The sequence below is a fragment of the Pristis pectinata genome, chromosome 4 (assembly GCF_009764475.1).
Source record: "Pristis pectinata isolate sPriPec2 chromosome 4, sPriPec2.1.pri, whole genome shotgun sequence".
Taxonomy (NCBI): domain Eukaryota; kingdom Metazoa; phylum Chordata; class Chondrichthyes; order Rhinopristiformes; family Pristidae; genus Pristis; species Pristis pectinata.
Window position 1 is genome coordinate 91,099,591 of NC_067408.1, and position 276,925 is coordinate 91,376,515.

At 40.6% G+C, this 276,925-nt stretch overlaps 5 protein-coding genes across 7 annotated transcripts; 4 read left to right on the top strand and 1 right to left on the bottom strand.

Moving 5' to 3' along the window:
- Nucleotides 1-6,717: 6,717 nt before the first annotated feature.
- ttf2 (transcription termination factor, RNA polymerase II) lies at nucleotides 6,718-55,825 on the top strand. Its single transcript, XM_052014462.1, is given in 25 exon segments — nucleotides 6,718-6,827; nucleotides 10,393-10,504; nucleotides 12,497-12,583; nucleotides 15,585-15,651; nucleotides 15,992-17,023; nucleotides 18,273-18,399; nucleotides 19,371-19,532; nucleotides 24,192-24,283; nucleotides 24,285-24,347; nucleotides 27,945-28,026; nucleotides 29,591-29,665; nucleotides 29,668-29,703; nucleotides 31,851-32,001; nucleotides 32,650-32,755; nucleotides 33,120-33,319; nucleotides 33,966-34,119; nucleotides 37,050-37,141; nucleotides 38,268-38,356; nucleotides 42,651-42,793; nucleotides 43,332-43,502; nucleotides 44,368-44,426; nucleotides 45,055-45,208; nucleotides 49,142-49,224; nucleotides 50,779-50,853; nucleotides 54,543-55,825. Coding segments are annotated over 25 exon segments (3,585 nt in total). The 5' UTR covers nucleotides 6,718-6,799; the 3' UTR covers nucleotides 54,688-55,825.
- Nucleotides 55,826-56,100: 275 nt separating this feature from the next.
- Nucleotides 56,101-71,793, bottom strand: LOC127569317 (tyrosine-protein phosphatase non-receptor type substrate 1-like). Its single transcript, XM_052013834.1, has 4 exons — nucleotides 71,715-71,793; nucleotides 62,997-63,323; nucleotides 61,774-62,073; nucleotides 56,101-56,442 (listed from the first exon to the last, which is right to left on the bottom strand). Exons 1-4 carry the CDS (start codon nucleotides 71,770-71,772, stop codon nucleotides 56,345-56,347), a joined length of 783 nt encoding a protein of 260 aa, XP_051869794.1. The 5' UTR covers nucleotides 71,773-71,793; the 3' UTR covers nucleotides 56,101-56,344.
- Nucleotides 71,794-76,450: 4,657 nt separating this feature from the next.
- trim45 (tripartite motif containing 45) lies at nucleotides 76,451-96,650 on the top strand. The gene is made up of 6 exons (XM_052013833.1): nucleotides 76,451-77,576; nucleotides 77,870-78,606; nucleotides 87,712-87,841; nucleotides 89,537-89,648; nucleotides 92,455-92,581; nucleotides 94,489-96,650. The coding sequence occupies exons 1-6, from the start codon at nucleotides 77,110-77,112 to the stop codon at nucleotides 94,635-94,637; spliced, it is 1,722 nt and encodes a 573-aa protein (XP_051869793.1). The 5' UTR covers nucleotides 76,451-77,109; the 3' UTR covers nucleotides 94,638-96,650.
- A 26,471-nt stretch (nucleotides 96,651-123,121) lies between these two features.
- vtcn1 (V-set domain containing T cell activation inhibitor 1) lies at nucleotides 123,122-151,328 on the top strand. 2 transcript variants are annotated; one of them, XM_052013772.1, is made up of 6 exons: nucleotides 123,122-123,218; nucleotides 131,914-131,983; nucleotides 136,409-136,458; nucleotides 139,204-139,545; nucleotides 144,551-144,823; nucleotides 148,333-151,328. In XM_052013772.1, exons 3-6 carry the CDS (start codon nucleotides 136,410-136,412, stop codon nucleotides 148,383-148,385), a joined length of 717 nt encoding a protein of 238 aa, XP_051869732.1. In that variant the 5' UTR covers nucleotides 123,122-123,218; nucleotides 131,914-131,983; nucleotide 136,409; the 3' UTR covers nucleotides 148,386-151,328. The 2 variants fall into 2 exon arrangements, with proteins under 2 accessions (XP_051869732.1, XP_051869733.1); XM_052013773.1 differs by lacking the exon at nucleotides 131,914-131,983 and having other exon boundaries at nucleotides 123,138-123,218.
- Nucleotides 151,329-158,854: 7,526 nt separating this feature from the next.
- LOC127569611 (signal-regulatory protein beta-1-like) lies at nucleotides 158,855-177,354 on the top strand. Of its 2 annotated transcripts, none has more exons than XM_052014396.1 (7): nucleotides 158,855-158,979; nucleotides 159,523-159,621; nucleotides 159,707-160,033; nucleotides 160,957-161,256; nucleotides 170,323-170,424; nucleotides 170,859-170,929; nucleotides 175,405-177,354. In XM_052014396.1, the coding sequence occupies exons 2-7, from the start codon at nucleotides 159,573-159,575 to the stop codon at nucleotides 175,606-175,608; spliced, it is 1,053 nt and encodes a 350-aa protein (XP_051870356.1). In that variant the 5' UTR covers nucleotides 158,855-158,979; nucleotides 159,523-159,572; the 3' UTR covers nucleotides 175,609-177,354. The 2 variants fall into 2 exon arrangements, with proteins under 2 accessions (XP_051870356.1, XP_051870357.1); XM_052014397.1 differs by lacking the exon at nucleotides 175,405-177,354 and adding an exon at nucleotides 175,013-175,138.
- Nucleotides 177,355-276,925: the final 99,571 nt, after the last annotated feature.

A 276,925-nucleotide genomic window follows, 5' to 3' on the forward strand; every position in this document is an offset into this window, starting at 1 on the left:
CAGCATCTATGCTGTCAGTCCCTCTCAGAATCTTGTACGTCTCATTGAGATCATCTCTTGTTCTAAATTCCATTGAGTCGGGCCAACATTACTCAATATCTCCTTTATGACAACCTCCCCAATCCAAAATTCAATCAAGTGAATCTACTTAGATTTTAAGATTGAATAGTCTAGAGACAAGTAGGATGAGTACTGAAGGGACAGCAGCTTCCTACAGAGCTAAACCAGTTTCAAAAGAAATTTAGTAACTTCTCAAAGAGTAGTACTGGCAGTTAGTTGCTGAAAATTAAAGGATTCAAAGCAATAGTTGTGCTCTTTCAGCCAGTCAGAGCATTAAATCAAGATGCAGCACTTCTGCAAATAGACTGTTGCAGACTTCTGGAGATCAGGGAGCACAACCTTGCCTTTCAAGTGTAATGTTAAAATGCTGTTAGCCAAAAACAGAAGCTAGTTCCTGGCTAGTGAATGCAAGACAAAATAGTTGTGGATAAATCACGAGAAGTTTGTAAGCAGAAGCATTGCGGGAATTGGGCTTTCAATGGTCAGAAAGGACCTTTTAGATCCTCTACCTGACCGTTGACCACCGACCCCACAATAGTAGCTACGCACAGTAATGTCAGGCTTTAGTCCTCCAATACTCCAAACTACCCTTTCATGTTGCTTCATTTTTAGAACTACTTTCTCCAGATTCATATTCCTCTAATCTCCAGCATTAATAAACAAGACCTTTATGTTTCCAGATCCCTGAACTAACTCCGTGCTCCCAGCAGCTATGATCTCAATGAATCTAAATCCCAGGATCATTCTTCCAGTGTTTCTAAACCCTTCCACCCCAGTATTCTGGAACTCTTTCACAATAAGCTGGATTGCAAGACCTGCTGCAGAGCTTACAGCTGTTAGCCCAGGCCCCTCTCAAACCAATCCTTTTCAAGTTCATTCTGATGATGATGATTGACAGATGACAATAACGTAATCATTCCTAATAATACCAACAGGAACAACATCCTTGTTTTCATTATTCCTCTGATTTACTGCAAGCACAAACTGGCATTGCTGTTTTAACTAGTTTTTCAGATCAGGTGCATGGCTTTAAAATTTGGGAAAGGCTGCCATCTAATGGAAAAGATCTGCACTCCCGAGTTTGGAGCCATGCAGCCTTGTTTTCAATTTGGAGAAATTCTTCTTTCAGAATAAATAAACAAGTTCACCAATTTGTAATTCCTTTCTCCTAATATTAATAATAGTAAATTTTGCTCATGCTCAATATAAGCAAAGTTGTTAATCTGTGAAGCTGTCACAGTGCTGCAGTCTGATATATATGCTACCTGAAAGGTAAATTTAGTTTCTCTTTGGATTAACAAGCACATTTGGACTGAAATGTATAAAGTAACTAAATCTAGCCTGGCTGTTATATTTTGAATGGAGATTGCTGTCATTTGTGTGTGCCTAACACTTATGAGATATGGGCCAGTTATTTTTGTGGACATTTGTGCCCATTCTCAAGGATTTAGTTAGAAGACAGGGGGCCATCATTGAAAACATTGATACATAGGGATTTCTTCTTGCAGAGGATGGTGAATCTCTGGAATTCTCTGCTCCAGAGGGTTGTGGAAGCCAGATCATTAGAGGTATTTAAAGAGGAGGTAGATAAATCTTATAAAGATTGTGGAATTGAGGCCTGAGCCAGATCAACCGTGATCATATTGATTGGTTGATTAGGCGTGAGGGGTCAGATGGCCTACTCTTACTCCTATTTTCTCGTGTATCTATTGCCAACACTAACAATTGGATGTTTAACCCTTTGGTATTGTTTTGGCAATTCTGATGTAAGCTTATTGAATGGTATGCATTTCTAGTAGTTTGATTTTTTAAAATATATATCAGGGTTTACTAATTTAGAACATAGAACAGTACAGCACAGTATGATGTTGTACCAAACTAAATGAACACCTACTCCATGATCAATTTAACCCTTCCCTCCTGTACAGCCCATAACCCTCCATTTTTCTTTCTTCCATGTGCCTACCTAAGAGCCTTTTAAATGTCCATAATGTATCAGCCTCTACAACCAGCCCCGGTAGTGCATTCCAGGCACCCACCACACTCTGTGTAAAGAACCTACCTCTGACATTTCCCCTGAACATTCCTCCTCCGACTTTAAAGGGATCTGCTCTGGTATTGTCTATTGCCGCCCTGGGTAAAAGCTGCTGGATGTCCACTCCATCTATGCCCCTTGTAATCTTATACACTGCTATCAAGTCATCTCTCATCCTGCATCAATCCAAAGAGAAAAGCCCTAGCTCGCTCGACCTTTCTTCATAAGACATGTTCTCTTATCTAGGCAGCATCCTGGTAAATCTCCTCTGCACCCTCTCTAAAGCTTCCACATCCTTCCTATAATGAGGCGACCAGAACTGAACACAATACTCCAAGAGTTGTCTAACCAGAGTTCTATAGAGCTGCAACATTACCTTGTGGCTCTTGAACTCAGTTCCCCAACTAATGAAGGCCAGCACACCATACAACTTCTTAACCACCCTATCAACTTGTGCAGCAACTTTGAAGGATCTATGGACTTGGACCCCAAGATCTCTCTGTCCCTCCACACTGCTAAGAATCCTGCCATTAACCATGAATTCTACCTCCAAGTTCGATCTTCCAAAATGTATCACTTCACACTTTTCCAGATTGAACTCCATCTGCCACTTCTCCACCCAAATCTGCATCCTGTTTATATCCTGCTGTAACCTACGACAACGTTCTACACTATCCATAGCACCTCCAACCTTCGTGTCATCCGCAAACTTGCTAACCCATCCCCCCACTTCCTCATCCAAGTCATTTATAAAAATCACAAAGAGCAGGGGTTCCAGAATAGATCCCTGCGGAACACCACTAGTCACCGACCTCCAGGCGGAATATTCTCCGTCTACTACCACCCTCTGCCTTCTGTGGGCAAGCCAATTCTGAATCCACCCAGGTCTCCATGGATCCCATGCCTGATGAACTTCTGAATGAGCCTACCATGGGGAACCTTGTCAAACGCCTCACTGAAATCCATATACACCACCTCCACCGCTCTACCTTCATCTATTTGTCACCTCCTCGAAAAACTCAATTAGGCTCATGAGGCATGATCTGCCCCTCACAAAGCTATGTTGACTATTCCCAATAAGACTATGCTTCCCCAAATGCTCGTAAATCCTGTCCCTAAGAATCCTCTCCAATAGCTTGCCCACCACTGATGTAAGACTCACTGGTCTATAATGCCCCCGATTATCCCTATTACCTTTCTTGAACAAGGGATCCACATTTGACATCCTCCAATCCTCTGGTACCACTCCTATGGCCAGGGAGGATGCAAATATCATCATCAACACTCCAGCAGTCTCTTCCTTCGCCTCCCGTGGTAACCTGTTTTAAATTTGTTTTTCACTTTGCAATAACTGATTTTACTTAAATATTTCACACTTTGGGAGTAGCTTGCATTGAACTTGCATTACAGAAGTAAGCCATTTGAGCTATCTGACATAGGTCGATGTTTATGCCCAATATGAACCTACTCCCATCAACCCTCCCCCCCTCTGGCATACTTCATCTAACTATTTTAGCATAACCTTTATTCCTTTTCGCATTACACACTTATCCATGTTCTCCTGAGATACACTTACTTCAACTAATTACTGAGGCAGCAAGCTCTGCGTTTTGTCTCTTACAGTGGATAAGGATTTTCCCCAAATTCCTTAATGGACATATAAGCAACTAATACATTTATGAAATCTAATTCTTCATACCACAAAAATGTTAACACTGCCTTTATCTGGATTATCAGACTTCCTCTGAGTTATAAACACCTCCTATTAGGTGTCTTTCTTTTTTACTTGTAACAACCGAGCTCCCAGTCTTTCCTGATGATTAATGTGAGGTGATTGATATGTTTCTGCACTACTTTTAATACCAATGAATAAAGCTATAAACTAGACAATTGGTATAAGTCAAATTCTCAAAAGATTATTCTCCCCTCAATGATGCTAATAATATTACAAAAGGATTAGTGTCAGGACTAATTGTGTTTTGCTCTAAAAGGGGGGGGGGGCACATTCTAAATAATTAAGCAATTTGCTGAAATAGCTTAAATTTTAAAATTCAATTGTATATCTCAGCCTTTTCATGATGTCAGAGTGGGAGTGTCAAAGGTGGTTTACAGCAAAACTAAGGCTTAGGGAAAAAGAAGTAATAGAAGGTAATGATCTCTTTAGGCAAACAAATGAAACAAATAGGTGATCCTAAAACATCAGATGGCGTTGCATCCAATAAAATGAGAATATGAAAGAACGTGGTTTGAGAAATAGTTACTTAGAAAGAAACAATTACTGAATGCAAGTCCACTTCACAGGTCTTTGCTCGATCCATGCAGAATAAATCTTAGACATGGGCTGTGCTTGGTGGGCTTGAGGATACAGAAGAGGATGTAAAGAGGCTTCAAAGGGATATGGACAAACTGAGTGAGTGAACAGTACCGTGCCAGATGGAATAATCAAAACCACAAATGTACCCAATTGAGACCAACCCTTTTCCTCTCCATCCTCAATTCAGCTTTGACAGATCAAAAGCATTGGCCTTCAATGCCTTGCCTCCCTTGGCAAGCGCAGACTAACTGACCTCATTTAGCTTCACATGACTTACCTTTTAATTATTGCTGCTTTTCTGCTGACTTCTTGAGTACTCATTCCCTTTTTGTGTAATCTGTTCCTAAACCACAAGACGCATCAGCAACAAACATGACGACAACTTTGACATGCGGATTCTATCAATCCGCCTTACGAAACCTTGTCATTGGTCTTTGTACTGATTTATTGAATTCCTACTGATTATTGAAAAATGTTGTGGAAAATCCACTAAATCGCCAAACCAGGCTATAAAAACAGAAAATACAGGAAATATTCAACAGAAATGGCCACATCTATGGAATCAGAATTCCAAGTTATCATTTCATGTTGATGAACATTCATCAGATAGTGTTTCAATTTTAAGAAAATAACTGATGTGCCAAGTTATAATATATATTTATTTACTAGTCACATGTACATCAAAACACACAGTAAAATGTGTCTTTTTGCGATACTGAGAATGTGCTGGGGGCAGCCCGCAAGTGTCGCCACGCTTCCAGCGCCACCATAGCATGCCTACAGCTCCTAACCCATACATCTTTGGAATGTGGAAGGAAACCCACGCAGACACTGGGAGAACGTACAAACTCTTTACAGACAGCGGCGGAATTGAACCCAGGTCAATAGCGCTGCAATAGTGTTACAGAGTTTAAACCTGGTTTTAAAATTATCTTCACCAGCAGGTAAATAAGTGGTTAAGAAGACATACTTGATATATACAGGGACCTCATTAGTTGGGGAGTTAAATATAAAGAGCAAGGAGGTTATGTTACAGCTACATAAAACATCAGTTTGGCCACAGCTGGGGTACTGGTTCTGGTTATGTGTTCTGGGTTCTGGTTGCCGCACAATAGAAAGGCCGTGATTGCTCAGGAAAGTTTTGTAAATGAGTTTCTCCAGCATGTTGCCTAGGATGAACTGTTTCAGCTATGAGGAGAGACTAGGTTTATTTTCCTCAGAGTGGAGAAGGCTGTGGGGGTGGTAGTGAAATTGATGTGTACAAAACAATGATGCACACAAATAGGATAGATAGTCGGAAAGTTTTCCCATATTCAAAGTATCAATAATCAGAGGTCCTAGGGTTAAGGTAAGGGTTAGGAGATTCAGAGGTGATGATGTCAGGAAGCATTCTTTCACGCAGAGGGTAGTTGAAATCTGGAAATGCACTGCCTGAAGTGGCAGTGGAAGCTGGTACTCTCACAACATTTGAGAACTATTTAGATGAAACCTTAAAATGCCATGGCATAGAAGGTTGCAGTTCTGTAACATAGGATTAGCATAGATGGCCATTTACAGAAGGATGTAATATGACACGTGTCCAAAGACTTGGACGATGCTAATTTTAAACATTATTTTAATGGGAAGAAATTCCAAAGCTTTGGGCCTTAGGAATTGAAGAAGGCAAAGCTGTTAATGATGATGAAGCTAGAATTGGAGGAGCATGTACATCTCCAAGAGTTGGAGATTCTAGAGAGCTGTCCATGGAAAGATGTGAAAGCGGGGGAGCCAATGTACATTAACAAGCATGGTAAAGGGTGATAAGAAATTAGTGGCCACAGCAGAGTTTTGAGATGATCATATGTTCAAGCTAAACAGGATCAAGGAAGGCCAGCCAGGAGTTTGTCAGAGTAATCAGCTGGAGGTACAAAGTTTTGAATGAGATTTAGGTGGCAAATGTGCTAAAGTAGGGCAGTCTTAGTGATGGTGCAGACATGTCAAAATATACGTCCAGGTCAAATATGAAAGGCTGCACGTAGGGCAGTTTGGTTTCAGGCAGGTGGCAGGAAAAGGGATACAGTTGAGGATGATGGAACAGAGTCTGTGGCATGGGACCCAATACAATTACTTGAGCTTTCTCAAAAACTGGAGGAGGAAGGAGATTGGACACAAAACACAGTCTCCTCTCGCCCCGCCCCGGCTGCTGGCCTGTCAATCTGATTGGTGTTTGCCGCTGTCTATTACGCGGAGTGACAATAAAGGTGTTAGTTCCCGCCCCATCTGGATGCTGGTCACTGATTGGATGGCAGAGCGACGTCCCTGATGAACGGCGTGTGGCGGTGACCGTTGTGTTCCTTGGGTGGTCGTTCGGACCTGCTGCTCGTCTGAAGTCGGAGGAGGTGGAGAGTAAGATGGAGAAGGTGGTCTGCAAGGAACACGGTAGGTTGAAGTACTGAGACACGAAATATTCTGCAGTAATTACTGTTGGAAGTGTGAGGGTGTGGGCTACAGGGATTGGAGTCCCGAGTTTTAAAACCGGCTTCAGGAGGTGACGTACTTTAACTGGCAGTTGTTGTGGCCAATGAAAAGCTGCCGTGAGTTTGGCACCAATCAACGCCTCGGACCATGTGCATCTGGGGCGGCTTCCCATTGTGGGCTGCACTGCAACCGGTGGCGATGTGATGCATGCACTTTCGGTTCTGCTTTCCCATTTCACCAGTGCTAGTTGCTGACACCCAAAACCTTGGCATTTCCAGCATTGCATGGGCAGTTTTAGACTTGTGGGGTGGGTGGGTGTTAGTGTAAAGTAGTTGCAGGAGAGACAATTGGCTTCTGGTCAGCCGTTTAGCAAGATCGTAGCCGATCCTCTACCTTAACAGCCCTTCCCCAAATCGCTTGAATTCTCCACTTTCTAAAAATGCATCAAACTCAGTTTTAAATGAAATCAATGACTCAGCCTCTACTGCGTTCTGGAGAAGAGAATTCCCAGGATTTCTCGCCCTTTGAGTTAAGAAATAACTCTTCAATGCTAAACGGCCTGCCACCTTTTAGAGGCTGACCCATGGTTTGTGACTCCTCAGTCGGAGAAACTGCTCAAGGAGCCCTCTAAAAGTTTTCTCCATTTGAAATAAAGTCACTTCTTCTGATCTCTAAATAATAGAAGCTTAACTTAATCTCACATTGCATAGTAAACCTACTATCTGCTGTACTCCCTCTATAAACACTTTTTCAGGAATGAGACCACAAATATGTGCAATGCACCAGATCTGGTTTCACGAAGGTTGTGTATAATTGCAGTAGGACATCTTTACTTTTATAATGCTGCATTTATCCAGCAATTACTTCAAATCTGCACAAAGTGCTGCTGTGCGTCATTTCTGCTGTGGTCAAACGGATGAAAGCTGAAGTTTCTTATCTCCACTGTCCTCCATCATGGTCAAGTTTTAGGGGAAAAAAGACCAACAGATTTATTTCACTTCAGATGTTGTGATCGAGCTGAATTAATCTTAGAATGGCTAAAGCACAGAATGGAGCCATAAGGCCCATTATGTTTACACCAGCTCCTTACAGAAATGCTCTCTATTTCTATTCTGTGGCTATTTCTCTTGCTTTGCAGTGTGGTTCAATATATGATGAAGAAGAGAAAAATGCATTTTAAGAAAAGTAAATTCTTCATGTCACACTTAATTCTTTTCCCTTTACCTTTTGAGCTCTAGTCCTCAACTCCTTCACCATAGGGAACAAATCTCTGCTATCCACTCTGTCCACACCACTAATCATTTTATATGCTATTAAATCTCCCTTCAGCCTTGTCTTCAACGAAAACAGTCCTAGCCTCTTTAATCTGTCCTTGTAACTGTGGTGGTTCTTTCCAGGATTCATAGTTGTAAATCATTTTTGGACCCTCTCTGATGCCCTTGTATCCTTCCTATAATATTGTGACCAGAACTCCACTTAAGGCCAATCCAGTGTTCTATAAAGGTTTAGCTTGACTAAACTACAGAAAACGGACTTTGTAGTTGGAGAATTCAGTGAAGGGATAGGTAAAGGTCTAGTGAAGTCTCCATGAATAACTCCTCTTTACTTAATGGCTTGTTAGGCTTAAAGGTGGATCGGATGGAATTTATCCCAGGCTGCTGCAGGAAGGCAAGGGAAGAGATTGCTAGGGCTCTGGCTGAGATTTTTAAACCACCCTGAAATCATGGCTGTAACCACAGAAGTGCCAGTCTGTTCGCCTAACTATTGATTCCGTCATCCTTTGACACCCTCTTGCAGATACCTATGGTGGTCTGAATTTAGCTCTGGGTAACCCTCTCCATCATAAGTATTCAGAACCAAATACTGGTTAGAAAGTAGGACTCACTCGCAGCTCTCCTGAGCTACCTGTGTGCACTTTTTCTTCCCTCTCTGATTGCAATCTTGTGACACATGGGGTGATCATCCCCTGAAACGTCTTCTCCACTGAACACTGGATAGACTGCAGTGATGTTGGCTGTTGGAGTTGAAGCTCAAGCTCTGTCAGCTGGTAATGCTTTCTGTAGAAGACATCCTAGAGTTCCTATGTGGTGGACAATATCCTTTCACGGGTGTGTGGTGGCTTGCCATGCCTTCATTTATGTAATTATCTCACTCTGTAGTAACAGAAAAGCACCTCACTGAGTCCTGAGCATTATGGTGTAGAGCTTGATTCCGTGCATCACATGGTGTGAATTACAAATCGCTCCAGTATTTTAACTAGCTAAAATTCCAGACCTGAGTTGGCCCTGGTTTTTCAAGGGACGAGCTGTTTTAGTCTTGTTTTCAGGTAAAGGGAAGTCCATTTTCTGGGGTATGGTAGAGTTTGAGAAGAGATTTGATTTACAATCTCTTGTTCTGGGATCTGGATTTAAGAAAATCATCCATGCATTTTTTAAAAATAGTGACAAATTAGCAGCTGTCCAGAAAATTGGGATGCCCTTGTACACAGATTGCTATAATGTCATGGTCCAGAATAAAAAAAACAGAAGTTGAAAATAATGGAACAATTGCCTTTATAATTAAAAGGATTAGAGTATAAACAGGAAACAACTTTGTTACAGATACAAAAGTTCTAGTTGACTTTCACCTGTATATAGTTCTTGAATCATGTTAGAAAGGATGTACTGGCTGTGCAATAAGGATAATGTGGATTCACCTGAAGGTTACCAGCATTCCAAGGTTTAAAGTTTTACTGAATCCAGGCTTGCATTCATTGGAATATATGGTAAGAAGTGATTTTAATTAAGTTTTTTTGCACAGAATAACAGGATGGTAAAATGTTTCCTCCTAGACAATGAGTCATATCAAGTTCAGAGCCAGGCCATTCAAAAGCTGAGTTTGAACACTTTTGAGCACAAAGGATGACAGAATTGCAGGACTCTGTCCTTAAATTCAGTAGAAGCCAGCTGAATTACTGTGACATAGATTTTTGTTAACAGAGTTTGAGGAGTGTGGAGTGAAAGCAGGTAAATCAAGTTGGGATACAGCAATAATCTCATTGTATGATTGGAAAAGGTTTATGGGACTGACTGAACCTGTTGCTGTCTTCCAGATAAAGGATGGTATTTAATAACGATAGATAATTATGTCTGATATACACCGAGTGCAAGGACTCCTGTGTACAGGTTGGAATAAGAAATTACATGTCATGATTCAAAGTGCAGCACATTTTTTAAATTGCAGAATACTTTGTTGTGTAATTCAGCATGGGGGGAAATTGTTTTTGTTTGTAGTTGTATAATTTTAAAATGATCAAAATTTAACAATTTGATTTTTAAAATTGTCTAAATGTAATTTGCAGAATCAATTAAAACAAATGAACACTAATTTAAATTTCTTTAAGTACAGGTGACCCCTGCATTATGGTGAGGGCTGGGCAGTAAAGTGCTTAGCATGTGCTGAGCTTACCAAGAGGTTTGTGAGAGCCTTCCTTTGATTTCTTCACCTTTACTCCTTTCTTCATTATACTCTCTTGTGTTTCTTGCAGGAACCCTATGTTTGCTGAAGACTGGAGTGAGAGATGGAGCTACCAAGGGAAAGAGTTTCTATCTTTGTGCAAGTCAACAGAATTCACCTTGTTCATTTGTACAGCCTGCTGAGTATGTATTGTTTGTTCGAGGTTGTAATGTAGAAGAGCAAATAGGAGCAGAATTTGGTTGAGAAATTTTGGCTTTGATGATGCACTTTACTAAGAAGTAAGCCTTGTAATCTTTTTAGAAAATTTTGAAGCTTGTGTGGTTTTGCATTAGCTGGAGGTTCATGAGCTGGTATTGTCAGTGCTCTAGCTTGAAGCTGAGTGAATTTAAACATCATGTGAACTTTGACATTTGAAGCAAAACGTTTGTCTCAGTGAACTGAAACTGGTAGCTATTTCCTGGGCCTGATGGATTTGGGAATAGTCTCCCCAATATCCTGACCAGTATATCCTTTACCTAATTTATTGAAAATGATAAACTAATCAGTAATCTCACTGATATTTGTGACACCTTGCTGCATGCACACTTCTAACAGTACATTGCTGACTGTAAACATTGTGGAATGTCTCAGTTATTTGAAATTTCCATGGTCCAACTTTCAGGTTGTCTTGGGTTCAGCATCGGTGGTTATTTCTGAAAGCATTTCCTGCACCTTGTGTTAAGGAACATGTCTACATGGCACAATATGAATAGCTGAATGCAGGAATACAACAACAGGACTTTGTGCTCTGATGCAGACAGAACTTTTGTCGTCATCTTCATCCAGTCTTTTAGTTAGAAGTCTGAGAAGGGCATGAAGGACATGTCAAATGTGAATAACAGCTTAGTTTAAAGAAAGCCAGTGAATATGCAGAGTGACATTTGTGGCAACCACCGTCTGTTAGAGCTAGCCTATTACCTTCAGAAATAACTTGCAAAACAGAGTGCAAAACAACTTGAAATTTGCACTATGCATCTTTCATATAAACGAAATATTCCACAAACAGTCAATAATGGCTAGTGAGTGATAGGTAGCGACAGATAAGCAAAGGGAAAAAGTGGGCCAGATGGAGCCACGTGGGGAGGTGGAGGTAGAGACACAGGCTGGAAGGTGATAAGTGGAGACAACAAAAGGTTGCAGATGCTGGACTCTGATAAGTAAGAAAGGCGCTAAGTGGAACCAGATAAGGGAGAGATGATGGAACAATAGGAGACCCAGTGCTTAAGTGTGTGGGTGATGGGCAGATGGAACTAGGTGGGGAAGGGGAACAAAATGGGTGACTGGGGTTGAGGGAGGGTGAATCTGGGTGAATCAAAAGAAGAGAAAGGAACATTGGTGGGGGAGATGGGAGTGCGGGTTATCTGAAATTGGAAAATTCTACGTTTGTACCATTAGATTGTGGACTATCCAGATGGAATACGAGATGGTGTTCTTGTTTGTGTTTGGCCGCAGCCTGCCAGTGGAGAAGGCTGAGGACTGATAGGTTGGTGTGGGAATGGGAAAGTGAGTGAAATGGCCTGCAACCAGGAGGTCGGGATGACCATTGCAGAAGGAGCAAAGGTGTTCTGCAAAACGGTCACCTAGTCTATGGTTGGTCTCACTGATGTAGAGGAGGCCACATGGAGGGCACTGAATGCAGTAGGTGAGGTTGGAGGAGACGCATATGAATCTTTGCCTGACTTGGAAGAGTGGTTTAGGTCCCTGGATGGTGGTGAGCGTGGAGGTGTGAGGACAAGTGTTGCGCCTCCTATGTTTACAGGGGAAGGAGTAGGTGGGTAGGGATGACCGAACCAGGGAGTCGCAGAGAGAGTGATCCCTGCAGAAAGGGGAGAGGAAGATGTGACTGGTGGTGGGATCCCATTGCAGGTGGTGGAAATGATAAAGGTTGATGCACTGCATGCAGAGGCTGGTAGGGTGAAAAGTGAGGACCAAGGGTTTTGTTTGTAAATGTTTAATTTGCTTGTATAGCTTTGTATGATCTGCATGCTCATCTGCCCATTCATCCATCTGCCTGCAAGCCTGCTTATCCTTGGCTAAATTAACGTAACACTTTTAACGTAAACCACCCAGTGGGGAGCGAGGTGTTGCAATAATTCAGATATCCCAGATGTTGTATGTGATATTCTCGTTCCCAGTGTTCCTGTATCTCACTGTCTGGTGCATGAAGACTCGGTTGTGGAACTGCAAGCTATTCACAAGAAATCGGACACTCAGTCGTATCGGTAAGATTTATTATCTCTGCTGTGTAAACAGCATTAATTTATGCTTCATTAAATGAGTAATGAAATTAACATAATATAGAATTCATTGATGCATCCTATTCATAGATGCAGAATCCTGCTTTGTCTATTTTTCTTATAGTTTTATGTTTGGTGCAGAAATTCAGTTCATTTAACCAGATAGTAGGGCTTCTGCATTTTTCTTTTGCTTATACCAGAGCTTGGATCATTTTAGGGGTTTTTGGATCATTTCATCAAAAAGTGAAAAAATCTGAAATAAAAACAGAATGTGCAAAAGATCAGGCTACTGGAGCTTGAAAAATATTTTGGATTGATGACCTTTCATTAAAATTGGAAAAAGTTAGAAATGTCAAGTGGTTTAAATAGTTCAGAAGGAGAAAGGGTGCAGCGAACAAAAGAAATGCCTGTGACAGGGTGGAACCAAGGGAGACATGAATGACCCAAGTGTTGGTTTTGTCAGCTGAGAGAGGATGAAGGTTTGTTAATCTCAGCCAATCTGCCTCCAGGAGATATAACTAATGAAATGAATGAAAACACAGGAGCGTGAAAGAAATGCTGGAACAATGAGGTTAAAGAACCGTAGATGCTAGAAATCTGAAATAAAAACAATGTTGGAAATGCTTAGCATTTCAGGTAGCATCCGTGGGGAGACATAAACAGCTAACGTAATAGGTGTGTATTGCTTCAGCATGATTGGTCAGCTCTGATGCAGAATGGAAAGGCTGGTTATCTGATATTGTTGAGTTCATTGTTAAGCCTTGAGGGGTGTAATGTGCAAGTTTGAGATGTTCTTCCTTGTGCTTGCATTGGGCTTGTAACAATGGGGCTAAAAGTGGGGAGATCATCTGGGACTAGGATGGAGAATCAAAGTGCTAAGTTCTAGTTGCCTGTCATTTCAGTTCTCCATCCCATTTGCAGCCATTATTGGATTCTTACTGTTTCACTGAAGCCCAATACAAGCTCAGAAAACAGAATCTTATCTTCTAACTTGGCACATTACAGCCCGCAGGACTTGATACTGATTTCTACAATTTCAGATAATTAGCCTTTGCGGTTTGTACCAAAACCGGCCAGATCTGAGGAAGCATCTAGTCTTTAACATTAACTGACTGTTTTTCTTTCTCTATCTTTGTGAGTATTTCTGGCATTCTGTTTTTATCCAGTATCTCAGTTACAGCATTCCTTCTTCCTGCATTCTCTTCAAGGTATATCAGACTTGATTAACAAATCTTCATCACCCTCTCTATCTCAACCAACAGCACTACCTGTTGGTCATTCAGTCTCTTGATCTCTGCTCTGCCACAGACATTCCCTTTGTTCTTCCTGCCCCTCCCCCTTCTCTGCAACTTAAAAAGTGTTTGATTTCTAATTTTTCTCAGTTTTCAAAGGCCGTCAGTCTGAAGCATTAACTGTTTCTCTTTCCACATATGCTGCTTGATCCAATAATCTGTTTTTATTCTGGCCTTCGTATGCTTTTTTGATGTGATCTCTCCTCAGTGGAATGAGCTGGAATTAATGCTTTTTCTCATTAATTAGTTGGCCATTTGATTTAAAGAAATGCTCTCAATGTGTTCTTCTCAATGAGTCATTTCCACAACATACCATTCCGTTGCTTTCTACGTAGCTATGTGATGGGACTCGCATGTTTCACACAGCAGGTGGTGCCTTCACTAGAACATAGAACAGTACAGCACAGGAACAGGCCCTTTGGCCCATGATGTTGTGTTGAACTAATTAAACTAACCATTAAATGCCTAACTAAACTAATTCCTTCTGCCTACACAACGTCCATATCCCTCCATTCTCTGCACATTCACTTGCCTATCTAAGAGCCTCTTAAACACCTCTATCATATATGCCTCCACTACCCCGGCAGTGCCTTCCGGGCACCTACCACTCTTTGCCTTTTTGGAAAAAAAATACTTGTCCGGCACATCTCCTTTGAACTTTCCCCCTCTCAACTTAAATGCATTCCCTCTAGTATTAGACATTTCAACCCTAGGGAAAAGATACCGGCTGTCTATCTATGCCTTTCATAATCTTATAAACTTCTATTGGGTCTCCCCTTAGCCTCCGCCACTCAAGAGAAAACAACCCAAGTTTGTCCAACCTCTCCTTATTACCACATGCCCTCTAATCCAGGCAACATCCTGGTAAACCTCTTCTACATCCTCTCCAAAGCTTCCACATCCTTCCCATAATGGGGTGGCCAGTATTGCATGTAATATTCCAGTTGCGGCCTAACTAGAGTTTTATAAGCCGCAACGTAAATTCCTGACTCTTGAACTCGGTGCCTCGACTGATAAAGGCAAGCATGCCATATGCCTTCTTTTACCACCCTATCAATCTGTGCAACCGCTTCCAGGGAGCTCTGGACTTGGATCCCAAGATTCGTCTGTATATCAACACTGTTAAGGTTCTTGCTGTTAACAGTGTACTGTCCCTTAAATCTCCCAAAGTACAACACATTTCATTTGGTTGGATTAAACTCCATCTGCTATTTCTCCACCCCTATCTGCAACTGCTCTATATCCCATTGTATCCTTTGGCAATCTTCTACACTATCCACAACACCACCAATCTTTGTACCGTCTGTGAACTTACTAACCCACCCATTCACATTTTCGTCCAGGTCATATGAGGTCCCAGTACGAATCCCTGCGGAACACCACTAGTCATGGACCTCCAGCCAGAATAAATCCCATTGACTACTACCCAAGCCAATTCTGAATCCAAACAGCCAAGTCACCATGGATCCCATGTATCTTAATCTTCTGGATGAGCCTACCATGAGGGACCATAATATGTTTTGTCTTCCACCATGTAGTCCCCATGACATGAAAAGATTTTGTTTTAATACTTTTGTTAATAGGAATCACTTTGAATAATTTTCCTTCAAGAACAGGAAATAATAAAAGTTTGAGCTATGAAGTTTGGTATTATTTCTGATGTTTTCATTAATTGTCTTGTGCTATTCCTGTAGGTTGTACTATCGCTGTAGTAAAGGAAAGGCAGATAATCTGAAATGGTGTGGAAATGTGCCTTGGCAGGTATGGATGTTCAGCATTTGCATGCTTATGCTATGGTTCTTAATTTAAGTGTCTTCGAGTGTCTTTTTAAAAAAAAATCATCAGCCTTTCAATTCTGCTTCTCTGCCCTGAGAGATTATATATAGGGGTGGAGAAATGACAGATGGAGATTGATGCTTGTATAAGATGGGAAAATACCTTCCATTCCCCCAGCACTGAGGCACTGACAGTCCTCACTTTAATCAAGAAAGAATGCAAAAATTGTATTCTGTAGTTGGTTTTCGATTAACATGCCATTTTTCATCTCAAAAATGTGCATGTTTATGCACGATAAATTTAAATGTTAACATTTGTTTTTCAGGAACCAAATCCAAATATTTCATCAACTGACAGAGATGGGCATCTTGATGCACAACAGCATTTCCTTTCTGTGAGTAAAGAGCGAAATCCTTTTAGAGTTCCTACCAAGAATCAGAGACCACCTTCTTTGTTTGCTCCTACTGATAGTCGTAGTAACCAGGATGCTGAGCCTGAATCAGACAGGAAGCACAATGGAGATGTGAGCGAATCGTTCCATTTGGGTGGTTCACCACTAATGTGCAATGAGAAAGCAACAAAGAAGCCTCATGATGGGCTCAACAACAGTGATGAGTTATCTAATAAGTCTGAAAAGCTTCATGTTAAGGATTTTGAGGAGACTCGGAAAGAAACAAGTCGTCACCTTAAGTGTGATGCCAGAACAAGTGGCATTGACTCTAGCAGAAATCACTATTTACCATGTGAGCCCTTGCCAGCTGACAAAGGAAAGTTTTCAAAGTCGTCACGGATAGCGGAAAAGGATAAGATACGACTAGAATCTGTAAACTATGTCCATAAAGAATTATCTAATCACTTGTCTCATCATGGAAACACTGCACATTTGAAGAGGGAACAAGTGTCAAGCAGTAAAAGTGAAAATGAAAAGTCGCTTAGCACTCAAAAATGCAATGTCAAGAGAATATCCCAAAAGACCGAGCCAACAGATTTTCAGGAAAACCATTTGCAGCGGAAGCAAACAACCAAAGTTGAGCATGATGCCAATTCAGTTCTTGCTACACATAACTCTGATTCAAATAAGCCAGCAAATGAGGAAAGTGACTCTTGTGGACAAATTGATGCTGAGGTTCCTGCGAGCATTGGAGCAGGAAAAATCCATACAACATTAGAGCAAAGTACACCTGGCAGTCACTCAGTGGATACCAAACAAAGCATAACCACAAAGAATCCAAATACAAGTAATAAACAAAGAACACTCACAGCCTTTCCTGGATTTGAATATGTATCGGCAAACACAGAAACTAAGAATACGATGGCACTGCACAACCAGCTGACTATTCAACTTAAGCAGAAAAAGGTAATAGTCTTGAGCAAAGGTTACATAAAAAGACTGATAATTTTGGTAAGGGTTGCATTTGTTACCATCACTAGTTGCTTTGGGGTGGTCTTTTTGTACTGCTGCTGCCCATGTGGTAAATGTACACAACCACATTGCTGTTTAGTCAATGACAGTAGTGTATTTCCCAGTTTCAACAGACTGTGACTTAACAAGGATGTTACTGTTTTCATACACCTGCTGCACTTGTGTTAGAGAGCAAAGGTGGCAGGTTTGAGAAGTGTTGCTGAAGTTGTGGTGACTTCCTGCAGAACATTCTGTAAATGGTAATAAATGATCTAAGAATAAATTAACTGTTTTAACATAAAATGCATAATTCTCTGAAAATGGTATTCTTGCAAATAAAGGAAGGTTGCACACAAGTGCAGAGGAAACACAAAACAAGTTAATGTAAAGATTATAAAATTGTACAATATTTAAACTCTGCTTTTCTGAATTGTTTCCCATACACACACCTTTGCAAAATAATTCAAGATATTACAAACATTTGAATGTAAATTCATAAATTACATGAAAATTTTGCTATCAAGCAGTGATGGTATTTGGAGGTGGTTAGGTGGTGAGTGGGGTGTATTTCAGTTCTGTATTAACCATGTTCAGTATTTATAGATGGGTGTATTATTAGTAATACTTGCTGAATTCTCAATTTGATACAAAAATGTGGAAAACTATCTTTTCCACACCCCAGTATTTCATTTTCATAGTTTATCATAGTTGATAATCTATGCTTTAACACATGCTTTAAGTTCAATCGGTGATAAGGTTACTTGGGTGTAGTCATTTGTCTAATTGATTTTTTTTCCATTGCCCCTTCATTGGCTGTTATGCAAATGTTGTGGGCATGAAACAGCCATAGTTGCAGTTAATCTGCATTGTTTCTAACTATGAATGCACTGGTTAAATGCCTGAGAAGTTAATTGAAATCTGTGTTGTGGTTAAAATCTGAAAAGCAGACATCCTGCATTCTGTCTTGCGAGATGGGAATGCTATTAATTCCAATCTGAATTTTCAAAAAAGGCACATTTTTTATCGGTGCTTTATTCCCTGAAATTTTTTATGTCTGTTTTGTTAATTAATAAATATTATTTGCTTCATTGATGATTGACTAACAAGAAAAAAAACTGCTTGTTTAAATTTGGGAAGAAAGATTGTCAGAACAATAATATTTGGCAATATTGCTACTTTTCATGTCTAAATTTCTCATTTTCAGAATATGCTGAGAACAGTGAATATTACTGCCCTCCCTGATAAAGGTCAAAGGTTAATAAATCAGGTCAAAGACTTGGAGGATGCTCTAAGTGCACTGTGTCTGTCTGCTACAGATGAACAAGAGAAAGGTACTCTATTTAGTTCATTAGAATTAATGACTAGATGTTCTTGGACATCTTTGAACAATACTAATGACTTCCAGTTACATTCTAAGTGGTTATGCAGGATTTAAAATCAAAAATGATGCCAAACCATGTTAGGAGACATGAAAAGATCTGACCTTGTCCCTAATGATAGGAAAGATGAGCGACAAGCTTAGGGACCGAACTTGGGAGCTTAAGAGCTCGTTAGCTGAAAGCATGGTCACTGATGGTGGAGTTGTAGGAACATTTACTACTGTACTTTATGAATCCTTGCTGAGTTTTCTGGTTAATTTTTGAATTAATTACAGCAGAAAAATATATTTCCAGCTACTTTTGATTTAAACATTCTGGATTTGCAAATCCACACAAATGAACCGCTTTTTTGTTAAGCAAAGATATGAAGACTTAGGGGGAAAAAGCTATCTGCTTCACTTGAAATTTTAGCTGATTCAGCTTTCACATTCAGCTTCTTGGGAGTGAAGTTTCAGAGTTCCAGCAGCCTTTCTGCAGCACAAGTTAGAAATTTGGATGCATCCCACTGACAATTTTCCAACCAGCCTGGATTTGCATTGGTCATGTGAATTTGGAAATTTGCCCCGAGAAAGTACCAGTAAGTACATTCTGTGGTTGATACACTCAGCAGTGAAATTGTACAGCATGAATTCCTAAACCATCTCAACAAAGCAATTGCAGGCCATGATGATTTGTCAATGCAAATGAACATAAGAAATAACAGCAGGTATAGATCATTTGACCCTTGAGCCTGTTCTGCTGTTCAGCAAGGATCCAGGCTGATCTCTTACCTCAGCAACACTTTCTTACCCTATTTTCATATCTCTTGAATCCGCAATTATCCAGAAATTGTTAAAAATGTGCTTACCTGTAAACTGAAATGTATTAACAGTGGAGTTGTAATCACAACTATAACAGCATCTCAACAATGTCTTCTTCTGCAGGAGAAGAGATGAAGAACGGACAGAGCAATCCTTCCGACAAAACTGTCACCACCTTACGTAAACCATTGCTCCAAGAGGATCCAAAATCTGCTGCAGTAGTACCACATTTCAATGAAGCTTCCTCCCTGGGCTCAAGTCAATTTTCTAACCAGGTGTATGGAGGTAAAATGTCACAATGCACCTTGCTCTAAGAAAAATAATGAGTTGCTCTTTGCTGTAGGCTGCTCAGTCCATCAAGTTAATCTGTTAGCACTGTGGTTGCTTCCAATTCCCTTTAATAGCTTTTTTTTTTCATGCAATCATCTAATTCTTTTAAGACCATTTAAAAAAAAACACTTTGGCATCAATTTGAACATAAATTCTATTTCATAATTCCTTCCATAATCCTCAACTTACCCTGTACAGGATATTCTTTTTGTTCTTCAGCAGCTGGTTATTTATCTCTTCAGTTTCTGGTAATCATGTCTTTTGGATATATCACAGACAACTCTCTTCATACTCCTTTATCTCTGGCTATAAGAGGACCAAACCCCTTAGCTGGATTTTAATCATGCAAGGCACTCCAAATTTAACTGCAAGTGAACTCTAATTGTCGAGTGAATTATAACAATGCTTCTCCTTGTTCATAGTATTAAAAGAAACATAGTTTTACTTTAAAACAAAATTAAATCACTGTCTGTCCTTGTAGTGTTTCTCTGGGTATTACATGGATCTTATCAACTGCTGTCTTAAAAAAAATTGCAATTTTGAAACTTGGGTATCTTTCGCCTGTGCCATATGATTCTTTCAGTGCTTTACTGCAAGCCTGTTCAACTCCTGGTCCTAAATTATAATTCCTGACATGTGGTTAATACTGTTAAATGATTAAGATGAATTCTGCTGGGGCACTGTTAATGGAGATGCATTTGACAAGTCCACACAACCGTTACCAGAAAAGCAATTTTGCTGTTGAGCAATATTACATTTAATCTTCATCCTTTTTGCATCTTTATTCTTTAGTTAGAACGGTGTTGTCCAATAAAAAATCACTGTCTGTTCTAAGGATACATCTATGCTGTTATCCTTGTGAACTAATTTTACTAGAATGTGTGTGCACACAATGCTGATGTATTACAAAATGCTTTGCAGAAGATATGAGCATATTTATTTAATAACTACTCCCATTCAGGGACAAATTTTGCAGTTCTTATTCACCAGAGGTTGGAATTGTGGTATGAAATTTTGAGAAGAAACGTTTCTTTGTGTAACTTCTTCCAAATTTCTGACCAGTGATTTCAAACTTTGCAGTTTTTTTCTTTTGAAAGTCAGATGCTAGTAGTCTGAAATAAAGGAAAGAATGTTGGAAATATTTGGCAGGTTAGGTAGCATCTGTGGAAAGAGAAACAGAGTCGACATTTAAGGTTGATGTCCATATCTGATACTTTAACTTTTTCTGCCTCCAAAACTGAGGCACTGAGTATTTCAAGCATTCTGTTTTTATTACTTTATAGTACAATTGCTTTGACTGTTGAATTATACAACCGGATACCAATGACCCATGATGCCCATTCTTAATTTAGTTGATCTTCCTTTGCCATGTGTCCTGTTGGAGCTGCTCATTGTTTGGAATTGATTTTTATTGCTGAGCTGGAGACTTCAATTTTTTAAGCTGCTCACCATAACAGTGATGCAGAAATCCAGGGCTTTCAGCCATTTTGCATGGCAGTTTAACATATAGTCATTAAGTAGCAAACAGGAAATAAAACATGCACAATCAAAAATGCAAGTAATTGCATATGACCAGTGGCGAACCTACAGTACCTGAATTAAAATGGCAGCGTCTGCAGTTGTCTTGAATGCTGTTAATGTTATTTTGTATCTTGCACACAATGAAATTGAATCAAAATCTTATTGGTGATAACAGATAAAAATTAAACATTGCTGGTGAGTGCTTGAAATTCTTAAACAATTCCATTTGTAATGTAATAATATAGTAACAGTGATTAGCTACCTGTTCAAATGCATAATTGCCATTTAATGTATTTACTGAAATAGGCTTTATACATCTGATTATACAGGGTGGTGAGCCTCAAAATTAAGTCTGCATGCACTCTATTTAGCTGTACTGTTTGATAACACAATCCATCAATTGAGACTTCCTAGGTATTCACGCTGCCCTTTCCACACGCAATAGAAACTCTATTATCCAGATTGCAGTTATCTGCTTTTCTAATTACTTGCAAGAATTTTTGCAAATCTCTATCTAATGAGAGACATCAATTTACTACACAGCTGCTTTTTACATCATCATCTTGTCTCAGGTGAACAAAGCAATTTTGTTTTAAATTGTAGTGCACCATTCTTATCATCTAATAGTTTTTGTAGCTTCAACATGCTGGATAATAGTTCTACTGTAATAAAAACAGAATACTGGAAATACTCTGGGTAGGCAGTGTCTGTGGAAAGAGAATCAGAGTTAACATTTTGGCTTCTACTTTAGGTGCCTATGAGGCTGACAAGGAAATAAGTTTCCACAAACAACTAGTTATGAGCAGTATAAGTGTCAGAATGTGCTCCCGACTTTTGGACTTGTTTATGCTAATGTTATGCTATTTTTACAAGGCTTCTCTGCAACCCAAGTGCACCTTCTGTGCTGCTTACATCAAAATATCCTTTTCACCCACTATCCCAGGAGAAAATACTTTGAAACCTGTTCCTTCAGCCTTATCAACTATTACCTTGATTGTAAAAGATTTTTTTTTTAAAAAAACATCTTAACTAATTTCTTTCTGATTATTATTCTGTGAATCTTTTTACTGCCAAGTTCTTCCCCACCCCCAACACGTCACAAACATGCATTAATTGCCTACTCAGATTTTTACTTTTTTGACCTCTAACTTAAAGTTAATTCAAATATTGACTTCTTTGAAATGGCAGGTGTCATGATAAAACATTCACCTTGTCTGATGGCTCTTTGGTTATCATTAGTAAAATCTGAAGATAAAATAGAGCTTATTCCAAACACATACTATGTTTGACCATTCCCTCCCCATTTTTATTTTGATAATCTGATTCCAGTGTATATAATAATTGGGCATAATATAAAGATGCTATGAATTAGGTATTCAGTGCAATTTTATATTGCTGTATTCCACAATTCCTTTCCCAACCCAACATGCTATATTGCCTAAACATGAAAGTTTACTATCAATTGGTCTTTCCCATAACTAAAGATGTAAAAGTATTTGAATTTTCTTTTAAGAAGATTATTTTGGTTCAATCACAAGGAAGTTGCAGCAGTATCAGTTTTTAATCTTGTGCTGCAAGCACAAACTTTTGTTTGTTGGAATTGGAGAATTAGGATAGGTTTGATTGCATGGATTTCATTTTACTCCCTGCAAGTGTCTTTGAGTGGAAAGCTGATTGCAATTGGGTCCCTCAATTTCCTGACGCAGCGGCAGCAGATAGTTAGAGTTGGCAGTCAAATATCAGGAACCATCTCAGTGAGCACAGGCTCACCTCAAGGCTGCCTCCTGAGCCCTGTATTGTTTAGCCTGCTCACACACGACTGCATTGCTAGATTCAGCACCAACTACATCATTAAGTTCACCGGTGGGTCTCGTCAGTGACAATGATGAGTCTGCATATAGGATGGAGGTGGAGCAGCTAACAGTGTGGTGTAGATTCCACAATCCCGCCCTCAACGTGGACAAAACAAAGGAGATGGTGATTGATTTTAGGAGGGCTGGCAAGCATGATCATACACCGCTGATTATTGATGGTGCTGCTGTGGAGAGGGTCAGCAACATTAAGTTCCTGGGGGTTCACTTAGCGGATGATCTGACTGCCACTATGAGGCCCAGCAGCGGCTTTACCCCCTCCGGAGACTCAGAAAGGCAGGCCTCCCTATTCCATATCTCATCACTTTTTACAGGGGCACCATTGAAAGCATCCTGACCTACTGCCTCACCTCCTGGTTTGGTAGCTGCAAGGCTTATGAACAATAGCATCTCAATAGGATGGTGAAGACAGCAGGATCATTGGTGCTCCTCTACCCTTTTTGATGGAGATCTATCAGCAACACTGCGCTCGCAGAGCTACGGCCATCATTAAGGACTTTCATCACCCTTCTCACGACCTGTTTTCCCTCCTGCTGTTGGGGAAGAGATATAGGAGCATCTGCTCTAGATCTATTAAGACGCTGAGCAGCTTTTTCCACAAACAGTCAGGATCATAAACGGACTGTGTCCCCTCCCACTTCCACCGACAAGCTCTCCCTCCACACACATGTACATACTCACATCAATACAGAAACAGTTTGATAGTTAGTTACCTGATACGTTGAACTTCATCTTGAGCTGAATAAGCACTTATTAATACATAAACACACTTTAACAGATACGAATATGTGGTGTTGATATGTTTTTAGTTTTGTTTTGGAGATGTTTTTATAGACTATTTTAGATATTTATCACTGTCCTTTTTGTTGCACTGATATGAGCTGGTGAGAAATAGTATTTCTTTTTTTTTGTGTATGTAAATACTCAGAAATGACAATAAAGCAAATCTTGAATCTTGATGACACTCCATTTTGCTACCATAACTCAAAGGAAAGGTTAGATGACATTGAGATGATAAATGCCTCATTTTATCAGGAATATGAAAGGAGCAAGTGTGTTCAGAGAAAACTAAATGTCTTTTATACAACCCATGTGGTTTCAAGTTCAAATTTTGTTTCCAAGTATGGAATCTATGTTTTGAAGTTGTCCATTCCTGATTCCTCTAATCCCACAAGGAAAGGGAACGCTTTTTACACATTGTGAAATCCCTCCATTTCAGCAGATTTGCAGCAGCACAGCACACACAGTGGACAGAAAACTCAGGATCAACTATTCACCATCAGAAAAGTAACCAGTGAGGCCATTGAACAACTCCCACAAATCACTGGAGACTTGCCCAGGCACATCTGATGAGGCTGAAGATCCACAATATCTCAAGGTAAATTACTTGATTTTTTTTATTTTAAATAAATATATAGCTTGGTGGACCTTTTCATTTGGAGTTGACAAAGCAATACACTGATACCATCAACCAGTATTATTTAATGTTTACGTTGCTTTAAGGCTACTTCTCAGAGTTAGGATGTTGGGCTTGCTTTTGGGAAGGAATTCAAATGCTTTGGCTATGTCTTGTGCATGATCTACATGGGCTTTTTTTGTAACAGTTGTAGAACAGGCTAGATAGACCCACTTCACAACTAAAGGGGATTATGTGGAAATGAAAGAAAATATTTATTGGTTCACGTACCTAGAAACTTGCATTACACGGCCTTGTTTCTGTACTGTTTATTTATGTGCATTATAGGTAAAAATGGTGGATTCTTTGCATTCTGACAATGTAGGATAACTTTTGTAATATCTACATTCTTTCATAGGGTCAAATGTTAAATATTGTAGATTAGAGCTCAAACATTTCCACAAATTTTGAGAAGGCTTGTTGTACAAAAGTCTTCAAAAGATGGAAAGTGAAAATTTCAGTTATCTCCTATCAACTTTGGCAAAAGTTCCATTGCATTTTACTTAAATTACTTCATGTCACCCCAAGGTATTATAAACCATTACTTGTTTTGCATACAGGGAGAATTAATTTTTGTATGTAATATGGAGAAATTTTTAAATAAATTATATTTATCCATATTTGGAATTGAGTACAAGCTGAAAATTTTGGATAACACTAAAATGTTTTAATAAAGTTTTCTAGTCCTCAATACTAACTTAGCATTGCTGGGGAATTGCACTGCCAACTTTGTTGTGACTTCCATTTTAATGAAAGTCTTTCCCTTCTCATCCTTTCTTTCCCCACCCCCACCCCCTGACCCCACTCCAGTAAGAACTCTCTTGATTCAAAACTTTCAATAATCATCAGTTAAGGCATTGAATATAGAATTTGGGAGGTCATGGCGCGGTTGTACAGAACGCTGGTGAGGCCACACTTAGAGTATTATGTTCAGTTTTGGTCATTCTGCTATAGGAAAGGTGTTCTTAAAATGGAAAGAGTGCAGAAAAGATTTACAAGAATGTTGCCAGAACTTGAGGAACTCGGTTATAGTGGGAGGTTGGACAGGCTAGGACATTTTTCCTTGGAGCGTAGGAGACTGAGAGGTGTATAAATTTATGAAGGGCATAGATAGGGTGCATGCACTCATTTTTTTTTCCCCCAGTGTTGGGGGAATCAAGAACAAGAGGGCATAGGTTTAAGGTGAGGGGAGAAAGACTCAATAGGAGCTTGAGGGGAAACTTTTTTTTTCCCCCCAGAGAGTGGTATATACAGTATGTGGAATGAACTGCCAGAGGAAGTAGTTGAGGCAGGTACAATAACTTTTAAAAGACAGTTGTATGGGTACATAGATAGCAAAGGTTTAGGTTATGGGCCAAATGCTGGTAAATAGGACCATCTTGGATGGGCATCTTGGTTGGCATGGGCCAGCTGGGCCAAAGGGCCTGTTTCTGTACTCTGGGACTCTATGAACTAGTACATATTTGTCAGGATAACAATACAATAGCTGTAACGAACCTTCTAAGTTTTAAATCGAGTAATGACACTGCACTGCTAATTCAAACTTGACACTGATAATAGGACGTAGTGCGGGATTTGCTCAGACTATATGCATTCAGTCCTCCACATTGCCAGATGACAATTGCATATTCATTTTTGAAATAATGTTTCATAATACCTTGGCATGAAAAGAAGAAAACTGAAGACTCTTCTATAAAACCTTTCTCTATTTATGGTTTTGGTTCAAACTCTAAATGCATTAATAAACTATTTTGAAGTACTAGATATAGGGTGGTCTCAGTGTTTCAAATTCAAACAGATTGATGCAGATTATATGCAGTAGATTTTCTTTGGTCTTTACTAGTTACAACCATAAGCAGACTTTGAGTGTTTTTGCTACAAATCTGGTTCATTAGTACACTTAGTAAAAAAAAATCAAAATGCTGGAAATATTCACTTGGGCATGTAACATCCATGGAGAAAGAATGTTTTAAGTTGAAGACCTCTTCATCAGAACATGGAGAAGCTAGAGCAAAAACAGCTTTTAAGATACAGAAAACTGGGAGGGGAGGAGTAAACAGAAGTCTGTGATAGGATCAAAGATAGGGGAGATTAAATGACAAAAGAGTAAGATGACACAATTTAAGAGCGTAATAGGACAATTTAAGAAACAAGAGGTCATTGTGGATGGGGTGTATATCAAAGAAGCAGAATCATTATCTGAAATTACCAGAGGACCATACTATGAATGCTGGGAATACAGAATATCTAAAAAAAAAACCTTGAACTTGGCGTTGAACTCTGAAGAGTGTAATATGCCAAGTCAGTTGATGAGGTGCTGGTCCTTGACCTTGCATTTGAGTGCAAGAGGTTGAGTATAGACGTCAGAATGAGCTTGGTCCAGAGAAGTAAAGCAACAAGTGTCCGGAAGCTGGGGGGTCAACCAGTAACCAATCTGCATTTAATCTCACAATCGCGGGTAGTAGTGGGGATAGATTCAATTGTGGCATTCAAAGGAAAGCTGGATAGGAATATAAAAGGAAAGAATTTGCAAGGCTACATGGAGAGAGTGGGTTAGTGTCTTTGCTGGATTGCTCTTATATAAACTAGTGAGGATTCAACAAATGAAATGGCCTCTGTCTGTGCTGAAGCCATTCTGTAATTGTTCAATGTCAGCACAGTGGTACTTGAGGCTCCTTCAAGTGCCAAGTTACCTGCTGCTGCTCTTCATTGAATTGACTGTCAATTCTTTATTTACTCTAGTGACTTGTTACTCTGGTTTAACAAGTAAGCTTGCTTATTATTTGAATTGAATCTTTGTGTCCTAAGTATAAGCTTCTTTCAATATCTCTGAAGACAAACTGAGTTAAAAGTAGGTGAGACATCATTTGTTTTGATACATTGGCTGCTGTGTTCTGCTATGCCACATGAGCTTCATCACATTTTATCGGTTCAACTTGTGTCATATTCCTATACTCAATTAAGGAACAGGTGTACAGAAAGCCACTTTTACAAAGGTCTTAGTACATATTCATCCACATGAAACATTCTTGATGCCTTCCGTGTCCCTGGGAGTTGGTGCTTTTGTAAATTGAACTTGATCTCCTGTCTAGAGGGTATTAATTTGAACTAAAATCCCATCTCTGACAGATGGGTAAGACTTCCAAACCTGCTATATTAATCTGCTGTCTATCAGGTACAGCTAGAAAACAATATTAAGATAGTGTTTCAGCAAGATGCTAATGACAGACTGCCTACAAAGTTCCTTCAAACTATGTGCGATTTCTTAATTATAATTAACATGAAAATGGTAGAGAATATTTAAATGTTTCGTCAGTCATTTCCATCAACAGTTGTTAATTGGCATTATATTAGTGATATGTTATTTTGTATGTATTTGAAAGAGGTTCAGTATAAGTTCCTCTCATTATTGTGGTTAAATCTGCTTAGAATGGAGTGAGATTATTCTGTTTCTTTCTATAAAATGTAAAATAAGTTGAAAAATGTATTTGAAAGGTAAAGGCCTGTATATCTTCATAGGTCCCACTGCTAGTTCATCAGAAACAAGCATTGGCTTGGTTACTCTGGCGGGAGAAGCAAAAACCATCTGGAGGCATACTGGGTAAGAATACCTTCTAGTAAGGTTACAAAAGATGACCCACTCATAGGAGGGTGTAATTTGTATCAAGGGCAAAACATAAAACTCTTAATAGAAAATGTGCGCTTGTGGCCTTGCTTATCTCTACTTAAATGATATGCTGTTTTGTAATAACGTGCATTAGGTCGAATAACCCTCTGTCATTTTACTGCCAAGATGAATTTAAATTAATGTGCATCCTTTTGAGGTCATAGACATCTCCAACTGGAGTTATTTCTGACACTTAGATTCAATTTAATGGTCTGCTTAAGAACATTTACAATGTGTGCTTATCAACATCATTACAACTGCGAAGGATCCAACATTTAAAGTTGTTTGGCTTTTGAGAGGAAGTGAGATATAGCAACAAATGTACTATTTTTAAAATTTATAAAACAAAAATAAAGGTGTATGTAAAGAATTTATCTTGTTCAAACATTTGTTAACCCAAGTTTTGACTTCTGTCAATCAAGTGGTGCTCTTAAGGAACAAGGTTACCCCCATTTCTGCTCAGAAACAATTAAGATTTAAGCTCAACAAATGCTTTTGGAGTTGGGGGTATTTGTAAATGAATTCTTGACACTTTTTTGTAGAAGTATTAAATCTTTTTAGGCTAACTGGTTAATGGGTAAGCGGGGCAGCACGGTAGCATAGCGGTTAGCATGACGCTATTACAGCGCCAGTGATCGGGGTTCAATTCCCGTTGCTGTCTGTAAGGAGTTTGTATGTTCTCCCTGTGTCTGCATGGGTTTCCTCTTGGTGCTTTGGTTTCCTCCCACGTTCCAAAAGACATACGGGTAGGGTAACATGGGTTTAAATGGGTGGCGCGGACTTGTTGGGCCGGAAGGACTTGTTACTGTGCTGTATAAATTTTTTTTAAAGTTTAATGATGTCATGTAATAGGTGGACAAATGAATGTTTGTTTTTCTTAACAATAATATTACAAATTCCATTTCTTCATTGGCAAAATTATAAACAATTTGTATTGTTTGTCCAAATCGTGCAGTCACTTGCTATTTTATTTGCCTTTTATAAGGGAAATATATTATTTCTCTATTAGCTAATATACAATTCTAAAAACAAGAACACAACAGGAGCAGGAGTGAGCTCTCAGGCCCCTCAGACCTGTCCTATTCTGGCTGATAATATCCTGGCAGATCTACGCTAGCCTCAACTCCTTTCCTGTGCCAGTTACCCATACCTCAACTCCTCGATCTTTCAAATATTTATCTATCTCTGCCTTAAATGTATCTAATGATCTGGCTTCCACCACGCAAGGGGACAGAGAATTCCAGAGATTCGCCATCCTCTGAAAGAAAAAAATTCTACATACCTCAGTTTTAAATGATAAGCCTTTAATTTTGTTGGCTGTGTCCCCTTTTGTTAGTGGCTCTCCCAGTAGTGAAAACAAACTATATTTCATGTATGCCACTGGAGAAAGAATGATACTCAGAATGGTTTGCTTGTACCAAATATTCCCTCTGCACTGGAATAGGATGTTTGTCTGGTTTTAGTAAAAATTTATATTTGCACTGTTTTGCTCTTTCAGCGGATGACATGGGTTTGGGGAAAACTCTAACAATGATTGCACTCATCTTGGCACAACGTTATAAGGGGAAAAAGGAGAAGAGAAACTTCCAGAGGGGTGGATCTCTAAAACTGGTAAGTTGCAGATAAAAATTAATGATTTTAAAAACAAGGAAAAGAAGAACATGTACTCTGGATTACCATAAGCATGTTAACTGTAAAAGAAAAAGCCGCCACTGTTTTTCTTCCTTACTCAAGTGCCATCGTGGGGCTCCTTACTGAAGAAGGCGATATTTGGTTTTGTGATTACATCATTGCATTTGATTCAGAGGCTTGTGGATTCAAGTCTTCCATCAGAATTTGATCAACATAGGCTGATACTTCAGTGCCTTAAATGGTGTTGGAAGTCCTGTCTTCCCAGTGAAATGTTAAACTGACAATTTGTGCATGAGTATAAATGAAAGAAAAGAATCCTCTGGCGGTATTAAAATATAAGCAAGGAAATTCTTTAGGTGTCCTGTCCAAATTGTTGTCTCGATATTAAGTTCTCACTTCTGTCCGCTGTAAAGTAACACAGTGCCACGAGGTCGCTTCGATAAAATGCGTTTATTAGCAGTGCACTGCTAAGGAGCGGTCTCTTCAGTACTCGTTAAGAGTCGCTTCCCAAGTTCTCCCCGTACAAAGGAACAGACAGAAATTTATACAGATATTGTCATGCACACTTAATGCATGTGGCGCCCGAGTTTCGGTCAAGCCACAGAGATCCCAAGACAGACATCGCACCTATTGTCCAGCATATTTGAGTTATAATCAAGAAATTCAAAGACAGGTATCACCCTCATTGTTTAGGATAAGCTTCCACCTCATTGTTTATTGCACCCAATACTCCTATTGTCTGGGACTGACCAAGGTCCCAGACAAAGTAATTAAAACCTTATCCATTGAGTCAGCAGCTTGTGTGCTGTTGCTTGAGGTATTTTTTCTATCAGCTGTAGGTATGGTTACAGTTTTTAACCCTTTACTTCCTCACGACATGCTGCACTATTATCCGTCTACATGCAAATATGCTGCTATATTTGCCTGCATAGTGAGAGACTACATCAGAAATAATTTATTTATCATGACGTGCTTTAGGACACACTGATCTCTTGAATCGAGCTATTTGAATACAAGTACCCTTGTGCACATGTAGTTTGGTTGCTTCAATAGTTGTCTTGCCTTTCTCAGTAAGAACTCCTCATAAATAAGCATTAAGTAAGAACTCCTGATGGTGAACACAATAGCATCCTATGAATCCAAGTTAACATTTTAATTGGGGGGGGGGGGAGGAGGAAGGGGGGGTTAAAAAGCAGTTTAAATTTAACAAAATAATCAACATGATAAATGAGTGTCTGTTTATAGAGAGGAGAGATCTGGGCATAATTTCAGAAACCTGAATCAGCATTACTGGCCATCTTCAACCAGTGGTTGAAGTGCTTTTTAAAAAGGTTGAATAATTTTTTTCTCTTACATTCTGTGTGCATTAATGACTAAAGAAGCTAAATATGAATGGATGATTCATAATTCAGTTTGAGCTACAGCTTAAATGAGTTTTATTTAGGAAGTTATGTAAAGCAGTTTTCTGATTTGATTGTTAGATCCTGGGGCTGTTTTTAGTTAATAATTCTGAGTTAAATTTAGTCTAATTAAACATTTCCATTACCTTGGCTGTACCATAAAAGGTTGCATTTACAACCACATTTCTTTCAGTATTTGCTGTTGCACTTGAATAGCAAAACCTTAGTGTTGAAATCACTGTAAACTACTGAACAAAGCATGTTTTTATTATGGAAAATTTAGTGATTATTTTTTGTCTTTGTTAGTGTCTTACAAAGCTGGTGATATTGGGTACCAATGTAATTTCAGAGATAATTTACTTTGCCGACATTATAGTTTAGAAATATTCTGCCTTAGTTTTTTTTACAACTTGTCTCCATTTTACTTTACAACCTGTTTTGAAAAATTCTATGAACTTTTAGAATAGGTACTGCTTATAGGTTGTATTTTACCAAAACTACAATAATTAAACAACTTTATATTCACCATTTCTAAAAATGCTGCATTACCTTGTTTGTGTACTATTTACCCAGAAAGATTTCCATGATTAATTGTAGAGTGAATTTTTTTCCCATTGCAACATGGCATTTATGTAATTTCTTTCAAATCCAAGAATTTTCCTATTTCTTTTGTACAGTCATGTTTTAATATTACATTTTAATATCGTAATATCGTATTTCCAACAGAGAGCACTCTTGCCGTTTCTAATGGAACACTCGTTATTTGTCCAGCATCTCTAATCCACCACTGGAAAATGGAAATTGAGCGGCATGTCTGTACTAGAAAACTAAGTATATACATGTACCATGGCTCAAACAGAGAGAAATCAGCAAAGGTGTGAGTACCTGAGCACTCTTCTTTCCTATTCTGAAATGCATTTGCAGTTCTGTTGTAAAAATATTTTATTCAACATTATACATTCAACTCAGTTTTGAGTGCAACTTTTGGTGGACATTTCTGTAACATAGTCATTTATGATCTTAATTATGATTAAATACAATTACAGATCAATCTTTCTGTGTTAGTATGGTAAACCACCCAAAGAATCAATAAACTGATTTTGAATGATTTTATTAACATTAGTGTAAAATTAGATTTGTAAAATTGAAGTTGCACAGACATACTGAGCTGTGCATATAGATCAGGCCATATATTCCATCTTGAAGTAGTGTAATGTAGGTTATATCTCGTAACTCCCACAGATGCTATTTGAGAAAGGCATTGGGCAAAGCCACTTGCCTCTTTCTCATTCCCAACTTCTGGGAATGAATGATAAAGTAAATCTGTAGCTTCATTAATTGAGGACAAACACGAAGGCATTTATTTGATCCATCAATTGAACAATAAAGCCAGCAGGAAGAACTAGCAAACAAGTAGGAATATCCCTTCAAGTTGGCATTAATGAGCATATGGAAAGTGGGAATGAAACAAATGTTGCAATATTTTTATTAATCATAATCTAAGCTATTGAAACTTTTTTTATAGGCTTTCAGAATTTGATGTTGTTATAACGACATATGGTCTTGTTGCAAAGGAGATCCCAGTGAAGAATGAAAAAGGAAAATGCACAGCCAAAGATGAGGAGGCATCTGTAAGTTAAGGGTTGTCATAGTTAGCTTTGTGTAATGTCTTAACCATCTTCTAGGTACATAACTAATTTCATGCACACTCTGTTATTGCTGCTTGTTGGGAAGGTCACCAAACTAACAAAGATCAGAATTTCAAAACTTTTCAGCATCTGCAGAATTTTTACAGTGAGATAACAGATCTTAATTATCTTTAAGAATGGGTCGGTTGAATATATTATCAGTATGTTAGTAAAGGAGACAAATAATGTTTGCTTCCATATCCTAAAATCCTTTGGGACAATTAAGATGAAGGTAAGATGCGTGTTTATCCTTTCTATGTAATTGTGTTCCACTGAAGAATACTTTCTGTTCATGTGCTATTTTCAGTCTTTGGTTGAACCAAAATCCTCACATTCACCTCTGCTGAAGTTAGCTTGGGCTCGAATCATCCTGGATGAAGCTCACAACATTAAAAACCCCCAAGTTCAAACATCAATGGCAGTGTGCAAGCTCAAAGCTGGAGCTCGCTGGGCAATCACAGGAACACCCATTCAAAACAACCTCCTGGATATGTACTCCTTGCTCAAGTAAGATGACAAGTCAGAGCAACTTTTAAGCTTTGTTTTTTAATTGTTTTGCACTATTTTACTTGTGTTATCTCCATTAGTGATTAAAGTGTTTCAAACTTGCCCTCACAAATTCTTTTTTAAATATGTTCTCTTCCGTTAAGGATTTTTAAAATATCACTCCCAAATTATATATTGGTTTATTATTGTCACTTGTACCGAGGTACAGTGATAGACTTGTCTTGCATACCGATCGTACAGGTCAATTCATTACGCAGTTACATTGAGTTAGTACAGATGCATTGATGTAGTACAGGTAAAGACAATAACAGTACAGAGTAAAGTGTCCCAGCTACAAAGAAAGTGCAGTGCAATAAGGTGCAAGGACACAACAAGGTAGATCGTGAGGTCATAGTCCATCTCATCGTATAAGGGAACCGTTCAATAGTCTTATCACAGTGGGATAGAAGCTGTCCTTAAGTCTGGTGGTACTTGCCCTCAGGCTCTTGTATCTTCTACCTGATGGAAGAGGAGAGAAGAGAGAATGACCCAGGTGGGTGGGGTCTTTGATTTATGCTGGCTAGTTTTTGCCTAGTTAATTGAAGCTAACTGTGGAGTTATGTTGATTATAATAGTTCTTCCTTCTAACCTTTCCCTCTTTCTTCAGATTCCTTCACTGCTCCCCATTTGATGACTTTAAGCTTTGGAAGAATCAAGTGGACAATGGGACTAGGAAGGGTGGTGAACGCCTCAACATCATCACAAAAAGCCTGCTATTGCGAAGAAAGAAGGACCAACTTAACTCTAATGGCAAGCCTCTGGTACATTGGCTTTTTAAACCTTTGCAGTTTTGACAAAGCCATTTGAGGATAAATATTGTAGTAATCATAATCCCTAAAAAATATTTGATTATCTTTGCTTAGAAGCAAGGATAACTTTTTCATTTGACTAGGTGCAAAGAGCAAATAGGAACTCTAGTAATAATTTGTTGCAAAATGGTTTTGTCTGAAGGTAAAAATCTTAGAACTGGGTGAAGCTAGATTTTGCTATTCATTCTTGTAGTAAAATGCTACCTTTTGCAGACTTAGAGCCATAACTCTATGTACGGCAGAGGAGTGACACGAGAGTGGGTTTTATATTATTGGACAGTCTAATGAACTGATGGACAACCGCCCAACTTGGTGTCAAGTTCCTATTTATGTGACGGGTAGAAAGAGTAGTTCCTGTCTTTTTAATCAGCTCCCTTCGCTCTTCAATTGTTCAGTTTTAGATCCCAATCATTTAAGAGACCAGAGAGAAGAAACTTGTCATTAAAATCAGATTGCTGGAAATACTCAGCATCTAAGGAGAGAAGCAGCTCATGTTTCAAGTCTGAATGCCTTAACATTATGACCAAAAGCCTTTTTTTCCTGTATCCATAATATTTTGGTTTTGTAAAAGAATATTGTTGACTGGAAGCCTTCATGTGATTTTTTTTCTAATGCCAGAATAAAGATGAGCGTAGCTGAAAGCCTGGGGCTGATATGTAACTGTGTTCTCAGTCACAGGAAATGGGCAAGTTTGGGAGGTCTTTAATTTGAAAATTTAGGTTGAGTTTCTGAATAATGACACATTTTTTGTTACTTAGCAATACAGCTTTTTCAGTTGGGATAAAATAAAAATATTTTCATGTTACTTCAAGTTTTACAATTTGAAAAGCACTGCTGTCTCATCTTTTGGTTCTTGTCAAACATCAGGTCAGTAACATAGCAGCAGCTGTAACATCTTGGGTTATTTCCTTTTAGGAGTTTCCAGTCTAATTCCAATGTAATATCCTGATGTTACTATGGAAAAAAGCAGTAGGGTCTCCAGCATTTGACATTTATCCAAATTTAGGCTGAATATTCCATGTGCAATTAAACACAAATTCTGTCCAATTTACAGATTCCTCTGAGCTGTACAGAAGTTGTAACTCCCTGTTGCAGTGTATTGAGGTTCCCATACTAGCATTGGTAAATAGGAACTTGTCACAAAGTTGGGGGATTGTCCATTTCTGACAAGTACATTAAGTTTGGGTCTGAAGTACTGTGAAACTCCAATGATCCATTTTTCCTGCCATTCAGAAATCCTAATGATTTCCTAAATTAACCCTAAAGACTTGGCAGACTAGGTATTGTTTCCCATACTCCCCTAAGACTTGCCAAGTTCAATGGAGAACTTCTATCATGCCGTGTGACATCATAAACTGGAAAGTCTGGCACCAGTAAAGTTCTGAGCATGCAGGATTACCGGAGTTTCACAACACTGCCAAAAGGATTCTCTGGCATTGGAAAATTAACATTTCATTTACAAATATGGTGTCTTGTGCCTGCTGTCTGTGGAGGTGTAAGGGTGCTGCATTGTTTTGTGTGCCCAACCAACAATGACTTGCTGTTTCAAACATCAGTCACTGCACAGCTGACAACAATATCTGTATTGATGTATTTAATCTGTGGATTTGGCTAAAGGCCAACACTTGTTTTTATGCTGCAGGTTAGATGTAACAATTAGCAACATTTTTTATTTATTTGGCAAGTTTTTACTAGATAACTAGGAACAATCTGTTTTGGCTTTGTGCTTAAAATTTAATGAAAATTTAAATTTAATGAAAAGCTTCATCTTTTGAGAGTACATAAGGAGCAGGAGTAAGATTGTGGCTGATCCAGTCTTGGCCTCAGTGCTGCTTTCCTGTGCTCTCCCTGTGAGCCTTGACACTCTTGTAATTCCAAATGTCTGTCAAAGTCTGCCTTGAATAATTTTGCCACCACAGTTCTCTGAGGTAGAGAATGCCGGTGAGTTGTGACCCCCTAGGGGAGGAAATTGTTCCTCGTGTCTGTCTTGAACAGCTTCTTCCCCTCCATCAGATTTCTGATCAGTATATGAACACTACCTCGTTATTCCTTTTATTTTGCACTATTTATTTATTTTTGTAATTTTTATGTCTTTGCACTGTACTGTTGCTGCAAAATGACAAGTTTCACGTCATATACATCAGTGATAATAAATCTGATTTCAACCCCTCATTCTGAAATTATCCCCTGGTTTTACATACCCCACTAGGGAGAACCATCCACCCCTGTCAATCCATCTCAAAATCTTGTACTTCAATAAAATCATCTTGCATTTTTCAGAACTCCATTAAATACAGGCCCAGTCTGTTCAATCAACCTCTCTTCATACATCAGTCCCTTTTATCTCAGGAATTGACTTTGGTGAACCTCTGCACTGACTGCAAGCATATCTTTCCTTAAATGTAGTGACTAAAACTATACTTGGTACACCAGGTGGGTTTTTTGCATGCCCCATAAAGATGTACCAAAACTTCACTTTAATACTCCATTCCCTTTGTGATAAAGGCCTGCATTCAATTAACCTTCCAAATTACTTGGTCTATCAGCATGCCAATCCTACAGTGCGCTGGGTTCCCTCACCCAAGTCATTAAAATAGATTGTATGGAAAGCTTCAACTTTTGAGGTTTGTCATGCAGAAAATAATACAAGACTCTCAAGCTTTGGTGCAACAGTCTGGCGATGCCTCTGTATTGATATAGTAAACATGTTATTGTAAGTGCAAGGTTTAATTTTCACTACGAAGCACAGCCACTAATAAGATTAATTTTGAAACCAAATAGGATTGATAATGGAGAATTAAAATTAATTAAATTGAAAGTTGTAAACCTCATGGCCTTTTGGGGTAAACCAGTTTGTTGATGCATGAATTATTTATTTGCAGGTTGTCTTACCTCAAAGATTTAATCGAAGTCATCGACTAAAATTGTCAGAGGATGAGGAGGCAGTTTATTCTGTCTTGTATGCTCGTTCCAGGTATGTTTGAGGAGTTGTGTGCTCAAACAGAATACACTGCTGCTACTTCCATTTACTGAATGTTTCTTGGATAATGCTGTCCATTATCAGTACAAATTTGGTGGAACTTGCTATTTAAGTTTTCTTCTTTTGAGTTAGAATATGATTGCCAGAAAGATAAATCATCCTGTCAGGGTAAAATTGAAAACATAGCACAATTGTGTTGCACAATTTTTAGTTCAAAAAGCAAGATAAAAAGATTTATTAAACTTTTGTTCCCAATATCGTGATCCCTTAAATAACGGTTGGGTAACAATTGATTTGAAACTATTTATGGTTAGGGATTAGTTTTCAGACTGTAAGTTGCAAATCCATTATCAGTGAAGGAAGACATTAGTGAAAGACTGCCCAAGTTGCTGAGTGTTTTTAGCATTTTCTGCCTCGGGTGGAAATGTTTCAATATGTGGTGAGTAAGAAAGAGGGCTGTAGCTTGCCCAAGTGCAAATCATCCCTGTACTTTTGTCAATGCATCATTGATGTGACAGCAGATGCTTGGCACTGAAGTGATCAATGGCCTTCCCTCTAACGATCCCCCAGAGGAATCAGGATGTGAATTATCAACAAATGAAAGGGATTGATGATTGCTCCCCTTTTAGCTATTGCAGTACCTTCAAACACAACCAATGTAATGCAAGACAATGCTTGGCATCCTCTTGGCTATATCTGTGGTGCCCCATCTGCTGCTAGATTTTCCAGGCATATTTATCTGGAAGCTTTTTTCTAATTAGACAAAAATCAATGTACATGAATATGCAAAATTGTTAATTATTTACAACTTTTAAATTATTTTGTACAAAAATGATTCTTTGCATTTTTAAATTGTGGTATGAGTTGCAATTCATTTTGAACTGTTGTATTTTATTTATTCCTGTGCTGTAAATTTCACTGTAGTGTGGTTAAAGATTTTCCCTGTAGTCTCACTTAATCTCACTACTCCACTCTGCAAGAACCAAATGATGAAATAATAGTTAACAGCATTCCCCATTTCGAGTCTTTTGATGAGATATGCAGCCTGGGGATTCCATCCCAGCCTACCCCAGATACAGGTTGTTTGTGGAATTGTGTTATTACTTTACCTTTTATATAGGTCAACTTTGCAGTCATATCTGAAGAGACATGAGGGCAAAGAGCATAAAGCTAATTCATCCCCTGGTGCAGATAATCCTTTCAACAGAGGTAAGTAAGCAAATTTTTTAAAAAGTGACAATTGTGAATAACTTCTAGCAAAGGTAGAAATGCTAAACACTGAGTCCAGTATCTAGAGGTTGGATCCATTTGTGTCTGTTTAGAAGTGGAGCATAAAAGGAAAATTCTCCTGTTTTCAGAAAATGCTGGAAACACTCTTCAGGTCAGACAGCATCTGTGGAGAAAGAATTTTTGGACCCAATGTTTTGAGTGCAGTCTGGCTAACACATTCATGAGTACAGTTGGGAAAAGAGGTTTTCCTCTCTCCATAGACACTGCCTGATCCACTGTGCTTTTCCAACATTCTCCTTTTAGTTTGGGTTCAGCAACAAATCTGACCCTTATTTCACACCTTTGGCTAGTTTCTTTTATTTGTTTTTCTCTCTTTCTGACTGCCCCTAATCTGATAATTAGAGGATCTGTAAGCACCTCAGCAACCCTGGCTCCAACCTGTCAGAGAGATTCTCTTTGACCTATCCGTCCATCCCCACCCTCTCTGCAACTGAAAACGAACATGTTTTCTTATGTTCCTAGTTCTGATGAGGGGTCTTTGACTGAATTGTTAACTTTCTCTTTCCACAATGCTGTCTGACCTGCTGAATATTTCTAGCATTTTCTGTTCTTTATTGCAGATATTGAGCATCTGCAGTTTATTTTTTTTTTCTGCCTGTTTTCAAGTGATTGCACCCATTTCTGGTGGAAATTGAACAGCTACTTCTGGGTGTCATTCATCCTAATGCAAGTTTGATTTGCCCGTGGTATTTCCTACATGTGGTGATGTAAGCGTAGGAAAAATTATATCAAGATTCATGAATCTTGACCTTAAATTAATTTGCAATTAAATGAGGCACACATCATGCTGCAATTAATAAACTATGTGTGATTCTTAAAGTGCATTCCACCTCCAGAGTATCATTTTTATATTTAAAAATAAAATCCAGATGAAAAAAGATTCATGAGAAAAGAAACAGTGCTGGCCTTTATGGCAAAGTAAGAGAACCTTGGATGATGAGAGAGATCTTGAATTTAGTCAAGAAAAAGGAAGCATATGTAAGTTTTAGGAAGCTAAAATCAAACAGACCCGTGAGGGTTATAAAGAAGCCAGAAAAGAACTCTAAGGGAATTAGGAGAGCCAGGAGAGGCCATGAAAAGTCCTTGGCAAGTAGGATTGAAGAGAATCCCAAAGCATTCTATACATGCATCAGGAGCAAGGGGATAACCAGGGAGTGGGTAGGGCCACTTCAGGATAAAGGAGGGAACATGTGCTTGCAGTCAGAAGATGTGGGAGAGGTCCTAAATGAGTACTTTGCATCAGAATTTACTAAGGAGAAGGACATGGAGGATAAGGAGATCAGTGTGGAGCATGTTAATGTGCTAGGGCATTTTGAGGTAACGAAGGAGGTAGTGTTGGGTCTCTTAAAGAAGATTTAAGGTGGATAAGTCCCTAGGGCCTGATGGGATATACCCCAGGTTATTGAGAGAGGCAAGAGATGAGATTGCTGGGGCCTTGACCAACATGCACTCTGTACTAACTCAATGTAACTGTACTGTGTAATGAATTGACCTGTATGATTGGTATTCAAGGCAAGTTTTTCACTGTACCTCTGTGCAAGTGACAATAATAAACCAATACCAAATATCTTCGTGTCCTCTCTAGCCACAGACGAGGAAGCAGAGGACTGGCGAGTAGCTAATGTTCTTCCATTAGTCAAGAAGGAAAATAGGGATAATCCTGGAAACTATAGACTGGTAGTTGATGCAAACAATATCTGTGGATTGAAGGGGAAGCTGAGGCTGAAGGGAAAAGAGCATTGTGCTCAAATTTATGAAGGGACTGTATATTTGGATGGAGCATAGACACTAGCATCGACTAGTAGGATCAAATGAATGTGATTGTGGGGGGGTATTCAATAGAGGCATTACCTTCATCTATTAAATTTAAGGTATGACAGGAGCATTCCACCTCCTGTGCGCTCTGTACATGAGAGCCCTCATCCCTAATGATTCAAATGAATATTTTCTGAACCCTCTCAAAAGCCTTGGCAATCTACCCAAAGTGTGATGCCTAGAATTGGTCAGGTTTTGGTTAATTTAATTGTCATAGAGATGTACAGCATAGCTACAGGCCCTTAAGCTCACCGCGTCTATGCTGATTGTCAAGCCTATCTGTACCAATCCCATTCACCTGCATTAATTCCACTTTCCTCTATGCTTATTCAAGTACCTGTTTAGATGCCTCTTAAGTGTTGTTACTGTACCTGCCTCCATCTCTCCTGGCAGCTCATTCCAGATACCAACTTTGTGTGAAGTATTTACCCCTCAGATTTCCTTTAAACTTCCTCCCTCTCACCTTAAACCTATGGCCTTTAGTTTTAGACATTCCAATTGTGGGAAACAGGCGCTGGCCATGTACCCTATCTATGCCTCTCATTATTTTGTCTACCTCTATCACATCACCTCTCAACCTCCTTTGCTCCAGGAAAATGGACCCAGCCTATCCAATCTCTCTTTGCATCTCAAGCCTTCCAATCCAGGCAACAGCCTTCTTAATCTTTCCTGCACCCTCTTTGGCTTAATTGCTTCTTTTGTGCGCAGTTTTGGTTGCTACACTATGCTTCAAGAGTGATCTAATCAACATTTTATACAACTGTAACATGACGTCCCAAGTCTTGTACTCAGTGGCTCAAATGATAAAGGCAAGCATGCCATATGTCGCTGCCTTCATCCTGTCTTTCAGGGAACTATGTACTTGTACCCAGAGGTCTCCCTGTTCCACGACACTCCCCAGTGTCCTGTCATTTATTGTGCATGTCTTGCTCTGGTTTAACTTCCCAAAATGCACCACTTCACACCTATCTGCATTAAATTACATCTGCCATTCCCTTGACCAGTTGATCTAGATCCTGTTGTAACCTCAGACAAGCTTCTTCATTATCCACCACACCACCAATTTCAGTGTCATCTACAAACTAATCAGTCATACCACCTACATTCTCAAATCAAAAATGTACATGAGAAACAACAGGGGACCTAACACCGATCCCTGTGGCTCACCACAGTTCACACGCCTCCGATCTCTTTTATTTTTAAAAAAAAAACCCTCTTGCCTTGTACCAGTGGCTAGCTCACCCTGGTCCATGTGTTCTAACTTTCTGGACCACCCTACCGTGCGGGACCTTCAATAATTATTTGCATACTCTCTACCTCTGTTTATAAACAAAGGATAGCAAAACGTGTTTAGTTGCTAAATGAGTGCTGGCGTATTGGCAGCGCATTATACTTTTCTCCTGGCATTTGCTCCATTGTAAGGAGCAACACTCAACAACTTGAGATCCTGGTCTTTGGTCGAACTGAATTCTTGGCAGTTCAGTCATTTTCAAAAGCTTATGTAAATGCAACCTTGATTTCAGTTCCTGCACACCCTTTAAAACTGTATCTTTTTTTTAATATTGTCTCTTTTCACTCTTCTCACCAAAATCCATCATACTACACTTCTCTGCATTAACTTCGGATCTGCTACGTCTGCTCATTTTCCTATCTCCTCCTGAAAGTCACATTTACTATATTTTGGATTTCTTCCCCTTTGCAAACTTTAAGAATGTATGCAAGGCATAATTACATTAGATTTAGATGCTGAAAAGGCCTTTGTTATGCCGGTAATATTATGTTTCTAGGAAACTGTATCTAATTTTGGGAGGTACACTTTGGATGGGATAGAAATTAGAGAATTCTATTTGGTAATGTAGTTTGTTTGGTTCCTGAATATTCATTTGTGAGGTGTGGTAGTAATAGTCATGAGCCTAATCTACCACTTTGAAAGACTTAGTTTTATTTAAATATTTGAATTTTTCTCACAGTCATTACTGGATAATGAAATGTTTACTACTTGGACACAAGTGTTCATTACTGCTAGTACAAGCATTAGATTACTATACTTAAAATTGCTAATTTCAACCCATTTTAAGAGATAGTCTTTATTTATGTCTGGGTTTCCCTGTTATCACTGCTAGCCATATTTTGGTATAGATGTGAGACTGTTGATCTATTGCATACAGTCTTGTATGGTTAGACACATTACAGCTAGTTGTTGGATTTGTCATATTAATTTAAAGAGAGGATGTTCATGGTCTAATCTACATAACTGACGTGGTCTTCAAATCCCAAATTTATGGTACAGTTTAAAGATTTATGTATATGCCTCTGTAGAAACTGACTATAAATAATATGCAAGCATTTTTATAAAAATTGTAAACTACATTACATTTTGTGTTCTGTTTTTATTTAGTAGGTCGAGAGTTTGGTATTGAGTCTGTCAATGGTGGACCTTCCTCGTCTCTCAAAGCCACACCCTCTTCAAGCACTGTCCACATCTTATCTTCACTGCTGAGGCTTCGGCAGTGTTGCTGTCACCTGTCTCTGTTAAAGACGGTAAGAAATTATTGTCCCCAGGTGCACTTGCCATCACATAGAATGCAAATGATTAAAGAAATTCCTCCTCTAAATTACAAATATTTGTAGTGCAAATATTTGAGGTTAACTTGCAAATGAATTTTATTTGCAACTTTGAAAAGAACGTAAGTGCAGGAAGCTACTTAAAGTTTAGACCATGGGAGACATCAGCGTTGAAGAGTTCTGATGGAAGATATGAAAGGATATTATCCCATTTGGTAATGTATCTTCCTTTTTTTTTTGCAAAACTGCTAAACCAAGACAGCAATGATCCCATAAACGTGCTACTTAGGATGACAACAGGATAAAACTTTTCCCATTTGTAGTTCTACAGAATAAAGAATTAAACTGGCCTTTCTTAAGCAAATACTCGGGTTCATAGAGCAAGACGGAGAAGATCACAAAAACAAAGAGGCCTATTGATGCATTTGGCTTGTCTGTTGCACAGCAAATCTGCAGCTGCAATAAACAGTTCCTGAATATCCAATTATGTTTTTAAATAATTCTTCCACTGTAGACTCTCAATCAAACTGAGATGGAATCTGAAGGTATCACCCTCTCGCTGGAGGAGCAGATGAATGCGTTATCATTGTCGGAGGTCACAGCCTCTGACACCAAGTTGACCGTTACCCTAAATGGAACCAGCTTCAAAGCAAACCTGTTTGAGAGCACCAGACAAAGCACCAAGGTATGTTCAGATGTTTTGTATTTAAAATCACTTCCCAGGTGGATGGTGTCACTGGCAATGCCAGCATTTATTGCCCATCTGTGTCCTTGAGAAGGTGCTGATGTGCCACAACCTTGACCTGCTTCAGTCCTTCTAATGAAGATATTGTTAATTAGGGAGTTTTGCAATTCAGACCCAACAGTTATGAAAGAACGGTCATGTTTCTAAATCATGACAGTGTGTGACTTGGTGGGGAAATTACAGGTTCTAGCGTGTTAAGTTGCTGTGTTTGTGAACTAAAAGGCTAGATTGTGCTTCTGTGAAATACTTTGGGATGTCTTTCACATTAATTTCACTGAATTACTGGTTGTCATGTTATTGTCTATTCAGTATCTCAAAGTGCTTTTGAGAATTTATGTATGATAAACTGAGAATTAAATGGATGGGAAAATATATTTGAAGGATGAAGTATTTTGCAGAAGATGGAGAGAAAAATTACAAAATAATTTGGGTTTATTTACTGCCTTAACATAGCAGAACATTCCAAACTGCAGAGAAAACTGGACTTTCAGCTAAAGGAATTCCAGGGGGAAAATGAACAAAGAATTGGTTAAAAATATAGGCTTTAAGGGGTAATTCTAGAGCATGTTACTCTGTCAGCGAGGATAAAGATTATACTGACAGGTGAGACACAAGGATGAGGTGTTTAAATAAGGAACCATTCACTGTTGTAATCGCAAACATAATCTTGTATGATGCATGGTTTAGAATTTAATTCTTTGTTGCATTAATATATCACTTGGTCACAAGTTATCTGATGTGATTTACAACCATAGAACTGATGCAAAGCAAACTTCACTTCTTAATCTGTTTCTTTTATTGCCAGATCTCTGCACTACTAGAGGAATTAAAACTAATAAGAAGTAGCCCAGAACCCCAGAAAAGGTACATTTCCAAGGAGGCTTCAGTTTTTGGGAAATTATTTAGCTGAAGGGAAGATGTTTTCTATAGGTACAATGAAAGCCAACTTTCTTACTAAAGTACGGGAGGAGATCCTTGACCAGCTCTCAGCAGGGCAATCCTATCAATCCCATTTCCCCTCTTGTTTCCTTGTACATCTGCAATTTATTCCCTCTCGCATACCAATCAACTCCCCTTTGACTCTTGTCATTTACATACCCTCGGGGTTAATTTACAGTGACTACTTCAGCATGTCTTTGGGAAGTAAAATGAAACCAGAGCACCTGCCATTCATGAGGAGAACATGCAAACTTCACGCCGACAGCAGCCGAGCTCGGGATTGAACCCTGGTTGCTGGAGTTGAGGCAGTGGTGCTAACCGCTGCACCACAATGCATCTCTTCTTCTAATAAAGCACCACGGCTGTGCAAACATCTCTCTCTCATATTCAGTCAAAGTTTCCATCTGATTATGGTGGAACTGGTGAAAGAGTTGTGCTTCTATGCACCTTTTTACGTTCCCAATTTCATCATCTTCTAAATGGACAAATAAATTGACAAGCTATAGTTAGTATTTTTGATGCATTTAACTATTGTTGGTCACTCCTCCCCCAGTGTAATCATTTCGCAGTGGACCAGTATGCTGCATGTGGTGGCAGGTCACTTGGATCAAATCAACTTGACCCATGTTACCCTGGATGGTACAGTGACTCCTAAACGCCGTATGGACCTGGTGGAAGAATTCAACACCAACCCTAAAGGACCTCAGGTACCAGCTGACTGCTACTTTGAGATTTCTGGAGGGTAAAAAGATGTAGTACTTAAGGAGGTATTGTTTATTTTCCAGTTTTCTTCCCTGAAGGTGCTGATGTGTGGTTGGGTAGCATTAATGGTATCAACTTCCATGGAGGTTGTGCTGGGCTTTGCTTCCATACATACATCTTTCCCTTGTCCCTGGGCAAATAGTCTTCAAACACTTGCAAATAATTGATGGTTAGATGAAGAGAACATATAATGGGGAAGAGGGAAATGACAGAGCAATTAAACAAATCCTTAGGTTGTGTCTTCACTGAAGACAGTGATGCTAGGGAGCCAAGATTTGAATGAAAATAAGAAAGTAAAAGAAACTAGTATTAACAATAACATAGTACTGGAGAGATTAATGGCACTAAAATCTCATTCAACCCATGGAACCCGCATCCCATGGAAATATTCATTGTCCTCTTCCAAATTTCTATAGATTATGGAACGGTTTCTTTAGACTGGAGTGGCAAGTGTAACCAGAGAGAGAAAACAGATAACAGACCAACCAGTTAAACTAGCATCAGTAGTAGGAAATACTAGAGTATTAAGCAAGATGTGATAACAATAAAAAAAAATATATTAATGGGATTACACAAAGTCAGCATAGGTTTATGAAAAGGTATTCCGTTCGACAAACTCAGAAGTTTTTTTTTTGAAAAAGTAACTGGTAGAAAAGATAATGGAGAACCAATGGACAGATTTGGATTTTCTGAAGGCTTTTGATAAAGTCTTGCATAAGCAGTGCAAAATTAAAGCTTGGGCCATTGAGAGTAGTATACAGTTATAGAGCAATACAGCATGGATACAGGCCCTTTGGCCCAAGCAATCCATGCCGACCAGGGTGCCCACCCAGCTAGTCCCAATTTCCTGCATTTGGCCCATTATCCCTCCAGGCACCTCCCCTCCTTGTGCCTATCCAAGTGTTTTTTAAATGATGCTGTTGTATCTGCCTCAACCACTTCCTCTAGCAGCTCGTTCCATATACTCACCATCCTCTGCGTGCAAAAATTGCCCCTCTGGACCCTTTTAAATCGCACCCCCCCCCCCCCCCCTTACCCTAAACATGCCCCCTGGATTTGGACTCCCCAGCCCAGGGGAAAAGACTGTTACCATCCACCTTATCTATGCCTCTCATAATTTCAAACACTTCTAAGGTCACCCCTCATTCCCTTATGTTCCAAGAAATAAAGACCTAGCCTGGCCAACCTCTCCCTACAACTGAGGCCCTCTAGTCCTGACAACATCCTCAAATCTTTTCTGCACTCTTTCCAGTTTAATCATGTCTTTCCTATAACAGGGTGACCAAAACTGTACAGGGTACTCCAAGTGCAGCCTCACCAACAACTTATACAACTGCAACATAATGTCCCAACTCCTATACTCAATGCCCTGACTGGTGAAGGCCAGCGTGCTAAATGGCCTTTTCACTACCCTATCTACCTGTGACGTGGCTTTCAACAAACTATGCTCTTGTACTCCTCTGTCCCTCTGTTCCATTACACTTCCTAGTGCCCTACCATTCATAGTACTACTCTGGTTTGACTTTCCAAAATGTATCACCTCACACTTATCGGTATTGAAATTCATTTGCTACTCCTCGGCCCACTTCCCTAACTGATCCTTGTAATCTTCAATAACCTTCTTCACTCTCAACAACACCTCAATTTTGTGTCATCCACAAATTTACCGATCAAGCCTCATGTTTCACATCCAAATCATTTATGTAAATAATGAATGAGAAGGGTCCCAACACTGACCCCCACAGCACATCACTAGTCACCAGTCTCCATTCCAAGAAACAACCTTCAACCACCACTCTCTGCTTCCTACCTCTGGGCCAATTTTGAACCCACCCAACTAGCTCTCCCTGGATCCTATGGAAACTAACCTTCCAGACCAGCCTACCATGTGGGACCTTGTCGAAGGCCTTGCTAAAGTCCAAGTAGACAACATCCGCTACCCTACCCTCATCTACCCTTTTGGTACCTCTTCAAAGATTTGTCAAACGCTACTTTCCACACACAAAGCCGTGCTGATTGCACCTAATAAGACTTTGTCTATCCAAATGGTGGTAGATCCTGTCCCTCAATTCCCTCCACTAACTTCCCTACCACTGATGTCAGGCTGTCAGGCTGACCGGCCTGTTCTTCCCAGGCTTGGCCTTGCTACCCTTCTCAAACAACAGAACGGCATTAGCCACCTTCCAGTCTTTTGGAACTTCACCAGTGGCTAACAATGAGGCAAATATCTCTGCAAGGGCCTCCACAATTTCTTCTCTAGCATCCCACAAAATCCAGGGATGCACTTGGTCAGGCCTTAGGGATTTATCCACCTTAATGCACGATAAGGCTGCAAATAACTCCTCCCTGGTAATATGAATATTCTCCAAAACATCTCCACTTGTTTCCCTTATCTCTTGAGCAACTTTGATTTTCTCCTCAGTAAACTTGGAGGAAAAATGTTAGTTTAAAAATCCCACCCATCTCCTGTGGCTCAAGACATAGGCAGCCCTGCTGATCTCTAAGGGGACCTACTTTTTCCCTAACCATCATTTTTACTCCTCCTATAACTATAGAACAATAGCTTCTTATAGCTATAGCATACAATATATGCTACCATTGGATTGGGAAAAAATCTTTACATATTTATAACAGAATAAATGCAACTTTCTCCAGGAGGCAGGAGGTGACCAGTGGGGTACCAGAGCGATCAGTATTTGATTCTCAGCTTTACACAGTATATATCAATGATTTTGAGGGGACCAAATGTAATATTTTTAAGTTTGGTAATGGCACAAAACTGAGTGGAGTTGAGGAGAATGCAAAAGAGATGAGTTGAGTGAATGGGCAAAAATCAGAAGCAGAAAATCACAGGCTAAGTGTGCCTTCCTGTTTATCCTACTGAGGGTGGATAACTTCAGAGTACAATTGGAATGGTGATAAGATTGGGAAATGTTGGCATCCATAGGGGGTGTCCCTGTACACCAGCTGCACAAAGCAAACATTTCAGGATGGCAGATGATATGCTGGCCTTCATTGCAAGAGGTCTTGAATACAGGAGAGATGATATCTTAATATTAAAAAGGGCCTCTGTGTGATACCACTTCTGGAATGTTTGACTCCTAACCTAACTATACAGCTTTGGCGGCCTTACCTAAGAGAATACACAGTACTTCCCAGAGGGATTGTGGCATAGGTTCACTCGACTGGTTCCTGGAATGGTGCGACTGTTGTATGAGGAGTGATTTGGTCGACTGGGCCTATCTCCACTACATTTAAGAATGAGACAAGGTCTCATTGACATGTACAGAGTTCAAACAGAGCCTGAATGTGAGGATATTTACCCTGGTCTGGGAGTCCAGGAGGAGAGGGTTACAGTCTCAGGGTACAGGATAAAACATATTTACAACTAAGATGAGAAAACTCTTCACTGACAAGTGAACCTGTGGAATCCTCTATCGCAGGAGGCGATGGAAACCAAGTCGCTGAATATATTTATGGAGGAGGTTATGGGGAGAGCAGGAATATAATACTGAGATGGAGGATCAGCCATGATCACATTGTATAGTAGAGCAGGCTTGAAGGGCCAAATGACCTACTGCTGCTGCTGTTTTATTTAATGCTTGAATTTTGCCAGCGCCCATTGCATGAATTGTCACTTTGAGATGTGAAAGTAAATTGGACAAAGTAGTATCCTACAGTGGATTCTATTATGGTTTGTGTCAGGAAATTCAGCTATTATGATTGTCCTTAATATTTTCAGTGTGTAAATTCACTCCTCCTTGGAATGCTATTGACATTGGGTAATGCCACTTGTATATGCACTGTTTGTTTAAATAACCCCCATATTTAATCTGAAACCTGAGCACACTTCCTTTCTTTTTTCTGTCTTATCACAGGTCATGTTGGTCTCCCTCTGTGCTGGTGGTGTGGGTTTGAATCTCATTGGAGGCAATAATCTTTTCCTGTTAGATATGCACTGGTAAGATTAACAGTGATGCAGTTATTTCTTTCACTATGGTTTTTAAAAATGGGACATTGAATATAGAAACCACTGAATTATTGAGAACATTGTACCACCTTGATTTTTGTACAATTAATTTTCCACACTAAATACTATTATTTTCACACTCTCCTTTCTTTGGTAATGATGGAGACAAGTCACTATCAATATAGCATAAGACAGGACCTAGCAAAAGTACACTGGGTGCAGCTGTTTGCCAGTAAGTCTACATCTGACAGGATGATGATGATGAAATCATTCAAAAATGAAATAGTGAGTTCAAAGCCAATGTGTTCCCACAAGGACAACAAATCCAAGCAACTCTGGATGTCAAGGGATATTCAGGGATGGAATAAAGAGAAAAAGTATATGGTAGGTATTGAGAACTGAAAACGGGGGAAGCCCAACAGGAAAATGGAAATTGTAGAGAAGTTACTTTAATAAAAATTTGCAGGGGAAAGAGGGGGCTCAAAATATAATTGGGAATTTCCTTAATCTTGAAACACTTTGGACAAGTATGTTACAGGCAAGGTGGTAACCAAGGAAAGAGTAGGGCCCATTAGGAAGTTAAAGAGCAGTCTGTGCATGGAGTCAGAGCTTCTGAGTGAGGTTTTAATAATCTATATCCACTGAGGAAAAGGACACTGCATTTGGAGAATTCAGGGAGGGGAACTTTGAAATAGGAGGAGGAATTCAATGTCTTAACAGGCTTAAAAGTGGATAACTCCCTATGGCCTAATGACTGCTCTGGGAAATAAGGATTTCCAGGAATCTGGCAGATTTTTAAACCTTCACTGGCCACAGATGTACCCAATATCTGGAGGATAGCAAATGTGTTACCTTTGTTTAAAAAGGGCAGTGAGGATAAGCTAGGTAATTACAGGCCAGTGAGTCTAACATTGGTGTTAGGGAAGTTATTGGAATAAATTCTGAAGGGCAGGAATTGATTGAAAATAGTCAACATGACTTTGTGCAGGGGTGATCCTGTCTGACCAATTTGATAGTGTATTGATAACTGCACCTGATGTGATCTACATGGACTTGAGTGAGGCCTTTGACGAGTTCTCACATGAGAGACTGTTCCAAAAAGTTGGATCTAAAATTGGCTTGGTAATAAGAGAAGAGGATAATGGAGCATAGCAGGGATATCTAGAACTAGAGGGCATAGGTTTAGGGCAAGGGGTAGAAGGCTTAGAGGTTTGAGGAAGAAATTATTAACCCAGAGTATGGTTAGAATCTGGAATGTGCTACCAGAGAAGGTGGCAGAGACAGAGGCACTCCCAATATTTTAATATCCAGTGAGCACTTGATGAAACCAACGGTTTGTTCTTCGCAACTTTCATCCAAATTCTTATTGGTTAATTTGTCTTTGTGTTAAGTATCATACATGATGGTCACAGGAAGTGTTCATGAATGTGTCAGGAAAATTGGATCCCAATTAAAACATTTAAATGTTAACAAAATGTTGAACCATTAAATTTCTTTTTATATTTTAAGTAGTTGAGTGCATTCATGAACTTGACCTATTTTCAGGAACCCTGCGCTGGAGGAGCAGGCATCAGATCGAATTTACCGTGTAGGGCAACGCAAGACTGTCACCGTGCACAGGTAATTGATATCCTTTGTTTCCTTTCTAAAGGACTAGATGGGAGAATGGTGAAAAAGACAATTTGGTATAACCTAGATGCATTTGAGAACATGTTTCTTTACTATTTGAAAGGACCACCTCCTGGTTCATGAATCTTGTCCTGTATGTTACAAATTACTTCTCAGAATGACGTGGTAACAACTACTGACAATCCTGCCACATTTATTTTCTTGTTTGCCCTGTTTACCTGGCTTGCAGCTATTTCTACTTTTACTCTTAAATGTTAAACTTGGATGAAATTAAAACCTGCATTATTCTTAGAACTTGAGTTTCAAATTTAGAATAGTTGAAGGATGAATAATGGCCAGATTTCTTTTCAATTTATGGCAAGGGCAGCATTTGCTGCCCATCCCTAAATGCGCTTGAAGGGAGTGGTGAGCCAACTTCTTGAACTGCTGAATTTTTTTTTTGAAAAGGCACTCTTATTTTGGGTAGGCAGTTCAGGGTTTGGACCAAATGACAATGTAGAAATGGTGATTTCCAGGTTGGGAAATAGTGAGAGATTGGGGACAAACTTAGTGCTTACCCTACCTTTCCTGATGATAGATGTCAAGGGTTTGGGAGGTGCTGTTGAAGCCTTGAGTTCTAGAGGTACATTTTGTAGATTAATACTACAGATGTGTTGTCCCAGTGTGGACAAAATGGTCATTTTGGCTGACATTCAGATGAGCTACGTTATCGTGGATGTCACTGGGCATCTTGAGTCTTAATGGATAAATGAGGAGCAACTGGGGAGGCAGGAGTAGGAGCAGCAGAAAGCTTTAAATCAAGTTTCTACTTTAGTCCTGATGAAAGTAGAGTTGTTTTAATATGTAGACCAGAAACAGAGTAGCTAGAGTCAGAAAAATAATTGAACTTATTCCAGTCAAATTTTTAGGCCTGGACAAAATACCAACTCAGCTGAAGTGATCTTCCCTTAGGGAGTTTGCAGAATGAAAATGAAGATGATAGGTAGATTAGGATAATAGTAAGGATGTGCATGCTGAGGGTCCCAAGGACAAACCAATTAAGTCATCAAAAGCTAACTGTTACATTTCTTTCTCTTTTTTTTTGTGGGTACAAAGGTTAAAGCATGCTACCAGGCTAGCCAGAACTATCAAAAACTAAATGTCTATGAAACATATAGAAACAATTTAGAGCCTTAAAATTTAAAATGCAACACATTTTGAAAATCCTAAAATACAATGCTTTTGGACCCTTTAAAAACATTTAAAATAGAAACTAAGTGAACATACATCGGTGGTCCTTGCAGATGTTCAGATCAAAGGAAAAGCACTTTCTGTATCACTTCCAGATGCAGGATGTTTGGGGTCAATTTTATACCAGAACTTGTGGACAAGTAGTACAACTTTTCACTTCCTTGCTCTACTCCAGCACTGGAACACAGTTTGCAGCCAGAATAGAATAGTTACCAGCAATTTCTGCATTCACAAGCAAGGAATGCTTGTGGTTGCTGTCAGTTCTATCCAATAATACAATGTTAATGGTGTTGAAATTATTATCCTGCAACACCTGGACAATGATGTTCTAGAATTGATAAGGTGGTGGACCATACTAGATGTAGTAATGAGGAATTAGCTAAATTTTGTTAATGTTAATAATCTTAACAGTGAAGGGAGTGTTTATTCAAATGTTGTTTTAAAAAAAGTCATTTAAGGTTCTGATTTGTAAGGCTAACTTCTAAAGGAATGAGAAAAGCAATATGGTCAAAACTTAAGACTACAGATGAACTGCAAGACAAACTTAATCCTTTTTGTGAACACAAATAGTAAATGCACCTTAAGGGAACAGCCATGGTTGACAAAAGTTGAAAGGCAACCCGAGACACAGAAAAGGCTTGCAAATATTCAACAAGATGTATTTCTAGGGGACTGAGCATAGCTCAAGGAAAAAAAAATTGATGTAATTGCAAAAAGGAATATGAAAAGAAGCTTGAGGGATAAGAAAATTTACACCCATGGAAGTTAGTTAAGAGCAGTGTCCTTTTAATACCAATTTGGTTAAATTGCATATGAAAATAAAGGACAGACTTGAATTATTACTCACTCACCATCTGTCCATGCAGCAGAAGAGCTCCAGGGAATCAAGGATTGGGATTCAGTAAAAATAGAAACTAATGTCACAAAACTAAAATTCCCAGAACCTGATTCTACTTTGCGGTTTTAAGTAAAGATGTTTTAGCCATAACCTTCCAAAGGTGTCTCAGTTACAGAATTGATAATTTACCAAACCACAATGAGCAATGCAATTATTTACTTTTAAAAAGTGAGAGAAATCCGGAAATTATACAAGCAGTCTATCAACTGATTTGGGGACAGCACAAAGTGACTGTGTCAGGAGATGCTCGAAGTGATTAGAGACAGCCAGTGTATACTTTAAAGGATAGATCATGTCTTATGAACCCAAGATTCTTTACAAAGTAACTATAGTAGACTGGAATGTCAATGGTGTATTTTGTATGGACTTCCAGAAGATGTGCAGTGACGTTCAACATAAGGGATTTGTATTTCTAACTAAAACTTATGGAAGTGAGAGGAAATTATTAACCAGGTTAGGAGATTAATTAGGCAGTAAACAGTAGGGATATTAAGTGTATATTTGAATTGGAAGGAAGTAACCATCACTGCGTCACAAGGATTTGTTCATTTATATTAGTAATTTAGTAAAACACTATGCAGATGGTAAGAATACAAACAATGGAAGTGAGCAGACAAAATCTAGATGAATTTCAATGCAGTCAAGTATGAGAATATTTTAGGTAAAAAAATTAATAACTTGGACAGTGAAGAAGCAAATAGGTACATATCACTAAACCATAATCAGGTACAAAATTAATCAAGTATTAATAGGATATTAGCCTGTACGTCCAGAAGACTAAAAAAGGTTCTAATTATATCATTGTAGCCGCTCTTCCTCCTGGAAGAATCTTGGTAGGGGTGCAGTGTAGATTCACTAGAAGAATGATAGCAGGGCTCCAAGGGTGGTTCAGTAAGAAGTGATTGCATAAACTAGGCTTGTACTCCCTAGATACAGCAATCTAAGGAGTGATTTGATTTTGGGTGGGGTGTTGTTAAAATGTTGAAAAATTAATAAGCTCAAACTTCCAACTGGTGCAGATGATTCGGATGGGGGGTGGTAAAGAAAAACCTTATTTACAGCCAGGGTTTTCAAGAAGCAAAATTAAAACTGCAGATCCTGGAAACAATTCTGGAAACACTCAGCAGGTCTGGCAGCATCTGTGGAAAGAGAAACAGTTAACATTTCAGGTCACAGTCTCTGCAGTAAAACTTCAGGAGATACTAGTTTGTACAAACAGTGGTTGGAACTTGCTCCCATAAATGCAGTCATTGTTAGATTTAATCTTAAAACTGTAAATGTTAAATTTTTTTGCTAGCAGAGGATATTGGTTGTGAAAGATAAATGAATACAGATTACAAACAATTTCATTTACAGAACAGGAACAAGGAACTAAATCAGAAATTTGCAATGTGAAGAAATGGTTCAGTCTCTGCATTCAGTTTCTTATTGAAAATGAGTTCATGTACAGAATGCTTCCTATGTTGTATCATCTATTAGAAGAAAACAAGTGTTTCATGTCAAACTCAGCAATATTATTACAAAGAAAACAATTACTGCTTTTCTCCTCTAGGTTTGTATGTGAAGGAACTATTGAGGACAAAATCTTTGAACTTCAGGAGAAGAAGAAGGAGCTGGCAAAGAAAGTGCTGTCAGGGACTGGAGAAACATTTACCAAGCTTACTCTAGCTGACCTTCGAATCCTATTTGGTGTCTGAGTCAGCGTTTAAGAGGAAAATAGGCCTGCGGGCTAATTTTTGAACAATCTAACATCACAGTCAAAGCTCAACATGCAGGTTTTCAGAAAATGCTACAAGATTTCTAAAGCATGTCAAACATCTGAATGCTGGCGTATAATTATGATAGCGTACAAAAGCTTCATATATTAAAGACTTTTATATTTGGCATATACATTTGCTTCAAAAGTGGGAAGTTCTCCCCACACACAATTTGGTTAGATCAACAAACTAAAGATAAGGCAACAAATTCATCACTAAAGTTAGTTATTTTGGTTATTATCTGCATAATACTAGGATTTCACAAATTGATTTTGTTTTTAGCATCATTTAAGGTTGAAGCAGTTAAACCATTCATAATATTTATATTCAAATAGAATTGGTGAATCATGCATTGTTAATGTACTGATGAGAGACTAAATACAGCTCAAATTGCAATGTTAATCAATTTGGTTAGTGATTAGACCTGCACTGTCAAATTTAGGACAGAAGTGACAGTTCAGGCTTGTTGGACAACAGATCAAACTTGGCTCAATGCATGTTTGGGGGTGGGGGAGATTTATTCTGCCTTTGCAATGAGAGAACATTCCCACCTTCCATTTATTCTCCAATTGCTGTTCCATGTGAGAAATGTGATCTTAATTTCTCCTATATAAACAAACAAATGTGCCATTGCACTTCCTTTGCTTTGGCTACCTAGACGAAAGTGGGCTGGTTTACATTTTTTTTAAGTCCCCAGTTTATAACCATGATAAACTGCAGAATTCATCATTCAAGTATAATGCACTGTTAGATCTTTAGTTTAAATTAATTCTTCCACAAGTTCTATCTGAAGATCTTACAGATCTTGCCAGCACTCCCACATAATCATTAGTACTGAAATGTGGGGGAAAAATATTGACTACCCATGCAGTCAGATTTGGCTAGCTATACTGTTATAGCAGAAAACTTTGTATGCACCTAAATAAGCATTACAATTTAAAAATATTGTCCATCTAATTTATTACCATGTAATTTGTTGAAGGAGTTAATATTTTTTTATTTTGCCTAAAAGCTTTGCATTAGTGGTCAGTAATGTGTATTATTGATTCCTGCAGGTTGACATTTACCTGTACTTACACTGTAGATAAACTTGCTGTAATCTACATTTATTCTAAATAAATCTTTTGGGATAACTTTTGTGGATTGCAAAATGGAGCTCAACGTTTAATTGTTATGAAGGAAATGATTATGAACAATTATCAAAATAGACTGGTATCTAAAAGTAACTAGTGTCATCATTAATTCAAATCTCTCCAATCCCTGCTTGCCATAGTGCACCTTAAGAAATGGAACACCTTAAATCAAGATATTACACAAAAAATAAAGGATATACTAGCCATAGAGGGAGTGCAGTGCAGATTCACACAAATTTGATTCCCAAGTTAGCGGATTTGTCATACAAGGGAGAGATTAACCAGAGTGGGTTTACTGAGAAAGGGTCTCATTGACCCTGTGAGCCTTGAAAGATTTTTCAATGTGTTTCCCGTGGCTGGGATGTCTAGAACCAGGAGTCACACTCTCAAAATAAGGGCTCAACCATTTGAGATGGAGATGAGTAGAAATTTATGTACTTCTGAAAGATTTCATTTCTTGCTACTTACCGAGAAGTGTGAATGCAGATCACTGCCAGCAATAATAAACTAATTCCCACAACGATGATGAAGTGACGTACAATTACTGGGATAAGATAATTATCTGCAAACAGAGGAGACAGTCCTCATTCTTCTCAGATAATTTGGCAACCTGAAACTCTTGCTGCTTCAACTTTTCTTTTTAAAATCTGGCCATTTAACTTTCAAATCAAATAGCTGAGAGACAAAAGGCCTGGCATAGATAGCTGCTTGGGTTTCTGCTGTTTTGTCTTCAAGTGATCTGAGGATCTTCTAATAGATTTGATTCTTATTGCCCTATTTTTTTGCATGTGTACAACAATCACGCAATGGTGACCCATACCTACATTTCTTCTAGGGCCATCTCTTTCTTTAATCTTAAGAAGCACAAATATGAACTGTGAAGTTTTTGTCATAAAGGAAAGATAGCAAACAAGGTGTTGAAATTAATCAGCTCGATTTGCCTGGTACAAGTTATACTTTGGTTAATGTGAAATTTGTTAAATGTGGTTCAGCATAATGCATGCAGTACGGTACAAAACCAGCAATGGAAATTTTATAATGTCTTAGAGTTTAACAGTGTCGGTCAACATTAATTGAATAGTAAAACATTCCAGACTTTGAACATGTTAAATACGGAAAATAATCACCATATGGGGAAGGAACATTTCAGCTGAAACATTAACTATATGAAATAGTATTTGAATTTTTTGATGTGCATATTAATTCTAGGTAAATCTGATGGAATAATTTATGGATTGAAAAGTCCAAACTACATTCAATTTTTAAAGTAAGGAAATGATCATTCTAAACTATTAACAGCAAGTCATCCACATTATCAATTCCCTCCACTGTGAGAACAGCTGGCAATGGCCAGAGATAATGTGAAATGAAATGTCTTAAAAATTCTAGCAATTATCTGATGTCCTTCCATGTCCAAATTTCTGCACATTTTCCCCATAGTGCATGCCTAGTTACTTGGAGTAGAGTGAAGTAAAGTGCACCCATATTTACACCTTAATTTTGCATTTTAGATATTGCAGTGTGCAAATTTAATAAATATTTCACCTCAAACCTATGCAATTACTTGGCCACAAGTTCTGTACACTGCATGTTAATTTACACATCTAAAAGTCTGATTCTGGTTTTAATAGTTTTAACTAAATATGGTGTTTCATTGTATTCTAAATATAACATACAAGACTTTAAGAGCACTGAAGGTGACAAAGTACGATCTGCATTGACATTTATCATAAATCATAGTTAGCCAATAATTTGAGTACCCGAAGACTATTCTTGCTGGAAAGACTTAATTTTCCTTTCTCTACAGAATGTAAAAGGACAGTAGTATTATTTTATGAATGTAGTGAAGAGCAAATTAATCTAGAGCATATTGTTGCAGACAGTTCAGAGACCATTTACAATGAGAAAATAATAATTTAACCAAAGCATACATTTTCCAATCAGAAATTCTCTCAATGATTAAAACAGTAGTATAAAATAGCTATTGATTGTTTAAATGCCTGTCACCCATACAGTATTGTGCTGTACTTAATATTTTGCACTATAATTGATATTCCAACATTACATTGGAGGTATATCAAAATAGCAACAGCCCTACGCTTGAAATTCAGAATATGAAAATTATAGATCGCTGAATATCTTCTGATTTTTTTAATTCCCCATCTTCCTGTAAGCCATTGGAGACATGGAAGGGTCGGGCACAGTAGGAGGCCAGCTGACCCTTGCAGTGCACGGGAATTTTCAAAGGGTAATTTGGCAATAAACGGGAGAGCAGCAGTAGTCCCCTTTATCTCTGCATTCACGCCCCCCCCCCCCCCCCCCCAAGAGCATTTATCCAATCCTCATCAGAATCTGTACACACTACCTAGCCAGACAGTTCACTCCAAATCCCAACCAGTTAATGCAATTTTTAAAAAATGTCTCTGGTAGCTTGCCAGTCAACTTGTATCAGGGTCCTTTTGTTGCTTTAGCCGTGGACAGTTCTCCATATTTACTTTTGAACATTTTTGCACATCTTTTGGCCTAGCATTTTCTAATAATGGTGAATTGGTCTCCTTCAGACAATCTACACGACTAGAATCCTGTGCTCCTGTAAATATTCTATTTAACCAGTTCTGTATCCACTCCAAGCCCCTGAGATTTTTTTCTTAAAAAGATGGTGTTGAGAATTGGTGCCAATACCCGCAAGTGGAGCCACACTAATACTTTACATGGGTTCAACACAACATCCTGCCTCTACAATCAGTCTCTATTTACAAATCCTCAAACCCATTCACTAAGCTTTGTAAATTTCTATTGTCGCCATTAACAGTTTCTACAAAAACACCCGTTTACCATATGGTTTATCGTCCACCTCATTTTGACTACATGTTTTTGAACTTCATTTATCCTGTGTAACCAATCGACGTGTTCGCTACTTTTTATATTCTCAGGTTTGGTTTCATTTGGACATTGAGATTGTTCCCTCAAAAGGTCTACTGAAAGTTGCTGCGTTCAAACGAAAGTAAGAAAGGGCGAAGCAACTATTTCTTTAATTCTTAAAAAGGATAAAGATCCCACTGATTGTGCATCTTATAGACCTATTTGTTTATTAAATGTAGATTCAAGAATATTTTCCAAATTATTGGCCATTAAACTAGAAAAGGTTCTCCCACAAATTATCTCTGAAGACCAGACAGGATTTATTCAGAATAGTTATTTACATTTTAATATTAGGAGATCAATGAATATTATATATACCCCTTCATCCCAAATTCCAGAATGTGTTGTTTCACTAGATGCTGAAAAGGCATTTGACAGAGTCAAATGGGAATATCTATTCACTCCACTTAAAAATTTAATTTTAGCCCTAAATTTATATCTGCGATTAAAATGATTTATTATACACCTATGGCTTCAATACTTATTAATAATCAAAGATCTCCTTTGTTTAGGCTTTAAGGTACTAGACAAGGTTGCCCATTAAGCCCTTTTATTTGATATTGCTTTAGAACCCTTGGCTATTGCACTCCGGGACTCTTCAAATGTATGTGGCGTTACTCACAGACAGAAGATTCATAAGATATCTCTCTACGCAGATGACCCGTTACTTTATATTTCTAATCCGGACGAATCTATCCCCGCAGTACTATCACTACTAGGTCAGTTTAGTGTTTTTCTGGCTATAGATTAAATCTTAAAGCGAACTTTTTCCATTGAATTTGCAAACCCCAATTTATAGGCAATTACCTTTTAGATTGGTAACTGACTATTTTATGTATTTAGGTGTTAAAATTACCAAGAAACATAAGGACTTATTTAAAGCTAATCTATTACCTTTAATTGACTATGTTAACCAATTATTTACTAAGTGGTCTCCACTGTCTTTATCATTGGTAGGCCGAATTAACGTGGTTAAGATGAATATTTTACCAAAATTTTTATATTTATTTCAAGCGATTCCAACTTTTGTCCCGAAATATTTTTTTTGACACTATTGCTTCTAAAATTCTTTCATATATTTGGCAGAATAAAAACCCAAGGTTAAGTAAGAAATATTTACAAAAAACTAAAAAAGGATGGTGGTATGGCCCTGCCTAACTTTAGATTATATTATTGGGCAATTAATATCAGATATTTAATTTTTTGGATACAAGATTCAGATGTAATTCAATGCCCCAAATGGGTACACCTTGAGCACCAATCAGTACTTGAATTTTCATTAGTTTCTATTTTAGGAGCTTCACTCCCTTTTGCACTTACCAAGTAAACATATGATTAACCCAATTGTTAAACATACAATACGAATATGGTTTCAATTTTGTAAATTTTTTGGATTGAATAAATTTAACTTGTCAAGTCCCATTCAATCTAATTTTTTCTTTCATCCATCCAGAGTTGACTCAGCTTTTTCCACATGAAAAAGGAAGGGAATAGTATGTTTTCGTGGTTTATTCATTGATAACTGTTTTTCATCTTTTGAACAATTGTCTACAAATACAATTTGCCTAGATCACACTTTTTTCAATATTTGCAGATTAGAAATTTTTTAAAAGCTACTATACCCTCTTTTCCGACACCTTACAAAACTGAAACTACAGAAAAAATTTTAGGTCTTAATCCTTATCAGAAGGGTTTGATAGCACTAATCTATGATCTAATTATGAAAATACATCCAGAATCACTGGACAAAGTTAAGAATGAATGGGAAAGTGAACTCCAAACATCTTTACCTACAGAGACTTGGAAGAAAATTCTTCATTTAGTCAATACATCTTCAATGTGTGCCAGACACTCGTTGATACAGTTTAAGGTAGTTCACAGGACCCACATGTCCAAATATAAGCTAGCTCATTTTTAAAACCAAAATCCTATATGTGATAGATTAAATCAAATGTGGCTTCTTTGACACATGCTTTGGTCCTGTCCTCTTTTGGAAAAATATTGGAAAGACATTTTTAACATTATTTCAAATGTATTGAAGATTGATTTACAACCTCACCCTATCACTACAATTTTTGGATTACCAAGGATAGAGTCTGGCCATTTATCTGCTTCCACTAACCGTATGAATGCTTTTGTTACATTAATGGCCAAATGATCCATTTTGCTTAAATGGAAGGATCAAACACCCCCTACTACTTTGCAATGGTTCTCTCAAACTATATCATGTTTAAACTTGGCAAAAATTAGGAGTGGTACTGTTGATCCGTCGCTTAAATTTGAAGATATTTGGAGTCCATTTATTCAATATTTTCACGTGATGTAGATCCCCTTTCAATAACTTTCCAACTTAGAGGAACGGAGTTGACATAATATTGTTCTGTTTCTACTGAGAAATTTTAGACCAATTTTTTTGGGGTTTTTTGAAATTTTTCTGTTTAGTTTAGTTTATATTGTTTATAATTTTTCTTACTGATTTGGTTTTTTTTCTCTTTTTTAAATTTATATAATAAATATTTTTCCTTTCTTTCTTTTATATTATATTCATTTACTAAGAGATCATTGGATCTACAGATTTTTTTATATCTTATTGTTCTTTATGATTATCTACGCCATGATTGTTATCCAGATCTCTTTGTATTACATGTACAAACATTGATGTTATATATTAATCTGTATTAATTTGAAAACTAATAAAAAGATTGAAAAAGAAAGTTAGGAAGGGCGTGAAATAATTCAGCGGACAGACGGTATTTGGATAAAGAAATCAGGTTATTTTTACGGATTAGTGGGCATTTTAATTAGAATTCTAAAAGTTGCATCAAAATAGCTCATTAAGTTGAAACGTTAACTCTCTCGCCCGAAACCCTCCTGAATGGGATACTCAACGTGTTTGATCCGACTGCCGACCATTGTGTTGGTTCCATTTGTGCTCGCTGGCTGTGGGATTTATTCCGTGTCAACCACCTACCTCGGCTGAAGCTGAAACTTCTCCTCACCGACTCGCTCCCTGTAACATGTCGAACCAGGCAGGTGGCGACGGCTCCTGCCTCCCGCCGAGTGTCGGTAACCCGCAGCCGGGAGCTCAGGTTGTAGGTTCGGTCCCCGTTTACCGACAGCGGGCCCGCCTCTACTTCATACGAGACGTCTCCCGTTACAGCCCAAGAAATGTTCAGATCTCGAGGGAGAAATCCCGCAGCCGCACAGGTCAGAGTGTGAATCCCAGCAGCTTCCACCTCGGGGTCCAGAGTGAGGGAGACGTCAGGCTTCGCTGCACAAAACGGGAAATTCACACATTATGGATGTTGCTGTAACTCAGAAGGATACAGAGAGCATCTGTGGATACAACTGAAGGCGGTGCACGATACAACGGGAACGCCGAGGAATCGAATTGATTAGTTTGTAGCTCAAAATGCACACCGGCAGAAACAGAAATAACACACGGCCCGAGGAACGGAATGAATTCGAAGTTTTACACTGAAAATGAAAAGGCAGATGCTGGGAATCTAAAATAAAAAAAACAGAAACCGCTGGAAACATTCAGCTGGTCAGGTCGCATCTGTGGGAAGAGAAACAGAGGTAACGTTTCAGGTCGAAGAGTTCTGACGAAGGGTCTGCAATCCCAAATGTTTCTCTCCCCCACAGATGCGACCCGACAGCTGAGTGTTTCCAGCGTGTGTTTGTCAGCTCGTTTGGTCCGGGCACAAATTGGTCAGGAGTTACAACTACACCGACAGTGTGTTCCAACAAGGACGTTTCACGGTTCCGTTCCCCATCACCAATCCCTTTGGTATTGAACCCATTGCGCCGTCGGTGCCGGAGGAGCGGTCGGAGGTTTGCCTTCTAACCGCCTCTCTTCAAATGAACTTTTTGGAACCTGCACGAACGTCCCTGCTGCCCACCGACGTTGTGGAGCTGATGTATTCAGTGACAAGTTCCCTCTTCCCCGTGCGGGGAATTGTTTCAGTCTTGGTTCATCCTGTTACCTCGGGTCAGAAGCAAAACCCAAACTTGAACGTGGCGAAGACAGAAATCCTTCAGCAGCTCAGGCCATGTGTGGAGAGAGGGAGCTCCGAATAAACTCTTCTTCCAGCTCGGTCATTGGTCTGAGACGTTGGCTCCAGTTCCCTCACCCCACATGCTGCCCGGCCTGCTGAGTGTTTCCAGTGTTTACTGGTTTCATTTCATAATTACCTTGGATGTTTAATTCTGTTCCGTTTCCAGTAAATGCTTTCCATTGATCCTGTCTCAGCACGGAGCAATGGTAAGTGTCAGAATCGTCCACCGTCACCTCTCGAATGACCAGCGAGTCAGACACGGACAGCCGAGCGCCTGGTTTCAGGAACTTCCTGGACTCGTTTCTACTGATCCCAGGATTGTCCCGTGTCCGAAACCAATAATATCTCACCGAATCCACCCGCTCCTCTCCGGATAACAGGGAGCAGTTGATCCGAGCTGTCTGCCCTCGGAGAAGGGTCAGGGCTGAAGGAGACTGGACCACTCTCTGACCAACAGCGGGCCCTGGGACAGAAAATGACCACAATTAGCAACAAGACTCCACATTATGGAAGGACAACAGGAATAAAAATCAACAGGGGTGAATTACCCAGGAGAAGGAGCCAGAGTTTGTAAATTAAGCTTCTAGGTGGCGGCATGTTGGTGAAGGCAGCGCCGGGACACGGATCACACAAGAGAAACGGATACTGATAAGAAACCAGCCATGAAGTTGCCTGCCTTCAGTTTGAAAATGACCCCGTCTCCTTCGGCTCCGTTCCTTTTCGACGCACTCCCTCCCAACGCCACCCTAGAGTCAGAGCTATACAGCACGAAAACAGGCCCTTCGGCCCAACTCGTCCATGCCGACCAGGTTGCCCATCTAAGCTAGTCCCATTTGCCCGTTTGTCCCTGGGAAAAAGATAGTCATCCTTCACCTTATCTCTACCCCTCATACTCGGAGGAGGTCATCCCACAGCCCACTACGCTCCAGGGGAAAAATGCCACCGTCTATCCAGCCTTATCACTCAAACCCACCGACATCCTTTTGAACCTTTCCTGCACCCTTTCCAGCTGAATGACATCCTACCTACAGCCAGGCTACAGCACAAAGACTGCAGCAACGCAAAAATCAGTCAGAGTCCCAGCATCTTGTTCCTTGGGATCCTTAGACAGACTTCAAATTAGAAGTGACCTGATTAAAACAGGTTACTGCAAAATAATGGAGATTTATGTGGATAAAATACTTAGACTTGGAACTGTAGGATTGGATACATTAGGTATCGATAACCATCAGATGCACTAAACAAAATGGAACAAGTGGTTGAATGAAATAGGGACAGAATAAACATAAATTTACAGTAAATGTGTTACTGGGGACAGGTCCGCTTGATACCTCTTTACTTATCGCCAAGAACAAAAGGACAACACTTCACAAACCATTGACTTTATTCTCAATGCGTTTGGTATAAATGCTTCTCCAGTGTTGCTCACGAATCTACAAAACAGACACTGGCCATTCAGTCAACGACGCCAATGCAGGAGGTACCAACTGGTTAATTAATTAACCCCACATTTATCCAGTATTGATAGCATCATCCTGTGGATTTTGTTTTGGACCTATTCTACAAAATAATTTTTTGTTGAATGCAGTTTTCTCATTTAATAGAATTAAATCTAATCACTGCAGGCAATGCAGCCAGAGCCTGGCACTCCCAAAGTTAAGTTTTTGCATGTGGATATTTCATTGAACTAGTTCATATTTGGTTGTCTAACTACCTTAGTTCTTTTGTCCCTTCTCTAGTAATTTTTTCCAAGGAAGAATTCCCCATTTAAGTACCAGGTAATGATGGGGCATCACAATTACCAGTCACCTCCCAAATGACCAGCAACACCTCAGACAGCCGAGCACCTGTTTTCAGGAAATTCCAGCACCCATCACCACCAATCCCTGGATTGCCTTGTGTCCAAGACCAATAACATCTCACTGAATTTGCCCTCTCCTCCCTGAGTAACAAGAAGCAGTTGATCGGTGCAGTCTGCCTTTGGAGAAGGGTCAGAGTGAAGGAGACTGGATCACTTGCAGACTGACAGCGGGACAGAAAATGACCACAATTCACAACAAGACTCCAAATTATGGAAGGACAGGGAATAGAAGTCAACAGGCGTGAACACGTGAATTATCCACAAGGAGCCAGGATTTGTAATTTAATTTTAACCCCCCCCCTATAGGTTTATTCCATTGACAATAAAGCACACTTTGCTTAATATTGTATTTCAAAATATATAAAATCACTGTCAGCAAAATTAACATAAATATTGAACACATGTAGTTGCCGTGACTCACTAATGAGACCCACATTGCGAGTTCCCTTTGTTTTAGACACTAGTTTCAGAATGATATTGGCTACATCACATCTAGCTCAAAGTACTTTTTCTCCAATTCTGGGGCCAAGTGGACAATGAAACAACAGGAGAAATGCACCTAATTGCATAATATCTTGGGCACTTATTAGGCTGCAAGCGTAATGCTGCCAGCTATTGTACCGAAATACATTGAAAAGCTTTTGTTTGCGTGCCATCTAGACAGATCATTCTGTACGTAATTACATTGAGATAGTAAAAAGGAAAACAGAATGCCGAATAAAGTGTTATAGTTACAGAGAAAGTGCAGTGTGGGGAAATAAAGTGCAAGGACCACAACGAGGTAGATTAGGAGATCAAGTGTTCATCTTTTAGCATACCAGAGGTCCATTCAAGAGTCTGATAATAGCAGGATAGAAGTTGTCCTTGAGCCTGGTGGTATGTGCTCTCAAGTGTTCTGTATATAACAAAGATTGTAATAGCCCTGCAGCTAAATAAGGACCTTATGAAAAAGTGATGTCTCACCCCCACCCAAAAAAAGATTAACATATGTATTTACATCATTTATAAAATTTACATCAAATTAAAACATTGCCATCTTTGCTCAGAATGCACTTCAGCCCCTGCGGCGTCCAGTCCTGGAAGACTTCCAGAGAGCCAGTGGACAAGGAGTGCTCTTTCTCTAGGGACACCCAGGCATGGATGCATCCTCAGAAGAGGGGAGGTAGTCGGTTCAGGTGGAACCCTGTACCAGTAAATGGCCACCTTGGCCGGGCAAACTAAGCTTCTAACTTGTGGCACATCGGTGAAGAAAGCACTGAGGCACGGATTACACACTGCTGCTGGTTGTATTGCAGTTCGACTTCTGGAGGATTATTTCAGCAGTAGGGCCCCAGGTGACTTATCAGATTGGTTGCTGATTGCAGATTTAATTAAACATAGATGCCCGTCTCTCCAATCCCTCACAATTGCCAGCGGCAACTGAAAGCTCACCCCTCCCCTACCAACTGTTGGAATTCCAGTAGTGCTGAAACCGCAATGCACAGCTGGGTTTGGGGTGAACCAGGAGGCAATGTGCAATGGCTGCCTGTGAGGGCTGGTGTTGAGTGGGCTGGGTGGGTGACAGGGCCCCTCAGGCCCGAGATATGGTTCTCGGGGCAACACCCCGACTGGACCATTGTTGAAGAGCATTTTAAAAAAAAAATTCCCAGTCTGTCATTACTCTATTTTCCAAAGGTCTCCTTGTACACAGGACACTGAAAGCTAATGTGCAATTGCAGCAGACAATTAGGAAGGCAAATGGTACATTAACCAATATTAGATGAGGATTTGAGTACAGGAGTAAAAGGAGTCTGTCTGCAATTATATAGGCCTAGGAGCAACTTCACCTAGAGTTTTTATACAGTTTTGGTCTCTTAAGAACATACTTGCCATAGAAGGAGTGCACTAAGATTTGCCAGAGTGGTTCCTGGGATGGTGTACATGCTGTGTGAAGAGAAGTTGAGTAGACCAGGCCTGTACTCTCTAGAATTTAAACTAATGGGAGCCATTGTCATTGAGACCTACAAAATTCTGACAGAGTTCAACAAGGTAAATGCTGGGAGGGCATTTCCCCTGACTGAGGAGTTGAGAACCTGAGTAAGAGATAGGCCATTTAGGACTAAGAACAGAAGAAAATTCTTCAGAAGGGATGGTGAATCCTTGGAATTCCCTACAGCATCAAACCTCCTCTCTCCATACAGAGTTCAATACATTTCTATATATCAAGGGATATAAGGAAATGGAGCCAAGATAAGACACAATCTTGATGAATGGCAAATCAGTCTTGAAGAACGAGATGGTCTACACCTGCTCCTGTTTCTTAGTTCATGCTGACTGAAGGAAAGTATTCTACAAAGTGGTCTGTATTCAATGCTCTCAGCCATTTCTTAATATCATCTGCTTGGCACTTTTGGCTGTACATAGTTGCAAGTGCTTCAGCCTTGTTACTGGAGCTCACATGTTGGGTCTTGCCATCAGCAAGGATAAGCATGGATCTGATAGCTTTTTATCCCATTAGTAGTTTAATTATCCACCAACATTATCAGCCAAGTGGTGGAAGGACTGCAGATCTTTGAACTGGTCCATTGGTTGTGGGTCTGTTTAGCTTGCCTATTGCATACAGTTTTGCTGTTTAGCATGCATGGGACAACATTCATTTCAGCTACTGCTGACAGTTCACACTGCCTCAGAGATGTCCAGTTTTGAGCTATCATATCTGTTCCAAGTCTAATCTATTTAGCAGGGCCTCTTTGATTTAAAGTCAGGATTTTGACTCCACAAGGACTGTGCAGTAGTCACTCCTGCTAACACTGTCATGAACAGGTCTCTCCAAAGAAAGCAGGACAATGAAGACATTAAATATCTGGGTTATCAAGTAGACTTGACCACCCAGTTGCTCAGAAGTGGGCAACTCAAGATAGTTTCCTGATCCGATTAGTCTCTTGCCTCTAATCTATTTCTACAGTCAGTACATACAGTTCAGTTCAATTTTAAGTTCAATGCAGTAACTAATACATTTATATGGGTGGGGCTTGACCTTTAATTTACTATGAACTTCTGCATAAAATCAAAAGAGATTTTTAAAAACATTTAAATATTGCCTTTAAATTTTCAGATTGAAAAATCTGAATTTTGGGACTCCATGTGTAAAAGTTAATTTTCAGTTTCCAAGACAATGTTTGCCAATAAATGAAACAAAAAATTACTATGCCATTAAAAAGATAACAGGCTGGAGCAGACAAGCCCCAACACTCCAAAATCATAACTGCACAAGGAATGGAAACAGGAGGCGGCCAGTCAGCTCTCCAGCCCATTCTGTCACTGATCCTGGACTTCATGTTCACTTCACCACCTGTTCCCTATATCCCCCCAATTCCTTTCACAGCAAATTAGTCCATATCCGTCATGTATAGGAACTTAATACATTTGAATGAGAAGCCAGGTGGTGAGATATATTTACAATGTATAGTTGCAGTTATTATGTTTTTTAAGCTTTACTTTCTCCCAAATGAATGCACTCTTTCTACTTTCTTATTGTGTAAAGCCGTCCATACCCTTTCGCTGCATGTTTGTTGAGCAATTATGCCTTCTGATTGGAGATGTATCTACACTGCCACGGTGAAAAGCCCAAAATGCCTATAAAAGCAGCAGGAATGGAAAGAGGAACGCTGATGGCTTTGTATACTGCACCTGCTTTTCACCTTTCTTATTCTGCACTTAAGAACTCAGTGGTCTGCTGTGGTTAACAGGTTAACTTAACCACTTCGAATATGTAGGTCTGATGCAGTTAAAATAGCTGTGTTGCTATTTTGGAACAAGCATTAGTAGCAAACAGAAACTTGTAAAATTTCAGTATAGGTCGGCGATAGGAGCATGCAATCAAACTGACAGCATACAGCTTTTATCATTGTACACACTGAATTATACCTTATGGCCAATATCCTAGGCTTCTCCCTCACAACCCCTGGGTACATCTTGTCTCATCAAAAGTGAAAGAGAGTAGCCTCAAGTCCTCAACATTGACTGCAAACCTGAAGGCAGCATATGCAAGCAAATCCCCAGTAGGTTATCACTTAACATACTCCATCAGCCAATGAATCAGTGGTCCTCCATGTTGACCAACACTTGGAAGAAGCACAGAAAGTACCAAGGGCACCACACTTAAACATCGATTACTCAGAGTGACTTGGTAGCATGACCACAACCACATCCAATAGAAAATAAAAATTGCTGGAAATCTGAAATAAAAACTTCACTTCACAAAGAATATAGCTGCCAGATTGATTTGTAGCAGGTTGTGTGCAAATCAACTCCCAAAGACAAACCTTGTTGACTTAGTCCTTGATAAGCCACACAATTCATTTATCTACAACAGCATCAGTAGGAGGGGTGAACACACAGCCCTGATGGAAAAGTACTGCCTTCAAAACAAGGACAACTTCTGTTATGCAATGTGCCTTGTAATCATGCTGCACAGGACGTGGTAGCTATCATCTAGGCGCCCATGAGGCACCGTGGACCTTCCTCAAAAGCAGAAATGTACATCACCACAACACATAATATAACCTGGTGTGTCTACTGTTACAATGAAGCCGTGCGATCAAACCAATTTCAGAGTGTAGAAGAGCACGCTGGGAGCAGCACCAAACATACTTTTTAAAAAATTTGAAATGACAGCCTAATGAAAATACACAGGAATATATTCATGCTAACCCAGCACAAACAGAAGACGATAGACTGAGATACGCGATTATGCAAATCTAATCAAAGCTCTGGTCAGATCAAAGCCCTGCTATCCTACCACACTTGGTCATGGATGGTGGTGAACAAACCAACTGAGGATTCAAGAACATCCCCATCCTCAATGGTGATGGGGCACAGCAAAGAGAAGAATGAAGTATTCATAACCATGTTCAGCCCAGTAGATGGTCTGTCTTAGTGCTCACCTAAGATCTCAGTCTTCAGACAATTCAATTCACTTCTTTTGGCATCAAGAAACAACTGATCACAGCAAGTACTACAAGACCAGATAACACCCAGACTGCAGTACTGAAGACTTGTGCTCCAGAACCAGCCACACCTCTAGCCAGGATGTTCTTGGCATCTATCTGACAATGTGAAAAAACATCCAGATGATATGTTCTGTGCACTAAAAAACAGGGCAAATCCAAAAATCAATCTACTGTCTCTCATCAGTGAAGTGATGATAGCTGTTGCCAACAGTACTATCAAGCAGCAATTACTTGTCAATAATCTAGTCGTTGGTTTGGTTTGAGTATTGAGATCAGCTTCAGATCTCATCTCAGCCTTGGTCCAAACGTGAACTAAAGAGTGGAATTCCAGAGGTGAAGCAAGAATGACTGCTTTGATATCAAGACAACATTTGAACAGGTATGACATCAAAATAAACTAAAGTCATTGAGGGAGAAACATTCCAAGGGTTGGAGTAATAATAAGGACAATGGTTGTGGGAGGTCAATAAGTTCAGTCTCAGGACATCACTGCAAGAGTTCCTCAGAGCAGTACCCCAGGCCCAAACATCTTCAGCTGCATTGTCAATAACTTTCTTTCTATCACAAAAAAGGTCAGAAGTGGGGACGAAAGCACAGTGGTTAATCAATTCAGAGCCCCTCAGGAATGCAAGTAGCCCATGCCTCCATCAGCAAAACCTTGACAACATTCAAGCTTGGGATGATAAGTGGCTAGCAACATTCAATTCAACAGAAGTCAAGCAATGACCATCTCTACAAGAGTCAAACCAATTATCCTTCACATTCAAAGGCATTATCACCATGTCCACACCATCAACATCCTGGGGAGGGGCACCATTAATCAGAAACTCAATTGGACTAGCCACATAGGATCCCTGAAGGAAGTTGGTCTGGTAGGCAAAGTGGTTAAGATACTTGCTTTTATTAGCCAGGGCATAGAATACAAGAGCAGGGAAGTTACAGTACAATTATTTAAAACATTGGTCAGGTCTCAGCTGGAATACTATGTGCATTTCTGGTCACCACACTATCGGAAGGATGTGCACTGGAGAGAGTGCAAAGATGATGTTTTGTAGGAGCATTCAAACTATGGATGAGAGAGTGAATAGGCTGGGTTTATTTTCCATGGACTGGAGAAGACATAAGTTAGGGGAGGAGGGGTTATGAGAGGTACAGAGAGGATGGATGGCAATAAACCTTTCTGCTTAATATAGATGGCTACAACCAAAGGGCATAGACTTAAGACAAGGGTTAGAACAGTTAGAGGGGATTTGAGGAAGAATTGTTTCAACCATTTGATTGTTGAAATCTGAATGCAGTGCTGGGGTGGGGTGGTGGTGGTGGAGGTAGGTACTCTCACAACATTTATGTTTTTAGAATGAGCACTTGAATTGCCATGGCATAGAAGGCTACGGGCTGAGTGTTTGAAAATGGGATTAGTGAAGATAGGTATCCAATTGCTGGCACAGGCACGGTGGGCCGAAGAGCCTCTGCCGAATGACTATGACATATACACTGTGGCTACAAGAGCAGGTCAGATGCTGCATATAACTGCAGCATGTGACCCGCCTTCTGGCGTCCCAAACTTTTTCCACAATCCGCAAGACGTGGAATATTCTCCACTTACTTTGAGTGCAGATCCCTCAAGAAGCTGAACACCATCAAGACAAAGCTTTCGACTTGACTTATCCCACACAGAACACATTAATTCCCTCCACTACTGGTACACATTCCCATCTACAAAATGCACTGTGGTTTATCGCCTTGGCTCCTCTGACAGCGCTTCCTTTAAACTGGGATGAAGACAACTGACTGAATGGCCTTCTGTGTCGTACATTTTTTATGATTCAGCCTCAGTATTATTGCAAATTAATCCACGTATGTACTTAGCATACGCGCATAGGTAATGGTTATGCACATTCTAGTCAAACAGAGACAGACTCTTAACTCCTTCCTTCTCCATTTCATTTCCCTTCCAGAAAAAGCAACAAGAATAACCAAAGGAAGTAGAGATGACTCTTACCAGAGTTCAGAAGCTGAGTGACACCAAGATTAGAACTGACACTCCATACAAGCATCATGTATAGGCCAAGTAATCTCTCCACTGGATCCTGCCACATCCAGTGATGAATTCAGTATTCCACACCTTGAAGGCATCAATGCAGACTCTGGACCCTACATTGAATTGCTGTTCCACACGCCAGAATATGCAACATTACTCGCTGTTGTACTCTGGAGAGTCTGGCCGTACTGAGAGTCACGACTGGAGTGTTGCAGTTCTAAAATTTATTGCACCTGAAGCTCATTCCTTAGAAAGAACCTCTAATGGTGAAAGGCAGGTGGATTGCCGCTTTCTTCATCAGCTGGATTAAAATATAAGGATCATCTTTTATACCCTGAATGCAATTGTTTGGCAATTAACATAGGAATAACTGAGTTGCAGAAACCATTAGACGACTGCAACCAATAATTATAATATTTACTTCATTGGATGCAAGTGAAATTAGAACATAGAACACTACAGCACAGTTCAGGCCCCTCAGCCCACGATGTTCTGTCGACCTTTTAAGCTACTCTAAGATCTATCTCACCATTCCCTCCCACGTACCCTTCCATTTTTCTATCATCCATGTGCCTATCTAAGAGTCTCTTAAATGTCCCTAATATATCTGCCTCTACTAGCACCCCCGGCAGCACGTTCCGCGCACCCACCACTCACTGTGTAAAACACTTACCTCTGATATTCCCCCCAGTACTTTCCTCCAATCACGTTAAAATTATGCCCCCCTCGTGTTAGCCATTTCCACCCTGGGAAAAGGTCTCTGACTATCCACTCAATCTATGCCTCTTATCATCTTGTGCATCTCTATCAGGTCACCTATCATCCTCCTTTGCTCCAAAGAGAAAAGCCCTAGCTCGCTCAACCTATCGTCAAAAAACATGCTGTCCAATCAAGGCAGCATCCTGGTAAATCTCCTCTGCACCGTTTCTAAAACTTCCACATCCTTCCTACAATGAGGCGACCAGAACTGAACACAATATTCTAAGTGTGGTCTAACCAGAGTTTTACAGAGCTGCAACATTACCTTGCAGCTCTTGAACTCAATCCCCCGACTAATGAAGGCCAACACACTGTACACCTTCTTAACAACCCTATCAACTTGTGCGGCAATTTTGAGGGATATATGGACTTGGACCCCAAGATCCCCCTGTTCCTCCACACTGCTATAAAGCCTGCCATTAACCCTGTATTCTGCCTTCAAATTAGATCTCCCGAAGTGTATCACTTCACACTTTTCCGGGTTGAACTCCACCTGCCACATCTCAGCCCAGCTTTGCATCCTATCAATGTCCTGTAGTAACCCTCGACAACCTTCTACACTATCCACAACACCACCAACCTTCCTGTCATCTACAAACTTACTAACCCACTTCCTCATCCAAGTCATTTATAAAAAATCACAAAGAGCAGGGGTGCCAGAAGAGATCCCTGCGGAACACCACTGGTCACCGACCTCCAGGCAGAATAAGCTCCATCTACAACCACCTTTTGCATTCTATGGGCAAGCCAATTCCGAATCCACACAGCCAAGTTTCCCTGGATCCCATGCCTCCCGACCTTCTGAATGAGTCTATCATGGGGAACCTTATCAAATGCCTTACTGAAGCCCACATACACCACATCCACAGCTCTACCCTCATCAATGTGCTTTGTCACATCATCAAAGAATTCAATCAGGCTCGTGGTGCATGACCTACCCCTCACAAAGCCATGCTGACTATCCCTAATCAGACTATGCTTCTCCAAATGCTGATAAATCCTGTCCCTAAGAATCTTTTCCAATAATTTGCCCACCACTATAATTCCCAGGGTTATCCCTACTCCCTTTCTTGAATAAAGGAATAACATTTGCCACTCTCCAATCATCTGGTACTACTCCTGTGGCCAGTGAGGATGCACAGATCACCACCATGGGCTCAGAAATCTCTTCTCTCGCTTCCTGTAGTATCCTGGGATATATTGCATCCAGCCCCGGGGACTTATCTATCCTAATGTTTTTCAAAAGTTCCAGCACATTCTCCTTAACATTAACATGTTCTAGCTTATCAGCCTGTTTTACCCTGTCCTCACAAACGTCAAGGTCTCTCTCACAGATGAATTCTGAAGCACAGTATTCACTAAGGACCTCCCCTACCTCTTCCGACTCCAGGCACACGTTTCCTCCTCTATCCCTAACCGGCCCTACCTTCATTATAGTCATCCTCCTGTTCTTCATTGTGACCTTGCACCTTATTGCACTGCACTCTCTCTGTAGCTGTGACACTTTACCCTGTACCGTTATTGTTTTTACCTGTACTACATCAATGCACTCTGTACTAACCCAATGTAACTGCACTGTGTAATGAATTTAACTGTACGATCGGTATACAAGACAAGTTTTTCACTGTACCTCGGTAGAAATGACAATAATAAGCCAATACCATATAAGTAGAACACCTTGGGGTTTTCCTTAATCCTACTCACTAAGGCCTTCTCTTGCCCCCTTCCAGCTCTCCTAAATCCATTCCTAAGCTCCTTTCTGCCTACCTTGTAACTCTCTAGAGCCCTGTCTGATCCTTGCTTCCTAAACCTTAAGTAAGCTTATTTCTTCCTCTTCACTAGATATTCCACATCTCTTGTCAACCATGGTTCCTTCACCCTACCATCCTTTTCCTGCCTCAACTGGACAAACCTATCCAGAACCCCAACTAAATGATCTCTAAACAACATCCACATTTCCATTGTGCATTTCCCTGAGTACATCTGCTCCCAATTTACACTCCCAAGTTCCTGCCTAATAACAGTATAATTCCCCCTTCTCCAATTAAATATTTTCCCATACCATCTGCTCCTATCCCTCTCCAAAGGCAAGGGTAAAGGTCAGGGAGTTGTGGTCATTGTCTCCGAAATGCTCACCCACTGAGAGATCTGACACCTGACCAGGTTCATTGCCGAGTACCAGATCCAGAATGGCTTCCCCTCTAGTCAGCCTGTCGACATATTGTGTCAGGAATCCTTCCTGGACACACCAAACAAGTTCTGCCCTATCCAAACCTTTTGCACTATGGGGGTGCCAATCAATATTAGGGAAGTTGACATCACCCATGACAAAAATTAGAAAATATTTAAAATGCTCAGAAACATTTGAGTCTATTATGGGTTAAAGTCCTTCGGTATTCCACTTAATATGACAAATGCCCAATGCTTACAGCTTTTGGAGGATTACGGCTTGGTATGGCAACTGCTCTGCCCAGGACCGCTAGAAACTGCAGAGAGTTGTGGACACAGCCCAGCACGTCACAGAAACCAGCCTCCACTCCATGGACTCTGTCTTTACCTCTCGCTGTCTTGGTGAAACAGCCAGCATAATCAAAGACCCCACCCACCCAGGTCATTCTCTCTTCTCCCCTCTCCCATCAGGCAGAAGACACAGGAGCCTGAGGGCACATACCACCAGGCTCAAGGGCAGCTTTTATACCACTGTGATAAGACCATTGAACGGTTCCTTTATACGATGAGATGGACTTTTGATCTCACAATCTACCTTGTTGTGACCTTGCACCTTATTGTCTACCTGCAATGCACTTCCCTGTAGCTGTGACACTTTACTCTGTATTCTGTTATGTTCTTACCTGTACTTACAATGCACTCTGTACTAACTCAGTGTATCTTCACTGTGTAATGAATTGGTCTATACGAACGGTATGCAAGACAAGTTTTTCACTGTACCTCGGTACAAGTGATAATAATAAACCAATACCAATAAAGTTATGAGCAATCTCTTCCCAACCAAGACCAGTCTCTCTAGCTGTCTTTTATTTTGATAGAAGGTTAACCACCTAATCCCAATTCATTGCCTTTGGAGCATTTCTTTGAGCTTGCTCTCATTTCTCTCTACTCCGACTTGCTGCTTCCCCACTAGTGCAAACCAGTGCCCATTTAGATCTGTCATACCCTCGAAAGAGAATTGAATAGTTTCTAGTTGTGGGGTGAGGTTAGATCACACCAAGTACCAAGTGACAGTAATCACAGACAAAATGGTTTCCTGATCTACTCTACAACATTTACAGAGGAAGCGACCAGATCTCTACCACCTAAAAATTCTGTTGCCACCAAAATGACCAACAGTCTGGTCCTTAAAATGCATTGAGGGACCAAGGCAGAATGGAGCAGCCGACCTTTACTCTCTGACATTTAGACGCGTTATCTTATTATTTACAGGATTATAAACAAGCAATTTACAAAGGAGCCCGAATTATCATCTTACCTGAAAGTCAGGTACCTCGGACAGCACAGAATTCCGTCCGTGGTAACCGAAGTAGCAGCCGGACAAGGTGCGTCTGAGTTTGCAGGTAAGCCTCACTGTTCCACTGAGTTGGGGTGGGGTAAGCTCCCAACTGAGACAGGGTCCAATTACTGGTCCATCGTTGCCCTGCCACTTCCTGTTTTTGTTTTTCCATTGTTGATATTTTCGGTGTTTTGAGTTTCTGCTAATAATGATTATTTTGTGAGCACACGTGATCGAGGACGGCGCTCCCGCTCAGTGGTCCTCCAAGCCAACGAAGGCAGCACTGACATACGCCATCGTTGGGGAGGAACCTCTCGTCTCAGAGAAAAAAAACACCGGCGGTAAGGGGGGGGGGTAATCCCGCCCCCTAGTCCTGATTGGCACCCTGAACCACATGCACGCTGCTGGTTGGCCTGTTGGACCGTCAATCACGCTTGAAGGCGACGAGTTTGGAATAGTTTGCGGTTTTTTGTTAGAAACCTCTCAGATTCGGCAAGTTCAGTGCAGGCGGGCGGTGTTCGGTGTTAATTCTGGCATCTGACCGCATCCCAAGTAGCTAAACAACACACAGCGGGGGAAGTCCAGTCGGGAAAGTCACGGGAAGTTGCTGGGGCGTAAGGGTGTGGTGGAGTGAATGTTGGGAATGGGTTGGGACTACAGACAAGGGAATGTGATTCACATTTAGTGTCGGGGAAAACCGCGAGTACATTTTGATGCTATGTGGCGAAATATACCTCAGCAGACCTCTGCCTATTAACGTTTAACAACAGTGATTTATAGATGTAGCACTCTTTTGACCTTTTTATAATTACCTGCAGCAGAATCCAGAGTAAAAGCGAATTAGCTTTTTCTGGACGGAGTAAATTCTAGAACTCTAATAATCTTCATTGGATATTGTGGTGGAAAATAGATCGTGTTAAAGCAGAAATATATTAGTGCCTCTGGAGCAATAAATAACGCTGAAATAGGCCAAGTGAAGACATATTACCTAAATGAATAATTGGGATGGTTATGGTATGTTTTTGAAGTACTGAGATTTTAGGAAATTGAATTTAGATTTTTGTAGATATTTGAGGGAATTTCCTAAAAATGTCAGTGAGCCAGGAAGGATTGGAGAGCAAGGCTTCTGCACTGTCCTTGAGTTCAGAATCTCCAAGGAGTTGTAGGACAAAGTGTTTGGTTTGTAGAAACTTTTACACCAATCCCAAACTCTTGCCTTGCCTGCACACCTTCTGCCTGGAGTGCTTAAGTGGGCTGGAACAATTCTCGGTTCCGCAGACTGGGAGAGAAGTCAGGTCAGGATGTGAGGGCTCATTGGTCTGCTCTGACTCTAGAGTCTGTATCCTGTGCCCAGCCTGTGATTGTGAGGTGTACGTACCCACAGCAGGAGTGCAAGGGCTGACCACTAACTACCTGATTCAGAACGAGGTTTTACTAGAGAGCTTGAAGAGACTCGACCACAAGTTAGTCTGTGATCTTTGTAACGATGGAGATGCTGAAAGAAGATGTCACGTTTGCTCAGCAAATCTCTGTGATTTTTGCTCTAAAGCTCACAGGTAAGTTCGTTTGAGTTGGTGATTGGTATTTTTTTTGGCTCACCTAGCATTCATCTTCAAAGTGTTGTTTGTGTGAACAGAACAATGATTCCAGTGGTCTATAACCTTGTAGGATAGGTACTGCAGTGGATGTCTCTTCGTTATAAAATTCCATGTTCTGGTACCATTCAGTTAAATGATAGGAAGCTATTTCAATCTGATGAAGCATGGTAATTTTATGATGAGATCAGTCTTATTAAAACTGTAATTAATTAGTTGCTCATAAAGTGTTTTGAAACTAATCCTTCCTTCAGGAGGCAGAGAGCGACTGCTAGTCACAACACAGTGGCCCTGAAGGATCTACAAAGTGGAACTGGGAGAATTGTTCAACCCATCATGTGCTGTGCTCATCCTTCAGAGGAACTGAGGCTGTTTTGTGAGACATGTGATTGTCTGGTCTGCAGAGATTGTTGTCTGGTGGGTCATCATGACCATAACTGTGACTTTATTGCCAATGTCATTAACAAACATGGAAATTCCATCAAGCAGCTTCTGAAGCAAACACAGCCACGTATTGGTGCTCTACAGGAGATAATGCAAAAGATTCACAGCTCTAGACAGATCCTAAAAGAGCAACTGGGCAAGATAACAGAAGAAATTAATAGTTTTACAGAGGACTACATCAGGGCACTAGAGAAACATCGGAACAGACTTTTGAAAGAGCTGGAAGAACTGAGAGTCCAGAAGGAGAACTCGCTCAATCTGCAGCAGATCCAGTTGGAACAGATCCTGGCAGATGTCAAGACGGGAGTAGATTTTACAGATAGCTTGTTGACCAATGGCTCTCATGGGGAAATCTTATTAACTAAGTGTGTGGTAGTCAACAGGTTGAAGCAACTGAATAAGATCAGTTACAGCACTCCCCCTGGAGAGGATGATTGGTTTTGGTTCCAGTCGCAGGAGAGAGCTGGCCAGTGTGATGGGTTTGAGGTGTTCGGAATCATTGCCATAAAAACTGTTGATCCCACCAAGTGCATCCTTCAGGGTGAAGGTAAGAGCAAAAGACAAACAGCTTTATAGGACTTGAATCACTCTAAAGTCTATCAGCTGGTTTTTCAACCTTGATGATTGGATGATGATGGATTTATCATTTGAGGAGAGTTTAATGAGAGGTGATCACACAAAATTCTTAAGGGGATTTTGGCAGTGGAGATGCACAGTTGATGTTCCCTGTTTGGGATCTCTAGAACTAAGGGGTCAGTCTCAAAATAAGTGGTTGGACATTCAAGATAGAGATGAAAAGAAATTTCTTCACCCAAAAGATGGTGAATTTTTATGGTTGTGGACGTTCAGTCATCGAGTATATTCAAGATAAAGATCCACCGACTTTTGGATATTAAGGGAATCAAGGGATATGGGGTTAGTGCAGGTTAGCAACACTAAGATAAAAGATCAACTATGATCTTATTGAATGGCAAAACAAGCACAAAGTGCCAAATGGCTTACTGTTTCCACATCTTGTGTTCTTATCATACCTATTGTGCTGTGAGTGATGTAGACATTCTTGCAGTCTCATTCAGACATTGACATGATCCAACAGGTTCCATTGGCTGCAGTTGGAGTGTTTCTTACTCTCTCACAAAACAGTATTGGTTATGACAAGGTCATGTTCAGATCCTCAATATTTGCTTGAAAATGTTGCCTCCTTTATTGGCTGATTCTTTCCACAGCTATAACCAGGCCTGAATATTTGCAGCATTCTGTTCTTATCATTCCTTAGTTCTTCCTCTTTATAGTTGTGCTGCTATTACAAACAAAAAGTTTCCACATTTATTCCATAATGCCAGACTGGACTTCTTAAACACTTCTGCTCACTGACTGCCTCTATATTGTCATACTGACAGCTTGTTTGAAGACCAATCTTGGATGTCAAAAACATTTTAATATCAGAAAGACCATTTTGACTACCCTGACTAAAAAGAGCTAATTTGGCATTAAATTCACATCTCTTCCTGGGCAGTATCTCAGATTAATGTAAACCGTTTATAACTTTGGCATCCTTCCACCTCTTGTGACAATGCTGGTCTTAGTCACTTCAAACAAAAATAAATGCACTGCTTCCAAACTCAAGCATACGTATATTCCTCTTGATGGGCTCATTTCCTCCACGTTCCATAATTACTAGTCTTCCTGCATTCTGCAGCATGTTTTCTGTCCACTCTAGGCCCTGCTAGCCCAACACCCTTCTTTGTCTTTATATCCCCCTTACTATTTATGTGCATCATTCTGTAATGTTGGAAAGTTATTTTCCATGGAAGTTTATTGGTAGTGTTCCAATGAATGTACTTATTATTTACACAGAATTAATGGTGGCCTTATCCTGAATTAATTTGTGCAGTTATTAAGTTATTGATTTTGATATTACTGATACTGTTTCTCGTTTGATATCAGCACATACTGATATTGTTTCTCATTTGATATCAAAATCAACAAGTTTCTTGCAAAAATCTGTTTAAAGGTACAACTTTTTTATGCCACTGCTCAAGATAAATAGCACTCCAGTTTTTTTTTAGCTGTAAACTTCCTTGCCTTATTTCATCCAAAGTATCAAATTAGGTGGGAATCCAGAAATTTGTATGCTCTGGTTAGAGATAATAATGTAAGTCAATGAGATGAGATATCTGGTCATTGATGCTAACACTGTGCACATTCCATCCTATGTGTTGATTGCTTTGTGAGTGTTGAATATGAGTGTTATGGACTCAGTGAAAGTCCCTTTAAGATAGAGAGTGTGTGTGTATGTGTGTGTGGGGCGTGCTTACGTCAATAGAAGATAAAGGACGTAATGACGTTGTTGAAGAAGTTAGAAGAAGAAAGAGAGAGAGAGAGAGAAGGGAGAGAGACACCAGCCTGCTTGTTTTCTCTATCGATGGATGAGAAACAATAACTGTGTTTGCCACTGAAATCCATGTATGGAAGTTGGAAGTAATCCGGTGGAGTTCACTTTGTTGCTGACCTGTAGAAGGAAACAGGTATTTGTGTGTGGACGACCACGGTTCGGATGCTTTTCGGGGTGAGGAAGTCACTACCGAGTAAACACTGAAGTGTCGTTTGGGTTCCATCGTGGAACATTTGGATTTCGTATGTACTCTCTCTATGTTTTTTCTACATCTACATCTTATCTTCAGACAACGGTGGTTGTTGAAGAAGCCCTTGCTCATGTTTCACCTTATGGCTTGCGGAACTGAACTTTAAGAACCATTCAGGAACTGGGAGTTTTGGACTTTGTCACACACACACACGAAGAGTTTAGTTTTGGGGTTAACGTTCGAGGTTTAACATTTTTGAATTCTAACATACTAACATTTTTACTTTTATTTTATGTATTATCATAAGTAGTGATTAATAAAATAGTTTTTAACACTGAATCATGCTCAGTGTGTTTCTTTTGTTGCTGGTTTGTGACAAAATTGGGGGCTCGTCCGGGATAGTTCCCAAGGTTAACGAGTGTCGTCTGGGATTGTTCCCCAGATTGACGAGATTTGTTCGGGATTCAATCCAAAGATTTTTGAGGAAGGTCTGATAAATTCTTTTTAATTGGCTTGTGTGTGTGGAAACCAGCAGCAATGGATATTAAGGCATTTTTGGAGTCACCAACCCAAAAGGGATTGGAGGTGGCGAAAAAGGATGATTTGATAAAGATTGCTACAAGGTTAAACCTTACAGAAGTAAAGCAGTCTATGAGAAAGGCAGATATTCAGAGATTGATAGCTGGCCATTATGTGGAAAAGAAGGTGTTTGAGAAGGAAGTGTTAAAACAGTTTCCTGGCAGTGAAATAGCAATTTCTGAGGCACAGATGCAGCTGGCAAAGATAGAGGCTGAATGAGAGCAAAAGAGATTAGAGGCCGAACGAGAACAAAATAAATTAGAAGCTGAACGAGAACAAAAGAGATTAGAGGCCGAACGAGAGCAAACCCAGTTAAAGATAGAGGCCGAGCGAGAGAAATTAGAGGCCGAACAAAAGATAACTCAGATGAAGATAGAGGCTGATCTAGCAATGAAGCAGATGGAGCTGGATAACGAGGAGAAAAAGAGGCAGCATGAGTTACAAATGAAGCGTAGGAGTTTGGAATCTGATTCTGAAGATGGTTTTTCAGCCAGCAGGGAGGTTCGATTAGTCCCTCCTTTTGAAGAAGATCAGGTTGATCAGTATTTCCAACATTTTGAAAAGGTTGCTGTGAGTTCAAACTGGCCAAGGAAAGGATGGGCTCTTATGGTACAGAGTGTGATTAAAGGTAAAGCTCAAAAAGCTTATTCTGCTTTGTCTGTTGAGGATGCAGCTGATTATACCAAGGTAAAACAAGCTATTTTGAAGGCCTATGAATTGGTCCCTGAGGCTTATAGACAAAAATTCAGAGACTTGAGGAAATCTGCAGATCAGACTTATATGGAATTTGCCAATGGAAAGAGAATATGTTTTGAACGATGGTGCCTGGCTAAAAATGTAGATGGGGATTATGATAAATTGACAGAATTGATACTAGTGGAAGACTTTAAAAGATGTGTTCCAGCTGAATTAACAACATATTTAAATGAAAAGGCAGTGGAAACTTTACAAGAAACTGCTAGGTTGGCAGATGATTATGCTTTAACCCATAAATCCAAATGGGGACAACCTAAAACCTTTCAAAAGAGTTACAAGGACAATCCAGGTAAACCAGAGATTAAATTGGGAGGTAATCAAAAAGGAAAAGATGAAAAGAAGCCAGGGCTGGAGAAACCTGTTGAGCGTACTTGTTATTACTGTAGGAAACCTGGCCACGTGATATCTAATTGTGCCCTTTTGAAGAAAAAGAAGGAAGCTGGGCCCAATGCTTGTTTTCAGGCAATTAAAAATCAAAAAGGTTTAGGAGATGCTGTTAAAGACCAGTCCTTGCAAGAGGGAAAAGCGGAAAAGTTGGAGGAGGTGAGAAAAGAATTCCGTTCGTATGTATCAGAGGGTTTTGTTTCACTGAATGATGAGTCACCCCAGGTGCCAGTGAAAATTCTTAGAGATACTGGGGCTAGTCAATCTCTCTTGCTGGACAGTGTTTTAAATTTTGGTGAAGAAAGTGACACTGGTGAAGTAAATCTAGTACGAGGCGTTACAGGTGAGACCATGTCTGTCCCTTTTCACAAGGTGATTTTAAAGTCAAAGTTCGTAGAAGGACCAGTCGAGATAGGGATAAGACCTAGTTTGCCAGTGGAAGGAGTTTCTTTGTTATTGGGAAATGACCTTGCAAATGGAGAAAGTGATCCTGTGGTACGGTTAACAACCAAACCAAGGATTGATGAGTCTGAGGATGATCCAGATGTTTACCCATCATGTGCGGTGACTCGAGCTAGAGCTAGAGAATCAGCCAAGACAGACAGTCCGGTGCAGTCTGATGTAGTTCCTTGTGACAGTCCTAAACAGGAAGAAAATTATGATGCCTTATCTGAGACTTTTCTGTCTTCACTGGAGGATCAACATCCTTATAGTGAGCCTGAATTTAAAGATTTGTCTTTGTCAAGGAAGGATTTTATGGTGGAACAGACAAAGGACCCTGAGTTGACAGAATTGAAAGAAAAAGCACTCTCATGTGAGGAGATTGAAAAGGTGCCAACTGGATACTATGTCAAAAATGGAGTGTTAATGAGGAAATGGAGACCTCCTCATGTTCCTGTTAATGAGGAATGGGAAGTTATTCATCAGGTTGTTGTTCCAAAAGTTTATAGGGATGAGATTTTAAACCTGGCCCATAGTATGCCTTTGGGTGGTCATTTTGGTGTGAATAAAACTGTAGGGAAGATCTTGAAACAATTCTATTGGCCTGGTTTGAGAAAAGATGTGGTGATGTTTTGTCGAACCTGCCACACATGTCAGATGGTAGGTAAACCAAATCAAAAACCCCCTGTGGCTCCTTTGAAACCAATTCCTGCTTTTGGTGAACCCTTTTCGAAGGTGATTGTGGACTGTGTTGGCCCATTACCAAAGTCTAAGACTGGAAATCAGTATTTGTTAACCATCATGTGTGCCACTTCTAGATTTCCAGAGGCAATACCCCTTAGAAATATTAAGGCCAAGACGGTGTCAAAGGCTCTTGTAAAATTTTTTACCTTGTTTGGTTTGCCAAAAGAAATCCAATCTGATCAAGGTAGTAATTTTATGTCAAAAATTTTTCAACAAATAGTCTATGAGCTGGGAGCAAAGCAGATTGTATCATCTGCATATCACCCAGAATCTCAAGGAGCTCTGGAGAGATTTCATTCTACTCTCAAAAATATGCTGAAGACTTATTGCTTTGAAAACACCAAGGATTGGGACGAAGGTATCCATTTACTTTTGTTTGCCGTTAGAGAATCGATCCAGGAGTCAATAGGATTTAGTCCGTTTGAGCTTGTGTTTGGACATAGGGTGAGAGGACCTTTGGAGTTGTTAAGAGAGCAATGGGTTAATGAGGAAGTTCACTTGAGTCTGTTGGACTATGTCCAAAAATTTAAAACTCGGTTGGAGAGAGTCTGCCAGCTAGCGAGAGAGAATCTGAAAACAAGCCAGATAAGAATGAAGACATATTTTGATAGACGTGCTCGGCCTAGGACATTCGCAGTGGGGCAAAAGGTGTTGGTATTTTTCCCTAGCCAAAATAATCCCTTGCAATCTCGTTTTTCTGGACCCTATGTTATTGAATCTCGAGTGACTGATCTAACATATATAATCAAAACACCAGATAGACGCAAGAAAACACAACTCTGTCATGTAAACATGCTAAAACCTTATTATGAGAGGGATTCAGTTGTGGCCTTGCTGGATGGTGTAAAGGTTGTTTCTAGAATGCCTGATGTTGATGTTGAGGAAGGCCAATTTAGACCAAATATTGTTCCATCGAAACTAAAAAACCAAGATATCCTGGAGAACCTTGAAACGAAGTTGGATCATTTACAAGTTTCACAAAAACAACAGATGAGAGAATTAATTTTAAAATTTAAAAATTTGTTCCCAGATGTTCCAAACAGAACATCGATAATTACCCATGATGTTGATGTTGGGGATGCAAAACCAATCAAACAACACCCATATCGAATGAATGTGGAAAAAAGTAAACTTGTTGATCAGGAAATAAAATACATGTTGGAAAATGATATTATTAGACATTCTACTTCAAATTGGAGTTCGCCCTGTGTTATTGTACCTAAAACTGATGGAACTGTTAGATTTTGCACAGATTACAGGAAAGTGAATGCTGTAACAAAGTCAGATGCCTACCCTATTCCTAGGGTGGATGATTGCATAGACAGAGTGGGAAAGGCAAAATTTCTTACAAAGATTGACCTATTAAAAGGGTACTGGTGTGTTCCATTAACAGATAGAGGAAGGGAAATTTCAGCCTTTGTAACCCCTTCTGGATTGTATGAATACAATGTTTTGCCATTTGGAATGAAAAATGCTCCGGCAACATTTCAAAGAATGATTAATTCAGTGATTCATGGGTTAAAACATACAGATGCCTACATTGACGACTTAGTGACTGGGAATGATACATGGGAGGATCACATCTCTGCGTTAGAAAGGTTGTTTGAAAGACTTTCCAAGGCTAACCTTACAGTTAACTTGGCTAAAAGTGAATTTGGCCATGCCACTGTGACGTATCTTGGTTATGTTGTAGGTCAAGGCAAGCAAGCTCCTGTTCAGGCAAAAGTTCAAGCAATATCTGAGTTCCCTATTCCCACAGGTACGAGGACTGTTAGAAGATTTTTGGGAATGGTTGGATATTATCGAAAATTTTGTAAAAATTTTGCTGATATTGCTCTTCCCCTAACTAATCTTCTGAAGAAGGGAGTAAAGTTTGTTTGGACAGATTCTTGTCAAGAAGCATTTAAGAAGCTGAAAGCCATTTTATGCTACCATCCTGTGCTCAGAACACCTGACTTTGAAAAGCCATTTTCATTAGCAGTAAATGCCAGTGATGAAGCTGCAGGAGCTGTGTTGTTGCAGAAGGGTGACCTTGATGATATTGACCATCCTGTAGCTTACTTTTCAAAGAAATTTAATGAGCATCAAAAGAATTATTCCACCATAGAGAAAGAATTACTGTCGCTTGTTTTAGCCTTGCAACATTTCAGTGTATATGTTTGCACCGCTCAGAAACCATTGACTGTGTATACAGATCATAACCCATTGGTGTTTCTGAGCCGAGTCAAAAACAAGAACAGAAGGCTGTTAAACTGGAGTTTAATTTTGCAAGAGTTTGATCTCATAACTCACATTAAAGGCAAAGATAATGTGATTGCTGATTGTCTTTCCCGATGTTAAATGGGAAACATGTATCTATACTAATCTGATAGTCTGTAGTTGTGTAGCGTGATAATTATTAACATTACTAACTCTATGCGCGGTTAAAATTTTCTTGGGAAAATTTTTTTTTTAGGTGGGAGGTGTTGTGGACTCAGTGAAAGTCCCTTTAAGATAGAGAGTGTGTGTGTATGTGTGTGTGGGGCGTGCTTACGTCAATAGAAGATAAAGGACGTAATGACGTTGTTGAAGAAGTTAGAAGAAGAAAGAGAGAGAGAGAGAGAAGGGAGAGAGACACCAGCCTGCTTGTTTTCTCTATCGATGGATGAGAAACAATAACTGTGTTTGCCACTGAAATCCATGTATGGAAGTTGGAAGTAATCCGGTGGAGTTCACTTTGTTGCTGACCTGTAGAAGGAAACAGGTATTTGTGTGTGGACGACCACGGTTCGGATGCTTTTCGGGGTGAGGAAGTCACTACCGAGTAAACACTGAAGTGTCGTTTGGGTTCCATCGTGGAACATTTGGATTTCGTATGTACTCTCTCTATGTTTTTCTACATCTACATCTTATCTTCAGACAACGGTGGTTGTTGAAGAAGCCCTTGCTCATGTTTCACCTTATGGCTTGCGGAACTGAACTTTAAGAACCATTCAGGAACTGGGAGTTTTGGACTTTGTCACACACACACACGAAGAGTTTAGTTTTGGGGTTAACGTTCGAGGTTTAACATTTTTGAATTCTAACATACTAACATTTTTACTTTTATTTTACGTATTATCATAAGTAGTGATTAATAAAATAGTTTTTAACACTGAATCATGCTCAGTGTGTTTCTTTTGTTGCTGGTTTGTGACAATGAGGGCTTGGGAAAACATTTTAAAAGGTGAATTGAACTCTTGCATGTTGCTTCCCATAATTTTATTTTGCTATTTATTGTGGTGGAGCAGAAGTTGGGTACTTCCCTGCTAGACAAATGAGAGACTATTTGTCTCTTGCGGTCTCTGTTCATCTCAGTGGCACAGTGTATTGGGGAATGGAATAAATGGTTCTGCTTGGGAAATTGAGCTGCCTGTGGGAGGGCAGAAACAGAGTTGCATTATTTTTGGTTCAAATAACTGCCTTTTTAAGCAAAGTCACCAAATGCTTTTTAAGTTCCTTTTAATGCCTGTTGCCTTGCAAGATGAATCTCCTGGTTTTTGCTGGCCAATGTACTGACACCACTGTTCGCAACACCTCCCAGAGAGAGTGTGGGCTGTTTAGTGGCTGGAATCAAACTTGCTTCACACTGTGCATGAAGTTACACTAATGCAATTATGATATCTCATTGTATATCTTAAGTAGTGAGAACAAGTGGTTTAGAGTTGGGCATTCCTGTAAAGTCACATGATTAATTGTATCAACACACGCAAAATGCTGGAGGAACTCAGCAGGTCAAGCAGCGTCTTTGGAGGGAAATGGACAATTGACATTTCGGGTCGAGACCCTTCATCAGAACTGGAAAGGAAGAGGGTGGAAGCCAGAATGTCGGGGGAGGGGGAGAAGCACAGGCTGGCAGGTGAGTCCAGGTGAGACGGGGATGGTAGGTGGGGATGAAGGGGAGTGATACAAGAAGCTGAGAGGTGATAGGGTAGAAGAGGCAAAGGGCTGAAGAAGGACTCTGTTCGGAGAGGACAGTAGACCATGGAATGAAGGGAAGGAGGTGGGGAACAGATGGGCAGGTCATGAGGTGGGGGGGGGGATGGGAAAGAGAAGTGGTGAGGGGGCCACAGGAATGAGGGAACATAAGGGGGACAGGATTAATTGTATTTTGTGTAACTTATTTCCAATTTGCTCTCATTCAGGGCTCCAAGTAGCTCAACAAGACCAACCAAGTGCCTTCATACTGGTCTGTAATGACCAATCAGGGAAGCAGATGGGAAGGGGAAGTGAATCTGTTCGGGTCAGCATCTTCAACAAGAATAAAAAAGAATGGTGGGTAACTTGCAAGAAAGTGAACAGGAAGGTAAACTAACCTCTAACATAGTGTAGGTGTCTTGCTATGTAAAGCAGTTTAAGAGTGGGGGAGTAATTAATTAGTGCAACTTCCATTCCTGCATGTGAGTTGTTAATTTGACTCTGTAGTTTGATTTTGTATTTGGAATGGTTAAGTTGCTAGACCTATACCACTATGGTAACTGTTGAATTTAAATTCAGTTAATAATTTGGAATTTGAAAAAAAAAGTTAGGCACTAATAATGATGGTTACAGAAGTACTGGATTATCGCAAAGCCCATCAGGTTCACTAATGTCCTTCAGGAGAGGAAATCTGTCATAGAGTTGTATGGCATGGAAACGCCCTTCGGCTCAACTCATCCATGCCGACCAAGATGCCTATCTACGCTAATCCCATTTGCCTGCATTTGGCCCATATCCCTCTAATCCTTCCCTATCCATGTATCTGTGTCCAAATGTCTTTTAAACACTGTAATTGTCCCTGCCTCTACCACCTTGTTCCCACCTCCTCTGGCCAATGAATGACTCCAAAGCCACCATCGTAGCTTACTCTGAAACACCTAGTGTAATGGCATAGAGACGCTCAGTCCCAGTCAGGACTCTAAGGAAAAATGAACAAGTCCCTCTTATACTTTAAGACTGTTATTTTGTTAACTGTCCAGAAGGAAAAAAAAATCATTTCCAAATCTTTTGAAATGTATCTTACAGATGCTTTATAGAGTCAAACATCTAATTATTAAATTTTTTATGGAAAATCTGAATTCTGTTTGTATCTATGTGTATTCTTTCTGATTTTCTAATAGAATTGAGGACACTTCAGAATAAGAGTCTGAGATTGCCCCATCATTATATCAGCAAGATATTGTGAATTTTTGTGCACATATTGTTCTTTATTGGTGGACTGTGTTGGGATCAGCTGCCGATCAACCTCCTTCAGTGGTTTACAGTGGCACCATTTGCTTGGCTGAATTTGGAACAGACTTTATGTTGATTATTTGTGTTGTACATTATAATTAAATGTATCCAAGTTTCAAGCCCTCCAACTAACTCTTTGAAAATTGTTATCTTTTTTACCTAGATTTACCTATCCCAACGTCAGAGAGAAACTCTTATGATATTTCTGAATCTTTTGAAAACAGTCAATTTACATGTAGTTGAAATACTTCTGTCAAACAAAAAATTCTGACTTCATTGTTGTCTGTTTTGTAGTAGCATGATACTGCTTATCTTCTTAAATGTTTTCCTTGTGCTATAATTAACAGACTATTTCCCTTCATTTACTGTACTAATCACTAAAGTTGTACTTTCCTTACTTGGGTTCAGTTTTATCCATGCCACTTTTCTCCTTGATAAAATAATTCTTGTAGCTAGCACTTGATACTCAGTGCAGGAAATAATATTAAAGTCAATTCCAATACTCGCATTTCACGGTGGGGTCAGTGGACTTGAATTACATTATAGTATTTAAGATGGAAGATTTCTATGTTTTGTAGTGGTTGTCTTCATCAACATCTGACTGAAAATGTAACAGTATTCATGCTCATTCTTATATCTGCTTACATCAGAGGGTGTATTTTTATTTTTTTTTAACGAGATACACCTCAACAGGAATTCATTGCTTCACTGAAAATATTTACTCTGAATGTGCTGGTCTTCTGTTATTTCAATCAACAGTATCAAGACAACACTGCAAGATAATCATGATGGAACTTACCGAATTACGTATACACCCCGGACATCAGGCTCATATGTGGCATGGGTCTGTGTGAATGGACAGCATGTGCAGGTGAGTGAAGATTAGTATAAATGATGGATACAAAGGTTGTGAATTCTCTTGATGTTGCATCAAACCACTTGCATTCTGCTTTGGGAGACTGGATTTGGATACAAGCTAATTATAAATGATTCCTCTTGTCCTAAAATGAGATGCCTCTTGCTCCCGACCATCACATTACGTACACGTCCAAAGTGCATGCACTAATTACAGAATAATGTACACCAGACATTGGAATTTACAGGAGTGTTATTTTGAACTTGATCCTATCAAAACAACCACATCATTGCACAATTTCACAGCAGTGAGGGGGAGAAAAGGAAGTTAGACTGCTCCTTCAAGAAAAAAGGCAGCTAGTGTTACTGCTTCTCTCGTTCTGAAAAAATGTATTAATTTTTATACTTCTGCATAACTCAATAACTTGAAATGTCTTGGAACCTCCCTCTAAGAATATCCTGCTTTTTATCCTTCCAAGCATCAATTTTCTGAGCTGTTGCGGATTGACTCAAAAATTGTTCTTGTGTGAATCTGCTTAGGGCAGAAAATATACACTTTGTTAATTTGTAGAAAAAGTCGATGAGTGAATAAGTGCTGTTGCTATACTATTCACTTAGTATTATTATGCCATTATGGTTGATGAAGCCCTCTCTCATACTTGCTTCATTTCTCAGACTTTGCTGTCACCCCATCTCCTTCCAAACTGAACAGAAATGGAGTTCCCCTGGTTCCCACCTTTCACCCTACCAGCCTCTGCATCCAGCACATCATCCTTCATCAATTCCACCAGCTGCAGCGAGATCCTACCACTAGCCAAATCTTTTCTACTTCACGCCTTTCCGCCTTCCGCAGGGATCATTCCCTCCGTGACTCCTTGGTCTGCTCACTCGTCCTCGCCTACCCCTCTCTGACCCCTGGCACTTTCCTCTGCAACCATAAGAGGTACCACAGAAGTTCTTGCACTTCCTCCCTCCCCACCATCCAGGGACCTAAATAGCCCTTCCAGCTGAGGCAAAGATTCACGTGCACCTCCTCCAACCTTGTCTGCTGCATTTGGTGCTCCCGATGTGTCCTCCCCTACGTCAGCGAGTCCAAGCGCGGACTAGGCAATCAATTTGCAGAGCACCTGCACTCCTGTCTGTAATGGCCATCTCAAGCTCCCAGTTGCATGCTAATTCAACTCCCCTTCCCATTTCCACACCGAGCTATCCGTCCTTGGCCGCCTTTACTGCGAGGGTGAGGCCCAATGCAAACTAGAGCAATGCCTCGTATTCCGCTTGGGTAGTCTACAACGCAATGGAATGAACGTTGAATTTTACAATTTCAGGTAACCTGTTTCTCACCCCCCCCCCCCCCCCGCCCCAGCTGTTGATCCATCTCCAATCCTCCCATTTTTGTCTCGTTCCCCTTTCTTATTCCAATCACCTACTACCCACTCATTTTACCCATCAGATCGCCCTCCTCCCCCCATTTGGTTCCATTACATACTTGCCACCTAATGATTCCCATTATCGCCTTTCTTACTTATCAGATAGCTGTCTCCACCCTCACCCTCACCCTCCCCTCCCCCCACTTGGCTCCATCTCCATTTCTAATGCACGGAATAAACATGATCCATCCACTTACTATCCCACCAGCCTTGCAATCAATCAGTCAGTCAATCAACAAACCAATGGAAGGCATCAGCCACAGTGCTTTGAAGTATCCCTCATTCAGTAATAACCCTCAGCACTAATGTTCAATTGGGCTCTGCCAGGACCTCTTGACTCCAAAGCTCAGAATAAACAAACTCAGAAGAAGAAAAAAAACAGTGGTGGTGGGGGAGGAATTCCAAGATAGAGGTGTGCTTGACATAATGACAGAATCAGACTGAGTTTTACTAGGACTAAGGAGAGGAACAAAGGAGGTGATTGTTCTGTCGTTGGTAAGTCATCTCAACCCAAGGACATTGCTGCAAGACATTCCATAATTATATGGTGTTCATTTCCATTCAAGATATGTCAGATTATGAAGCAGCTCAAACCCAGATGCAGTAAGATCTAGGTTTGGATTCAGCATCAGACTTCGAATGATAGGTATCAAGTATTAGGCGATGATTAGCTCCAAAAAATGATTGTAGTCACTTCACCTTGACATTCATTGCAATTATAGTTATTTAATTTTTGGATAATTTGGATATATCACCGTTTATCAATAACAACTAGAGCAGCCACACAAATATATCTTCCTAAGGAGAAGATTCTGCACCAAGTGATATATCACGTGACTTCCCAAACCCTTTCCATCATGTACAAGGCATGCCGGGAATATTCTGTATGTACCAGGATGAATGCAGCTCCAACAACACTTGAAGCTTGACATCATCCACAACAAAGCTGACACCTTCCATTCTTCAACATGATCACATCTAGAAGACTTGCTACAAAAGCTTGCAAAACTTTGGCAGCTCCTTGAAAGGACAGAAGCAGCAGGTACACGGAACACGACCACTACCTACTGCAAGTTCACCTCGAAGTTCCTTTGCACTATCCTGTCCTGGAAATATTTTACCATTTGTTCATTGTTGCTGGAGAAAAAAAATTCCAGTAACTCTATGTAATGACACTGTAGATACCTTCAGCACAGACTACAGTAATTCAAGAACATGGCATATCTCCATCTTAAGTCAATGAATTACACCTTTTCCATCATTGCCTATTTCCTATGAATTAATCAAAAATGCCTCCATTTCATGTTTTGCTACTATATATTTGCAGCGTAAAAATATTTTTTTTTAGTGGGACATATAATGTAACTTTAATAGAGTGTTTTTGTCTTCTAGGGTTCTCCATTCACCATAACAGTAGAAAGCAGATTTCGTGAGCATGTTGGTATATTCCACTGCTGCACATTCTGTTCCAGTGGTGGACAAAAAGATGTCCGTTGTGGCTGCAAAGGGACAATGCCAGGTGAGCTTAATAAAATGCCTCTCCTGTATAATGGCCTCATCAACATTAATTTTTTTGGCATAGATAATGATTTGCAACTACTTGTAAGATTTAAAGGCTGGGTAATAGTGAGTAAACAAGCCCAGTGGCCAAAATTTAACAATGATCTGCAAATATTGATTTTCAAATATTTAAAGTATGACAGGACTTGACTTGCTCACTACTCTGGACAGTCTATTAAAATAATTTAAATTAGTAAGTACTATAAGTTTAGAAATCCAATATGCTTTCTATTTTAATACATAAAAAACAGAAAATTCAGGAGGTCAGCAGGTCAAGCTGCACCTGTGGAAAGAGAAACACAATTAATGTCTTAGGATGAAGACCCTTTATCAGAGTTGATTGATAGGTTAATGAGGGAAGTTTTTGTTTTTGAGGGAACATGCGTCAGGCTGCTGTTCATCGATTACAGCTCTGCGTTCAACACCATCATCCCTTCAGTACTAATCAACAAGCTTCAAAACCTGTCCTCTGTACCTCCCTCTGCAACTGGATCCTTGACTTCCTTATCGAGATACCACAGTCAGTCCGTATTGGTAGTAACATTTCCTCCTCGGTGGCAATCAACATAGGCACACCTCAAGGATGCGTGGTTAGCCCACTGCTCTACTCTCTTCTACACTCATGACTCTGTGGCTAGGCACAGCTCAAACGCCATCTTTTAACTCGCGATGACGCCACTGTTGTTGGCAGAATCTCAGATGGCGATGAGGAGGCTTACAGGAGTGAAAGAGATTGGCTGGCTGAGTGGTATCGCAACAACAACCTCGCACTCAACATAAGCAAGACCAAGGAATTGATTGTGGACTTCAGGCAGGGGAAGTCGGGAGAACACACACCAGTCTTCAATGAGGGGTCACCGGTGGAAAGGGTGAGCAGCTTCGAGATCTTGGGCATTGACATCTCAGAGGACCTATCTGGTCCCAACACATTGATGCATTCACGAAGAAGGCACGCCAGTGGCTCTACTTCATTAGGAGTTTGGGGAGATTTGGTATGTCACCAAAGACTCTTGCAAATTTCTACAGATGAACGGTGGAGAGCATTCTGACTGGTTGCATCACCGCCTGGTAGGGAGACTCCAATGTGCAGGATCGAAAGAAGCCGCAGAGGGTTGTAGACTCAGCCGGCTCCTTCACGGGCACAACCCTACCAACCATTGAGGACATCCTCAAGAAGGCAGCATCCGTCATTAAAGACACTCACCATCCAGGACATGCCCTCTTCACGTTACTACCATTGGGGAGGAGGTACAGGAGCCTGAAAACCCATTCTCAATGTTTCAGGAACAGCTTCTTCCCCTCTGCCATCAGATTTCTGAACAGTCCATGAACAGTACCTTTATTCTTCTTCTTTTGCACTATTTATTTATTTTTGTAACTGACAGTAATTTTTCTGTCTTTGTCTTGCACTGTACTGCTGCTGCAAAACAACAAATTTCACAACATGTGTCAGTGATAATAAACCCCATTCTGATTCTGTTTTCTGATTTTATTACAGATTTCCAGCATCTGCGGTTCCTTTTGATTTTCATGCTTTCTTTCCCTTCTCTTTGTTTCTCACAAGCATGACCATCATGTCAAAGAGGCGTTATTAGGTTTAGAAATTCTGTGAACATCTTTAAGTGTTCAGCATTGGCGCATAGATCGGCTTGAGTTATATCTCTATTTTACTTCATTAAGCAAACCAAGGAACAACTCAAGGAGACCAGATGATAGGAGTGAGCTATATTGAGTATAAAAGATTTTATCGAAGGCAAAAGTGGATGTTGTGTGAAAATGTTCTTCTGACATGGCTTTACATGAAGCTTACTGGCATTAATCTGTCTACACTACTGTGAAATCTTTCTCTTTGCCTTTGATTGATAGGTGGGTTCCAAGGCTGTGGACATGGACACAAAACCCATCCTGGCCAACCGCACTGGTCCTGTTGTGGAAATCTGAGCAAGAATTCGGAATGTTCTGCAGCCCTAAATGGTAGCTTGTACCAGAACCTGGTTAGGACTGTTGCTCTGTAGCAATCAAAAACAAGGGAACTGCAATCCCAAGACTGCTTTATAGTATACATAGCAGTGAGGAAATGCCTGTTCAACCAACTTCATTAATTCTTAACAGAAATTTTTTTCTAAGGTTTTGTTGCCTGGTATAGTTTTCCACTCGAGATGATGACTAAAATAGAAATGTTCTGATCAGGTTAGTACTGGTTAACTTGTTGCCCGTGTTCTATGGCAACACTCCAGACAGATAGTGTCTGAGGCAGACTACTCAAACTTTCTTTATTTGTCTCCTTAATACACAAGCATTCTCACTAATAACACTTAAGACTACTAAAAGCAATTACTGGAACAAGTTAGTTGGGATATTACCTGTACATGGTGACTGGCTTGATACACCAGGTCCTTGTACCAGACATAGGGGCTTTCTCTTGACTTTTGACAGTTGGTCTCTCTCATGTCCTAGACACAGAGAACTCTGTCTTAACAATGGATTGGTCTCCATGGAGATGTTGCACCAGTGTGCACTTTCTGTCCCTCCTTGTATCCTCCTTGGAGTTGTTTATCCACTTGATGAGTTTAGCCCTTGCTTGATCATTTTCAGTCTGGATGTCATTAATCAGTTCAGCGGGTAACTTAGCAGCACCAAATGTCTTCATCTATCTGTCCACTGATGTGATCATTGGATTGTTTCTCCAATTGTCTTGTCAGTCCACTGACATATATTGCTCCTTAATCTTGTGGTTTTCCTTCACAAGCTGTTTTGTGCTATTTGCAAAATTGCCTTCCCAGCTCCATGGGGTAAACTCGCTTCTACGAGTCCAGAACTGGGCACAACCCCTCGATCCATAATTCCGTCTTCTAGAAGTCCCTGGCTACTTCCTTGGGAAATTTTCAAAATTTAGTGAAAACAAAGAACTGAATGTTAAATGTTCTCTGAGCCATTGTTGTGCAATGAATAATTAAAGAGCTGCAAGGGGGAATAAGATTCAAAATTTTGTTTTGAGTTTTCACAAATATAAAGTGAAAAAAGGGATCCTTTAAATTGTAGGAGAGAAAGCTTTATAACACTATCATGCAGGAAAAGCAATTTCATGACAAATAGAGATGGGATCATCAAAACTAAATATAATCTTTAAAGAGATTAGTGTTAATTGCCATGTGAGTTTGAGCTACAGTCTTTTGTCTTCATAAAAAGGAAAAGCTGATTCATTTGAAATAAGAATTATTATTTCATCCTGATATTTTTCCATTAAAGTTGTGCTTGTACATTAATATAGAGATGAAGGAAAGGACCGTGTGAAATGGAATTGATTACGTAGCCTTTGTAGGCAACAAATACAAAATGTTTTAGCTTCTCTTGTACACAATAAGATTTAGATTTGTTTGATAGATACATTCATGTTTGGCCCCTATATTTCCATTTATTTAATATCGATTGATATTTAAAGGCTGTGTAGTTCATTCTCAGTAACCTCACAACTTAAATCAGAATTTAAAAAATCAATTTATAAATTTCAAATAATCATGTAAGACGATATGGTATCTTTTTGTAAAGCTAATTTTGTGCCAACTTGCAGTACTTATCAAAACTTGGACCTGGCACATTAACAATATGTGAATCATTTAATTTCAAATTGGTTCATTCTGAAATCTAATTTACAGTAGTTTGCCATATCCCAGCTTAGGGGTCAGATGTTTGTTAAAGTTAGTGAAGTATGGATGTTAGTCCTTTGGTATCCCTCCCTTTCCACCTTTTGTGCTTCACCTCTCACAGGGAATAAATGATCTTTTTAAAGAGTAGATGTTCTTAGTCTGGTCGAATCTTACATGATGTGTGGATTCAGTAAATTTTACATATTCCAATACTGTGGTTTGTGTGTAACATACAATAATAATTCACTCATTTGATTTATTAACATATTTAATTATGAAGTAATATACTGCTTAGACATTTACTTTATGACCTAGCTTAAATTTGCAGAGTATTTTGATCAATCAAAACAGTGGACCAATAAAAATGATTGGTTCTTTCCAGACTGATGTAATTTTGTGCATTGCATTATAGTATTAAACCTTTGTTTACTTACTGGTATTTTTCTCTGTATTAGTATTTTAAGGGATTCTTTAATGACTATGATGTCACCTGATGTTAAAATGCTTAAAGAAAAAGGCCCAATGCAGAAATTTAAAGCTAACCTATTTGAGAAAATTTAGTTCAAAGAATGAATAACCTTTATACTTATTTCTGGACTCAGTTGTATCTAACATATAACATGTCCCTTTGTGGAAATAGATGTGTCATTTTTCAAGAAATGTGCACAGCTACCAGCATTTTTGGAAGGGGTCAGTCTTAACTGACTCACATCAAATCCACTCCTGATTTGAGCTATAATTTAAGATTTTTCCTCTAATGCAACAATGGAAGGCTTAAACTTTATTAGCCTTTAGTCACGCCTACTCATGCTTATCGTGAGCAAGACCATTAGAAATGAGATGGGTCCTGACAAAACACCAGATACTAACATGTTTATCATCAGCCTATTTTCCCACTTCTTTTACAAAGGTGTTCTATCTCAAAAGGTTAAGTAAACAAGTATGCACCAAACATGCTGTACTTCAAAAAACAAAAAGCTAGGTTGTGAATTTGATAAATTTTAATTTGTCCTTGGATAAAATAGCTTTATTCATAGCCATAGTACAAATCTGCAAGATAATCCCAAAGTAAGAAATCAAAATTTAACTATTGGTGTAATTTATTGATTCTAACTTGCAAGCTTTATTTTGTTGTCGTTAGATACCAAATGGCATCAACGATCACAGAGTATCATTTTGCTCTCAAGACCTAAGCATAATGAGAAATTAAAATCTTTTTGCCTACACTAAATGCATATTTTTAAAAAATGGTTATGCTACCATTTAAATCCCCCTTTGAATCTGTGGAAAATATGTACTTCCTTTCCAGATCAGTTCTTAGTGGATGGTCATTTGATATATTTATTATTCTGATGTAATCTCCTGTTGGCTTGTGTTTTTAAACGGTCCCTTTAATTATTTGCAGATTGATTTCTTGTTGCGCATTTATGTTAACTCATTCAATTCCCTACACAAATTACACACAATAAAATCATGTACTATTCCTCTTCTATTGGTGTAGAATTAAATTTCATATGCATATAACTTACGTGAAGGTAAAAGATAGAAAATGGATTATGTAACAGCAGGACAATTCCAGAATGACAAAATTCTTGCTATCAAGCTATTTGATCATTATTGTATTTCTGATATTTCAATGATTTTAAACTTTGTTGTATTTGGGATCTAGCCTTCTATAGTTTAAGAAGAGCCCAGAGTTAATGAATTTTAATTAACTTAGCCATCGCATGGAAACAGGCCCTTTGGCCCATCTTGTCTATGCTGATTAATGTGCCTACCTTACCAGTCCCATTTGCCCATATTTTTCCTGTATCCCTCTAAACCTTTCCTATCCATGTATTTATCCAAATGTCATTATTGTACCTGCCTCAACTACTTCTCTGGCAGCTTGTTCCATATAAGCACCAGCCTCTGTGTGAACAAGTTGCACCTTTGGTCCATTTGAAATCTTTCCTCTCTCACCTTAAACATATGCCCTCTAATTTTTAGTTCTCTTTCCCTGGGAAAAAGACTATGTGCATTCACCATATCTAAGCCCCTCATGATCTTGTACATCTCTACAAGGTCACCCCTCAATTTCCTACACTCCATGGAATAAAGTCCTAGCCTGCCCAACCTCTCCCTATAACTCGGGCCCTCGAGTCCTGGTGACATTCTTGTAAATCATTTCATCTTAATGACATCCTTCCTATAATGCGGTGACCAAAATTTTACACAATACTCCAAGTGTGGCCTGACCAACATCTTGTACAACTGCAACATAACATCCCCATTCTTATACTCAATGCCCTGACTGATGAAGGCCAGTATGCCAAATGCATTCTTATGTCAATACCAGCAGGATGAAAACTTTAAAGCTTCAGTGCATTGTTGTGTCTGATGACTCCCTTGAACAATTTGTTTTGAAAATGTCCAAAGTCATTTTTTTCAGTGAGAAACATGTTTGAATGCCTACAAGTTGTCCCCTGCTGGCCTTTGTACTGTGCAAGGGCCTTTGCTGAAGAACAGACAGACTGAAAAGTGTTACATGATCAGCAAAAACAAAAGGGAAATGCTGGAAACACTCAAGGGGACAGGTTTCACTTTCCACAGATGCTCCCTGACCTGTTGAGTGTTTCCAGCACTTTTTGCTTTTATTTCAGAATTCCAGCAGCTGCAGCTTTTTTTTCAATTGCATGGTCTTCCCCTCACTGTGAGAGTATTCCCAAATTGTCAAAATAGCTGCTAACTTGGGTGGGGAAATGATTTGGGGCCTTCCAGATTAACCATCTCCTTTTTGCCCTTATGGGAAATGTTCTAGATTTCCCATAAGGGCAAAAAGGAGATAGTTAATCTCCTTTTGACCTGGGGATCCTTTTTGACCTGGGGACTACAAGTTGTACCTATCGTATCTCCTTGGGTATGGTAGCAGGTTTGCAAATTTATAAACTCTTTGGAGTGAACAGATCCATTGTAGGAAGGCAAACAATGCAAGGAAATGCAGTGTCGAGGGCAGGATGTTAAAGAGTATAGAGGAATCTTGGAAGGCATGTCTGTGGAAGCAACAAGATGGTTAGGAAGGCCTAGAGAATTCTTGCTGTAATTGGTTGAGTCTTGATGGAACAGTATAAAACCAATTTTACCACCTTTTCTACCACTTCCACCCTGCCCTTAAATTAACATGAACTATTTCTGACGCTTCTCTTTTCTGAATCTCTCTGTTTCCATCTCAGGAGACAAACTATCTGCCTATATCTACTATAAACCGATGGACTTCCACAGCTTCCTCAACTGCACCTCCTCCCCACCCTGTCTCCTGTAAGGACACCATCCCATTCTCTCAGTTTCTCTGTCTCTGCTGCATCTGTTCTCCTTGTGCCATTCTAATAATAGCCATGAAAGATCTGTCTCTCAAACCCTTCAGAGTTTAACTATTTAGTTTATCGGTGAACACTTTCACAAACTACTCCATGAAACATGATTACTAGCAATCACCTTACTTCCCCACTTGTTCCATGAAGATAGGTGCAGTAGTGATTATGCTGCTGTTGCCTGAAGCAAATTCACAAAAATTCTAATAGATGTGTGGCAAATGGAAGAAGAAAATTACTTGCCCATTAAATTAAAAAATCCATTGGGGTGGAGAAGGAGCCAACAGCATTACTCTTATTTCAGATATGCTACTGAATCAATTAAAAATGTGCTGTTCAAACGGTATCAAAAAAACACTCCAAATCTAATGGTACCAAACTATAGGCACAATATATTGTGCACAACAAGAGGAGCATCAGTAACAGCAACAATGCTGATTGTACAGTTTTTCAAATGTCATAGAATTGTATAGCATGGAAATGGGCCCTTTCATATTAATCCCATTTCCCAGTAGTTGGTCCATAGGCTTCTATGGCAAGGTGATTCAAGTACTCATCTAGAAATTTTTTAAATACTATCAGCAACCCAGCTTCCACCACTCTCTCAGGCAGTGCACTCCAGATACTTGCCACTTTCTGGGTGAAGAAGGACCCCCTTCATATCCCCATTAATCTCTTCCACCTTGCCCTAAATCTGTGTCCTCGAGTTTTATCTACCTCTGATATGGGGGAAAAATTACCTGCAGTCTACCCTTTCTATACCCCTCATAATTTAATATACATTAATCATGTCCCCTCTTAGCCTCCTCCACTCCTGGGAGAACAGACCCAGCTTTCTCCAGTTGCTCCTCGTAACTGAACTGTTCCATCCCAGGCAACATCCTGGCAAATCTCCAATGCACCTTCTCCAGCTCACTAACATCCTTCATGTGGCATGATGACCAGAACTGCATGTAGTACCCCAGCTGAGGTCTGACCAAGATTTTATAAGGTTGGACCATAACCTCCCTGCTTCTGCATTCAATGCCCCACCATCCCATATGCCTTCCGAACCACAATATCTACCTGTGTCATCACCATCGAGGATCTAGGGACTCGTAGTCCATTGTCCCTCTATTCTTCAATATCCCTAAGACCCTATCATTCATGGCATAAGCCCTAGCCTCATTAGTACTCCCAAAGTATATCACCTCACATTTGTCTGGATTAAATCCAACTGCTATTTTTCAGCCTTTTTCACCAACACATCGATACCCCTCTGCAGCCTAAGACCGCCTTCCACACTTTCAACAACTCTGCCAATCTTCGTGTCATCTGCCAACTTCCTGATCATGCCTCCCACATCCACATGCAAGTCATTCATGTATATTACAAACAGTAAGGGTCCCAGTATTGATCCTTGTGGGACACCAATAGTCACATGCACCCAATCTCAAAATCAACCCCCTTCCATCACCCTCTGTCTCCTATTGCCAAGCCAATTTTGGATCCAGTTTGCCAACTTGCCCTGGATTCCATAGGCCCTAACTTTTTGAACCAGTCTCCCATGTTGGGACCATGTCAAAGGCCTTCCTAACGTCCATGTACTGCCCTGTCTTCAATAAGATATAAGGTACACTTTGTTACCTCTTCAAAGAATTCAATCAAATTGGTCAGACAGGATCTGCCCTTGAGAAAGCTATGTTGGCTGTCACTAATTAGTCCCTGCCTTTCCAAGTTATCATTAACTCTGCCTCAGAATTTTTTCCAGTATCTTCCCTACCACTGATATTAGGCTCTATAGTTACCAGCCTTTTCCCTGCTGCCTTTCTTGAAAAGGAGGACCATGTTTGCTGTCCTCCAGTCATCTGGTACCTCATTTGTGTCCACTGAAGATTTAAAAATCTCAGACAGAGCCCCAGCAATCTCTTCCCTTGCCTCCCATAGCAGCCTGGGATAAATTTCTTCTGGTTCTGGGGATTTATCCACTTTTAAGCCCACTTGGTTATTGAGCACCTCCTCCTTATTTACGGAGACCTGAACTACACTCTCACCTGCCCCTTCACTGAATTCTCCAACTACAAACTCTGTTTCTTTTGTGTCAATACCTGTTCCCTCTGTTTGTGATATTTCCAATGATTGTCCAGTGAACAGGAAGTGAATTGGGTTAGGCCTAGCCAAACAAAAGAACATAGAACATTACAGCATAGTACAGGCCCTTCAGCCTACAATGTTGTGCTGACATTTTATCCTGCTCTAAGATCTATCTAACCCTACCCTCCCACATAGCCCTCCATTTTTCTTTCATTCATGTGCCTATCTAAGAGTCTCTAATGTACCTGCCTCCACCACCTCTGCCAGCAGTGCGTCCCATACACCCACCACTCTGTGTAAAAAAAAAATTTACCTCTGACATCCCCCCATACCTTCCTCCAATCACCTTAAAATTATGCTCTCTCATCTTATCCATTTTCGCCCTGGGAAAAAGTATCTGACTGTCCACTCAATCTGTGCTCCGTATCATCTTGTACACCTCTGTCAAGTCACCTCTCATCTTCCTTCGCTCCTAAGAGAAAAGCCTTAGCTCGCTCAACCTATCATATAAAAGATGTCTACTTATGGGCCATTTGGACATTAGCTGCCCTCAAAATTCTTTAATTTTGAGATACATGTTTCCATAGAGACAGAGGCACTTTTGGACCATTTGGACATTAGCTGCCAAAATCACAAAACTCTTGCATACAAATATCATCCAAGCTACAGTCAAACAGTGCCGAAAGGCCTTTTATATTCATCGAGCAGAGTGAGTATTGGTTTTGTATTTCATCTGCAGGATGACACTTTCATTTATAAATGCTTCCTTCAGTACTGCACTGACTGATGTGCATATGTTTGATGAACCTGCAGTCTTCCAGCTCAGGTGAGAGTTGACATCTGCTAAGAGAAATGTTTGAGGAGCATGACACCTCTATGTTAACTCTGAGCCTAATCTAGAAGAATGGTCTAACTAACTGGTATGAACTCGATGAAATATCCGCTGTGGTTGCTCTGCAAAAGTGTTTCCAACATCTCTTTGCAGCCACCAGAGGATCAAGTGGCAACTTTCTTGAATCTAGAGCAGATACTAGCTAGCAAATGGCCTGGAAGTAGTCAGTGCCTCTGTCTCTATGGAAACATGGATCTCAAAATTAAAGAATTTTGAGGGCAATAAGGCAGCAGAGTATGAATCAAATCAAACTTTTAGATAATGCAGTCACTTTGTCTTGGACATCTGGGATTTGAAAACGTCAATGAGACCAGCTGAGTGAGTGACCAGTTAGGTCACAGATACAGGGCCTATTGAAAGGGTGGTGACTAGATTCCACCTGCTTGATATTAACACCTTTTAAGCTCCACTGCACATCCTGACCCAACCCTTCTCCCTCAGAACACCATGCCAGTGGTACACGGGGACTAAGATCAATCTATCCGGGAGCAAGAAACAGAAATAGGCAAAGGGAAAAGTGCTCCTCTAAGAAACAAGGGTCACCCCAGTTTCATGAACGTTTTGTAGAAAGCATGCTGAGGAACCTATCCTGTGCTACAGACTCCCAGGTTGCATCTGGGGAAAAAAAAACACAAGAATACAGTGATGGGAATGTTAAAAAGGGGTAAGTTGATTCACTGTGAACATGCACAGACAAGACACTTTGTAATGGGTGGAGATTAAATTCACACAGGAAACTATGCTGGTGGATTGATTTTAAGAAAAGCAAGTCCAGGCAGAATTTAAAAAATGCTTAAGAAGCATTTTGTAGCTATAGGTGTCTATAATTGAGTTCACCTAAAGTTTTGCCTGCTTAAGTCTGCCTGTCCATAATTTCCAGCTGAAATCAGCAGGGCCCAGGAAACGCACAGGGAATGAGGCTTTTGGTCTTGCCAGATGTGTATGGGAATGTTCAAGAGCCTTGAGAAAACTTCAGGGAGGCACTTAAAGGCAGAAGTGTAGGATGGTTGTTTTCCCTGCACTTACTCCTGTTTAGGGCAGGTAGGGGACTGTCAGATGTGAAAGAGTCTGATTCTAAATGACAACAGACCAGAATTCTGTGGTGATTCTACCTTATTTGAATTGATAGATTACAGTAACTTTGCAAAATAGGCTGACACTGCAATTCTCTCTCTTTCTCTCTCTATCTCTCTCTCTCTCTCTCTCGCTGCCACCACCACCCCCCCCCCCCCACCCCACCCCAGCACTCAATCGCCACCTTCAAGTTTCAACTTAACTCCATTGGCTCATAGCTACCTCAGTGGTGAACCCACCAATAATTGGATGATGCACGACTCCTGGTAACTGACCAGGTTACCCTGCCTGACTGTAATGCCTTTCTAGCTAAGAAGCAATTTTTAAAGGCCAAAGTCTGGTAGCTACCACAACATTTTCCCAGCTTTCCTTTTGGTGTCTCTACATTTGTCCCTTGGCCTTGAGTGTGCAGGAATTCCGACTGAGCCATCTCGATCAGCCCTACATTTGTCTTGATATAATTTCATAGAATTACTTATTTACCAATTGAGTTACGTTTCATGTAAGAAAATACATTTTGATTCTGCATGTCTGTTTGCACGCAACTGATTTCATTACACCCCTCCCCTCCCCTCATTTGATTGTATCAGTTTCATCCTGTGTGTTGTAAGTCTCAGAGTTAGCCTGTCCATTGTCACTAAGGAAATGCCATTCTGTTGAAAAATCAATATTTATCAAGCAAAGGTGTTCTGATGGCAATAGGTCTGAGTTAATCAGCATTTTTTGCTTAATTATTTGAGCATGAACACTTCCAAAGGCTTTTAGAGATGAATCCAGACCTGGTGGAGCCAAGGTTTTACTTTTATGTGAATTTCAGTCTTATGATCATTCAAACCACATAGGTTCAGAGAACAAGAAAGGACTAAACTTAAATAAATATACTCATTCCCTCCCATATCCCCTTCCTCGCAAAGCTTCTTTGGAAGATCATTACAAGCTAACTTGGTTCCTTTCCTGTACCGCCACCTAGCCCCTTTTCTGCAGGTGCAGTTAAATGCACATACTGTGGTGCGGTGAGACCAATTGCAGGAACCAATTAACCTACCAACCTCCACTTTGGGATGTGGAAGGAAACAAGAGGATCTGGGGGAGGGGAGCCTTCATGGTAACAGGAAGGAAAAGCAAGCTCCACACAGACAGTGCTGGAGGTCAGGATTGAACCTTGGTTACTAAACCCAGGAGGCATTGCAACAGATTTGACCCTGCATAGAACATTTTGGCACTCTATTTAGAAATGGCAGAGAAGTCAGGAAATACAGTATTCAGAATTAGGCTGTTATTGATGAATTGCTGATGAACACAGAAAGAGGAAAACATTTTCCAGGAATGACATGCAGTACCCTGCCCAGGTTAGGTAATTGCAGTATCAGTGACACTGGGGCAATGAAAACTGAAACTGCTGGAAGTACTCAGCAGGTCAGGCCGTGTCTGCGGCAAGAGAAACAGGAGTTAATGTTTCAGGTCGACGACCCTTCATCAGAAGTGGGAAGGAGACAAAAAAAGTTTGTTAGCTGCAGGGAGGGTGGTGGAGGGGTGTGTCTCTGATGGGGTAAAACCAGAGTGACCAGAGGATAAGCTGTAAACAAGGTTATTTGGTCAATGAGTGCATGGAAGCAGTTAGACAGTGAGAATATAGACAAAAGAATGTAGTTATTGTGAAGCACAGAGAAGGAAGACATGCCCAGCAGGTCAGGCTCAGCATGTCCTCCACTCCCAGAGGTGCAAAAGGGGGAAAGAAACAAAACACACTGAGCCAATATTAAAGATGGGTGACTGATACAGACAGAAATCCAGTTACCTGAAGTTGTAGAATTCAATACTGAGTCCAGAAGGCTGCAATGTGCTCAGACAGAAGATGAGGCACTGTTCCTGAAGCTTGTGTTGGGCCTCATTTTAACAGTGCAGGAGGCCACAGACTAATAGGTCAGAGCGGGAGCGAGTTGGAGAATAACGTGGCAGGCAACGGGAAGCTCAGGGTCGCCCCTATGTACTGTATGTAGGTGTTCCGCAAAGCTGTCCCCCAATTCACATTTGGTTTCTCCAGTGTAGAGGAGATCGCATTGTGAAGACTGAATGCAGTACACTAGATTGAAAGGAGTGCATGTGAATCACTGGAAAGACAGTTTGGGTCTCCGGATGTTGGGAAGAGAAGAGGTGAAAGGGCAAGTGTTGCATCGCCAGCGAGGGAAAGTGCCGCAAGAAGGGGCAACAATCAATCCGCTGGAGCGACCCAGCAGGTTGAGCAGCATCTGTGGGTGGAAAGGATTTGTTGACGTTTTGGGTTAAAACCCTACGTCCTGACTGGCCAGATGAAGGGTCTTGACCCAAAATGTCAACTGTCCATTTTCCTCTACAGCTGCTACCTGACCTGCTGAGTTCCTCCAGCACTTTATGTTTGCTCCAGATTCCAGCATCTGCCGTCTCTTGTGTCTTCTTTAAACATTTCTGATCTCTACCTTCATAGCTGATTCTGCTCCAGTGGAAATAGTCTTGCATCATTTTGCGGGTCATACTAGAGATCTTGCCAATAACTGCTCTCTTGAAAATTTACTTTGTCAAAATTAATGATTTGTTCCTTCATTGTCAGGTAGTTGAAAATACTCTCCTTTCACTCAGATGTCCTGTTTTTAGGCAGTGCCTTGGGGTTGGGGATGACTCACCTCCACTGAATTTCTGTGGGTTTTGAAGTGACTATAATCCTGTGTAGAGACGCAAGAGACTGCAGATGTTGGAATCTGGAGCAACAGACAATCTGCTGGAGGAACTCAGTGGGTAGAGCAGCATCCATGGGGGAAAGGGACTGTCGATGCTCCGGGTTGAAACCCTACATCAGGACCCAGAGTGGAGAGGGGAGATAGCTGGCATAAAGAGGAGGAGAGGTGAGACAGGGGCCAGAGCTGAGACAGGGGCCAGAGGTGATTGGTGGACCAAAGGGGAGGGTGGAGGGTGCCACTGAATTTTCCAATTCAGATGAGATATCTTTGTTAGTCACATGTACATCAAAACACACAGTGAAATGCATCTTTTTGCGTGGACTGTTCTGGGGGCAGCCCGCAATTGTCGCCACGCTTCCGGTGCCAACATAGCATGCCCACAACTTCCTTACCCGTACGTCTTTGGAATGTGGGAGGAAACCGGAGCACCTGGAGGAAACCCATGCAGACACGGGGAGAACATACAAACCCCTTACAGACAGTGGCTGGAATTGAACCTGGGTCGCTGGCACTGTAATAGCATTATGCTTTACCTCCGGTTTTCTCCCTCCCCGCCCCTTTCTGATTCTCCTCCAGTCCCCCTATTTTTGTCCCCTTTCCCATACCCCACTCCAGCCTCCCTTTACCCATTTGCCCCCCCTCCTGTTTCCATGCACCCAGTTTCACACATTTCACCCACCAGCTCTCTCCCCCATCTGGTCCTGGTTCCCTCTGCCCTACACCTCTCCCCTAATGGTTCCCATTATCACCTTTCTTACTTATCCGATTCCAGCACTGGTAGCCTCTGTGTTCCTGCTTATCTCCCCTCCAGCAGCTGTCTCCACCCTCACCCTTCAGTCCTCCCACCCCACCTCGCTCCGTCTTACTTTTTTATGCCTGCCTCCGTCTATCATCCAGCTGCCTTTGTCGCCCTACACCGCCCTTCCCCTCCCCTACCTGGCTCGATACGCCCGTCATCCTTCACCCTTCCTCCGTCCACCACTCACATCTGGCCTGTCTCACCACTCCACTGCTCCGCTTTATTACTGGCTATCTTTCCTCTCCACTCTTAGTACTGATGCAGGGTTCCCACCCGAAACGTCGACGGTTCCTCTCCCCCCACAGATGCTGCCCGACTCTCTGAGTTCCTCCAGCAAATTGCCCGTTGCTCCATAAAGCCCTGTGGCATCTGCAGGCCCTGTCACGGGTGGACGGGTTGCTTGGATTGTCGCCCTACCCTTCTGCTGTTTAGGTTTGGCACCTCTGAGCTCACACTAGAGAGACTTGCTCTCGATACTTTCTCGTATGCTCCTCCGTCAGGGGAGCAGCCTTGAGCCAGAGACTCCCGTGGATCGACGAGTAGGTGTTGAGGACGCCCTCGATGCGTGTTCTCTGTCCTGGAAACCGGTGACTGTGATGGTAAGCTGGAGATAAAAATGGATTTTACAACAGATAATTCAAATTGGTCTTTTACAATTCTGATAAAGTAATGGCTAGTCACATTTATGAGAATAACTTAAAGAAGGGAAATGATGAAACGAGAACTGACATTACTGGTTTCCTATTAAGGAGTTGTCCTGGACAGTTGTTCCTCCGCATTAACCTTATCGGGGGAACAAGATGATCACCGTTTTGCTCCTGGTATCAGTCTGTAAGTATAATAGATTCTATGTAAAAGTGATGCACAATTAATCACACCTAATGTGTAGTTATTATGTTTACTATAGAAAGGCGCAGCATTTAAATAACTTTGCGGCTTTAACCTGCTGTGTTTTCATAGGTGCTGCCACAGGACTGGAACTGATGCAGTCTCCCTACTCGCTCCGGCTGCTGGTAGGCAACACTGCCAATTTCGACTGCACTCTACATCACACGGGCGAGGTAGTTAGCGCCAGATTTTATTGGCATTTTACTAAAGAGATCTTTGGTGAATTGCACACGGGAAATATCAGCACCAAGAGTGGAGATGGTCGCTTCATTGTGTCCAGAATTAGTTCTCCTGATTTCGGAAGCTTCTTGACAATTAAAAACCTTGAGTTTGCAGACAGCGGGATGTATTATTGCAACGCCATCACTTCGCTCTCCAGGAACACCCTGGGGGCCGGAACTCGGTTGACTGTTGAAGGTAGGGAGAATGGCGTCGAGAGGTTTCGTACAGTTTTAGTCACATATCAGACTATCAGACAGTTTTAATCACATATCAGTTCTGTGACTTGCAAGCACGAGTGAGCATGGTGTAAACGACTTTCGTTCTAGACGGCAGGCAGCTACCCACACCGCTTCCACAGTGAGTCAAGACATCTTCGCTCTGGATTCTAACTTTTTCCTTATTCTTTAGGTATTTCTATCTAACCCTAAAGATTCCGCCCCATTCTCCCCGAGTCACCGACTCCGAGTTTCAATTTTATTCTTGGTACACGTTTGCAACCAAGTTAGTACATTTATGAAATTGTTTAAAATCTACTCCGTTCTTTCGGGGTCGTTTATTGAAATCTGGGGTGTGGCTTTCCAGCAAGATCAGCATTTGTCACCCATCCTTTAAGTGCTCACGAGAAGATAATGTCGAGGCACCATGAACCGCCGTGGCCCGTCTGGTGAGGGGACTCCCATTGGCCACTTCGTGGAGATTCTCACTGAGTGACAATCTAATTTCCAAAATCGCAACGAGTATGACTTGTAGGGCAGGATACTTCTGAGCTGCACGATCATCCAGCTGAAACTATCACTTTAGTCTTATGTTGGATATCCGTTAGCTAGATTACAGTTTTATTTTTGGTTGAAAGATTAGCAGCTCTTTAAGAAGGCTGATGTGAACATGCGGTATCAAATTCTCTTGTTTTTACCCACAATGATGAAATCTAAGTGATAACAGAAAGTGCTGGAAATGCTCAGTAGGTCAGGCAGCATTCTGCAGCGAGAACCGCGGCAGTTGGAAAACAAATGTGTTTTAAATCGGAGAGTTGGGGAGCGTGGAGTGAACAAAGAGAGGTCGGTGAAAGGGTAGACACCAAGGGCACCCAAGTCACACAATGCTTTTGAAGTGATCTGGTTAGTGGAAGAACGAGGAAAATTAGAGAAAGAGAGAGAGAGAGCACAGGAAACAAGAGGATGTGCTGGAACTGTTGGAGGCAGAGGACAATAGTTGCTGGAAGTCTGCAACAACAAAGAAAGCTGGAAATACCCAGCAGATCAAGCAGCATCTGCTGAGAGAGAAAAATTGAGTTCAGGTGAACGATCTTGCATCAGAATTGTCCAGTTCTGCCACAAACAGAAAAAGCTGGTTATCTGAAATTGTTGAATTCAGTGTTGAAACCAAAATTCTAGTAATGATCAAACTTGTCAAATACTTATTACTGTAAGTTTGTTTCTGAATAATTAATCATTTTCTTTCTTCTTTTACAGCTGTTAGTCGGGAGGATCATGTTTTGACAGGTTGGTCTTTTCATTTTACCATATTGTAGATTTCTACTACCCACATATCATCATTAATAACACTTTGGATGACTGGGAATGGGCAGGAATATTAGTGACAGGGAAGGGAGAAATAAAACTCACAGACTTGGGAAGGAAAAATCTCCAAACTCAAGCCAGGGAGGGAAATATCCTCAACATAATGGAAAATTGTGGTTAAAATAATGCCTTCGTATTTAGATTCCTGGGGCATTGGAACCAGTTCTGGGGGAGGTGGGACCAGTGCAAACTGGACGGTCTACACCTGGGCAGGACTGGGATCAATGTCCTAGGGGGATTGTTTCCCAGTGCTGTTGGGGAGGGTTTAAACTAACATGGCAGGGGGATGGGAATCCATGCAGAAAGACAGAGAGAAGAAAAGCAGAGACCAGAGCAAAAGTTAGAAAAGAGAAAAGTGGAGTACAGAAAAGTCAAACACAAAGGATAAGATATCTTTATTAGTCACATGTACATCGAAACACACAGTGAAATACATCTTTTTGTGTAGTGTTCTGGGGGCAGCCCACAAGTGTTGCCATGCTTCTGGTGCCAACATAGCATGCCCACAACTTCCTAACCCGTATGTCTTTGGAATGGGGGAGGAAACCAGAGCACCCAGAGGAAACCCACGCAGACACGGGGAGAACGTACAAACTCCTCACAGACAGTGGCTGGATTTGAAGGAGTTTTTTACTAGATTCTAAAAGGACAATGAGTGAAAGGGCACTTTATCTGAATGCCCATGGTATTTGAAACAAGGTCAGTGAACTTGTGGCACAAATCAGTACAAAAGGTTATGATTTAGTGGCCGTTACATAAATGTGGTTGCAGGGTGGAGATGAGTGAGAATTAAATATCCAAGGGTATCAGGTAATACAGAAGGATAGGCAGGAAGGTAAGGGAGATGGAGTATCGCTCATAATTAAGAATGAGATCAGGGCAATAGTGAGAGACGATATAAGATCTAGGGAGCAGAATGTTCAGTCCACCGGGTAGAGATTAGGAATAGTAAAGGGAAAAAATCACTAGTGGGAGTTGTCTATAGGCCACTGAATAATAACATTAGAGTGACACAGGCAATAAACCAAGCAATATTTGATACATGTAGGAATGGAACGGCAGTTATAATGGGGGGCTTTATCTTCCACGTAGATTGGGTAAATCAAGTTAGTCCAGTCAGTTTGAGGAGGACGTCATAGAATACATCCATGATAGCTTTCTTGAGCAGCATGTTAGTGAACCAACAAAGGAAAATGCTATCTTAGATCTGGTCCTGTGCAATGAGACAGGTAAAATTAATGATCTTGTAGTCAGGGATCCTCTTGGAAAGAGTGATCACAGTATGATTGAATTTCTCGTACAAATGGAGGGTGCAATAGTTCAATCTAAAACCAGTGTATTATGGCTAAACAAGAGAGACTACATCTGGATGAGGGAGAAGTTGGCTAGCATAGACTGGAAACACAGGCTATATGATGGGACAGTTGAGGAACATTGGAAGACTTCCAAAGAGATTTTTCACAGTGCTCAACAAAAGTATATTCCAGTTAAAAGCAAGGACAGTAAGGGTGGGGAGACCCAGCCTTGGATAACAAAGGAAGTAAAAGAAGGCATCAAACTAAAAGTTCATGCATACAAAGTCAGCAAAAGTAGTGGGAAACTGGAAGATTGGGAAAACTTTAAAAAGCAACAAAGAACCACCAAGCAAGCGATAAGAAAAGGGAAAATGGATTATGAAAGTAAACTAGCACAAAATAAAAACATAGTAAAAGTTTTTATAATCATATAAAACGGAAGGGTGGCTAAAGTGAACATAGGTGGTGATGAGCAAACTAGTAGGTCTAAAGGTAGATAAGTCCCCTGGTCCTGACGGGATGCAGCCCAGGGTACTGAATGAAAGAAATAGTAGAAGCGTTTGTGATAATTTACCAAAATTCTCTGGACTCTGGGCAGGTTCCGGCAGATTGGAAGACAATGAATGTCATGCCGCTGTTTAATAAAGAATGTAGGTAAAAGTCAGGTAACAATAGGCCGGTTAGCTTAACGTCTGTAGTAGGGAAAATGCGTGAAGCTATCATTAAGGAAGAAGTAGCAAGACATCTGGATAGAAGTGGTTCCATCAGGCAGACACAGCATGGATTCAGGAAGGGCAGGTCTTGTTTGACAAACTTACTGGAGTTCTTTGAGGATATAATGAGCGCAGTGGATAGAGGGGAACAGGTGGATCTTGTATACTTGGATTTCCAGAAGGCATTCAATAAGGTGCCTCATAAAAGACTTATCCATAAGATAAGGATGCATGGAGTTGGGGGTAATGTATTAGCATGTATAGAGGATTGGTTAATCAATAGAAGGCAGAGAGTTGGGATAAATGGGTGTTTCTCTGGTTGGCAATCAGTGGTGAACGGCGTGCCGCAGGGGTCAATGCTCGGCCCGTAACTGTTCACAATGTACTTTAATGGTTTGGAAGAGGGGACCGAGTGTAGCGTATCTAAGTTTGCTGATGACACTAAATTGAGTGGAAAAGCAAATTGTGCAGAGGATGTGGAGAGTCTGCAGAAAGATATAGATAGGTTAAGCGAGTGGGCAAGGGTCTGGCAGATGGAGTACAATGTTAGTAAATGTGAGGTCATCCAATTTGGAAAGATAAATAGAAGATCAGATTATTATTTAAATGGTGAAAGATTGCAGCATGCTGTTGTGCAGAGGGACTTGGGAGTGCTTGAGCATGAATCGCAAAATGTTGGTTTGCAGGTGCAACAGGTTATCAAGAAAGCAAATGGAATGTTGACCTTCATTGCTAGAGGGATTGAATTTAAGAGCAGGGAGGTTATGCTGCTTCTGTGCAGGGTACTGGTGAGGCCACACCTGGAGTACTGCGTGCAGTTCTGGTCTCCTTACTTGAGGAAAGATATACTGGCTTTGGAGGCGGTGCAGAGGAGGTTCACCAGGTTGATTCTGGAGGGGAGGGGGTTAGCCTATGAGGAGAGATTGAGTCACCTGGGACTATACTCGCTGGAATTCAGAAGAATAAAAGGGGATCTCATAGAAACATAAAATTATGAAGGGGATAGATGAGATAGAGGCAGGAAGGTTGTTTCCAGCGGTAGGTGAGACTAGAATGCGGGAGATTTGGGGGAGTAGATTTAGAACAAAGATGAAAAGAAACTGCTTTTCCCAGAGAGTAGTGAATCTGTGGAATTCCCTGCCCAGGGAAGCAATAGAGGCTGCCTCATTAAATATACTTAAGACACAGTTGGATAGATTTTTGCATAGTGGGGGAATTATGGGGAAAAGGCAGGTAGTTGGATCTGAGCCCACGGCCAGATCAGCCATGATCTCATTGAATGGCAGAGCAGGCTCAACAGGCCAGATGGCCTACTCCTGCTCCTATTTCTTATGTTCTTATATTTACTGTGTGAGACTTTGCTGCAAGAAAAAACATAGTGACTCTTGTGATATACTCATGACCCCCTTCCAATTAAGATAAGATTAAGGCCAACTATAGATTGTAACAATATGGAATGACAAGCTATTAAACATGCAGAATGATATTTTATTTCTTGTATTCTAGAAATAAGGACCAATTTGAATAACATCTTGTCAGTCCTCCGCTACATTCTGTTTGTTCTGCTCTTGTGTTACTTCATTTGCGTTGAGAAATTTTAATAAACCCAAAACAGAGGTATGCCTTACAATGTTTTGAAAATTATGCTTGCATATTGTGAAGTTTTCACTCCTACAGGTTAAGTTTCTTTGTGTCAGGTACAAGGATTCCCCAAATCCTTCTGAATCGCAGACTACTAGTCTCTCAATCGGCAGACTAACTAGTCTTACACCACGTCAAAATAAGCTGCTTCTCATTCTTCCTATCAAAGTGGATATTTCTATGTTTCCCTACATTTAGCTGCACACAAAAAGATGAAGGGCCATGGACCTGAAATGTTAACTGTGTTGAACTGCTCAGTGATGCTTGCTTTGCTGAGTACTTCTGGTACTTTCTTTTTTGATGTTACCTTCTTATCTAATTAGTCAATATCTGTCTGCAGCATCTGCATCCTCAGAGTTTACTTCCCCACCTAACTTTCCTTTATCGGTAAACTTGTAAATATCATGCTCATCCACCCTCATTTAATCTACTTAAATAAATTGTAAGCGGCTGAAGCCAAGGACTAATCTTTGCTGCACCCCACTGGTCACACTGTGTAATGAAAACCCAAACATTGATTCTGTTTTCTGTCAAGTCACTGTTGTACAGTTCATGCTTAACTTCTCCTTCTTGCCTGTGCTGGCCACGCCCCCCCTCCCCAACCAATGAGGGCAAAATTAGTATAACAACCTCTTGACTGGCAGCTTATCAAATGGCTTATGAAACTTTAAATATATTACTGGTTCCTCTTTCTCTAACCTGATAATTAGACTCTCAAAAAAAGTGATAATGGATTTGTCATAATGAAACTAAAATAAAACCTTGTTGACTCTGCCAAACTGTATTGCGAATTGCCATGTTCCCTGTAATCACATCCTTAACAATAGATTATGTGATATCTTTTCTGCTGATATCAGATTAAGTGGCATATTGGTTCTCGTTTTCTATCATCCTTAAGTGAAGGGCTGGACTGGAATATCAAAACGTTGCATTGCTCCCAATCCACAACCATTCTAAAATTGTGCAGGATCATTATCAGTGCATCTCTGCAGCCACATTTTCAGAATTTAAGGTGTAAGCTGCCAGCTCCATGGAATATGGTTTCTTTTGGACCTGATAATTTTTTCAGTACCCTTTTATTCTTCTTAAATATATTTATCAATTGTTGTGCTAAGTTTGCACTAATGTTAGAGACACACCACTGACAACTGGTCAAAGGTATACTTTGCTCAAACTCTTAATTGCAAAGACAAAGTACAAGCACTCACAGCTTGCACTGTATGCCACCTGTCAAGACACAAGGTCATCAGTCTCAGTCAAGCTTGTGGCTTCCCTTTGCCCCCTGAACCCAGACCCAGCGTTCCTCCTTTCTGAATGTTGGTCTGAGGTTTTCACTGTGATCCCAGGTTCTTATGCTCTTTCCTAGTTTGGTAAGGAGTTAAATCCTGTTTCCAAGACCCTTCTCCCCCCATGAGATTGTAACACTTAAATATTCCAGTCCAGGTCTGACTCATTTTGTTCATCTTCATCCCATTGCAACTGGACTTTGGTTTCTATATTAACACTTCACCTATTGTGTATCTTCATAGTTATTGGCACTGAACCAATCAAGTACAGGATACAGAGTATAGAACTGATTGCTCCTGACCATCTCCAACGAGACAGTGTCACTACCTGCCTCTGACGTTTAGTGACATTACCATTGCCAAGTTCCCCACCATTAATATCCTGGGGATCACCACTGACCAGAAACTCAATGAGAATGACCACATAAATACTGTGATTACAAGAGGTATCAGAGGCTGGTATCCCACAGCACTTCCTGACACCCCAAGCTCTTTCTACCATCTACGAGGCATGTCAGGAGCACGATAGAATACTTCGCACTTGCCTGAATGAGTGCTGCATCTACAACTCTCAAGAAACTCAAGACTATCCAGGACAAAGCAGCCCATTTGATAGGCATCCTTTTGAACCCCATAAATATTCATTCCCTCCCCCATTCTCACACAGTGGCCACAATGTGTACCAGCCCACTTACCTAACCTGCAACTCTGACAACAGCTCCCAAACCAGCAACCTCGATTACCAAGAACAAGGGCAGCGGATGAATATGATCACCATGATCTATGCACACAAATCACATACCCTCCTAACTTGAAAATTTATTGCTGGTCCTTTATCATCACTGGGTATATATACCCAGCCAACAGCACTGCCCAAATCACAGCACTGGTTCAAGAAGGTGGCTCACTATCACCTTCCCGGGGCAGTTGGGCATGGCAATAAAAGCTGCCTTTGCCTGTGATGCCCAGATCCCAAAAATTAATTTTAAAAATGTTTTGCTTTTTTTCTGAGGACTCTTGCACCATGGTTAACAGAGCACACATCCACATTTATAATCTCACCTGGTCTCCTCCTTTCCAGATCCACGATACAGTTGGCTTTGTCCTAACCTTCCATTTTATCAATCTTCAGGTTCAATGGATCATCTACCACTTCTTTTTGCCAATTCCAATGTAGTTACCTTAAAAACAGCACTTTCTTCCCCTCTCCTTTAGCATTCTGAAGGATTTGTTCTCTCTAGGAAGCGCTGCTTTACTCCTCCATTATCAGCAATCTGCTTACTAAAACAACTGCAGGTGCGACAATGCCTATCCCTTCTCAAGCTTCAAACATACTCTTTCCAGGCGAAGCAGCAACTTGCTTGCACTTTCAATTTAACGCTTTAACGTTCGCTCATGATTCTGTCTCCTTTAGTATTGGGAAGGCCATATTCTGATTTTGTAACTGTTTAAGGAACACCTCCATTCACCCTGCATACATGATTCCAAACTCCCAGTCTGTCATTCTAATTCTCCATCCCATTCCCACTTGGACATCTCTGCCCTTGCCTACTGTACTGTTCCATTGAAACTCAAGGCAAGGTCAAGAAACAGCACCTCGTCCGCCAATTGGCATATTCCTGCCAGATTCAATTTGACTTAATAATTTCTGATACTGAGTGTTTCCAGCACTGTCCATTTTCAGATTTCCAGTATCAACAATATTGTCCCTTATCTGCTGCCTTGCCTCCACTTGTTCCTGCACTTTCCATTAGCACCACCTTTCATCATGTACTTCTCTCCTGCCTTCCACCATACCACAGTGCCTTTCCTCCCCTTCCCCTTTTGTCTAGTTCTTTAAGAAACATAACTAACTTTTCCCCGTTTTAATGATGATGCCTGTTCTCCTGATTATTTCTGGCACTTTTTTTTATTTTGGTTTCTCAGCGTCTATAGTATTTTGCTTTTTAGAGTGGCTAGGAATCTGAAATCAGGGACATTTTATTTAAACAAAATCACTTATAGAGAATTAGAGCAAATTATGGTATTTACTGCACAAGTGAATTTGATTTGGGATAAAGAATGACGCAACATCAGAGTGTGTGGGCTCTGAGGTTCTTTGACACTGCATCGGCAGCATTGACATAGGGAGTGGAGAGATCCTGTACTGCAAGGATACAAGAAGCCATCAACTAAGATAAATCCAACAACGTGTTCGAACTGCGGGCAAAGATCATATGATGGAATGTCAAGTGGTTATGAGCATTTTCACAAGTGTTCCATTTAAAACAGTACAGCACAGGAACAGGCCCTTCGGCCCATGACGTCTGGGCCAACCACGAGCCAATCGAGATTAGTCCCTTTTGCCAGCACATGGTCTATATCCTTCCATTCCCTGCCTGTTCATGTGCCTGTCTAAATGCCTCTTAAATGTTCCTATTGTATCTGCTTCCACCATGTACCCACATTCCAGGCACCTAACACTCTGCGTAACAAAAAAATTGCCTCATAAATCTCCTTTAAACTTTCCTCCACTCACCTTAAAGCTATTACTAGGTAGCTCACTTATTGGGAAAGGAAAATGGGTGGATCGGTGGGTAAACATCGTGATATTTGATCAAATATCCAGGAATATATTAAACTAGAACAGGCAACTAATGGAATTCCCTCCCACCACTGAGAGATTGGAACCAAACCTTGCAATCTCCATTGCTTTTTCTTTGTTAAGGACTTGGGAACTGTAGTCTATAAAAAAAAGTGTTGTCCGTAACTTGTAATGTAGTAGTATTTGTGGAGAACATGTTAAATGATTTTATAAAGTAATGATTTTCCTTGCACCTTCAGTTACAAAAGGCAAACTTGCTGGAAACCACGGTGAACAGTTAAACCCAGGTCGCTCAACTCACCTGGAACCACTTGGAGCTGATCTTCTGTGATTGGCTTTGATGGAGCATTCTCAGCAAGAGAAAGACTGATTTTAAGGCTGCTGTATGTCTTGCTTAAAAGAGATTATTCTTGCTTATAGGAGATTATTAGTCATTTAAGGAAATCTGTTGTCTTATACATTCAATAAACATTGAAATGATGTTCCATAATTGTCAAATTCCATACTTAGAGACACAAGTTTTCAAATGCACATGATAGCATGCCTACAGATATATTCATCAGTTTAACTACATAACTGCAATACAATTTGCATTAACTCTTCTCTTGGATTTGTACTACTAATTACATTAATTGTGAGATGTGTGAACTTTTTTGTCATATTTGTTAATGAAAAAATATGACCTAGGAGATTGAAAGACACCTGCTAAAACAGGTTAAACAACTATATTACAATAGGACAACAAACATTTGGTTCAAAGGTTGCTGCTACAAAATTCAGCGGTGAACCAGGTCCAGGGCATGATGTGTGCCTGACATTTGGCACTTTGCAGCTATAGTGTGTATTGCAACAATTCACCAAGCTTTCTTCAGCAGCATCACCCATGCACACAACCTCTACTTTCTGGAAACATAAGGGCAACAAGGCCATAAGAAGCACAACTCTTAAAAATTTGTCTCTAAGTCGTGTCATTCTGACTTAGATTTCCATTCCTTTTTCATTTGCTGGGTTAACATCTTAGAAATCCTGACTGATACAAGAGCTGGATGTAGTGAGTGGAGAGGAACGATGGTTGCAGGAGGGGCTGAAGGAGAAGGGTGATGGAGAGAAGGAAAAGAGAGGGCTAAAGAGAATAAAGGAAGAAAAAGAAAGGTTCCCCAAACTTCATAACATCAAATACTGGCCAGAACAACTTTAACAACTGGCTAAACCAGCCTAACTTTTGACATCTGTTGCTGCAGTAGGTTGGATTAGGGGAACGTGAAGGGAGTGTGGGAGAAAGAGGAGAGGGGTGGGGAAGAGAGAGTTTTAGTGGATAATGCAGCAGAAAATAGTGGGAGCAAGGGGAGTAGAGAGAAGTGAAGGGAGAAGTTGGTGGAAATGGGGAGGAGAAAGGGAGAAGCAGGGAGAGAAGGTGGGAGATGGTGAAGCAGAAGGGAGAGGACGTGGGCTGTGGAAGGCAGAGCGTGAGAGGTAATGGAGCAGTAGAGATGGAGGGAGGGGAATAGCAAATGAGAGGGATGGGAGGAGAAAAGTAGGAACAGAAAAGGAAGGGAAGGAACTAGGAGGGAAAGAAAGGGGTTAGAATGTGGAAGGGAAATTGGGAGGAGAGAAAAATAAGAGAAGCCGTGTCAGCGAGGAAGGAGGAACGGAGGGCAAATGAAGGAGAGAGAAAGGAGGATTGAGGATAGAGGGAGGGAAGGATGGAAGCAGAATCATTACACTGACTTAGATGACATAAAATTTGTTGTTTTGTGGCAGCAGGGCAGTGCAAAGACATAAAATTACTATAAGTTATAATGGGAGACTTCAACTTCCCAAATATAGACTGGAACCTGCTTAGTGCCAAAGGTTTAGATGGGACGAAATTTGTTAAATGTGTCAAGGAGGGATTCCTGACACAGTATGTCGACAGGCCGACTAGAGGGAATGCCATGTTAGATCTAGTTTTAGGAAATGAACCGGGACAGGTGAAGGATCTATTGGTGGGTGAGCATTTGGGGGACAGTGATCATTGCTCCATAACCTTTAAAATTGTCATGGACAGGGACAGGTGCAGAGAGGACAAGAAGGTATTTAATTGGGGAAGGGCAAACTATGAGGCTATAAGGAGAGAACTTGGGAGTGTAAAGTGGGATGTCCTTTTTGAAGGGAAATGTACCATGGAGATGTGGTCGATGTTCAGGGATCTTATGCAGGATGTTAGGGATAAATATGTCCCGGTGAGGCGGAGAAGGAATGGCAGGGTGAAGGAACCGTGGGTGACGAGAGAGGTGGAATGACTAGTTAGGGAGAAGAAGGTAGCGTACATGAGGTATAAGCAGCAAGGTTCAGACAGGGCCCATGAGGAATATAGAGTAGCGAGGAAGGAACTTAAGAAGGGGCTGAGGAGAGCTAGAAGGGGACATGAAAAGGCGTTGGCTAGTAGGGTTAAGGAAAATCCCAAGGCCTTTTTCACGTACATGAAGGGTAGGAGGATGGCTAGGGTAAAGGTAGGTCCGATTAAGGACAAAGGTGGGAGAATGTGCCTGGAGGTGGCGGAAGTGGGAGAAGTTCTCAATGAATACTTCTCTTCGGTATTCACCAGGGAGAGGGGTCTTGATGAAGCGGAAGGGAGTGCTGGTAGGGGTAATGTTCTCGAGGTTGTAGATATCAAGAGAGAGGATGTGTTGAAGTTGTTAAATAATATTAAGACAGATAAATCTCCGGGGCCTGACGGGATTTTCCCCAGGCTGCTTCGAGAGGCTAGGGAGGAGATTGTTGAACCGCTGGTAAGGATCTTTGAGTCCTCGTTGTCCACGGGGATGGTGCTGGAGGATTGGAGGGTTGCGAATGTTTCCCCTTGTTCAAAAAAGGTAATAGGGATATGCCAGGGAATTATAGACCGGTGAGTCTCATGTCTGTGGTGGGTAAGCTGTTAGAAAGGATTCTAAGGGATAGGATTTATGAACACCTAGAGAATCATGGACTGATTAGGGACAGCCAGCATGGCTTTGTGAAGGGAAGATCTTGCCTCACAAGCCTGATAGAGTTCTTTGAGGAGGTGACCAGGAAGATTGATGAGGGCAGTGCGGTGGATGTGGTTTACATGGATTTTAGTAAGGCGTTTGATAAGGTTCCTCATGGTAGGCTTCTTCAGAAGGTCAGAGGCCAAGGGATCCAAGGAAGCTTGGCTGTGTGGATTAGGAATTGGCTTGCATGTAGAAAGCAGAGGGTTGTGCTGGAAGGAGTGCCCTCGGATTGGAAGGCAATGACTAGTGGTGTCTCGCAGGGATCGGTTCTGGGACCTCTACTTTTTGTGATATTTATGGATGACTTAGATGAGGGGGTGGAGGGCTGGGTTAGTAAGTTTGCGGACGACACTAAGATAGGCGGTGTTGTGGATAGTGTGGAGGGCTGTCGGAGCTTACAGAGGGATACTGATAGGATGCAGAGCTGGGCTGACAAGTGGCAGATGGAGTTCAATCCGGAGAAGTGTGAGGTGGTACACTTTGGAAGGACAAACTCCAGGGCAGAGTACTGGGTAAATGGCAAGGTACTTGGCAGTGTGGAGGAGCAGAGGGATCTGGGGGTTCATATTCACAGTTCATTGAAAGTTGCCTCACAGGTGGAAAGAGCAGTTAAGGCCAATGGGATGTTGGCTTTCATAAGTCGCGGGATTGAATTTAAGAGCCATGAGGTGATGATGCAGCTTTACAAAACTCTAGTTAGGCCACACTTAGAGTACTGTGTTCAGTTCTGGTCACCTCATTATAGGAAGGATGTGGAGGCGTTGGAGAGGGTGCAGAGGAGATTTACCAGGATGCTGCCTGGATTAGAGAGTATTGAATATGAGGAGAGGCTTAAGGTGCTAGGGCTTTATTCACTGGAAAGGAGGAGGATGAGAGGAGACATGATAGAGGTATATAAAATACTGAGAGGAATAGATAGTCAGCGCCTCCTTCCCAGGGCACCAATGCTCAAGACAAGAGTGCATGGCTTTAAGGTTATGGGTGGGAGGTTCAGGGGAGATGTCAGGGGGAGGTTTTTCACCCAGAGAGTGGTTGGTGCATAGAGTGCACTGCCTGGGGTGGTGGTGGAGGCAGATACATTGGACAGGTTCAAGAGTTTGTTGGATAGGCACATGGAGGAGTGTGGGATGGGGGGATATGTGGGAGGAAGGGGTTAGGCAGTGTGAGGTTGGTTTGATGGATGGCACAACATGGTGGGCCGAAGGGCCTGTTTTGGGCTGTATGGTTCTATGGTCCTATGGTTAAATTACAATAAATAAATAAATAATGCAAAAAAGGGAATAATGAGGTAGAGTTCATGGGTTCACAGACTGTTCAGAAATCTGATGGTGGAGGGGAAGAAGCTGTTCCTCGATTGTTGAGTGTGTGTCTTCAGGTTCCCGTACCTCCTCCCCGATGGCAGCAACGTGAAGAGGGCATGTCAAGGATGGTGAGGGTCCTTAATGACGGATGCCGCCTTCTTGAGGCACCGCCTCTTGAAGATGTCCTCGATGGTGGGGAGAGTTAGGCCTGTGATGGAACTGGCTGAGTCAACGACCCTCTGCAGCTTCTTGTGATAAGTAAGCAAAAGGGGGAGGAGAGGAGGATAGGACGTCCTTTACTTAAATAGAAAATTGCCTGTGGCTGCTGCTAGTACAGAAGGAGCAGAGGAGGAATGGAATGGTAGAAGAGAGAAAGGGGTGAGACTGAGGGCGAGACCGAGAGGTGGAAGAGTTAGGAGGGAGGTACAAGACAGGAAGAGGGGAAGTAGAAGCAGGAATCCAGAGAGGAATGGAAGGAATTGGGAAAGGAAGGCAGGATGGAGGATGGAAGTGGGAGGGAGAATGAGGGTGGGGGGGATGAAGGAGGGACATGAAGGAGGGTGGATGAATGAGGGAGGGAGGAGGATAAAGGGAAGGGAGGATGAATGTGGAGGGAGGAGGAATGAGAGAGGGAGGGGTATAAAAGAGGGAGGGAGAAATGAATGGGATAAAAGAGAGAGAGGGAATGAGGAGGGAGGATGAAGAAGGCAGGTTACTAATTGCCCCTTATTGGACTTTAGGCCCTGTATTTAAATTGGAGATTTAAATGTGGGCATCCTGTGCAATATTAGTACAGGCCATCCAACCGCCCACATAATGTTCCCAATCTGGGCATCTGAGCTGCAGCGTGTACCCGAGGCACGGTTGGCTAATCACTATGAATGTATTTTGGAACTACACTGGCAGCTACCCTTCCTGTGGGACTGTGGGGAATCTTCCACTACAGGGTACAAAAAGCCCCTGCCAAAATCCCTCCCAACTTTTGGAGCGCAATCTTGTTAAGTTTGTTTCCTCTTCTACTCCTTTCTTTGCGTCTTACTTTATTTCAACTCTTTTTTCCCTAGTTCTGTTAAAATTAATTGACCTGAAACATTAACTGCTCCTTCCCACAGCTGCCACCAGACTTTTTTTTGCTGAGTGTTTTTATATATTTTCATCAACAGGGAATAAGGCCATTCTGCCCATCAAGTCTATTCTGATTCTCAGAGCATTTCCATCAGTGCCGTTCCGCAACTTATTTTCGTGATGACTGAACCGCGGTGGTTTCTCGAACAGCTCACCGCATTTAGATTGGAGCCCGCAGTGGAGGGTGAGAGCGGTTGCAGGCGGGAGCTGTGTTCGCAACCTGTTCAACTTTGTTCTGCCCGGCAACTAGTGACGCACGGCACAGTGCGGCGCCCCATAGGCGCTCAGCTCAGATCCGTTCTAATTTCAATTTCCTTATTATCGTTGCCTTTACCAGCCGTGGACCGGGACCGAGTTTGAGAAGACCTTGGGACAGGGACTAAAAAAGGTTTTCTGTTAAAGTACGTGTGTATTCCGTGTTTCTTGTCGATATTTTATAATTACGGTTCTAATTGAAAGCATGTGTGATCTATTCGTCAATGTTTTAAGGTCTACTAAGATTTGATAGTGATAATGCGATAAAGGTCGTGCTTCATTGCGAATATGTACAGGCAAGACGTTGAGAAATTTTCGAAGACCAAAAAGTCTGCAGATGCGGGAAATCTAAAATAACAACAGAAAACGTTGGAAACACTCAGCAGATCAGATCGCATCTGTGGGGAGAGAAACACGGGCAACTTTTCAGCTTGAAGACCATTCGCTGACCAGAAAGGTTACCTCTGTTTCTCTTTCCACGGATGACCAGCTGAGTGTTTCCAATATTTTCTATCTTTAAGAGATTTTAGTAGGTCTGAGCGCTGCTTTAGGCGGTAGATGGATATGAGAAGTATATTATGATAGGAGGCCCTTCGTTCCATCCTTCCATCTTGACGCAGGCACAGTGACTAATGGATTGATATTTATGGCCAATTGTTCCAGTTAACACCCGTCACTCTCATTCTTAAAAAAAATCATCTTAAAGGCTTTCGTGATTTTGGAGACCTTCATCAGGCTAGTGAACTGTTTTTGTAGCACCGGCCTTTCCTGGCTGTGAAAACATTTCTGCCAAGTTGATTCAAACAAAATTGGTTTGAATTTTTGAGCACCTCCTTCAGGGTCTATACTTTGTAATTCTGAGACCAGAACAGAGTCTATATGGGTAGAATTCAGGAATAGGAAGGGTGCAATCGCTCTCTTGGTGTGTACTATAGATCTCCCAATAGGCACGGGGACATTGAGGAATGGAAATGCAAACAGATTAGGGAAATGTGTAAAAATTACAGGGTTGTGGTCATGGGAGACTTCAACTTCCCTGATATACATTGGGATGTTTTTAGTGCAAGGGGGTTGGATGGGGCAGAATTTGTTAGGTGTATCCAAGAGGGGTTTTTAAATCAATATGTTGACAGACCAACAAGGGAAAGGCTATTCTGGACCTGGTGTTGGGTAATGAGCCTGGCCAGGTGACTCACCTATCAGGGGATGAGCAATTGGGGAACAGTGACCACAGCTCATTAACTTTCAGGATAGCTGTAGATAAAGATAGGTATGGGGCTAGCGGGAGGGTTTCATATTGGAGCAGGGCTGATTATGAAGGCATAAGGCAGGAACTAGGTAGAGTAAACTGGGAACACCTTTTTGTTGGCAAGTCCACATCAAACATGTGGAAAATGTTTAAGGATCAAATACATAGAGTACAGGATAGGTATGTCCCGATTAGAAGGAAGGACATGAATGGCAAAATAAGGGAACCTTGGATGTCCAGAGAAGTGATGAACTAAGTCAAGAAGAAAAAGGACAAGTATATAGAGCTTCGGAAGTTAAAATCAGATAGACCACATGAGGACTATGAAGATTGCTAGAAATGAACTCACGAAAGGAATTAGGAAAGCCAGGAGGGGCCATGAAAAGTCCTCAGCAAGTAGTATTAAGGACAATCCAAAGGCATTCTATACCTATGTAAGGAATAAGAGAATAACAAGGGAAAGGGTAGGACCACTTAAGGATAAAGAAGGGAATCTATGTTTGGACGCAGAGGATGTGCGTGAGGTTCTGAATGAGTATTTCCCTTCAGTATTTACCCAGGAAAGGGACATGCAGGGTGCAGAAATTGGAACTGAGGGCGTAAACATGTTGGGGCATTTAGAGGTCAAGAAGGAGATAGTGTTAATTCTCCTAAACAGTATTAAGGTGGATAAGTCCCCGGGGCCCAATGGGAAATACCCCAGATTACTGAGGGAGGTGAGAGAAGAAATTGCTGGGACCTTGAGCAATATCTTTGTGTGTTCTTTGACCACGGGTGAGGTCCCGGAGGACTGGTGAGTGGCTAATGTTGTTCCCCTATTTAAGAAAGGAAGAAAGGAAAATCCGGGGAACTACAGACTGCTGAGTCTCACGTCAGTTGTAGGGAAATTGCTGGAGAAAATTCTTAGAGATAGGATATGTGAGCATCTGGAATCCAATGACTTGATTAGGAAAAGCCAGCATGGCTTTATGCGGGGTAAGTCGTGTCTTACTAACCTGTTTGAGTTTTTTGACAAGATGACAAGAGAGATTGATCAAGGTAGAGCTGTGGATGTCATCTATATGGACTTCAGTAAGGCATTTGACAAGGTCCCACATAATAGGTTGATCAAGAAAGTTTGGATGCATGGAGTCAGTGGAGAATTGGCTGTGTGGATCCAGAACTGGCTTGCCCACAGAAGACAGAGGGTGGTGGTTGAAGGGACTTACTCGGGCTGGAGGCCTGTGAGTAGTAGTGTTCCACAGGGATCTGTACTGGGACCTCTGCTGTTTGTGATGTACATAAGTGACCTGGATGAGTATGTTGATGGGTGGGTTAGTAAGTTTGCAGATGATACCAAGATTGGTGGAGCTGTAAATAGAACCATACAGCACAAAACAGGCCCTTCGGCCCACCATGTTGTGCCATCCATCAAACCACCTTGACACTATCTAACCCTTTCCTCCTGCATATCCCTCTATCTCACATTCCTCCATATACCTATCCAACAAACTCTTGAACCTGTCCAATGTATCTGCCTCCACCACCACCCCAGGCAGTGCATTCCACGCACCAACCACTCTCTGGGTGAAAAACCTCCCCCTGACATCTCCCCTGAACCTCCCACCCATAACCTTAAAGCCATGCCCTCTCGTCTTGAGCATTGATGCCCTGGGAAGGAGGTGCTGGCTGTCTGTCTATTCCTCTCAATATTTTATATACCTCTATCATGTCTCCTCTCATCCTCCTCCTTTCCAGTGAATAAAGCCCTAGCACCTTAAGCCTTTCCTCATATTCCATACACTCTAATCCAGACAGCATCCTGGTAAATCTCCTCTGCACCCTCTCCAACACCTCCACATCCTTCCTATAATGCGGCGACCAGAACTGAACACAGTACTCTAAGTGTGGTCTAACTAGAGTTTTGTAAAGCTGCATCATCAACTCGCGGCTCTTAAACTCAATCCCACGACTTATGAAAGCTAACATCCCATAGGCCTTCTTAACTGCTCTATCCACCTGTGAGGCAACTTTCAGTGAACTGTGAATATGACCCCCAGATCCCTCTGCTCCTCTACACTGCCAAGTACCTTGCCACTTACCCTGTACCCTGCCCTGGAGTTTGTCCTTCCAAAGTGTACCACCTCACACTTCTCCAGATTGAACTCCATCTGCCACTTGTCAGCCCAGCTCTGCATCCTATCAATATCCCTCTGTAAGCTCCGACAGCCCTCCACACTATCCACAACACCGCCGATCTTAGTGTTGTCCGCAAACTTACTAACCCAGCCTTCCACCCCCTCATCTAAGTCATCTATAAGTATCACAAAAAGTAGAGGTCCCAGAACCGATCCCTGCAGGACACCACTAGTCACTGCCCTCCAATCAGAGGGCACTCCTTCCAGCACAACCCTCTGCTTTCTACAGGCAAGCCAATTCCTAATCCACACAGCCAAGCTTCCCTGGATCCCTTGGCCTCTGACCTTCTGAAGAAGCCTACCATGAGGAACCTTATCAAACGCCTTACTAAAATCCATATAGACCACATCCACTGCACTACCCTCATCAATCTTCCTCGTCACCTCCTCAAAGAACTCTATCAGGCTTGTGAGGCAAGACCTTCCCTTCACAAAGCCATGCTGGCTGTACCTAATCAGTCCATGATTCTCCAGGTGTTCATAGATCCTATCCCTTAGAATCCTTTCTAACAGCTTACCCACCACAGACGTAAGGCTCACCGGTCTGTAATTCCCTGGACTATCTCTACTAGCTTTTTTGAATAAGGGGACAACATTTGCCACCCTCCAATCCTCCGGCACCATCCCTGTGGACAACGAGGACTCAAAGATCCTTACCAGCGATTCAACAATCTCCTCCCTTGCCTCTCGAAGCAGCCTGGGGAAAATCCCGTCAGGCCCCGGAGATTTATCTGTCTTGATACTATTTAACAACTTCAGCACATCCTCTCTCTTGATATCTACAACCTCAAGAACATTACCCTTACCAGCACTCCCTTCCGCTTCAACAAGACCCCTCTCCTTGGTGAATACCAAAGAGAAGTATTCATTGAGAACTTCTCCCACTTCCGCCACCTCCAGGCACATTCTCCCACCTTTGTCTTTAATCGGGCCTACCTTTACCCTAGTCATCCTCCTACCCTTCACGTACGTGAAAAAAGCCTTGGGATTTTCCTTAACCCTACTAGCCAACACCTTTTCATGTCCCCTTCTAACTCTCCTCAGCCCTTTCTTAAGTTCCTTCCTCACTACTCTATATTCCTCACGGGCCCTGTCTGAACCTTATGTACGGTACCTTCTTCTCCCTAACTAGTCGTTCCACCTCTCTCGTCACCCACGGTTCCTTCACCCTGCCATTCCTTCTCCGCCTCACCGGGACATATTTATCCCTAACATCCTGCATAAGATCCCTGAACATCGACCACATCTCCATGGTACATTTCCCTTCAAAAGGACATCCCACTTTACACTCCCAAGTTCTCTCCTTATAGCCTCATAGTTTGCCCTTCCCCAATTAAATATCTTCTGGTCCTCTCTGCACCTGTCCCTGTCCATGACAATTTTAAAGGTTATGGAGCAATGGTCACTGTCCCCCAAATGCTCACCCACCAATAGATCCTTCACCTATCCCAGTTCATTTCTTAAAACTAGATCTAGCATAGCATTCCCTCTAGTCTGCCTGTCGACATACTGCGTCAGGAATCCCTCCTGGACACATTTGACAAATTCTGTCCCATCTAAACCTTTGGCACTAAGCAGGTTCCAGTCTATATTTGGGAAGTTGAAGTCTCCCATTATAACTACCCTGTTATTTTTGCTTCTCTCCAAACACTGCCTGCCAATCTGCTCCTCTATATCTCTACTGCTACCGGGGGGGCCTATAGAATACTCCTAGTAGAGTAACTGCTTCTTTCTTGTTCCTTACTTGCACCCATACGGACTCTAGAGATGATCCTTCTACAACATCCATCCTTTCCACAGCCGTAACAGTGTCCCTGACCAGTATCGCCACCCCTCCTCCTCTTCTCCCCCCCTTCCCTATCCCTCTTAAAACACCAAAAACCAGGAATATTCAATATCCACTCCTGCCCTGACGTCAGCCACGTCTCAGTAATAGCAACAATATCATAGTCCCCCATACTTATCCAAGCCCTCAGTTCATCTCCCTTATTCCTGACATTTCTTGCATTTAAGTAAACACACTTCAGTCCATCTACCTTACTACTTTTATAGCCTGCATTCTGCTTTTCCTTCCCCAAAGCCTCTCTACCTGTTTGATCTAACTTTTCCCCATCCCCTTCTTCCTCTGACCTACTCCTCTGGTTCCCTTCCCCCTCACAAACTAGTTTAAACCCTCCTGAACCACCCTAGCAAACCTAGTCTCAAGGATATTGGCCCCCTTCTGGTTCGGGTGTAACCTGTCCTCTCTGTACAGGTCCCACCTTCCCGAGAAGAGATCCCAATGATCCAGAAATCTAAAACCCTCACTCCTGCACCAACTTCTCAGCCACGCATTTATATGCCACCTCCTCCCGTTCTTGCCTTCACTATCGTGTGGCACTGGCAGCAATCCCGAGATTGCTACCCTTGAGGTCCTGTTCCTCAGTCTTCTGCCTAGCTCCCTGAACTCGCTTTTCAGGACCTCATCCCCCTTCCTACCTATGTCGTTGGTGCCAACATGGACCACAACTTCTGGCTGCTCTCCCTCCCGCTCAAGAATCCTGTGGACCCGATCAGTGACATCCCAGACCCTGGCACCTGGGAGGCAACATACCATCCGGGATTCATGCTCACTGCCACAGAACCTCCTATCTGTTTCCCTGACTATCGAGTCCCCTGTCACTACCACATGTCTCTTTCCCACCCTTCCCTTCTGAGCAGCAGTACCAGTCCCAGTGCCAGAGACCTGGTTACTGCAGCTAGGCCCCTGCAGGTCATCCCCCTCAACAGCCTCTAAGGTGGAAAACCTGTTACTGAAGAGAACAGCCTCCGGGGTTCCCTGCTCTGTCTGCCTGCCTGACTTCTTCTTCCTCTTCCCTCCCCTGACAGTCACCATTCTATCTGCATCCTGAACCTCTAAGGGGGGTGACTGCCTCCTGATGGACAGTGTCTACATAACTCTCTCCCTCCCTTATGCTGTGCAGTGTTTGTAGCTGTGACTCCAGCTCATCAACTCTGAGCTGAAGTTCGTCCAGCCTCAAGCACTTACTGCAGACGTGGCCATCATGGACCGCAGCAAGGTCCATGAGTTCCCACATCAAACAGCTGCAGCATATGACCATGTCCTCCATCTGACTACCTTTTCTCCCCCTAGTTAATCCCACCTACAAATTTATAATAGACAACAGGTAAACCTACTTACCAGCTACTTACCCTCCTTGCCCCTTCACGCCGAAGCCCCTTGAGCCAAAGCCCGACCACTCTGCTGCCTCTCACTCCACTGCCCGCTCCGACGCTGCCCGGTCTATAGGCTGTTTGCTTTTTTAAGCTGTCCACACCGTGCCTGCACAGTCCAGCCCCCCACTCGACTAGTTAGAAAAAACTTTTAAAACACTTATTAAAGCAAGTTATAAAAATCTAACCCTTACACTTAAAACCCTAACAAAAACTAACCCTCACACTTAAAACCCTAATAAAAGTGATAAACAGAAAAAACTTAGCTGCTCCGAAGTCCTCCAAACCGAAGCCCTCGAGTAGAAGACTGGCGACAGATACAGCGTGATATAGATCAGCTGCAGATGTGGGCAGAGAAATGGCAGATGGAGATTAACCTGGATAAATGTGAGGTGTTGCACCTTGGTAGGACTCATGTTAAGAGGCAGTACACTCTTAAGGGCAAGACCCTTAACAGTGTTGAAGAGCAGAGAGACCTTGGGGTGCAAGTCCATGGCTCATTGAAAGTGGCTACACAGGTAGATAGGGTGGATAAGAAGGCTTATGGAATGCTTGCTTTCATTAATGGAGGTATTGAGTATAGGAGTCAAGAAGTTATGATGCATCTCTGTAGAACTCTGGTTAGGCCGCATTTAGAGTATTGCTTGCAATTCTGGTCACTTCACTATAGGAAGAATGTCAAGGCTTTAGAGAGGGTGCAGAGGAGGTTTACTAGGATGCTGTCTGGATTAGAGGGCATGTTCTATCAGGAGAGGCTGGACAAATTGGGCTTTTTTCTCTGGAGCGGTGGAGGCTGAGGGGTGATCTGTTGGAAGTGTATAAAATTATGAGGGGCATAGATAGGGTGGACAAGCAATATCTTTTTCCTATTACTGTGAGATCCAATACCAAAGGGCATGCATTTAAGGTGAGAGGGGGTAAGTTCAGAACAAACGTGAGGGGTACATTTTTTACTGAGAGAGTGGTGGATGCCTGGAATGCGTTGCCTGATAGGATGGTGGAGGCAAGTTTATTGGGGGCTTTTAAGAGGGTGTTGGATGGGCACATGAATGAGAGGAAAATGGAGGGATATGGGCAATCCCTAGGTAGGAGGGTTTAGCTATGTCGGCACAACATTATGGGCCGAAGGGCCTGTTCTGGGCTGTACTGTTCTATGTTCTTCCACATGTGGTAAAAGCTACATAAAGTTAACATAATGTTTCTGTTGTTGTATTGCATTGGTAAAGGAACTTGAGAGCTTTCAACATTTTATCACTCTGCCTTTGTAAGTCCCAACATTTATTGACATTTCTACCTTCCATTGGATTCCACAAGCCTGACCTGCCATCATGAATCTACTCATGAATTGCCCCCTCTCCCGATTCTCCTGCCACCCTCCTGTATTGGGGGCAGTTTACCGTCGTCTGTTGACCTACCACGGGCCGTGGGAGGAAACTGGAGCACTCAGGGGAAACCAAGGTGGTCCCAGGAGGGAATGTGCAAACTCCACTCAGCACTGCAGGTCAGGCTTGACCGCCCCCCCCCCCCCCGGTCGCCGGAGCAGCGAAGCAGCCACTGTGCTGCCCATTGCGGCTATCTTCACGCACTTTCTCTTTCGATTTCCTCTCCAATACGTGCGCGCAACACAAGTACAAAACATAACTCTGCGGATGCTGAAGGCTATAACACAGGAGAGTCTTGAGGACGAGGCTGTGGAGGGAGAAGTGGGCGGTGTTCCGAGAATTTCCCCTCAACTTGTTTTGTTTCTCCTTCTATACAGAGTTTCCATTTCTGTCACTCGGATTTCGTCTGGATGTGGCCACCAAATATTTGATGACTATCGTTCGAAACTATTTTGAAATAAATTCTACACCCGAAGTACAATTCGGACATTCAAATTAATTTATGTGATTCATTACATAAGCATTTTGATGAATCTACTATCTGATCCGACATTAATATTTGAATATTCAAGTAATTGTGGTGCTTTGCATATCATTTTCATGATGACTGAACCGCGGTGGTTTCTCGAACAGCTCACCGCATTTAGATTGGAGCCCGCAGTGGAGGGTGAGAGCGGTTGCAGGCGGGAGCTGTGTTCGCAACCTGTTCAACTTTGTTCTGCCCGGCAACTAGTGATGCACGGCACAGTGCGGCGCCCCATAGGCGCTCAGCTCAGATCCGTTCTAATTTCAATTTCCTTATTATCGTTGCCTTTACCAGCCGTGGACCGGGACCGGGACCGAGTTTGAGAAGACCTTGGGACAGGGACTAAAAAAGGTTTTCTGTTAAAGTACGTGTGTATTCCGTGTTTCTTGTCGATATTTTATAATTACGGTTCTAATTGAAAGCATGTGTGATCTATTCGTCAATGTTTTAAGGTCTACTAAGATTTGATAGTGATAATGCGATAAAGGTCGTGCTTCATTGCGAATATGTACAGGCAAGACGTTGAGAAATTTTCGAAGACCAAAAAGTCTGCAGATGCGGGAAATCTAAAATAACAACAGAAAACGTTGGAAACACTCAGCAGATCAGATCGCATCTGTGGGGAGAGAAACATGGGCAACTTTTCAGCTTGAAGACCATTCGCTGACCAGAAAGGTTACCTCTGTTTCTCTTTCCACGGATGACCAGCTGAGTGTTTCCAATATTTTCTATCTTTAAGAAATTTTAGTAGGTCTGAGCGTTGCTTTAGGCGGTAGATGGATATGAGAAGTATATTATGATAGGAGGCCCTTCGTTCCATCCTTCCATCTTGACGCAGGCACAGTGACTAATGGATTGATATTTATGGCCAATTGTTCTAGTTAACACCCGTCACTCTCATTCTTAAAACAAACTTATCTTAAAGGCTTTCGTGATTTTGGAGACCTTCATCAGGCTAGTGAACTGTTTTTGTAGCACCGGCCTTTCCTGGCTGTGAAAACATTTCTGCCAAGTTGATTCAAACAAAATTGGTTTGAATTTTTGAGCACCTCCTTCAGGGTCTATACTTTGTAATTCTGAGACCAGAACAGAGTCTATATGGGTAGAATTCAGGAATAGGAAGGGTGCAATCGCTCTCTTGGTGTGTACTATAGATCTCCCAATAGGCACGGGGACATTGAGGAATGGAAATGCAAACAGATTAGGGAAATGTGTAAAAAAATTACAGGGTTGTGGTCATGGGAGACTTCAACTTCCCTGATATACATTGGGATATTTTATAATTATGGTACTAATTGAAAGCATGTGTGATCTATTCATTAATATTATAAGGTTTACTTATTTAATTGTTCAACCCAGTTTACAACCATTGTATTGCTCTGGTCTTTATAAGGAACACTGACTATCAGATGCAAAAAACCAAACTGCTGGTGGAACTCAGCAGGTCAGGCAGCATCTGTGGAAGGAAATGGACCGTCAACGTTTCAGATTGAGACCTTTTATCTAGATCTTTCAGTCCAGATGAAGGATCTCGACCGAAAATGTCGACCATCCATTTCCCTCCAAATATGCTACCTGACCCACTGAGTTCCTCTGTCATCCCGAAATCAAATTTCCCCTTCTGTCCGCTGTAAATAACACAGTACCACGAGGTTGATTCGAACAAATACCTTTATTAGCAGTGCACCGCTAGGAGAATTCTCTTCAGCACTCACTAAAAGACGCTTCCCGAGTTCTCTCTGTACAAAGGGCAGACAGACATTTATACAGGAATTGTCACGCACATCCCATGCAAACGGTGCCGCGAGTTTCGGTCAAGCTATATAGATCCCGAGACAGCTATCACACCTCTTGTCTTAGTATAATTGAGTTATAGTCAAGGCTTTCAAAGGCAGGTATCACCCTTCATTGTTCAGACCAAGCCTTCACCTCGATGTTAATTACACCCAGTATCGCCACCGCCTGACATATCGGAATGGTCCGTTACCCGAAACAAACCAACCTAACTAGTGGGTCAGCAGCTTGCTAGTCTTTGCTAAAGAAGTATAAATGCATATATATACATATTTTGTTTACCAGTTATAGGTATGGTTGCAATTCTTAACCCTTCACTTCCTCACCTCCAGCAGTTTGTTTTTTGCTCCAGATTCCAGCAACTTCAGTCTCTAGTCCTCCACTATCATATAAACAATTGCCTAGACCTTCTAATGACCTGGGTGGTGACTGAGTACACATTGGCAGCACACTGCCTCTACCAGTTGCTCCTGACTATCGGTGGTAACCCCCCAGCTAATTGGTGACCACAGGTGGCCAGCTTATCTCTGAATACCTTGATTGCTGGCAAGTTTTTACCCCAGGGTTACCTGCTGTTAATGTTCACCGATGAAGATATTTAGTAAATTTTAGTGAACCAGGACAGAGCCTGGAAAATCAGAGAGGAGGAAGAGCAATGAAAGCAATGGTGTATGGGTTTATTATTGTCACTTGTACCGAGGTACAGTAAAAAAAAACTTGTCTTTCATACCAATCATACAGGTCAATTCATTATACACTGCAGTTACATTGAGTTAGTACAGAGTGCATTGGGGTAGTACAGATAAGAACAATAACAGTACAGAATAAAGTGTCACAGCTACAGAGAAAGTGCAGTGCAATAAGGTGCAAGATCACAACAAGGTAGATCGTGAGGTCAGAGTCCGTCTCATTGTATGAGGAAACTGTTCATTGTAACTTCCTGGCTGGCAGGGATGTCAGTTTATGGTGTGAATTGCAGTTCTGAGGTTTTGGTATACCTGGTTTCTAAATAATATTAACCTCACCTTAAATTAATGATTATCATTGTGTCAAGTGTACATTTCTACCAGCGATTAAGCTGTCTCAAGACTACCAACATTAAAGTGCTGCATGGCTGAAGGCACTCAGTATGGAATCAAAAACTGCTGAGTCAGTTGATTCCAGACATAAAAGGCAGTACCCCAGGGTTTTGGGAAATTGATGATCTGAGAAACTAAAAACAAAAATTACTGGAAGTACTCAGCAGGTGAGATAAACAAGAATTAATATAAGATCCAAATCAATGATCTCTCATCAGAACTAGGCAAAGTTAGAAAATATACATGTTTTAAGTTGCAGTGAAGAGGGTGGGCTATAGAGAATCCACCTGAGTGCAGATTATTTTAAGCTTAGCATTTCAGTAATGCATTGTTGATTACGTCTTTTGGTAAATTAGGAGGTGATTTTTTTTGTTCATTTTAAAACTTTATTTGTTTAAATTAATTTTACAGTTCAGTTCTCTTAACCTTGTAGTTTCAAATTGTAGTAATATAAAACAATGTAAATAAGTCTCCAAGCTGATTGGGTAACCAGCTAGAAGTGATTAATTGTAGCCAGGTGAATAAAGGTACAGATATGTAGAATTTAAATCTCTGGACCTAACTGAAAGCACAATGTGTGTTTGCACAGGGTCCTTAAGTGCAGCATCCACAGAGTATATTCTTCAGTGAGCTAAGGGTGATGATAATAGACTTACATTAATTGATTACCTTAAATATTTTAAGACAAGCAGGGCAAGTGAGGTGACATGTTGCAGCTATAGTATGTTGGAAACTATTAAGACCACATCTGTCTGGAGTTTGAAGAACTTTAGCTTGGAGATGATGAGGTGGAGTCAGAAATTCTGATTCTGTGATGCTTTAAGGAGTGGGAAATTGTCCTGGACACTTTGTTCCTGGAGACAGTTCACACCCCTTAGTGCGACTATGAGTTGGGGCAGGTGTGAGGATTCAGGAGTTAGTGTTTGAGGAGCCTCATTCCCTGCACTTGCACAATGGCTACAAGATTCTTGCAGAGGCTGTGGGGTGGATGAGCAAACTGACCCCAAAAGCCAGTCTTTTGCCTTTGCTGCATCTTTTGAGTATCTTCTTGCAGCATACCTGAGTCCTGAGAAATGTTTACAATGTATTTTGCTTTGGTGTCTTGGTCTCCTCTGCAAACTTAGAGACAAATTTGGGACATATATTTGGACAAAAACATGCATGGTCTGATTAGAGGGATCTTGGGGTGCAAGTCCATAGCTCTCTGAAAGTAGATAGGGTGGTAAAGAAGGCATACTACATATTGCCTTTATGAGTTGCAGTGTTGAGTATAAAAGTTGGTAAGTCATGTTGCAGTTGTATAAAACTTTGGTTGGACCACAGGAGAGGTTGAGCAAACTTTGATAGTTTTCTCTGGAGCGTCAGAGGCTGGGGGACAACCTGATAGAAGTATATAAAATTATGAGAGGCATAGATCGTGAGAGTCCTTTTCCCAGGCTGGAAATGTCAAATAGTAGAGGGCATAGCTTTCAGGCGAGAAGGGAAAAGTTTGAACGGCATTTACAAGGAAAGTCTTTACGTAAGGAGGTAGATGCCTGGAACACGCTGCCAGGGAAGGTAGTGGAAGTAGATGCAATAACAATGTTTATTTAGACAGGTACATGAACAGGCAGGGGATGGAGGTAGATCAGTTTGGACAAAAATGTACATGGTCTGATAAGAGGGATCTTGGGATTAGTTTGGGTTGGGATCATGGTCAGCACAGACATCACGGACCAAAGGACCTGTTCCTGTGCTGTACTATATGTTCTATACCTCTCCTGATAGTCCTATATCCAAATCATTTGTGTATACAAATTAACAAAAGCAAATATAGAACTGAACTCATGTTGAACATCATTATGCTTTTCTGACCATTTGGAAGTTGGCTTTAAATGCTATTTCCTCACTTCTGAACACTGTTAATTCCTTTTCAGGATGATGTACTTCAGTACTCTGGTGTGTTCCTTGTTGCTCGCTTCTGTCGGTAAGTTCTTCTCTGGATGAGGGTGATGACAAATGCTTCTATAGCCTCTTCACACTGCTGCATTAGTGCTTAGACTATATTTCCTCAACTGAAATGCTAAATGTAGTCAAGCATGACAGAAACACAGTGTCAACATTTAAAAATATATGAACTATTCTTAAATTATATTTGATTTCAATTTGAAAATGTTATAGATGGTGCATTTTCTGTGCTCCTGATATAGAGTCTAAATCACTAGGAGCACAAATTGTGAAATCTTATTTATTTGTTAGTTTTATTGGATGTAAAATTCATGGGCTGTGCATATGTGATTTCATGGTGGTGTATCAGCCTGTGCAAATCCAGTAGAAGCATGGTTCTGTTCATCCCAATCAACAACACATTGATTAGGATAACCAGTGTGTAGAAAGATCATGCAATGTGCAGAACAACATTAGAGGTCTCTGCTTGACTGAATTTTGCTACCACTGTGACTGCTGGCAAAATGAATCATGAATATTTTCTAACCGTTCACTGATATTCAACCTTGGCTTATTCTGAAATATTGTCACATTGTATTTATGATGTACTCCATGATTTGAGCACACATATGACAAACTAAGTCTTGAATGCAACCTTGAATATTGTAATAGTGAAGATCCTGGAGACAGTCTTCAATTTTGACCAAACTGGCAACGAAGCCAAGACAACACAGTTTTCCCACAGCTGGTGTTGAAAGGTCCAAGTCATACATTCAAATTCTGCCAATGTGAAAAATTCAGTTGGAGCTTAAACAAAAATCTGTGTTTTTATGTCTGCCTAACAGACTGCTGTTTTTGATTATAATACAACAATACCTTAACTAATTTATTTTCTGTATTGTCAACTTATGGAGTCAACTTATTAGCAAAGCTGCGATAGAAAGCATTGCAGTTAAAATTAGCAGTTTAAAATGACATTTTTAATACTTTTATTGTTGAGTCTTTGGAAAAATTAGTGGTCTGTGTTCAACAGCAGTCAACTGTTGCTCAGCTTTAGTAGGACAGATAGGAACCCTGTACTGCATAATTCTCAACCCTTCCTGAGTCCAACAACTCAAACCCATAAGGAATGTTATTGAACCTTAAGAAATTTGGTTGTGCCTCAATGCAAATTTTGAAATATAACAATAATGCAAAATTATTTTATGAAAAAAATGAAAATGCAGAACCTTGACCTGCTCATTCACTGAAATATTCAAAGCTTCAATATTTCCTATATTTGTTAACATGAAAGCATTAGAACATAGAGTAACATAACATGATAAAGATATTTAACATAAACATATAATGAGGGTTGTTAAATAAACAAATGTCAGTCAGTTACATCATTAATCAATGAAAGACTTGAAAAGAGCAAAAAAAAGTGCTGTGATTGAGAGAGGTGGAGAGGGGAATAAGAGAGGAAGGTGGAGTGAGGGGTGGGAATAAGAGAGGAAAGGTGAGAGAGGAGTTCCCAAGCCAGTGGCCAGAAAGCAGGTAGTGAATGCTCTGCTTTCATCCAAAAAAAACAAAGTCCAGTTTCCAAGCCTGGGAGAAGTTGATTCTTTGCAGCATTCCTTCTTTCCTGTTCTCTCCTTTTTGCTTATCTTAACCATCCCTTCCCACTCTACTCCCATCCAAAGCTGGGCCCTGTTATCTGCAGTCCTGGATCTCAGCAGCTTAGGATCATGTGGATTTTGCTTTCACATTAAGTCCCTTTCTGTTACATCTCATGGCTTCAGTTGAATGTTGCTGCTGAGACAGTGAAAGCCATCACTTGGTGGAAGGAGGAGAACAAAACACCCTGACAACAAAAATCACATCCATGCATAATTTCCTGCTTAAAGTTTTTAGAATAATTTTTATCTTATGGAATTAAGGCTCAAAAGCATGAAGAGACCTGTTAGACTTGACAGGTATGTTACTAAGAGAGAGAACTTTTAAATGGAGGTTGGTTGCCTACCCTCAGGACATTCAGATTCAGAAGAAATGATCTTGAAATAAAAAGTGAGGGGAAGTTCCCAGTGATAGTGGGAACAATGTCACTCATTGTTATTACTTATTACATAGAAATGGAAGGAAAGGGTGTGGGCAGCCAAGTAAATTGGAACTGTGGACTTGTAGTCCCTGTTCAGATACACTGACTCAGTGCAGTTTTGAATTGTAAGCACAAGGACATCAGCTCAACGCCAATAGAATCCTTCTAGAATTTCAGATAGGGCTCCAGTGGTGCCATGAGGTTTTGGTGTTATTTTTACCCAAAGTCTGATCAAGGACAGAGTGATGACTTTTGTGCAGGTCAAATCTGCTGGGAGCAGTGGATTGTCTACTACCCGTCCTGTACATTGATCTTCCAACTGACTTCCATGTCTTAACTGTAAATGCAAGTGCAACAATGTAATGTTAAAACCCTGCAAAGAAGATACTATTATTTAGACATGAAGTGTTGGAGGCATACAATTAGCTCTTTTTGTTTGTTTTGGAATAGTATTTGGGTGCAATCAAACAAATTGGAGAAACTGGAAAATTCCACAGGGATCATCCTAGTCCTTTGCTGTAACTTCTCAAAGTGAGATGTAAATCAGTCAAGGAATTTTCAGACCACAATCCATAACTTTAAATGAAAAATGTACTTTTTTAAGACTGATGTTAATGATAGAAAAGCTGATCAGCTCAGGACATAAATACACATTTGAATTTTTGGTGAAGATTTTGTTTATAACTATTATTTCTATCCTTTATTCAGATTCATTCCAAATTTCCTGTGAGCAGGCAACAGATGTGGAAATTGGGAAAGATGTCACCTTCAATTGTACATTTGAGTGCGATGGCACATGTACTCCAACAGTGAAATGGGAGAAGGATCATGACGCTGGAATCTTGTATGAGTACAAAGAAAGTAAAAGTGATTTCAGCAAACAGCATGCCAACTACTCAGGAAGAATTGAAGTTTCTACAGACTCAATTAACAATGGAAAAGTATTTCTGACATTGAAGAATGTTAGTATTTGGGATGAAGGAACTTACATTTTCAGAATTAGCACTGATGGTGGATTCGGAAAGGAAGACGTTCATCTATCTGTTTGGGGTATGTTAGCTACCTTGCTCTGTTTTCAATGAGGGTCAAATGCACCTGAGTTTCATTTCTTTAATTATAATGTATATTTACCGTGGTATTATAGAAATGCTGTTTTCTTTTTTATTAACACTTTTTTCCGGGAAGGCAGTTGCCCAGAAATGTGGTGTCATCTCACTGCGTCAAAAGTCACTTGTAACCAAATCTCTGAAGTTGCAGTAGGGTCACAGGACTAGAAGTGTCAGTTGAATTTTATCATCAGTGATTTTTCCTGGAAATGGTACCAAATGCATTTTACTCCATGATAAATCAATTTCCAATCTCGTAGTGCTGGGGGGAAAAAACAGCACTCTACAGTTAGGCTCCTGGCAATAAAAATAACCACTGCCATGGAACTATTGAAAAACACCACTTGTAGCAGCAAAGACACAGACCATTTTTGCTGAATTCATCAATGCCATCACCTAGACTGAAGCAGTAAAAACACTGCTGACAGAGCTAATCAAGTCCTGAAGTACATAGTTACTAGATCTGTAGCAGGTCGAGAGAGAACCAATTTGAGTGACAAACCTACTTGACCTTGTTCTTGCCAGTCTACTTGTCGCTGATGCAGTTTATAAGCTGTTAGTGACAAAGCCAAATGTTTAGACTGAGAATGCAATTGTGTAGCGTGGTTCCATTATACTGCTACATTAAATTGGTCAGATTCAGAACAGTTCAAACCTGCCCAATCATGAGTACTGTGATCTTTCAGTAGCGACAGGATTGTGTTTCACCAGAGTCAGTAACATTGTGGCCCCACATATTTGCCCACTGTACTTTAACCTAAGGGGATCAAGCCAGGTTCAGTAAGTGATGTACAAGGACGTGCCAGAACATTATTCGGTGTAGCTAAAAAGAAGGCATTGACCTGTGCTAAGTAGCATAAATGGTATGCTATAGATGATACTAAATTGTCACTGGATAGGTCACAATAACAACTCTTAAAAGACAGTTGGACAGGTACACGGATTGGAAAGGTTTTGAAGGTTATGGGCCAAATTCTGGCAAATGGGACGAGCTTGGATGGGGCATCGTGGTTGGCATGGGGCAGTTGGGCCAAAGGGCCAGTTGGGGCGAAGGGCCAGTGTCCATGCTGTGACTGTATGAGATCAGTTAAAACCTCTGTGGTTAAACTTCATGCATCACGAATGGTGGTGGAAAATTGAACCAACAATGGGAAGAGAAGACATGAACATCAACACCTTTAGTGACAAGAAGGCACATCTGTGAGTACCAAAGACAAAACTAAAGCATTTGCAGTCATCTTCTGAAATATCATGTGGATAATCCATCTCTGCATGCAGTAGGGTTAGGGTTAGACGTCTCTACCATTAGTAAGCTAGTCTTCAGTTACTTTCATTCATTCCTCCACTAAATTAAATTGATGGGCAAGAATGGTGATTATGCCATATCCCAGGCTATCTACTGCAGTGCAAAATAGAGAGATTTCTGCAGATATTACACCCCATGGTCTTTGGGTAATACAGTTCACAAACATTTTATCATGGACAGGTCAGGATGAGAACAACTGCACAGTCTTGTAAAGCTTATGACTCTTCCTAATGCCTTGGCAACAGTAGCAATTCTATTGCAAGTGGAAACATACTTAGAAATAGTTTTAAGAGTAAAAATAGAACTATGTCTAATGGCAATGAATCAAAAACCAAAAATATTAAAGAAAAAAAGAATATGTGAACAGAATGTGAAAAGGACAAGTATGTAGAGCTTCGGAAGTTAGGATCAGATAGAGCACGTGAGGACTATAGAGAAGCTAGAAATGAACTCAAAAGGAATTAGGAAAGCCAGGAGGGGCCATGAAAAGTCCCTAGCAAGTAGGATTAAGGAGAATCCAAAGGCATCCTATACTATGTCAGGAATAAGAGGATAACAAAGGAAAGGGTAGGACCACTTAAAGATAAAGAGGGGAATCTATGTTTGGATGCAGAGGATGTGTGTGAGGTTCTGAATGAGTATTTCCCTTCAGTATTTACCCAGGAAAGGGACATGCAGGGTGCAGAAATTGGAACTGAGGGTGTAAACATGTTAGGGCACTTAGAGGTCAAGGAAGAGGTAGTGTTAGGTCTCCTAAACAGTATTAAGGTGGATAAGTCCCTGGGGCCCAATGGGATATACCCCAGGTTACTGAGGGAGGCGAAGTAGGAAATTGCTGGGGCCTTGACCAGTATCTTTGTGTCCTCTTTGGCCACGGGTGAGGTTCTGGAGGATTGGAGGACTGGAGAAAAGAACAAGGGAAAATCTGGGGAACTATAGACCAGTGAGTCTCACGTCAGTTGCAGGGAAATTGCTGGAGAAAATTCTGAGAGATAGGATATGTGAGCATCTGGAATCCAATGACTTGATTAGGGAAAGCCAGCATGGCTTTGTGTAGGGCAAGTCGTGTCTTACTAACCTGGTTGAGTTTTGTGACAGGGTGATGAGAGTGTTTGATCATGGTAGAGCTGTGGATGTCATCCATATGGACTTCAGTAAGGCATTTGACAAGGTCCCACATAATCGGTTAATCAAGAAAGTTCTGATGCATGGGGTCAGTGGAGAATTGGCTGTGTGGATCCAGAACTGGCTTGCCCACAGAAGACAGAGGGTGGTGGTTGAAGGGATGAGTAGTGGTGTTCCACAGGGATCTGTACTGGGACCTCTGCTGTTTGTGATGTACATAAATGACCTGGATGAGTATGTTGATGGGTGGTTTAGTAAGTTTGCAGACAATACCAAGATTGGTGGAGCTGTGAATAGAAGACTGGCGACAGATACAACGTGATATAGATCAGCTGCAGATGTGGGCAGAGAAATGGCAGATGGAGTTTAACCTGGATAAATGTGAGGTGTTGCACCTTGGTAGGACTAATGTCAAGAGGTAGTACACTCTCAAGGGCAAGACCCTTAACAGTGTTGAAGAGCAGAGAGACCTTGGGGTGCAAGTCCATGGCTCATTGAAAGTAGCTACACAGGTAGATAGGGTGGTTAATAAGACTTAGGGAATGCTTGCATTTATTTATCAGGGTATTGAGTATAGGAGTCGAAGTTACGATGCATCTCTATAGAACTCTGGTTAGGCTGCATTTAGAGTATTGCGTGTAATTCTGGTCACTTCACTATAGGAAGGATGTCGAGGCTTTAGAGAGGGTGCAGAGGAGGTTTACTAGGATGCTGCCTGGATTAGAGGGCATGTGCTATCAAGAGATACTGGACAAACTTGGGCTCTTTTCTCTGGAGTGGTGAAGGCTGAGGGGTGATCCGTTGGAAGTGTATAAAATTATGAGGGGCATAGATAGGGTGGACAAGCAATATCCTTTTCCCATTATTGAGCAATCCAGTACCAGAGGGCATGCATTTAAGGTGAGCGGGGTAGGTTCAGAACAGACGTGAGGGGTACGTTTTTTACTGAGAGAGTGGTGGATGCCTGGAATGCGTTGCCTGATAGGGTGGTGGAGGCAAAGTTATCGGGGCTTTTAAGAGGGGCTTGGATGGGCACGTGAATGAGAGGAAAATGGAGGGATATGGGCATCCTGTAGGTAGGAGGGAGTAGCTATGTCGGCACAACATTGTAGGCCAAAGGGCCTGTTCTATGTCCTACGCTCTAAGGCACCCACAAAAAAGGTGGGGTAAGTGCAGTGTTTGATGCTATAGCAACTCCAGATCAGATATGAAATGAAGACAAAAGTGCAATTTTGCCCAATGGCTATTACATTTATTTAATACAATTACTCTGTGCCTTTTATGGAACAGTTGTTGCTGGGCTCTAAGGATGGGTGGTTAAATCATTCACCATCTGACTTGACTGGAGCCCACATGCCACCCAACTATTCCCTGGCACTACATCTAGTGCCTTTTACTGAGTTGCATATTGTATGGGATCCATCTCTATTTGAACTGGTAATTTTCTGTGGCTACTTACATTGGAGTCTTAAAAAAAAAATGATCAGATGGTCCTTGTGTATCTTATTAAATTTTTTTTTTGTTTAATTTATTTTTTATTTACAGTGTGGCCCAATGAGTCCACGCCGCCCATTTTAAACCCCCAAATTAACCTATCCGTACGTCTTTGGAATGTGGGAGGAAACCGGAGCACCTGGAGGAAACCCACACAGACACAGGAGACCACACAAACTCCTTACAGACAGCAACGGGAATTGAACCCCAATCTCTGGCGCTGTAATAGCATTGCGCTAACTGCTAAGCTACCGTGGTTCAAATGCACCCAACACTCCACTGACTACTCATGGCCATTTTCTTAGGTGAAAACCTGACATGTGAAACTTGCAAGTTGGTCTAGGTAAATGTGGAAAACTCCATTTCGTCAATCTAAACTTGATAACAGAGGTTGAAGTATAGCTTAATGTTATTCTAAACTGGTATCTGCATAGCAAGATTTTTTTGTGTGTGCTGAATGCACTGGATCACTTTAGCACAGCACAGAAGGAAAGGGTGCCGAGGATCATTCAGCTGCCAAGGTGCTTGCTCGGTCTTTGGTTCATCTAAGTTATAAGAAGGAAACTAATAATGTGCTGTTCCTTTTCAATTCCAGCCTGTTTAAATAAACTTAATGCCTCTAACAAGAAAATCTACCTGAGAATGTCCTTGGAATCCATATAAAAAGAACAGTGCTACCTTATGAATTTATTTACAAGCTTATTTAGAAACATAGGAAGCACAAGAAAACAATGTGTTTATGAAAACAAAGTAAGCCAATAGCAATATTTGGAAAGGACTCATTACTTGATTATGTTATTTTGTTGGGACATATTGGAATAAAGAAACTTTCAACTCATTCCATTAAATACTTATTTGCTCCATCATAAACACCATTGGATTATCGGCTGAGTGTAGAGCATATCTTAAATATATGCTTCTAGCTTTTCTGAAAACTGTAACATTCTATGCTGAAGCATTTCTCATCTGTATGACCCTTGTGTTGATGTTCACTGGTTGTAATTTGTTTTTTTTTTCTTCGTAGCTAATATGGATGATATCCATATTTTCTGGGAATCCGATTCTGAAGTGCTGTCATGTATGTCTTCAGGGTGGTACCCTGCTCCAGAGGTTAAGTGGAAAGACAAATTTGGGAATGATTTGAATGAGCACAGTGAAAAAATACTGATGAGAGAAAGCAACGGATATTTCAATGTGTCCCACAGTCTGAAACTATTTGATGAACAAAATCAGTATATCTGCTCCATATGGCATAAGTGGATGGACAAGCCTAAGCAGACTCGAGTGATATTCTCAGGTAAGTTTATTTCGAAGGTTATTACTCAAGCTATTGTTAATTTAAATGAAATAAACAAACATCGCTGTTGAATACAAAGAGAAACAAAGGAAGAACAAGAGAGTGGAAACTATGTAAGGATGAAAATAGAGGAGAACCAGAAATATTTAAATGAGGTGGGAAATATAAACTTTAAATAATGCTTTGTCACTTAAGTATCATCTTTTACTGCATTCATTGGAAATTTCGTTCCATAGGTTTTTGAGTCAGAAAGTAAAGCCCAGCTTGAAATTTTAAGAAATAAAATGAGTAAAATTAAATAATGCTTATTAAGAGTTGAGTGATTGCATTGGGAGAATTCTTGTTAACTTCACAAATAACTGGATTAATGTTTAATTAAAATAGCTGTTGAGGTTTTATGTAATTAATGAAGAGGTATTAAGTGGCCTAAGTTCAACTAAATCTGTAGAAAAACAGCACAGTTTAATTGAACATAGTTTTAACCTTGTATAGAATGTATTAGTGACTGTTTCCAGGTTCCACTGTATTGCAACACACCAGGAATTTGTACGCAGACTTTCCATTGGAATTAGCACTTGCAGGGTAATATTGCAATGTCGGTTTCCAGTGTTGTAACATGATTTGTCCAAAAGGCCCATCCTCTTTCACTCACAGATGATCCAGCTTTTACCAATGCTGATTGCTCTAGGCCTCTGTTACACACCCAGTTTTCATTGTTCGCCATTCTCCTTCACAGCATTCTGGATGCTGTCTCCCTGTTCTAGGGGCGGACCATAATCAACAGAAAGGCACAGTGTGATTCCACCTATGGTTCTGGCTTTATGAAGTTTTTGGAGCGATCTAAAGAGAAAAATCTTTCCTTGAACGTTACCTTTGTAAATATGCCAGTAATTTCAGAGGTCTAAATGAGAGTATGTTAGCACAGAGTGAGTGTAGCTTCAAATGAGTGCCACTTCAACAGATTGCAAATTTAGTTTTAGATAAACATGGGATTTAGTGAAACAGAGGAAAGAGTTGCTGCCTTTGCACTTTTTAATAAATAAATCAGAGCTAAATCACTAAGAAGTCCACATGGTAGAGATTTTGATCGCAATGCAGATTTGAAGAATGCTGTTTTCCAACTTCAAACTCTAGCTTAAACTTAGAAAGTAAAGTACTTCTTAAAAAATATAAGTTCATTACGGCAGAGTAACAATTTAGTAAGAATTTATGAAAGGGAATAGAAGTTTTTGCTTCATTAAGAGACAGCTGAGACCTATTGCTTCCATGTGGAAACTTGAGGAACTTCATGTGTGCTAGGGAACTTGAGTTCAGGTTAGAATATACCAGCTTGATGGTAGCTCAAGTCATTGCAGAGCATAAGGGAAGATGAGAATTTCCTTAATTATGTTTTACAGACAGGTGCCACTCCCCTGTCTCAGTGTTTGGGTTGGTAAATGTGTGGCCATCTGAAAGGGCAGGAACCACAGCAGTCTTCAGGGGGTGTGTTTCTCCATTACCAACCCTCAGTGCATTAGAGATAAGAGATTGGTGGAGGTAATGATACCTTGAAGGAATACCTTGGAGTTGGAGAGTTCAGGGACAGGATGGTGAAATTCTAGACCAGATTACTATTGGAAAGGAGGAGGTATTAGATGTCATGGCGGGCAAGATGGTTAAAACCCCAGGACCTTGTGACATGTAAGGTATGAAATTGCTAGGGCCCTGACAAAGATCTTTAAATTTTCAGCAGCCACAGCTGAGGTGGCTAGTTAAGGACAATATTAAGCAATTAGGTTCCAGGATAAGATATCTTTATTAGTCACGTGTACATCGAAACACACAGTGAAATGCATCTTTTGCGTAGTGTTCTGGGGACAGCCCGCAAGTGTTGCCATGCTTCCGGTGCCAACATAGCATGCCCACAACTTCCTAACCCGTATGTCTTTGGAATGTGGGAGGAAACAGGAGCACCCAGAGGAAACCCACGCAGACGCAGGGATAACATACAAACTCCTAACAGACAGCGGCTAGAATTGAACCCGGGTCGCTGGCGCTGTAATAGCGTTACACTAACCACTACACTACCATGCCTGCCCAGATGTTCAGGAAAGCAAAATAAAGATGTAGAGGTAGAATGACATTACTAATTCAGTAGGATATTATTATGCAGGAAAGAGCAAACGTCCTTCAGAGATCATGTATAGGAATCATTTGGTTAGAGTTAAGAAGTGGGAAGGGATGACTGATGCTAATGGCGTTATTCTCTAGATCATATACAAGTGAGGGAAGAACCAAATATGCATGGAAAATATGAAAATGTAGTTGATCTATAGTGTTGATATTGAAGGGCTTCTGTTAGCCAATATTGATCGCAACAAGAGCAAAGAAGACAGCAAAAAGCTATAAAATGGGGGCTGTTGGAGAGTGAGAACACAAACATGTACAGGACTATAGAATATGCCCAGCAGGACAGGCTAATGGAGAGAGAAAAAAATGAGCCAATATCCCAGGGGGATTATCTGGCCTGATCCGATAAAGATAGAGAAAGTGAGTTACCCAGAGTCATTGAATTTGATATTTAGTCCAAAAGCCTGCAACATGCCCAGGCAGAAGATGAGGTGCTGTTCCTCAAACATGCGTTGGGCTTCTATGAACAAAATATTGTGTAATCTCTTCCTAATTGTACCATTAACTCACCTTATCCTTGGGTCAATCCTGGCCTCATCCTATCAGAAATACTCCCTTTGTCCTATTCATCCCTCTTCCACCTACCCTCTAGCTTGATACTAGCCCGTGTTCTCCACTTCCCAGTTCCAACAAAGGGTCTTCAATCTGAAATGTTAACTCAGTTTCCCTTTCCACTTTGCTGCCTGATCTGCAGAGTGTTTCCAGCATTTTCTCTTATTTTATATTGATTTAGGAAGTTCCCTTGTTATTTCAAATTAAATGTGTGATTAAAAATGAGGTTTTTGTACATGTTGAACATAAACTGTTGCAGTCTCTAACAGTTTTGGAGGAGGAATGTCAAGAAAAAAAAAGAGCTACATTAGATTAAGCATATTTAGAACTTTGAGTAAATCAAAATGTACCTACTTTGGGAAGATTGGGAAGATATACTTGAATATTATGCAGCACAGATGGATTAACTAAGTTTGGCATAATTCTTCTGGTTGGAGGTCATGAGAAATTGTTAGTAGTGCAGAATGATTGACAACAGTTTCCTGGATTCCACTAACCAAGTGGTCTCCATAACTGAGAATTTTTAAACAAATTTTCAAGACTATCTTGTTGGTAGGAGTGCAGAAAACAGATGTGCACGGTTTAATACTCAGTTCAACTGTTGTACTGCAGTTTTAGAATGCTTCTGTTTACTTTAGACCTGAGCATGAAATAGACTAAGGTTAACTAAAATAAATCTACAGAATTACAATCATTTTAAGATTATTTCATTATGATAGCCCTGTTTATGTATATACAGCATTAGCAGAAGGAATTTTGATTTTTTTTTCCATTTCCTTTATTTTCAGATGGAAAAAGCCTTATCAGTGTGGATGATGGAGAGAAATCGTCAGATTTGTAAACAAGAAGATGTGTTTCTCTAAACGCTGTCCTTACACCTTACATGGAAAATTCTGATTTTTATTTCTGCTTCTTTACTCTTGATCATGACGTGATAAATAAATACTTTAGGTAGTGGAGAAAGTCTAAAGGTGAGTTGGGAAGAAATGCAATAGTTATTTGTCCATCTTTTACCTAAAGCTTCAGAGTAAATTGCTCAGGCTTTGTGGCTTGTCCATTTGATGAGGTCTAAACAATTGGCATGAGTTTCAGACAGGCATCGAGCAACATGTAGAGATGTTGGTCTGTACAGATCCCTTTGACCATAAGTTGAATTTATCCCACCAATTGTCTTTTGATACATTTGAAGGAAGAGATTTTAACCCTGCCCACCAGGTAGAAGACCAGGTCAATGAGTGGCCACTCTTAATTACCCTCTCTCTCCACAGCTGCACCCTTTCTGATTCAATTTACTACTTTCTTTGTCTCCAACTGCCCTTTTTAAAGCAGTTGTTATCTTGGCAACTTTGGTCTCCAGCCTATCTTGGACATTCTTTTGTTCTCTCTACCCCTGCCCTTCTCTGCTTGTTTTCTTATTTTTCCAGTTCTGGAACCTTGACGGGGGTCGTTGATCCTGTTTCTCTGCCCATTGATGTTATTTGACTTGCTGGGTGCTTTTTGCATTTTTTGTTTTTGTTTTAGATTTCCAAAGTCTGCAATTTACTGCTTCAGTTTAGTATCCATAATGTTAATTGAAATGTTAATCACATATAGTTCTACTAATGCTGAACGGAAATTAGTTTTTTTGCCGAGTTTTATTGCCTAGAAAGGCCGTTGGAGATGGTTGTTGCAAAGTAGTACAAGATTAAAGTAAAATAAAGGAGTAAAATAAAATAAAGGATTAAAGAATTAACCAAAATGACAAAAATATGATTTGATCTCCCTGGAAGATATAAAAAAAACAAAGAAAGAGGTGATAGCTTTTCAAAAGAAGGGTCACTAACCTGAATCAAGGACTCCATGTGTTTGGCCCCTTGCCTGGCCACAAATGCACCTGATAAAAGTCTGAGGGACAGTCAACTTGGAAACCAACAGAATGTATGTACACGAATGTGAAGTGGGTTACGTTTCCCAAGTTGGAACCCACACTAAATGTTGTGTGTACATTCCCACCCTGTAGGCAGTACAGAACTGCCATTGCATTTTCTTAGTTGGAAAAGCAGAGGAAGAAATAATGTGTTGAATCGGGTGCACCAAAACATTAGTCGTTGGGGGGAGCAGCAATAGAATGGGTTCTCTCACAAGTAAGGGAAATGGCAGGAGAGTTGGAGAAACCTAAAAGGGAAAGTGGTATGGAAGGTCAGCTTTTGTGTTTAGAAAGAGGAACTACAATGCAGGGTTTTGATGGGACTGGAGAAGTGTCTGCTGTTTGATTTGGATGGGGGAGTTCTGGGGATACTAAATAAGTCTAGCTGAGTTAAGTTGGGATGACATAAAACAGCATAAAAGGGAGGTTTATAGGTATGAGAAAGGTGATACATTTCAGATCATGATATATATTCTGTGTAGGAGAAACAGCAGAAGTGTTTGGTAATGGTCTGTGGTCTGTAATGAAACACAAGGAATCACAGCTGGTTGGCAGTGTGCCCTCTCCTGACATGGCATTTTATTAAAAGGTTCTATGCAAGCAATATGGTTTCATACTGAGCCTTTTAATAAAATGACTGTCAGATTTAATTTGGGAGAACATGACAGAAGCTAGTGTGTTGAGGAAGTTAGTTGTGCATTGACGCCAATAAGCATTCAAATATATACAATGATACAGAACTCAACAATTTTGGAGAAGTATCTGAAATGAAGGATGCCAGTGAGACTGTGTTTTAATTGTGGCATTTCTATACTCATTGCCCATGATTAAAGAGCAATTGGGTTTATTATCCAAAATTTCCTGTTCTTGCATGACTAATGCACTCATTGGCAAGACTTCTTGGGTGTATCTCAGTGGGGAAGTGAGCTTTAGAAATATATTAATCATAAGCAACAGCCTCTAATATTCTTTGTTAGTAATAGCATAATTTGATTGTCAAAACTGCTAATCATATAAATAGCTGTTTTAAATGCATACTATGTACTATTGAAGTCCTATAAATGTAACTGTAAGCATGATGGATGCTTGACCAAAGTAGGAAATTCAAAGGTCAAGAGGGGAGAGTCAATAGTTTAGTACTGTTTGTTAAAGATGTTATGGTCAGCATAAGGATGTTAATTTGTGTTGGAACCTTGAGAACCAGGACCATGGATGAAAAAAGGTGAAGGGAGAGAGAAGTTACAAATTGTAAGACTCCAGATTTGTGCAACATGAGGAGCTGAAAACATTGAGATATCTGGGACCTTGTGTCTTGACTTGCATGCAGAATATTATGAACATTGTGGAGCACAAGTGGGGTGGACTTAGTCTATGAGTGAGATACAGCTATAAATGAGTCTTTATTCAATCCAAGCATTCAGGGAGAGGTGTACTGATGGGCATATTTTAACAATCTAAGGCCCTTATCATTCCTCTCCCTGCATATTTCTACTGCATTGAATAAAGACTCATTTATAGCTCTGTCTCAGAATTCCATTGGGTGTTTGATGACAACAAATATTTTTCAGCATTGCTTTGAATTAAACATGTATGAAGACTGCTGGGAATTGTCACACAAGTGTGAGTGAGAGTGCTGCTGGATGTTAGTCAGTCAATGTCTATTCAAGAAAGTGAGAGCCGTGTGAGATACAAGCCTTATGTATCATTTAGTTCAAAGATTAATGTTTTACCGTATGTCGCTTTATTTGCAAAGAATTATTTGCAAAGAATTATTTGCAAAGAATTATTTGCAAAGAATCTTGAAGAAAAAGCAAAAGTATAAGTTCTATTTTTCTCTATTTTAAGCACTTAATTTTAATAAAAACAAATTCTGTTCCATTCCTCTTTCCCTGTGTTTAAGTGATATTTTTGATATGAATTAATATTAGTTGGATTGTGACATGAATTCCACAAGGGTACTATTCTATTAAATGTTCTGAATTACGTGAGAGTCTCAAGTTCCAGATACAACCCCCCCCCCCCCCCCCATGTATTAAGAGAGGGAATTTTGAATTGGCAGTTTGGGAAATGAATTTGACTTGGTTTTAAATGTAAGCAAAGTGAAATGGCCTAGATAGTCTTAAAGAAACACTTGGAGACTTGCAGACAAAATGCTGGGGTTTCATGGGGATTTGATGATTCAAAAATTAAGGAAGTAGAAAGATGGTATCCTTCACACTATAGAGAACTTAGAAGAGAAAAGGAAGAGAAGGTGTTTGATTAATAATTTGGTGACAGGAATCAGTCCTGTAAAATGGCTTAAATAGAATGTAGTTCAACTGACTAAGATTACTACTCCTCCTCTGAATGCAATTTGATTGACTGTTTTGTCTCCTCATTTGACTACAGGTTGACCATGCCAAAGCCCCCTCCAGTTCGACTTTCCCTTTAGACTGCAGTACATTTGTTGGGGTTGTTCCTCCCTTGGCTGCATTTTGACAGGAGGGATCACCTCGTTCTTTGGCTTCAATTTGACTGGCTGGATTCACTCCCTCTCTGACTGCCTCCTCGTCTGACTGATCGGTTTCTGGGTCTCTCTGCCTGCAGTTTGACATCATCTACTTTTCCAACTGCAGGTCAACTCCTCCAACTGCAGTTTGATGGACGTATTTGCTTCTTCGGTTTTACTGTGTCTAGTACTCCCCTACGACTGGTTTAATTGTCCACGTTGGCTCATCGGACTGAATTGGTTGGGAAACCTGACTATACGACTGACTAGGTTGATTCCATTTTTGACAGCAAGTCAAGTGACTAGTTTGATTTGGCCAACTAGCTCATCACCTCCAATGACTGCAGTTCAATTGCCTTGGTTGTCTCCCTCTCCACCTGCAGTTCAGGTTGCAGATTGATTCACTAGATTGCATATTCTGACAGCAGTTTGACTGATCTAAGTTGTGTCCTTCTTTCAGTCACCTCAGTCAATTCCTCAAAATGCAGTATGACTGACTAGTTCAGCTCTACTAACCACAGTACTCACATTCCCACCTCCCCATTCTTATTGCTACTTTCCACTGATGTGTGAATGTGATCAGTGCCTAAATGGTTTCCTTTACAATGTTTCTTCGTTGTTATTGCATGGGCCCAGTCTGCTGGCCCCAAACGTTAACACTTTGTCTTCAAAAGGAAAGCTTCAGTTGTAGTGTCAGATGGAGAGAAAGCTCTTGGTGGACAAGGGCTGTCGACTTGTTTGCTCCTAATCCAGACCAACTCTGGTGGTGCTGCCGAACCAAAATTACAAATCGCTCCCCTCCATGTCAGTAATAGAGAGGGCCATTGGAATCTCATCTAGCGAATCCCATTGTTTCCATCACTCAGACTGGTCTGCAAAATTCTCCATAGAATCATTGTCAGATGTTGCATAATCTTGCCTGCATGAGGGGAGGCTGTTACCTGCTGTGCACCAGAAAGAGAGGATGGTGATGGTTGATGGTGCTCCCTGATACCTGTCCAGGTGGGTTAAAGTTAACCAACTCAGAACTCTTTTAAAATGTTTATTGAAACTAAATAATGTTACGACTAATATACTGTAAAAGGCTATGAATAACATAATATTCAACAATGAAGGAAGCTACAAAAGAATTATATGATATAGGATTGCATGGTAAGAACTGTTACAGACCATAATAACATACCAGGCATTTCTGCAGCTTCCATACTTGAAGAATCTTACACAATTTTTAACCCTTAACTAATTAATTTTAGCCCCCTAGACACAATGCACCCCAGGACGGAGGAGAAGAAGCTGCTCCTGAATCGTTGAGTGTGGGTCTTCAGGCTCCTGTACCCCTTCCTTGATGGTAGTAATGAGAAGAGGGCATATCCCGGATGGTGAGGGTCCTTAATGATGGATGCCGCCCTCTTGAGGCACCACCTCGTGAAGATATCCTCGACGGTGGGGAGCATTGTGCCTGTGATGGAGCTGGCTGAGTCTACAGCCTCTTGCGATGCTGTGCATTGGAGCCTCCATTACCAGGCTGTGATGCAACCAGTCAGAATGCTCTCCACCATACATCTATAGAAATTTTGCAAAAGTCTATGGTGACATACCAAATCTCCTCAAACTCCTAATGAAGTAGAGCCACTGGCGTGCCTTCTTCATGATTGCATCAATGTGTTGGGCCCAAGACATGCTTGGAGATGTTGACACCTGGGAACTTAAAGCTGCTCACCCTTTCCACTGTGGACTCCTCAATGAGGACTGGTGCGTGTTCCGCAATCTGGTCCACAATCAATTCCTTGGTCTTACATTGATTGCAAGGTAGTTGTTGCAACATCACTCAACCAGCTGATCTAACTCACTCCTGTACACCACCTCATTGCCATCTGAGATTTTACCATTCGTCTCTGAACGCAGCCCTAAAAAAAAGGACTGCAGCTCTCTACTTGTATCTGTGATTCAACTCCTAAAGACTCTAAGCAATGCTCTAGTTCATTCTGAATGATATTGCCATTGCATTTACATGCCATGAATGAGCTTGAACAACTGCTGCTATCCATCATTGACACTATGGTTACACAGAACCAGTAGTTAACAAATGAATGACAGGATCATGAAGTGTTCCTCACCATCATGAGGGAAAGCCCTGACCCAGAATCTGCTCGGGTATAAAATGAAACTGTACCCAAATCTGACCTGACTATAGCCAAACCATATCACCCTCATAGAGTACTTACAGAATTTTCTACACTCAAGCCAAGCTTTAAGCACATGGATTAAAATGGGAGGAAAATACTTATGTTACATGGATTTTGCTATTCATCAAGGGTAATAAGTGGAGGAATGGGACTCTTGGGAATTCTCAGATTAGCTGGTATAAACTCAATGGGCTGAATGACCTCCTGTGTCACAATACACTTTATTAATTACAAGGAATTCTGGTCAGTAGTGAGTAACCAATAATGTAGTATTTTACACATTATTACAGAAAATTCCCATCAGACTTTTATATTGAAGAACACTAGCATTCTAGTACTTGTTTCAGAAAGAAGGAAATAGTCCAGTTGGCTCTTTAGTAACAAGGGTTATCTTTTGAGCCCCTGGCCATCACTGCAAAATATTGCCAACATTAACATTTTCCAGTTCACACCGCAAAAGGGAAAATTGAGTCTGAGTGGGAGCTTTGCCATCATTTGACGTGCTCTGTGGAAAAGGAACAGCGATATCTATAGCTAGAGAGATTATCTCAGCAATCCATGTGAACACTGCTTTCTCCAACCAATAAAAGGTTTGATCACCTTATTATCCCTTAGACTGCATCTAATTACTTTCAAAGTCAATCCATGTCTTTGTTCCTTTCTCAATGATTCTGCATTTCAATTCAAGTTTTCAATTACTTTTTAACACAGACCCAGCTATAGAATAGAATTAAATCTAAACACTGAATTTGATTTTTCAAGCATTTTTACATCAGAATTTACATTAAGTATATTTTTCCACTGTGCATTCATTTGTTCACCTTTCAGATGTTCTTAAATTTAACCCGGTGCTCTGCCTTGACCCTGCCTCCTGCCTCCAGTTAAATAAGAAGTCATCTGATGAATGGTGGCCAAGCTCACAACATCTGTCATTCAAAATGAGGACAGAAACATGACAAAGGGTGCTCTGTGCATTGTTTTGCTGGATGTGGTCCAAGGAGTCCACAGCTGCTATTTCGATCTTACAGACCTTGAGAAATTATATGCTGGTCAGAGCAGAAGATGACAATGGCAACATAAATTAGATTGGAAACCTCCCTGTCATAGGACATGGATGCAGACTTTCTGTTTCTGCTTGTCATGCCAGGCAGAGCTGTACATATTATAGAGCCATAGCCATGGAGGCATGCCGCACGGAAACCAGGTTCCTTGGCCCACTAAGTCTGCTGTCCATCAAACACCCATTTACACCAATCCTGCAATTATGCCATTTTATTCTCTCCACATCCCTGTTAACTCCCCTGACAACTCACCTGCACAGCAGGAGCAACTTACAGAAGTCAATTAACCCACCAACGGGCATGTCTTCTGGGATATGGAAGGAAACTTAAGCACCCAGAGTAAACATACACAGTCACAGGGAGAACATAGAAACTCCACACAGGCAGCACCAGAAGTCAGGAATGAACCTGGTTACTTAAGTTGTAAGGCAGCAGCTCTATTCTCTGCACCACTGTTGATCTTGGATAACAACACATTGGAAGTGTCAGTGTGCACCTTTATTCTGCAGACAGACTTCCAACCATAACTTTTTCAGCAACTTTATGCCACTCTGACTACCAAATCTTTATAGGATACCCAGTATATTTTTCTGGAATGGTGTATATGAAAGCTCAAACAATGGCATGGATAGGAATTGGGTTGGCAAGGAACTTCCTTGTCATTTTTTTAAGATAACATGGGGATGGATGTTTATAGAATCTTATAAATTAGGCAAGTTCAATAATGAGGAACTTGAAAACCTGGACGACCAGACTTTTCTCCACTGCTATCAGACTTCTGAACCAATCACCTCTTTCACATCCCATTCCCTGTGCTGCCATGCCATGTTCTCAAACCCTCAATTCTATTTCTTCCATTATTGTCACTTTAGTATTTTTGCACTACTTCAGCTTACACTACTGTACTTTGCACCGTTCCATTGTTTTTGCACCCATTGCTGCCTTTATTGTTGTATTTATTATTATCATGTGCACTGTGAGCTTCACACAAGCAAGGAATTTTACTGCACCCTGGTGTATATGACAATAAACTAATTAAATCTGAAAATTTTCACAGAAAAATGAGCATAACAAATCATGTAATTAAAGGTCAGGTAAAAATCTCAAGCATGAGGAACAGCACCTAATCTACATGTTGCAGCCTTGTGGATTCAATACTAAATTCTACAGCTTCAGGTAACTTGATTTCTCGGTCTGTGTCAGTTGCCCATCTGTAATATTAGCTCAGACTCTGCCCTACTCCCACTTTTTTCCTCTGGGAGTGGAGGATACACTCAACCTCCCACATTCTTATGTCTATGTTCTCACCCTCTTACTGCTCCCATTAACTCATTGACCAGATAACTTTGTTCACAGCCTGTTGCCATGGCCTCCCTGGTTTTACCCTATCAGAAACATTCCCCTTTCCCACCCACTTATGCTGCTGCTTTACCTGTTTCTTTAGCCTCCTTCCCAGTTCTGACTAAAGCTCTTCGACCTGAAACATTACTTCTGCCTCTCTTCCCACAGATGCTGCCTGCCCTGCTGAGTATTTCCAACATGTTACGTTTTCTTTTGCATTCTTCCACTCTGCCATCCATAAAATCAACTAATCCCCCAGATAAAATTACACTTTGCACTAAAGATCGAAATAGTTCTTTTTTTACACCAAAACATCTCAGTAATATGAAAACAAAGCATCAAACAGCAGTGGAGAGAAATTGGACCAATTACACTGGTCAAAAAAAAGAAAGCATACCTCGAGTTTAGGAGGTCAGGGATGAGTGAATCCCTTGATAACTATAAAAAGATTAAGAATACTCTTAAGAGGGAAATCAGAAGGGCAAAGAGAGGATATGAAATGGATCTGGCAGGTAAGGTTAAGGAAAATACCAAAGGGTTCTATGGATATATTAAGAGTAAAAGGGTGGCTAGGGTGAGAGTAGGTCCCCTTAGAGATCAGCAGGGCTGCCTGTGTCTCCAGCCACAGGAGATGGCTGGGATTTTTAACGAATATTTCTCCTTGGTGTTTACTGAGGAGAAAATCATGGTTGCTTAAGAGATAAAGGAAACAAGTGGAGATGTTTTGGAGAACATTCATATTACCAGGAAGGAGGTATTTTGAGCCTTATGGCTAAATCCCCAGTCCCTGACCAAGTACATCCTTGGACTTTGCGGGAGGTGAGAGAAGAAATTGCAGAGGTCCTTGCAGTGATATTTGCTTCATCGTTAGCCACTGGTGAAGTTACCAAAGACTGGAAGGTGGTTAACATCATTCTGTTGTTTATGAAGGGGAGCAAGGAGAAGCCAGGGAACTACTGGCTGGTCAGCCTGACATTAGTGTGGGGGAGTTACTGGAGGGAATTCTGAGGGACAGGATCTACCAGCATTTGGATAGACAGTCTCCTCAGGAGGAATCAGCATGGTTTTGTGCATGGGAAGTCATATTTGATGAATCTTTTAGAGTCCTGTGAAGAGGTAACCAAAAGGGTAGATGAGGGTAGGCCAGTGGATTTTATCTATTTGGACTTTAGCAAGGCCTTCAACAAGGTCCCACATGGCAGGCTGGTCTGGAAGGTTAGGTCCCATGGAATCCAGGGAGAGCTAGTTAGGTGGATTCAAAATTGGCTTGGAGGTAGGAAGCAGAGGGTGGTGGTTGAAGGTTGTTTCTCAGAATGGAAGCTGGTGACAAGTGGTGTGCCACAGGGGTCAATGTTGGTGTTGGGACCATGTTATTCATTATTTATATAAATGATTTGGATGTGAATGCACAGGGCTTGATCAGTAAGTTTGCAGATGACACAACATTAGGAGGTGTTGTTGATAGTGAAGAAGGCTATGGTAGATCACAGGGGGACCTTGATCAGTTAGGGAAGTGGGCCGAGCAGTGGCAAATGGATTTCAATACAGGTAAGTGTGAGGTGATGTATTTTGGAAAGTCAAACCAGAGTAGGACTCATGCTATGAATGGAAGGGCACTAGGTAGTGTAATGGAACAGAGGGAACTAGGAGTAAAAATGCATAGTTCATTGAAATTGCGATCACAGGTAGACAGGGTGGTGAAAAAGGCATTTAGCACGCTGGCCTTCATCAGTCAGGGCATTGGGTATTGGAGTTGGAACATTATGTTGCAGTTGCATAAGTGGCTGATGAGGCTGCACTTGGAGTACTGAGTACAGTTTTGGTCACTTTCCTGTTATAGGAAAGACGTGGTTAAACTGGAAAGAGTGCAGAAAAGATTTATGAAGATGTTGCCAGGACTAGAGGGCCTGAGTTATAAGGAGAGGCTGGCCAGGCTACGTCTTTATTCTTTGAAACTTAGGACAATGAAGGGCAACCTTAGAATTTAAAATTATGAGAGTTATAGATAAGGTGACAGTAACAGTCTTTTCCCCAGGGTAGGGGAGTCTAAAACTAGGGGGCATAGATTTCGGGTGAGAGGGGAACGATTTAAAGGGGACCCGAGGGGCAACTTTTTCATTGCAGAGGGTGGTGAGTATATGGAATGAGCTGCCAGAGGAAGTGGTTGAGGCAGGTACAATAGTATCATTTAAGAAGCACTTGGATAGGTAGGTGGAGGGGCGGGGCCTGGAGGGATATGGACCGAACGCAGGAAACTGGGACTAGCCTTGTGAACAGCGTAGTCGTGTATTGCTCAATGATTCAGCCGAAATTTCACAATAGATGAATCAGAAACTTACAGCGGACAGCAAGAATTTACCTCGGTCGAATTTTGTCATAAACCATATGGTCATTTGCTGAAATGAAAACTGGAAATGCTGCACTCAACAGGTCCGGCAGCAACTGTTGAAAGGGTAATATCGTTAATGTTTCACGTCCAATTGAAATGAGAACTCAGTACTAATGAAGGGTTTCCACCCGAACTTCCCTCTCGCAGATGCTTCTCCACCCGCTGAGTTCCTCCAGCAGATTGTTGCTCCAGATTCCTGCATCTGCAGTCTCTCTTGTATGTGTGTGTGTCTGAAATAACTGTTTTTCTCTTTATAGATGCTGCCTGACCTGCTGAGTGTCGCCAACGTTTTCTGCATTTATTTCAAATTTCCTGCATCTGCAGGTTTTTTATTACCTTCAGTGGTTATTTACTGAAATTTTCAAAGTTCTGCTTCTCCTCTGTCAATTTCATCAGCTGTCAGCGTGGGTTGAACTGCAACTACACGATTTATAAACATTGCACGTTAGGTACGGTGGAAGAGGTGAGTGCTGGGGGAGGGGTGGGGGTCAATCTTACTGTTGGAACGACTGGGGAGATGTTTAATTGAAATTCCAGCCATTCTGCGGCCGACGTGACGCTCTGAGCGGCAACCGCAATAATCTCGCAGCGATATTACATTTTGCAGAATGACCGACAGCGTTGTGTGATCCGTGTCCCGGCGCTGCCTTCACCAACATGCCGCCACCTAGAAGCTTAATTTACAAACTCTGGCTCCTTCTCCTGGGTAATTCACCCCTGTTGATTTTTATTCCTGTTGTCCTTCCATAATGTGGAGTCTTGTTGCTAATTGTGGTCATTTTCTGTCCCAGGGCCCGCTGTTGGTCAGAGAGTGGTCCAGTCTCCTTCAGCCCTGACCCTTCTCCGAGGGCAGACAGCTCGGATCAACTGCTCCCTGTTATCCGGAGAGGAGCGGGTGGATTCGGTGAGATATTATTGGTTTCGGACACGGGACAATCCTGGGATCAGTAGAAACGAGTCCAGGAAGTTCCTGAAACTAGGCGCTCGGCTGTCCGTGTCTGACTCGCTGGTCATTCGAGAGGTGACGGTGGACGATTCTGACACTTACCATTGCTCCGTGCTGAGACAGGATCAATGGAAAGCATTTACTGGAAACGGAACAGAATTAAACATCCAAGGTAATTATGAAATGAAACCAGTAAACACTGGAAACACTCAGCAGGCCGGGCAGCATGTGGGGTGAGGGAACTGGAGCCAACGTCTCAGACCAATGACCGAGCTGGAAGAAGAGTTTATTCGGAGCTCCCTCTCTCCACACATGGCCTGAGCTGCTGAAGGATTCCTGTCTTCGCCACGTTCAAGTTTGGGTTTTGCTTCTGACCCGAGGTAACAGGATGAACCAAGACTGAAACAATTCCCCGCACGGGGAAGAGGGAACTTGTCACTGAATACATCAGCTCCACAACGTCGGTGGGCAGCAGGGACGTTCGTGCAGGTTCCAAAAAGTTCATTTGAAGAGAGGCGGTTAGAAGGCAAACCTCCGACCGCTCCTCCGGCACCGACGGCGCAATGGGTTCAATACCAAAGGGATTGGTGATGGGGAACGGAACCGTGAAACGTCCTTGTTGGAACACACTGTCGGTGTAGTTGTAACTCCTGACCAATTTGTGCCCGGACCAAACGAGCTGACAAACACACGCTGGAAACACTCAGCTGTCGGGTCGCATCTGTGGGGGAGAGAAACATTTGGGATTGCAGACCCTTCGTCAGAACTCTTCGACCTGAAACGTTACCTCTGTTTCTCTTCCCACAGATGCGACCTGACCTGCTGAATGTTTCCAGCGGTTTCTGTTTTTTTTATTTTAGATTCCCAGCATCTGCCTTTTCATTTTCAGTGTAAAACTTCGAATTCATTCCGTTCCTCGGGCCGTGTGTTATTTCTGTTTCTGCCGGTGTGCATTTTGAGCTACAAACTAATCAATTCGATTCCTCGGCGTTCCCGTTGTATCGTGCACCGCCTTCAGTTGTATCCACAGATGCTCTCTGTATCCTTCTGAGTTACAGCAACATCCATAATGTGTGAATTTCCCGTTTTGTGCAGCGAAGCCTGACGTCTCCCTCACTCTGGACCCCGAGGTGGAAGCTGCTGGGATTCACACTCTGACCTGTGCGGCTGCGGGATTTCTCCCTCGAGATCTGAACATTTCTTGGGCTGTAACGGGAGACGTCTCGTATGAAGTAGAGGCGGGCCCGCTGTCGGTAAACGGGGACCGAACCTACAACCTGAGCTCCCGGCTGCGGGTTACCGACACTCGGCGGGAGGCAGGAGCCGTCGCCACCTGCCTGGTTCGACATGTTACAGGGAGCGAGTCGGTGAGGAGAAGTTTCAGCTTCAGCCGAGGTAGGTGGTTGACACGGAATAAATCCCACAGCCAGCTTCTCCCAATTACTGGTGAAATCTGGAGGTAAAAATAGTAAATTTATACAAACCATGTGTTGAATGCAATTCATTAATCTGAAAAGAAGTGTAAACAATCGTGCAGTGTGTACAGTATGTACAGTCTTTATTACAAAAATTATGTATTTTAATATATTGATTTGATACAACACTTACGCCATATTGATCGGTGAATATTTCAAATAATAATAATGCTACTTGGAGAAGACAGATGAATGAAATTGGTAAAAATTGCCAACTAGGTAGAAACAAACAGCTGGGAATAGGGAGACCTTGGATGCATAAACTGGCGCTAACTTCCCACAGACACTGATTGATCTGCTAATGTCTCCAACATTTTCAGTTGGTTATTTATGACAACCAGATATTCTTTTTAGTATCGGCGTTACTACAGAAAACATACACGAGTTATGGCAATATACTGCAAATATTATCTGATGAACTAATTCATATAAATCTATCGTGCAACCTGGTGGACTCAATAAGACATAAATAGCGAACAAAAACATGCAAGAAAGGAATTTTACGGGACTTCGGCCCATCGCACTGTTCAAAAGTGGCCTGTCTGAGTAAAGCGTTCAATGGCCAATATTATTTGGCAGCCGCTAAATTCATATCGTTAATTTAATTTAACTCTGCCTTCATCAATCGACAAATGAAATCTCCCCGGAATGAGGATCGAACGGTGTATACGCTGTACAAAGTAGCCAGTTACAACAACTTCTGCTGGGTCACAAAGTTTATACCCCGAACGGTTGTCGTGCTGGTGTATACGCTGTACAAAGTAGCCAGTTACAACAACTTCTGCTGGGTCACAAAGTTTATACCCCGAACGGTTGTCGTGCTGGTGTATACGCTGTACAAAGTAGCCAGTTACAACAACTTCTGCTGGGTCACAAAGTTTATACCCCGAACGGTTGTCGTGCTCACGTTAAAGTATTTTGATGTCCGTGCGTGGAAGGAGTGTAGAGGAGAAAGCGGGAAGAACGGACAGACAATAAGGATCACGTCAGGAAACGACCACAATAGACTTAAACAATGGGCCGAATAGTCTTCTATGTTGCAATCGCCATCATTCAGACTAACGAATATTTATAACTAATGAATATTTGCCATGTAATTCACTGGGAGAATTCTCAATTCACGGGGCGGTCGTGAATAGCAATAGCAACGTTCTGCGAAGAAACAGTGTGATCGGGGCAAAATTCACTTGCTTCCTGCTAATTTGGCCAGCTCGTTCAATTCCAATGCATGTTCAATTCCAAAACGGGAAATCATCCCGCTTTCGGGTGATTGGCGACCGAACACCTTGCCCACTCGGTGGGTGCTGAGTGTCTCAGGTCACTAAGACTTGTTAAACTATAAAGTTTTCGGTTGCGACAGGACGCCCCTTTCAATCGCTTCTCACTAAAGTTTAGTCCATCATAATCTGACGAGAACCTCAGATTTCCCTGCTCTAACCCGCGACGGTATGGCAGTGTGCGAAAATGAAACAGCGAGGAAACGGAATTAACGTTTAAAAAGTTCCAGATTGGCTGCAACAAGGCTCAATCCCCAAACAGGTTGAACGACGAAGGACCAAGAATTAAGAGTGGGGCAAAGCTAGTCATAAATGCAAAACTGTAGCAAGTGTTTGGATAGACATGTCAAGAAAAGTTAACAAGCTGAGCTGCTCCCGCACAAAGTGAGTTTAGGAAACTAATAATGGAAAGAGACAGCTGTAAATCGGGAATTGGAAGGAATTTGGGAAAATTGCAATCACCAGGATAGCACTACTGAGCAAATTTTGGGAGCAGTTGATGGACAAGTCTCTGGGGATCTCACGGACTTTAGGGTCTTAAAATAAGTGCCTCCTGGGATAGTTAATACACCGGTTTTAATTTTCCACAATTCCTGAGATTTGGGGAAAGCCATTAGATTGGAAAATAATAATCTAACTTTATTCAAAAAAAGGGGTGGGGGGGGGGGGACAGAAAGCAACAAACTACAGGCCAATTAGTTTAATATCTGTCAAAGATAACGTTTTGGCAACTGTTATTAAAGCCATTATAACAGGGCATGTAGAAAAATCCAAGGCAAAGTCAGCATGGTTTTGTGAAGGGGAAATCATGTATGACCAATATATTCTTCTTCTTTGAAGAAATAACACGTGATGTGGACACAGGGGAATCTAATGATGTACCATACATAGATTTCCAGAAGGTATTTGATAAGATGGCACATCAAAGGTCTTTGCAAACAATAAAAGCTCATGGTGTAGGAGGTCCATGTTGGTGGGCATAAAAGATCAGCAAGCTAACAGGAAATAGAGAGTAGGCAGAAAAAGTTGGCAAGGTGTAACAAACGGTATGCTAAATGGATTGATGCTGGGATCTTAACTTTTTCTGATATGTATGATTTGGATGAAGGTATCGATGGAATGATTGCTAAATTTGCTGATGACGCAAAGATAGGTAGGAAAGTAAGTTGTGAAGAGCACATAAGGAGGCTACAAAACGATCATAGAAAAGTGAACGGGAAAGTTCTACCAAATGGAGCAACATGTGGGAAAATGTGACATTGTACCCTTTGGTGGGAAAAATTAAAAAGAATTAAATTTAAAAAGATGCTGACAGGATCTCCAACCTGAAATGCTAACTCTGTTTTTCTTTCTACAGATGCTGCTTGACGTGATGAGTGATTCCAGCATTTTCTGTTCTTATTCAGATTTTCAGCATCTGCAGTGTTTTGGTTCTCATTTATTGTTGAATTCACTACCACCTCCCTACCAGGAATGTCCACCTTTAAGTAATTCTGCTGCTCTCTCCATCGGGATTTCCATCTGTCTATTTTGCCCTGTGTTCTGACAAAGGGTCCTTGACCTGAAACATTAACCTTTCTTCTCTTCCCACAGATGCTGTCTAACCTACTGAGTATTTCCAGTATTTTCTTTTTTTTTCTCTTCTCTATAAAAAACAAGCATTTTATGTAAATGGCAGGAGACAGCAGAGCTCTGTGATACAGAGAGATTTTGGTTTCCTAGTAAATGGTTTGCTGTGGTCAGTCGGTAGATACAGCAAGTCATTTTGAAAGCTAAACATTATTTGTGTTATTGCTCATTGTAAGGAGAATAGAATACAAGAGGAGGGGGATTTTGCCTCAGCTATGCAGTGCATTTGTGACATCACATCTGGGGTCTTGTGGAGAGGATTGCTTAAGAAAGAATGTAAGTGCTTTGGAAGTGATTCAGAGAATGTTTACTGGCATGTTGCCTTTTGAGGAAAACTTGGATAGGCTACACTTGTATCCCCTGGAGTTTAGAAGAATTAGAGGGGATTTGATTGACATGTAGAAGATCCTTTACAGGGTGGATGTGGGGAGGATGTTTCCTCCTGTGGCAGAATCTGGAACCAGGGGTCACTGTTTAAAAGTAAGCCATTACCCATTTTAGACAGTTATGGTGAAATTTTCTTCTCTCAGATGGTCATGCGTTTTCCTCAAAGGGTGGAGACGACAGAGTCTTTGAATATTTTTAAGGCAGAGCTACATAGGTTGATAAATCAAGGGGTTAAACGTTTTTGGGGTGGATGGGAATGTGGAGTTGAGGTTACAATCAGAACAGCCATGATCTTATTAAATAGCAGAGCAGGCATGAGGGGTGACAGGCTGACTCCTGCCCTGGATTTGAATGTTAGTATGTTAGTAAGCATCTGAGAGGGTTGGGGCTACTCCATGGAGTCTATAGAAAACTTTGCCTGATGATCCTGTGCTGTAGTGAATTAATAATGGGAGAATGATCAGGCAATGAAAGTGCAGGGACCTACCTCAGGTAACACTGTTTAGTAGTTGCAAAGCAGGTTTGTGGATGCACATCAAAATAGAAGTGGCATTGTAACTCAGATTTCAGATTGCAGTACTCCATTGGATTATAAAATTTCCTCTTGAAAACAGTCACACACTGGTTTCTGTTTTCAAATTGTAAATCTGGCATTAATTTTTAGATTTGGTGTCTATGGTTCCGTCAGCTTATCTGCGAGGCCAGAAAACTAAACACACTCTGACAGCTTCAGAAAAGCTCACTCTGCCCAGGAAAACTAATAATTTAATAATATCCCTGAATATCGGCCTCTGCACATTGAAGCCAAGAAACTGCTCTGAGAATGGAATAACTATTCTATATTTGCCATAAATATCAGCAGATATGACCAGAATGTACAAGAATTGATGAATTAGAAATCACCAAAGATGTATCTGAGTGTTAAAGGCACAAGGTTTATTTCAACAAATTACATTTTGTAAAACACCTTTACTTTAAAGCAACCACACAAAAAAAAACTCTAATGAAATGCATCATCTTTACAATTCCTTCCATATCTCTGAAGGTTAGACAATCCCATAACTGAAGTCACCAGTATCCCTAAATAAACATATTTGGAAACAGCTACACTATCTCCAAAAAGTGCAACCACTTTTTTAGATGTGAACTCTTCATACAAAACAAGAGTTGGATTTTCTCAAGACAGTTAATTTGAGGAAAATAAGGATAAGTAAAAGCGGTACTTTAAAATATTATTTTTTCTCTATTATAACTGTGAAAGTAAACATTAAATAAGCACACTTATAAATGTGATTCAGAACCCTCATCTCGTGTTCAATTGTCCACCCCACGTATATGAGAAATAATGAACAAAAATAACATCGGATAGGTTCAATTTTTCAACCCCTTTGGTTATAACAGGCTCCAGTTCCTGCTTACAAACGGGCTGATTGACTTTCGTGACAATCTCCAATGTGGGTAGAGAAAAGGGTTGAAGTTTCTTGTTAACCACTGACACACTGTCAGATTGAAATACTAACTGCCAGCCTGAAACACAGATGGTTGTCATATGTGCTTTGATCCAAACAAAAAATAGCAGAATCCATCCTTAGCTGGCAAACTTCTGCCATTAAACTGCATATAGACTAATACATGGAAAAAGGGATAAGGAAGGGAAAGAACACATAAGCATCATAAAAGAATTCTGCAATTGACCAATGTACTTTGAAGATGGAGTTGAAGTTATGTTGCTCACCAAGAACTGCGGCAGGTATGGGGACAGAGGGTTCAGTAGAGGATACAGAGTATTGGCTTTGTGCATTCAGTGTGCACAAATAGTTTTGTATGTTATCTGACCACGACAGCATTTATTACCGATCACGAGGAGTTAGAGAATGGATGCACAGCAGCCTATCCCCGCCTCCACTGATATCATTGAATATAGAGTCATCAGATTGTTGTGCACAAAAACTGGTCATTTAGCGCATCCGGTCTGTGAATTAAGAAACAGGTGTGCATCAACTTTTTCCACGATGCCAAGCGGTTTGCGAAATGTGTCACGTCATAAACAGCCTGACAATTTATAACACACTACACCCCGGCAATTTACAACACACTGTACCGCGGTAATTTACAACACACTGTACCGCGGTAATTTATAGCATACTATGCCGCGGTAATTTGCAACAGACTATATTGCAGTAAATTACAACACTGGGAATCCATGAAGTGTGACAGTTTTCCTGGCAGTAACAGTATCACTCGTGATTAATAATGTATGGGTATTATCTTCCATGACAGTGTGGGGTTTCTCCTCAAAAAATCTGATTCATTTATTTAAGGATTTTTTTGTCGAAATAGGATATTGAATGATTATCTAGGATTAGTGTCTATATAAGAAGTATTGGTGATATTCTTTTACAATATTTTTATTAAATCCATGAAAAAAATAGAGTACATGCACCAAAAAAGAAAGTAAAAATACTACCGAATACATTGTAATAAATCGTACTTAGGATTACAATACTCTAAATCAATAATCACATGTAGTAGTTAGTTAATAAGGAAAGAAAAAATTGAAATATTTTATTACAAACAAAAATTAACCCCCACTACCAAAACCCGAAGCTGTTAGACAGAAGAAACAGCAAGGAAAAACCTTAAAAAAATGTAACAGTGTCAGCCAATATCTGCATTTTAGTCCCCAAATCAGAGATTTTGAAAATAATTCAAAAAGGGTCCCCACAGGGTTTGAAAGTCTAGGTTAGATTCAAAAACTGAACAGCAAATCTTCTCTAGATTCAACTATGACATAACATCCCGTAACCATTGAACATGCGTAGGCGGAGTAGCTTCCTTCCATTTAAGCAATACTGCTCTCCTGGCTATAAGAGAAATAAAAGCCAGAATATGTAAATCAGAAGCCTTCAAAGTTATATCTTTTTCTCCAACAATCCCAAATAGTTCAGTCAAAGGATTAAGTTTAAAATTTATTTTAAAAAGTACAGAAAAAGTATGAAAGACCTCTGTCCAATACTTTTTAAGACTCTGACAAGTCCAAAACATGTGAATTAAGGAAGCCACTCCGTTATTGCATTTATCACAGTAAGGAGATATATCAGAATAAAAACAGGATAGTTTATCTTTAGACAAGTGAGCTGTATGGACCACTTTAAATTGAAGGAGAGAGTGACGAGCACATAATGATGAAGTATTAACCAACTTGAAAATTTCATTCCAAGTTTCCTCGGAAATTGACATCTGCAAATCTTGTTCCCAAACGTTTTTAATTTTATCTAGTGGCACCTTACTCATTCCTAGTAATCTGTCATAAATATTAGATATTGAGCCATCCTGAAAGGGTTCCAACTTAAAAATTACATCTAATAAATTCTTATCAGGACACAAAGGAAAAGAATGTAATTGAGATCGAAGAAAATCTCTAACTTGTAAATATCTAAAAAAATGAGTTTTTGGTAAATTATACTTGGTAGACAATTGTTCAAATGAAGAAAGATTTCCTCCAACAAACAGATCTTGAAAACAAGTAATACTTAATTTGTCCCACTCTTTAAAAACTACATCAGTCATAGAAGGTTTAAAAAAGTAATTAGAGAAAATGGGACTGGACAAAGAAAAACTCAATAAACCAAAATATTTTCTAAATTGTAACCAAATCATCAAGGCATGTTTAACTACTAAATTATCTGTTAGTTTAATTAATGATAAAGGAAGTGGAGAACCAAGCAGAGAAATAATAGAAAATTTTTTAACAGAGTTAATTTCCGAAGAGACCCATACTGGACAAGCCTCTCGATTAATGTAATATAACCAAAACGTAAGATTTTGTATATTGACTGCCCAGTAATAAAATCTAAAATAAGGTAAGGCTAAACCTCCATTCTTTTTAACCTTCTGAAGGTGAACTTCATTTAATCTAGGATGTTTATTATTCCATATGTAAGAAGATATAATTGACTCAAGAGAGTCAAAGAAAGGTTTAGGAATAAAAACAGGTAAAGCCTGAAATAAATATATAAATTTCAATAAAATATTCATTTTAATAACATTAATTCAGCCAATCAATGATATAGAAAGGGGAGGCCAACTTGATAAAACCCTCTTCACATAGTGTAATAAGGTAAAAAAAATTTCTTTAAATAAATGCTTATAATTTTTAGTAATTGACACTCCCAAATAGGTAAAATGATTTCTTACAATTTTAAAAGGAATATTAATATCAAATGGTACCACATTATTCAGAGGAAAAAATTCACTCTTGTATAAGTTCAATTTGTAGCCTGAAAAATGACTAAACTGAGAAAGTAAAGAAAGCATAGGAGGTAAGGAGGCTTCAACATTAGATATAAAGAGTAATAAATCATCAGCATATAGAGAAACTTTATGGTTAATACCTCTTCTGGAGATACCAAAGATATCTCTAGATTCTCGGAAAGAAATAGCTAAAGGTTCTAAGGCCAAATCAAAGAACAAAGGGCTCAAAGGACATCCCTGTCTGGTTCCACGTTGAAGTTTAAAAGGTTTAGAATTTTGAAAATTAGTAAGAATTCGAGCAGAAGGGGATAAATAAAGTAATTTAATCCATTGGATAAAATCAGGCCCAAAATTAAATTTCTCTAAAGTTTCAAATAAGTAATTCCATTCAATCCGATCAAAGGCCTTCTCAGCATCTAAAGATATCACACATTCTGATATTTCCTTAGAGGGAGAATAAATAATATTCAAAAAACGATGAATATTAAAATGAAAATATCGATTTTTAATAAAACCAGTCTGATCATCGGATATAATTGAAGGTAAAATATTTTCCAATCTACGAGCTAGAACTTTAGATAAAATTTTAACATCCACATTAAGTAGCGAAATTGGTCCATACGAAGCGCATTCTGTTGGGTTCTTATTTTTCTTAAGAATAAGTGAAATAAAAAGATAAGTGAAATAAAAAGCTTCATAAAAAGATTGTGGTAGTCTACCCAATTTAAAAGAATCCAAAAAGACAGCACATAAATGAGGTATAAGTAAAGAGGAAAAGGCCTTATAGAATTCTCCGGGAAATCCATCCGGACCCAGAGTCTTTCCAGAATGTAAAGATCGCACAACCTTGGCGATTTCCTCATATGCAATAGATTGATCCAACTGTTTTTGATTTTCAGTGGAAAGTGTAGGAACATTTAATTGGTCAAAGAAATTATCCATTACAGTATTATCTTTAGGAAAATTAGAACTGTGAAGTTTAGAATAGAATTCTCTAAAAGTATCATTTATTTCTAAAAGATCAGTTGTCCTCTCACCATTGGCTTTCAAAATTTCTTTAATTTGTCGTCTAGCTCTGGAAACTTTTAATTGGTTAGCCAGTAATTTACCTGTTTTATCTCCATGAATGTAAAATTGACTTTTATCTTTTAAAAGTTGACTTTCAATTGGATAATTTAAAAGAAGATCATATTTAGTTTTAATTTCAGGTGATATTCTGCATGGAGTTCCTGCAAAGGGAACCTTATTGACATCTTTCACAAAAACAAAATCTCAGAAATGGTAGATTTAAATATAGTTCTGTTTCAAAAAAAATGATTTATGTTATATGTATTAATGTATTTAAAATATTTTATATAAGGTAACATGCATCAGTCATAGTTATGGTTGCATTTCATTGTGACATAGTTTTGATTCATATTTCAATTGTAATTTTGAAGGATTCCCCAAGTATTATTTTGCTCTGTTGAGTCTTATCTTCATTATACCGTTATGCATCTGGATCATTAAGAATCAATGCAGAAAACTGAAGAATGGAAAAGGTAATCAGATACATTGTGTATTTTTACTTTGTAAATAAGCAAAAAATGAGTATATCAAAAGTGAACTTTGTATTTGGTTCCCAGAAAAAAAATTAAACAGAAGTAATTAGGAAAGTGAAAATCCATTTTAACTTCTACCCAAATGTCATTTTCTGGAGAGAGTATAGTAACAGCCTGTAAAATTAAAATAGTTAAGCTAAAGAAAACACACTAAGATAGGTTTATATGAGAAAATTAACACAGCTAAATATAAAGAGTTTAGTATCCAATTAAGACAACATAGCTTTCAAGTGTAGATGATGGAACCTCAGACATGAATTGGTGTTGCACATTAGTATCTAATTATAACTTACAGTTTGTATACTGTTACTTTTAAATGCAAATACATGTTCTGCTAACCTGAGATGCTTCTAATATTCATGATATTTTTATAGAGCCATCAGTCCATGACAAAAATGTTGATAATCAAATAACGAGAAAACGGATAAAAGACTCAGTAAACAAAGTAAGTATATTGCTTTGATATTTTCCCTCATGCTGTATGCACTCGGCCTTTGATGCACCGAGTGTTCAGTAAAGTATTGTCAGCTTATTTGAATAAATTTATTAGCGCTATTGGATGTAAGGCACTAAAAACACAAAGGGGGAGAATATATGGAGTCTGTTGGGTGGAATATATTTTAACTGCCTGGATCTTAACCTAATGCCAGATTGAAGGTGATAGTAGACGGCTTTTGCGATTGGATGCTGTGACAAGTGGTGTCCCACAAAGATCAGTGCTGGGAATCTTGCTGTTTGTGGTTGTATGACTTATGGGAGGCATGATCAGTAAGTTCACAGATGGCATGAAGATGATAGTGTGGAGGGTTGTCTTAGGCTGCAGGGAGATATTGATATGTTGGGGAAATGGGCTGAAACATGGCAGATGGAGTTTAATCCAGACAGATGTGAGGAGATTCATTTTGGGAGCACAAATGATGCTGGGACTTACACCACCAATGGTAGGGTCCTAGGGAGTATTGAGGGATAGAGGGTCTTTGGAGGACAAGTTCAAAGGTCCTTGCAGGTGATAGCACAGATGATAGTGTGGTTAGGAAGGCATATGGGATACTGGTCTTAATTAGTTGGGGCATCAAATGCAGAAGCAGGGAGGTTATGCTCCAACTTTATAAAACCTTGGTCAGACCTCTGCTGGAGTTCTGTATGCAGATCTGGTCACCAAGGTATAGGGAGGATGTGATAGCACTGGAGAGGGTGCAGAGAAGATTCACCAGGATGTTGCCTTGGATGAAGCAGCTCAGTTATGAGGAAAGACTGGAGAAGCTGGGTCTGTTCTCCCAGGAGCGGAGGAGGTTAAGAGGGGACATGATTGAGGTGTGTAAAGTTATGAGGAGTACGATGGACTGCAGGAAACTTTCCCCATATCAGAGGCAGATAAAATTAGAAGACATAGATTTACATTAAGGGGGAAGAGATTTCGAGGGGATCTGAGGGGGGCCTTCTTCACCCAGAGAGTTGTAAGTACCTGGAATGCACTGCTTGAGAATGTAGTGGAAGCTGGGTCACTGACAGCATTTAAGAAGTGTCTAGATGAGCACTTGAATTGCTTAGACATAGAGGGCAATGGACCAAGTGCCGGGAAAGGCAATAATACAGATGGATGCCCACTGGATGACATGGATGAGTTGGGCTGAATGGTCTGTTTCCATGCTGTATGATTCTATGAGTCTAAGACTTTAATATGCATCCTAACTTATTCAAATTACTTGGACCCTACAACTGCAATCTTTACTGTAAACAGCTCCTAAATAATGAGCTGTGAGACAGGCTGAAGGTTAGCTTGTATTCATGCCCCAGATACGGATGCACAATGTTCCAGATACGCCATGCCCATACCCTTGGTGCAGCTTTTACCTCGATAACCTTTCGCAAGGTGGATTTTACCTCTATGTGTCTACCTGTGCACCTTAAATCATTGTGGCCTCCGTCTGGGAAACCCGAAAGCTGTGTGGTGTGTTCCTCGTTCCTCCAGAAAATCTTTTCAAAACTGAGTCAAGAAAATATGGTTGCCTTTTCACCTAGCCCTAGCTTGTCTCTCAGTAAAGCAACTTTTGGCTTGATTTTAGTAGATTACAATTATCAGAATTAACCTTCACCCTTTGTGAAAACACACCTTTAAACAACATTCGTGACAGCTTAGGTGCCATCACCCTGCCGGTATAGTGTTCCCACCATTATACTCTTCCTACACAGACATCAGTGAATAACTACATGAATAAGGAGACTTCAAGCTTTCAGCGTATGTCTATTCCATGTTACTTAATCATGAGCAGTACAATAACTTCCAAACTTGGCTGCAATTTGCTGAGGCAAAATATTCTGCTCTTAAGTTAAAGTATTCCAAGGCGAGGTTGCCCATGGCCTACTGATGTAGTTAGGTCAGAGTTGGGAATATTTATCTTGGTTTTTTTTGTAAATGTTCCAATACTGCAATAATTAGACTGAATATGTTTTGTTAACCTGGGAAAATATTGAAGGTGGAGGTGGGGGTTGGAAATGTGGACGGGAGCATATTTTCCTTGGAGCAACTATTTATTTAATTCCCTTTTTTTTGGCCTTCGGTCACATGTCAACTTTGTGGAGATATCACCCATTGAGGAATATTCCCTGAAACGATGGCCGAGATTTTACACGTGTCGATAGCGAAACAGTCGGTATCTAACGTTAATACATTGTGAAGCTGCCAGCAACCTATGGTAAAAAATGGAAATGCAAGAGTTACTGTCAATGATATCCTGTGCCCCCTCAGACTACACTGCTAAAATCCCAGCAGATGGAAGTTTTCACAAATCTCAAAAGTGACATGAATTTCCATTTTGTATTTTCTTCTCACTGTAAAAGCCCCTGACAAAGTAAAGTCGAGGCATAACAACACAATATGCCACAAATATAGTTAAAAAATCTCTCTGCTCCTGAAGAATATTTTTATTTTTTCAGAACATAAAATTCTCCATTCCAGGGTAAAAATTCCATCTCTTTTAAAATAATCAAAAATACTCTTCTTAATTGTACGTAGATATTATGCTGCCTGCCCTAGTCTCATGTGTATATGTATCTCAATCTTTATAGTGATTTCTGTAAAATCATAAAAAGTAGACAACAAAACCGGTTTACAAGAAAGAACACAATTAGAACAAAAGAAAGTCCATTTTAGTGCAAAGTGATCAAAGTGGTCATAGTGTTGCTAAACTGTAATGATTAGGGTTTTGCAGGTTAGTTCAAGAACTGAATGGTTGAAGGATAGTAGCCGTTGAACCTGGGGGTGTGGGACTTCAGGCTTCTGTACCTCTTGCCCGATGGTAGCTGTGAAAATATGGCATGGCCGGGATGGTGGGGATCTTTGATGATGAATGTTGCCTTCTTGAGGCAGCGCCACCTGTAGATACTACTAATGGTGGGGAAGGATGTGCCCGTGATGTATTGGGCAGAGTCCACTGCTCTCTGCAGCTTCTTACATTCCTGCACATTCAAATTGCCGTACCAGACCATGATACAATCGGTCAGGATACTTTTAACTGTACATCTGTAGAAGTTTGTAAGAGTGGTTGGTGACAAGCCAAACCTCCTTAACCCCCTAAGAAAGTAAAAATGATCGTGCACTTTCCTTATGATTGCATCTATGTGCTGGGACCAGGACAGGTCATTTGATATGCTAACACCCAGGAATTTAAAGTTGCTGACTCTCTCCACTGCTGATCCCCCAATGTAGACTGGCACATGTTTGCCCTCCTTCCCCTTCCTGAAATCAACAATCAACTCTTTAGTTTTACTGACGTTGAGCGAGAGATTGTTAGCACCACTCAACCAGGTGTCCTATCTTGCTCTGGTAAGCTGACTCATCTCCACCTGTGATTCGTCCAACAGCAGTGATGTCATTGACAAATTTGAAGATGGCATTGGAACTGTGCTTAGCCACACAGTCATGCGTGTATATAGAGTAGAGCAGGGCACTAAGCATGCAGCCTTGAGGTGCACCTGTGTTGATGGTCAGTGAGGAGGAAATGTTGTTACCAACCCTCGCTGATTGAGGTCTGCTGATAAGGAAGTCGAGTATCCAGTCACAGTCAATCCTGGTGGTCAGACAGACACACAAAGCAGACACAAATGTTTAGGGTGCAAAGGCTGTTTAGTAGATTCAGGCTTCATGTTAAAATGGTTTTCAGGTCTTTGGGAAGCATTCAGAAGTACAAACCTGCTTCTGTCTGTAGAATGCTAGCACTCAAGTAAATCGTACTGCCTCAGCTGCTGCCAGATGTAGATCAGGGAGTAAAAACTGGAATTTGCATGGATGAATAAACTCTGGCTAATACTTTCTTTGGAGTCTATTATTGAATATGTAGCTGCAGAACGTGACTGGGATGAACTTTCTCTTTAAGCAGTTCATCTAGGAGTCTGATTAGTTTTAATAGTTGGATGAAGAGTAAAATGTGAATTGCCAGCACTAAATTCTCTGATTCCAGCAAGCTTGAGAGTTTGAGAGGACTACAATGGGCTGGCCATTATTTAAAGACAGCCTGCTGTCTTACAGGCAAGATTCCCTTGTTTACAATGATCGTTGTGAACTGTCTGCAAATAAGGTAGTGTGACATTGGCCAGGAGTCCAAGATTCTCCAACACAGCCATGGAGAGAAACTGATTAGCAGGAAGGAGGTTGGTTGGCCCCATTGGCAATGATTTCAGCGAAATGAAAATCGACCGGGAGCGCAACACATACCGCTGGATTACTGGCGAGGCAATGAACACACAAATCTACGGTTCGGTTATTGCCCCATTGGGTGTTGGCTGCTCAAGATGATTATTGACATTTCCACATGGTCTTGCAGCGTAAATGAAGAGCGTACTTATGCCAAAGTAGGTTCATCTAAAAACAAAATGAGGAATAAAATGTTTATAACAATGTTTGTTATTTTCCTGTTGCAGGTTAACGTTTCTTTAAGCAATGAAAATCTGCAATATGCATCTGTTCATTTCAACAGCCCTCCAAAGGGGAAGCAAAAGGAGGAATTGAGAAGCTCAGCACAGGCCCATGCCACAGTATATGCTGCTTTAAAGGTCAAAGATAAAAATAATCTGTTCTATGAAGAACCCGTACATAACTTCACAGTCAGCATTTGTCCCACATGAAACAGAACACAGACTGCTAATTACTATACAACCACAAACACTTCTTTAAAACAATATGCATAGAATATAAGAAACAGAAACTTAAGAAGGTGGCATGGCTCCTGAAACCTACTCCTTCATTCAATGAGTTCACGGCCGATAGCGTATCTCCAACCCAATCCCCAATTCCTTAGGGCTCAAAACCTATTGACCCCAACGACTGAGCATTGAGTGCCCTTTGAAGTAGGGAATTCTAAACTTGGTGAGATATGTTTCTTTCCAAAACTATTTTAAATGACCGATTCCATGACCTGAATCTTGTGGTGGACTGTTCCCGCAAAAGGGAACAGTCTCATTGCATCTACCCTGTCAGTTCCTCTTAGAATCTTATGTTTCATAATGAGATTATCTTTCATTCTTCTAAAATTCATGTGAGTAAAGGCCCAATCTGATCAATCACAGGACTACTCCGTCATCTCAAGAATGGGTCTCGTGAATCTATGCTTGACTGACTCCAGGGTAGATTTAAGCTCTCTTTGATAAGGAGATCTGTGCTCAAATGTAGTTTCATAATCTCAGCAAGGCTACCTAGATTTTGAACTCCAAACTCATTGCAATGTAGAGGCATTTCTCACATACTTTCCTAACTGCTTGCTATACTTGCACGTTTGTTCTCTACATCTCAGGAACCAACACACCAATACCTGATCACACCAATGATTTTTACCTTCTCCTTACTTAAAAGAATATTGGCCAAGAATTTCTTGTGAGCAATGAAATTGAGCCTGTCCTCGTCACCATGGCCTTCACCACCACCCAACCGCCTTCTCTCACCACCCTGCACCTGCACAGATCTTCAGGTAGCAACTTCATCCATGATGTTGGCTCTGATGTTCCACACAGACCGTTGCAATATAAAGCTCTTCACCAAATACAGATGTCATGGGGCCAGGCTTAAATTAGCTCTGACCACAGAGCTATTTTGACAGCCAAGCAAGCATGAGATTAATCAGCTGTTTTAGAACACTTGAAACACCAACACTTAACATAGTCTTAAAAAATTAAGGAACCCCAAGTAATTCAGAAAGTTGTAAATTACCTGAAACTGGCCTCTCTCCCTCAGAGCCATTCCTGTCAATGTAAAAGAATGGAGTTGCAGAATCTGTGCCAGGTCCAACCTGCAGCAAGTGCAGTGAACACATTTTCCAATGTAACTGCTAAGAAACTGCAAGAAGTTGGTGTTTCATCACGAGGAGTCCAACATCAGGGGGCAGCAGGGAATTAGCTGCGAAGGTATTTGGGACTTTTGCATTCACACATGATGCCACAGGGGTCTGCAACTTCCTGACAATTACAGATGGAAGAACATTTCTCAGGAAAACCTGTGTCTTCATTCTTCCTACCAAAGTGCATAACCTCATATTTTCCAACATTATACTCCAACTGCTACTTTCTTGCCCACTTGCTTTACCTGTCTACAACTATTTGTGGACCCTTTGTTTCTTCCTCTAAGCTCAGTTTCCCACTTAGCTTTAGATCACCAGTGCTCAGCCATCTCACCTGAGCAATCAATAGATTTGAAAGCTGAGAACCTTGTACTGCTTCCCGAGGCAGTCACTCATGCCAACTTGCTAGCCTGACAGTGGCTTGTTTATTCCACATCTCGCTTCATGACTCCCTGGTCTATCCCCAGTGGCTCCAATATCTCAAAATAGAGACAGTCATTGTTCGTTTAAAGTAAAGTCCAGCAGATTATTGATACTTTAAATGCTTAAGATACAACTTGATGCTAAATGGGTCCGTTGTACTTTCATATGCTTTTACAATTAGTTAATTTTATTAATAAATATATTTTGGATATAATCATATTGATTACAGTTCATTTTTTGACTAAGAAGGAACAAAGAATAGAAATAAATTAGAAGCAAAAGAAGGTCATTTCTCCCCTTGAGAAATGGTAAATTGGTAAATTGGTTTATTATTGTCACATGTACCAAAGTAGAGTGAAAAACTTGTCTTGCATACCGTTCATACAGATTATTTCATCACATCAGTGATTTGAGGTAGTACAGGGTAAAACAATAACAATGCAGAATAAAGTGTTACAGTTACAGAGAAAGTGCAGTGCAGATAGACAATAAGGTACAAGGTCATAACTACGTAGAGTGTGAGTGTCACGAACCAGCAACAAAAGAAACACACTGAGCGTGATTTAGTGTTAAAAACTATTTTATTAATCACTACTTATGATAATACGTAAAATAAAAGTAAAAATGTTAGTATGTTAGAATTCAAAAATGTTAAACCTCGAACGTTAACCCCAAAACTAAACTCGTCGTGTGTGTGTGTGACAAAGTCCCAAAGTCCCAGTTCCGGAATGGTTCTTAAAGCTCAGTTCCGCAAGCCATAAGGTGAAACATGAGCAAGGGCTTCTTCAACAACCACCGTTGTCTGAAGATAAGATGTAGACGTAGAGAAACATAGGGAGAGTAAATACAAAATCCAAATGTTCCCCGACGGAACCCAAACGACACTCCAGCATTTACTCGGTAGTGACTTCCTCACCCCGAAAAGCATCCGAATCGTGGTCGTCCACACACAAATACCTGTTTCCTTCTACAGGTCAGCAACAAAGTGAACTCCACCGGATTACTTCCAACTTCCATACATGGATTTCAGTGGCAAACACAGTTATTGTTTCTCATCCATCGATAGAGAAAACAAGCAGGCTGGTGTCTCTCTCCCTTCTCTCTCTCTCTCTCTCCTTCTTTCTTCTTCTTCTAACTTCTTCAACAACGTCATTACGTCCTTTATCTTCTATTGACGTAAGCACGCCCCACACACACATACACACACACTGTCTATCTTAAAGGGACTTTCACTGAGTCCGTAACAGTGAGGTCAAGAGTCCATCTTATCATATTAGGGAACCATTCAATAGTTTTCTAACAGCAGGATAGAAGTTGTCCTTGAGCCTAGTGCCTCAAAATCATAGGTGATCCTTTACCTCAGCACCATCTTCCCGGATGCACTGAGTGACTGAGCTTCCACAACGCTCTTGGTTAATGAATTCCAAAGATTCACTATCAGGGTGATTGTGTATTTTCATAGATTATGTATAATCAAAAATAACAACTGTGTTTCTACTTTTATTGAGTTTCCTGTCAGACAGGTTGATGTTGGACATCAGACTTCAGGGTTAGTTTTCATTTTATGTTTCTTAAGCACAGAAAACTAGAACAAAAGTGTGTGGAAAATAACATGACAACACTTTTACAATTGTATCTATCATTGGTCAGATCTGAGGTCAGATTAGTCCTGATGGCTAGACCACTCCTTTGAAACACATGCAAGCTATTTCAATAAATTTACGCGGAAGTCAAATGATGATACTGACACATATTTGCAATCTCTCTCTTACTTGCCACCACATCCTGCTCCTGTGTACCAATTTTAAATGCAATCTTGTAGGATCTCAAGGACAGTTAAACAGTGCAGAAGATGGCTCTGTAGGATTATAAGGATAGGTAAGGAAGTGAAGATATTGTGGTTAATTCACGTTGTGTAAGATAGATATATCCATACTACTACTCTATTAGCAACTGATGTTAGGAACTAATGTACACAAAAGACACCAGTCTACACAAAGACCAACCCCTCCAGGTAGTCAAGTTCTCTTTCAACGTTCCTCAGCTGGAGCAAGACTTACTGCTGGTGTTCAAGAACACAGCACTCATCGAAATTACATTCTGAAAATAGGCTCTTCAGATCAGCTGATCTCTGGGACACAACTATAGTATTAATCGCAAGTTCCAAATTGTATCCACATTTCTTATTCCACTTTCCTCAACTACCTTTATCACCCATTAAAAGGCAATGCGATCTCTGCTTCAATTATTAAATCTAATCATGAATTTCACAGCCTCACAAACATCTGGGTAAAAAATGTTTTCCCTATCTTCTGTTCTAAAGTTCTAACATTCAACTTTTATTATAGATTCATCAACCTAGCTATCCTGGTTCAGCCTATCAAACATCCTGTTTTAACAAAAGTAGTCCAGTTTTTCAAGGCTGTTTGTATTTTTATACCCTCATATACCAGCCAACATCCTAGTAAATCTCTGCAGCCTCAGTATCCTGTTCCCTGCATGCCCGAACTACACAGAGTACTCCAGCTATAATCTTACTGAGATTTTATTGAGATTCACCATATGTTGTGTATCACATATCTCTAGTAAATAGAAGCCAATATCTAGTTTTGCCTTACATTATCCACATGAGTTTGGTTTACAAATTCTTCCCTTCCTACTAGATGCTTTCTCAGTTGCTTCAGGAAAGCTGATGAAAGGTTGCTGATGATGTGGAGCTGCTGGAGATGATTGTGATTTGGCTGCAGACTGAAGTTCTTCAGCTGCTACTTGGTCACTCTGGCCCAATTGGCTTATATTGTACTATGGTGGGGATTGACGGAGTGGTACCATGGGATTTAATGTGATGCTACTGTGAAGGTAAGTTGGGGCACTAGAGTTGTGGGTCAGCAATCCCATGGCCAATGGGACTTCACAATCAAGGAAGCGAGTGACATCACCGGATCAGAGCTTGAAAATTAGTCACTGGAGCTATCACTGAAGCTACATTGGCTGCTGAGACAGCTTCACATTGTAGACACCATATTTTAAGACAGACCATAGTGTCCCTGAAAGTGAACTCAATGTTCATGCTATGTATACAAGATACCATATATGCTCAAAATGGATCACTGTATACTTTTGCATTGCTGTGAAACCTCTTCAACATATGTATGATACAAGTAGGTTTGTTTGCAGGGCTTCTGACATCTGTACCTCCTCCTGTAGACATCTGTCACTCATGCTGCTGTTTCACTGTGTGTTGCACTCTCTGACTCAATCTTTAATGCAGTCTCAGTGCCAATATCCGTGGAATGCATCAGAAGTCTGGAACGTGTGACAGTGCCTCCTCTGAAGGATTGTGTCTCGGTATCTCCAAGTTTTAAACTTACCCACAAACATATGCTATTTATGAAATAACTCAGACTGCCAAAAGTAGTGGCTTTGTCTGCAGAACTCCTCCGCAGAGGTAGATAGAAAGTCTCAGGGAGCTCCTACATAGAAAGAGTGCATCATCAACAGTGAGCATGCTACAATTCTTAAAACTGCATCAATAAATATGCTATGTTGTCATCTACCAAAGTTTCTTTTGCAGATGATTCTTGCCTATGATGGAGTCTGAATTGAGAGACAAAAAGAATTAGTAGGACAATGGTTAGTCGGACAGAACTATAGGTTCTTGCCATGTGGCGATACATGGAGAGAGACAAACAGCTATCAATCAGAGTGACGCCCATTTCAATATGTATGAACATAAGTAAGAATTAGGAGCAGGAAAAGGCCACTCAGCCCCTCAAAGCCTTTTAATAAGATCATTGTTAACCTACTTGCAACTTCACATTCCCAGTAACCTTTCACCCACTTGCTTATCAAGAATCGATTTACCTCTGCCTTAGAAATATTCAAAGACTCTGCTTCCACTGCACTTTGAGGAAGGAAGGTCCAAAAACTCACGTCCCTTTGACAGAAAGAACTTTGCCTTATCTCCAAATAGTTTGGGACCTCAGAGCCCATTACTATCCCAGTTCTGGCAGGATTGTCAGGGCATATTCCTCTACCGGTCTCCTTCCTCTTCTCAATATTGTATGTAGCTCTCTGTTGCATGGAAAAGTGGGGCAGAAGTAGTGAGTGCATTAAAAGGGATCAGGGACAGGTATGGGGCTGCAGATGGTGCTTATACTGAGGTAGCAGAAAGATAAAACCTGTTATCTAAACCCAACACACTGGCCCCTTCCTTGACTTCACTCTCCAGATCTTTGGATCTGATCCCAGAATGTAAGAATTTCTAATCTATAGAACATGAAGAAGAAGACTTGTATGATTTGGATATGACTCAGCTTCTGAACTTATCCCCTGTGTTTCAGTGTTGGTGGTGCATTTCAGCAGAGCTGAGGCTAACCACAAATATGGCAGTCTTTCCATTCAGGCTATGACTAAGAAACAACAACAGAGTGAAAATATGGTGAATGGCATGGAATGAGTTAGTCATTGGCAAGAATGACCACATAAAAAGCATTTCCTGTACTTCTTACCCTTCATTATAGCACTGCTGAGGACCAGGCAGCAGAGAGCTTGATTCTCACCATGGTCTTTATCAACTTGTGGTGACCGTAACAGTTAACTGAGGCTGGAGGTGAAAGAGTATGAATGTTTGATGGAAGTATACAATTCTTTATATAGAATGTATGTAGGAAGCTCATAGTTCATCACAAAATAAAATTGCATTTGGAAAGCTCTACTAGCAGTTTGAAAGGTGGTCTATAAAGGGAGATTTGTAAAATGTTTCACAAGGTGGTAAATGCAAGTGAAGAAAGAGATAGCATGACATGGTCTTGACACAAAGTGGCCTGGCATGGCGCTTGGTGTGCCATTGTTGATCAGGCGATTTGACCATTTGAGTAGGAATGAGTTGCTCTTGTCACTTAATGCAATTATATGAAAATTATTCTGTTGCTTTATATCATGCTAGTGGCAGGAGGGCAAGTGGATGGTGGAAGTGAAACAGGTTGTGCCTTTTTGAGTCTTGGATATATGTGTGAGGACACACAGGGGGAGTTGATGAATGCTGGGGCTGCGCTGGTGGAAATGCCAGGCCATGTCTTAGTGCACGAAAGGGCAACAATTTCTCTGTGATTAGTCATTGGGTTATTGGATGTTCGAATCTTTTGTTCAATAACAGAGAACAGGGGTTGAAATTTAGGGAAAGAATGTAATAGTTAACAATGAGAACCAAGGATTTAGCTGTGATAGTCTTGTATTTGGTGACAGGAAGTAGAGTTAATGATTTTCAAATCATGTTGTTTTGTTCTTGTGTAACTGACAATTATATTTAGAACACAGAACATAGAACATTACAGCAGAGTTCAGGCCCTTTGGCCCACAACATTGTGCTAACATTTTATCCTGCTCTAAGATCTATCTAACCCTTCCCTCCCACATAGCCCTCCATTTCTCTATCATTCATGTGGCTATCTAAGAGTATCTTACATGTCCATAATGTATCTGCCCCCACAACCTCTGCCGGCAGTGTGTTCCATGCACCCACCACTCTCTGTGTAAAAAAACTTACCTCTCCTCCAATCATCTTAAAATTATGCCCCGTATTAGCCATTGTCACCCTGGGAAAAAGTCTCTGACTGTCTACTCGATCTATGCCTCTTATCATCTTGTACACCTCTATCAAGTCACCTCTCATCCTCCTTCTCTCCAAAGAGAAAAGCCCTAGCTCGCTCAACCTATCCTTATAAGACATGCTCTCCAATCCAGGCAGCATCCTGGTAAATCTCCTCTGCACCCTCTCTAAAGCTTCCACATCCTTCCTATAATGAGGTGACAAGAATTGAACACTATATTCCAAGTGTGGTCTAACCAGAGTTTTATAGAGCTGCAACATTACCTCACGGCTCTTGAACTCATTACCCCGACTAATGAAGGCCAACACACCATATGCCTTCTTAACAACCCTATTGACCTGCATGGCAACCAACTGGTTATTTCTTAACCAACTGGCAGTGCCAGCCTCTAAATCAACTTGCTGCTCTTCAAGGGCCTGCGTATCAAATTTATGAATGTCATTATCATCAGGTTCACTGGAATTTCTGAGACATCTGCTAACAGTTCCTTCCCGATTGGAAAACTCTGAAACGTGCATATTCATACTCTTTCACTTCAGTTAGCTGTTACCCTCACCACAATTTGAAAAGGACCATGGTGAGCATTAGTCGATATGCTGCCTGGTCCTCAATAGTGATAGAATGAAGGGTCAGAAATACAAGAAATGTTTTTTTGTGGCCATTTTTGCCAATAACTAACTCATTCCATGACATGGTTCCAAGCTCTGCACACCTCCAGGAACTTGAACCTTTTTTCGAGCAGCTGGCGTAGATTGCTTAACTTCTAACTTTGCCTTAAATTGTGCGTTGTTGTGTTGGTCCTCTGTAGCCATGGCATAGGAGTGCACTCTTTTGTTGAAATGCTGAGGTATTAGACCGACAGTATAAAAGACTCTTGACAGCTGTTTGCACGTTACCATTAAAAACACAGTTTGAGAGAAAGGAAGCTTTTGTAGTTTATATAAACATGCCAGTTTACATTTGGAGAACAGACATCATCTGGGTCGATGCTGGTTTCCTGCAATGCCAGGAGTCCATCAGCTTTAAAAATGTTGTCACTTGTCTCAGGCTTTTGTCTGGGAAATCCTTTAAATTGTACGAACTGAGGTGCCCTGGCAAAATGGCTACCAATGACATATCCCTTTACTAATTTCTCATATCTAAAAAAAACAAACAGCAAATGATTTTCTAGAATAAACATGAGGATTATTTTATTTAATCAGAGAAGAATCCTTAACAAAATTGATGGCCTGGCAAAACTCTCAAAGGATCTTGTACAAATGACAGACTCCAATGTCAATCCTTAGAGCCAATATTTAAAGAAGGACATGACACAATGCAGCACTATCTGGAGCAGGTAATTGGCAGCAATGACATCTCCATCTGGTTCAGAAATGCCTCAAGATCAGACAGCATACCTGAAACATTTTGACATTGTGCGGACATTTCTTGCCTTGTGAGACCACTGAGCATAAACAATGGAAAGTGCCTTCAAAGAGTTTGAGGCAACATTTCTCAGAATTTGTAGAATCTAGTTGGAACCTACCTCTCTTGTGTGGACATAGGCACACACATCATGAAACATCAGATTTTTGTGATCGTTATCCTGATACTTGCAGGAATACATTTGCCAGAATAAGTCAAATAAAGCATCATCTGAGCATCTCTAATAAATATCCAAATTCTGGTTTCCTTATGCCAGAACTTTAAGATAAGATAAGATATCTTTATTAGTAACAGATGCATCGAAACACACAGTGAAATGCATCTTTGCAAGGAATATTCTGGGGGCAGCCCGCAAGTGTGGCCACGCTTCTGGCGCCAACATAATATGCCCACAGCTTCCTAACCCGTATGTCTTTGGAAAATGGGAGGAAACTGGAGCACCCGGAGGAAACCCATGCAGAAACGAGGAGAACATACAAACTCCTTACAGACAGCGGCTGGAATTGAACCCAGGTCTCCGGCACCGTAATAGCGTTATGCTAACCGCTATGCCACCATGCCTATTGTACTTTTGCACAATAAACTCTAAATCCCTGGTCTCATATCCACTAACTAGTCTCCTTCCTTCTGTTTTAAAAAGCTTGGCACGTCTGTAATTTAAACTTCAACCCCTCTAAAGGAAAACCGATCAGCATTGATTCAGTAGAATGGGATTGTTGCCGTGACAATCAGTGTCATGGTCACGACAATGATAAACTGTCAGTGCGGTTATCTCAACTCTGTGTCGGTAGAGAAACTGTAATGGTGGCACGTGTGCCCACCAAATACCCAAACAATGACAAGAAGGGAAACCAGGCCAGCAGTTTAACGTACGTTAGCTTTGATATTGTTTTGCTTTTTTACAGGAATGTGGGCATCATGGCCCATCCCTAATTGTTCTGAACATGGTGGTTTGCTAGATTATTTCAGAGGAAATTAAAGAGTCAACCATGCTGGTGTAGGTCTGGAGTCATATATGGGCCAGATGGTTTACGGATGGCAGATCTCCTCCCCTCCATGTCATTAGTAAACCAGGTGGGTTTTTATAACAATCTGATAGTTTAGTGGTCATCATAACCAAGAACGGAATAATAACTGGTTGTCAGTCCATGCCTCTGAGTTACCCATTTTGCATATTTTCTTACAGTGCAGATGGAGGCCATTTGACTCATTGAGTCTATCCTGGCCCTCACAACAATCCCATCAGTCCCATCAGCAGGTGAAGTTCATTGAAAACAAATTATTGACTAGATTAGGAAATTGGCTAATTAGCAAGAGTTGGAGAGTCAAGATCATGGACAGGCATTCAAAATACTTGGGTCTCAGAAGTTGGTGCTACATCTATTCAGTAAATTTATAAATAAATAACAGACAATGGGAGCACTATGTATTGCTCAAGATAGGTGCCATTTTAAGTAATGTAGATGGAAACATTACATCACAAAGAGCTCTTAATAGATGAAGCAAAAAGGCAAAGCTGTGGAAATGGCTTTCAATGTAGAAGAAGGCAAGGTCATCCAGGGTGGATGCAAAAAGGACGAGGCAAAAAACTTTCTAAGTGGTGAAAAGCTAGAAATATTGGAAGTTCAAAGTTGTTTGGGGCAATGATGTGCATGAATCATTAAAATATGGGACATTGTATGACAGTGTTGAAAAGAATGTCTATAATCAATTAATAGTTGATTAAGGACTTGGTTCAATCAAAGCAGACTGTCTGCAAAAAAAACTGGGCAATGGAATTTTGGGATCAGATGACATGAACTTTGTAAGCAAACAGAATAAAACTGGTAGCCAATGACTCTCTTGTTGAAACAATGTGATCAGATTCTTAGCCATCTTGGAAACTACAAACTGATTAGTTGCATCATTCAAAGGAACCTTATGCTTTGTTTCATCAGCAGTGAAATGAGCACATGGTCAGCCTGGTAACAGCTGGGGTCCTGGTTCTTCTGCATCTTTTGCGAAAAGGGAGATCTGTTCACGTGGTAAAATTCAACAATGAGCTAATGAGTGTAGACATAAAGATTCGGTTTGCTATAATTATGTTATTGAGGGACATCTGTGAATAGTTTACATGAAAGCAAACTCGATCACCAATGGTTATTGGGAAGAGTAAAAGGGTAATTGTATAAATTAATCAGGTGAAGAAAGTGGTGAACAAGATGGATCATATGTCTCTCTCTAAGATAATGCAGGATAACTGATTTTAAACTGACAAATTGCTCTACTAACAAAGAGATGTGTTGCTTTTCTCTAAAGCAGTAAACAGCTAAGTGTGGCATCAAGGTACCCTGGTAAAACTGAAGTCAATGGGCACCAAAGGAAAAACACTCCAGTGGTTGGAAACGTACCTCACACAAAGTTTACACAAGAGGTTGATAGGTTCTTGATTAGTAAGGGTGTCAAAGTTTACAGGGAGAAGGCAGGAGAATGGGGTTGAGTGGGAAAAATAAATCAGCCATGATTGAGTGGCAGAGCAGACTTGATGGACCAAATGGCCTAATTCTGCTCCTATGTCTTATAAAGGAAGATGGTTGTGGTTGTTGGAGGTTGTTTATCCCAGCCCCATCACTACATGTGTTCCTCAGGGCAGTGCCCTAGGCCCAACAATTATCAGCTGTTTCATCAAAGACCATCTTTCATCATAAGATCAGATGTGGTGATACTCACTGTGATTTCACATTAGAAATAATTTTCTACTTCACTCTTCACACATTGTTTCTCACATGCACTGCATTTCTTTCACAGCTGCTTATGTTGCAGTCTGCAATGCTTGTAACATCAAAGCACCCTTGGCAGTACATTCCCTTCCCTGCCTTTTGCCTCTCACTTCACTGCGAGTTATTCCTGCAGTTGGCCGTCAGCTTTGCATGTCTGCCTGCACTCTCCTTGAGTTAACTCTGTCTCACTCGGCAGCTGTTCCCTCAGGCTGGGCTCCAGGATTCCACAAATAATCTGATCTCTGATAAGTGAGTCCTTCAAATTGGCAAAACTGCAATTATCTGTTAACAGGCTAAGTTCTGTTAAGAAAGCATTAGAGAATTCTCCTTGCTCCTGATCACAAGGAAAGGACTGGTAACAGTTTGCTGTTTCATTGCCTCCTGGTAGTAATGGGCTTGTAATGCACCAAATACACACTCAGCTGCTGAGGTGGCAGCTCCTTGTTCATTATGATCCAGTGAAACCATTGCCATTGTCCTAACAGCACTGGTGCAATATGTGTAAGGGGAATGGAAGTGAATGGACAATGTGTTTTGCATCCAGGTTCCTTTCTAAAACAAAGAAACAATATTTACAGCTGGGTCAAGAAGATTTGGTTAACTTCTTGGTTATTATCTGTGGCAGTGCTGCACATTTTGTGTGGCAAATTCACAATCCAAACCATTCCAGGGACCCGCTCACCAGGAACATTTTAATTTAACCATATAAAACCAGACGCTGATATTCTTAATTAGGTTTAAAGCCAGAAATTCCATAGTTCTTACAGCTTCCTCCCCATCTCCTTACTGCCTCACTCACTGTGCCCACACTAACTCCTCATTAGCTCCTCACTGCCCCATGTACAAAATCCAGGGATTCCTGAGCTGGCAGCACAAGTCGCAAAGAAGGCATATGGGGTACTTGCCTTCATTAGCTGGGGCAGACTATAAGGGCAGGGAGGTTACTGCACAACTTTATAAAACATTGGTTCGGTCACAGCTGGTGTACAGTGTACAGTACAGTCTATAGGAAGGCTGTCATTGCACTGGAGAGGGTGAAAAAAAGATTCACCAGAATGTTGTCTGGGATGGAATGTTTCAGTTAATGATAGGCTGGGTTTGTTTTCCTTGGAGTGTCCAAGGCCAAGGAAGGAATCTGATAGAGATCTATAAAATTAGAGGCATAGATAGTGGGAAGTGTTACCCCATAGCAGAGCTATCTAAAAGTAGAGGGCATAGGTTTGGGATAAGGGGTAAAAGGTTTAGAAAGGCTCCGAGGAAGAACCTTTTCACCCAGAAGGTTGAATCTGCGTGGGTGCCTGAGAGGCTGGTGGAGGCAGGTACTCTCACAACATTTAAGAAGTATCTAGACAAGCACACGAATTGCCAAGGCATTGAAGGCAACAGACCCAATGCTAGTAAATGGGGTTAGTGTAGCTAGGTCAGTGTGGAAGGCCTGTCTCTACCTGTGTGACTCTTGATGACTGCTGCCCTCACCAGCTCCTCATGGCACCACTCACCACAGCTCTAGTGCTCCTTTCAGCCATGTTAGTAACTTCAACATCCATTTTCTCTCTGATTGGTGGGGAAAAAGAGTTATAATTTGTTATTATTATGGTGGGGAAGAAGAGTTATAATAAAAAGAGTTATTATGGGGCAGTCAAAGTAGTGAGGTGGCTAACATAACGCCGTTACAGCGCCAGCAACTCGGGTTCAATTCCGGCTGCTGTCTGTAAGGAGTTTGTTTGTTCTCCCTGTGTCTGCATGGGTTTCCTCTGGGTACTCTGGTTTCCTCCCACATTCCAAAAAAGACATACGGGTTAGGAAGTTGTGGGCATGCTATGTTGGCGCTGGAAGCGTGGCGACACTTATGGGCTGCTCCCGGAACATTCTATGCAAAGGTGCATTTCACTGTGTGTTTCGATTTACTTGTGACTAATAAAGATATCTTATCTTATCTAATTTGAAGGTCCAATCAAAGATCAACAGTCACTGGGGACCTGTGGAGACTGCAGACTTTGCACCAGTTTCACTGTACTGGAGCCTCCCATTTGCTTGGACCATATAAATGAAAACTTCAGTGGAACTGAATTTGCTGAATCTGTCAGCTGGAATGGAATCAAATACACACACACACACACACACACACACACACACACACACACACACACACACACACACACACACACACACACACACACACACACACACACACACACACACAGAGCTCCAGATCACCCAGCCCTGTGGAGGAAAGAGCAGTTCAAACGATGAAAGGTAGACTGCAATATACCTCTGAAGGTAAAACTGAGACAAAAGTTCCAGGTTTCCTGATCTGCTACAGGAATACATCACACTCCATTACAGGAAAGCCACCTGCTGAGGAACTGATGGCAGACATGTCAGAATGTACGTGGTTTTGGTGAAGTCAGGGCTTAGTTTCACTGTGTATTTAAAACAGGTGAAGCAGAAGAAACAATTTGACACGAGCTTGTGATTGTCCTTTCAGAACAGATGATTCTGTATTTGTACAAAATGTCACACATGGAAACTTATTATTGAGAACAGTATCTTTTAATGCTTGTCTGGATTCCAGCTGCATATTGATGCAAGGCCACCAGATACTTTGCACTTTACTGCCAGCTCAACTGGGTCAGTTTGTGCTGAAACCAGATGTTTCCTCACCTTCTGGTGCACCCAATGTAGTAAAGTGGGATTCACCTTAAAGCCATCGCCCACTGGAAATATTCCAGCACACCTTGAGCCGTGTCTTCTGTGCGTGAAAGCCACCAGATGGGTTAAATGTGTAGATAGGGAAAACGTTTGCTATCACGGGAAGAATAATCTCTGTTGAATAATTGTGAATAACTGACCAGAGTCTACAGCTGATGCTTTTAAATAGTTTGTTGTTAATGTGCGTTTTGACCTTATGACTGTTCTATGCATTTATCAGATTATCAGGAGGACAGAGGCGTGGTAATCTGTATTTGCTGTTACACTGACACTGAATAAACTGTTGCATTTGGAATAGCACCATCTAGTGTGTGGTGGGTAATACTGAAGAAGATGGCTACTCACAAGGTGTTCGCAATGCATCACAACATGGGTTGTTTCTAATCAAGCTTGGATCAAATGACTGGTGTTGTTATGGCACAGGTAAATCCCAATTTCTAACACCCAGGTATAGAGATTATTCTTAAAGGCTAGTGGAATTCTGCACTTAACATTTAGAGTTCAAGGGGGTGGCAGTTATGCAACAAGTATACGATGCCACAATTACATCACAACATGATCTGAGTACCATGAATAGCTCAGGCACCACTTTAGTTCAGATATACTCTCCTTGTTGTGCAGATTTACCAGAATGATTCCTTGGCTTTGAGGATTAAGCATGAGGAGGCTGGAAATTCTATATGGTGGGATATGGAAGATTAAAGTGATTTGAACAAAGTTTTCAAGATATTACAGTGAGGATAGAGAGAGTATTTCTGCCGGTTGAGGAGCCTTGAAGAAAGGGGTATAAACATTAGAGGAAAGGATTTTACGAGTGAAGCTGGAGAACATTTCTGCCTGCAGAAGGTAGAATTTTGGAACTCTCTTCTGCAAAATGTGGTGATGCTAAGTCAATTCATAATTTTAAATCTGAGATGAATGGATTTTTGATAATCAACAGCGTTAAAGGAAAAAACATGTCACAGAACAGGCATGATGCCAGGCCCAAGAGACTTCCTACGTTTCAAAATAATTATGCTGTGCCTTTCTGTGACCGGAAGGCCGTTTCAGGGCTCATTAATTTGTCCTTTCTGTTTTATTGTACACATCGGTGATTGAGACTTAAATGGAGGGGGCATGATTATAGTTTACAGATGATACAAAAATCACTGTTTTATTGAGAATGAATGCTGCAGCAGGATATCAATGGATAGGTTAGGTAGCTGACAAGGTGGTAAATAAAAATCAATCAAATCATTTTCGTTTGGTGGGGTGCAGTGTAGCAAACAAGGCAATGCAAGTACACATAGGGAGGAACAGAGGGATCTTGGATCCCTAAAGGAAGTAGGACACAGGTTAATAAGGTGATTAAGGAGTGTGGGATTGTTTCCTTCATTAGCCAAGACAATAGAATATAAAATCAGGAATTATGAAGGAACGACATAAAACATGAGTTAGGCCACAGGTGAAGTGGTGCACACAGTTCTGGTCACCATGTTAGAGGAACAATGTGATAGCTTCACAGAGGAGATTTGCAGAATGTTATCAGGAACAGGAAATTTCGCTAGGAAGAAAGGTTGAATGGGCTGAGGTTGTTTACTTTGAAATAAAGGGGACTGAGCAGAAATTTAATTTGAGGTGTGTAAACTTATGTGGGACTTGGGTAGGGTAGGCAGGAGGTAAGCATTTCCCTAACCATTGCTAATCAGACACATAGATTTAAAATAAGTGGAGGAAAGATTAGTGATGAGATGAGTTTTGTTTTCAAATCTGGAAGGGTAGAAAAGGCAGGACCTCTCCAAATGTAATACACACTTGCCACAATATGACAGACCAAGCACTGAAAAGTGAAATTAAACTGCACAGCTCTTTGCTGGAATATACATAATAGACAAAATGGCCTCTTCCTGGACTGCAAACATAAACAATTCCTTGGTTGTGAGTGACAGGTCAGGAAGATTGAAGGAAATGGCTGAGATAATGCAAGCTATTAGCATTATTTCCCTTTTAGATAATCTCCAAGTATCCACTAAGTATTCTCTACAAATATATTCCATATATACTGCTCGTCCATGTTATACCCTGACATAGCCTCACGATACTTTAATGTGCATTCCAGTACTGTAACTTGCAGTTGAAAGCCTTGGCATACCAACATCTTCAAAAGACTTCCTACATCAAATTCTTGTAGCAAGCCTGGTTGCATAATGCACAATCACTTACTGTGTGCACGTAGCCCAGGCTCAGTAATTTGGCACTTAATTCAGTGGAAAATTTCTAAATGAAGTGGGTTCAGAAATTACAACTCAACTCATTTTAAGCATATCATTCAGTACAGACCTGCCAATATACTTCAGTCACATTCCCTAACCCTATTCGGTGCACACAAAGGCAAATGCATAACAAGCTGTTAATGAAAAATATTCTTACTGGCATTTCATGCAGAGTTTGTGGGCCAAAAACAGCAGGAAAGCTCCACTTGGCTAGACAAAGGAACATTGAACCTTTGTTGTCTGCAGGTATGGTCTGTTATGAATGGCTATATTGTTGTCTGTGAGTCTATTTCATCCTGTGCAACTGTACTGTATTCTATATGGCTATGTTTAGTTCTGTGCAGATAATAACCTGTTCTGCTGGATGCTGACATAACAGTCTTTAAAATTAGTGGTGAATCTTTTAAGGAAAATTCTAGCCAATTTCATCCAGTTTTTTTTCTGATACTTTGTCTCAACTTTCTGCACCACAGGAACTTGTGCTGGGTTTGTGTAAGACCCCACCAAAGTAGGCATACCCAAGCCAAAATAGTGAAACTTTAGTCAAAATCTGAATTTAAATTCTTCTGTTGAATCCAACAGGATATCAGGATAAAACACTGCCTACAGTTCACCTCATTATGTTCTTCAACCAATCACACCAAAAGGCAGTTTCACAGGCAGTTAAAGCATAAATAATATTCCAACTTAATTCTTTGTTTACACAATTTATCATCCATCCCCAGATATCTTAAGCAAGTTAGGCTTAATGCCAACATCAATCCTACCTTTACAAGAATTTAATCACTTACTAAAATCAGTTTGCTTACCTTCCTAATATTCACGTGTTCCATTGTTACTGTCTTTTGTGCTTTGATTTTCCTGGAAAGGAGAATCGTAGTAGCATCAATTACTTTGATTTACCAAACAGTATTGACTTGTTCTTTCACATCTTGCATTAGTTAAAAGATGAATTTGGATATTCGGAGGGTCCTTTAAAACTGATTCGCCAACAGGAGGGAATTATTATTCTTTTTTAATAGGATGCATTTGGTATATGTTCTTCAGGTAAAAAAGTACCCATTAGAGAAATATTGATTAGAATATGATGACAATGACTAAACTAAAAAACAAGTTGTCTGGAAAGCAAAAAACAGAAAATACTATCAGCATGATTCATTATTTGAATCTCAGGTTCTTTTGATTCACGAAACAATAAAATTGGGCCAAATTAGCAGTCAAGAATTTTTTATTTGCAAATTTTAAAATTAAAACTACTCTGTGTTTGGAAAAATTATTTTAAATTGCATGGATAAAAACTCTTTCATTTATGTAATTTTATGGGAATAAGTGTTTCCAGTGAATTTTGAATGGAATTTTTATTTAATCCACTGTACCATTCAACTAATTTTCAAAACAATTTTTAAAAATAATATGAGATCCCAAATAATATTACTAAAGATAGTCATTGATAAAGTGTCATATTTAATATTTATTCCATACCAAAAAGTCTTAATGAGGCAAAGAGATAGCGTAGAATCAAATTGTTGCCTTAGAAGTGATAGGGAGGTATATTCTACTTCAGGGTAAAACCGAGGTAGCTGGCTGCTCTCCTAGTGATGGTTAACTATTTTGCTGGGTAGAATGAGATATAATTTGTTTCTAACTAGATTTCGAAGTTTCATTATCTTTGAATAGTATTGTGTCCTGGTTAAGTAGGTGTATCACACTGCAAGAATTTCCCCAGAGATTTCACCAAAACAGATCAAACCTTCCATTTTGTGCATTTATGCAGGGTTATTAGGTTTCCTTCATTTTGATGTCCTCTTCCTTCTACTTCAGTATCGTTATTTCCAATTTTGGATCTCTGTTTCCCCAGTGTTCATTGTTTATTCTGTAAGTAACAACTTGCAGATATTGCAAAAGAAGACACTGCTCATTAAATTTGCTTTACATTCAGGCTACACTTGTAGATTGTACTCAGTTACTTTCTTAATGATTCATAATGGAGATAGAGCAAAAATAATTAATGAGCTTGCTAAATATGGCACTACCATTTATTTACTAAATTTACTAAAGCAGAGCCAACATATTATTCTGATCATACTTTAATAAATATAGTTAATTAATTCAGTTTTTTTGTATACCTTTGTTTGGTATTCAACTATTAATAGTGCAGAGATATCTGTTAATCACTTTTGGTTTCCACTGTAACAGGCTGTGGCTAAACACACAAACCATGACCGAGGCAGTTGCTATAATAGAAACAGAATTGTAAATTATACTTAAGGTTAAAAATAGTTTCAATTAATTCAGAGTTAATGATGGTAATCTTTAAATATTAGACTTATTATTAAATTTTGTACACAAATACAGTGCTAGCAACCAAAAAATCATAGAGATTTGTTCTGCTACGCACTTATACTCTTAGCTAATGTATCTAGTATTGGCAGTCCCCAGGCTGCAACAAGGTTCCGTTCCTGAGAACTGTCCATAGCCCAAACTGTGTATGAGTTGGAAATGAACAACAATGGTGTGTGGGAGAGGATCACAGAGGTAGCTGTGACAGGAGAGCGGGCAGGTGTGGGAAGAGAGGCTGCCAGCTGGCCTTACTGTCTCAGTGAGTGAGCGAATGAGTTTGTTCAGCGTTTCCAGCTCTGCTCGGCTCAACCCAGCCCCTGATTGTTGCAGCTCGAGTGGTGGTGGTGTGGTGGTGGGTGGGGTGTGGAGAGAGAAGGCATGAGGAAATGCCCTGTTCCGTTCCCACCCGGCAGAAGATGCCTGCAGCCCTGCAGTAACTAACACGTCCATCCCCAACTATCCCTCCGGTCTCCCAAGTGCTCGTTGATATGTATGGGCTGTCCATAAATCAGGCATTGGTAACCTGGGGAGGACCTGTATATCACAGTTCAACAACATCTTTTGCCAGAGGCTTGGCTGAATATTCTGGTGAATATAATCACACCTTTTGATAGTTACAAAATGACTATCAATACTTTAACTTAGATGTAGATGGAAGGACGGTGAGAGGAAAATAGATACAAAATTCTTCAAAATGTCTAGATTCACATGGAGTAGAACGTAGCATTCACTAAAGCCTATTAGACATGAACTTATTTGTTAATTAGCTCTAAATTTGCATAGCAAACCCTCAATGTTTTGAGCATGTGTACTTGTAATGTCTCCATGTGCTTTTCCCATGTTCATTTATCAAACAGTTTGACATCCATTAGATTTGAATTTGCTTAATCAATAGTCAGCAATCTTTATTACAATTCAGGAGCGACACCACATTGATACTATCAAATAATAAATGGTGTGTGTCAAATCAAGATGTTCCCTGCTTGCCTCAAGTGTGTCATTGAGAATTGTAGCATTGCAAGTGAGAAATTAGAAGGAAATAATCTTGGAAAGTAACCTTCTAGAACCATGAAGAAATGCATCTATCTCAACAATCAATAGTTTCTGAAGTGGGGTTGACGCCATAACCTGCATGACTCAGAATAAGAGTGCCTCCACTGTAGTAGGTTATGCATGCAAACAGATATGCTGACTAATGTAAAGAAAGAGATGGTAGCGTAGCAGTTAGCGTAACGCTATTACAGCGCCAGAGACCTGGGTTCAATTCCAGCCACTGTTTGTAAGGAGTTTGTACATTCTCTCCGTGTCTGTGTGGGTTTCCTCCAGGTGCTCCGGTTTCCTCCCACATTCCAAAGACTAAGGGTTAGGAAGTTGTGGGCATGCTATGTTGACGCTGGAAGCGTGGCAACACTTGTGGGCTGCCCCCAGAACACTCTATGCAAAAAGATGCATTTCACTGTGTGTTTTGATGTACATGTGACTAATAAAGATATCTTATAAGTGGTTCAAAGAGATTGATTAGAATTGTGGGCACAATCTTTAGTGAAGCAATTATACAGAGCTTCTGTGTGTATGCTGCTGTTAGGTAAGCTTCTGATGTATATTCAGTGCATGGTTTCAGCTTTGGTTGGAAGGGTTTGGGACAATGACTGGGAAATGTAAGAGTTAAAATTTATCTTAATCATTAGGCCAAGACAATGAATATTTAGAAAAATGTGGGAATGCCTGCTGACAAAAAAAGGAAAGGAAGAGCACCATGAAAACATTTAGTTAAACTATTTCCCAAATTCTTATTCTGCAGCAGCCTGGGAGGGATTGGAGAGTGTTTTAGAGGGGGAGCAGTGCTACCTAGTGTTTGGAGGCCACCAAAGGAAGTGATGATGATATTATGTCATGTTGGATCCTGGTGCTACCAGATCAAGCGATGGTAGAGGTTGAATGTTTGACTACCAGTTGATGACTTTCAGGCTGACTAAGTGGGTTGCTTCAGACCATTCGAAAATGTGAGCCGAGCCAGGAATTTACAAATGTGGCTCATTGACTGCACCTCAGTGCACACAAGAGTTCAGTAAATCCATTATCCCCAAGTATTCAATAAATAGACACACTGATTGTTCATTAAAAAAAAACATGAATCAAGTTGTTCCAGTTCCTGTGTTGCAGGAGGAAACCTGGCAGCTTGTTGTATGGTTCTTCAACCAGATTTTGTTGGGCACTGGGACTACAGCCCAGATTTTGAACCATCTCTTCTTAGCCTCCATGGTGAGTGAGGAGGGTTGGAGTGCCAAGATCAGAAAGCATTCCTGAGCTGAAGCCTGCTTCTTGGTGAGTGGACAGTATCATCATAAGTGGGAGTTCAGGGTCAGCCATGACATTTATATGAATGATTGATATTTATTCCAGATATTAAACATGGCCCTTCATTTTTTAAGCAGGCAACATTTTCTGCTCTAAAACACCCCTGACATTTATAATTAACAATTCTTTCTCTGGTTCTTTTATGCATAATGATAATCAATGTTCACCCCTATGTACATTGGAATCAACAATGATTGGTTGCATTTTATATTCATCTGTGAATTTAGAATTTTCATTAGAATTTAATATCTCCCAGAATTCAATTTCAGTTAATGACTTCTATTTTGAAATCAAATCTCATTTTATCCCTTCCATCCCCCTTTACTCCGGGATACTGTTTCATGTTTGACTTCACCAGGATTGTCATTTTTGATTTTCTGATCTTCTCGTGGATGCTGGCAGCTTATTTTCTGTGGAAGGAGACTGACATCGACATGTATTTTCTAGCTTGCTGCTGGGCAGCGACCATGACTGGAAGTCCTGACTGATCCTTCTAATCCTGTCTTTGGTCTGATGAGATCCCTGAGGTATTCCTGCAGTCTGCTGCAGAGCAATGAACTGGCTCACCATGAGAACATAATTAAACCATTGACACTGCATCATTCCAGGAGGGGCTTTTGGCTGCTGAGCCCAAATGCAAGCTCAAGTCGAGGATTTCAAAAAAACAATGCAATTTGATTTAAACTTTTTCAAAGTGCTTTCTTTATCTGTAGCCTTTGTGGGATTTTGCACAAGGAATGTAGCCTTGGTGTCGTTCCTTCCTCAGTTGTGAAATACTTGATGGTGAACCAAAAGCTCTTTATTTGGATGCTGTCCTTTGTGTCATGAAAAGAAATCTAATTGTTAGATTTATTGTTATATAAAAATAACACTTGCTTCCAGTTCTTCTTTCTCAGTCATCAAATGTTATGCCAGAAAAACTGATTCATGGAAGTATTTAGTTTATGCATTAAAGGAAATTTAAGTCATGCAGAATTCCACCTTTTGGTGCATAAAATCCCAAGGCTCTGCTTCTATTTAAGCAATAACCTTCTTTAATTTGAATACATGAAGCATTGAACTATTCTCAATTACTGATCAAACATCAAGGTTGCAGTCTATAGTTTGAGAGAGGCACTTGGGATCTCAATACTAAGATAGTTAAGTGATTGAAAATAATATTTTATATCTGGTTTCAGCAAATAACTCATGGAAGTATGATTTTGATGCCTGCAGGACAGTAATGCATCATTTGAAATAGACTTACATTGAATCTGGCCAAGTCTGTCCACATCAATGTAATGGATGAAGTCTGTGTGGCTATGTGGATTCCTTGTGGTAATATAATGCTATTTATGAATAGGGAGGCCACTCCATCAGTTTGTATGTTGGGTGTAACCATTAAAGACTGACATGATGCTTTTATTACATTTCAACTCTAAGTCCTGCCATTCCTTTGGAGGCAATGATGGCCACTTTCAAGCTACTTAGTCCCTCTTCTCCACTGTCCTCCAAAAAGAGCAGTGCATGGGAAAATTATGTCATCCTATGTACCTCTTCTGTGGAAACTGAGTCATGATTCAAGGTGACCCATGTTCCAAAATGCTGTGTCATTTTTCCAGATTGATACGAAACATCCCAGAAGTAGGCATTATTATATTTCACTCTGGAAAGACTAATTTTTAATTGAAAAACAAAACAAATTATCCTTTTGAATTTCTAGGCCAATGACTTTGGTCTTCCCGATGTTTAATTGGAAGAAATTGTGGTTCACCTGGCACTGAATATCAGACAGGTAGTATGACATCAATGGAGGCCTCAAGAGACAGAATGGAGGTCTGTCAGCACGCTTTAAATAATGTCACAGAGGAGCAGTGTGTGGATGTGGATGGCAAGCAGAAGGGCACTTCAGTTAGTGCCTAGGAGGAATGCAGAGGTAACCGTACAGGAATGCCAAGAGAAACCACAGCAGGGATTCACTGACTGAGACTGGAGAAAGAGTGGGGGCAAACAAGGGTAGATTCACATAGCTGGACTATGAAGGAGATGCACTGGAAGAGGAGAGTGTGGTTGAGGTGTCAAAGGCTGCTGAGGAGAGGAAGGAAAGCGCTCACCATGATCACAGTCACAGAAGATGCAACGTGTGACTGTGATTAATGTCATTCCATTCCTTGAGCAGGGCAGAAGCCTGGCTGGAGAGCCTCAGACATGGAGTTGCAGGAAGGAGGTTACAGATGCAAAATGTTCAAGGACTGTGGAGAGGAACGAGTCTGGAGAGTGAGAGGTACTTAGAAAGGACAGAAATGTTGGGGTGGTGTTTGTAAGGAGGCTACAAAAAGTATAATGTAAATTCAAATTAATTCCTCTCCCTTTGAAGTTTTGAGAACATATTTTCATGAGCCAGCTGTTAATTACAGATAAAGACAGGAATTCCTCAACATTCTTTAAAGAAGAATTGCATCTAAATAACACCTGTAGTGATGTAGGATTTAAGGTCTCTGTCATGCACAGGTGTAAGAAACCCAGCAGGCGTTTGGCTGGGAAGGGCGGGGGGCGCAATCTCTCCTACTGTAGGACTGAAGTGCTTTAAGTGGACCAGAAAACTCTCAGTGCAGAGGAAAATGGAGCAAATTGTCATTCAAAGACAGTGTGACCAGCAGGAAAGGTGGCAGCAGAAGTTGGGAAGTAGAGGGAAAACACTGAACGTTGTTGACAGTGAGCTGAAGCAGCTCGTTAGGCAGCAGTTGGGGACGAAAATCACTTCTTTTGGAGTTGAGAGCAACAAACCTCCAAACTGCTGCAGGAGTGATCTGTACAGAAATGAAACTGGCAGTTAGTGGAATGTTTTTAACCAGCAGGACACTCAGCAACGCTCCTAAGTGTTCTCCAGTCTGACAAGGGTAGCAAAGGTTTTGGCAGTGATGTGCCCAGACTAATTAGTACCACTGAAGCACAGAGATAAGTTGGCACTGCATGCTGTGAGTACTGAAGCAATGCCCTGTGGGGAAGGAGTTACCAACTGTGGTCACCCCATTCTCTGGGCCGATCAATTCATCTTCCCTCATGTGTATCCATGCATCAATGTCATATGGTGGGTTCTTCAATGTTAAAATTTTACACAGCACTTCAATATTTCATTTGAGCAGGAAAAGCTTGGTATCTGTTTTAGGCCATTAAAAATGAGGAGAATTGTTCGTAACAGAGTACGTGAAGCAGGGGGTGGAGATTCACTGGGCATCAGGATAGTAACACTGTTGGGGGCTGGGCAGACTCAAGTAAGTAGTGCCTCAGGCAGTACCACGGAAAGAAACTGGTCTGTAAGCTAAGTGGATGTGTGCAAAGTAGCTAAATGCATGCAAGATTAAAGAACTTGTGAGAAGGGAAAGATTTAAAAGGGATCTGGGGGGCAACTTTTTCACACAGATGGTGGTGGATATATGGAACAAGCTGCCAGAGGAAGTGGTAGAAGGAGCTACAATTACAATGCTTAAAAGACATTTAGACAGGTACATCGCTAGGAAAGGTTTATAGGGATATGAGTCAAACGTGAGGGAATGGGATTTAGCTCACATAGATAACTTGGTCGGCATGAACAAGTTGGGCTGAAGGGCCTGTTTCCATGCCGTACAACTCTGTGACTCTCTAGAGCTGTACAACAAGAAACAACCTCTTGCCTTTCTTTCCCAAAGCCCTCGTATATTTAACTCAGGCATAAAAGAAGTCTTTTCTGAATGTCTTCCGAGCCTCTTGTTGCCATCGTCATTATCTGCTGCTATTCTTTTCTGATACTAGCAAAAGAATACTTTAATTATCTAATCCTTGGCTGTGCTTGTTTCTCTTGTGGAGGGATTTTCAGGGCCCTGGGATTACTTTACTTCCAAAATCAATGGAACTGAAGTTCAGAAGTGCAGTCCAATGCATAGTCATTACTATACAGTGAGTTTAGCACTAATGACTGGGGATGTTTATCTAGGGAAGAATCTTTTCATCTAAAATTTCACAAGTGATTACAAAAGTCACCTTTGTCACTAAAAGTCATGCCATAATACATCTTCCATACAGAGTTTATCATCAAAAACAGCTGTTCCCTGATAATAAATAGTTGAGTCAGTGATATTATTTATTCAGTGTGTGCAAGACAATTATTGCCTTGTAAACTTGGCAACATATGTTGCTGAAAGTGCACAGGAAGATTATTTTCCCAGTATGCCTACAAATGTATTATCATGCCACATTTTTATATCTTTCAGGCAAATGGAGATCCAGCAAGCTCCAGATGTGAAACTTCAATTAAAATTTAGATCAAAAGGTGCATGGAACAGAAAGCTGGGATTACAACAACCGAACACAGAAAAAAAATCCCTCCTACTTTCATACACCATCTCCAGAGCTATGGATTATTTTCTCCAAATTTGTTTATGAAGAGTATTAGAATCAGAATATGGAGCTCCTTTGGGGCAGAATAGAAATTCTCATGCACAAATAACCTATGCCTATTTGACCCAGTGAAGGTCACACACAACATTTTGTATTCCTGCCTCATTACCATTCTGCCAGTGCAAACTGTATTTTTCATTGCATTTGTGAATGGTGAGCAACCTTTGGAGCCATGCTCGTGTCTCTTAAAAGGTGTTCATTGTCTGCACTTGCAGGTGGAAGTCATTCCAAGTATTTAGGAAGCTTGCACTCCAGTTTCTGAAGTGAGGAAAAGTGAGCCTCTACACACAGTTCCATCCAGGTCCACAATCAGTCTTGTGTAGGATATCCTTGCCTACTGAGAGTTTTTCCTTCATTTATGTGATGTGGATGTCACTGGAACTGAGTGCTTTTCTCGGCAGCTGAGTCAACCGGTTGCTGCGGTTCTGCAGTCTCATCCAGGCCTGACTGGGAGACGATGGCAGATTTCTTCTCCAGGAGTATGTCAGTGAACCAAATGCGTCCTCATAGTAGTCTGGTAGTTTCCGTTTGACTCATTTTCAGGATCTGGGCATTGCTGGCAGGCCCTGCATTTTTTTTACACATTGTTAAATGCCCTTGAGAAGGTGTTTTGAACTTCAATCCTTCTGGTGAAGGAACTCACAAGGTACCTTCTGGGTAGGGTGTTCCAGGATTTAGCCCTGGACAGGCAGCAGATTTCTAGTTCAACTTGGTATGTGACTTGAGGGAGCCTGCAAGTTCTGGTGTCTTCACACGTCTAATGCCCTTGTCCTTTTTAGTGGTAGGTGTCACGGGAGATGCTGTTGGCAAGTAACTGCAGTGCATTTTATAGTCATCGTTGTTGATAAAAGTATTTTTTTCTCTCAAGATTTGTCTAATTAAATTTCCCAGCTGCTGTGGTGAGATTTGGATGGTAGTTTTAGGATCAAAATTCCTATTGTTCTATTACTGCCCCATTCCAGTAACTTAACCACTTCACCACCGTACCCACTGGACTTCAGTGGCCTGCAAACCTATGATGGGACAAGGATGGTCCAGACCGCCAGCTCACCAGAAGGTGAAGCAAGGTCATGCATGAGTTCTTAGACGATGACTAAGAAATGGAGTTTGAAGAAACAAATATTTCAGTTACTGGAAGGATGACCTGAGACATGTTTCTCTCTCTGCAGCTGCTGCCTGACCTGCAGATAATGCTCACATTTAAGATAAGACAAGATAAGATATCTTTATTGGTCACACGTACACCGAAACACACAGTGAAATACATCTTTTGCATAGAGTATTCTGGAGCAGCCCACAAGTGTTGCCACGTTTCCGGCACCAACATAGCATGCCCACAGCTCCTAACCTGTACGTCATTGTTTTTAATTTCAAATTCCCAACTTTTTACAAGATCACAAGACAAAGGAGCAGAAGTAGGCCATTCGGCCCATCAAGTCTGCTCCATGAGCTAAACTAAAACTATTCCTATCTAGCCCCAATTTCTGGCCTTATCCCCATATCCCTTGATACCTTGACTAATTAGATACCTATCAATCTCCTCCTTAAATGCCCCCAATGATTGGGCCTCCACAGCTGTACGTGGCAAAGAATTCCATAATTTCACTACGCTCTGGCTAAAGAAATTTCTCTTCATTTCTGTTTTAAACCAGTACCCTCTAATTCTAAGACTCAGCTCTCTAGTCCTGGACTCACCCACCAAGGGAAACAGCTTAACCACATCTACTCTGTCCAGTCCTTTCAACATTCTAAATGTTTCTATGAGGTCCGCTCTTATTCTCCTGTACTCCAGTGAGTATAGTCGAAGAGCCAACAAATGCTCATCATAAGTAAGCCCTTTCATTCCAGGAATCATCCTCGTAAATCTTTTCTGAACCCTCTCCAACATCAGTACATCCTTCCTAAGATAAGGGGCCCAAAACTGCACACAGTATTCCAAATGAGGCCTCACCAGTGCCCCATAGAGCCTCATCAACACTTCCTTACTTTTATACATTATATCTCTTGAAATGAATGCCAACATAGCATTCGCTTTCTTTACCTCCGATCCAACCTAATGGTTAACCTTCAGGGTATCCTGCACGAGTACTCCCAAGTCCCTTTGTTCTTATGTACTTTGAATTTTCTCCCCATCTAGATAATAATCTGCCCGTTCATTTCTTTTTCCAAAGAGTACAATGGCACATTTCTCAACATTGAGTCTCATCTGCCATTTCTTTGCCCATTCTCCTAAACTATCTAAGTCTCTCTGCAACCTTCCTGTTTCTTCAATACTCCCTACTCCTCCACCTATCTTGGTGTCACTTAACCACAAAACCATTTACTCCATCATCCAAATCATTAATGTATAAAGTAAAAAGAAGCGGCCCCAACACCGACCCCTGTGGAACACCACTAGTAACCAGTAGCCAACCAGAACAGGATCCCTTTATTCCCACCCTTTGCTTTCTGCCTACCAGCCAATGCTCCACCCATTCCAATATCCTACCTGTAATCCCATGAGCTCTCATCTTATTAATCAGCCTCTTGTGCAGCACCTTGTCGAAGGCCTTTTGAAAGTCTAAATACACAACATCCAGAGCCTCTCCCTTATCTACCCTACCTGAGATTTCCTCAAAAAACTCCAATAGGTTGGTCAGGCAGGATCTTCCCTTCATGAAACCATGCTGGCTTGGGCCTATCTTGCCTTGCACCTCTAGGTATTCCATAACCTCATCCTTGAGGATCGATTCCAATAACTTTCTCACCACCGATGTGAGACTAATAGGTCTGTAATTTCCCTTATGCTGCCTCCCACCTTTCTTAGACAGTGGAACTACATTTGTGACCCTCCAGTCCTCCAGAACCATGTCAGAGTCTCTCGATTCCTGAAAAATTATCACCAGTGCCTCTGCAATCTCTAAAGCCACCTCCTTCAGAACCCGGGGGTGCACCTCATCCGGTCCGGGAGACTTATCTGTCTTTAGTCCATTTAGATTGCCTAACACCTTCTCTCTAGTAATCTTAACTGAACTCCGTTCTATCCCCTGAGACCCCTGATTATCAGGTATATTGCTGATGTCCTCCATGGTGAAAACCGATGCAAAATACTCATTTAGTTCCTCTGCCATCTCTTTGTTATCCATTATAATCTATCCCGCACCATTTTCAATTGGTCAATTGGTTCCGTGTCTCTCTTTTACTCTTCATATATTTAAAAAAACTCGTAGTATCTTTTCGAATGTTGTCTGCCAACTTCCTTTCATAATTCATCTTTTCTTTCCTAATGACCTTCTTAGTTTCTTTCTGTAAGTTTTTAAAAGTTTCCCAGTCTTCTGTTTTCCCATTAATTTTTGCTTCCTTGTATGCCTTCCCTTTTGCCTTTATTTTAGCCTTCACCTCTCTCATTATCTACACGTGCCATTTTTCCATTCATAATCTTCATTTTTCTTGGAATATATCTATCCTACATTTTCCTTATTTCTTGTAGAAATTCAATCCATTTCTGCTCTGCCGTCCCTCCATCCAGCTTACTTTTCCAATCAGTTTGGGCCAGTTCCTCTGTCATGCCACTGTAACTTACTTTGTTCCACTGAAATATTGACACATCTGATATCAGCTTCTCCTTTCCAAATTTGAAACTGAAATTTTATTTTTGGATTCAAATGAGAACTCTGATGGGTAGCCATGTGACATGTCAAGAAACCTCTAGGGAAACCAGCTCCCACAAGGTGACGAGATGAACCCTTGGACTGCATTGGCATTGAAGGCCAAGTGCTGGATTAATATAGATGGGTGCCCACTGATCAGCATGGAAGCGATGGGCCGAATGGCCTGCCATCAATGCTGGTTGACACCTTGCTGATGACTCTACATGGTGACTTGCTTTGTTTCACACTTGCAGACCCAAGCACTAATGGTATCTCGTCTTACATTGCAGCACAGGCAGATGCCACCCAACATGTCAGCACTGCAATGGAAACTCTGACCTGTGCCATAGGGGCCCTGCAGTGTTCACAGGTCACGTCACAGCCCTTCAGAAATCTGTCCACCAGCTGCTTGCTGAGGTGGTTGATGATGCATGCTGAGGAGTGGCAGTGGAAAGGCTGCCCTCAATCTTGGAATGAGAACCTTTGTGATGCCCCCAATTGCATCCTTGCTGTTGTCTGTAGGCCAGTCAAACCAGAAGCTGCCATTCATGCTGTAGTCTGAAGCTGGATCAGAGGCCCAGAGCAGGTTAAGGTTACTCTTCAAAGCCACTTTGGTATTGGTATTGGCTTATTATTGTACCGAGGTACAGTGAAAATCTTGTCTTGCGTACCGATTGTACAGGTCAGTTCATTATGCAGTGCAGTTACATTGAGTTAGTACAGAGTGCATTGAGGTAGTACAAGTAAATAACTTCTGACTTTTCCACAGCTAGTGAGTGGCTTTCCGCTGCCTGAGCTGCAGCCACTGGGGGAAGCAGTGCTAGGGAGCTGTAGTATTAGGCAGAGGCAGTGGAAGACAGGAATGAAACGTATACCCAAGAGAGATTAAGCAATAATGTGGTTTTGATTTTGAGTAAATCTATAAATATGATTCGGAATGATGAGTTGCTTGGGTCTTGCTTTCATCAACTGTTATCATGCAGACACTGACATGTACAGCAACAGTAAACTGAGAACTGGGTTAGATTGAAGAATATGGGTTTATTTAATTATTCATGGGCTCTGGGTGTCTCTGGCAGGTTGATGTATAATGACTTTCCCTAAATGTCCTTGAGGGGGTGATGCAGATCTGCCTTCAGAACCCACAGCAGTACCGCCTGCTCGGGAGGTGGAGACTTTTAATCCAGTGACATGGAAGAAGCGGAGATACAGTATATTTACCTGTCAGGATGGTGTGCAATGTGGAGGGCAACTTGACGTAATTGCTCCCTGCTTCTTCTCGATGATATAGATTGCAGGTTTTCGGGGTACCGTCAGAGAAACCCCAGCACTGTGTGAATGTTTATGATGCTGGACGGGGTGCCAATTCAATGGGCTGCTTTGTCCTGGATGATTTGCAGCCCTTTGAGCCTAATTGAAGCAGCACTCCTCCAGATCAGAAGAGAATCACACACTGGATTTACACTTTATGGGTGGTGGGAAGGCTTTGCAGAGTTGACAGTTGAGTTCCTCACTGCAGAAGACAAGAGCTGGTAGCCACAATAATTGTGTTTGGCTTTATAAGCATCTCAAAACATAAGAAGTAGAAACAGGAGCAGGTATACGTCCTTGAGCCTCTTCCTCCATTCAGTAAGATTATGGTTAATCATGTGTTTCTGGTCCCCTTTCTTCCTTGATCACTATATTCCTTAATATTCCTAGTCTCCAAAAACCAATTGATCCCAACCTTGAGTGTGCTCAGTATCTAAGCATCTGCTACCCTCTTGGATAAGATTAAAACCCAACAAGTAAGAAAAAAAAGTCTTCTCAGCCCTTAATCTGCAATTATGTTCCCTTGTTCTATATCCTGCTCAATGGTTGTTCGATCTCTCTAATAATAAATGCACTGAGATTTGTTGGAAACTTAAAGTTAAAGCAAAATTAAGTAACTACATAAAACTCAGGAGGCAAGATCTTGTAGACTGTTTTTATTGCTTTTACAGAAGTACTCAAAAGGATTCTCGGGAATAATGTAAGTAATCAAATCCACTCAGGTGACCACTGTAACAGTATTTACTCAATAAGATCCGAGATCTCTTCTGAGTGATGAAGATGTTGTGGGTGGAGGGACTCTTCCAGCTGTGAACCACCATGTCTTTTGGGCAAGAGTAACACTGGATGGTTGCAGCCCAGTCAGTCAGGTCTGACATCAGACCAGTGTTGCACAAGGATGAGTGTTACCAACTACATAATCTGCATGTTTCTGCTGTCCGACTTGTCAAATAATGGGAGTCCCACTAACAATGTACATTTGCCATTTTCAGTCACATTTGGGAGAAAATTGGGATCTGTATCACCAAAAAAAACCCCTCAGGTAACACATACCTCTTACAAGGTTAAATAAACTTCTTGCTGAAAGGTATCATGCTACAATTTAGTTCATACTTATTCTACTTTGTGTGGATATTTAGACTTGCTGTGTGGTGATCTGTGGATAGGAGGGAAGTAAAATTTGTATCTCAAAGCACTTTATACACTGATATACTAGCCTCACTTGCAGCAACTTTTTTTTTTGGGTGATGATGATTATGTAAGAAGGGGTGAGAAGGAAGCAAGGCGAAAGGTGAATGGATAAATTAACAATGAAGAGTGAAATGAATACCTCCTTCTGTCGAATGCATTACTGCATTGTTCAGGCACTTCAAAATGAAATTGCCTAATGACTTCCTTTTGGACTATGGGGATCCTAATTTTGTGGGCAAACCATGAACTGAAAAGTAATATTCATGAATGACTGAAGAATTAATTTTAACACTAACGCACCATAGCAGACAAGAAGGTGGTGAAGTTGAGCTTTAAAAAGTTCCTCCTTTGAGTTGGGTCAGCTGAATAAGCTCTACAGAGTTAGGTCAGGTTAACATCTAATGACCCAACCCAGTGTGAATGCTCGTACTTTGTGGTGAGTGTAGGTTGGCCACATAAACCAAATAGGTACTTTAATGTTTAGATGGGGCTCAGTCGCTCAGATATTGTCTGTGCTTTGAGTTTGATAGCTGTGGCCTGGTTCTGCCAAGGTAGGGACACCTGCAGCTGAATGGAGGAGGGAGATATCAGCTGTTGCAGGTAAGATCTTATCCAGCAATGATTGTGAATGCACCTCACAGGCTCTGGTTTCAGTCTTATGTACCACACCTCACCGTAATTTATCTCTTGAGCTCCTTGCCCACCACAGTTACATCCCCCATGATCCCTTCACAAATTTTCTCCTTCTCTACACTTCCACTGTGTACTTTTCCTCCTGGTGATAGGCGCCCATCATAATGCCACCCTATCTTTTGGATTGCTGAGCAGCAGCTCAGGTTCTTACCAGCTGCTGGATACCATGGCCTTTCCCACCTGGCTTGCATCCAATTTTTAATCTGAACATCTACTGGACAGGAAACAGAATAATTAAATTCTTATGAGGTCCTGTCAGTAAATAAGGTAGACTATCTATGTTCCAGCATTTCTATGTTTCCCAGCCATTAACTGGCAGTCTCTTATAGTCCTATATCTGTCATAAATAAATCTATAAAAAAAAACTCCAGCAGACATGATTTGCTTGTGTCATCAACTGTTGAACCTACCACCATCCCTAGAACAGAATAAATTTGAGGATGCTACAATTATCCTCATGGGTTCACTAAGCCCTGAAGGTGTTGAAGTTTTCCCTGTTCTCTGGTCAATGTTGCCTCACACTGTATGGTTGTTGAAACAGAGTACCAAAGTGAAACTCTCTTGTGACTTGAGCAAGATATGTGTAGTTTGCTAACACAATGGGAAAGTCTTGACTTCCCCTGGATACTGAAATTGGTGAGTGGGGTAAAAGGTTATCACTAGCAAGCTGCAAACCTACTGTTTTTTGACACGTGTTTGTTAGAGCTGCTTTAACATGGGCACGATACTAAAATTTGATTTCAGGTTTTGTCAACATTAAGGTTGAACAAAATCACAACACATAAAACTCATTTTTGGTTCTAGTTTTTAAAGCATGGTGTTTGATAAATTCTACAATTGGCTGCACAACACAAGGGGCAGAAGGTGCAAGGCTGAGGAACAGGGTTCCTTCTCTCATGGATTCAGTGCCACAACAGGTTTAATATCCTCACCAGGTCAGGGAAAGTGAGCACTGTGGCACATTCATCTACATCTTGATGTGCATGCTAGTTTATCTGCCTGAATCTTCTCTCTCCTACACTTTACTCCTCAGGCCTAATCACTTTCACGGGGGCACCCATCCTCCTCTACCGATTTGTTTCTTCACATCCCCATGGTCATCCTCCCTATTCCCAGATGTTGCCCATCCATTCATCATGTGTCTTTATGCTCACTCCTGGACCTCCCTTCCACCCTTGCAGGAGAATAGAACACAAAACACCAGAGAGAGGCAGGGAAGCTGGGGTGGCCTTCCAGGCATGTCAGAGCAGCCATTCACAGAGGAGGCAGAACTGGAGACACCCGACATGACAGAATGTCAGTGGTGGCAGGGAAAAGGAAATCTGACAGCCCCCTAGTGAAAGAATTCTATCTCACAGGTACAATGCACACAACACTCATTCTGTGGACTTGAAGCCAGTGGGTACAATATAACCTTTAAACACTTTTGGCTTGATAGTTTGAATTCTCCCAGTTTAACCATCTCACAAGATGACAACGAATTGTCTCCCTCAGAGGATGTCACTCTCTCTGACGGTGCAAGAGCCATGCCTACCAAGCACGGGCTCAGGTATTCCCAATCAGTTGGCCCTTTAAGAGAGAAAGTTTGGTTTCCAGCTGCACACATTGCAAGCAGATGTGGAGATAGAGACAGCACTGGGAAGTCACAGGCAGGGCAAAGAAAGAGGTCCAAATATTCAGTAGGAGAAGCTGGGCGCCAAATTAAGAAGCGGAATCCCTCGATTGTTAACTGAGCCACATGTAAACTGGTTTAGGACAAGTGAGATTAGAGAAATCAATGTATGATGAAAAGGCTGGTGTGGGGTGGTAGGGCAGGCACGGTAGTGTAGCAGTTAGCATAACGCTTTACAGCGCCGGCAACCTGGGTTCAATTCTGGCCATTGTCTGTAAGGAGTTTGTACGTCCTCCCCATGTCTGCATGGGTTTCCTCCCACATTCCAAAGATGTACAGGTTAGGAAGTTGTGGGCATGCTATGTTGGCACCAGAAGCATGGCAACACTTGCAGGCTGCCTGCAGAACAGTCCACGCAAAAAGATGCATTTCACTGTGTGTTTCGATGTACATGTGACTAATAAAGATCTTATCTTAGCGGTAAGTATCCATTCATGGGATGTGACACCAGTAGTGGAGAAAGTGGCAGCCGTACTGATGGGACAGACCACACCTGAACCTTGCTGGACTGGTGTTCTAGCAAGGGAAGTAGTGTGACATTTAAACTAAACAATGGGGGCAAGGGATCCAAGTTATTAAGAAGTGGTAAATCAAAAAGGGGAGACAAGACCAGCGGGAAAGATATTAATATGGGAAACGATAAACAGACTGCGAGAGGGAGAGATAGTGAGAACAGAACCCAGAATAATCAGTAGATATGCCCAAAATAATAAAATGTTGCCCCTAGTATGCAGGTGAGAGGTTGAATCCTGGGGGCAGTTGTTGAAAATGTGGGGAGAACAAAATATGAGGTTAATGTAGGATCAGTGTAAATGGGTGATTGATGGTTGTGTGTTGGTGGGACAAAGGGCCTGTTTCTGCACTGTATCTCTATATGACTCTCTCTGTGAGCATTCCAGAACATTCTTTCTCTACAGCACTGTAACACTTTCCCTAATCCATTGTGCCAGCTCTCCTTTTTTCTTCCCTCCTTATCTTTCCTGAGCATCTTGTATCCGGAGATATATAAAACCTATTTTGCCCTATTTTTTTAGCCAGGTCTTGACATCATAATCACATGTCAAGCATAAGCGTAATCAAAGACCCCACCCACCCGGGTCATTCTCTCTTCTCCCCTCTCCCATCAGGCAGAAGATACAGGAGCCTGAGGGCACATACCACCAGACTTAAGGACAGCTTCTACCCCACTGTGATAAGACTATTGAACGGTTCCCTTATACGATGAGATGGACTCTTAACCTCACAATCTATCTTGTTTGACCTTGCACCTTATTGTCTATCACTGCACTTCCCTGTATCTGTGACACTTTACTCTGTATCCTGTTATTGTTTTTACCCTGTACTGCCTCCATGCACTCTGTACTGCCTCCATGCACTCTGTACTGCCTCAATGCACATGGGCTTCTGCAGCCCACCAGTGTTGTTTGATACACTTACATTTACATAGGTACACTGATTTTAGTCTGGTTCTGTCCAAGAGCTTCTTATTTCTTGTTTCACCCTCTTGCTCCAACATTTTCTGCAGCTGCTCAGTGACATCCTTGACCATGAGACTAATGAAGGCAACACAACATCCTGGAATCATTTCTGCAACCAGAAAAGTGTGTGTCTGTTCCCCAAACCAATGAATCTGAAGAACTACTGGTCTCCTGACCTTTCTCCTCTCTTCCTGTATGGTTGAGTCATCCACGTTGCTATGTCTGTGGCTTCACTCCCTGTGGGAAACTCCTTCCCCATCAGTAATCAGAACTGATTACGGTTAGAGAGCAAGATTCCCTCAGGAGTCTCTTGGTTTACCTCTGTTTGTTAGTCTGGTGTTCACCCATTCCCTCTCTGCCTCCACTCCCTTGAGCTATGCGGTGGCTTAAATGTGCTTTTCAGAATGTAACCAGCTGTTGCTCGAGCTTCAAACCCTGAGCTCATGCTCAGAAAGCATCCTATCTGGATGCATCACGGCTTGGTATGGCAACTGCTCTGCCCAAACTGCAAGAAACTGCAAAGAGTTGTAGACACAGCCGGGTGCATTACAGAAACCAGCCTCCCCTCTATGAACTCTGTCTATACCTTTCGCTGCCTTTGTGAAGCAGCCAGCATAATCAAAGACCCCACCTACCCGGGTCATTCTCTCTTCTCTCCTCTCCCATCAGGCAGAAGATACAGGAGCCTGAGGGCACATACCTATTGAACAGTTCCCTTATACGATGAGATGGACTCTTGACCTCAGTCTACCTTGTTTGACCTTGCACCTTATTGTCTACCTGCACTGCACTTCCCTATAGCTATGACATTTTAGTCTATATTCTGTTATTGTGTTTACCCTGTACTAGCTCAATGCACTGTGTAATGTATTGATCTGTACGAATGGTACGAAAGACAAGTTTTTCACTGTACCTCAGTACAAATGACAATAATGAACCAATACCAATCTCCTCCAGATGAAAATACTTCCTGCACCTTTAATTTCATAGTTTTTATTTTTGTATTTCCTTATGACAGAGAATGAGGCCATTAAGCCCACCAAGTCTATGCCAGTTCTCAAGGCAATACCTTCATACCCATTCCCCCACTTATTCTCCTGTAACCTATTCTCTCACACTCATTAACACCCACCCCACCTGATTCTCCCAACCAGCCACCAATAGGGTTAATTTATTAGCCATTTAACCTATCAACCAGCACGCCTTTGGGATGTGGGAAGAAACTGGAGTGCCTGGGGAAACCCACGTGGTCACAGGGAGAACCTGCAAACTCCTCATATTCTCCCTGACAACACCAGAGGTCAGGATCAAAGCTGGGTCGCTGGAGCTATGAGGCAGCTGCCAATACTGCAGAGCCACTGTGTCGCACAGAAACCTGTGGTGTCCAGGATTGGGTCAGGCACGGTAGTGTAGTGGTTAGCGTAACGCTATTACAGTGCCAGCGATCAGAGTTCAATTCCAGCCACTGCCTGTAAGGAGTTTGTACGTCCTCCCCGTGACTGTGTGGGTTTCCTCCGGGTGCTCCGGTTTCCTCCCACATTCCAAAGACGTATGGATTAGGAAGTTGTGGGTATGCTATGTTGGCGCCGGAAGCGTGGCGACACTTGCGGGCTGCCCCAGAACACCCTACGCAAAAGGTGCATTTCACTGTGTGTTTCAATGTACATGTGACTAATAAAGAATTCAGGAAGCATCCTGAATTTCCCACATAGAACTGGATGTGTATTGCATGGGTCCAAAATGGCCTGTCACGCCTCTACTTATTAAATCAATTTATCTAACAGAACGAATATTTTTAAACTGCTGTTACTGCTAGATCATTTACTATTTTACTTACCCTGAAGAAATTCTCGGCCTTTTGTTTTAAACTAAATGTTGGTTTTCACTAACTGGGGTGTCTATTTCCAATGTTCTGTTTAACCTTGCTGAACCTATCTTTTCTGCACTCCTCTTAATCTGTATTGCACCCTCTTTGAAGAAATAGACTGTGTTTACTGTTCAAGCAAAGTAATTGCCTGATGAATGACACTTGCTAGATCTGCTCCAGCCACTGATCTGATAGACTCTGAGGAGTAATTTAGCTTCACTAACACTGTCAGGTTAACCATGTTCAGAAATTGTTGTACTGAAGAAACAAGCATAAAAGTTTTGCCGAAGAATAGCTCTAATTTTATCCTCAAAAATGAAGGGTTCTTGAAATATTGAAGTCAAGCAGTATACTTTTGCAGTAAGTAATTAAGTGTAACTAAAAACCAACACACCTGATGGTTAATGACTTAACTTTGAAATAGTTCTGAGCTCAGCATATTAATTTAACAAGTCATTATGAAATCCACTATTTATTATAAACTGTCATTCTTTATATATTTTTAACCATCTAATTGACAATTCACCAGGTGCCACATTACAATGCTGCATCAGATCTGCCTTTCACTATATATTATTCAGCGCTGATTTGATTATGTTCTGTTCTTGCAGCAATAGATTGGTGCTACCATGAATATATTGGGTGAAAATAGCTCAACCTCCACAGTACATCTGTTTCTAACTGGAATTTATCATCTTCTTGCTTCCACTCTGATTCTATTTGTTGTGAGATGGTTAATGAGGCCATTATGGGAATATAACTGCTTCCACAGGTGGGGCGGGAGGTGCCTGATGAAATGGATGGATGGGAAGTTTATGAGGCGGTGCATTCTCTCTGTCCTTTATGCATGGCTTCTGTGTGCCCCTGATGCATGGCTCCCATGGTTCCCACAATGGCCTCATTAACCATCTCAGGACAAACACAATCAGAGTAGAAGCAAGTCACCCTTGATCCCAAAGATCTGACTTTGAGAGAAGAACAAGGTTCTCAATACCATTCTGAATGCTCTTTCTCAACTTTGAGTGATCATGGGGCAGAGATTCCCGGGAGTCAATGGGGTTGTTGCATTTCTTCAAGTAAACTTTGAGTAATCCTTGAACCTTTTTCTCTGTCTGTCTGCCTCCTCCCATGGCAGCCCTCAAGACAGAGTGTCTGCTTTGAGAGTCTGGTGCCTGGCATGCACGCAACAGCCTGCCCAACATAGCTGGTTAATTGTAACTAGGCTCTCAGTGCTGGGACGCTTACCTTCCCAGTGAATTTGGAGGGTTCTGTGGAGATAACATTGTGGTGATGGTACAGCTTTGTTCTTAACTGAGGTAGGTCCTATTGTGGACCCATTGGTTAGTAACATGACTTATCAAGGACCAGGAGGCAGACAATAATGTCATGGTTCCAAGTGCTGGCCCTTGATTCAGCTCCATTGATGGTGCCTCATTGTGCAACACATGGATTCTATGCACTACTAATCACATAACAACACACACCTGAGCCCCATCAGGAGACGAGCATAAGAGCCCTGGTTTCACTAGCACTATTTGCCAGAGTAATGGTTAACCTTTGGGTATACTTTGTCTCCTGGCTGCTTAGAGCTGTCAACTCTAGAGCAGTCCTGGGTTCACTGTTCCTCTTAGTTTTCTTGTTGGGACCCCACCTCAGAGCCCTGAGGCAAGATTCCTTCCAGTTGCTACCTGCGTTTGGAAAAGCGGTCCACTATTGGTGAGGACAGCAGTGTTCCTGTGAGGCACCATCAATGGAGCCAAATCGAGGGCCAGCACTCGGAACCATGACAAATAACTGCTGGAAGGAATATTCCAAAGACCTCTAACCATAACCCCATCCTTGACATGGTCACTCTTGACTGTATCCCATAGCAACTGCTTCAGTCCAGCGCTGCCGCTCCTCCTGTCCAACAAGAACTTGAGAAGGCCATATCCCAACTCAAGGATAACAAGGCCTGGGAGCAGATGGCACCCCCACTGAAATCCTAAAACTTGGTGGTGGTGGCTTCAGTCACAAAGTCCACAGTTCATTGACCATATCTGGGAAGAGGAGGATGAACAAGGGGACCTCAGAGATGCTGTAGGCATGTCCATCTTCAAGAAATGTGACAAATTCAACTGTGGTAACCACAGATGGGTCACAGGGAAGGTTATTGCCAGAGTCGTCCTCAACAGCCTCCTTCCAATGGCTGAAGAGCTGCTCCCCGGATCACAGTACAGATTCTGTACATCCACAGAGGAAATGATTTTCAATGTGTGACAACACTAAAACAAAAAGTGCAGGGAGTTACGCCAGCCGCTATACAACCCTTTTCTGTCCTCATTAAAGACCTTGATTCCTTCAGTTGGGATGGACTATGGAACATCTTCCTCATGTTAAGCTGCCACAGAAATTCATCTCCAGCTTACTTTTACTCTACAAAGCCATGATACTGACCTTACTAAGGAAAGCATGTCTTCAAACTTTAAGCATCAAGGTTTCATTGCATCTCACTCTGAACACCTAATGAAGGTTGAGGCTGCTATTACCTTAAAGTGGTGTTCTTGTTACATTGAGAGATACAAGAGGTAGCTGGGCACATTCAGAGAGACAACAACAGTGTTTTGTTCAGTTACTAAGGATAGAGATTACTGTTGTGCTTAGGCTCCGACCTGTTGTTTGGAAGGGAGAAGTTTGCAAATGATTTAGAAATAGAAAGTGCTGGACATACTCAGTAATTAAGGCAGCATCTGTGGAGAGAGAACCGGAATCAACATTTCAGGTTGATGATCTGTCATTAGCACTAATAGCTTTGGAGACGTGAGCAACTTACTGCCGTTCTAATTAGAGATCATTGAAGTGAAACCTTGACTGTTTCTTTTTCCACAGGCTGCTAGACCTGCTGAACATTTCCAAAATGTTCTGTTTGTATTTCAGATTTTGAGCATCTGCAGTGTTTTTTTGTTTTTCAATGCCAATGATTTTGCTACTTAGGTCATATTCAAGATCAGGATGTGATAGCGTGGGAGAGGGTGTAGAGGAAATTCACCAGGACGTTGCCTGGGGTGGAGCAGCTCAGTTATGAGGAGAGACTGGAGAAGCTTGGTCTGTTCTCCCTAGAGCAGAGGAGGTTAAGAGGGGACATGATTGAGGTATATAGAATTATGAGAGGTATAGATAGGGGAAGGGGCAGGAAGTTTTTCCCTATATCAAAGGTAGGTAGTACTGGAGGACATAGATTTAAGGTAAGGAGGAAGAGATTTAGACAGGGTATGAGGGGGACCTTTTTCACCCAGAGAGTGGTAAGTACCTGGAATGCATGGCCTGAGAGGGTAGTTGAAGGTGGGTCACTGATAGCATTTAAGAAATGTCCAGATGACCACTTGAATCATCTGGACATAGAAGGGTTTGGGCCAAGTACTGGGAGATGGGATTAATACGGAAGGGAGCCCACTGCTTCATAGTTCCCTGAAAGTGGCAGCACGGATGGACAGGGAGGTGAAGAAGGCATTTGGCACACCTGCCTTCATTGTTCAGGACATTGAGTAGTTGAGTTGGGACGTCATGTTACAACTGTACAAGACGCTGATGAGACTGCACTTGGAGTATTGTGTGCAGTTCTGGTCACCCAGCTATAGAAAGGAAGTCATTAAGCTGGAAAGGGTGTAGAAACGATTCACAATATGTTACTGGGATTGGAGCGCTTGAGTTTTAAGGTGAAACTGGACATTCTGGGGCCTTTTTCCCTGGCTGAGGGGTGACCTTATAGAAGTATATAAAATCATGAGGGGCTTAAATAAAGTGAATGGGCAGAGTCTTTTTCTCAGGGTAGGGGAGTCTAAAACTAGAGGGCAGAGGTTTCAGGTTAGAGGGGAAAGACTTAACTAGGACCTGAGGAGCAACATTTTCACACAGAGGATGGTGGGTTTGTGGAATGAGCTGCCAGAGGAAGTGGTAGAGGTGGAAACAATTACAACGTTTAAGAGACATTTGGACAGGTTCATGGAAAGAACAGTTTAGAGGGAGATGGGTCAAATGCAAGCAAATGGGACTAGTTCGGATAGGCAACTTGGTCAACATAGACGAGTTGGGCCGAAGGGCCTATTTCTGTGCTGTACAATGCTATGATTCTATTCAATAACTCTATGACACTAACCATGTACCACTTATATTAAGCCATATTTCTGAATGCACCATGTTTAAAACATTTTACTCACAACAACTCAAAGTACTAGTTTCCTTTGATGTATTTAAATAATTGGCGCTGCTGTCAGCTTGAGCTTTGGTTTGATCAGTAATTCTCTGATTGCTTTCACTCAAGTGAAACATGTAAAAACAACATCCGATGCCTTGTAGTTGACCTCCAAATAAGGAATATATGTGCTGACTGGAGACAGACTTGAAATGGAGGAAGAAATGAGAACAAAAACCAGACATGGCATGCATTGCAATAACAATTTACACTGGTAAAATAAACCAAATTGCTCAAAGAAAAAAATTTAGCTGCAGCTTTTAAATATTTTGAAGTAATTAAACAGGTTTAAGTGCCATTTAAACCTGTTGATCGTTCAAAGATTTTAAATTTTATGTAGATGACAATGTTACCTATGCATCATTTTTTGTATTTAGGCAAATCATTTACACAACAGCTGTGAGTCAACAATCAGGAAACTTAATTGAAAGAGCCAAAGGTTTTCAGCAGAGAATTTTGATGTGATGAAGATGCTTTATCATCACCAGAAGGAAATCAGAAACAAATACTTATGGTAATATTGAAGAATAATAATGTGAAAAGATCTGAGCATGGTTTTAGAAATATTAAACTAAGAGGGATAGGGTCATTTTAAAGTGTAACTGAACCATCCCAATAGCTTTAGTATAATAACTGAATATGAAAACTTGGCCAGCTGCTTTGCTACTATCAAGATTAACAATGAGACTTGGGAAAATATGGATCACTTCCTATATTTTGGGAGATTCCTATCAGTGAAGGCAGACATTGATGATAAAATCCACTAACCAAGGCACCAGGGTAGCCTTCAGCTGAAAAGAGTGTTTGAAACTAATTCATTAAACTAGCAATGCTTCACTAAGCAGCAGTGATCTTTGGCTTCTTGGCTGATTGGGAGACATGGACAACCTTGAGTAGGTACATGTAACCACTGGAGACATGCCACCAGGATGTCTCTGCAAAATTCACTGACTTCGTGTCATCATCCTCTCCCAAGCCAACTTCTCCAACATTGAGACAAAAGGTACTTCAGATGCTAGAAAATGGAGCAAAAAACGAGCTGCTGGAGGAACTCAGTGGGTCAGGCAGCGTCTGTGGAGGGAAGTAAACTATTATCTCAGATACCCTCTCCCATTTCTCAGCTTTGTAAAATTAGTTTAGCTCTAATATTTTCAAGGTTACTCTATTTCTCCCTCCATAGGTGCGACCTGGTGTTTCCAGTTTTTTTGTTTTTTATTTAAGGGTTAGAATTTGTTGTATTGGCAAGTCACCGGACAGCAGTAGCAGCAGGCTCAGCAGATTAAATAAGGCAGAGGAATAGATCACGTTTGATCCTGGTCACTTTGCATGTTCACCCACCTTCCCAAGTTACTCCCTCAGCTGCCCTACGTTCTTGAATCCTCAACTCCAAGAAAACCCCAGGCCCTTTTGTTGCAGCCACTTCACAGAGCTGAGCAGTCCACAAACGTCGAGTAGGCCTCAGGTGGGGGTCCTGTGGCTCCGCCCCCACACTGCTCTGATTCTGAGAGCTCGCTGCTGTCAAAGGCTCTGAGGATCAGAGACATTCATAAATAGTTCCAAAGAACTAAAATAATTTCAATTATAAACATTCTGAAGAAATTAAAATAAATTTACTTAAAAGTGCATCTAATTGATATAAATTAATTAATAATTTTAATACTTTGAGACTGGATATCACATTTTCTGGTGGTGAACATAAGCTATGTAACAGCCAATCAAATGCCTCAAAATATAGGCAAAATTGGTTATAAAAAACATTGAAACATCAATGTGATTACTGCATGATGAACTCCCAACAGGTATTGGTTTATTATTGTCACTTGTACCAAGGTACAGTGAAAAACTTGTCTTGCATACTGTTCATACAGGTCAATTCATCACACAGTGCAGTTACACTGAGTTAGTACAGAGTGCATTGAGGAAGTACAGGTAAAAACAATAACAGTACAGAGTAAAGTGTCACAGCTACAGAGGAAGTGCAGTGCAGGTAGACAATAAGGTGCAAGATCACAACAAGGTAGATCGTGAGGTCATAGTCCATCTCATTGTATAAGGGAACCATTAAATAGCCTTATCATAGTGGGGTAGAAGCTGTCCTTAAGCCTGGTGGTATGTGCCCTCAGGCTCCTGTATCTTCTACCTGATGGAAGAGGAGAGAAGAGAGAATGACCCAGGTGGGTGGGGTCTTTGATTATGCTGGCTGCTTCACCAAGACAGCGAGAGGTAAAGACGGAGTCCAAGGAGGGGAGGCTGGTGTCCGTGATGCGCTGGGCTGTGTCCACAACTCCCTGCAGTTTCTTGCGGTTCTGGGCAGAGCAGTTGCCGTACCAAGCCGTGATGCATCCAGATAGGATGCTTTCTATCATTGGTGCACTGATGCCTGAGAAGCATGGGCAACTAGAGATTGGGTTTCCTAATCTGAGCATTGAAAACTGAGGCTGGCAGATGCTGTGTGCAACTCATCAATGTCTCAGTGCTGAGTCTTTCATTAAGGATTCTTTGTTGATTCTTGCATAATGTTTTTCTCAGTTTTATTTCAGAGGCTATTCAAGGAGCTTCTAAGGTACATCCAGAAGATTCAATATATCATGGCAATAGAGGAAACGTGATACGTGACCTCTAACATCATTAGATGCACAAATCCAAAGTGCTAAGGTGAATTACGTGTGGAGGTGCCCAGGCCAACTTCCCAATGAGCACAATTTCACGTGGGTTGCAATGAGCACAAATTGACCCATTGGTCTTATCTCCAAAGGCCACCACTAATAGTCACTTGGCAAATTCTTCTGGAAAGAAACAGACCATCAAGAATCTGTTTTACTTAAAATGTTGTGCATATGCTTCATTAATGATGTACAGAATGTTGGGGCAAGAGAGGCAGGAATATTGCATTTGACACCAATCTGCCTTGCCTGCTCCAGACAAAGATGTATACAATTCCTAGAATCCCTGGGATTTTTCTAATTTAGTGGAACCTTGGTGCAATTCTCTTCCTAGTCATCATGTTCTGTATTACCAGATACAAAGGTTTTTGGGGCTTTTTGCTGTTCTTTGCTGTTGAAAATAGTTAAACATTTACAATTCTTACTTAACTTTTCAATGACATGGAATCTTCACAATTCGAGATCAATTCTGTTTATCTCTAAATTTCACTTATGGCATAACTCACAGCAAGACTGATGAGGAAAGTGAGGCATACTGAACAGGAGTATGTGAGGGTAACAGCTTTTCACACAGAGAATAAAATAAAATCTTATTTGTAATTGCACTTAATAAAAAAAGTTGACCAATAAACAGTCAATGATAACACAAAAGGAAACCTTCTGGACTTTATTCTCCCTGTTCCCAGTGTCTAATGGAATCATATTATTACAATCACATGCAAATTCCGATTGGTTCATCTTTCATAAGCTAAGAAGATTTATGTTTAAACTGCTCTGGTTGCTCTGGATTTATGTCAACTTGCCTAAATTAAATTGTTTATTGAATATGGTATTAACTTCAAACCATATCAGAGTTACAAACAATAATGAAAATGTTTTTGCCTAGTGTTGTTGTCCTTCGTAACTTCAGACCTATTTCAGCTCAAGATTTAAGTTTGAAAATAGCCCAAAAGAGTGGCCTGGATTTTACCTGCCATTTCTGCTCAGCAGTTTGCAATATTTTCATGTTTCTTTGTGCCATAGATGAAGGCCAGTTGAGCACATCAGGTCAATGCCTGCCTACAGAGCAATCATATCTCCCCACTAATTTTCCCTGTAATCCATTCCCTCCACATTTCCATCACTTCCTGCCCCTGAACCCCTCAAATTCTATCACTAAGGGCAATTTACAGTGGGCAATTAACTTACCAACCCTTTAGGATGCAGGATGAAACCAGAGCACCAAGAAGAGACCCACATGGTCATAGGGAGAACACGCAAACTCCACACAGATAGCAAGGTCAGATTGAACACGGGTCACTGAATTTGCAGAATGAAACCTGGCTGAGATTAATGGCCTGACCCCATTTATATCCCATGTGGCTATGGACAGAAAATAGTAGAAACATGAATAACCCAAGTACTCATCTTTAAGGCCAGGTAACTAGTGGATTTACTGCTGGGGCTAGCTCACTGGGGACCTACCATTAGAAAGGGGTCAATGGGTCCAGGGCTCAACCTGACCTCATAAGGAAGTTAACATACAGGCTAAAATATTTTGTACTCATTCTGGCCCTAATCAATTCACTGTTAGATGGGTCTGGCAAGAAACCAAGTGGCATTCCTGTTATAAATCAAGAGTAATCTGGTTCTGATGAAGGGTTATTGACTTGAAACTCTCTCCATAGTTGCTGCCAAACCTGCTGAGTTTCTTTTGTTTATTTTAAAAAGACATTGGCTTGATTCAGCATCCAATTCAATTAAACATTTGTGGGCTCAGACTTCATTTCTACAATATTAGTTTATGTGTCTTTTGAATTTACAATTAAAATCAAAACCACTGTAAGTTTATCCAATGTTACATAGCCAGCATTGATTACATTGTACTGAAAAGCTTTCTTATGCAGTCATTTAAGCTAATTGTGTAAAATAGGCAAGGCTGATTCAGTCACCTTCTAAACAAGTCTCCTGAACTTTATTGCATTTTTAACACTATTGCCTAAAATGAAAATTACCTACAGGTTTCTAGCACCACTTCCCTTTAACAGCAGTTTTGATTAATGATCTTCTGACTGCTGCAGTTTTGACTAATGCACACACCTGCCTCACACACTTAGCTTGAAAGCCTGTGTCCAAGGCAGAATCGCACAGTTGTCAGCTATGATTGGATATATTCCTGGAGTCCCATCACGTGACTTCCCATCCCAAATCATCTGTCAAATAGCCTTTTTTTCCCAATTTCTATTATTTACATGGCTTATAAATGAGAGTGTTCATACAAAGTGAATGAAAACACCCTTATTTTTAAAATGGCCTCATGATTTGTGTCTTGTGCTTCTCACAGCAGGGGCTGAGAGACTGTCCTTTCTTCCCTGGATGATCCTGGAGGGCTACAATTACTGTTCAAAAGACTAAAAGATATCCCATTTATCTGTTTACTCAATTTAAGGTCAATAAAGGAACCAGGACAGCATTACAGGACTTCCTTCGGGCTGTGTCCTTGGCTCAATCATCCTCAGCTGCTTCATCAATTACTTCCCCGCCATCATAAGGTAAGAAGTGTTGATGATCGCACAATGTTGAATTCCATTTGTAACTCCTCAGCAAAGCAAGAATTCCAAGCCTGAATGCAGCAAGACCTAAACAACATTCAGGCAAGGTATTGATAGGTCGCAGGAGAGAGTCTAACTTCCCACTCTTGAAATTTAATAGTAATACCACCATTGATTGATCCACCATCCACATCTTGAGAGTCGCAATTGACTAGAAATTCAACTGGACTAATCATATAAACACCTCGGCTACAAGAACAAGTCAGAGCAGGGGTATCCTGCGGGAATTGAGTCTCCTCCCGACCCACAGGTCTTTCCACCATCTACAAGGGGGACAAGCAAGTAGTGTCATGGAGTAGTCTCCACTTGCCTGGATGAGCACAGCTCCAATTACTCTCAAGAAGCTTGGCATCATCCAGGGCAAAGTGGTCCACTTGATAGACACCTCCTCCACCACTATAAACAATGCGTACCTTCTACTAAATGCATAGCAGATAGTCATTTGGGCTATTCTGACAGCACCTCCAAACCCGCCACTTCTACCTCCACTAAAGGACAATGGTTTGAAGCACATGGGAACACGATCGCCTGCTGATTCCCCTCTAATTTATACCCCATTTTGACTTGGAAATATATCATCAGTCCTTTGTCATCTCTGGGTCTAAATTTTGAGACACTCTACCCAGCAGTACTGAGGGAGCACTCTCACCTGGAAGACTGTGTTGGTTCAAGTAGACAGCTTGCCACCACCTTTTCAAGGGCAATTGGGGATGGGCAATAAATGCTGGCCGTGTCATCAATGAACAGAGCCCAAAAATGAATGTGAAAAAACCGATTCGAGTAGTGAAATAATTGAGTTGGGCCTTTCATTTATTTAAGGTTATATTGGGGGCTGCAGGATTTTTCTGGACTTAAAGAGCCAGGGTGGGTTGCATGATTTTCCACAAACTTATGTACTAAATGCACTAATTATAGTCTCATTTTATTCAAAAGGAAAGAATGAAAATGCAAGAAAATTAAATCACAAGCAATTATTAGAAATTGCTGCATTATTTAAATATATCACAACTCATCGTTCAAAATATAAATATGAACACATTATGGATCCCTTGGACATGAGTTTAAAGTCTGCACCATTGTCATGGTGCTTCTCATTGGCAATAATCCTGTTAAAAGATGGGTTGGTTGAGTCAACATAGCAACATTGAAAAACAGGCATTTCTTGTGGAACAAAGCACACTGTGGAGGAATATATATTATGAAGGAAACAGCTCAAAAACATGTTTATCTGCTTTGGAGTTCATTTGTATGTGCAGAGAGCAGTGCTTGGATCGTGAATAAGGAGACATTACTGTGTGTTTGGTCTGATGAATGGTGCTTCAAAAGTACTGAGGACATTACGTATGGGTTCACTGATATATGATAGCTTCATTTTTTTCTCTCCCTTTTTTCCTTGTGCAATCTTCAGCAACATTTGTCTTTCAAAACTATTTCCTTGTTCTTTCTTCATTTAACTGCTGCTTTTTTTTATATTTCTCTCTGATTATGCCCTTATGGTTATCATCTTCCTTCAAAAAATCCTTCATTCTTGCTCATTTTCACATTTCTACTTTGCCACTATTTATTTTCTGTTTTTGTCATCTTTTGTGATCTACTGTTTTGATTCCAGTTATTTATTCACACAGTGGTATGATTCATAATTTTGAGATATATGAGTGTGAAGAGGCCTGGGATAAATAAAGAGACAATGAGGAGAAAATAGGAAGAAGACTGAAGTCATACTTCTGAAGAGTTTTGCAAGATGCTGATAAGATGAACAAATCAGATTTTGATTTAATTCTGTTCCAGAAAAAACTGGGCTTCTCAACTCCAAATCTGAATCATATATTTTTTTTAAAAAATGCTCCTTTGTTATTATTTTCTCAGGGCATTTCAATTATTGGAAAGGTTAGACCTTGCAGAATCCCATAGCATGTTTAGTTTCTTTTTACATATTTAGCTTTAAGGCTTACAAAAATGTTGAGATAACTGATGACTTGCAAGTGAGAAATATTTAATCACTCGCATTGTTGGAACAGCAACCAGTCTTGCACTGAAAAAGCTGTGCTCATTCAGCTTTATTGAATTAAAGAGTAAAAGAAATGCAAATTGAATTAACACAATGGAGTAGGAATTTTCAATGGTCTACTGGCTGTTTCCAGCCTTTAAAGAACTGGCAACCGGCAAAGGGAAGTCTGTGGGGATCCTGGACACCTACACCATTGTATGATTCATTTTCAGCCAGATTTAAATGGAAACACAGCACACTCACCCAAACGGCCAGAAAGCTGTTCAAATATACACATTGGAGATGTACATTTGTTAAGACGAAAATATCATAAGAAATAGGAACAGGAGTAGACTATTCAGCCCCTCTCGCCTGTTCTACTATCCAACAGGATCGTGGCTGTTCTGATACACCTCAAGTCTACTTTACTGCCTTTTCTCTATAATTCTCTATCCCTTTACTGATTAAGAAACTATCTGTCTCAGCCTTAAATATACACAAGGACTCTGCCAAACAGCACTCTGCAGCAAAGAATTCCTAAAGCTCACAACCACCTGAGAGGACAAATTCTTCCTCTTTGCAGCCTAAAGTGGGTGCCCTCGTATTCTGACACCATACCATCAGGTTCTGTCCTGTCCCATCCTCTCAGCATTTACCCTGTCTAGCCACCACCAGACCCCCACGTCCAAGAATCTTTCTTCCTCAGAGCTGCAAAATCTGCACTACGTGAATGGGCTTGTGGATCCTGAGCCAGGTCTAACCTGACACAGGGTCCAGGAGCAAATTATCCAGCATAAAATGTGGGGAATGCCCATTTGATGAATATAGGATAAGCAGATCGGAGGTCTCCTCATTGAAGCCCCAGTGAGTTGCTGCATTGAAAAATGTCTCCACAGAGACATGGGCTGAATTATATACTTATGCTGCATGGAATGTAAAGGGATCACCAAGGATGTATCACCCAGTTATTATGATATCCTCGACTGTTTAAAAATAGAGAGCAGGATTTCATTTTATTTTAAATATATCTAAGGATTTTGCCGTGTGCCTTTACCTGAAGACTGTGAGATGGTAAGAGTGGTGAGGAGTTCCTTGTAGGCATTGCCCATTCTGGGATATCACATGCTCAGGAAATCAGATGGTCTTTGCTCTTTGTGTTTGTATGATGGGATTAAAGCCTTCCCTCTCGTATAGCTCCATGAGCCATACTTAAAATGTGTTCGAGCCTTCTCAGTGTTTACGAACATAAAAAGGCGCAGTAAGGAGTGATAAGAATGAAACAATTCATCCATCAAAGTTGCCATATGCATACTGGAACCATTTCACAACAAAAAAAACCTCTGTAATTTATCATCTAAACAGGCCTTTCACCTAGACAGACTGGAAGGATAGTTGATGTGTGAAATAATAACGTAACTCTGACGTACCAGTATAAAGATGAATCAGTTTATAAGGTCAGTATTTTATTTCAATACCTCACAGTATAGTTTCAAATTAAAAATATACAAATAAGTTCTAAATGAGACTGGTACAAAAAAAAAGGAAATGGTTGATTTCCTAGCAATAAAATTCCTCATTTTAATGGATTTAAAATTTACACATGCAAAGAAAAGATTTAGCAATCCCAATAATCTAACAAATTCTTTTCTGCTAATGCTGATTAGATTAATGAAGCGTAATTGCATCCCAGTGCAAATATCTTATATGCAGTCAACCCTGCCTTCAATTATGAGTAAACAGTAATAATTTAGTAATCACTTTGTCTTCTTTGTAAACACCTGATATTTTAAATATCAACCAATTTCAGAAGTATTAATTTCCTTGGGACTTCAGTGAGATGAACAATTACAAAGATACTGCTCATATCGATCTAAATAATGGAGTGCATATTCTATAAATATATTAAACAACATGTCTTGTAAATAGGATTCTACACCATTAGTATTTTCTTACCAGCTGCTATGCAGCTTTTTTCTGCTTGATCTATGACTTTACCATTGTTTTTAATCTACTGTTCATTGTTCTGTGCAGCGTTCATGGAAAGCTGGCTAGCAACCAAAGACTAAGTCATGCAGTTTTGCATTTAAAGGGACCATCTGCTTAAATAAATACAAAAAAACAATCCTTCGAACAGCTCTAGGGATGCAGAAAAATCTGAGTCATACTCAGATTTTTGAGCATTACTGAGGTCTGATACTGCTGTGAAATATGGTTGGAGCAGGTCCATTAAAATAGTTGAAGTATGAAGAATTCTAAGACCAGGTTATTTCACCAGTCTCAAAATGTAAAAAAATCATGCAATTCTAGTATGTCTTTCATATCTTACACTTGCTTTTCCTGTTAATGATCAAAGCTGGTTCCATCTTGTTTTGCCAACTCCACCTATCAATGGTGCATTCAGCTGGCAGTCTGTTCCATATTTTCACTAAACCACTTGCTACTTTAAAAAAATAAGTTTTCTACCTCCATGATTTACAATTTCTTACATTAAAAGTAATGCTCATTATATGCATTTCCCTTATAAATTTGAATAAAAGTTCCCCCTTTTCCAGTATGAATGATTTGTACCCTCTCAGGGGCTTAATTAAAAAAAGTACAAATTAGGCTGTCCTTTTAACCATCTTTTTCAATACGAGCATGCCTTCACTATACAACAGTGAATAAAATTGTACCCAGTCCTCTAACTGGGGATATAATTATACTTTTTAAGAACTCATTCAAGGTAATCATCAGGGATGGGGAACAGATACTCTTGGACTGGCTGGTGCATATACAAACTCTACCTCATTTTGTTATCTATTCTAATTGCTGACAGCCTAATAGAATTATTGGAATGGACAGGCATTGAGAAATTTCAGCCTATGAACTACCTGAAAATATTTTACTTGTATCAGTATCCTGGCTCCATAAGGAGTCCTAAACGAGTAGATTTTACATTCTTACCTGGGCCAGTCCTCTTGCTTTGAAATGCTGTCACTCAGCTTCACCTAATTCATTTTTCCCCACAACCTTCATGTAATTAGACTTCTGAATTTTAATTTGGCTTCCCCTCACCTTTTGGAAGGTCTTCCTTGATGGCCTAATTTAGGAAATATGAAATTAAAGAGCAGAAGATAGAATTTTAAAATTGTAACCTCATCCCATGCATCTGCCATAGACTGCAAGAAACTGCAGAGAGTTGTGGACACAGCTCAGTCCGTCACAAAAACCATGCTCCCCTCCATGAACTCTATACTTCTTGCTGCCTTGGTAAAGCAGCCAACATAATCAAAGACCCCTTCTATCCTGGACATTGTCTCTTCTCCCTCCTCCCATTGGGCAGAAGATATAAAAGCCTGAAAGCATGTACCACCAGGCTCAAGGACAGCTTCTATCCTGCTGTTTTAAGACTATTGAATGGACCTCTTGTACGATAAGATGGACTCTCAACCTCACAAACTACCTTGTCATGGCTTTGCACCTTATTGTCTGCCTGCACTGCACTTTCTCTGTAGCTGTAACACTATATTCTGCATTCCGTTATTGGTTTTCCCTTGTACTATCTTGATGTACTTATGTAATGAAATGATCTGTATGGATGCCAATTCAGTTTTTCATTGTACCTCTGTACATGTGACAATAATAAACCAATTATCAATTACAGTGGGAGGAAAGGGGGAGGAGAGGGTTAAAACTAGGAAAATTGAATTCTTAATGTAGATGGGACAGCAAATGCTGGTTTGGATGATAGGCAGGTCAAAATCAGAGAACAGCAATGATAAATATTTGACACTTAGCAAAAAATTCCTCTGGACATCACATAAACTAGATTGAATATTGACCTTGGAAGGAGTGAACTTACATTGTCAAATATCAATTATCATTCCATGTTTTTTACCTTCATCTAGCACCCGACATATTCCCTTGTGTGATCGATTTAATTCCATTTGTTTTTTGTTAGAAATCGGCTTTGAAATGTTTTGAAATAATAGTCAGGAAGTTTTTGTTAAATACTAAAATCTGCATGTTTTTTTAAAGAATTTGTTAATGGAAAACCTCAGTGCAGAGAATGATGGGTATTTTATTTAAATTACAAGAGTCTAGCAAATTAACAAAGAAATGGTTTTCCAGCCTAAAATCTTAAAGTACGGGAGTTTATGAGCAAGTAGCGTCTGTTGAAATCAAACATTCATTAAGTTCCACTTACTCATATTATTGTAACATTAGAATTGAGTTGTTTGACCATATTTCTTCAGTGAAATCCCACATTATTCCTGTTGCATTTAAAGATATTCCAATATAGCCATACTGAATACCCACCAACTTGTGATAAGTCACGTCATTACAAGGCAAGGAACTGATCTGCTTTTCATAAATGCTATCAATAAAATTTAGGAAGTACAGTTGGCAGCCTCAACCAGCACCACTCTTTTAGTGACGTGTGATTGGATGACTCACTTCTGGCTCTCTTAATTTGATCAGCGGAGGCCACAAGGCAGGAGACATGGAGATACAAATACCTCCCAGAATGAGGATAACTTTAATTGAATGATAGTCCAGGTACCACTTGGAAAGAATATCAGTTAAGTTTCAATTCCTTATTCTTGGGTTTTGCTTGTGGAGTTTATGGCTTTCTGATATATAGTGAGTTTATCCAATTTTCTTCTGGATCTTGTTTATTGATCCAAAAAATCTGGCAAACATTCAGACCATTTTAGTTTTGAGGCAGCTGTTTGTTGTTAAAAGAAAAATATTATTGTTTGTATGTGCAAAAGTAAAAGTGGCAATTTTTACTTCTGCATCATAATACCTCAACCTTATGGAATGTGTTGTCCTGCCATAAATTTTCTGCCTTAACAGCTAACAGTCTGACAATGCCAGGATCATGTACATGTGTTTCTGCAAGCAGCACTCTAAACAGTAAGTATTCAGAGCAACCACAACACAGGAGGTCACCAACATCTGTCCCCGCCTTCGTTGGTAATCATTGCCAGTGTCAATAACTTTAATTCACGTTTTCTTTCAACCACAGGCCATTTCCTGCTATAATCATTATAGTCCAGTTTGTTGAGATAACCTTAAGTTGTACCACTGGCAAGGATACTGCTTTTGCTGTTGTTACTAGCAGCGTAATCTTTTGAATTGACAGTAACATTTTATTCATTCAAGGGATGTGAGCTTCACAGGCTGAGCCAGTATTTAATTGCCCATCCTTAATGGTCCATGAGAAAGTGACGGTGAGCTGCCTTTTTGAACTGCTGCAGATCTTGCATGCATAATGCTACTAAGGAGGGAGTGCCGGGATTTTGACAGTGATGGTGAAGGAAGGGCAATATATTTCCAAGTAAGGATGTGAGGCTTGGAGGGCAACTTCCAGGTGGTGCTGTTCCCTTGTTTTTGCTGCTCTTGTTCTCCTAGCTAGTAGAGGTTGTGTGGTGCTGTCTATGGAGTCTTGGTGAGTTGCTGCAGTGCGTCCTATGGGTGCTACATTCTGCTGCTACTGTGCATCAGTGGTGGAGTGAGTGAATGGTTGTGGATGGGTTGTCTATCAAACGGGCTGCTACATCCTGTATAGTGTTGAGAGCGTGTTGTTGAAATCAAAAGTAAAAGGAAACATATGTAAGGTTTAGGAAGCTGAAATCAGTCAGGGCCCTTGAATACAAAGGAAGCAGGAAAGAACTTAAACAGGGAATCAAGAGGACTAAAAGGGACCATGAAATATCCTTGGTGAGTAGGATTAAGGAAAATCCCAAAGCATCTTATACATTCATTAAAAATAAGAGGATAGCTAGGGAGTGAGTAGGATCATTCAAGGGCAAAGGAGAGAATTTATGCCTGGAGCCAGCGGATGTGGCTGAGGTACTAAACAATACTTTGAATGGACGTGGAGGATAGAGAGTTCAGGGAGGGGTACGTTGATATTCTAGGGCATGTTGATATCAAAAAGGAGGAGGTGTTGGGTCTCTTGAAGAACATTAAGATGGATAAAACCCCAAGGGCCTGATAGGATCTATCCTAGGTCAATGAGTGAAACTGGGGCCTGGATAGAGATATTTGTATCCTTTTTAGCCACTGGGGAAGTCCCAGAGAACTGGAGAATAGCCAGTGTTTTTCCTTTGTTTAAGAGGGACAATAGGGATAATTCAGCAAATTATAGGCCAGTGAGTTTTACATCAGTGGTAGGGAAATTATTAGAGAGGATTTACTCACATTTGGAAAAGCAAGGACTTATTTGGGATTGTCAGCATGTCTTTGTGTGGGGGATGTCATGTCTTACTAACCTCATTGAGTTTTTTAGAGGAGGTGACAAAGATGATTGCTGAGGACAGGGCAGTGCATGTTGTGTTCATGGACTCTAGTAAAGCTTTTGACAAGGTCCCTCTGGTAGGCTGATCCAGAAAATTAAGGCACATGGGATCCATGGAGACTTGGTAGATTGGATTCAAAATTGAATTATAGAGTATAAGCTATAAGAAGAGGTTGGACAAATCTGGATTTCTCTGGAGCATCGGAGGCTGAGGGGCGACCTGATAGAAACATATAACATTATGAGAGGCATGGATGGAGCAGATAGTCAGAGTCTTTCTCCCAGGCTGGAAATATCAAATACCAGAGGGGATAGCTTTAAGGTGAGAGGGGGAAAGTTTAAAGGTGATTTGTGAGGCAAGTTTTTTTTTAATACAGAGAATGGTGGGAGCCTGGAATGTGCTACCAGGGGAATTGGTGGAAGCAGATACGACAGCAACATTTAAAAAGCATTTAGACAGGCGCATGAACAGGCAGGGGATGGGGGGATATAGACCATGTGCAGGCAGATGGGAGTAGTTTAATTTGGCATCATGATCAACACAGACATTGTGGGCCAAAGGATCTTTTCCTGGGCTGTACTGTTCTATGTTCTATGAAGCTGCACTCATCTACTTTTTCATCGCTGCAAATTGATTTTGTCTGTTTTGGCCTGGACCTACGTCATCTTATCAAGTTTTATAAACAGACATTCCTACCAAATAACTGAACCATTTGGGCAGCCCATTCAACACATATGTGATAAAAACCTGGTTATCTTACACATGCCAGACTACATGAATGCTGGTTAATCAAGTATGCCGGTTAACCCAATGTCATCCCAGGCACTCCCTCAGTCCTGCCCCAGTGTTGGCCCAGCCAGTGCCTCTAATGCTAGCTCTTGAAGCAGGTCATTAGTGAAATGCCAAATAACTAAGGTTTTACTGGATGTCTAATGCTTGAGGAATTATCAAGTCAATATCACCCATGTACAAAATGATCACACAAGGTTTTCTGACCTTTCCTGATCTTGTTGCTGCTCAGGTGGAGGTTAGGACTCATCCCCGATGCGAGGTTGACAGGCGTGCAGCAGCCAAATCTGAATACTTATTTAGGGTTGGATTGCAAATCTCCCCTGGAGCAGTCCGAAGACAAAGTGTTGCTTGAAAATGTCAGTGGTCAGTTGAATGATGTTTCTTGTGACAGCAAGGTTATCGTTGCAGGTTTGTACTGCAGCCCAATGTGGGTTCCTGAGACAGGGGAGTTCTTAGCACACTGCCCTTGGCGTCAGGGGAGCAGCCTCTATCAAAATAGCTTGACTGGAATATGGCCACTAAAGGATTGTGCAGAATGTAGGAGTTGTGACTGCTGCCAGGAGACAGGCAGAGACCTGCTGATGTGTTATTTATAATTATAAACCAGCTGGAAATGCCCTCTATAAATGGTGACAAGAAACACATAAGGCCAGGTGTTTTCCCTTTATGTAACCTTGTATTTTGTCAAAATCTACTTAGAGTTAAAGCTTAAAGCTTTCTCTGCCCTGTCCATAGATAGGAGATTAGATCCTGCTTCTTGGATGTCATCTCAGTGACCTTCCTTCCACAAATTTAATGGCAGGATACCATTATCGTTATTTTATCCAAGCAGGTAGCCAGATGGAGAAGGTGGTTAGCTAAGACAGGTGCTTGAGAACAGTCCTTGACCACAAGGAAGGATCAGAGATTGGTCACCTGAGATGGTTGTGGGGAGGGGTTGTACCAAGAATCTAGACTGAAGAACAACGAAGTTGCAAGGCAGAAGAGGAGGTCGACCCAGCAGCTGGAAGGAGGGATGGAGGGATAGAATTAGACTAATGCTGTTCTCCTTTCCTTCAGCTTCTGTTTTCCTTGCTCAACCTTCAGTGATATTTTTCTTTGTTTAAAAATCCTATCCAAATGCAAATTAGTGTTGCTGATGCAAGATAGGTGGTGCAATGAATATTATCCCTAAAATGACACTCTTGATCCTGAGAGACTGCCTGACTATCCCTAAAGGTCAATATTATCCTCTCAGCTCCTTCACTTTAACTTGCATACACTGTGGCTTCTCTGGCGCAAATTAGTTACATCAGTTGTAGCGCTCCTGCTGCCTGGAGTAGTTTGTTTGGTAAATGATGCATCGTCTTTGACTGGTGAAAGATAAACTGTTGATTTTTGTTTATTTGTACAACTAGCTCATAGGTTTGAATACAAGCTCTGAAATCAATTTATTGATATCCTCTTCTGTGGGATTTAGTGTGAGTTTCTATTCATTGACCTTTAGCAAGACCTTATTCACTTTTAAAATAAAATTGTTAAAGGGTTAATTCTCAAGCATAAATACGTAGCATAGAAACAAGTTTCATAGGGGTAAACATTATGATTTAGTATTCCTGACAAAGACCTTTGTGTATTAATTGTCTATCAAAAGCTAAGTCAGCATAGTTTTCTATCCATTCATCAGCTATGCCACAAACTCACTCCATCGAAATTCCTGAGATGCATTCTTCATTACCTGAAGCTCTGCACAAGAGACTGTATAATTCATCCTAAAGTAGAAAAAAATGAAAGAAGTCCATTGCCAATTTCTACTGATTCTGTTTATCTCTTTCTTTGTGCCCACTTTTTTGCAAAAACTAACACAAAAATAGAGGCCCAAGTGAATATAAGCATTTTGTCTTAAGCTTGGGTTCTCGTCCTCTGAATCCATACTAATTAAATAAGGCTTCAAGTCAAATACAGTATCAATAACTAGGGATCAATTTCACTGCAATTAGGAATTTTGCAAAAATATTAAATTAACATCTCTCTAGCAGAAATGCTTTACTAAATGCAGGACCATCCTACAGTTGTTCCATTGTTAAAATCCATAGGCTGCCATCAATAACTTGCCAAACATTTTCTCACTGAAATTCCTTTACTATGTTTAAAAAGGTTGTTAGTGTGGATTATACAATGCTGTGTGACTATGCCAGGAGAATCAACAGTCCATACCTTCTCCTCTTACTTTTCATAAGGACAGTGGTCATATCCTGAGAATTATTGAATGTCACATCACATGGCTGATTGTGTCTGTTCCAGTTGTCTAAAAGTTCCTTATGTAAGTATCTAAGTTCCTTTCCCCTTATTTCCCTCCAAGCTATTTATATTTACCCGCTTGCCTTTTGTATTCTGCTTCCCATTGGGCCGATAGTTGACTTTAGAAAGCCCTGCATGAAAAATACCTCTACTTTCTTTCATTTAGTGTTGATCTCAAGCTTGCCTTCTCTAGTAACTGCCTCTCTAACTAAAGATTTGCATTCATGTGCCTTTTATGAATACAGGACTTTGCAATGCTCCTTACAATCATTTCATTGCTTCTGAATTAATCACCTATGTAGGAAAAATGGCATCCAATTTGAACACAGCAAGGACCTAAAACAACCATGAGATAATAAACAGATACTCTGCTATTTTTAGTGTTGGTGTCAAGGAGTAAGTGTTGGCCAGGATACATAAGAACATAAGAAATAAAAGAAGGAACAGGACATTCTACAAAATGCACTGTAGTTACCCAGCCAGGCTACTTCAAAAGCATCTCCCAAATCCACAATCCCTGCAACTAAGAAGGACAAGGGTATCAGGCACTTGGGAACACCACTATCTGCAGACTCACCCCCAAGTCACACACTATCTTGTCCTTCACTGTTATTGGATCTTAATCCTGGAACTCCCTCCCCAATAGCAGCATTTCATGAAGGTGGCTCACCGTCACTTTCTTAAGGACAATTAGGGATGGGCAATAATGTTGGCCTTCCCAATGATGGACAGATCCTCAAAATGAGTTTTTAATCAGCCTCTTGTGTCTGCTTCACCATTCAATACGTTTAGTTCTTCATTTACCTCCACACTGCTTTTTTGCACTATCCTCATTCCACTTGATTCCCCAAATATCCAAAATACTACCCATCCCCATCTTTCTTGAATATACCCCACATGTGGTCCACATGGGTTGAGAATTCCAAAGATTCACTTCCCTCTCGGTGAAGAAATGTCTTCTCATCTCGGTCCTAAATGGCCTACGCTTTATTTTGAGTATGTGACTCCTGGTTCAAGACAACCTACTCAGGGGAAACATCATGCCCATGTCTACCCTGTATAGCCTTGCATGAATTTTGTATTCATCTTTAAAACTCAGGAGTGTTTGGTCCCAGTCTGATTAATCTCTCCCCGTATGTTAAATTCCCTCATCCCAGTAATCAATCTGGTGAACCTTTATTGCAATGTCTGTATTGCAAGTGTCTTTGGGTAAGGAGACCAAACCTGCATGCAATATGCCAGGTTCAGTCTCAGCTGGGCCCTTCATAATTACATTAAGACTCCCCTGGTCCTCTGTAAGATATCCATATGGGATATTTTCAGAATCAGGTTTATTATCACTGATCTAACTCAGAGTGCAGTTAATATTTAATTTACCCTCCTCTGATAACATAGTACTCCCTTAGTACCATACAGATGTTATAACCTAGGGTTTTTGGACTCAGGTCTCTGGACTGTAATCCTCCACATACTGCAACAGAAGTGAGAATGTTGCCATATAGGCCTCAGCAGTCAAATGGGAATAGCTTGCTTAATTGGTAATTGGTTTATTGTTGTCAAATGTACCAAGATATCATGAAAAGCCATTGTTTGCGTGCTATCCAGACAGATCATTCCGTACATAAATCCATGGCGGTAGTAGAAAAGGAAACAAAACAGAATGCAGAATATAGTGTGAAAACTTTCACAATTGTGAGCATCTTTGGCAAACTGTCTCAGCTCTTCATTGTGATAAAAAGAGCTTTGTTTCTCTAAGCTCTGATGATTTCTTGACTTTACTTGCTTCCTGTTTGAGGAGAGTATACTTTTATTCCTTTGCCAGTCTGCTGAGATTAGCAGCCTGGAGGGCTCAGATTGGCTTTATTATTAGATTAGCCTTTTTATTCTGATATATGTAAATTAATTCTCAGCTTGTTGGAGATTTGCAAAGCATTATTTATGCTCCAGAAATTGTTAACGTACATGATGATAGCCAAATAATTGAACATGACACCTCTGGCATGAACTAATTTGCTGCCCAAAGTATGACCAGGAGAGCGACAAAAGCATTTTATTTCTACTAATATTGATCTGAAGTAATTAGTTGCTGCTGTTTTCCCTTAAGCAACATGAGGTGGATACGCAAAGGCACTTTTTTCAAAGCACGAAGTTTAATTGACAGTATTCATTTTGTGTTCTGCATACCTTTTATCCAGCTATACCAAACAAACAGAAAGGAAAATTTCCTCATAAATATTCCAACGGTACATAATAATAACACAGAACATATTCATGAACGCTGCAAGCTCAAATGAGCCATTCATTTGGGCACAATCATATGATGGGTCTATTGGAGCGAGGAAGAACAAAAATTGAAATAGAAAGTTTGGATGGTAGTTTTCAAGGATTTAGATTACCCTGCTACAGGATGGGAAATTTGGCCCTAGTGTTTATCCTTTTGTCACAGCATCCCAGTCTTGTCAGTGTTAAATATTGCTGCAATCACTCTAAGTCAGAAGGTTATAGACTGAAGATCTACTCCAGAGATTTGAGCTCAAATCTAGCCCAACACTCCAGTCTTACACTGTCGGGGGTATGCCCACTATATAGTTGCTACCTGAGACCCCAACTGCTCTCTCAAGTGGACATTGAAAGATCCCATGGTATATTTTGAAGGAGAGTAGGGAAATGATCTCTGGTGTCCTGACTAATTTTTCTCTCTCTGAATTGACATCACTAAGGAAAAACTGATTAGCTGGTCATTATTGCTAAGTTTTTAGTGGAGTTCACTTTTAGCAGCTGTGTAGTAGTGACTGACTACATGGAAACACAATACTGACTACCCTTAGCTCTAAAGCACTTTGAGACATCCTGTGTCATGAAAGTCTCTGTGGAAGTGCCAGTGTTTCCAACTTGACATCTGTGCTGCAACATTGTCACTTGTGCAGTTTCCCCAGATCTACCTGTCCTCTAATGAAAAACAGGATGATGCTGGAGGAACTCAGCAGGCCAGGCAGCATCTGTGGAGAAAAGCAGGCGGTCAACGTTTCAGGTCAGGACTCTTCTTCAGGACCTCCTTTTCTCCACGGATGCTGCCTGGCCTGCTGAGTTTCTCCAGCATCGTAGTGTTTTTCATCTAGATTCCAGCATCTGCAGTCCTTTGTTTCTCTATCTGTCCTCTTCTGCCTTACTGATACAAGGCATTTTTTTCAAAAACACTCTTCATTCTGTTGCCATTCTTTGAATAAGAGTGCTTCTAACCCTTTTAAATTTCAAAGAGTAGAATCCCATTTTGTACATCTTTTTTCATAAGGCAACATCTTATGCCAGAAATCATTCTGGTGAACCTTCACTGCACCACCTCTAAGTATATCCTTCCTTAAATAAGGATAACAAAACTATATGCAGGAGTCAATCCGTGGTTTCACCATAGTCTTGTTGAGTTGCAGAGGTCCAGAGTCCCTATTAAGATGAGAAAAATTACTGAGTCCATTCATAACACGGCTTCTGTAGGAAAAAAAGTACCTACCTTCCACTTGCTTCTAGCATTGTGCTTTTCATAACCTGACGAGAGATTTTCAGTAACAAGTCCAAATGCAGGTACAATACTACAAATCACTCAGCACTTTACTTGCGTTTAAGGAGTGAAAATTTATGAAGAGATATGAACAATATTGATAGGCAAATGGCAACTACCCATCAACTTTTTGCAAGCCCCTTAAAGGGTCTGCACATCCAGTAGTTCGCCTATTAAAGAGTCTCAGATACATCACCCTCATTGTTTTCTCCACTGACTTTACTCTTTGGTAAATTAACCACAGGTAGTGCATCCACAATCTTCTGCTGAACTAGCCATTTGGTATGAGATCTCACTTATGTCATTGAGTTTGGGCCCCATTATCCAAACTCTGCAGTAGGTATAAGATATTCAGAAATTGTGGATCATCACAACAATGCCATATCTTTTCCAGATCTATTGACAATAGCAGCTTAAATTTCTTTCTGTTTCTTATGTATACATCAGATTACTTTGCCATGCTCCAATCAATAATAAACAGATAGTGGCCAGGAGTGGGAATGATAGTTGATTTTTTACTGCTTTGCGCAGGTTATTACACCCCCACCTGCAGTCTGCTAACTGCTCACAGACTGAGGATCAAGCTCAGTCTCTCTAATCTTCATGATCTCAATATGGTTCTGGTTAGCCTTCATCTACCACATGAAATACTGAGCTGCACAAAAGTATGTTTTTCTCTAAAACTATAAGAAAATTTGTATTCATGTTAAATTAGATTTATTCCAGTCTCATTAATAATAATTTATAGATGTTTATTGTTCTCAATATCAGTTAAGTTCATGAATTCCACATTTTTTAATAAATTAACAAATATAACTGCAGTAGAATTGGCCTATTTCCATGTTTATATGATAAATCTGCAACTCAGAATTATGACGTGTTGGTTAAGTAGATTTTATCTGATGTAAAACCTTCAGATCACTGTTCATGCAACTAACCTTACTCAGAGTAGATTGCCAGAATTTCGTCCAACCAAAATTATTTAACTTTTTTAAGTGTTTTATATGAGAGGTTAGGATTGGTGCCAATTTATGGATAATCATATATAATTAGTGACATAATGGGTTCTTAAAATATACATTGCTTGAATTGTCTGCGACTGGAAAGTAATGCTCCTCAGGTAACATCCTTGCAGAATTCAATGAACCTTGAGCACCTTCACAAAGGCTTTTTTTTTCCATTTAGAACTGCTTTCACTTGTGGTTGCTCCATTTGTGAGAGATGTGGACAGTAAGTACGGTTATATGTTAACCAGACCATGTTTGTGACCTCAGTTACTTTGTGGGTTGTGACACTAGGTGATTGGAAATTTGAAGCACAGCTACTGATGCAAGTTCCTCTTTTTGTTAACCCCCATCAACCACAAGAGTCATGTTCACAAACCACTTGTGTTTGCTCTGGCTGCGTCATTTTTGAGACATCTGAGGTACAAAATATTATGCTATAATTCTAAAAGTAATCCATTTCTTTGGAGAGTTACATAGCCACAAAAAAAAATTTATTTATTCATTTTCACGATCTCGGCGTCGCTTGCCAAGCCATCATGTATTACTTATCCTTAATTCCCCCTGAGGGGTTAGTGTTGAGCCCATTTCCTGAACTGCTGCAGTCTTTCTTCTGAAGGTACTCCCACAGTGCTGTTGATGCAGGAGTTCCAGAACTTAGATTCAATAACAATCAAGGCCAAGTGGTATATTGCCAAATCAGGATAGTCTATGACTTGGAGGGGTACTTGCAGGTGGCAGTGCTCTCAGGCACCTGCTGCCCTCGTCCTTCTTTGTAGTAAAGGTTACAGGTTTGGGAGGTGCTGTTGGAGTAGCGTAGGCAAGTGACTGCAGTGCATTTTGGAGATGGTGTATATTGCAGCCTTTGTGCACCAACACTGGAGGGGCTGAAAATTTAGGGGTGCTTTGTCATGACCCGTGTCAAGCTTTATATTGGAATGCTCTTTGTGTGAGGGATTACATGATTTCTCTTGGTGCCCAATGACTTTGGTTTTACCTGATGCCACACTTGGTCATGTGCTCCTTGTTCAGCTTGTTCAGCTCTTTGGATATGGGCTGTGTTGAGGCATGGAGCTGAGTAGTCCTGGCGAAACCCAGACTGGGTGTCAGCGAGTCTGTTATTGGTCAGTAATTGCTGCCTGATAGCGCTGCTATTTGTGTTATTATGTGTTATTATGTAGTTATAATAAAGAACTACAGTTCCCAGCAGGCAATGCAAGGGGTCACATGGGGGAACAGGAGGTGGCTGGAAAGAGCAGGAAAAGCCAGTCAGCCTGGTGCTGTAAGTCTGTGCAGTCTGTTGTTTCGTTGTTTTAGTAAATGTTCCGATGTTAAACCCACGCCAAGTTTGTCTCGTGATGAAGAACAAACGTAACATGGTGTCAGAAGTTGGTGTGAGGTCTGAACAAGGAAAGTAAATGAATATTGTGTGCGATTGAGAAAGAGACTCAGTGAGTACGAAAGAAAAGCTGTAAAAAGACGGAGAAAAAGCCGGCCGGCGTGGCGAAGGAGCACATTGTTCCTGAAGTTCAGCAGTCACCAGATTTGCCAAGAGAGATTCAGGTGAGAGGCTGAGAGTTCCCATTATGGTTAAGCTAAGTCCTCCCAAGCCTATGCAGTTTACTGGCAATCTAGCTGATAATTGGAAACGCTTCAAACAGCGATTCAACATATATTTAGATGCTAGTGGAGTGGGAAGGAACAATGAAAAATTGAAAGTGTCTATTTTTCTGCACGTGATTGGCGAAGATGCTTTTGACATCTATAACAGCTTTCAAACTGATGAGACAGCTTTTGAGTTGGGCACCTTGATGGAAAAATTTGAGGAGTATTTTATCCCAAGTAAAAACAGCACATTTGAGAGATATAAATTCTTTTCCTGTGATCAGAAACAAGGTGTTAGCTTCGACCAATACTTAGCTGAGCTTCACACACTGAGTAAGGCTTGTGAATTTGGAGATTTGAGAAACTCACTAGTTAAAGACAGAATAGTTTGTGGAATTCCAGATAATGGACTCAGAGAAAGACTGTTGCGTGAAGAAGATTTGACCCTGGAAAAGGCGGTGAATATGTGTAGGTCAGCAGAAACCACATGAGCACAAGCTAAGGAGCTGTACAGAGCAGACACAACACTACATGCTATGAAAACAGAGAAGCAGCTCCCAAGGCATTTCTGAAAGCAAAGCAAATCAAAGAGGAAGGCTCAAACAGCAAATGCAGCAGATGTGGAGGTAAACACCTTCCAAAGATGTGCCCTGCTTATGGGAAGTCCTGCAATAGCTGTGGGAAGAAGAATCACTTTGCAAAGTGCTGTAAAGCTGGGGCTAACAAGAGAAAGGTGCACACAGTTGATGAGAAAATGGAGGAATTCTTTGTGGATTCTGTACAGACTGTGGCTGCTGGTAAAACAGAATGGATTGTTCCAGAAACTGTGAATGAGACAGTAATTCCATTCAAGCTTGACACCGGAGCTCAGGTGAATCTGTTATCCATGGATGATTATAAGACTCTCACAGCAAAGAGTAAGATTTACCCTGTGAAGTTAAAAGTGACAGGCTACACTGGAGAGAAAGTTCCCGTAAAAGGGGGCTGTATGGTGACTTTTAAGCACAAAGGGCAGCACTTAAAATCACAGCTACTGATTGTAGAAAAGAGAGTACAGCCAGTATTAAGTCTGAGTGCATGTGAAAAACTCGACCTAGTGAAAAGAGTTTTCATAGTAACTTCACATACCAAAGGTGATCACACAACACTCATGGAAGAGTATGCAGATGTCTTTGAGGGGCTCGGATGCTCACCTGGTGTACACAAAATTCACATAGATGAGGCAGTGGCTCCTGTTGTCCATGCATGCAAGAAAGTTCCATTTCAACTTAGAGATAAACTTAATCAAGAACTAGCACGCATGGAACGAATGAATGTCATACAGAAAATTGAAGAACCAACAGATTGGGTGAGTTCACTGGTCATTGTGCAAAAGAAAAATGGAGCATTGCGGATATGTCTAGATCCAAGAGATCTCAATAAAGCTATCAAGAGAGAGCATTTTAAATTGCCAACACGGGAGGAGATCATGTCCTGGTTTTCGGGTGCCAAATGGTTTAGCAAGCTCGGCACATCTTCTGGGTTTTGGCAGATGAAGCTTGATGAGGCAAGTTGGAGACTGTGTACTTTTAACACACCACAGGGAAGATATTGCTATCTTTGGCTGCCATATGGGATCCTGTCTGCACCAGAAGTCTACCATAAAACCATCCACAAGATTTTTGAGGGCATACCTGGTGTCAAGACCATGATGGATGACATCATCGTCTGGGGGTCCACCAAGGAGGAACACGATACTTGACTGAGACAAGTGCTTGACGTGACAAGGAATGTCAATTTGAAATTAAATAAAGGGAAATGTGAGTTTGGTGTGAAGACACTGACCTTCATAGGAGATGTCATATCAGAAGAGGGAGTGAAGTCTGACCCAAGAAAGACGTCAGCCATTAAAAACATGGAGAGGCCTCAAAACAAAGAGGAGGTGAGATGTTTCTTAGGGATGGTGACTTACCTGGCTAAGTTCATCCCTCGACTGTCAACAGTATCAGCACCATTTAGGTCACTCCTTGAGCAACAAAATGAATGGATTTGGTCTCATGTGCAAGAAGAGTGTTTCCAGACGTTGAAAAGGTTCCTAACTGAAGAGCCCGTGCTGAAGTTTTATGATCCGGAAAGGTGTATCAGGATATCAGCTGATGCGTCCCAGCACGGCCTTGGATCAGTACTACTGCAGCAGCATGATGGCAAATGGTAACCTGTGGCCTATGCATCAAGGGCTTTAACAAGTGCAAAGCCAACTATGCACAGACAGAGAAAGAGCTTCTCGCCACTACATATGCATGTGAAAGGTTCCATCAGTACATCTATGGGCAAGCTATTGAAGTGGAGATAGACCATAAACCATTGGTCTCAATTATGTCCAAAACACTGAATGACTGTCCCATGAGGATACAGCGCATGCTGATAAGGCTGCAGAAATATGATGTGAAGATGATCTACACACCGGGAAAATATATGTTTGCTGCTGATACTCTGTCTTGAGCAGTCGACAAGACAGAAAAGAGAGACCAACAGGTTAATGCAGATATACAGGCCTATGTTGACATGATAGTCACCTCTCTTCCAGTATCTCCGATTAGAACAGAGCAGATTAGGAAAGCAGGAGAGGCAGATGAAACAATGAAAGTACTCAAAGATACAATATGGAAAGGATGGCCAACTGCAAAGGATGACTGTCCAATGTGTATTCTGGATTATTGGGCATGCAGAGCTGAACTGTCAGTAGTGAAAGATATGGTTTTCAAAGGGAACAGGTTTGTGATTCCAGTGTCACTACGCAAGGAGGTGCTGCAGAAGATACACGAAGGGCATCTTGGGGAGGAAAATTGTAAACGTAGAGCACGTGAAGTGATGTACTGGCCAAGAATGAACCAAGACATCAGCTGGGCCACTGCTTCATATGAAATATGCCTTACCTACAGACCAAAGCAGCAAGCAGAACCACTTATACCACACCCTGTACCAGACGGGCCGTATTTCAAAGTTGGAGTGGATTTATTTGACTGTAATGGGAAGAGCCATATTATTGTAACAGACTACTTTTCCAATTACCCAGAGGTTGCGACACTGCAATCAATGTCCAGCAAAGCAGTTATCATGTTCCTGAAAACTGTGTTTGTGAGGCATGGAGTTCCATGTGAAGTAGTATCAGACAATGGTCCACAATTTTCGAGCAGTGAATTTGAATCCTTTGCCGATGTTTGGGGGTTTCGACATATAACCTCAAGCCCACATCATCCAAAATCTAATGGCCTAGCAGAGAGTTCAGAGTTAAGGTGGTGAAGGGCCTCATGAAGAAAGCGCAAGATGGACGAGAGGATTTCCAGAGAAGTCTAATGATTTACAGAAGTGCGCCACTGCAGAACGGCCTTTCACCAGCCCAAATGCTGATGGGTCGACGCATATGCACTAACCTTCCAATACATGAAAACCTGTTGACACCTGAAGGAGCACACAAGGTCAAACAGGCTAAAGAGGAATGGAAAGAAAAACAGAAACGGAATCACGACAAGACAGCGAAAAGCCTACCAGTCTTGAAGCCTGGGGATCAAGTATGAATCGGAGATCGTGATTCTGGCACATGGTCCATGCAAGGAGCTGTGCAAGAGGAAGTAAATCCACATTCATACCAGATCCAGACGGAGCGAGGGACACCTCTGAGGAGGAACCGCGTGGATCTACGACCACAAGCTCCAACCCATCGCTGTGACCCGTCTCCTGTCAGTACACCAAAGGGGCCAGCATATGGAGAAAACGAACATGTGGACCAGAGTTCCCAGGAAAACACCAATGCAGCAAATGAAAGCAACACACCTGCGGAAACAAGTACCAGACCAAAAAGGACCATAAAACCACCTCAGAGGCTGATTGAATGCTGCTGAGTGGACAGGGGTTTTTGGCAGGTTTACAAGGACAAAGTATTGTGTTTGTTTTTTTCTTTAAAGGGGGAAGATGTGTTATTACGTAGTTATAATAAAGAACTACAGTTCCCAGGAGGCAATGCAAGGGGTCACATGGGGGAACAGGAAGTGGCTGGAAGGAGCGGGAAAAGCCAACCAGCCTGGTGTTGTAAGTCTGTGCAGTCTGTTGCTTTGTTGTTTTAATAACTGTTCCGATGTTAAACCCACACCAAGTTTGTCTCGTGATGAAGAACAAACAAAACACTATTGTTACTTTCCATCCCTTGCTGAAGATTGAGGATAGACGATTGCATGGCAAGATTGATTCATCCTGCTTTCTGTGAACAGGACACATGTGGATTGTTTTCCACAACATCGGGCAAATGCCAAAGTTGTAACTGTACAGGAACAAGTTTGGCTAGAGGTGCAGCTAATTCTGGAGCACACATCTTCACAGATGTGGTCTGGGCCAGCAGCCGGTGCTCTCAGCCATTTCTTGACATCACATGGAATTAATTGAATTGGCTGTGATGATGGGGACCTCAGGAAGAAGCTGAGAAGGTTATATTGATGTTAAGCTGTTGGTCTCTCATGACATAAGCAAAGGAGATGAATAGTGATTATTATTTTACCAATGGGAAATTCTGCTTTGGGAAAATAGAACTGCTAACTAAAGGTAGGCTCTGGGTCCTTAGAGAAGGGTAGATCCTCTTAATAAGCAAGATCCTAAGCTAATTGTCATTTTATTGTCTGCAGTGGATGCTGCTTAATGACATACAGTGACAAATCAAGTCTGAGAAGGTAGATTGAAATAATATTTGTGAGGCACAGAAAGAAAAATAGAGAACATAAAATTTTTAAAAAGAGCATTGGCAATGATGTTAATAAACATTTTACAAATGAGAACCCAAATGTAATTTAAAATGTAACTGAAGAAAACGAGCTATTGCAAACTGCTTCTTTATTAAGTTCATCCCATTTATTCCTGAAATAATTCAAATGGGGTATGACAAAAAGGCACATTTTGTGTGACGGTCATAGGGACAGATTGTAAACAAGGATGGAACAAACTAAAAATAATAGGACACCTTTTCATGAACATTGGGTTGAAAGTTAATCTATGAAAACAGGGCATCTCATAATTCATAGCTGACAGAACTGTAAGTGAATTATGAAGAGCTTATCTATAATAAATGTGATAAAATATATTTTCCTGCAGATGCCATTTGTATTTGCTTTGGGAAAATAAAACTGAGAATAAAAATCACATTTGTCCATGATAACTGCAAAATAAATCACACTGTTTACTTTCTGGTACTAACTAAACCGTAAACGTTAAAACTTATTTATCTTAATAGACAGTAAAATTGTACAATCTCACATCAGATTCTTATGAGGAAGTAAAGGGTTAAGAAACTATGACTGACTGTATCTATACGTATAGCTGATGGAAAAATAACTTGCAAGCAAGAGCAGGCAAGCTACTGACTCAAGCTAGGTGATAATTGCTGTGTCCGGGACCTTGGTGGCAGGCCAATATACTAGACGATAAGGGTGGTGGGTGTAATAAACAGACTGGAGGAAGCTTGTTTTAAACAATGAGGGTGATACCTGTCTTTGAGTCTCTTGATTATAACTGAATTATGTTGGACAATAGGTGCGATGTCTGTCTTTGGCCTGACCAAAACTCGTGGAGCCGAATTCATTAAGAGTGCATGACAATATCTGTATAAATTACTGTCTGCTGCTTTGGACTGCGGAGACCTCCGATAAAGACTCTACATGAGAGTTTGAGGAGAATTCTGCCGCAGTGTACTGCTAATAAACGCGCTTTATCGAATCAACCTTGTGGCACTGTGTTACTTTGCAGCGGACAGAAGTGGGAACTCAAAATCAGGACAACACTTACATATATTAAAATACATGACACAAATAGGCAGCACGGTAGTGTAGCGATCAGCATAATGCTATTACAGCGCCAGCAATCGGGGTTCAACTCCCGACGCTGTCTGTAAGGAGTTTGTACGTTCTCCCTGTGACTGTATGGGTTTCCTCCGGGTGCTCCGGTTTCCTCCCACATTCCAAAGACATACAGGTTAGTAGGCTAACATGGGTGTAATTGGGCAGTGCGGGCTTGTTGAGCCAGAAGGATGCTGTATAAATAAAGTTTAAAGTTTCAATACCACTTTGCCATTCCTCAGCCCAATATCTTGAAAATAAGAGTCCACCTATGCCCAACATGAGGTGTATGTAACATATGTAATACTGATAGGTATGACTTTAAGAATAGGACTGGGTTAGGTGGGCATGATGGTAGGAATGGATGATCTGGGCTGAAGGGCCTGTTTCCATGCTATATTACTCTCTGACTCAGTAACTCCTACAGGTCAAAAGATAACTCTCAGTGCAACAACGAGTACCACCAAGAGTGGTAAAAAAGGGAATATTGTTATAAAGGATCAGTTTCACTATAAGAGGGCATGGCTTTAAGGTAATGGGTGGGAAGTTCAAGGGAGATGTCAGAGGGAGGTTTTTCACCCAGAGAGTGGCTGGGGCATGGAATGCACTGCCTGGGGTGGTGGTGGAGGCTGATATGTTGGTCAAGTTCAAGAGATTGTTGGAAAGCATATGGAGGAATTTAAAATAGAGGGATATGTGGAAGGAAGGGGTTAGATCGTCTTAGGTGTGGTTTGAAGGTCGGCACAACATGGTGGGCTGAAGGGCCTGTATTGTGCTGTATTGTTCTATGGTTCTATGGTTCTCTGGTAAAAATCTCATCAATGTGAGCCCAAATATTTTAGTTACAATTTTTAAATTAGAATTTATTCTAGAACAAACAGCATACAAAAGATACTTTTTGTTATAGGCTCAGGTTTTATCCAGTGTTAGAATTGCATAGGTATTTTAAACTTTAAATTTTATTTATACAACATGGTAATGGGCCCTTCCAGCCCAACGAGCCCACGCCGCCCAATTACACTCATGTTAACCCACTAACCTGTACATCTTTGGAACGTGGGAGGAAACCAAAGCACCTGGAAGAAACCCACGCAGACAAGGGGAGAACGTAAAAACTCCTTACAGACAGTAGCAGGAATGGAACCCTGATCGTTGGCGCTGTAATAGCATTATGCTGATCGCTACACTACCATGCTGCCCTGTTTACTTATCTCTAATATAAATAAAATGTCTACCTATTAATTTATGAATAAAGATTCCTTGAAACATAACACACTTCTGTCTAACCCTCTTCCAGCTAATGATTTCCCAGATTAGTTCATTCAGTTTCTAGAATATATAAAGAACTCAGTGCCATCATACATCACTGTCAACATAAACCGCATAACATTGTTGGAACCTTTCATTTTAATAGCGTCAATAAAGCTAGAATTTACTGTGTTATAAAATTCAAGTCGCTATATATTTGGTTGTAAAATTTTATATTACTTTTGAAATGCTTTTGTGGCTACTCTGTGATATTGTTTGGTGACTTGGTTTTATAACTTTGATAGATGAAAGGCCTGAAAATTAGGTGCCAATTTTCTGAAGCTACAACATGTTTCCATATATCCTAAACAACAAAAGCAACATGATATCAACTGAGCAAAGCAATTCTACAAATAATGGTTTAGATCAAAGCTCATCAGCCTTGCCACATCCAGTCATGATTGTTTACAGTTAAGAACAAGAGCAGTGGGTGTCTGGATACATCATCACGTCCATATTTCCTTCCCGGACATGCACCATCCTAATTTGGAGGTAAGTGGCCATTCCTACAGTTTCAGTGGCTCAGGTTCCTGAAGGTCTTCATCCAATTGCATTGCATCAGTACCTTGATTTCGAGAACTACAGCAGTTCAGGAAGGTAGCCCTTCTGCCTCTCAAGGCTGATTTGAATGGACAATAATTCTGACTTTGCCAGTGAAATCCATGTACCAAACAGAACAAATAAAAAAATAAGGAAATTTAGTGCAATACAAGGAATGTTTTCAAAAGCATTACCGTCCATCCTACAGTGTTGTGTCAGATATTCTTATGCTAGATTATTGCCACATTATAGGTGACTTTTTAAAAAATTCTAGATGGAACAGCATTTCCTGAAAAATCATATTTTTGCCAACAGTTGGTCTTGCTTTTCAGATCAGCAAGTTGTGACGTTCAATTCCTTGTGAAATTCATCTCTTTGTTTCTGCTATCTACCTCTGCATCAGAAAGGTAATGTCTTACAGGAGGGCAGGTTATTGGCATTTGAATCATAATGAATAATGTCATGGGTGGCACGGTAGCGTAGCGGTTAACATAACACTATTACAGCGCCAGTGATTGGGGTTCAATTCCTGCCACTGTCTGTAAGGAGTTTGTACATTCTCCTCATGACTGCGTGGGTTTCCTCTGAGTGCTCTGGTTTCCTCCCACATTCCAAAGATGTATGGGTTAGTAGGTTAACATGAGTGTAATTGGGCGACACGGGCTCATTGGGCTGGAAGGTCCTGTTACTGTGCTTTATAAATAAAGTTTAAAAGAAGTTTAAAGTTTAAAATAAAGTTTAAATGTTCCAATCAGGCCAGGGTATTTTTAACACAATTCCAATAAGGCCAGGATAAAGATAATTTTATTTCCTAACAGAACTGGATTGATATTTTATGTGAAAAGAACTTTTTTGCACAACTAGTGAATTCCTGGCACCTGGGAAACCTGGGCCTGAAGATCTAAGGAAAGAAGGAACTTTAAAATGCATGAAAGACACCTACTTAGAGAGATTGCATGCTTAATCTTACTCTTTCAAGACAAAATACCAGAGGGGTAATTTAAACATGAAATTTGTTGTCCTATTTTGTGGTATTTTTTCACCTGAAGCAAAAAAAAATGTGATTAGCAGGTGAGTGTATTGTAGCAGCTTTATACAATATCATTACTGCTCCTGTTCTGGAGCCTTTTTCAATGCCTAATATAGATGTATGGAAATTAGGAGAAAACAAAATGCGACAAGGCTCTGTGAAGCTCTTTTAAAAGGTCTATCCTAAGAAAAGTCCCGGAGAATCGCCCAAATTGTATCTTGCATTTCCAACAAATAACATACATTAAGTCACTGATGATTCACCACATGATAAAATCTCTACCCTTGGCCAAGAGCTGTCTCCCTTTGGCACTATATATTGGTAGACAGTGGATTACTTTGGAATTTTGTGAATTAGAATTCACATATTGGGATGCACAATTCTAATCAAAAAGGGTTGTCAGTGTAAGAATGGATTATATTAATAATTGAAGAGGCAATAATCCTGCACAGCAATAAGTTTGAAGAAAGTTTTACTAGAATTGTAAGATTTGAATTTTGTTAATCTTTGCTAATACAGCTGGAGATGCCAGTTGTGTTTTTCATTTCTGTTGGCCTAGCCATGTGTCCACAGATCCATCTGTGTCCTGTCTTCTGGTAGGTCTCAGTCAACACAATCACAAGGGTAATAATTTTAGAAAATAATATTTTTTCAACAAATTACAAACCTAGTTTTTAACAAAAACAGGAGTGTACAGGATGGGTTTAGGTTTGATTTTAATGGACCATGTAACTAGATGGGATGTAAAATTGGCATTTGACTTAAAACTGCCAGATAGTCATTTTTTAAATTCATTCATTTTTCTGGGATGTGGGCACTTTATTGCCCATCCCTGATTCCCATGGAGGAGGTAGTGGTAAGTAGCCTTCTTCTGCTGCAGTCTTTTAGGTGAAGATAACAAGGCTGTTGTCAGGGAACTTCAAGGACTTAGACTCAGTGATACAGAAGGAACAGAGTTAGATTTCTAAGTCAGGATGATGAATAGGAGGGGCATCTACTGGTGTTGATATTCCCATGTACCTGGCGTCCTTGCCTTTATTGATGGGAAATGCTGTTGGAGTGGCCTGGGCATTTTGTAGATGGCACATACTTGCAGGCACTGTGCACTGGCAGGAATGAATGTTTAGAGTGGATGGTGGGGTGCCAATCGAGTGGGCTGCTTTGATCTGGTGCTTCTTGAGATTTGTTGGATCTGCACAGTCAGGGAAGTGAAGATTTTTCCATCACGTTGCTGGCTTGTGTTTGGTAGATGCAGAACGGTTTTGGGGTGTCAGGAAGTGAGTCAGTTGCTGCAGGATACCCTGTCTTAGACCTGCCCTTGTGGACACAGAGTTTATGTGTCAGGTTCATTTGAACTTCTGATCCATAGTGACCTCCAGATGGTTGGTGATAGGGGGCTCAGCAATGGTCGTATCATTGAATGTAAAAGTTTTGGAGATAGCCATAGTCTGAACAATTTTGTGGCATGAATGTCACTTAATCTAGATCTTGTTGCATGTTGTCATGGACCGCTTCAATTGCTGAGGAGTGGTCATTGGAATTGAATATTGTAAAATCTTCAATAGGCATCTGCACTTCTGACCTAATGATCATTCAGCTGAAGATGATTGGGCCTAGGACACTGAACTGAGCACCTCCGGCAATGAGGTCCTGGGGCTGATGTTTGACTTCCTTTGTGCAAGTTATGCCTGCAACCTGTGGAGTGTTTTCCCTTTGGTGCCCATTGACTTCAGTTTTACCAGGACACCTTGATGCCAGACTAAGTCAAATGCTGCTTTGATGTCAAGGGCAGTCACTCGCATCTCACCTCAGTAATTCACTCCTTTGGTCTAAAGCTCTGATGAGATCTAGTGCCATGTGACCCTGGCAAAACTGAATCTGGGCATGGTGAGTGGATTATTGAGGAGAAAGTGTTGCTTGATAATATTGTTGACAACCACTTCCATCATTTTGCCGATGTCTGAGAGTAAACTAATTAGGAGGTATTTAGCTGGGTTGGATTTGTCCTACTGTTCATGAACAGGACATGGCTGGACAATCTTCAGATAACTGCCGGTGTGGTAACTATACTAGAACAACTTGGCTAGAAAGTTAGCAGATTCTGGATTACTGCAGCCGAGATATTGTCTGGTCCCACGGCCTTTTTGCTGCATCTTGTGCCTTCCACTGACAAATTGGTTGGATGGTGATAGTGGTGGGATCTCAGGAGGAAGCCAAGATGGATCGTCCACTTGACATTCCAAACTGAGCATGGTTACAAATTATTGAACCTCATCTACCACCTCCCCCCCCCCCCAAACACTTCATTGAGGCTGGAGACGTCTTGGTACCCACCTACCTACTATTGACATTTATGACTAGTTGTGACAGGATTGTACAACTTTTATCTGATCTGAAAACTATGGGATCACATTATCCTCTATTATATGCTGTTTTCCACTGCTTGGCATGCAATGAAGGACTAAGTTAGAATCAGTGTAAGATCTGGAACTACTCTATGCAATGTTTTATTTGCAACTTCTCTGTGTATTTACCCCAGCTCCTGGAACATATTAGTAATATTTTTTAAGTTGTGAAAAGTCACATTGCATATATCAATGGATATGAAAAGTTAGCAAATCAAGTATATCCACTGTAATTCAGAGAATATATCTATTTCCTACATTCCAACAATGATTACACTTCAAAAGTATTTCCTTGGCTATGAAATACTTGAGAATGTTCTGAAAGAGACACAAGAAGTGCTATATAAATGGAAATCTTTAATATATATATATATATATATATATATATATATATATATATATACATATATATATATACATATATATATATGTTATATGCTTCAATGGTTTAAAAACTTCTTAATTTTATTCTTTTGGTCTGTCATTGATATAGAAGTTGGAGCACGGAATTACTACTGCACTTGCTGCCCAGATGATTGATTTCAGTTTTCCCTTACCTTTTCTCCAAGCTGATGTTCAACCACATGGAACCATGCAATGACAAGTCACAAAATAATAGAAGAAATTCTGCAGACTGCAATTTGTAATTGTGAACTGTGAACCATTTTTTAAAAAAAGGAATCACTATATATCTGTCATAGAAGGACTAGCAGGAAGTTCCATTTGAAAATAATATTTGCAAATGCATTACTGAAGACATGTCTCTGAAAGTTCACTTTCATTTTGAAATATTCATATTGGAGTCATGGCAGGGCTGGGTTGGGTGGGAGTTGGAGGGTGGGGGAGAGGGAATGTAAAGATACTGCCCAGTAATAGTGAAAAATGGGCTAATAAGGAATCATCAGAGTTTTTCACCACACTTCTATAACTATGGGTTAATCAATTTCACCACAATCCCTCACCCCTCAGCTTCTTTGATTGGTCACCAATAAAAAGCTGACAATTCGCCTGAAGATCCCATACGTTCTTAATGCTTCAATACGAAGTGTTATAGTGACAGTGAATATGCTTTTAAAGCAAACGATTAAGTTGAAGTTGAAACAAATTAAGATAACTATAAATCAGTGTAGAAAAAGCCAGGCTTCTTTAAGTAAACCCAGCACAATTCATAACTGCTCATGCTGTCTCAATAAAACAGCATCAATGAATAATTTATCAACCTTGTATTTTCTTTCCTGTCCTCCACTGTTGCCAGTTTGATCAATTATCTAAAACCAGTGTGTTTCCTTTTAATGTTCTTAAATGTAGTTAAAGTGAGATTGACAAATGCATCTTTTTGAAGCCATGATTTACAATTTTGTAAGCGAATTTTATGAAGCAAGTCCTATACTCTCAGTCCATCTAATCCATTGGGAATGTTTATTCAAAATCTAATGATCCTACATAAAGCCCTCATGGGTTGAAAATGCCTTGAGTGAAATCAACGAATACATAAATATAAAACTGCCTCTGTTTTTTTTAATAAAAATGCAAATCCGTATTAAAGAAGGAGGTTAAAATCTCTCTTAAAATACTAGGAAAATAAATGCCATGAATACCATTGTATAGTTTCAAGCCAAGAGAGATCTGGCACTCAGGAATGGCTGTATTCAAAAGGAGAATGAAACAGATCAATAAGCAACAACCCCGCTGTCCCAGAACACCAACAGTAAAATGAAGCAACATGCATTTCTTTTACTAATACTAAGTTGTCAAAAACATTTGGACAACTATCCAAAATATCTGGGGCAGCTAGGACCAACTTAGGTAAATTTGATGGTTTAAAATAGCCATGAAAATTGGCTGCAGCTATTGATACTTTGTTCCAACCCAGCAGGGAAAACTGTTCTCTCTGCCACTGTTTCAGGAGCAGAATTATCAAAGCAGGATCTCAAACACTTTCAGTGCCTCAGCAGCCCTAATGCAGGAGTGGAGAGCTGAGATTTGATTGCATCCACAGCAGCAAAATAGGCCCTGCAGAGTTTACCTTTGAGTTTCTTGATGCTGACCAGCACTGCAGCAATCAATGTTTAGTGCAGTGGGTCATATGGTCACTGAGGCTCATTAGAACCATTCTTGTGATCACACAAATAGAGGATCCCTCTGAAAAGGAAACCCAAGGTAGCCCTCTTTCAAAAAAATCAGTTAGAGTAAGGGGCTAAAAAAACAAATCTCTTTCCAAAGATGAAGGAAGCTAATTTCTCTCAATCTGAAACCATCCTATCACAGGCAACTTCTTCAATAAATGAATCTGCATGGGCAGAAACAAAATCTATCCATGGTGGAGAATCTGTGCAAACATTTTAATTGCCTACTGATCTGTAAGAGAATATCTTGAGGAAGTCAATAATGACTTCAATCAGATTATCCATTTGTTCACAGTGCCCATCCAATGGTTGATATTAGAGATACTGAGGTCCTGAACAATCCTCTCCAAAACATGCTATTGCCGGTTTCAGAGATTCCAGAATGAGGTCTTACATGCCACTATAGGGTCCGCATGTCCTATGGTCCAATGCAGAGTACTAATGCAGTGTAGAAGAACTCCCCATATGGATTGAGGACTCCAACATACAATTGTAGCACTCAGCTACATTTGAGTGACAAGTCGCGGGACGGAGAAGTGTTTGCAGCAGTTCTGTGCATGAGTCTGCATCTGTGATATCCGACAGATTGCATGAAGGATCGAGCTGCTACTGTACAAAGCAAAGCTTGTGGAGAAAACCAGTGCAGTAGTGGGTTGGGGATGGGGCAGGAGAGGATTGGTGTGGAGGGGAGGATTGGGAAGGAGGATTCTACTAAGGTTTCAGTTAGGGAGGTGATCAAGGTGATGGGTGTGGATCAGAGAGACAAAAGGATAGAACCTGAAATAGAACAACTTTTTATTATTGTATCTAAAAATATAAGGACGCTTTTGGAACTCCTTTTGTTCATTGACTTTTTATTCAAACACAGTATGCAGTTAAACATGGAATTCCAACTGGTCATTGCAGCTCCTACACTAAGTACACAATTGTAGACTTCACCACCGAAATCAGTGAATTGACAAGAACATAAATTGTTTGTGGACTTGTCACTATATGTTATTGAAAATGTCACTCTTTTTTTACTGAGGTAAAATTGAAATTTTAGTGACACCTTAAACTTGCTATTTACTATCTCCCATGGGCCTAAAAATTAATTATATTTAGGCATTGTCATTTCTCAGATAATTATTTCAAACGTACACACTTTTCAAAAGAATAATAAATCATTCTTTATTTTTTAAAATAGTGCTACTGATATTTCAGTTTCTTCTTTAATTTCTAGGCCATTCCCTATTTCACTTTTAAAAAAATTCTTTATTTTATAATTTTAAGGTGATTGGCAGAAGGTATAAGTGGGATGTCAGAGGTAAGTTTTTTACATAGAGAGTGGTGGGTGCGTTGAAGACACTGCCAGCAGAGGTTGTGGAGGCAGATACATTAGGGACATTCAAGAGACTCTTAGATAGCCACATGAATGATAGAGAAATGGAGGGCTATGTGAGAGGGAAGGGTTTGATAGATATTAGAGCAGGACAAAATGTCGGCACAACATCATGGGCTGAAGGGCCTGTACTGTGCTGTAATGTCCTATGTTCTAAAAGTTTTATATTCCCTTGTTTGCTCTGTGAAAAGTCTCTGGGGCACTGTCAGCTCAGTTGCTTGATGACATCACTTTCAGTGGATGCCAGAGATTCTTCATAACTGATGCCTGATGGTAATGGACATTGGGGTAGGGGTAAGGCACCTCACTGAGTCCCTGGATCGTTTGGGGGCAGTTCTCAATGAAATCATTGGTGAATGCTGCCACTTCACTGCTGACCATGAAATACAATTTAATCTATCATTAGATGTGATGTTTGATTGGATGTATTACTCAATGTGGTCGATGCTTACAAGCAATTTTTAAGAGTTGTGACTTTATTCTTCGTCCACTCACCTGTTCCTAATTGTTCTATAATTGTAAAGCAGCATTGATGAGTGGCCCAAGTCAAATAACAAATTAAAGGAAATGTCAAAAAAACGTTTCTCATACAGCAAAAAGCAGTTGAATTCATGAGTATTTAACTTAATCCTCACCTCTGTTTAGTAGTTTTAGAAGTGCCAGAAGTTAAAGTAAAGGATTTTAATGGAGTATCTCTACTAAAGCCAAGTTATCCCCATCTGCCATCATTTAGACAATTTTATAGAACTTGATACACCGAAATGGCAGTACCTAAATTAAATTGTCAATGCAAGCTGACCTTCATTGAGGAGTTGGTAATGTTGGTGTACCATCACATCCAAGCTGACTAGATATTTCTATCATGAGGATGGTACTGAATTGGTATTTTTAAAAGGCACTTGGACAGGTACATGGATAGGAAAGGTTTAGAGGGATATGGGCCAAACACAGGCAAATGGGACTAGCATAGATGGGCATCTTCATCAGCATGGATCCATTGGGCTGAAGGGCCTGTTTATGTGCTGTGCAACTCTATCTCTGTAGCTATTGCATTTATCCCTGTGGAAGTTGACTACTTTAGTACTAATATTAGAGGTTTCCTTCTTGTTCATCAGGACAGTAGCTGCCACAATTAATACATTGACAAATTTATAATAAGCTTCAAGGTTGTCCCAGATGGTTAGACAATATAGCCCAAAGGTACACATCATAGCAGAAATATTCAAAATATTGGAATCTTGTGTAAATTATCAAACTTAATTAAGCCAATGCAACCCCAGATCTGGGATGGAGCTGATCCTGAGGGGGAAGGTTATGTGGTGGTGATGGAGAGTGTTGGTTAGTGGACCATATGTTTCTTAATGTGGGCCAGGGGAGTTCATTTAAGCAGCCTCCATCAGTCCCTATTCATGATGCAGATAACACAATAGAGAGCCAGGTATTCAAATTTGTCAATGACACAAAGATAGGAAACATGTTGAATAGTGTATATAAGAGCTTAAAATAATGAAGAGACATCGACAGACTAAGTGAGCTTGCAAGAAAGCAGTAGATGAATTTCAACGTAAGGACTAGTGAGGTCATCCAGTTTGAAGAAAAAGCATTAGATACTTTTTTAAAATGGTGACAAGCAAGGAACAGTAGAGACTCACCAAAACATTATCACAGGCCCAAAAGTAGATTATGGGAGAGATTACTAAATTAGCCTTGAATTCACTAAAATATAGAATTGGGGGGATAGATGAAGAGAAACTTTTTTGTGGTGTTTGGGAAAATGGGAGAAGTGGATGTAACCTTAATATCAGGGCCTGATAGTTTTGTGAAGAAGTTAAGAAATGTTTCAAGAAAAAGGTGGTATAAGTACGAGATTCTCTCCTACAAAAAAAATAGTAGAGGCCTCTGAACTTAAACTCAGCGAAACAGAGATTTTTCTAGTTAGGGACATAAAGGTTTATAGAGACAAAACAGCTGAACCATGATCTTAATGAAACAACGTTCATTCTTAAGGGTTTAAATGGTGTATATCTCTTCCTATATATTAATTCTCCAGTTAAAAATAGCTGGTTGGCCATTCAATGCCAGTTACAACTATGCATAGCATGATTGGTGCAGACCTTGGCTAGTAAAAGGTTTGTTTTGCATTCAGGATTCCACAACCAGCATACGCCCTTGATTTTCACGTTGAAGGAGCCTAATGGCTTGACGGCCAAATGTCATCTAGGTCAAACTGGCATCTGCTGAATTTCCAGTGTACTAAGTGCAGCAGGTAGTGACAGGAAGACCAAAGATCTTATGCTGATTTTGCACTGGTAAGTAAGCAGCAGTGAGCTAATTTCTCTCCCAGTGGGAATGTGTGACATTTCTCTGCTACTTTAATAGAGACATTAAAGCGATTTAAATTAAATAGTTTATTATCTCCATTACAATACAGACCCATTAAATTTTCAATATCCTTGTTGTTAACAGCAATTTTGAGGCGATCTCTTTGCTTTATCAATAAGATTTATTTTCTTGCAACGGAAATAAAAATCAATACATGTTATAATCATTTAAAATAATAAAGTACATAAAATATGATTTGCAGAAACAGACAGATAGAGCTGGATTTTGTGTTGTGAGCTGAATTTGACTTACTGCCTTCAATATGAGTTTCAATCTATTATAATTTTATTAAGTATTAATGTTACATCTTACATATCCTTGTAGATATTGGCTACATCAGCAATGGTGAGGACTCTTTTCTAGATTCAATAACATGATGAACTCCCCAGGAGCACATAAACAAATTGAGCACTAGCTTTCAAAGTTGAAGGGAAAATAAACTCATCACATCACAATAGCTTCTGAAATGATAAATGTTGGAATCTCCATATAATTCGGGAAATTAAATAAGATTCATTGCCTCCCCACTTCCCATTTTATTTCCAAATACTAGCAATTCCCTAACGCACAGCAGGAATCTTCAAATAAAACTACTTAATGTGTTAGACACAGGAAAACTCTTCATATCAATGAAATGTTTGCTATGTCTCGGATACTGATAATATAAATAATTACAAAAACATATTCAAGTTGTTCCTCTGAGCAAAATTAAATATAAAAAGCTGAATTTTTGCAGCTTTGTTGGGCACAAACATTAAATAAATGTATTTGAAACTAGAACTGAAAACTGTCAGCTCACCTTAAAACTTTCCTGAATCAACTTTTGTGCAGAACTGTGTGACAAAGATCAAACTTAGTGCAACGGGCAGATTCTATCCCCACCCTTCAAGTGAGCTGATTGGTGCTTGTTACTAAAAATGAAAATCAAAAAACTGCAAATGCTGGAAATTTGAAATAAAAACAAAAAAATGTCAGAAAGACTCAGCAGGTCAGGCAGCATCTATGGAAAGAGAAACAGTTAATGTTTCAGGATAAATACAAGGACCTTCAATCTGAAACATTAACTGCTTCTCATTCCACAGATACTGCCTGACCTGCAGAATGTTTCCAGCATTGGAATTGGAATTGGTTTATTATTGTCACTTGTACCAGTATGTCTTGCATACCATTCCTACAGATCAATTCATTACACAGTGCATTGAGGTAGCACAAGGTAAAACAATACAGAATGCAGAATAAAGTGCCACAGCTACAGAGAAAGTGCAGTGCAGGTAGACAGTAAGGTGCAAGGTGGTAACAAGGTAGATTGTGAAGTCAAGAATCCATGTTTCTTATGTTTATATTTCTTTCTTACTCTTCAGATTGTTTATTCAGCGCTACCAGTTTTCAGTCCTAACTCAAAACATTAACTCTGTTTCTCCTTCCACACATGCTGCCTGAACTGTTGAGTACTTTCATCATTTTCTGCTTTTATTCAAACAAAATGCCTGATGTCTTGTGAGATATGAACAACCAACACCTAGGATGAAATGCTGACTAGCGATATAACAACTTGAGGGTTGGTATGTTTGTAACTGTGGCCTACTACATTAAATCTTCAATGGAGTATTTAATTTAATATATTAAGCAATTAAGAAATCCATACTTTATTAAAATTTAGCTTAAGCTTGGTAAAGGCTTTACCTCGGTACAAGTGACAATAATAAACCAATACCAATACCATACTCAGTTATGGAATTAAATAAAATGCCTAAGTTATCAATGTGGGCACCAAAATATAAAATAATTCGAAGAGATTTGTTAGTACTTCCACTAAATATAGCACACAGAAAAAAAATATGTATAACACATGGAACAATCAAATTAATTATCATTTGAATTGTAAAAAATTACATATATTACAAAACAGCATTTTGGCAGAAATATAACTAAAAGCTTTTATGCTGCAGTGGTTTTGAATTAAGTGCAACTTTAACTCTTATGGAGAGGGAGGTGGATGGGAGCTTTAAAGTCACAGCAGAGTACTTTTACTGCTTTCCTGCTGCCTACTTTTTAGTTGATTGTGGGGCCCATCAGAGGCAGCTGTGATGCTCATAATTGCATGTAAATTGGGGTTTAATGCCCAGATTAGCAACCCAGCACAAAATTATGGAAGTTGTACACTGTATCCTACCTGTGAGTAAACCTTAGTGGGATCTATCCTGGGCCCAGGATACAGTGAAAGGGTGAGCAGCTTCAAGTTCCTGGGTGTCAGCATCTCAGAGGATGCTGCCTCTGAGCCCAACACATTGATGCAGTCATGAAGAAGGCATGTCAGTGGCTCTACTTTGTTAGGAGTTTGAGGAAATTTGTTATGTCAGCAAACACTCTTGCAAATTTCCATAGATGAATGGTGAAGAGCATTCTGACTGGTTGCATTGCAGCCTGGTATGGAGGCTCCAATGCACAGGATCACAAGAGGCTGCAGAGGGTTGTAGGCTCAGCCAGTTCCATCACGGGCACAACCATCCCTACCACCGAGGACATCTTCAAGAGGCGGTGCCTCAAGAAGGCAGCATCCATCACTAAGAACCCTTACCATCTGCGACATGTCCTCTTCTCATTACTACCATCAGGGAGGAGGTGCAGGAGCCTGAAGACCCACACTCAATGATTCAGAACCAGCTTCTTCCTCTCTGCCATCAGATTTCTGAACGGTCCATGACCCCATGAACCCTACCCTGTTATTCCTTTTTTTGCACTATTTATTTATTTCTGTAATTTATAACAATTTTATGTCTGTACACTGTACTGCTGCTGCAAAACAACAAAACTCACATCATATAAATCAGTGATAATAAATCCGATTCAAATTCAGATTCTGGATTGACATCTCAGAGGTCAACAGAAACAATATTTAACTGTAGTTTATTGAATCCTGGTTATATATGGATTGTCAGGAAGGTTCCCAGTTTCCAGATTCCTTTCCTCCTGAACCTTATTACCTAACTTATCTGTCTGCTTATCATGAGCAATATATTTCAGAGTTCATATAGATGGAGAAATGGTTGCATGAAGAGCAGCAGCAGCAAGAAGAAACTCAGCACTGGGCCCATTAGAACACATGACTGGAGTGAGGAGGTGCTCAGAAAAGGCTGTTGCATCCAGCACAACATTGTCCTACATTTGGAGGAGGCAGAACAGTAACAGAATAGATGGGGTAAGGTGGAGTGGAGTGGGGGTAGGGATTGGGAGTGAAATGAGGAATCAGCAGAAGAAAGAAAGTCACCTCAATAACTTGCAGTGGGCTATGCATAGGCTAGGGTAATTATTCAGAGATTCTATCCTCCTGCTTCTTTCCTTGTCTAAAACCACTCTGAACTAACAGTCCGCACATCTCTCATCATAAATCTGCATTTAGGTATTGCATCCCTGCTCTTAAGAGGTACTGCAATGCTCTTAAAAACAGACTATAACAAACCGAATTCAGTTTAGATTAGCTAAATGCAGCACTTTAAAAGCACAGTTTTTGATTGGGATATTTAAATGCAAAATTAGAGTGAAAAAAAGAAACTATTTCCAAGGTCTAATGGGTTGAAGAGCAGAAACCATCAATGTAAGATAATTGGCAACAGAACCAAAGATGCAATGGGAAAAGTCTTTTATCAGCAAGTGGAAGACACTGCTTGATAGATGTGAACAAAGGAATTTATTTTGGTAGCAGACTTCAAAAAGGAATTGGATAAAATCATTGGAAAAGAATATTGCAAGGATATAAGGAAAGAGTAGAAGAGAGAGTCTAACTGGACTGTTCTCTGTAGATGGTTCAGGTTGCTGGGTTATGCAACCTCCACCTGTGCAGTACCATTACATGATTCTGAGGAACACTGAGACCATTCACACAATGGCAAAATAGTAGTGCAGACTAAGGTACACATCTTACTCCACTGCAATTCTCACTACCAGTTCTCCTGCATTAGGCAGCATCTTACTCTGGAGAAAGAAGGTGCGGGTCTATTGAAATGGTTTGTGGAGATGTGCAGGGTTTGTGCAATTAGTGAATCTGCTGAGACTGGAGAGGAAGCAAGATGAAGTGATGATGGGGAGCTGATGAATTTAAAGCCTTTTTTTAATTTATCCTTTCACAGGATGTGAATGTCACTGGCATTTATTGTTCAGCTACTTCGAAGGCCAGTTCAGAAACAACCTCATGAATGGGCTGGATGCATAGCTGGTGACATCAGATAGGGATGCTAAATTTTGTTTCCTGAAAGATATTCAGGAATCAGATCAGTTTTTATGATGATCCAGTAATTTCATGGTCACCACTCTTATTGCTGGCATTTTAAATTCCAGATTTATTTAATTATTTAGCTGCCATGGCCTCCAACCTGAAATGTTAACTCTGTTTCTCTTTCCACAGATGCTGCCTGACCGTCTGAGTGTTTCCAGCATTCTCTACTTTTCGTTCAGTGTTTGTATGTGTTTGGAATGACGGTAAGGGACATTATAATATGCCTTCCCAATTGCACATTTAGGATATAAAGGAGGCAAGAGTGTTTTAAGAGAGGAGATTGGCAGTGTTTTTAAGTGACGTCGGGAGAAATTTACTCACCCATATTGCTCTTGCAAAATCGTTGAACCTTTCCTAGTTTGAAGTTAGATCTTGGGAGTGATGCTGCCAGCAGTTACCCTGTCTGCCTCATCAGCCTGTTGGATATTGGCCCTGGAAATGCTGCTTGGGGGCACTGGAAGTAATCTTTCCTTCTTTACCCTGACCACCTCCATGACAACCTACAGAAAGGCAGCAGAAAATCTGTGAGTAGCTCTGTTTCTCATTCCTCTTTTTGCAGCAGTTAAATAGTGAAACTTGGCATGAGGGAACACAAATTTGAAGAACTGTACTCCTGATTCAAAGATCAACTCACTGGAAATTATGTGGCAAAATTGGCAGGCTGTCTTTCATTCATATATTATGAAGGTGTTCTGGGAGTTTGAATTTGTTGAGCCCCAGCCCAGTGACTGCCTGAATGTTTCACATTTCTCACATGTTCATATTTCTCATATTTTCTCATGAAATACAAGACCATCAATTTTATACCAGCTCTTGAAACAATCCCATCGATCTTATTCCCTCACTCATTTGCCCTTTAACCTATTCTCTCTCACTTGCCCATTAATTCCACAATAGTTCTCCTAGTACACACTCACACAATGTGCAATTTACAGCAGCCAACTAATCTGCCAACCAGCATCTCCTTGGAACGCAGCACCTGGGAAAACTGCACACAATCACATGGAGAACATATAAACTCCACATAGTCAGCACCAGAGGTTAGGATCAAACCCAGGTTGCTGGAGCTGTGAAATAATGGCACTACCTGCTGAGCCACTGTACCACTCTGTCCATCTAGCCCACCTGCCGTCTCACTAATTTTAACCCTGGGGTAAAAATTGGTGTTACATTACATTATGCATAACACTCTACCTTGTCATCTGCTTTCAAAGGATAAAAATCTAATAACGAAAATCTTGTTAAATATCTATCCTGTGTCGAGTGACAAACTTCAGGAATGCATACTGTAAGTACCTCTTCAGGTCACACACCATCCTAACTTGGATGCACACTACCATTCCTTCATTATTGCTGGACCAAGGTCCTGGAACTCCCTACCTATTAGCACCACTTGTACCTTAAAGGTGGCAATGGCTTGATGAATAAGCTGAGAAGGGTTTAACACAGGTAATGGTATTTACACTAACTTTATTTTGCTTGCATCTGCACACAGTCACATGGAGAACATATTGGATGCCCAGTGCAGGAGGCAATTCTGTTCAAAAATCTATTGCAGCATTAGTGCTTCATTTCAGTCTTCTTTCTTTCTTCATTTAAATCTGTCATGTAATCTGTAGCCCCACCCTTATCCATTTGTCTAGTCTATCTACCCTGCTCTTTTCAACCATTTGGTAGTGAGTTCTACATTCTCCCCTCTCTTTGGGGAAAGAAATTACTCCCTGAAGGGAACAGATAACGTGAAGGGATTTAGAAAGCCATAACTTTCTCAGTGAGTTTAACTGATGTAAATATAATTCGTATCTGAACCATTAAATTGTACAATTGTGTCTTTACCTACTTAGGCCTATTATACCTTATAATTCACTTTTCTTTTTTTTTGTGAAAACAAAATGAGCCTGGTATTTTAACAGTATATGAATAAATTAACAAGCTTACTGACTAGAGGATTTGGTGGATAGTGTTGCAGCCAATGTTAAATAAATACGTGTATATCATTCTGATCTAATATAACCTATTTAGGACAAACAATGGCACTGTAGAGGAGGTAAACAGAGTAATTCAGAAATTGTTCAATAGCTTGGAGAAAAACAACATTCTACGAACAAACTCAATATGCTATGAAGAAAATTATTTCATTTTATGATAAGGTAGTGTTGTCGCATAATTTCCCTTGTGGTGAACTTCCACTTCTGTCAGTACTTATATATGAATGAAAGACATAATGATTAAAATTATATAAGGGCCATTGGTACAGAAATAGTTCTTGCACTGGAAATATGCCACTCACCATAATGGTAATAGTACATTTCAGGGACTTGAGCCTGAAATATGCAAGACATATTGTAGATATGAATGAGTGATGGTGGGGAGTGGCAGAGAAGGCAGTGTCTCCTCTGGAATTACTTCCTGAAACTGAACTGGTCTGAATGGAGGCTGTGTATAGGATTTTATTCCCATTTCATTTTAGGTCCTTGAGCACAATATTGAGGCTGTTGGTCCAGTGCACTGTCAGAGGCACTGTTCTCCAGATGAGATATTAAACAAGACTCCTCTGCCTTTTCAGGAGGATATAAAAAGACACCATGCTACTGCTCTAATGGTGAGAAAGACGTTTCTCCCCATTATCCAAACCTGCATTTGTCTCTCAACCAAAGTCATTATACTCATTTTTCTGGTTAATACCACACTGGTCTTTATGAGATTTTACTGTGTTAATATAGGTTACTGTGCTTTAGGGATCACTTCCTTATGGCCACTTCTCATATGCCATGCCCAGCACTATACAATTTCCCCCAACCCTCCTCCTCAATTCCTTTATCCTTTTAACCTCAATGAAGGAAAATTCTGCCAAATGCTTATTCTTGATCTAAGTTTCTCTTCAAGTAACAAATGACGAGCAAGTAGATGGGTGCAAAGTTTACAATGCTGCCACCATTAGCCTGCTCATTTGAAACACCATCCTTTGGAGAAATCCATAGCAAGGGATAATAATTATAAAATCACCTGTTCAGGAAAGATACCACGGAAATCCCACCACAATCTTGGGACAACCCTCTTTACAGCCAATGAAGTACATCAAGTTCAAGTTCAAGTTATACTCTATTGTCATTCAGCCATATGCTGTAAAACACATGGAGGAACGAAATGTCGTTTCCCCCAGACTCACACAACAGAGGACATACATAGAACAGAGAACATACAATAAACGCAGACAGAAAAATTGTGCAAGCACAAATAGTGCAAAAAATGGTATATACAGGATACAAAATTAGTGCAAGGTTAGTGCAAAATGGAATTGGACAAAGAAAATACAGAACTCAGTGTATTGCACTAAGTGTATAAACATATTCAGCAGCAGCCAAACTTCTTATGCGCTGTTGTGCAAACCAGGATTTTTGATGCAGCATTCGTCTGAGACTGCCTACAGGGTATTCAGGAGCCTGACAGCCTGGGGGAAAAAACTGTTGTACAGTCTAGTAGTTCTGGCCCGGATGCTCCAGTACCGCTTGCCAGATGGCAGTGGGACAAATAGGTTGTGGGATGGATGAGGGGGGTCATTTATGATTCTGCAGGCCTTGCAGGTGCATTGTGTGTTGTAGATGTCCAGGATGGAGGGAAGAGGTACTCCAATGATTTTTCCAGCTGTGCTCGCAATTCTCTGCAGAGTCTTGGTACTTGAGGCAAGTAAGTGAAGATGGAAGGAAGAATTCAACTTCATGTCCAGGAAACACAGCAGCCAATTTGCACACAACAAGCTCTCACGAAAAGCAATGTAACGATGACCAGATAATCTGTTTTTAATTATGTTGATTGAAGAATAAATATTAGCCAAGTCACCAAGGAGTTCCCCTGCTATTATTCAAAATGGTGCCATGAGATCTTTTATGTCCACCTGAGAGACCAGATGGCAGCATCCCTGGTGCAGTATTTGACCATCAGCCAAGATTTTTGACTTCAAGTCTCTGGAGTGGAATGTGAAGCCAGACTTTCTGAGGCAAAGGTGCTACCAGTTGATCCATGGCTCATTCAGGATGTAGAACAATTATTTCATTATTTTGGAATCCAACTTCTACCTTCTTTTAGATGTAAATAATAATTCAGACTGTATGCATTTGTTGAATATCCTTCTGTCTTCTCTTTTCCCACCAGTCTCCCTTCAACATCATATTGGTTCAGGGAAGTAAGGGGAAGCTTTTTATGTTCCTTTTACAATCTTTACCATCGAGATAATCTGTGGAAGATGAAAATAAAACAGTAGTGAATGCATGTGCAGTGTAAGGATACAGATATTTAACATGGATGCATGCCAAAGAAGTGACACTGTGATAAATATTGTGGCATGCTGCCAAAGTAGTCTGTGAGTAGAAAATTGATGATATCTTTATCTCGCTCACAGCAATTGCGCCTGCTTGGCCAGTAAATGAAGATCTAAGGATGAATTCAACTTCAAATCAGAAATGGATTGATATTTAGGTATTTTAGGTCCAATTATGTTATGAATTGCATTTTCCTATAAGAAAAAAAATAAGGATCTTGCACAATGAGATAGAGGAAGTACTCAAATCCTGTGATGAATGAAAGATAATTGTTTGTAGTATGTGATTGGTTTGAGGAAAAAGCACAGAGGAGATGTATGTATGTGGGTCATTCAGTTACCTAGTGATATGGATAACTGCCAGAAAACTGACAGCTTAATAAATTTTGTAGCATACTTTGTGTTTGGACTGAGTGAAATTTGCAGCATTTCTATTGCTGTTGCTCAGTTACACTCAGCTGAACTGAGAATATCTTGGTCATTCAGGATAGCAACTTCATAAATTAGTTCATGAATCTCTCCTCTGGTTATCTGGACAAGTCAGAGATGTGTTCTTTTGGAATGTTTTCACAAAGGAGACCTTCGCAGTTACTTTTGAATGTTCCTACACCATGAGCAGAGGAATTCAACCTGGTTCCATGCTATATTATTCTCACTATCCAGGAGATGAAAGAGCAAGTGTGTATATGTAATGTGATATTGGAGGATGAATCTAAGGTTTCATCTCATTGATGAAATCATTCATCTGATTATCTGGAAGGTGTGTTTTACTCACAACCAGAATTCAAAATGTTTTGAACTCAATAAGTTTTAATTTTGTTTATGGTCATGTGGACAAAGCAAGATGGGAGGGTTAACTTTGATATCAAAATCATTTTTAATGCCATCAAAGGAAGATTTAAAAATTTTTGTATACAATTCTAATGAATAAAGATTGGCATCTTTCTAACATTATGATACCACATCATGTCAGAAGGGATCTTACAGAGAGAAGTACCTCAATTTCTTACAAATTTGCCGACCTCTAACTTGTAAGCAGTAATAGAGTCATAGGGTCATAGAGAGATGCAGCACTGGAACAGGCCCTTCAACCCATTGAGTCCACACTGACCATCAACCACCTATTTTATGCTAATCCAACATTAATCCCATTTTTTTTAATTCTCCCCACATTCTCATCAACTCCCCCAAGATCCTACTACACATGTAATAGGGGCAATTTACAGCACCCAATTAACCTACCAACCCACATGTCTTGGGGTGTGGGAGGAAACTAGAGCACCCAGAAGTAACCCAGGCGATTACAAGGAGAACATGTAATCTCCAGGCAGACAGCACTTGAGGTCAGGATTGAACACGGTTCTCTGGAATTGTGAGGCAGCAACTCTACTAGCTGTGCTATTATGCCACCCAATCATAATATTAATAATCCCTGCAAACCAAACTCAAGTATAGGGTTTTAACTCTTCCCTCATTTTTCTGTTTACCTCCACATCATAAACATTATGCAAGTCTTCAAGGTAGTCTGCTCACTGTTTCTTTTTTCTTGTTCTCTGAAAGCCCGTGCACTTTTGGAAAGAAAGCTTAAGATTATTTGACAAATTGACTAATTGCCAGCTGCTATGTCCCCTTGTTCCTTTATGCTTCCAGTATGTAGTTCTAATCCCAAATGATCTGCATGGTGCCTGTGATTGACAGTGCAGGAACAGGTAGCAAATATAATGGCTGCCCACATTATGAGGGATTTTAATTATCTGGCCTCATTTGCATACATTGACTCCAATTCTTCCTTCTTTTGCTGATCATTTCCTTGTCTGCTTGAGCACCATATCATGAATACAAGGGCGAACCAATCTGACATGCTGAACATTTAATTAGTTCCAAAACCAAATCATTGATAACTAACCACCCTAAACATTGTTACTGCTGGTTAGTTTTAGCTGGTATGTAGGATTCCTGAAATGACTCATGGCTAATGCAGGCTAATATAGAAAAGATTGTGATTGGTGCCATTTTTGTGCTTATGAGGAGAAATTCATCGCCATTTGGTAGTGCTAAATATGCCATATAGTCATGTCTTCAATGGAATAAACTTTTGATGCAAAGTGTTGATGTGACTATATAAGCATGTTTAATGTTACCATTGGGGATGAGTTACCAGAGGCTAGAACCTCATATGATATGTGTGCATGAAAATCTTGTGCGAAACACACTTACGCAAATTCTTATGGTTCACCATACAATGCGATTTTAGTGTGTGTTTTTCATGCACCTTTGAATTTCTGCCTCAGTTTTCTCCATCCTTTTGGAATCTTGGCATGGCTCTTAACATCATCATACATCAGGCAGCTGTGCTCTGTCATTAATGAATCAGAAGGTTATGTATTCATGTCTCTCCAGGTACTTGAAAAAATATCTGGTGACTTGGAGTTGATATCTTCTTGGCATATTTGGAAGATATCACCTATATTGCTAAAGAGAAGTGGATGTGAGAAAGATGAGGGAATCAAAGACAGATTCTTACGGTTAGTGCAAGTTTCAGTGCAAGGGTGGAATGAGAAACTGTGCAAAAAAAGAGGTGTTGACACTTCACTGCAGTACTGAGGTGGTGCTACAGGGCCTGAAGTGTCATTTGCTTTGGATATGTTAAATTGAGACCTCTTCGGAAGGATGTAAAAGACCCCATAGCATCATCTTGACAAAGAACATGGGAATTGTCCCTGTATCTGATACAATATTTATCCCTCAGTCAACATCAATAAAACAAATTACCTGAACATTATCCCACTGTTGTTTGTGGAGATTTGTTATGCATAATTTCTTACAGTTCCACACTGACTACTTAATTACTTAATTGGCTGTTAGTATCTTGGGATATCCTGAGTAAATAAATGAACTCTGCCAACACCTCTTTTTTGCCCAGTTTCTCATTCCACCCTTGCACTGAAACTTGCACTAACCCTAAGGATCTGTCTTTGATTCCCTCATCTTTCTCATATCCACTCTTCTCTTTAGCAATATAGGTGATATCTTCCAAATATGCCATGAAGATATCAACTCCAAGTCACCATCATTCTCTTTAACCTATCGGACACTTTATTTGACATACAGATTTCATCATTTGTAAGTACCTCCAAACGGACATCAGCAAGACTAAAACTACTGGTTTCAAGATTTATCTGCACTTTAAGGTATGTGCTAATATAATAGTACCTAGTGAACACATTGCTAATTTTGTGCAGGGCGATAATAGAGTGTAGATAGTAGATAGTAGACTAACAAAACAATAGGACAGGCACTTATATAATCCATATCCACGATCGACTGCAAAATAATGTACAGAAATTGTAAGTTCCTTTGAAAGTTTTCTCATATTTCTCATTCATTTCTCATGACATAAAGGAGGTTCATCAGGTCTATGCTGGCTCCCACAGCATTTCTATCAGCCTCATTCCCCCAATTATTTCCCTGCAACCTATTTGTATGAGAATTGTGATATTTTTAAATGCAATCTCTCAACATCATCGGCTCTCTCAAAGCAGCATTGTCCAGCAGGAACAGTAGCCATTTTAATGGTTTAAACTACTTCAATACTACTTATAAAGCTTACTTATAATTAAGAACATTGCATGCTCTAAAGTTCTGAACCAGCAAGTAAAAACAATTGGGCAGAAGCCCTATATGCTTAATTAAGGTTATGATTTGTTATGCTGTTTGTTTGACATCCAGTGCTGGATGACCAGAATTTTCTTCCTATTTAGTATTGGAGAAATCAAAGCTATTGTCTTTGAGCAGATGGGGCCTTGGTGTAACATCTGCAAAAACTGCTCCCTAGTCAGCAATTCATTTTCCCATTTTCTGTCCTCTGAAAAATTCAACTCATGCAAAACCCTGCTGTCAATATCCTATCTCAAATCAAGTGCTGTTCACCCATTGCTACATTTCAGATTTAAAACGTGTTCAAATTCTTCTGTGGCCTCAATCCTATCTCTGCAAACCTCCTGCAATCCTAAAATCCTCTGCAGAATGCAAAAACTAGCATACACCAGTTGGTTTGAATGCCTGTTTCTGTGCTGTAGGATTTAATATAACTCCATGTACATCCTCGTTTTCCTTTGTCCTATCAAAGGTAGCTGTGATTTTAGCTATCTCGGCTTTTTGATTCACTATTTTCTCATTTAAAAGTCTCAGACTCTCTACCATTTTCTCATTCTTTCAGAGATTATCTCTTTGACCAAGCTTTTGGTCACATGCCCCAATGTCTTTCCAATTTCTAATGTCAAATTCTGTCTATTAACCTCCCTCTGAAGCACGTTGTTATAAATGCTGAGTTAATGGCCATAGAAGTTGCTGCTCTGAACAATAGTGCAATATGTTATGGGCATACAATACTATTTCTGACCAAATAGTGGATTGTTCAAGGTGGTGATTAGCATATGCTAGGTCATCACAACATTAATCCCGATAAGTGCCATAATGCTCTCAAAAATGCCCAGAACCAAAAGAGACTGTTTTAAGCAGTGCTGTTTCGCATAGTATCAAAGACCACATCAACTAAGATAAGTGATAGGTTGTTTGACAGTAATAGATTCAGTGAGTTGCTCATCCACCTCACAGCTCTCAGATATATTAAATTCAAGATTTTGCATAACTTCTATTTCATCAGAGCTTGTGAAGCACTAGATTGATAGTCTTATGAAAATCAATGGAAGTACTGCGAAGTGCTTTTTTCTCAAATGCAGGCACATCTGTAATCGATGCATCAATAACCCAGCTGAGGCTCAGCTCTACAAGTACCAGTCTGGCACACCTCAGTGTGTCCAATTAATAGTTTAGTGCCAGTCATGCACTCTAATTCCACACCCAATGGATCCAGTTTTGAATGAGCCTGAAGTTGCTCATACTGCTATAATTTAGGAATTTAATTATCGTCTAGACTGAAACTTTCTCTGTGAGTAAATTCAGATCAATACTGACATTCTAATTCTAAATTAATCCTGTAAAATATAATGAAAAGACTAACTATTATTAACATTTACATTTTCATGATTTGCTAAGCTTGCTCACTCTACCAGATTCACCTTTATGAAGCCTTTGTAAATTCCCCTACATGTTTTCTTGAAATATTACGGGGCTGCTCTAAAGATACTCAGCTGAACATTTCTGCCTGCAGTGTACCACCAAGATTTGTCATTATGGATATAGCATGCTGCTATTGAAATTCTGCTGAATATTTATATTCACATGTTAATCGAGGTGAAGCCTTGTAAAAAATGTGATGAACACTCAAATTATCCATGAAATGGAAGTACAGACTAATCTTAATAGAAATACTCTAATAAAATACAAATGTTATCTCCAAATGTGATCAAATAAAGAAGGCACCAAGGGGTACTACAGCCTCCTACTTACTCAACATTGTAGATATTCTTTGATGTCTTTGCCAAGACCTTGATAGCTTTATAAATTTTCAATTTTTTGGCTAATTATAATTTGTCTTTGGCCAGAAGGTCCATCTGGCTGGAGAATTGGTATTAAAATTTTACATAAAAGATGGAGTGTTGGATGTAAAAGCATCATATTAGCTTTGCATAATTTCAGTATGAAGCAATGCAGATGAAACAACTAAGGTAATTTAATTCACATTGAAAACAATTGCTAAAGGGAGAGATAAAAAGAAATCGCACCATGTTTATTTAACTTGGTAGCATTTACTGGTTAGAAGTTTTGAAGAAAAGAATGTCCTGTATTATACAGTGACATTCATAACCTGAGGATATTTCCAAGCACCTTAAAGCTAATGAAGTACTTCTGAAGCTTAGCCACTGTTATAATATAGGAAACACCATAATCAGCTTGTATAAGCACTCCATCCCAACCCCTGCCTTGATAGTGATCAATTAATTAGTTTTGTGATGTTTCCCATAGGATGAAAAATTGTCCAGAATATTAGGAATAATTCCTTTCTCCACGTTGAAATAGTGTAATGGGATCTTTGTCTCCACTTGAGAAATGGAGCCACAGTTTAACACTTCATTTGAAAAAAACTTATTACCTAGAGTACAGCATTCCTCAAACACTGCATTAGAGAACTAAGTTAGATATAGGTGTTTAAGTTTCTGATGTAGTATGAGGTCAATTCTGGAATATATTTAATCTAAATTTATATCATACGATGCCCATTATGATTCTGAAAAAATATCCATTCTTAATAGCCCTGAACACATAAATTTAATGCTTTTAATTTCACTTTTATTATGTATAAAAATTGCTTCCTCCACACAGTCTAGAGGCTCATTCCTGTTTTAAAGAACTTTATTGGGATTGGTATTGGTATTGGTTTATTATCATCACTTGTACGGAGGTACAGTGAAAAGCTTGTCTTACAAACCAATCGTACAGGTCAATTCATTACACAGTGCAGTTACATTGAGTTAGTACAGAGTGCATTGAGGTAGTACAGGTAAAAACAATGACAGTACAGAGTAAAGTGTCACAGCTACAGAGAAAGCGCAGTGCAATAAGGTGCGAGGTCACAACAAGGTAGATCGTGAGGTCATAGTCCATCTCATTGTGTAAGGGAACTGTTCAATAAATAGTCTTATCACAGTGGGGTAGAAGCTGTCCTTAAGTCTGGTGGTACGTGCCCTCAGGCTCCTGTATCTTCTACCCGACGGAAGAGGAGAGAAGAGAGAATGTCCCCGGTGGGTGGGGTCTTTGATTATGCTGGCTGCTTCACCAAGACAGCGAGAGGTAAAGACAGAGTCCAAGGAGGGGAGCCAGAACTCTTTGCAGTTTCTTGTGGTCCTGGGCAGAGCAGTTGCCGTACCAAGCCATGATACATCCAGATAGGATGTTTTCTATGGTGCATCTGTAAAAGTTGGTGAGAGTCAAAGGGGACAAACCAAATTTCTTTAGCCTCCTGAGGAAGTAGAGGCGCTGGTGAACTTCCTTGGCCATGGCTTCTTCGTGATTTGACCAGGACAGGCTGTTGCTGATGTTCACTCCCAGGAACTTGAAGCTCTCAACCCTCTCGACCTCAGCACCACTGATGTAGACAGGTGCATGTACACCGCCCCCTTTCCTGAAGTTAATGACCAGCTCTTTTGTTTTGTTGACATTGCGGACAAGGTTGTCGTCATGACACAATTCCACTAAGCTCTCTATCTCCTTCCTGTACTCCAACTCATCACTGTTTGAGATATGGCCCACAACGGTGGTATGATCTACAAACTTGTAGATGGAGTTAGAGCAGAATCTGGCCACACAGTCATGAGTGTATAGGGAGTAGAGTAGAGGGCTGAGGACGCAGCCTTGTGGGGCACCAGTATTGAGAATAATCGTGCCGGAGCTATTGCTGCCTATCCTCACTGATTGCGGTCTGTTTATTAGAAAGTCAAGGATCCAGTTACAGAGGGAGGTGTTGAGTCCTAGGTCTCGGAGTTTGGCGACAAGCTTTGTTACGGACTCAGTGAAAGTCCCTTTAAGATAGAGAGTGTGTGTGTATGTGTGTGTGGGGCGTGCTTACGTCAATAGAAGATAAAGGACGTAATGACGTTGTTGAAGTCAGAAGAAGAAGAAGAGAGAGAGAGAAGGGAGAGAGACACCAGCCTGCTTGTTTTCTCTATCGATGGATGAGAAACAATAACTGTGTTTGCCACTGAAATCCATGTATGGAAAAGTTGGAAGTAATCCGGTGGAGTTCACTTTGTTGCTGACCTGTAGAAGGAAACAGGTATTTGTATGTGGACGACCACGGTTCGGATGCTTTTCGGGGTGAGGAAGTCACTACCGAGTAAACACTGAAGTGTCGTTTTGGTTCCATCGTGGAACATTTGGATTTCGTATGTACTCTCTCTATGTTTTTCTACATCTACACTTATCTTCAGACAACGGTGGTTGTTGAAGAAGCCCTTGCTCATGTTTCACCTTATGGCTTGCGGAACTGAACTTTAAGAACCATTCAGGAACTGGGAGTTTTGGACTTTGTCACACACACACACACGACGAGTTTAGTTTTGGGGTTAACGTTCGAGGTTTAACATTTTTGAATTCTAACATACTAACATTTTAACTTTTATTTTACGTATTATCATAAGTAGTGATTAATAAAATAGTTTTTAACACTAAATCATGCTCAGTGTGTTTCTTTTGTTGCTGGTTTGTGACAGCTTACTTGGCATTATTGTATTGAAGGCAGAGCTGTAGTCAATAAACAATAGTCTAACGTAGTTGTCTTTACATTATGAAGCAGAAATGGACTGCAAACAATGACTAACATGATTTCAGCTTGTCAATTATTTTTGATTTTCCCATGACAATTGTAGGAGATCTTTAAAGTAAACTTGAAATTTGTAAAAAGATATAGGAAGATGACTGATAGACAAGGATAATTTGCATTTTGTCTCTATAGCTACCATTCCTTCACAATGTTCAGATTCACTGGAAGAATATTTAAACTCTTTGAAAATATTGGGGTAGGTACTGTGTTGAAGAAGTTAGATTGAATTGTAGATCATCATGAGTTCTCCCAAGTATTGGATGAAGGATTTTGTGTCAGATAGGAGATTGAGTGATATATCAATTTCACAATGGGTTGCATATATATGTGGTATTCATATCCTTGGACGTGGAGTTCTAATATGACCTTGACATGAATCCTTTTTGTAATAAATTTATATTAACGACTTTTTCAATAACTTATGATGTGATAAGTATGCCTATAGAGCATTATTATTTCTAATATAATGTAATTCAGTTCAGGGATCTGCTGAGTGAGTAAAATCCCTTCAGCAAAAAATAAATATTAAATGATTGACCACTTTTACCATAAAAAGATATAAACCAGTGCAGAATACATTAATTTTGACCATATACTGATTCTGCATAAACTTTCAAAAATGTCAAAAGCTGCTAAAAACACCCTTGAGGAGAATGTTGCCAGACTGTCTGAGTAAAATTGCACTAGCAGAATTCTCTTCCTTCTTCAAAAGTATATCCTTTCATCAATACAAAATGGCACTATTGTGCACAATGGAATTTTGGGTATAGTAAAGGTTATGACATACATTTTCCAAAGCAATACAATTTTAGTATGTCTTATTCAAGAATGGTGGAATTTCAGCTTTCATGGAAAAACATGCCATATTCCCAAAATACCAGTAAAATTCCTGAAATCCAGTGTAATTAAAAAAAAGGAATTTACTGTATCCAGTCACATTGAAATAGAAGCATTAGTCACAAGCTTTAAAGGTTTAATTTTCAGCTGTGCCACGTGTTTTGAGCTGTTTGGTTTTTTGGCTTGTGCTAACTTCTTTCAAGAACTTTATCAAGATATTTGCCTTTGAATTAATCTACCACAAGTCAAGAACTGATGATATTACAGAATGGTAACTTCACACGAGGAGAGAATTCAGCCTGTTGAATTCATACCTGCTCTTTCGAACAGCAATTCAGAGAGTCCTTTCCCTTTCCCTTTCCTTTCAGATGCTTATCCAATGCCTATTTGAACTCTACAGTTCAATCTGTCTCCACGCCTTCCCTTGGTAGTGTATTCCAGACCCCTAACCGCATGCTGCAGAATTCTTCCCCCCCACCCCCCATCACTTTTGGCTCCTTTGTTAATCAACTTCTCTTTACCTACTCTGATTTTAAGTACTGCTATCAGATCCACTTGCAACTTTGTCTGTTTTAACAACACAAGAAAGAGGAAGAGTATACCATTTGCTCCCTCATGCCTGCTCTGCCATGGATGCATGATCTTGACCTTAATGTCACTTTCCCACACTAATCTCATATTCTTTGATTCTCATAATATATAAAAAGTTACCATTCACCCTTGAATATATTCAGCGACTGAGTCTCCACTAAGGAAGTGAATTAAAAAGATCATTTACTCTCTTGGTAAAGAAATTTCATCTCAACTCTTTCCTGAATGGTTGATCCTTTATTTGAGACAATGACCCCTGGTTGTAGACAGCCCAGCCAAAGGAAGCCTCATTACGTCTTCTACCCTGTCAAGCCCAGTAAGGACAATCCCAGTTTCATCATTCTGTCCACATAACTAAAGTCCTTCATCCTGCAATCATTTTAGTACATCTCTTATCACCCTCTCTCAAGCTTTACATCTTTTCTAAAGTGTGACACTAGTATTGGACATAATCCGTACTCCACTTGTGGCTAAGCCAGCATTTTATAAAGGTTCATCATGACTTCCTTTCTCTTGTACTCTTTGCCTCCATATATAAAGCCAAGGAAAGTGTATTCCTTTTTCAAATATTTTCTGAATATGCCTGTCACTTTCAATCCACATACACCCCCAGATCTCAAATAAGAACAGAAGCATGCAGGAAACAGTTAAGCAGCATTTGTGGACAGAGAAAATAAAGTTAATGTTTCAGATTAAAAACCCTTCATTAGAACAAGAAAAGTGAAAAAACAAGTTAGTTTTAAGTTGCAGAGAGGCTGGGGAGGGAATGATAGAACAAAGAGAAAATTTCTGATAGGTTGAGGCCAGAGCTGCCCAGGTGATCAAGTGTTTGTGGAGCCATCTAATAATTAAATTAATGAGAGCTGTTAAGAGAGCAAACAAACAGGCAAGTTAAACGTGTGAAATAGATCAGAGTTATTGCTCAAACCCAAAACCAGAAGGAGGGGAGGGGAGGGGAGGGGAGGGGAGGGGAGGGGAGGGGAGGGGTGGGGAGGGGTGGGGTGGCTGAAAATACCCTGCAGATCAGGCATTGTCTGTGGAGAGGGAAATGCTAACCTTATAGGTGGATAACCGAACAGCAGAACTGACCAATTCTGAGACAAACTGATAAAGTGAGTCATCTGAATTGTTGAATTTGATATGGAATCCTAAAGGCTGCAATGTGCCCAGGCAGAAGATGAGACTGTTCCACATTGAAACAGTGTAGGAGGCCACGGACAGATAAATCAGAGAGGGAGTGGAGACACAAGAGATTGCAGATGCAGGAATCTGCGGCAACAAACAATCTGCTGAAGGGACTCAGCGGGTCAAGCAGCATCTGTGGAAGAAAAGGAACTGTCAACATTTCGGGTCGAAACCCTGATGCAATTCCTTCATCGACAATTTCTTTCCTCCCACAGATGCTGCTCGACCCACTGAGTTCCTCCAGCAGATTGTTTGTTGCTCCGGAGAGGGAGTGGGATGGAGAATTCAAGGCAACTCAAAAGACCGAAGTCGTTCCTGCAGACTGAAAGGAAGCGTTCTGCAAAGAGTTCACCCAATCTGCGTTTTGTTTTGCAATATGAGCACTGGATGTTGTACACAGGTTTGTAAGAAGTGCAAGTGAATTGCTGCTTTATCTGGATGGACTGTTTGATCTCTGGATGCT

Coding starts and splice junctions, on each gene's coding strand:
- trim45 (XM_052013833.1), top strand. CDS start 77,110: ATGTCAGTGAGCCAGGAAGGATTGGAGAGCAAGGCTTCTGCACTGTCC. Junction 78,607..87,711: donor GTGCATCCTTCAGGGTGAAG/GTAAGAGCAAAA, acceptor GCTCTCATTCAG/GGCTCCAAGTAGCTCAACAA. Junction 87,842..89,536: donor AACAAGAATAAAAAAGAATG/GTGGGTAACTTG, acceptor TTCAATCAACAG/TATCAAGACAACACTGCAAG.
- vtcn1 (XM_052013772.1), top strand. CDS start 136,410: ATGATGTACTTCAGTACTCTGGTGTGTTCCTTGTTGCTCGCTTCTGTC. Junction 136,459..139,203: donor CTTGTTGCTCGCTTCTGTCG/GTAAGTTCTTCT, acceptor TCCTTTATTCAG/ATTCATTCCAAATTTCCTGT. Junction 139,546..144,550: donor CGTTCATCTATCTGTTTGGG/GTATGTTAGCTA, acceptor TTTTCTTCGTAG/CTAATATGGATGATATCCAT.
- LOC127569317 (XM_052013834.1), bottom strand. CDS start 71,772: ATGATGCTTGTATGGAGTGTCAGTTCTAATCTTGGTGTCACTCAGCTT. Junction 63,324..71,714: donor CACTCAGCTTCTGAACTCTG/GTAAGAGTCATC, acceptor TTTCTGTCCCAG/GGCCCGCTGTTGGTCAGAGA. Junction 62,074..62,996: donor AACAGAATTAAACATCCAAG/GTAATTATGAAA, acceptor CGTTTTGTGCAG/CGAAGCCTGACGTCTCCCTC.
- LOC127569611 (XM_052014396.1), top strand. CDS start 159,573: ATGCCGCCACCTAGAAGCTTAATTTACAAACTCTGGCTCCTTCTCCTG. Junction 159,622..159,706: donor ACTCTGGCTCCTTCTCCTGG/GTAATTCACCCC, acceptor TTTCTGTCCCAG/GGCCCGCTGTTGGTCAGAGA. Junction 170,930..175,404: donor TAAAAGACTCAGTAAACAAA/GTAAGTATATTG, acceptor TTCCTGTTGCAG/GTTAACGTTTCTTTAAGCAA.